The sequence below is a fragment of the Dipodomys merriami genome, unplaced genomic scaffold, assembly GCF_024711535.1.
Source record: "Dipodomys merriami isolate MVZ:Mamm:240054 unplaced genomic scaffold, mDipMer1.0.p SCAF_8, whole genome shotgun sequence".
NCBI lineage: Eukaryota > Metazoa > Chordata > Mammalia > Rodentia > Heteromyidae > Dipodomys > Dipodomys merriami.
The window spans coordinates 42,128,390-42,416,747 of NW_027206401.1; the positions used below are offsets into that span (position 1 = coordinate 42,128,390).

Below are 288,358 nucleotides of genomic sequence, written 5' to 3' on the forward strand. Positions count from 1 at the left end.
AAGGACATTGTTCAGTAGATTTGTTGATGCTACCCATTCTATTTTTAATTGAATTTAAAGTTAGCATTCTTTTTTTTCTTTCAACATTGACAAACACAAGCAGATAAGATGGACATTTAATTTGCTTGATCATTTCACATAATTTACTAGGGAAACATTACATTAGGTAGTCTGTTGAAGAAACTAGATGAGATCAGGTGTTTTGGCTAATAACTTATAAGACTTTAATTAAGATTTTGGCTTCATGGAAATTGAGTGTCTAGACCAGAAATTCTAAAACATATTGGAGCCTCTAACTACATAGCCTTCTGGAGTTTTCTCTTGAGAAGTATGTTGTTTTCGAGGATGGGCATAGAATGTTGATGTAGAGTTACTCTGAATTCTTGGAACTTGAGCAAACTGATATACGTTACAATCTAAAAGAAAACAGGAACTAGAAAGAGTCATTCCAAATCCAATGTCTTATGATATTGAACCAAGATTAAATTAGAGCAAAACCAATGGCCTTAGATCAGGAAAACTCCCATATTACTTTTCTGGAATGTAAATTAACCTTATAGAAAATTATAGCTTCTATAAATAATACATATATACATATACATGCTGGCTTAAATAAAAGTAAACTATTTCCTTTATTGAAGAAAAGATCTCAGAGATATTAATATATGAAAGCATACTGTAAACAATTGGAAAAGGAACATTTTGTGAATCATTTTAAAGTGTTTTCGATCACAACAGTTTTAAAATAATCAATGATCATCACAAATAATGAATGTTTAACACTTACCTAATATGGGAAATAGAGTTAATAGATAATTTTTGGTACAGTATAATACAGTATAAATACTCATTCTGAGTATTTATAGATGTGGTCATTTGTTAAAATATATAGCTTATGTATACCAACCTAATAAATGGTCAAGTAATTTTATAAATGTTTTCGTGTATTCCTAAAGTTTTAGACTATATAAATGCATTTGTATCATGTATTTATGGTTCTTAAATCTGGACTTTTAATATTATAGAAACTTCTAATATTATAGAAAAATATGGCAAAGTTGTTTTTAATGTACTTATAATGTACTATGTGATTTTTTTGTTTCTTTTGTATGTTCTTCCCCCATGGTATAACCCCTGTTTTCCTTGTATTTGATTCAGGTGCCCTGCATCTTGTATATATCTTTTTTAATTTGGAGAGGGGAAGGGAAATAACAAAATGCTGAAACAAGGTTGACCCATTGTAACAATGAGATGTACAAGACACCATGTTGAAAACAAACTTTACAATTTGGGGGGCAAGGGAAGAGTTGGGGAGGTGAGGAAGTGAGGGATGGTAGGGAGAAAACAAAGGAGGAGGTAACAATGCTTGATAGGAAATGTGCTCATTACCTTACTCAAGTAACTGTACCCCTTTTGTACAGTATCTTTACAATAAAAATAGATATTAAAAAAGAAAGAAATATGAAACCTCTAAGAATACTTTATTTGATCTTTTTACCAGACTGTATTTGTGGACTTATATTCTTGTTGGCTTCTTGGAACTGGACTTATTTTCCTGCCAACTTTGGGATCATATATATTGTTAAATGTATTCCTTTTCTTGGTGGTGGTATTTATAATGAATCCACAATTTAGAAAATATATTTATTTGGTTTTAAAATTTCATTCATAATATCCAGGGAATCTAGATTTGTATGTAATCGTGAAAATAAACCTTTTCAACTGAATAATATTGCATGGATGCATTACAAAAGACCAATATTGACTATATTGCCTTTAAATTGAATTCTTTTTATTTTAAATATTCACATTACAGGAATTTATTAAGCCAGAACAAAACATCATTATTTACACATCCAAGAAATAACTCCAGTGCTAAATCGGTGAGGTACTTACACAGATTATAGGAAATATGACTGAAGAAAGAGATTTCTTCATATACATAGAGGCTCAAATTCCTTACACATGTATTTATTTTTCCTTGGGATCTTAGCAGATTGCTGAAGTCACTATTAATTGTTAAGTAAAATTTCACAAAATTAGAGCAGTCACATCATGTATTTATAAGCCCAGAAAGACATCAGAGCAATGATATGTATTGTCAAAGCAGTTTTAAGGGAAGGAATTTTTTGAAAGTAAAGTTCAAATGGCAATGCCAGTTTAATTTTTCAAAAGCATAGGTTCTCCAAATCACCGAGCATATGGATTTCTATGGCCTCTTGCCTTTCATGGCTTATTAAAATGTTTGATTAGCTGCCCATGAGGTATTAACGTTATTTACAGATTGAATAAATGAAAGGAACCATGTGATTACAAATTTTAGCCTAGGTTGGTGTTTGTGGAATGTCACACATAGACAACATCTTGCATGATGTAGTTGCTAGGACTGGTTCCTCATTATTTCAATTAACATTTTACCCCTGGGAAAAAGCAGGACTCAGTTACAGGATTTTTCACTTGGAAGAGTATCTAGAATCAACTTTTCTTACCATTGAATTAACTTCATTGAAGCTGTTAAAATTCCAATCTCCATAAGTAAATAAATAAATAAATAATTTCATAAATAGGATTCTCATTGTTTCAATAGCATAGTGATTAAATTACTTCCCAACTGTGTAAATTCTTATATTTGTGTTTCAAGTTACCAAGAGCTAGCCTTAACATATTATGATAAATGACTAATTTAATTTGAGAAAAGGGTGGTTGGTATATACACTGCCTGTTTGGAATTAAGAATTCTCCAAAGAAAAATCACAAATATATTGTCTGAAACAAAACAAAACAGTACACACACACACACACACACACACACACACACACACACACACACACACACACACACACACATACAAACACAAACACGACACATGCACACAAAATGAAAACACCCTTCATTGAATAAAATTATTTTTGCTATCGTCAAAGACTACTATAAATTATCAGCATGTAAAGGCGTGTCTGTAGCAAAAATTCGTGCTACTTACACATTTAAAAAATTATTTAAGTTACTGAAATAAAAGGGTGTATCTTTTGATCCCCCTGTTAAGTACACTGACTGGCTCTTTTTACTGCCTACATGCTCTGCGTTATTGCTCAGGTTAGTGTTGCACAGATTTGACCTTCAGCATCCTCATCCCCAGGCAGTAGTAATGATTTTGGCAGTGTTTAAAAAATATACATGTATACCTTTCTGGGTTATAGACAAAAAGCTGCCAGAATATTGTGTTGGAATGGAACTGCATAAGATGATTTTGTTCACATATTCGTGCTTCATAATATTAAGTTGCTGTATATTAATTCATATCATTTGCCAACAAATTATTTGTTGTATTTTATTGCTAACAGCTCCAAGAAGAAATTATTTGGGAAAATTTACACAGTATACCAGAAAGTTGGAGAAAAAGCAAAGCAGAATCGTCTATTGGTTCATTAGCACTAAAGGTAACCTTATCAAATGTTTAAATTAGACTTCTGAAAGAGTAGAATCATGCACACAGATTGAGACAAAGAGTGTGTATGATGAACTGGCAGTGTAAACCTCCCCACTCCCAAGTTGTATGATTTATCAACTGCATGCAGTTTTTACTTGAGACAAACACAATCTTAATATTGTCATATAATGTTTAGCATCTTCTTTCAAACATGCATTGGCTACTAAAATAAGATCTTAAAGAAAAACTGATGTTTGATACAAAATAATCGTGTTTCTTTAAATGTGGAAAAATACTCTACAAAAAATAAGTAGAAAAGTGATTTCTGATCAATGTGTGACTTTATCTATAAAAATCCCGATGACTAATTAGTGTGCTTACAACAACTCCTATGGGTCTGCATCATAAGGAAACATCCACAGAAAAGAAATGGCATCAAACAACTAATAGCACAAGGCAATTAAATCCTTATCAGAAATAACATGAAACTATAAACTGTACATTTGGCATTAGGTTTCAGGGTCTTTTTCAATTGTCTTATATCTGACAATACAATAGTGCAAAAATCACATTACATTAACAAAACATACAGTTGCAATCCAAATAGTTTAAGGATTGGTGGCCCTTATAATTCACATATAAAATAGATTGGCACATTTTTTATTTTACTTGTTTTCTTCCTGTGTAACATTTTGACCTTCTTTAACTGAATGTACATCCCTTTATTTACCCTAACAAACTACTTACAAAAGATACTGGCATATGATCTGTAGGTGCAGTCTTAAAGGAATAGAACAAGAGAAAGCATGCAAAAGTCTCTACAAATCATTTGTAGAACTTTACTGTAGCTTTCTCCTTTAGCAATTATTGAATCTGTGCTCTAGGGGAATACAGAGCATTTATCTTGCATACTTGAATTTGATACCCTGGATTTGCTCCTCAGTGTATTTATGTGCACACACATAAATCTGTTACATTCTTTTCTTCCTACCTTCTTATTGTTCTTAGAACAGTGACTGGGCCATCAAGCAGGAGAAATGTGTTGTCTAGAAAAACATATGACAGATTATAAAATTAATTCAGGCTTTCTAATCAATAAATTGAAATTCATGGTTTCTTAGGTGATTCTAATGTAGAGTCAGTCATTCACTCCTAGTTACAGATGCGAAATAAGTGGCTCAGAAATACCAGTGAATTACACAGTAGATGGTAAAAGCTAGAATGTTTTTTGGCTCTGATATTTTGTTTACTCTGCTTTTATTGTTTCTGCTAACACTTTTGTTTTCCTTCTTACATCTCTGTGAAACTGAATGTAGATGTACACTTGTCAGGCATTTACCCTTTCTGTTTAAAAAGCTCTATTATGTTCACATCTTGTTTTAGATCTAGAATAAACTATATAATTGTACTGAAGATAAGTTACCTCAAGTCATTAAAATGTTTCATTTGTGTAAACAAGTATCATTTCTTATTTTTGCCTCACCTATGATTTTATTCTTAAGGACTCTATGGAAATGTTATGTTTATATTGTCACAATTACATCATCATTCTTATTTCCTAGCAAATCTAATTTTATGAGAAAAAGAGAGGAGGGAGAGGTAAGTGGGAAAAATACAAGCCAACGTCTTATTTTTAAAAAATTCCATCATGAAAATATCTCTAAAGATTTGATTTGTCTATTAAAAGAAAAATGTATCATTTCTACTACTCTTTTCCTACATTTAATTTTATTGGAATTCAGTCTTCCAGACCACTCATTGATTCGAATGCAGAACACCTATAAGCTGAAGGTTTAATCTTTCTCTTTCCTCTAAATAAATTCCCATCTGAAGTATGATAATATTTATCTTTTGAGTAATTATGTTAAACAATGTATGAAATAGTTGGAATTGATCTAAGAAGTGTGTTTTCAGTTTTACATACATAATCAGGTATTCTTTGTTCACTAAAGGCTTTCATGGAAGAAAACTAGCATGTGAGGAACTGGGTCTCACTACAGTCTTTGGAGATCTGCGGGCTACCCAGAGGAGGTCTCCTCTGGCAATCTCAACCGTGCACAAGCATGGCATCTTCAGGACTGTCTCAGTTGTGGAACTGAAGGTAGCTAACGAGGCCAACCTGAAATTGGAAATGCATTGTAGTAACTCTGGCAGGTATTCTTACATAATGAGTAGTCCCGCATTATTAATGGAGTCTTGGGGTACTTTTTCTGCCAAGCCTGCTTTTCTAGCTCCTAAATCCTTATTAATCAAAACAGAAAGCAGCTTTGGGCAGAAAAATTACCACAGTTAGCATATTCCCAGAGTTTCATACTCTGCGGAAATAACTTTTAACATATTTTTCCACTACAATTTGCAGTTGTTTTCCACAATGAAATTCCAAAGAGATCTTATTTAACATGCTTAACATATATAACAACTAACTTGAAATTACTTGGCTGCCAAAGAATGCAGAAAAAAACAGTTATTAAAGTTTTCTGAGGTAGCAACTAAAAGTAACAAACAATTCTAATGTCCTTTAGAAGAACAAAATTAGCAACACCTTAAAATAATATTTTGCATATCATTCTTTTACACAGAAAAATAAAAATTTCCTTAAGTTTAATTTTTTATTTCTGCTCCACATGAACAGTGGAAATGGTGAATATCAAAACTATTTGTTATGCAATTAGCAATTATAGGAGTTTAATCATAGTCTAGCTAAAATTATTTTTGTTTCTGCACCATAAGCAAGTACATATCTGTTTTTTTTAATTTGCATCCTAACATATTAGATGTAACTTTTGGCTTTCTTTTATTTTTTTAGATGTATGTAAAGTAGGTGGTTCCTCAGTAATCTATTAGAATGTATCATCAACCTGTTCTTTGGTAGTAGAACAGCTGAGGATAAGAATTAAGTCAAAATGCTGGCTAGTTCTATGGTTTACTTCCACATGAGAAGAAGTTTCTCTGAGAATCATCCTCTCATTCTGGGACTTAAGCTGTACCAAACGATAATAAGCTAAATTGACTATTAATTCAGTGATTGATCATCATAGGGCAAATTAGGCCTGCTTGAATTCAAATTATTTTAAGTCATGGTAATGCAAATAATGTCTATTCAGCACTGCTGCTAGCTCCCCACACCTACTTAGTAATTACAAGGAATGTTAATATATACTTCTACTCTATGTATTTGTTTTCAGTCTCCTAGAGATTATTCCTTCAGATTCTTTAAATTTTCAGTGATTCTTCAGAGCTTAGGCTGAAGTTATACAGTTCTGGTATCCTTACAATGATCTTTTATAAGAGTAAATGATAAGAAAGATGAAGGTGTGGCTTAGTAGTAGAACTTCTGCATATCATGCACAAGGCAAGTGTAAGCTGGGTTTGGGTATGTGTGTCTAAGTATACACACATACTTATACATGCATACTAGAGTGTTCGCCCATGTAAAAGTAGTTGTATACGTATTATCTAATCTCTTTGAGATAATTTCTTTTGTTCCTACAAAAAACACATCCAGAATAAATATGCTATCTTTACACATGTAAAGATCTCCAAAGAGAAGTCAAGTAACTTGCACCCAGTTAGTGAGTGACAGAATGCAGATTCAATTCTCCATCTGGGTCATAGGAAATTCATAGGCTATAACTCATTTCCACATTTTGCATATTAAATGTACTTTGCAATCTATCAGTGAAAGACTTTGGAACTCAGGAGAGCAATTTCTTAAACATATGCAATGGGAAGAAGTCCTCAGAAGCTAAGATAGGATGCCTGTTAAAGATTCTAGTAATTGTCTAGTCCAAGACTTGTATTACAAAATATAAGCATACAATTTCAAAGCTAAAAAGAGAATGGGATGTATATTTCTAGGCATTTAATTCTTTCCTTTTCAGTTTCTTAAAGCTGAGAAAAGCCCCACGGTAGACTGGTGCCTCTCAGAGTTGACCTCATCTTAATTTTACCCATGGAGCTAAGCTTTTGTTCATCAAATCATTTAGGTCAGTTGTTTGGAGGTAAGGCTTGACAATGGGCAATTATAAAGAGTGTCCAAATGTAAAGCCCAGCTTGAAAACTACTGCTATCAACCATATATAACTGGAAAGAATGGCTAGAAGCTGTAAATTACCAGTCCCAATCACAACATAGAGCATCATAAGATCAAGCATGAAATAACAGGCATAAAAAATGTTTTAGATCCTGAAATAAAAGAATAATTTACTGATATATTTAAGAAGACTTTATTGTGAACTAAAGAAAGGCAATATTTCATATTCTGTATCAGAGTATAGTATATAGTATACTATACGTGCTTAAAAAATTAAAAGATAGTAGAAAAAGTATTCAAGTTTATTTTACTTTTTTTTTCCCCACAACTATAATGGGGCAGAGTCTAGGAATCAGGATCCTTGGAAAACACCATTGTAAATTCCAGATCAAGTGACCTAGAACAACTTTTTGAGTAACACTGACAATAAGTATTTGATTTGGGAGTTCTCTTGGCCTCAAATTTTTTTGAAGTAAATCAAATGCATGAACTCATCTTCACTATGAGTTTAGAAATAAACCCATGACAGGTAAACCTAGCTACCTAGTTCTGTGGATCTCCATTTAACCACCCAAAAGCTGGAGTGGAACTGTGGCTTAAGTGATTGAGTGCTAACCTTAATCTAAAAAGCTCAGAGATAATGCCCAGGCCCTAGATTCAAGCCCTAGAACTCGCTCACACAAAAACATACAAACAAAATTTTATGAATGTGTTTAGTCTGGCTTACTCAAATTATGCTATATTATTGAGAACTGTCTTATGTATTTCCACTGCCTTCTTGAATTTTTCCATGAATAAATATTTTCAGATTATTATGGTAAGAATTCAAGTAGTAAGACATATCCAGTTATAAAAAATAATGCTTGATATATTATTAGTTTTCTACTGACATTTAATTAAGTTCTCAGGAATGACTGAGTTTCAAAAGACCTTTTAAAGCAGTGAGGGGCAAAAGAATTAAAGGAGGAAGCTTAGTTAATTGTTATAATCCAAGCTCCACTCTAAAAGAACCAAAATTCTATCATTTACATACATCCAAGCAATTGGCATATGCTGTAAGTATCTGTATAGAGAAATGAGAGGGTTAATTTTTCGCAATATCTATGTCCAAAAGTATTTTGAGATGAGCATGGAAATTTCTATTTCAACTCATGTGTATATCAACTTAGATTTCAATTGATTTCAATGAGTAGTGTCAGAAGGACTTTTACAAACTCAATAGTTTAAAGAGGTTAACCTACTTCCTCAAAACTAGAGTTTGTTGAATTTATAAATAAGGCTAGTACTATTCATATTTCTAGTTATTTAGGTTCTGGTAACCCTTGTTCTTATAAAAGGCTTATGAATATTCACAAATTTAATATGAATTACCGAGAGAAACAACACTTGGAGTAGTATTGGAACATTTGCATCTACAATATGTTACAAATTCTCTGATAAGAGACATCCAGGAAAAAAAATCTCATCTTAATTGATGTTTGTGATAAATTGGCCAAACAATAGAATGAAACTAGGGAGTTAGGGAGGAAATAAATTGTATTTTCCCCTGAATACTTGATAATATCTTTCTGGCACTTGTTCTTTATATTCTCTTTAATAGTAATTTTCTTTTCTATTAGAAACAGTTGCTAACATTTAAGTAGAATATTCCTAGTCTATTTAGGTTTTTATCCCTAACAATGTTATTTCTTTTAATGTTTTTCATTGAAGTAAGTTATGAAGAACTCAGAATGCCCTCCATCTGCATCTAGGAAGCAAACAGATCAGTAAAAGTTGCATAAAACATCATCTTCAGTTAGTCCCAGTAAGCTCAACTGTCACTTCATCTCAACTATTTCATATCCACGAATGACTTCTAGTTATTCATTCAAGTACTGTTGAAATCCTCCTCTGTATTAGACACTCTGCTCCTCCCTCAATTTTTGCTCTGCTGTACTGAACAACTTGATGACCATTTTGAAGCAGTTCTCCCGAACAAGGTCAGTGTTCAAGGAAATTCTAAGACATTGTTAAGTACAAAGTCAAAATATAAAAATCTATATCTTACTTATAAGGTATTGTTTCATGCAAAAGATATTTTCTAGGTAACCATGTTAATAAAGGAATCTACAAGCAAAAATAAACAAGCAAAAAATTCTTAAAATTCAGTATCATAGTTTTCTATTTATATTTAGTTTCCAATTAGAGGCAAGAATTTAAAGGATCAGTAAATACTTCTTCAGTATTCTGTCCATTTACACCTCAAATATGCCAAGCCCTTGCAATGAAAAGCTTTTCTCCACATTCTCAAACTATCTAGGGTTTAATACAAAAATGTTAATTTCCTACTATTTTCCCAGTAAGGTAATAATTTTGTGTTTCCCTTTCATATCGTTAAATTCATGGCTGTAATAAAATACACAGTTGTCATGGTTTTTCTTTTTCAGAGTGTAATACTGCTAGACATGGGTTTATTCTTATTAGTGAGCATTATTAGTGAGTATTTGTTCTTAGAATTTATTCACATTAGTGAGGCCCAAAATAATATTTATGCATTAAATAAGGCCTTAGTAGTTATTCTTTAAACATTCAGGGTATAGATGATAATTGTTTTTTTTGATATTTTGAAAGAAAATGTAAATAATCTGTTTTTTTTTAAATAGCCACAGTTAAATCTCCATGCAAAATTATTTGTTTTTGAAACCAGAAGCAAGTTTATTTTGTTGCATCAATGTCAATGTATCTTTCCCATGAGATAGTATTACAAAAATTACAGCCCATGGGATTTATTAAAGGAGTGGCTTAAAACCCAACACCTTCTTGCGGTCTACATTTCACGTAAGTATACCGAATCCATTTCCTTTTCCTCTACTCAACTCTCAAAACACTTAGCCAGAAGGAAAGCCGACAAGTTTGATGTCATATTTACATGTCTTCAAAAGTTTTCCATGGAGCAAACCTTCCTATAGACCCTAAATAATGCTACCAGGATATTCACATTTATAGGAATTGAGACACACCTCTGTCATAAAGTGGAACTTCAATGAAAATGAGCATGAGATGAAGAGAAACACAACGCTCACATTCTAATCTTAACTACTGTCACTAGATATATAGTTCACAGACATGTTTGTAGGTGTGTGTGTGTGTGTGTGTGTGTGTGTGTGTGTGTGCGCGCACGTTCAAGTGTGAATGTGTGTATATCTTAAATGAATAACATCTCGAGATCTAGTTACCTCCATGAATGGAAAGAAGAAATTAGGTTATATACATTTTTTTTCCTATTCTTCTATCCCTAAAGCTTAAAAATCAATGGATGCAGAACTTAATGGTTTGGTTGACTCATTTGTATTTTGAAAACTTACTATTCTGGAACTTGTCAATAGGTTGGCACTATACAGATGTACCAGTTAAGCACTTACTGCCTTCATTTGAGTCTTACTATCAGTGCATAGTTACAGTCAAAGTCAAAGAGAGAGTCTAAATTCATAGTTAACAAGAGATAACTGACCTCAGCTTTCTTAAGTTATTTGAAATCATTAGCATTCACTTTAGAAAAGGATTGACAATGAATGCTTTTTAGCTTTCAGAGAAATCAGATACTTTCTAAACTTAGCAATGCACCATCTTTAGACAGCTTTATAAAAATAAAAATGACAAAGTGTAAATTGAATTATTTTAACAGTGAAATAAATTTGAGAAAAAAATGAAAAAAATGTTTAATGTGAAGGCATTTTTTCAGACATACTATTTTCTGATGAGTAATAGAAATAGTTTGTGGATAGCAGAGATAAACTCTAGGGAAAATTTGTTGGATCAAATGAGTAGAGAAAGTTTACCTTTCAGAAACATTTTAAGTAGATAAACAACTGAAAAGAATTCTACCTCTTTAAAATTAGTCAACAGTATCTGCTATAATCTCCATTGATAGTATTATGTACATAAACCCTGAGTCAGAATGGAATTAGATAAAAGCTTTCTTGACTCTTTGCTTAATTAACCTGCTTTTCCATCTTTATCTCAATGGGTTTTAGGGCCTAACACAACATCCTGTCCAAGAATATCTGGAGAAATGAACCTGGGAAAAATGATCCTCTGTTCAATGTGGGACTCTTCATTTGTTCAGATATTCCAGTGTTGATGAACTGTATTCCTATGTAATCTAGGCATACTTCTTTCTTCTTGAATTTAAATTTAACTTTCTCTCTAATTTCTACCTGGAATATTAGACCATCGCCTGAGTTCTGTTCATGAAAGTATATAATGAATCTATTAAAATATGTCATAGATATACCAAATGTATGAGAACATTCTGACTCATTTGATCAATTTTTCCAGCATGGAATAAAAACATCAGAGATTTTTTTGAGGGGGGAGAATATAATTTTCAATATTCTGTCTTCTTCTCACCTATTCATCTCTCCTCATATCAAGGCCTCCTAAATTTTAGAGAAGATATGCTGAAGGCAGCTGAAAGATCAGGCATACATTGCCCAAAAATTAGTATAATGATGTATTTATGCTGGTTCTATAAAGTTCTGAAGACCCTAGTAATACATGTATGACGAATTTTAAAAGAGGATATAAACATAATGTCCAATTAGTACCTGTAGGCTAGAACTGTCACTTCATTGAAACAAAACCTTACCTGTGTCTTTTCAATAACATTCACTTATTTATCCAACAAATATGCTGTGAAATCCTACTCTCTATTGTGTTTCTTATGTAGCCCACTTTATTATATTAAGTAACATATTTAAAACATGATCAATATAGTTATGTTCTAAGTAATCTTTTGGAAGTTGTTTCTGTTTGTTGACATACTAAAATAAAACTACTTTAAAAATTCAAACTTCAAAAAGCAATTTTAAATTATAATTAATTAAAAATTAGATAAACAGCATAATTTATTAATATGATAGACATCTATAGATACCCTTTTTTCTTTGTTATTTGAAGAAATTATCTATTGTGGTCTCACTGCATATTGTTAAGATTGGAATGAGGAATTTCTTGGATTCTCACAGTGTTACTAGAATTATTTTCTAAGTGTTGGAAATCAAGACCAATTGATATTTAAAATTCTTGAGTACTTTAACTTACCAGGATGAGAAACTTAATGAAGTCTAATCGCTTCCTCAATAGAACAGTTCTGTTCCATATATTTTCTATTCGTGACATGGACAATTCTGCCATCAGAAACATTGTTAACAGGTAAAAAAAATAACCAACAGTTCATACCTTGTCCAAATCTGAAGTCAAATAGGTTAGAATCCAACTATAGTACATTCTTTCTTTGTAATCATTAGGTAGAGTTGGAACTAGAGATGATAATATTTATGAAAATCTTTCATATTTTGAAACATTCATTTCATTTCCCAAATAGAGCTGATTGTGTAGCAAGACTCATAAACTGACATTACAGGCAACTTCACAAACATGAAGAAGGTTTACAATGATACTGACAAATAAATTATTTTTCACTGCACATAATTAGGTATATACAGGATAATTTAACCAAATGGAATGATTGCTAATAATGAGTACTTAAAAATTATCATCAAATTTCCATGTTACCCAAGAGAAGATGATAAAAATAAATGGTGACATAAAAGCAAAATGTTTCTCTTTTTTACCCTCAACTCTTGAATATTTCACCAAAATATGTCACTGCATGTGCAAGTGATAGAAAGCTTTAATTCCAAAACCATTTCTCTAGATTACCAACAGATTTATATTCCTGGTGCCTTTTTACATGATCACAAGCCAAACAGGCATGTGATTCCCAAAATCGTGGAAGGTTTACGGTGAAATCCTTCCTCCAGTTAAAGTAGCTAAGGTATAACTTATTGTTCTTGTCGACTTCCTTCAGATATTTCGCTAACTCACTGGGTGAGTTATAATCTTCCACATGAATGAATGAATCTGCTGGAATGTAATTCTCATAGTTTTCCCTAGACGGTCCTAGAACAACAGGTACTGAGCCAGCCAAAAAAGCATTGTAGAGCTTTTCTGTGATGTAATCTTTGTGGATGGAGTTTTCAAAAGAAAGATAAAATTTACAAGTAGATATGGTCGGAATCAGATTTTTATCATTCACATATTCCCCGAATGCTTGCCCATAGGTGTGGATTTCAATACTCTTGCTTAGCTCGTTGTAATACTTGACCCTAGCATGTTCGGGATTCCAATTACTAACAACCCAGCACACTAACTTCTCTTTGCTTGGCACTTCAAATACAAAGGGGTTTGTGCTCACCGCCAAGAAGCCGTAAGGCACTTGGATATCTGAATCGCGGCGGTAGGTCAGAGTCAGGTTGAACAAGTGCTCAATGCCACTCTTTTGGGGAGTATGAGTTGGAGATTCCAAGTTCATCCAAATCCATTTCTGGAAAGGTGGTCTAGCCTGCTGAGGTAAATTAGTGAGATCCCAGCTAATGTCTCGGTGATGGATCAGGACGGCGTGAGACTTGTTGTACAATGACCTGTCAGTCGTGAGATGGCATCCTTGGATGTTGAACATTGCTTGGCAGGATGTGAGGTCAAAGGTCTGCCCAAATGGCCACACCCAGACCAGAATAGTAGTTTCGTTCAAATAATCGGTTTTCGTGGAAAAGAAGTTTTTCATTTTCAGTACGGAGCTGGCAGACTCCATTGGACTAAAGATCCAGCTGTTGGTGGGCTTGATATAAATTAACAGGCATGCCATGAAGCAGCCAAGGATAATGCAGACAATTAAAAATGGGCGGAGAATTCCTTTGGATGTTGATGTCATAATTTTTTCTGTGGAACAACAGGGAGAGAGAAAGAGAGAGGAGAGAGAGGAAGAGTAAGGTTAAAGAGATCATATATACAGTTTATGAGAAACAGGTGGCACAGACTAAAATAACAAATCAACTGCTATTCCTTTTCAGTGTTATCAAATACTTGAGAAATAAAAATCATAGTTTTTGATTATGTCAAGAAACTGCTTCTAAACAAAGATTTCCTAGAACCCATTCTCTGCAAACAACTAATCAGAATTCGTCCTAAATTTGTTGGCATATCTTTAAACCAATCTAAACTTCCTTCAACTTCATATGGACCTGTTTTAATTTTATTTGTTTGTAGTAACTTGACATGACACAAATGACAATATAATTAATATATTTAGGTATATTCAGTATATACTTAGTGCATCCAGCATCTATCAGCATGTCATAATCACTATTTGCATTTATGTGGTATTGGGGCATGACAAAAGTTTTTCTTTGCAGTGGGTTGATATTAGTATCTCAAAAACGAAAAATAAATTTTCAAACAAACTTGAAAAAATATATTTCATGGAGAATAATTTTGATCATGTGAATTAGCCCATTGTTATTACAGAGATCAGTCAAAAGTTAAATTTTTTAAAGTTTCCTCAAGGATTTTCTTCCTCTTTATGAAGAACAATACATAGTGATAGAATTATTTCATAATTAAATTCTTACTCATTTTCTGAAATCCATATTTATTTTTACCAAAATAATATGGCCTATCAATTTCATGGAAACATTTTTTTAAATCTTGGTCAAAACTAATAAATATAGGACATAAGATGTGTAATTTTCATTTTTTTTTATTTTTTTATTTTTATTTTTTGTCAGTTGTGGGGGCTGAACTCTGGGCCTAAGTGCTGTCCCTCAGCTCTTCAGCTCAAGACTAGCGCCCTACCACTTGAGCCACAGCACCACTTCTGACTTTTTTCTGTTTATGTGGTGCTGAGGAATTGAACCCAGGGCCTCATGCATGTGAAGCAATCACTTTACCACAGAGCCAACTTTCCAGCCCCCAGATGTCTAAATTTCAGAAAAAAGATATGAGTTACCCTCTTATTACCTAAATTTATGTGAACATTTAGAAAGCTTTATTTTGGGCTAGTTTTATTTAAAGCATATATTTATTGAGTAGTAATGCTTTATTTTAAAAGTCCAAATATTACAAACATTTTAAATAGATGTAATTTAACAGTAGGCCTATGGAAGTCTAATTACAACAGATCCTATGTTATTAGTTTAACTATTTAAGCAACTGTTTAATTTTTTCCAAACCCTAAGATCTACAGAAGAACACTAAATGAGTCTCCTTTTTATGAGAGTCTCCTTCTTATTTCCTTGACATTTTTATGACTTGTTTACTCATTTTATACCTCCTACCTTCAATATTTCACTGCTATTGGGGTCAATTACCACACAACAGGGGCAGTTATTCAAGAGCCCTGCTTTGTGCAGAAACTGTCAGAAAAGTTTGGCCCTTAGAGCCAAACTGATATTTTTTTGACAGCAAACTTTTCACCCATTCCTAATAACTAAAATTCAACTGGATACCCAACATGTCTTGAGCTATTAATCAATCACTCCAACCTATTTTTCAAGCACAATCAATGATGTTTCTGTACTTTTCAATCAGAGGCTACAATGAATTTTCAGGGAAGTATAACAGTAAATGTTTTCAATTATTATTTATTTTAGCATTATAACAAACTTTGTTCTTTAAGATAAATGATCTTTATAGAGTGCTACTATTTTGCAAACCATGCTTCTACATTTACATGTCTTTTAAAAATTTAAAAAAAAACTAGTTTTAAGTACTGTGAGAAAATACAAAGACTTTAGCTTTTAAGTCATTAGAATCTCCAGTGAGTATACTTGTTGATAAGGCCTGATGTACAAAAATTACAGTTTTCCATTGAGAGATTAATTAATCCCCTTCTTCAAACATACTCTCCTCAATGTTGAAGAATAAAACAGAGCTTGATATATCAAATCGTAGATACACATGAAGGCATCTGGAAGAGAAATGTGAAACCTAGGGAGAGTAAGAAACTTTTTCCAAGAGTGGTAATTCTATTCTAAACAAATTCTTTGAATTAGAGGAAAAGCAAAGGTTAATTTTTGTTTTAAATGGAAAGAAACAGGAGTATGAAACAGAATAGAATTCAATACATGCTCTGCAAGTTTACTTTGGAATCTTGGGCTTGTACCTTGCCACTTACGTCATTATCCCTAAGGGGTGGCTATAAACCCATCTCTTCAGTGTCAGACAAGCAGTGGAAGGAGGAAGAAGATGCTTCCCCTATGCTATTAGGAGTTTTTGAGTCAACATATTTGATGATCACTGGGCAAAATACTTACTATCTATATTTCATATAGGTACATGGTCAATTCTTGACATGATGTTGAATAAACTCATACCAACTCCAAAGAGCAGAAATAAGTCAATGACAGATTAATAGGTAAATTTTGAAATAGATTTATATTTAAAAGGTATTGTCATACATGGAAATCATTTGACATATTTCTTATTAAGGAAGTTTATAAATTGTTTTAATTCCTGGATCACATTAAACATGATACACTGGCTGTTAGGTGGCAGAATTAAGAATAAGAGCTCTTGTTTTCCTTTTTTGTTGTTAGTTTAATGTACTATGTGATTTTTAAAATTTGTTTTATATGTTCTTCCTCTTGTGGTATACACCTGTTGTCACTGTGTTTGATTTTGGTACCTTGCATCTTGTGTATATATTTATCTAATCTGGGGAGGGGAAGAGGAATAACAAAATGCTGAAACAAGGACACAGGATGACCCACTGCAGCAATGATACTGAGAGATGCTATGTTGGAAATGAAATTTACAACTTTGGAGGGGAAAAGTAGGGGTGACGGGAGGGGGGATAATAGGAGTAAAACAAAGAAGGGGGTAACAATGCTCCACAAGAAATGTACTCATTACCTTATTGATGTAATTATAACCTCTTTATACAGAATCTTTACAAGAAAATACTTTTTTAAAAAAGAATGAGAACTCATCTTTAGGAGAAATCATTGAATAATATATCTCTTCTTATTTCTTTATCATTTATCATATCTAGATCTACACTTATGTACAATATAAGTTCAAAATATAACTCATATATTTCTGAGTGAAATACAGGAAAAAGTCCTAATGAATGTAACCAAGGTCTTGTGTGTGTGTGTGTGTGTGTGTGTGTGTGTGTGTGTGTGTGTGTGTGTGTGTATGTGAGGGAGAGAGAGAGAGAGAGAGAGTGAGAGAGAGAGAGAGAGAGAGAAGGAAGGAGAGAGAGGGAGAGAGAGAGTATATATTGGGGCTTGAATTTAAGACCTGTGTGCTGTCCTTGAGCTACTTTTCTTTCCTATTTGTTCAAGGGTAGCACTCTACTACTTGAGCCATAGCCCCGCTCCACTTCTGGCATTTTTAGGGCATTTCATTGAATTAATTGGACTTTGCTGCTTGGGCTAGCTTGGAATCACAAACCTCAGATCTTAGTCTCCTGAGCATCTAGATTTACAGGTATGAAACATCTGAGCCTAGCACAGAGTCTTTTAATAATGTAATGAGCATATTTTTTAAAGTTACTAGAAAATATCAAGTTTTGAAACATATGCAGAATATATTTGTCATATTTAATAGCCTAGTTATCACTCATCCTTCTTATTGTAGTACCCAAGTTTCCTGTTGGACAAGTTCTCTCATTTGAGAGAGAGTCTCTTCGGGACTACAAAGAAGATATCCTCATCTTCCCTTCTATTTTCCATTAGTTGTAATTGGGTTTATTACTTGACACAAGTCATCCCAAGTAAAAATGAAATCCATCCCAAGCAAACAGAAATACAGTTGATATTCCCACTCCCATTTACTTTCCTTTTGCAGAATCCATACATACAATGTAACTTTGCTCAACTATATTCATAATTTTTGGCTTAAAAATAATACACTGCCTATCAATTCTCAAAATAGTTCCTAAACCATTTCACTTTATGTAAACCAGACTTTAAGTATTTGGCAGTGGTATCAGAATTGTGGCTATATAAATCTCTCTCTCTCTCTAACTACAACTATCTATCTATCTATCTATCTATCTATCTATCTATCTATCTATCTATCTATCTATCTGTACCTGTATATCTATCTATATATCTATATCTATATAAATACATATATATAGTTTTCTACATAGAGACAACAATATATAGAGTGATACCTATATATCTCTCTATATACAGGTATATAAACATATAGATAAACTTTTTTTAAATCGAGGAATAACATGATTCTCCCATAGCCATTATCTCTTCATTTCATGGGATTAATTTGGGGATTATTCAAAGTCTTCTAAATAACACACAGGGCATTCATAGCATAAAGTGCCCTTGGTATTGTTTTCTTTATTATCATTGTTTTATTGTGCTTTTACTCCTCCCTCCAATTTTTATGCCAAGAACCCTCACAAGATTAAAAGCAAAAGCTTTTATCCTTTTACTGGCATGGGACCCAGTGATACTCTACATTGTACTTTCACACTTTACATACCTAACATTATTTTCAAAAATCACCTTGAAACTTCCAATTCTATGGAGCTTTCTCATGGACATTATGGCTATTAGTTCCCACACTTCTTCCCTTCAGATGTTGAGCCAACTGCCTCCTTCTGCCTTGGGAGAGATGCCATTTATTTTTTGGCAAAAAAGACACTGGTTGATCCCTGGAATGCTATCAAATGTGTGTGTGTGTGTGTGTGTGTGTGTGTGAGAGAGAGAGAGAGAGAGAGAGAGAGAGAGAGAACACACATTTGATCTTCCATCAAAGATCCTTTATTATATTCTCTGCTATTTCTAGGGCTAAGCTTTTGTTTTAAGCTTTCTCGCACTCTGGGGAAGTTGCCAGTTTTGGTCACTGAGGCTTTTCTTGAATTTTCCTGAGAGCACTCTCTTGCACATAACAACAGTTCCCTGACCTGTTGTTCCAGTGGCTTCATCCTAGATGCTCCAATGAATAGCTTTTTTCTTCTTCTTTCATTTCAGTCTCAGATATTCATTTCCATTGATGAGAGAGCCACCCATTGCCTTTTTTTCTCCTGCGCTAAAAATTCTTTTACATTGTCTTAGAAATTTTCTTTTCAATTCAGAGCTTAACCTCTTTTAGTTTGGTCTTTCATCTGCTCTCTGTGCTCTCTGCTCAATCACTAGTTCTTAATCTTTGCCTTTATTCACCATGGAGCTCTCTTTACCAGCTTCAGATATAGCTAGCCAGAGCAATCAGGTGTTCTCTGGCTCAAGGTTCACTTCCCACGGGAGAAGCCACAGACAGGCCTGGGGCTGGCATTTGTGCCATTTTCCTAGAACTGCTGCCCTTTGGGCCAATAATCTTTCATAACTGTGAACACCAACATTTGCTGCTAGCATTTCCAGGATTTTTGAAACTCGTTGCAGCCAGACAATAAAAGCCAAAGGAAATGTTAAACACAGCACAAGACACACAGAAACTATCTTTACCTCCTTATATATTGACCCACCATCCCCAACCAGAGTTTCTGAAAGAATATCTTGCTATCATTTTTTATTTTCTTTCACACAGGCTAGTCTCAAATTGTGATCCTTCGATCTCTGCCTCCTGAGTAGCTAGAATGAACAGGTACACACCACCAAGCTTGACATATATTTCTGATATTAAAAACAAGACCTAATTCCTTCCAAATAACAAGGTAATATATGAAACTCGGTCCATTCTCATGGAAGTTTATCTGTCCTTTATATTCACATACAACCCAGAATCAAATCTTTCATTTTCTAAATGTTCCTTGCTTTAGCTGACTTCTCAGTATTTTCCTAAAGGAAACATTTGCTATTTCTCGTAGGGAATATTGGCATGCTGAACTTGGAACTTAGTCTTTAAAATTTATTTTTAACTGACACTGGGCTTGGATATGATCAGTGGGCAGAGTGCTTGCTTAGTAACTGCAAGCCCCTGAGTTCAAGGCCCAGTGCCACTAGAAAGAAAAGTACTTCCATTTTTTAACTAATAAAAAAAGACAACAATTTTACACATTTATACTATGTAGTATTCATCATGCGATGTTTAAATCAAGTTAAAGCTGTTTTCTGAAATGTTTCTCATTTTGTCATGTTGAAAACATCCCAAATCCCCCTTTCTAGTCTTTGCTAGGTACAATTCATGAGTGCAATCTATGATCACTACAGATAGTACACCCTGTAGACACAGATAGTACTGACCAACAGTACCCCAGAGCTTCTTGCTCCTGTCTTATTGTTTGTTACCAACCCATCAACCTTTCTCCTGACTACTCTTCTCTGTACTTCCTCTGAAAAATCATTCTCTCAATGTCTATGAAATCAACTATTTTTGTATTCCATATATGAGTGAGATGCTGTGACAGTTATCTTTCTGCTTGTACTTACTTTTGATCTTTTCAACTTTTCCCAGTGCCAAACACCCATAGTCCTTAAGGAAGGACACTCTCCCCTAGGCCAGAAGCAATCAGCATCAGCATTGTGGGAGGGAGCTTGATACTATACACACACACACACACACACACACACACACACACACACACACACACATACACACACACACAAACACACATATAACGGACTATATACTACATGTTCTTGTTCAAAAGTTATGATCATGATAATAACAATAATAATGAAATAACAGTGGCTCATGTACAGGAAAAGGGGGGACTATTGGTAAGACAGCAGGAAGGGGAAAGAAAAGGATACTGAGGGGTGAAGAGGATTGAAATACTATGGATATATACATATATATATTAAACACACATATATAATACACATACACACAGGCACACACACACACACACACACACACACACACATATATATATATATATATATATACTTGTAGACAGACATGGTGTGAGAGAGCAAAAATGGTAGAAATGAAGATCAAAGTTTATAAATTACAAAGAATTTTATGAATTATATTAAGGAAATTATATTTTATGACATATACAACTCTGCAGCCACTTTTTTTTTCTTTTTTGAACAAACTTGATTCATGAACACTGCTCTCTACTCTCATTCTAGAAATGAATGGCCAGGAACAATGAGATATGGACTACCATTTTGTATAATTCTTCTCCCAGTAAGATAGTAAGTAAAGAAAGGATAGGGTAAACAATGTTATGTACTCATTACCTTACTCATGTAACCGTAATACCCCTGTATAGCATCTTTACAATACGATAATTTTTTAATAAAAGAAAGGAAACTCAGAGCATAACAAGGACCTAGCTTTGTTTTTGTTTTATTATTATGGTGTTGATAAAGCAATGCCAGTAGCAGCAAGTTTTAATAATGATGTAATTGTTGATCCAAGGCCTTGGTGAGAGTTATGTTCCCTGTGAGCAACGTTTTTTTCCTGATGAGTTCTTTACATGCTGCTTGTTGAGTCAACTCTGAAAATTAACTCATCTCCAAGGGCCAAGAAGCCTATAACAATACCAATATGTGTAAGTAAGAATTTCAGTTGCATATCAATGTTTTTCATGAAATATTATCCTGTAAAATTTTAAACATTTTACAGCTACTGATTTTAAACATTACTTAAAACAGAACAAAGAATTCCTTCTGCATATTTTTTATATTCTAAATTTTCTGACTTTCACCAGCCTACTATATAAAGTCATATATTTGGAAAGTATAGTATCCGAATCAAACTTCTGATAAAACAGCTTTGAATTTGTGAAGGTGCTGACCTATCTCTTAGAATATTTTCCTTCATTTTGTAGTAATTTCCTTCATATGTAGTAATACCAGAAGCATTATTGGGTAAAAGTAAATCTACATTCTTTTGCTAACATAGAATCCTTTCTCTTTTAGGCTGTGGTGATTAATTTTATGAGTTTGTTTAAGCCATAGTATGTCCAGTTTGATGGTTCAACGTTTCTGAGACCCTGGCTGCAGGTATTTGTGGATCAGGTTAGCATTGAACTGGTGGGCTGAGTAGGGCTATTGACTCTTACAAATGTGTTTGGTATCAAGTCTGCTGAGAGCCTGAATAGAGGAAAAAGATGAAGGAAAACTAAAGTTATTGCCAAATGAATGACTTGGAGCATAGATTTGGCCCTCATTGGCCCTCTGAGCCACTGGCCTTCAGACAACTGGCTGTCTGTGGTATTCTAAATATATCATTGACATACATGTCCACAGTTTGTAGATAGAAGATGTGTGTGTGTGTGTGTATGTGTGTGTGTGTGTGTGTGTGTGTGTGTGTGTGAGCGTGTGCATGCACATGCACATTAGTACTAGAGCTTGAACTGAGGACCTGACTGGTGTTCCTTACCCTTTACGCTCAAGGCTGGTGCTCTGCTATTTGAGCCTCATCTCCACTTCTTTGCCAGACCTGGAGCTTGAATTCAGGGGTCTGGGTACTGTCCCTGAGCTTTTCCAATCAAACTAGGGCTCTAGCAATTTGAGCCACAGTTCCATTTCTGGCTTCTTGATAGTTGGAGGTAAGAGCTTCACAGACTTCCCTGCTCAGTCTGGCTTTGAACCAAGACCATCAGATCTCAGCCTTCTGAGTAGCTAGCTTACAGGTGTGAGCCACAGCATCTGGTTTATAGCCTTTTTATAGTGTTTTTAAAAAGTACTTAGTAAAAGCGGGGTCTGAGATACAAAGATACCTTCCATATTTTTTCTTTTGGTGATTAATTGGAAATAAAACTCTCATAGACTTTTGAACCACAATTCTCAGATATCAGCATCTTGAGTAGCTGGGATTATAGGCATATGTCATTGGTACATGAATCAGCTATATAAGACTATAATCTCTGTGTTTATATTTTAAAATAAAATAAACCTCTTTATAAAATATATGATATGCCATATTTATATTTCATAAAGGAGTTTATATATAAATGCATATGTACATTATATTTTATAAAGAAGTATATATATATGTTACATTTATAAACATGTATATATGAATATAATATACATGTATATATAGAATATATACATATGTATATATGTGTACATATAACATATATGTATATATAGAATGTTTATGTATATTTAAAGTATATCTATACATATGCATATATACATATTTGTTTTCATGTGTCATTGCCTTCCATTGGTTCAGATTCTCTAAAGAGCTATGCATTATACATAGTTACAAGCTAAATACTATCACATGTATAAGAGGATGATGACAGAATATAAGGACAATGCTGTGGTGTATAAGAATCTACCTATTGGGGTAAACACTGCATCAGAGGTGGTATTGCCATGACAATGATTAGATCAGACTAATTTCACAGCTGGTCATACTTTGAACATGTGTGCAACTAATTAGAATCAGCTTTCTTGAGACTGAATAAAACTAAATCATTGTTGTTCATGAGGAGCTCCTGAAACTTCAGGTTAAATTTACAATCAGAGAAAAATCAAGTAAGAACTGAACCAGGAAGAATGAGTAACAAAGAAGTCAAAAGCCTCAGACATGAAAATGATAAAAATTATACCTAAAGATTGGTTAAGGACAAAGCAAATGTAATGAAGTGGCACCTGAGTAATCTGAAAAAAGTACCAGCTAGTGTACTTTCTTAAAAGAAAATGACAAGGTAATGGACTTTCTTAAAAGAAATGATATTATTAGAATAAAGGTGAAAAAGGTAAGTTTAGAAATAAAAACAAAACAATTATGACGATGAGGTAACATTAGTCTTAGAAACACAAATACCCTCTGTTCAGTCTGGAGGCAGGGAGTGGTGTTTTATCAGGAAATTCATTGGTTCGTTTGGGTTCTTTCTTTATAGCTTAAACAATGCATCCTCAAGGTCATCTAACCCTTTTGGTCACATTTCATGCCTAATCAGCAATCTCTTGGCTATTCATTTTACCCAGTAGTTAAGTACCTAGAAGAAAATACCATGTTTTGTGAACATAATAGAGCAAATGAGCTCACAAACAAGAGAATACATCAGCCGAGAAAACTTGTTGCCTTCCATCCACCGCTGTGGAAAAGCTATTTGTCCTTCTTTGTAAGGCTCAGTCCTTTATTAAATTCTGGAATATAAATAAGAAGGTCATTTATACCATTAATTAGCCTTTGTTTTTCCTGTACTGATAATTTCTATCTTTCTATTGTTTTCTTCAACAAAATTTAAATAAAATATCAGTTCCTTTTTTCTTAAGAATCTCCACTATCCCCAACAGTGCTCTACTCTTTTTTTTTTTCTGTCTTTGTAAACAGGTGCATATCTGTCCAGGGCTCCAATTAGAATCTTACTTCTTCAAGCCTCTTAAATCCTACATCTAGATTATTGCTACCTTTAATCCATGAAGTGCTGTAATAATTTTACAGTCTTCTTCCCTTTCTTCATCCTATTTGGAACTAAATCCTGTTTCAGTACCTGTTATTTTCTGGATTATTGAAATGAACTGTTGAGTTTTATAATTTATGCTAATGTGATTTTCCTCTACTACACAGTAAACAATGAACCTTGATTGATATTTTTTCCTTTCATTTTCTCCCCCTCTTAAAAAATTATACTTTTAAAATGGAGGTAACAATGCTCGATAGAAAATGTACTCATTACCTTACTCATGTAACAGTAACCCCTATGTACACTATTTTTACAACAACAAAAAAAAATAAAAAAAAAGAATTAAAGCAACAATTCTGTTTCATCCTAAAGAAACAAGGATGAAGGTCCTAGAGAGGAAGGAAGAAAGTCTAATCTTGTAAACCACCATAACTTGACTTCCAGGCAAACAGACTAATAAAATCTGTTGGAATGTCTTTTCTTATCTACAAAATACTTTGAGGAGGAACTACCTGATGTAGGATTGCTCACAGTAAACAAACCTCAAATTTGGTAGATTTACAAGGCATAGTTTTCTGGAGAAATTATAAAATTGAAATACATTTAAAGTTGAATGCTTCCTTCTGTGCCAGGTGACCATGGGAATTTTTATAATTCCATAGACCAGAGACTCAGCTACTAGTAGTAGGTTGTTTTACAGTCTATCTGCCTCTTCATCAATTACATACAAAATTATTAATTTTGGGCTAGGAAGGTGGCTCAGTGGTAGAGTGCTTGCCTTGCATGCATGAGGCCCTGGGTTCGATTCCTCAGCACCACCTAAGCAGAAAAAAAAGCCGGAAGTGGTGCTGTGGCTCAAGTGGTAAGCACTAGCCTTGAGCTAAAGAGCTGAGGGACAGCGCCCAGGCCCAGAGTTCAGGCCCCATAACCAGACACCCCCCAAAATTATTAATTTTATGTATTCATATTGGGGAAATTACTTATTGCACTTTTAAGTCAAATAGAAATTAATTTTTTCATTTAATTCAGCAAAATTTAATTTAAATTAACTTTCACTTAATTTATTTCAATTTTATTTGCTAAAATTACCCTGTAATTTTTCTTGTTATGTTTTTGCTGCTATACTAACAGATTTCTTTATTTAGACTTTCTGTGAAGTGTGAGTATAACATTACTTTTCAAATGGACAGGTTAAAGATCTAATTCTATTAAATTGGAATCCCATCCTTACAATCTCATTTGACTTTAGATACTTCTTTAGGTACTCACTCCATCCCAGTATAGAGCCATAGTAAAGGTTGAGTTTCAGCAAACAAATTTGATGGGGAGATTGATTCTAGCCATCATAGGAGGTAATGTTGTAACTGATGTATATTTGTTTGTTCATTTGTTCATTTGGTGAGGGTACTAGGGTATGAAATTAAGGGCCTTGAGCTTGCTCCACTGTCTTGCTCATCTACCACTTGAGCCATCTACCACTTGCTCATCTACCAATTGTTAATTGGAGATGATGTCTCATATGCTTTTCTGCTTGATCTGGCTTTGAACTGACAATGTCCAGGACTCAGCCTCTAGAACAGTTAGGATTACAGGCTTGAGCCACATGTGCCTGGCTTGTAAATGATAACTTTAAGGGGAAACATACAAGCATACAAAGTTAGACCAGATGGAAGTGGTATAAGAGCAACATCAGTGAAGATTAGCATGTTTGCTTTTCCTGTTATTTTAACAAGTAGTGTATGCAGTTGCTAGGTGCAGTAGATCATGCCTGGAATCTTAGCTTCTCTGGAGGCTGAGCCTGGGAGAATTTTTACTTGAGGCAACTCGGTACAAAGTGAGAAACTAATTTAACCAATAAAATAAAAACAATAAAAAGCCTGACATTCCCGTCATTCCAGCTACACAGCAGGCCTTAAACTGTCCATGCTTGAACTGTTCCTTTGAAAAATAAGAACATCTATGCACCTGCCATATATATATATATATATATATACATATATATGTATATATATATAATGCATTGATATATTATCTACCTGCCAGATTTGTACATATAAAATGTATCAATATACACACATTACACAGACATTCCTTGGTACATCAGTAAGTATGACTTCTAAGTATGTGGCTTAAGTAAAACATTTCCTTACTGAATATAAATTGCCATCTGAAGCAGAAAAATGACAATGCTACACTACCTCTGAGAGAAAGAGTTGTAAGAACTTTTACCTGGGGTAACTCAGTCACTTTCTATGATCACCTTTCTCAGACAGAAAGTGTTACTTGCTTTATGAATGTGTCACTACTTGGTACTGGCCACGATGCAAAAAGCAATCTGCTCCCTTTTAATTTGATTTTGTTCCATCTCTAGAAGTAATTACTGGACAATTATTTTGTCATAAGCTTGATGCTCAGTAGGCAATTCTGGCTCTATGAGATTAAGAAACTAATTTTCTCTGATGTGTTTTGCCCCTCTTTGACCTTCACTTTGCAAAAACATATTTTTTTTTTTTTAGATTTTCACTTTAGGAACAGGCAAATTTTCAGTCATTTGCACTGTGTTAATTTTTGTTATGTACTAAAATTCCATAATTTCTCCTTTCAGCTGGCATACTAGCTTTCTGAAAGCTTCACATATGACAGATTTTCCATTAAAGCATTTTAAGTTGATGTATTTGTGAAGTGATGCATAGTTAATGTAAGGAAACTTTGTAAAGAACTTATAAACATAAAGAAATAGAAGTGGTTAAAGGAACAAATTCTTTGGAGTAACAGATGCCTTTAAAAACAACTATGGATTACATCAACTGGGCCTTAGATTGTCACTTTTTCTTTGGTTCTGCTTCTTTGAGAACAAAGTTTTGTCTTCTTTGTGCCTAGCACAATTAATGGTCCATAGAAGACATAAATATATATTGAAAAAATATCTAAATGTGTAAGTATTTGGTTAATAAGTGACTAAAATGCAAGTATATTTTCTGTCTCACAGTAATTTTTCTTTCATTTTCAGTACAGAACTCAGCATCCGTGATCACTTGCAATGTGGGGCGACAATAGCCAAGAGGCTAATATTTGGAAATGTTTAACTGTAACCATTTATTTGTACTGAAAGAGTGGGATTTCTGCTCTTTAAGGTATAAAATAAGACCTGGATCTTTAGATAGAAAGGTATTTCTATTGTGTGAATAGGGATTAATATTAGGTTATAGCAAACCCTCTAACACCTGAAATTCAGAAATAATCTTTTCCCTTTTTAGCTTGATTTTCAGGTAAGGTCCTGAACTAACTTTGCCTTGGTTGACCTTTAACTGTGATTCTCCTGTCCCCATATCTTAAGTAGATGGGGTTATAGGCACTGGCCACTAATATTGCCCAAAGAGACTTTTTTTTCAGTTGGTTGCTAATGCTGTACAATCAAAATGTACATGATATCATTAAAGAAAAATATAACTATTTTGCCATATGATCCAATGATCATATGATAGATCATAGATAACTGTGTAAAGCAAGTACAGTCATAGCTCAAAAGCCAAATTTACATGTGCCATATGAAAAATGTGATTGATACTTTTTTCTTGTGCTTGTAATATTTAATACTATTAGATAGCATGCATAATTCTTTCTTTTACACCAGTTAAACAGTAAGTCAAGTGAAGAATTGAGACTGACAAAGCTTAGAACTTGCTTTTCTTTTGATGATTGCCAGGTAGTTGTCACCAGAAACATTTTAAAACTTATGTTGTCTAAAGATGAAAACATTCATGATTATTTATGTTAATGATACTAAAATGATCAAGAAGTATTTTTTTCATGACTGAGAGATATAGTTGATCATCATATCTTTGTAGATATATAGCAGAGCTTGACTATATATTGAAATAAGCATAAAAGTTTAATTATTACTAACATCACAGGTTTAATGACATTGTAGAAACTATAAATTCTGTACAAGTAATATATACTGGAAATGAAAATAATACTTCAGGTTGGGGATGTAAAGGGAATAAGGAACATGGGTGATAGAAGAGGTAACATGGATCAAGATGCATTGTACTTATAATCTGATTTACAGAACTATAATCCCTTTGTACAACTGTTTAACCATACTTTTTAAATTTAATTGTATTGTCAAGGTGGTGTGCAAAGTGGTTAGTTATATACATAAGGCAGTGAGTACATTTCTTCCTCCCTCATTTTTCTCCCACTTTCCCTCCCTTCAATCCCCCAAGTTGTAAATTTCTTGAAAAAAATGTCAAGAGCACAAAGAATAATAATAAAAGTAGAAGTCCTTCATGATATGAATAAAAAAAGATTACTACCAAGAATCACATCTCTTCTGGCAAAAAAGTCTTCATTAATTGTTCCCAGAGGGCTTACTATTTTTCTTTAATAAAAGAATAATAATTAAGAAAATAACTAGTGCTATTGAACATTTAATATATGACCAACTGTATGACAAGGTCCTTATTAAACATTGTCTAAAGACTGAGACAATTGTAGATGAGAGGTAGTTGCTACTATGGTTCTCTCATTTAACCCTAGTGATCTTATGCAATGAGAAAAGTTCATTAATTTGGTAAAAGTGGAGTAATAGTTTGAATATAAAATGTGTCCATTAGGCTCATGTATGGAATGATTACAGCTCAGCTGATGGGGCTATTTGGGGAGAGTCTAGGAACTCTGGGGAGTAGGAGCTCATTGAGGAAGTAGATCCCTGATGGGGTGAATATGTTGGTTATTTGTGGCTTCTAATCTCTTGTATTTTGCTTCCTGTTCTCCATAAGTGAAGAAACAACTCCACCACAAACTCGTGCCACCGTGATGTTCTGCCAAAGCATTTAGGGTTACAAACCTGGACTGAACCTTCTGGAACTAAGGCAAGATAAATCTTCCCTCCTGTAAATATATTGTGATCATTATTTTGCTCACAGCAGTGAAAAGTCTAGCAACACAATCATAAAAACTAATATTTTAATTAGTTAACTTGGGATACAGACCACGAGTTAGTTTCATGTAGCTCTCAGGCACAGTGCTTGAGTAAGGCCTAGGAAAAATGATACCTGTTCTACTGCTTTCTTACGTAGTAGTTTTAGCTTGTTTGCTGTGACTTAGTTTTTTTCATTTCTAAACAGAATGAAAATATGTTATCCAGAAAGGTGGTTGTTGTAAGAAATATAAAGTGAGGTGTAACACAGCCATAGTATTAAAAGTATTTATGATATTTTTTGTTTGGAATTGTCTTAGCTGTTTTGTGTAATTGCATGGATGAGGTAAATGGCTAAAAGATTTTAGAGAAATTAAAATAGAAAACATGAATGTAATTTTAAGATTAGTTGTCATTTTAAAAGAAGATTTTTAAGTGCATTTATTCTTTTGTAACTTAAGATTTTTAGACAAAAGAAAGAGCCCTGAATTTTAGCCTAAGTGGAGAGTGATGGATAATTTAAGCTAATATTAAAAACAGGAAAGCAATGTACAAACCATAGGGACAGAAAAAGTGAACATGACCTATTCAGTCAAATACCTAACATCTTTGGGGACAGTTCCTTGGTCAAGCATACATAGTATGGGTAGGATGCAGAATTATCTGGAAGCTTATCAGAGGAGACTGTCTAAATGTGAACCTGTTTGCCTCAAGTAGTCCTGTAGCTAACTGTTGAAAGATGATTGTTCCTTTTCAATATTTCACTAGACTACTTCAATGAAGAAGTACCCTCCTCCAACTCCCAACTCTGGGCCTAGGTACTGTCCCTGGGGTCCTTTTGCTCAAAGACAGTGCGCTTCCACTTTGAGCCACAGCGCCACTTCTGGTTTTCTAGTGCTTCATTTATTTATTTATTTATTTATATTTTTATTTGTTGTCAGTCATGGGTCTTGAACTCTGGTCCTGGGTGTTGTCCCTGAGCAATCTAGCTCAAGGATAGCATTCTACCACTTGAACCACAGTGCCACTTCTGGTTTTCTGGTGGATAATTTGAGATAAGAGCCTCACAGACTTTCCTGCCTGGGCTGGCTTTGAACTCTGATCCTCAGATCTCAGCCTCCAGAATAGCTAGGAGTATAGATGTGAGCCACTGGTGCCTGGCTCTAGTGCTTTATTAGAGGTAAGAGTCTCATGGACTTTCCTGCCTGGGCTGGCATCAAACCACAATCTTCAGATCTTAGCTTTCTGTGTCTCTAGGATTACAGGTCTGAGCCATCAGTGCCCAACTAAGAAGGCTTTTTAAAAGATATAATTTCTATCTTTCTTGTAATTTGAAACCATTTATTTTTATAGTTTCTATTTAGATGGAAAACATCTGGTCAACCTTTAAAAAAAGCTTTTATTATCCTTGAAAACAGTTATTAACAACCCTCAGTTTGGAGTAATGTAAAGTTTCGTTAACATCTCTTTATAACTAGGTACTGCCCCTGAAATACCAAGCTGTGACTATTAGACATTAATTTTGCCTTATTTTGTAGCAGTGATGAAAAGTTTGCTCTTATTTTAATCACATCTCTGTGTCATTAGTTATAAACATGTTGCTTGTAAGTCTTTAAGGTGTGACATGGAGTGGTTTGAGATTGTGAAGGAGTATGAGGAGATTATCATGGGTAAGATTCTATAGTTCCTGTCTTAACCAATAGGAAAATAATTCTTTATATTTTGCAGTCCCCATAAATATTTTTGTATTTCTAACATAATAAAAATTCATGTTTTTTAAAAAAAATCTAAAAAACAATCAACATAAATAAATTATTAATTACTTTGTTATGCAAAAAGTTTCTAAGAAAAAGTGTTACTAACATTAATATGACTAGACACCTTTTTTAAAACTCGGTGCTCTTATCTGTGGTGTTACAAGATAGTAGGCTTTATGAAACAGTGGCAGAAAAAACAAAAGAAAATCTGTAGAAATTTATCTTAACTGTCCATAATTCATGTTAAATAATCATATTGTATTTATAAAAGACCAGGTGTCTCAGCTTGCCTAATTCATACCTTTGTAAGAAAGAAGTAAGAATATTTTTCAGACAAAATAGTCATCATTTTTTTTCTTTTGTTTGTGTTGAATAGACCTTAATTGAAGCAAGAATATGAATCAAAGAAATGTCTGGTGAATTGAGAGAACATGCTCAAGTTCCAGTTCCCACTGTGAAGAACAAAGTCCATATACCTTCTATGTGGTAGATATGTTAATTTGTTCAGTACATGATTAATTCACCTTCATATTGAGTACTGTACAAGTCACTGCTGACACAGGACCTACAGAAGATTGACACATGTCTTACGTAGCTAATATGATAGTAGTGGATGGCAGGAGATATCATAATGGCAAAAAATAAGATGTTATCATTTAAGGAAAATTGTTTTAAAAATAAAATAAAGCATAGTGTTAGAGAATGACTGATGCTAACAGAAAAAAAAGATATGCAGAGATTTTGGGTAAAATTTAAATGACAAATCTAGGAAAGAACAACCAATGAAAGGAGAAAAATGCCATTCAGACAGGACAGAGTATTGCAAACCTGTACAGCGCTCTGTCTGCTATTTCTCACAAAGAGAGCATGGCCCACTCATTTCCACCTGTCCAAAGTCAATTCTCTAATTTTATAAAAATTCTTTCCCCAAAGTACATAGTTATCCAATTTAATTCTAATCCATTAATGCTTTTCTCTTTCACATCAAAAAAGGATTTTAATGGTATTAGGAAACACCACACCTAATTTTATTTTACATAAAATATGGCTTTCTCATATTTTCAGAGGAATGAGAGGATTATGTCCCTTGATTTGTTTTCCTAATGTCAATCCTTTTTGGCAAATGGTATTGACAAAAGTAGGAATTTTGCAGTTTATTGAGTATATTTCACCTGGCCATGGAACTGTGACTTAATAGATTATCTGTATATAACAGTTTATATATATATATATATATATATATATATATATATATATAAAACAGTTATATATATATAACAGTTATATATATATATATATATATATATATATATATATATATATAAAGAATGTCACTAAAGATACACGAAAAATCTTGAAAAGTAAGGAAAGTATGGTAAACAGTGAAGAAGCCAGATCTGCTTGATTGAGTCTGCTGAGCATCATATGGTAACATCTTAGTCCCTAGTATTAACAGGCTCTATGTCTGAGCTGTCTCACTCTTAAACTACGAATGATTCTTTCGTTGTTGTTTGTTTTTTCTTCACAAAAGGGCTCCTTTCCCTTCTGTGTTTACTTTTGGATGAGATCTTTAGACACTGGTGGCATTATATAGAAACTCACATTATAGGAGGTTTTAATTTTTAAGACATGAAGGGAAAATATTACAAGGGTCATGTAGCTAATTAGCTAAGCTATACAGATCTCAGTGGCATGGTGCTGCTTTGTTAAAACAGAGCCCAAAGAATCACTTGGAGTTGTTTTGAGATCTACGAACAATCCCAGACAAGCATTTTGTCAGAAATACAAATGAACATGGTGATGAGGGCTTTCTCAAGAGAAAGTACTTAAGAAAATCTTTCACTCATGTTAACCTTACCGATTACAATGGACATCTATATTTGTGTTTTTCAAAATATTTATGTAAAAGCTTTTGGGAGATATGTATACCATGAAGGTGGAGTCTTCCTTAACGGCATTAGTACTGAAATAAAGGGTTTCCCAGAGAATTCTGTTTAGGCCAAATAAGGATCCAACCAAAGAGGCAGTTCTCATAATAAACCAACCTGGCTCCTGCCAGGGTTTGGGACTTTCGGCTTCTAGAATTCTGAGAAATAAATTTTGTTTGATTAAGCCATCTAGTCTATAATAATTTATTATAGAAGTTGATAGTAGGACACCGATATTTTTAGAGAATATTTTCTAACATAATAATTATCAAATGGTGGCTAATTAGAAAAATATCTTAAATATTAGAAAAGTAACTTTTCTTCTAGGTGTTTAAGACAAGATCAGAATAGGTTTCAGAACACTTACCCCAGGGTTGTGGTGAATAGAGGAATCCAAAAATGAGAAATCTAGGAGGGGATAGGATTCCTCGAATAAGGTAAGGAGATACAATATTTTATATGATAGGTTTCCTTTAAAGCTATAGTTTAGTATTTAATGTTATAGATACTACTTTCATCTATTTGTATCACTGTTGGTTTCTAGAAAAATATTCGTCTAGGCTAAAATCACTTGGATTGGGAATAGCAACAAGCATTGAAATGTCTGGAGCCCATATGTTGGAAATTAGAAGAGTCTGGACCATGGGAAGAAGGGCTTGAGTTTCAGACATCTATAATGCCTTACCTCACCAAGCTCTGAGCCTTCCCTGCAACTCAACTCTAAGTATTAGGGTAAGATAACAGGCTTCATGCAGCCTTTCACCAGCTGTGACAGATACAGCCCCAACATGCCTTTTCTTGGACCCCATTAGAGTTGCTTAATGTCTTAAGGCTCCTCAGACACTGTGAAATGAATGTGAGAGGTTCTTGGGATTTTGCCAAGTACTCATATTTGAGCAAATCAGAAGTGCTGGTCAGTTAATACCTGACGTTCTACAATGGTTGAGGACAGACAAGTAAATGCTGACATCTTTTATTCTCCAGGACAAAGACTCTGAGAAATGTCATAAGGCTTCTTAGAATGTACAAAGGCCTGGGGGCCACTCACTTTTCTGGACACCAATCTGATAAGATATACTAAAAGGTGATTTTAATTTCTTTCTTCCTTTTTTTCTTCTTTCTTTTTTTTTTCTAGTCTTGAAATAAGGACTCAGACACTGTCCTTGAGCCTCTTTGTTCTCAAGGCTAGAGATCCACCACTTGAGCCATAGCACCACTTCTGGCTTTTTCTGAGTTTACTAGAGTTAAGAATCTCATAGACTTTTCTCAGGGGCTAGCTTCAAATAACAATCCTCAAATCTCATCCTCTTGAGTAGCTAGAATTACAAACATAGCCAACAATGCCTGGCTGAGATTTTATTTTCTGTTCTTCATTTATCACATTCTTTCTGCCTGTTACTTAGAATCCTATGTCCTCAAAACTGGTGGTGGTAAAGTCTTTAATTCTTTGCTTTAAGAAGGACTGAAGCTAGAAGATTGAGGATTTACAGGATAAAAGTAAAGAAAGTACAAGTGGGATGAATCAGATAAAGTACCCCTACCAGAAAACAGATACTTCATATGTGCTAAACTGCTGCTTTGAGTACCTTAGAAAAAAATGTAAACTTGTTCAACCACTTTGGAAAGCAGTATGCAGGCTCCTCAAAAGACTCCACATAGAGCTCCCCTATGACCCAGCAATCCCACTTTTTGGCATTTACCCAAACGATCACAAACAAGGCAATACTAAGCTACCAGCGCAACAATGTTTATCGCAGAATTATTTACCATAGCTAAGATATAGAACCAACCCAGATGCCCCTCAGTAGATGAATGGATCAAGAAAATGTGGTATATATACATAACAGAATTCTATGCCTCCATCTGAAAGAATGACATTGCCTCATTTGTTAGGAAATGGGAAGACTTGGAAAAATTATATTAAATGAAGTAAGCCAGGACCAAAGAAACATAGGTCCCATGGTTTCCTTTATTTGAAATAACTAGTATATGTCTAGGACAAACAGAAACGGTCAAAAGCTATGTACATTTGACCATATAAGATGATATTAAGCGAAATGAACCCCAATACAGGGACACAAGTGGTTTTATTTTTGTTGCTGTTCTTCTTAATGTACTTATAATGTACTATGTGATTTTTTAGTTTCTTTTGTATGTTCCTCCCCACAGTAAAACTCATTTTCACTGTATTTGATTCGAGTGCCCTGCATCTTATATATACACTTCACTTTTCTAATGTGGAGAGGGGAAGAGAAAAAACAAAATGTTGAAATAGGGACACATGTTGACCCACTGTAAGAATGATATGAACAAGACACTATGTTGAAATTGAACTTTACAACTTTGGCAGTGTGGGGGGGGGTAGTTGGGGAGGTGGGGAAGGAAGGGATGGTTGGGGAGAAACAAAGGAGGAGGCAACAATACATGACAGGAAATATTCAGTACCTTACTCATGTAACTGTAACCCCTCTGTACAGTATTTTTACAATAAAAATGTATAAAAAAGAAAAAATGAGTTAGACCACTTGTATATTTTTCTACATGTGTTTCTATTTGGATAAGGTCATACACCAAAAGTTTTTCATTCTCTGAGTTTCAAATATATTAAATAAATAGAGACCTAGAAAATCTTCTTCTAATCAAAGGATAATTTTTGTTTGTTTCTTTTTTTTTGGTGGTCGTGGGACTTGAACTCTGGGCCTGAGCACTCTGGCCTGGGCAGCTCTTCATCTCAAGGCAAGTACTCTACCACTTGGGCCACAGCACCACTTCCAATGTTCTGGTAGTTAATTATAGATAAGAGTCTCACGGTCTTTCTAGCACAGGCTGGCTTCAAACTGTGATCCTCAGATCTCAGTCCCTAAGTAGCTAGGATTACAGGCATGAGCCACTGGTGCCGGGCTACTAGTTCTTTTGTCATTATTATAATTTTGATTTACAGTAACTTATTATCATTGGAAAACTATGTTCTTCAAATCATAAGGATTCCCATAAGCAACAAGATCCTCTGTTTTAAATCATTTAAATAGGGATACAGGTGGACCCATTGCAACAATGAGATGTACAAGTCATTATGTAGAAAAATGAACTTGACAACTTTGGTGGGGGGTGGGGGAGAGAAGGATTGGGTGGGGGGCAGGGGGAGGATGGGAAGGGATGGGAAGGGAAAACAAAGGAGGAGGCTATAATGATTGATAAGAAATGTACTCATGATCTTGCCCATGTAATTGTAACCCCTCTGTACAGTATTTTCACAATAAAAAAAAAGAAAGACAAAAAAAGTCCTCCGTTTTGAAATTTGCATTGAATTTGCACACACTTGTATGAATGTGTGTGTATGTATACAAATGCGCATGTGTGAGAAATGTTGTGTCATTTTGGTGATTTTAAATTATTTATTAGCTACTTGGAAAGAAATAAAAGGACTTTTATTTCAATTTAATGTAGGTCAGGACCCTAACAGATTAATGTGGATTTTTTTCCAAGTGTATTCTTTGTACAAGTCCCTAGTTTTTAAAAGTCAATCTTATTTATAACTTCTGTCAGAGTTAGTCTGAGCTTCTGCATTTATCAGGTAAAGCATATGTCTCTCAGGATTATAGTATCAATTTGATTCACTGTGAACATTGCAAACTATTTATAATGAATCCCTTGAAATGTATTGATCCCATAAGATTTGTATGTAAACTCAATTTTCACACATGCTTTCACATCACTGACATGAATAAGAGAAGTTTCAAATGCAAAGGGAGTTTGAGCTTCTTGTTATGCTATTGTACACATATGTTTTCTTCTTTGAAATATTATACTTGTAATTCCATTAAACACTTGAAAGCATAGTAAATATAAGATTTTTTTCAGTGCCTATTTAAGTTGATCTGCAAATGAGTCCTATTTACTTTCAGTGTTGGTTTTATCTCATTAATTCAAGATTACTTTTTTTGTAATTATGTGTGGAATCATAGTCTTTTTACTAGTTGATGAAAAAGTCACTCATTCAAGTTTACTTCAAATTTATTTTCCTGGCAGAAAAACAAAACTTCTCACTCATCTGTCCCTTATGAAATTAATTTCCCTTTCTCATTACAATACAAATGTTGATTAAGTTTTGCAAAATGAGATAAAATCATAAACATTTTAAAGAACATAAAAGGAAGATTTGATATATGGGTTTGCAGCAAACTTAAAAGTTTTTGCATGGCAAAATGACATAGCCAATAAGCTAAGAAGACAGCCCTACAGAATGGGAGAAGATTTTTGCCAGCTATACATCAGACAAGGGCCTACTATCTAGAATATTCAGAGAGCTTCAAAAATTAAATCCTCAAAAACCTAATAATCTAACTAATAAATGGGCTAATTAGCTAGAGAGAATTTTCAGAAGAAGTTAATATGGCTAACAGACACATGAAGAAATATTTAAGATCTCTGGTCATAAAGCAAATATAAATCATGATGACACTAAGATAGGCTTCACCACAGTTAGAATGGCCATCAAAAAGAAAACAAGGGCTGGGAAGGTGGCTCAGTGGTAGAGCACTTGCCTTGCATACCTGAGGCCCTAGGTTCGATTCCTCAGCACCACATAAGCAAAAAGAAAAAAGCCGGATGTGGCATTGGGGCTCAAGTGGCAGAGCACTAGCCTTGAGCTGAAGAGCTGAGGGACAACGCCCAGGCCCAGAGTTCAGGCCCCACGACTGGATCCCCCCGCAAAAAACAAAAACAAAAACAAAATAATAGCAGGTTCTGGCTAGGATGTGGCCCAAAAGAAACACACAGCTGGTGGGAATGTAAACTTGTTCAACACTATGGAAAGTACTGTGGCCATTTCTTTAAAAATAAATGTAAAACTACCCTATGATCCTGCAATTCCACTCCTGGGCATTTATCCAAAAGACAACAAACTAGGTTTCAGTAAAGCCATCAGTACAACCATGTTCGTCACCGTGCTGTTCACCATAGCCAAGATATGGAATAATCCCAGATGTCTCTCCATGGATGAGTGGATCAAGAAAATGTGGTATTTTCACACAACGGAATTTTACTCATCTATTAGAATAAATTATATTACATTAAGTTAGAAAGAATTATATTGTTATTGAGGGAGAGGTGACAATAATCAAGATACAATGACAACGCCTTTCTACAGCTACTTACAGATAATTTAAGAAGTATAAAAGAAAATATTAGGAAGCACAAAACACTTAAAAAGAGATGTGAATATTATTGATAAAGTCTCATTTATAACACCTACATGGGTAAAGTTCTGTAATTAAAAACAAATATAAGCATAAAGAGACTATTCATTTACTTACCTATTCATTCTTTCTGGATTTTATTTATTGTCAGCATTTATCAACTGTAAACAGAGGTTTCATTATGCATGTAACTTGGTTTGACCAAATTTAACTTGCCTAATTCACTTTCTTACAATTTCTCCTGTTTTCATTTTTTCAAACAATTTTAATGGGTTTCATTGTTTTCTTTCCATAGGTACATTCACCACTATCATCCTCTCTCTTTGCTCTTGCTCCTCCTGGTGGTTCTCTACATTTTTTAAAATTATTTATTTATTTATTTATTTATTTTGGTCAGTGGTGGGGCTTGAACTCTGGGCCTGGGTGCTGTCCCTCAGCTCTTCAGCTCAAGGCGAGTGCTCTACCACTTGAGCCACAGCACCACTTCTGGTTTTCTGGTGGTTTATTGAGATAGGAGTCTCACGGTCTTTCATGCCCAGGCTGGCTTTGAACTGAGATCCTCAGATCTCAGCCTCCTGAGTAGCTAGGATTACAGGGGTGAGCCACCAGCTCACCTGTAATCACCGGCCTGAACTCTGGGCCTGGACGCTGTTTCTCTGCTCTTCAGCTCAAGGCTAGCACTCTACCACTTGAGCCACAGCACCACTTCCGGCTTTTTTGTTTTTTTGCTTATGTGGTGCTGAGGAATCGAACCCAGGGCCTCATGCATGCAAGGCAAGTGCTCTACCACTGAGCCACCTTCCCATCCCTTCTCTACATTTTTATGTTCATGTCTACTTTGTCACCCTTAGATCTAGATCAAGTTTTCTAAATTTAAAATGACTGCAAGTAAAATTTCTTCCTAGGATAAATGTCTAATTCTAATATTTAACAGAATTAAAAGCTCATAGAACTAAATACAGCAACAAAACTGAAAACTGAATCAACAATGAATTTACCCTCCCTACACCTAGCAACAATTAAAAATAAATTATGACTCTCTAAGAACTATGATTAGTTACATGTAGCTTAGAATTATGGTTGAGCTTTGTATGTGTCATAACTGTGGTGTGTTACTCGTTTTGCACAGATAGCACTGTCTTCTATGGTGACATTGTTTTGCTTTATTGTTTCGGTTTTTGACTTCACAATGGACACCATCAGGATAATTTTATTTGGAATTAAAACTGAAATCAGCTATTGCTTTGCATTCGTCAGAATCTTCATAAGCAATCTCAGTTTCTATCAGTAAATCAGTTGTTCACTAACTTTTGAGTCTCTGGACACATAGGGCACCATCTAACTCCCTCCTTTACAACATTGGCACTTACTTGTTAGCCACAGTACAGAGTATACTGGCTGCTAACAATATATATAAAGAGAAAGTCACCTGGCTTGTACTGTATTCTCTTCAGGGCTAGCTGTGCTTTACCTCCAGAAACCCTACAACATTTTTACAATTAAGAGTCAGGGTCACTTTCTGGTTTTGGTGAAGGAAGGAGAAAACTGCTACTTTGAAATGCCCTCTGAGAAATCTCTATAGCAAAGCCTTCTCTCCAAGGACAAGTCAGTATGAGAGCTTTATCTGACCTAGAAGAAGGGCATCCTTCAATTTCAACAGCTTCTACACTTCCTACATGATCTAAGAAGGAATTAAAACGCTAAGAAGTATCTGTAAAAGCCTTATCTCAGGGACCTAACTTGTTAAAAGGCTAAAATTGCATCTTATTATCAAAAACACTTTCTTGTCATACATACCTAACACTACCCCAACAAGACTTTGATATTGAAGCTGTATATTAAAATGCAAAGAATGAAATAATTTGAAATGCAAACTCAGAAGTCATAGAAAATCAAAAGGGAGGAAATAAAGGAAAAGAAAGATAGAAAGAAGAAAGAGAGAAAATAAGGAAGATAGAAAGATAATTGGAGAGAAAACAAGGGCAGTCATGTGAAATCTCTACACACACACAGCGACCATAACACATTCTTATAAAATTTCACAATAAAGGCCTATTGAATTCAGTTCCTATTAGTCAATTCACCATTTCTGGCTTTCACAAAAGAATTACAAGTAATTGTAGAGGGGAATGAAATAAAATTTGTCCTCATTCTGAAGAAGAAAAATGCATTAGAAATAGAAATATCACATTGATTGTTTTTAATTAGACACTTCAAAATAACAAGTATTAATGTTTTAAGGACCACTCTCTCTCTCTCTCTCCATATATGTGTGTGTGTGTGTGTGTGTGAGAGAGAGAGAGAGAGAGAGAGAGAGACAGAGAGAGACAGAGAGAGACAGAGAGAGACAGAGAGAGACAGAGAGAGACAGAGAGAGACAGAGAGAGAGAAGGGTGGGGGGAGAGGGAGAGGGAGAGGTAGAGAGGGAGAGGGAGAGGGAGAGGGAATGTGCCAGGTGTGGTTACCCATGCCTGTTAATTCTAGTACTGGAGAGGCTGAGGTATGGCAATCATCACTGCAAACTCCTAAACCTGCCTTTCATTAGCTACACCTATGCCTATAGCAGATTATTCTCTCTCTCTCTCTCTCTCTCTCTCTCTCTCTCTCTCTCTCTCTCTCTCACACACACACACACACACACACACACACACACACACACACACACACACACATTCTGCTCTCTATAGTTACAGGTTCCAAACTACAGATTCCATCAATCAAGAACTGTGTCTGCTTTGAACATATCCAACTTTTGCTTCGTATCATTATTCCCTCAACAGTGTAGTATAACAAACATTGCATTAGAAAAAAATCTAAGTGATTTAAAATATAAAGGAGAATATACAGAGGTCATATGCAAATACTATACCATTTTATATAAAGGACTTGAGCATCAGTTGAAGTTCATATCAAGGGCCATCTTAAGCCTAGAACCTCATTCCTAACATCTAGGGATGACTGCTATTGTCTGGATGTGAAATATCCCTTGAGGATTCTTACATTGAAGTCCTAGTTCCCTGGTGGTTAGCAGTGATTGAATCATCAAGGTCTGACCAAATTGATAAATGAATCCATTGACCATGCCATAATTGGATGGAACTGTTGAGGGATGGTTGAAGGTAAGCAGTATGGCTTGGTTGGAGGAAGCAAGATACTGAGGACACGGCTTGGAGGAGTACCTCAGGTCCCCTGGCTTCCATGAATGATCAACCTCCTCTGGCACATGCTTCTACGTCCATGGTGCTCTCCTTTGCCTTCCTCCCACACCAATGGAGTTAGCTCAATACAAAGCGAAACTAATGGAACTGTAAGCCAAAATAGATACTGTCTCATTTAAGCTACTTTCCTTATAATTTTGTCACAACCATAAAAAAGTAACTAATATAATGACTATACATTCTTCATGCCAAGATACTTAAACAATGACACTTGAATGTGCTAATATATGCAATATTTAAGAATAATTTCATATGTTAAGAGTGGTGGCAGAGGTAAAGACTCTGGAGATTGAGTGAGTAGAAACAAAACAACTAAGCAACAACAAAACCAGCCATCAGCTTCTGAGATTATTTACCTAATAAAAACATCTAGATCAGTGGGTAACCCAAATCGTATCCTAATGTGCTATCCATGGAAAATTTACCACATTTTTCTTTCTTGCTATTGTTTCTTACATGTTTATAAGGTCCCATGTGATTTTTTTTTGCTTTGTATGTCCCTCCCCCATGGTATAACCTCTGTTTTCACTGTATTTGATGTTGGTATAATTTGGGGAGAGGAAGGGAAAAAACAAAATGTTTAAATGAGGTTACAGGTTGACCTATTGTAATAATGAGATGTACAAGACACTATGTTGAAAAAAGAACTTTACATTTTAGGCTGCAGGGGGATGTAGTTGTGGAGGTGGGAGGGAAGGGATGGTAGGGAAAAACAAAAGAGGAGGCAACAATACTTGATAAGAAATGTACTCATTACCTTGCTCATGTAACTGTAACCCTTCTGTAAAGTATTTTTACAATAAAAAAAACATTAAAAATATATGTTGGCTTCTGAATGCCAAGGCATTCAAGGAAAAGAACCATGAAAGAGTGGAATCATTAAAAAAAACATTCAAACTAGTTAAAAAGTAGCAGTTTACCTTTTCTGATAGATAAAACTGCAATAAAGCTTGAGTAGTACACATGAAAAAAAGAGTTTGGAGGACACATTGGACAACTTAGAAAGTTTTTCAGTAGAGCAAACAGCCCAACAAGCATCCTTTGGTAAAACTATAGACTATTGCATTCAATGTTCTGTGATAAAAGTATTAGAAATATTTGACATAGCAAATTAATCTCCACTAGTGAACTATTACAATTTTTGAAACAAGTAATGTTGGCCAAAATGTAAGCCCTATTGTGCCTTGAATGGCTTTTGTGTTTTATATTGGCCATAATGTTGTTGTGTAGCTGTGCCAAGAATTTTCAACAAATCGTTATGCTTCAGATATTATTACAATTTCTTGCAGAAAGGTCATCTCTGAGTATAAAAACCTGTGAAAAGTAAGCCCAATTAAAGTTAACACAATCTGGGAAAAGATCTTAAAACCTTCTATCTTAGCAAAGACTTATGAACCAATTGAATATTTAATCAGAAGGAAAACTAGTTTTTTTTTATTGACATGTCAATACTGTTGTTTGCCATTAAAAAAAAACACTAACTGAAACATTTTATCATTTGGAAGTTTCAGCATATTTCACCTGAGGTGTACAGTGGATGCAAGTAAATGCTTTGAAAGATAAAGACTTTATTTCTTGCTAGTTAGCTATGTCAAATAAAAGATTCTTTCAGTAAAATTATCTGATCTCATTTTGGAAAGGAAAATTATATACAAAATTTAGCTATTAATCTGTGTCCACTGATGAGCATTTCCCAAGAAAGCAGCACTAATTGGTAGTATTTAGCTCCTTGGTTGTTTCGCTACATTGTTCATCTTGCGGATCTGAATGGCATGGTGAATGTATAATGTCAGTCCACAAGAGATGTAATGAGAAACAACATACAAAAAATTTACCTTAATGTCAAAATCTTCCAATGTTGCTTGAACCTGGAATTCCTTAAAGTCAAGAGAGAGAAAATGATCAGAGAATTTTGAGACATCTTAGCATGTCAAGGGAATTGCGCTTTTATGATGAAAAGTGAAGAAAGAAGAATTTCAATTTGCTTACATGAAAATGGAAGAAATGAACATTATAAAACTGGAAATATAATTTGTGAAATGAAAAACTCATGTGATATGTTCAATAGAAGACTGTAGAGATAGAAATCAAAATCTACTAGCATAAAATCTTAGGATGATGGATGATCCTCATTCATGGGTAAGTAGAGTGAGTTTATTTTCTTAGAAATAATGACCATTCACATGTTATATGTAAATAAGATACAGACCTCTTTTTGAAAAAGGAAAACAAAAAGCTGTTTTCACTGAATAGAAAATGTGAAATAAGGGCTGGGAAGGTGGCTCAGTGGTAGAGTGCTTGTCTTGCATGCATGAGGCCCTGGGTTCGATTCCTCAGTACCACATAAGCAGAAAAAGTTGGAAGTGGTGCTGTGGCTCAAGTGGTAGAGCTCTAGCCTTGAACTGAAGAGCTGAGGGACAGCACCCAGGCCCAGAGTTCGGGCCCCACGACCAGCAAAAAAAAAAAAAGAAAGAAAATGTGAAATAACTATAGTTTTTTGCTCTTGTACCAGTCCTGGGGCTAGACCTCAGGGCCAGTGCAATATGCCTGTCTCTGAGCTTTTGTGCTCAAAGCTAGTCCTACCACTTGAGCCATATATACACGTCTGGCTTTTTGGTAGTTAATTGGACATAAGAGTATCACCGGTTCCTCAAAAGACTAAACATAGACCTTCGCTATGACCCAGCAATCCCTCCTGGGCATTTATCCAAATGACACCAAAACAGCCTGTATTAAAGCAACCAGCACAACCATATTCATTGCAGCATTATTTACCATAGTGAACACATGGAATCAACCCAGATACCCAAAAGTGGATGAATGGATCAAGAAAATGTGGAATATATACACAATGGAATTCTATGTTTTCATCAGAATGGCATTGCCCCATTCATAAGGAAATGGAAAGAGTTGGAAAAAATTACATTAAATGAAATAAGCCATATCCAAAGAAACATAGGCTGTATGGTTTTCCTCATTTGTAATAATTAGAATGTGCCTCTAAATCTACATGTTAAAGACAAAAAGTATACTTGGATATGATTAAATAAACAGCAATTCTAATTCACTTGTAGATATATCACCATCTTTATGTTTTCCGAAGTCAATTTCCACAAACAAGTAAGGGTTAGCTACATATGATTAATTAAACACTTTTTAAAGATTATTTTAGCTTGTCTTTTTCACCAACTGACTGATCTGAGATGACTGAAGTATCAACTTGGACAAAATATTTTATCACTGTACTTGACTATTAGATAATTCAAACTTGAATAGTTTGAAGAGACATTTCATAGAACATTATTCCAAATAAATCGATCACTTATTTTTACTGTCCTAGTGACTATTATGCAAATCATACAAAAAGCCTCTATTTAAATAGGAACAAATTCTGCGATAAAAATTGAAGCCCTTTGTTCTGCAGAAAGGGATAGCTGTAGTATTGTTCATCAGCACAGAGAACTCAATGCTGAAAGTATAGGGTACCCTACAGTATATTCATACAGTGAGACCAAAGAAGGACAGACTTAGGGGAAGATCACATGGGTTCAATAGCTCTGTGCATATGATCATACAAAATGATGTTTATCAAAACGAACCCCAAGAAATGTAAACAAGTGTTTTTTTAATTGTTCTTTTTACTGTCCCCTCCTCCCTTTGTTTTTTTCCCTTTTGTCACTGTTTTTGATTTCTGTACCCTTTGTTTGGTATATTAGCTTATCTGAAGGGGAAGCACAGAAACAGTGGACCAATGGATGAACTAATTCATTGGTGATGCTCACTAGACAGTATATTGGAAATGAGCTATACAGCTTGGAGGGAGGGCGATCAGGAGGGGGAAAACTGGGGGAAAACAAGGGAGGGGGTAACATTGTTCAAAAGGAAATGTACTTATTTGAGGTTCATTTCACCTAACATCTACTTATCTGACCTTTTCTGCTTGACTCAGACATATACTAGTTATTGCAAATAAGGGAAACCATGGGACCTATGTTTCTTTGAGCCTGGCTTACTTCACTTAGTATAATTTTTCCAAGTCTTTCCATTTCCTAACAAATGGGGCAATGCCATTCTTTCTGATGGAGGCATAGAATTCCATTGTGTATATAAACCATATTTTCTTAAGTATTCAATGTTTTTCTTTCATGCGATTGCTTCTAACATATTTATAAAATGATTTCTTTGTTGCTTTGTATGTCCCTCCCCCACGGTATAACCCCTGCTTTCACTGTATTTGATGTTGGTATAATTTGTGAAGGCAAAGCGAAAAAAATAAATTGTTTAAATAGGGATACAGGTGGACCCACTGCAACAATGAGATGTACAAGTCGTTATGTGGAAAAACGAACTTTACAACTTTGGCAGGGCAGGGTGAGGGGAGAGATGGGAAGGGATGGGAAGGGGAAACAAAGGAGGAGGCAACAATGCTTGATAAGAAATGTACGCATTATCTTGCCCATGTAATTTTAACCCCTCTATACAGTATTTTCACAATAAAAAACAAAAAACAAAAAAACAAGAAAAGGAAATGTGCTCATTACCTGACATGTTACTATAACCTCTCTGTACATCACCTTTACAATAAAAAGAAAGCTAGAAACAAAACAAAACAAACAAACAACAAAAAGTAAAACAAAAGTGTCACAGCCTTCTTGCCCAGGCTGGCTTCAAAACATGATGGTCAGATCTCAGCCTCCTGAGTAGATAGGAGTATAGGCAAGAGTCACCAACACCTAGTATATAGTTAAAGGTGTGGCACTGAATTCTAGACCTCATGAACATTTATGTGGTATATAAATATTCATGTTCTCATTAGGCCAGCACTTCTAATAATAAACCTATTTACCATTCCTGCCAAAGAAGTCAAAAATCATCTCTCTGCATCTATTTATCTCTGTATAGCTATTTCTGCCTGAGCCATTCAGGTTGGTACAACAAAATGCCACAGATTAGGTATTTATAAGAAACATTTAATTCTCACATTTCTGGGAATTTGGATATGTTAAATCAAAGATTTGGCAAATCTGAGGATGTCTTGTTTTTCAAGAAGACTGAAAATTATCCATGTTCTTCTACCGGGGAAGAACCATGAAGCTCCTTTGCTTTCATTCCTAATGGCATCAAGCCCATTCGTGAGATCTCTGCTTATATGGCATAATTTCCTCCCAAACTTTCAACTTTTAGTACCCTATAGTGTATTCACATTCAGGATTTAGGTTTCAGCATTGCATTTTAGGAGATATAAACATTCAGAACCCAGCAACTCTTTACCTCTAAACTATTTCCCTTAAGCTTGGTGCCTATTGTTTCTACTCCGATCCTACAAAATTAAACAAAGCTAATTTATGTTAATTGAGGGTATATCTCTTTTATTTTATCCTGAAGAAATACATGGAGGCCATCCAGTGACTAGAATTTAACTTTCCTAATTATAGCTTAGGAACAGCATACACAGTTTTCCATTCTTCTTCAGTACATGTTCTCATTCCCTTTCCCATCAGCACCTTATTATTATTGTTGTTATTGTTTCTGCTACATCAAGGAAAAAATAAAGAATATAGAGAAAAATCCAAATGTGGTAGTTTAGTAACAAATTGTAATTTTAATTCATTTGTAGATATATAACCATCTATGTTTTCTAAAGTCAATTTTCATAGACATATGATTAATTAAACATTCTTTGAAGATTATTTTAGCTTGCCTTTTTCACCACAACTGACTGAGATGACTGAAACATCAACTTGGACACAATATTTTATCACTACATTTGACTATCAAATAATTCGAAAGTGTATAGTTTCAAGAGATATTTCATAGTACATTATTCCAAATAAATTGATCACTAATTTTAATGTCTTAGTGACTATTATGCAAATCATACAAAAGCCTCTATTTAAGTAGGAACAAATTCTGTGATAGAAATTGAAGTCCTTTGTCCTGCAGAGAACTCGATGATGAAAGTATGGAGCACCTACAGTGTATTCAAAGTTTCTTCACCACAATTCTTTATTAGAGCCACAATCCAATCATTGACAGAGACTTCAGAATTTACAATGGTAATTCAGTGTCCAATAGTGGTGTCTGTACTATTTTAAGCTTTGTGGCATCTTTTAAGTTGGAAACACAGGGTGTCACAATTTTTTTTAATATATCCGTCAGAAAGTCATATGGACAAAACAATTCTGTAAAGCCCTTTTATTTTTATGTACTAAGCATCCTGATGTTTTCACCCTTTTCTGATTTATTTGTTTTGATGTTTTATATTCAGCCTAATTAAATCCTTGTCTTTAAAAATTATATAGACGTATATAGATAGATGGATTTTTAATATACAGTACTTAATACTTCAGTATTATATATTTACAAGTGAAGGAAATGTTAGTTGCAGCCTGTCAATTTTGAAATGATGATGTAAAGGTTATTAAACTGTCACTTTGTTGTGAAAATCTATACCATAAATAGACAATGAAGTGTATAATTAGTTTTTGAGAAATAACATTTATACAAAATATAAAATTAAGTGAAGACCATGAATAAAATTATCATAAACGCTGGTTACACTTTTATCACCACAGCTGATTGCAAAAATTCTGTTTAAAAGTCATTCTTGTTGAGGACATATTTAATTATCTTTTCTAATGATGTTTTTTCTATTAGCAATATCTAATGACTTGAGAATTTAATTGATATAAATGAAATCCTGAAATTGGGGAGAAAAATAAATAATTATGGAAACCATATTTGTTATGCACATATCTTGCTCATTGCCATTAAACCATTATCCATTATGCAGAAACTTCTATATTTCTTAGTAAGCCTTTCTTCAAATAGTAGACAGTGATCTTGGAATTAACAACAGAGAAAAAAGTGCAAGAGAAGGTTACACTATGTCAGTATGTCATTCATTCAAATTAAATTGTAGGAGTAAGTCTCAATTAGATAGATATTCATTTACTATTTATAAAAATGCAGATTTTGAAATCATTCACTTAGCTATAGTCCTCACTGGCAAACTTAAATTATCCTGCACTGTTTTACTTTTATTAAAACATTGCTTTAATTTTTAATATAACTTTTTGTAGAGTATATTCTAAACTGGAACTTTTTCTGTTACAAATACAAATATCCCCAAATATTGGAGTATTTTTCACTTTGTATATTCACCAAGAAATTTTATTAGACATTTTCTTCCACAGGATACACTATACAAAAGAAATTCACCAGGATAGCAAAAGGATTATAAAATATCCAGGCATATTTATGTTTATCTTATTTAACATATTCTTACTTAACATAGCCTGAGGAGCTAGAGGCTCAGATATATTCAGTGATTTTGGTGCTAGACATATGAGCTAATGAAGACAGGAGAATTATTACACCCTTTTTTTAAATTTTATTTTATTTTATTTGTGAACATACTGTACAGAGGAGTTACAATTACGTGGGCAGGATAATGCGTACATTTCTTACCAAGCATTGCAGCCTCCTCCTTTGTTTACCCTTCACATCCCTTCCCAGCCTCCCCCCTCCCCCCAATCCCAATCCTTCTCCTTCTCCCCCCCCCCCGTCAGATAATGTGATGTCAGGAAAATGAACCCTTAGATGTGTATTTTAATGTTTTTTTCTTTCATGCATGTTTCTAACGCATTTATAAGATTATCTCTTTGTTGCTTTGTATGTCCCTCCCCCACAGTATAACCCCTGCTTTCACTATATTTGATGTCAGTATAACTTGTGGAGGAGATGGGGAAAAACCAGTTGTTTAAGGATACAGGTGGACCTGTTGCAACAATGAGAAGTACAAGTTGTCATTCCAAAACGAGCTTTACACCCTTTTTATAAATACAAGAGAAAAAATAGAAAGCTATTGCTCATATTATACAGCATCCAAAAACATGTAACAGAATTCCAGAGGGAACTAGATTGTGTCAAGCTTGTTAGCCAATCATTGTTTTACAATGTTTTTTCCTAGGTCTAATTCACATGTTTTGGGGCAAAGTTATAGTCAAATGCTTTATGTCTGCCTGCCTGCCTGCCTGCCTGCCTGCCTGTCTTCCTTCTTTCCTTCCTTCCTTCCTTCCTTCCTTCTCTCTCTCTCTCTCTCTCTCTTTATTTCCTTTCTTTCTTTTTTCTTTATCTTTCCTCTGACAAAGAACCAGATCAACTTCAATAGGAACAGAGGGGGAAATATTTCTAATTAATATTTTCTGCCTGTGTTTTACTTAATGGTACCATATTTCCGTGCTGTAGATACAGGCAGTTATAATGTATACAGTCAAGATCAAAATGTAGGACCTCCTTTAAGAAAGGAGGTATTTCACTTATGTTTTAATGAGAACTGGGTTTATGATGAATTGAAAAGAGAAGTGGATCCCAGTTTTCTTGCAGAAAAGATGTGCTAAAAAAAACTACAACAAAAATATTAGGAAGAAATCATTCTGGTAGTTTCACTAGCTCATACATGATCATCAGAATATTTGCAGGTTGGAAAGAAAATTGGCCATCTTAAAACAATATAAAAAAATTTAAATTGGCCTGGTACCAGTGGTACCTATAATCTCAGCTATCCAAAAGGTTGAGATCTGAAGATCATAGTTCAAAGCCAGCCCTAGCAGGAACGTTCATGAGACTCTTACCTCTGATTAATTACTATAAAGCCAGAGTAGAGCTGTAGCTTGAGTGGTAGAGTGTTAGATAGAGTAGAGTAGGTAGAGTGTTAAATAAATAAATAAATGGACAATTAAATAAAATAAAAGTTTCAATTGCATTGTAATTCCAAAAACATTCCTGAAATATTTACAAAATAATGGTTTTCATCTGTGAAATCAGTGTTTTTCACTTTAAGTCTAAGAGGCCAGCCTAAAAGGTGCTTGGGTCAGCCTTGTGTATCATTTAAGGTCTCCCAACTTTACATCTGTGCCCTTTGACCTAGGCAATTCTGCTGCACTCCTGGTGCAATCATCTTGGGTTCCAGAAAGAAAAGATTCAGTGGTAAGCATCTTGTTGGAAGGCAAACTACTACTAACACAGTGAACTCTTCTTCTTATCATCTTAAGGAAAAGAATCCAACAGTCAAGAGAGCACCTTGTTTGGGTTTTGTATGAGTAATTTAGTGGTAAGTTCTCTGACACCCTTTCAAAGACAAAGTCTGCAAATGGACGATCAGGCTAAACTTGTGAGGTGAGATTATAACTATGCACACCTTTCTTTCCTCCTGGCCCTAATTCTCCTTAACCTGAAAACAATGTCTGTATCCTGGAAGATGGCCAAAGATGTACTGATGTGCTGTCTGCCATTTATTTATTTTTATTTATTTTTTTCATGCAGAAGAGCTCTGTAATAATAGTTGAGTACCTTTATTTTTGTCCAAGAGTTATCAGTACATTTTTATATCAATGCCTACCAGAAAAGACTATTTTTCTTTTATTTATTTATTTTTTATTGTGAACATACGGTACAGAGGGGTTACAATTACATGGGCAAGATAATGAGTACATTTCTTATCAAGCATTGCAGCCTCCTCCTTTGTTTACCCTTCACATCCCTTCCCAGCCTCCCCTCAACCCCCAACCCAAGCTGTCTGCCATTTAATAAATGTCTATTCTTTATCTTTCACCATATTTCTTTGTTTGGCATATTGGGGTCAGATGAACTTAAGACTTCTGGACTTGGGGCCTGGGGACAACACAAGCCATATCATAATCACAAAACCATAAACTAGAAGGCTGGAAGAGACAGCTCGATTTTGTGAACTCCACAAAGAAATAGGTATACTACACAAAACCAAAACAAAAAACAACCAAAAGCAAGTAAAATAATTTTTAAGGAACATTTAGAATGCACCTATTCAGGTATGTTAAGAAATGAAACAATAAATTAATTGTTCCACTAATCATTAATTGTGTGCAGCTACCATGACAAAACAGCAGAGACCAGGTAGGTGAAACACGTCTACATCTAGTGGTAAAGATCACAGAGGAGTCAGAGTTGATTTCCTCAGATGTTGTTCTCTAGGCTCACTCTCTTCTTTGGCAGTTGTGATGCTTGAACTCTGGGCCTGGGTATTGTCCCTCAGCTCTTCAGCTCAAGGCTAGTACTCTACCACTTGAGCACAGTGCCACTTCTGGTTTTCTGGTAGTTTACTGGAGATAAAATCTTATGGACTTTCCTGCCCAGGCTGGCTTTTAACTACAATGCTGAGGTCTCAGCCTCCTGAGAAGCTGGGATTACAGCATGAGCCATTGGTGCCCGGCTTCTAGGCTCTTCTGTCATTTTTGTGTGTGTGTGTATTTTTACTGTTGTGTCTCTTCCTTTTTTTTTTCTCAAACAAAAATTCCAGCCTTGTAACCATATGAGATCAGGCCCCATACTAAAAACTTTAATTTTAACATAATTATCTCCTTAAAGTTGGGACTTTAACATATGAATGGAAGTATGAAAAATAGAACTCAGTAATATCCATTCTCAAAAAAAATGAAATACATTAGGAAAAAATTTATTTGATCTAAGTAGTCCTCCCACACCTTCCTAAATTCTGATTAGTAGCTTTCTAGATTTCAGAATCTGATTTAAAAGTTCTTCTGGAGATACTATTGTGAAGTTAACCTAATCTGCCATGCAATGAGAAATCATTTGCTTTTAGGATTATGGATCGTTTTTCCTCATACAATAGAGAGAATTCTTTTTTTTTTTTTTTTGATTTAAGAAAAAGCCTATTGAAATGTTAAGGGAGTTGGGAGTCCCTATGGGACTGTCCTTGTCCATTTATCTCCTGTTGTGTCTTTCTACTACTGCACAGCAGCATGCACTTTAAGGACTTAGCAAACAAATAGCACAATTTGTGTGAGGCATAATCGAATGCCTATGCAGTCATCTGAACTGCACAAGGAGGAGCTGTCCAGTTCTGTCAACTGGTTCACAAAGTGCCCGTGTGAAATGGGCTTAACAGGATGAAGTCCAGAACTTGTGACTATTAGAAAAATAAATTTCTTCTTATATGGACAAACATGGTAGGTAAATGTGATGTGCACAAAAAAACTGTAGCCACTTAGAATTATTAAAAACAAAACAAAAACTGACAATGAATGAAGCTTACCATGAGGGAAAGAAGCCCTAATAGAATTATAAAGAAATTTAGTAAGCCTGAACAGCTTGTATCCCAGAACCTACCATCATCTAAATTACAAAAGCTAAGATATTTTTCCTTTGTCTTTTTAAGAGTTTAAGGTATACATTCTGTGATTTACAGCTGACACTACATTTATTAATATACCTAACAAGTTCTTCTTAATTAGTATTGAGTAGCTAAATACTACTTGTTGATTTTTCTCTGTTGAAATACAAAGAATTGCATAACTTAAAAAAATAAACACGGATCAGATCATTGTGGCTACAGATACAATTAATGCAAATTAGGAGAACCGAGATACCAAGAATTAACTAGGTATGAAATTTACATCAGGGGGCTGGGAAGGTGGCTCAGTGGTAGAGCGCTTGCCTTGCATGCATGAGGCCCTGGGATCAATTCCTCAGCACCACATAAGCAAAAAGAAATAAGCCGGAAGTGGCGCTGTGGCTCAAGTGGTAGAGCGCTAGCCTTGAGCTGAAGAGCTGAGGGACAGCGCCCCAGGCCCAGAGTTCAGGCCGCACACCTGGACCCCCCTCCCCCCCAAAAAATTACATCAGTAGTTTGTACCTTCTTAATTCTTTTTTTTTTTTTTTCGGTCTCAACTTTTTTTTTTTTTAATTGTGAACATACTGTACAGAGGGGTTACAATTACATGGGCAAGATAATGAGCACATTTCTTATCAAGCTTTGTTTCCCCTTCCCATCCCTTTCCAACCCACCCTCTCTCCCCCCAAAGTTGTAAAGTTCGTTTTTCGACATAACGACTTGTACATCTCATTGTTGCAATGGGTCCACCTGTATCCCTATTTAATTGATTTGCTTTTCCCTTCCCCTCCACAAATTTTTTGTTATACCAACATCAAATGCAGTGAAAGCAGGGGTTATACTGTGGGGGAAGGACATACAAAGCAACAAAAAATTGTCTTATGAATATGTTAGAAACAATCCCAAGAAAGAAAAACCATTTGAGTCCTTATCATGGGGTTCATTTCACATCAACTTATCTGACCTTTCCTGCTTGTCTCACTTTTCAATTCTTTCATCCTTGCGAATATCCAACTCTAGAAAGCATGGTGGTTATTATTAAAATGTTACTATAATGTCACTATACTTTGAACTCTCAGAGAGTCTTATGAAATACCACAACCATCACATGGAAGTAAATATTGGGACAAACAATGTTAGAAAGTGATAGCAATTCTCCCACAGTTTACCCTCATTCAGTTTGAAAATTAATGCGAAATAGGGTGAATGTCATGGTAATAAACAGCTTGATAAATCCAGAGCAAAAAGTTCTCTCCCTCCATGTCAATTAAGAAGTTAACCATATCCTTTCTATGTGGGCTGCTGGCCATTATTTAGCAGGAGAAGTATATTGGAAAGAAGCAGGAAATTAAAATGCACATGGTACTAAGACATCTGATTTTTTTAATAATTGTAATTTTAGTACTTACCATAAAACTATGGTGGAAAATGAATGAATTTAGCAAGTAAGGCAGTATTTCTTGCTCCCATTTAAATAATTACATTTTTGACTTGTCTAAGCCAAAGATTTAAAATCTAATGATCATTATCATGATGCAGAGAACTCTAGCAGAAATCATGTGACCTTGAATTACCTTATCTAAATTCTGTCTGATTTCTCTGACTTTTCAAAGTATTTCTGTTTCATGTTCAGGAAGTTATTTGTCAAGTATTTCTAACTTTTTCTCTTCTTGTCTGCTCAAAGGGAATATCACACATTTAGAAAAAAAAAGTCCATCAGTTTTTCCTCCATCCCCCATGTATAGATGAATGCAAGACATTAGTCAATGCCTAACATCCTTTTGTGAGTTCAACAAAAAGAGAGGACAGGAGAAAGGAAAGTGGATATGAGCATGCTGAGTGCATCAGAAGGAGACAAAATGAGTCAAGTTTGGTATGGTCTGATTTCAGGTTCTTCAAATATTGCTCACGTGTATTTCATCATAGATGTTAGAGTCTTAAAAGCTTATCCTGCAAATTATTTATGAGAATTAAAATTTTTATTTCAAGTTCTCAAGTTTAGAATCCACTTATTTTGGGAAGAAAATAATGTGCTTGTGTAAAGACATTCTATCCCCTTTTCTGGTAAAAAAAGTTAAGTTTTTCTCTCATACTTAATATTTTGTCCATCCATTTGTGCTGTTTGTAAGAGTTCCCAGATGTGGTTTGCCTATCTTCTGTGAGCAAAGCTCAGATCTCACTGAATTCTACATATGGAATAAAACATACCTATGTGATGTCCTTCAGATGTTTCTTTGAATGTACATGCAGTTTATAACAACTTTTCATTCTCAGTGCTGTCTACTGGATGCTCAGCAATATTAAATTATTTATACTTGTCAGAATATTTAAATTATACATAATGGTATAGGAATCATATAAAATAACTGTTCATAATGTATCAGTGTACTGTGACTCTGCATAGCCAGGCACATAGATAAGTCCAAATGCAGTTCCTTCATCTTCACTGGCAATGGCTGAAGGACATTTAGCAAAAGCAAAATTATTTAGAATTTTTAAAGTTTCACTCCACTGATTTGTTTACTAAAGAATACTTATTGGACCCAGTGTCCATGGCTCACACTTGTAATCCTAGCTAAAGAGGCTAAGATCTTAGGAGTGGAATTGGAAGCTAGCATGGGCATGAAAGTCTGTGAGACTCTTATCTCCAATTAATCACCAAAAAGCTGGACATGGAGCTGTGGCTCAAGTGGTAGAGTGCTTGCTTTGAGTACAAAAGATCAGAGACAACTTCCAAGACCTGAGAGCAATTTCCAAGACTGGCACATGTGTACATACACACACACACACACAATGAATGTCTGTCCTTTTCTACAGGCTCTATCATTCCCATGGATCCGTGGAGAGGAGTGTCCTGTGATTCTTTTCTGAATGCCTCTCAATGTCACCTCTATAAAGCCTTTGCTTATATTTCTTCTAAGATTGCTGTTGTTTTGTATCCCAAATTATGGAGCCTGAAATATGAAAAGGAGCAGATTCTTGTAGTTCTAAATAATTCCAAAGCTTAGTTATGTTTTTACTATTAACTCTCTTGATATTGGATGGTTGTTTCCTGGAAAAATAGTGAGGGTAAAATATTCCCTAGGTCTAAAATATCCTAGATGGAATTTGAATCTCATGAGAGATAAGGTTAGTGAACTTGTATATAATAAAGGTTACTGAACTTGTATATAATAAAGCTCAGCTCATAGCACTATAATTCTTGAGGATTTAGAGAGCTTTTTTCTTCCTATAATGTTGGGGATTGGTTCTCTCTAAGGGATCTAGCATGTGGATATACTGAGTCCATTGACAAAGTCCTAAAACAAACAGGAAGAAACGAGTGATGTTTCTATCTGATAAAAATCTTTGAGGAAGGCTTGTCTTCTTCAAGTATGTCTGCATTTACTCTGATAACAGGCAAACAATTTTACTTCACCATAGGCAGCAAAGACAAGAAAAGCAAGTATAATTTCTTCCATTCTCTTTGACAGATTTCCTTTTCTCCCTGTTAAAATGAGATTATCTCCTTTAGTCATTATAATACATTCTGAACAAAATCTATTATGAATAATTATAATAGCCTGGCCCACTGAATGAAATTCATTTTGAAGTAGAAGTTACCCTAAGGATGACAAAATGATCAAGTTTAATCAAAGCAATTAAGCCTATAGCAAGGCTCTCCTCAATTTACAACCTACATTTAAAATTTATTGTAGTGTTTAAAATGACGTTATGTAACATTTTCTTGATGTTATTAAGTCCACTAAATCTGGAAAACATATTTCAACAAAAACATCATTTAGCATTCTACTTTTTAATCTGAAATCTAAATAGTAGAATTATAGTTTTCCATTTTGTAGCCACATTTATAATTAGAAAGTTGATATTAGTATTGGGTGTACAAGTACACACACCATATCCTTGATACTTTAGGAGAGATAAGTAGGTGGAATGGGGTCTGAGATCAGTTGGTGGTTAAAGTAAGACCCACCTAAAAAATGCAACAAAATGGGCTGAGCCTCAGACTCAACTGGTAGGGCACTTGCCTAGCAAATGTGAGGCCATGAGTTCAAACCTCAGTACTGCTGATTTTAGTAGCATAGCCTACATCTCAGGATGAATTAAGCAATTTACTATTATAAAACTTCAAAATCTAGTAGAGGAGCAAAATAGGAGTGTTAAAAAGTGTTACTTTGTTGACTCAATCCTTGGGAATTCTACTATTACTATTATTATATTCTACTGGGCCAACTCCACATAACTCATGCTTAGGGGAGTGATAGTTCTTCACAGATTGGGAGTATATCAGGAAGAAGCAGGAAATTTTCGTGTTTGCTACAGGTGGAAGGCAGGCTGGTTTTGAGGAGTAGCTGGGTTCATTGCTGTATCTGCCACTTCCCCCACATTAAGGAGCTGTTGATCCAGCATCACCTCATATTGCTGCCTAGACCCTACATATTGCTGTCAAAATAAATCCCCTAAAGCATAGCTCTTGATATGTTATTCCTTTCTTATTTTCAGTTTTTAGCTCTCCTTACTATACCCAAGCCTGATGAGTAAACTCCATGTCTAGCATCTAGTGCTTCCTTACCCACTATAATTTTCCATGCTAGAGGCACAAGGAAAACAAAAGCATTTTTGCAGCATGGGCTTCACAGCTTGGTCATCTGCCGTTGCTCAATCTTCCACTGGGAACGCTGGCTCCATCATTCTCTCTCCTAATTTTCCATATTTTAAAGTCCACCCAATCAAAATGTCACTTTCTTGACAATGACTTCCCTGATCTTTGATTGCTTCATCTGGAGTTACTCACTGACAGTGAATTTTATGCCATTTTCTCTTTTTTGTGTTGTTATTTTTGTGCATGTCTTCTTCCTAAGAGAGATCAGGTCCATATGGGTAAATTTACATTTTGTTCTAGACATATAATTGTTAAAAACTAAGACAGAGATTGCTTTTGGGGGAGCATGTAGCAATGTATCTTTTTCCCACAATTGCTACATATACTAATGTAGTAATTGGATTATTGCGCTGTAATAAAAGGGAGAGCTCTTTAGAAAGGTTGTACTGAGAAAACACTTGTTTCAAGTATTAAAAAATGTTCATCCATTTGAGGCTAAATGGAGTGATGGGATTAATGAATTTTAAGACAATATTTTAATTTCCCCCCCACAATGTTTCATTACAGTTTTCAGAAGAGTCAATTTTTGTCAGACGTAAATCCAGCTACATGCCATAGAAAACAGTAGTCATAATCTTCATGCAAACAAAAGCACTCTGGTGAAAGAAAAATTAAACTCCATTTAACAAAAGTGCATGGAGTACTGACTCTGACATGATGTTAGGGATTTCTATAATGAAAGCAGTCTCTTCTTTCAAGTAGCTGAAAATCTATCAGCCCAACCTTTCAAGATTCATGATGTAGATAAGTAGAGGAATATTTTCTTGTGACTTGTGTGCCTATACAGACTCAGAATCGTGACTATATTTGTTTAAACTTTCATATATTACTCACTAGAGTTTAGGAGTACTTATTTACATTTTTTATTTAAATGTATTTCCAATTATGTTAGAAGTACAAACCTTGGGAAATTAATTTATTACAACTTTAGCTTTTCTTAGGCTATACTCTGGACCTTGACATATTTAAATACTTTCACCAAGAAATGCAAGACTAGACAATCCGGGCACAAATATCTTTCATTGCATATCTCCACAGCTAAGCTCAGTCTACCATGTAATTTTCACTGAAGCTGAAGTATAAAATTTGAAAAAATCCGTCAGTCTAAATGTGTTCGGGTGCACTACAGAGCATTCACTCATTTTTAATTTTCTACCTTAACAGAGAGACTTTGGTGATTTATATTAATGTTTTGACTGGTTTTGATAGTGGTTGTTGACTGACTTCTTTCCTCTAAAGTCCCCAGAGCTCTATGGAGATCATAGACTCAAATAATTTTGGAAGCAAAAAGGGCTTGCTGATCTATCCAGACCCAATTTTCTCTTCTTTACATACGAATCTGAAACATTGAGTGGTTCATTTCTCCACATCATTTAATCAATTACTATTGGAACCTAGATCTTTATCCTCCTAGCTTTGTGATTAGCTTAGCTTCACTATGGTAATAAGTTAGGAAAGTTCCAGTTATTATTAATGTTGTGGTACAGTTGGTGCCTGAAAAATGACTTGAGGTAAAGACTAGACTTTAGTAAACTGAGAATGGGATACTCAATTTATTTTTTGTTTGTTTGTTTTCTTTGGACTCACATGTTTTATTTTTATTTTATTTATTTTTATGTGAAAATACTGTACAGAGGGGTTACAATTACATGAGCAAGGTAATGAGTACATTTCTTTTTTTCTTTTTTTAATTTTAATTTTAATTTTTTTGTGAACATACTGTACAGAGGGGTTACAATTACATGGGCAAGATAATGCGTACATTTCTTATCAAGCATTGCAGCCTCCTCCTTTGTTTCCCCTTCACATCCCTTCCCAGCCTCTCCCCCCCCCCCGCCCCCCCCATCCTCCCCCCCCACCAACGTTGTAAAGTTCGTTTTCGACATGACAACTTGTACTTCTCATTGATGCAACAGGTCCACCCGTATCCTTAAATGACTTGTTTTTCCCCATCTCCTCCACAAATTATACCGACATCAAATATAGTGAAAGCAGGGGTTATATTGTGGGGGAGGGACATACAAAGCAACAAAGAAATAATCTTATAAATGCATTAGAAACAAATGCATGAAAGAAAAAAACATTAAAATACATATCTAAGGGTTCATTTTCCTAACATCACCTTATCTGACCTTTTCTGCTTGACTCATACATATACTAGATATTGCAAATAAGGGAAACCATGGGACCTGTTTCTTTGGACTTGGCTTACTTCACTTAATATAATTTTTTCCAAGTCTTTCCATTTCCTAACAAATGGGGCAATGCCATTCTTTCTGAGGGAGGCATAGAATTCCATTGTGTATATATACACCACATTTTCTTGATCCATTCATCTACTGAGGGGCATCTGGGTTGGTTCCATATCTTAGCTATGGTAAGTAAAAGACCCAGAATTGCAAAAACGGTCCTCAATGGAAAGAATACTGCTAGAGGAATACCAATACCAAATTTCAAACTCTATACTATAAAGCCATAGTAATCAAAACAGCTTGGTACTGGCATAAGAACAGACCTCAGGACCAATGGAATAGAATTGAAAACCCAGAAATGAACCTAAAGACCTATAGCCATCTAATCTTCAATAAGGGAGCTAAAAAAATAGAATGGAATAAAGACAGCCTCTTCAGTAAATAGTGCTGGCAAAATTGGTTAACTACTTGAAGAAAACTAAAGCTAAATCCTTATATATCACCCTGCACCAGAATCAACTCCAAATGGATCAAAGACCTCGAAGTCAAAGCAGACACTCTGAAAACATTACAGGATGGAATAGGAGAAACCCTGAGTCTCCTTGGCGCAGGCCGAAATTTTCTTAATAGAGACCCGGAAACACAACAAATCAAAGAAAGGTTGGACAAATGGGATTGCATAAAGTTGCAGAGCTTCTGCATGGCAAAGGACATAGCTAGCAAGATCAATAGAAAGCCCATGGATTGGGAGAAGATCTTCACTAGCTATACAACAGACAAGGGTCTCATATCTAAAATATACTTGGAACTCAAAAAATTAAATCCCCCAATAACAAATCCTCAAAGAAACAACTGCCCAATAAATAAGTGGGCTAAAGACTTAAAGAGAAACTTCTCTGATGAGTACATTTCTTATCAAGCATTGTTGCCTCCTCTGTTTCTTCTTCCCATCCCTTCCCATCTCCCACCCTGCACCATAGTTTGTTTTTCGACATAACGTCTTGTACATCTCATTGTTGCAATAGCCACCTGTATGGCTATTTAAACAATTGGTTTTTTTTCCCTTCCCCTCCTCAAATTATACCAACATCAAATACAGTGAAAGCAGGAGTTATACCGTGGAGGAGGGACATACAAAGCAACAAAGAAATCATCGTATAAATGTTAGAAACAATAGCAAGAAAGAAAAACCATTTGAGTCCTTATTTTGGGGTTCATTTTGCCTAACATCAACTTATCTGACCATTTCTGCTTGTCTCAGACATATACCAGTTATTGCAAATAAGGGAAACCAACACACATGTTCTTTTAAGGTCTTCTCTTTGTAGTTTCTCTGAAGGTAATTTCCCCTTCCATCTTCTTTACCTCTTGTCTTTTTACCTCTGTCTGATGTGGAATTAGAGCAGATATCCCTGCCCACCCTCATGCAATATTAACTATGTCTCCTTTCCTGAACATCTTTTATCTAGCATGAGTGTGATATCTTCAGAGAAATCCTGTGGATTACTTATGCAAGCTCCCATCCATGCTGGGTAGCCATCTCCAAGTGATGCTTCAAGTGCTTTGTGCAAACTGATTGCATGACTAATCTCCTGGGGTCTTCAACATTTCAATTAGCATAGGAAGGATAAAAGGTTAGGAAATTTCCACTCTGGGTGCTACTAGTGGCAGATGTACATAGTAATTCTGGACAGATAAAAAAATTTTATATCTGCTTTTAGTTTGAAAGTCTACACTTAAGATATTATTTTCTCAGGGAAACACCAATAGATTTGCTATCTTTATATGCCATAATGGCCCATCTTTTTCTTCCTTTTTGGTAGGAACATGTTGATAATGTATTCCAAACCTAGGTAGGAGAAAAGACCGTGCTACTCTGATATTGAATTTTTTTTTTAAAGGTTAGAGTTGCTTTATCTTGTATGTAAGAAGGTAATTGTGTTTGCAGTGATTGTTGCTCTTTGGCCTGTGAATCCTTTACTCTCTATTTAATTTCTGGAAAGAGGCATTTGCTTGTAAGTTATTTTCTATTTCATTATGAAATAATAAGAAAGCTAAAGCAAGCTTGATTAAATTATGGCTATTCAGAGACAGAAAATGTTCAATGCCAAATTTAGTGTTTTACAATTGTACTTGTCAATTAACAGTAATAAAAATCATGGCTGGAACAGACCTTTGAGTGTAGTTAGCTGGCTTCCAGATGCATGCTTTGAAATAAATGTAGAATTCATTAGCCCGTTTGAAAACAAAACAAACTTTCATCAAGTCATAATGTTGTTTAATGGTAACATGGAAAAGATTGAGAAGGTACATAAAATATATGTATGATGCATGAGAAAAAATTTAATTCATGCCAGATTAGTTAATTTTAGGAAATGCACGTATGTAAATGGGACTATAATAATATGACATATCATGTTTTCATTTGCAGTTTGAAAAGTTGTTATACTAGGTCTAATTCAAAGCTGTACTTTAGATTTGATATGTGAAAAGTAGCTAGCATAATTTATAAGTACTGCCTGGTGCTGGCTGTGTGCTAAATAATAAAGTAGAGTGTGACATATGAATAAAAGGGAGTTGTTTCTGGAATGATGATTCTAAAGATAGTACTAAATCCTGTTTACAACGGTACTGTGTTAGGCCTCTTAGGAAGCTGTGCAATGCTTCATTGTTCAGACTCTTAGAAGTTCACATATAATGAAAGAAAGCTGCTCATTTTTCTTTTGATGAAAACCAGCCCAGATAGTACTTCTGATCTTATTTTGATTAAGGAGTCCCCATCTTTTCTAATACCACATTGTTTACTAAAAGCCGATACCAGCACTGCTGTCCCTTAGATTTAGTATATCAACACTAGTTTTCTCACTGTCACCTCCAACCAACCAAGCACTTCATTTTTCAAGGCCGTGGCACTTTGGCACAAACGCTTTCTTCAGATCTACAAGGTCAGCGCCTTCAATTCACTCAAACCTTCACCTCTTTCTAAAATTGAAATTCACCCACCTTCTCCATTGTTCTTCACATTTATCTTTGCTAGCATTCATTACTACTCAAAATGTGACATATTACACTTACATTAAACTTAAATACCTCTTTATTCTTAGTCTATTTTCTTTTTTTTTTTTTTTTTTTTTTTTGGATCCAGTCGTGGGGCCTGAACTCTGGGCCTGGGTGCTGTCCCTCAGCTCTTCAGCTCAAAGCTAGTGCTCTACCATTTGAGCCACAGCGCCACTTCCGGCTTTTTTCTTTTTGCTTATGTGGTGCTGAGGAATCGAACCCAGGGCCTCATGCATGCAAGGCAAGCGCTCTACCACGGAGCCACCTTCCTAGCCCCTATTCTTAGTCTATTTTCTAATAGGATACAAGAGTCTTGAGATAGAAATTTTGTGTCCTCTGTTCTCTACTACGTCCTACTTTGTCACATCTAGAACTGTTGCCTGTTTCAAAGTTGGTGCTCAATAATGTCTAATGAATATATAAGGCAAAAAGCTGCATCTACTAAAATCCTGATATAATAACTGACATTAAATAGAACTCATAGGCAATGGTTACAATCCTTAAATTACAGGACTCTTAAGTGGAATTCTTTCTCTTTTCTGTAAATGGGTTTATATTCTTGATAAACTATCTTCTCCCTCCCATACTGATGATCCAGAAATATATAATCTGTTTATTTTCATTTTACAAAGAAGTTAGAAAAATATCTATTTTTTCTGTGTCTAATTATGAAAAATGTATCTTCCATTGTTACAAATAATTTCACTTTGAAAATACATCTTAAATATGAAATTATTTTCTGCTTTCTTTTCTAATTAGGCACCTCCTATTTGGAGTCTTAATAGCTGAAATAACAGAGATTTATCATGTTTTAAAATCAAATTAGCAAGCAGATTTCCTCCTTTATTACTCTTCCATAAAAATCTATTTAGCATAAAATAACAATGCTGCAGTGTTTCCAGGCAATATTTGATTATGTACAGCCTTAAATGGTTCCAATTCTAACCAATTGTTGCAGAGTACATCTAATTATGTCTTTGCTCCTAATTCAACAATCTGTTTTTCCAGTTGTTTCAATCTGGCCTGTCACTCTTTACTCCTATCAGCAGAAAAAGATATAATAGCACCGCCTAGCATTGATCAAGCAATTTTACTAAATGAATAACTGGTGTTTTTTTTTTTTAATAGGAAACACTGGAAGCTGTAAACAAATACCATCATTCCTTCAACTAATTGGAAAAAAATCACTAGGGGAAAAAAGGATTAGAAACTAACTCCTTGCAAAACAAAAGTCACAGAGGATGTAAAAAATTACCTTCCCACTGCAATATGTAGAAAGGAAGGCTTGATGCTACATTTAGAAAATATGAGGTGAGCAGAACAAAGGTTAAGAGCCAAAGGTAAAGAGGTAAACTAAGACCCAGAAAGAGGTTGAAGATTAAAGGATTGGAAGACTTCTTTTTTGTTAATTTTTTCAAAGAACCAACATGGTCTCCCTTATGTACAGTAACTAGTATATGTCTAGGACAAGCAGAAAAGTCAAAAGCTATGTACATATGACCACAAAAGCTGATGGTAAGTGAAATGAACCCCAAGATAGGTACATAAGAGATTTTTATCTTCCTTGCTGTTCTTGTTAATGTACTCACAATGTACTATGTGATTTTTTTCTTTTGTATGTTCATCCCCCATGATATAACCCCTGTTGTCACCATATTTGATTCTGGTGTCCTGCATCTTGTATATATATATTTCTAATTTGGGGAGGGGAAGGGAAATAAAATGCTGAAATAAAGATACAGGTTGACTCATTGTAACAATGAGATGTACAAGACATTATGTTCAAAACAAACTTTACAACTTTGGTGAGGGAGGTGGGGAGGAAAGTGATGGTAGGGAAAAACAAAGGAGGGGGTAACAATGCTTGATAGGAAATAGACTCATTACCTTGCTCATGTAACTATAACCCCTCTGTACAGTATCATTACAATTATATATATATATATACATATATATATATGTATATATATGTATATATATATATAAACATAAGGAAAGACCTCTTCCCTGGCTGAGTTGGGTCTGTTCCTGATTGAAATGTGCAATCAGAATTACATATCTCCATGTGGCTATCATCAAAACAGATGGCTAGTGTGAAAGGCACAGAGTGAATCTGCTTAAATGATTAAAAAACTGTACTTTTTTTCCTCTATCAGATGACCCTTTCCAGCTTCTAATACTGTTTGCAAAAAGACATGGTTATACTACCCTATGTAAAATTTCAATGTACACATGAACCTTATACCTCCATATTTAAAAATAATATTTCTGATTTCAACATAGTGGATTATCATTGTCACAATGGGTCAACCTGTATCCTTGTTTCAGCATTTTGTTATTTCCCTTCCCCTCCCCAAATTAGAAAAATATATATACAACATGCAGGGCACTGGAATCAAATACAGTGAAAACAGGGGTTATATCGTGGGGGAAGAATATACAAAAGAAACAAGAAAGTCACATAGTGCATTAAAAACAATAGAGACACAGATAAAACCTCTTGTGTCCCTATCTTTGGGTGGGATAAGAAGGAGTTGGGGAGGTGGGGAGGGAAAGGATAGTTGGTGGAAAAACAAAGGAAGGGGTAACAATGCTAGATAGGAAATGTACTCATTACCTTAGTCATGTAACTGTAACCCCTCTGTACAGTATCTTTACAATAATATATATATTAAAAATAAAAATACTTAAAAATTCCTAAATAATAATAATATTTCTGAACAAGTTCTGACAGAAACCAGTTAGTATGGCTCTATGCTTAGTACACAAGCACTTAAAGTCTGCTCAAGAGATGACGATTGAGCATTGGAGAAATTTGAAGGGAAGAAAGAAAAACAAAAGAAAGGGAAGGGAAGAAAAAGAAGCAGAGAGAGTAAAAGATGGATGGAGATGGAAAGAGGAAGAAATAGAGAAAGAGAACAAGAAGGTAGGAAAGATGAAAAGGAGGGAGGAAAGATGAAAAGGAGGGAAGAAAGATGGAAAGGAGGGAGTGAAGGAAGAAACCATATGACTTATCTGTTTTTATAAAATACTTTCCTGGTCTATTAATGTCTATCTTATTGAATGCTCCTCATCATTACTGAAAGTCTTGCCACCTGGAGTTCTGAGCACCTGGAGATGGTTCTTGGTTTATCATCTCAGCTCATATTCTTCTTTCTGTCTGTAATGTCACACTTCTGGAAAGTTTGGGTAAATTTCCTAGCTATTCTGTACTTGATATCGGCAACATCTCATTGTTATTATCTGCATGACTGAAATTCACTTGACAAAAATTAGCTTGCATGGATAACTTCACCCTTTGACCCACAAAGCATTCACAGCAAATATGTACCTTTAAGTTCTTATTTTTCTAGTGGCAATATGATGCCTGTCATATCATGTCTACTCTATTAATGATTACCAGAATAAATAACTGTGAAGGTATCTCTGAAGTTTTCTTCATATTAATGTGAGAAGTTGTAGCATAACTGGTATTCACAAATGCTACTTGTTTTCTTTGTCACAAATTCACTATACAATTTCTTCCTCACAACAAACCTTAATAAAACACTTTATGTTGGTATCTGCACTTTTTAATGTAGGAAAGTCATGTATTAAAAGCTAAAGTACTGTTTGCAAGGTTAAGCAAGTAAAGATGTAGAAAATTAATTCAGAGAAAGATGTAATGTATAAAACCACATTGTTTAGAATTAAAATGGGATTGGCTTCATTTCTAACGATGACATCAAGAAGTTATGCCATTGAAGGGAAGATCTGCATAATCTGGTTAGTTTACAAACCAACAAAATCTCATAGTTTGGAGGATGAGATGTTCAATGTCAAGGGGCTGGCAAACTGGGAATCTTCTCTCTGAGTTCTCATGAAACATAGCACAGCTGTGCACTGTAGCTTCTTTTTAAGGGCACAATACAATCTAATGTAATTTGTGAGTGGCCTGCCTTCCAAATCTCCTTACTTGCCAAAGGCACCACCTAAAATGATCACATTGGTGACTAGGTTTACAACGTATGAATCTCCAGGGGCCAAAACCCTTCAGAATACAACCGTAAACTTCACTAAGTTGCTATTTTTCTTTCTTTTAAAAGTGCAGATAAATTATCTACCTTCTCAAAAATTGTAGGTGCTTAAATAAATAATATGATATAATGTAAGTAACATAAAATATTTTAAAGTCAATCATAGAAATTTTGCTTTCTTTTTTGGTGTCAGCCTTAGAGCTTGAACACAGAACATGGCTGCTATCCCTGAGCTTTTGTGCTCAAAGCTAGCACTCTAGCTAGCTAGAGTATCTAGTTGAGACCTAGTTCCACTTGTAGCTTTTGGTCATTAAATGGAGATGAAAGTGTCATGGCCTGGGCTGGCTTTGAACTGGGATTCTCAGAACTCAGCTTCTTGACTAGCTAGGATTACAGACTTGAGCCACCAGCACCTAGCCAAACTACAGTGTTTGATAAGTTTGATAAGTGTATGAACCTTGATGGCCATTCTCTGGCTTATATAAAATCTCCCTGGAAACTTCAGCTCCTATAAGCTTTTACTGGAGTCAATCAACTGTTTCCTTAGTCTTTTATACTAAGAATACTGATAACTTTCAGAAAAAAATTCATGTGCTTGAATATCATGGGGTACAAATTCATAGAGCCCAACCCACTTACGAACTCTAAAGCCATTCATTCATCTCCCCAAATGGCACTTTCATAATACTCAGAACTTTCCTAAATCCTCAATGATTTAAACTTGATTTTATTCCCAGTAGAAGAATTTGCCTTGTATTTCAAAAAGAATTCAAAATCTAGCAGATGGGAAATTCCTCAGTATTCCATATTTAAACATTCTAAGTTATCTACGTATATTTTTATCATTACCACTTTTACTTTAGTAATTGTGAAAGATCAGCTCTCTAGATTTCATGTGGCTTTGTCAGACATGGGAGTGAATGTCTATAATTGCAGACCTTTGGAGACTGGACACAGGAGAATTGAGATTTCCAGCCTCGCCCTGGTAGTGAGATTGTGTTTTAAAATAAAATTGAGTGCATTTCTTATCAAGCATTGTTGCCTCTTCCTTTGTTTCCTCTTACCATCCCTTCCCATCTCCCCCCCCCACCCAGCGCCAAAGTTGTAAAGTTCATTTTTGACATAACATCTTGTACATCTCATTGTTGCAATGGTTCCACCTGTATCCCTATTTAAACAATTTGTTTTTCCCTTCCTTTCCCTTACCAACATTAAATACAGTGAAAACAGGGGTTATACCGTGGGGGAGGGACATACAAAGGAACAAAGAAATACCTTATAAATATGTTAGAAACAATAGCAAGAAAGAAAAAAACATTTGAATCTTTATCTTGGGGTTCATTTCCCTAACATCAACTTATCTGACCATTTCTGCTTGTTTTAGACATAGATTAGTTATTGCAAATAAAGGAAACCAAGGGACCTATGTTTCTTTGGGCCTGGCTTTCTTGACAGTGTAATTTTTTCCAACAATGCTTGATAAGAAATGCACTCATGGGCTGGGAAGGTGGCTCAGTGGTAGAGCACTTGCCTTGCATGCCTGAGGCCCTGGGTTCGATTCCTCAGCACCACATAAGCAAAAAGAAAAGAGCCGGAAGTGGCGCTGTGGCTCAAGTGGTAGGGCACTAGCCTTGAGCTGAAGAGCTGAGGGACAGTGCTCAAGCCCAGAGTTCAGGCCCCACAACCGGACCAAAAAAAAAAAAAAAAAAAAAAAAAAAAAGAAATGCACTCATTACCTTGCCCATGTAATTGTAACCCCTCTCTATGGTATTTTCAGAATAAAAAAAGATTAAAAAATAAAAAAATAAAAAAAATAAAATTGAATCAATTCCAACCCAACACAATCAAACCAAACCAAATCAGAGAATGGATTTGGTCATTTCTTTATCTGAATTCAAGTGTTTTCAGTCTTTATCAGACCTTTTCAATCTTAACTATAATATAAAAGAAAAACAAAATCATATTTTTAAACATGAAAGGAAAAACATAACCATATTCTCTACATATGTCTCTAATTTTCTATTAGAGACATAACAATAATGTCTCATAATAATGTCAACATAATAATGTTATTGTTGTTCCCATAAAATTTTTTTGAAATAACTACTTATGTTTGCTAATGCCACTTCTAAACCTCCCACCTAACCTCATTAACATTTACACTGAAATGATACTGGCTGTGATCATAACCAATTGGTCATTATTAAACCAAAGCACATTGGTTCATACATGCATTACTTATGTTTCCTGTAGCTTTAGTAAATAGTCCTTCCTCTCTCCTCTTAGAATCTATGCTTCCACACTCTGATGTGTTCTACCATTGGGTCTATTTAGTTAGGATATTTACATACTATTTTCCAATTTAGCCTGCACTCATGACTTTCCAGAGAAAGACCAAAGTGGTAAGGGATGTATCATTCACATCACATTATGCCCAGGATATCTGCTCTCAATATGTCTCATCCCTCTCCCCCCCCCTCCTTCTCTCCTTCCCCTTTCTTCCCCTCCTCCTCTCCTTCCCCCTCTTCTGCCTCCTCTTCCTCCTTCCTTTCTCCTTACATAAGGAGAATACACTGAACATTTTTCTTCTTGAAACATCTATGTTTTCTCCCTTGTCTAACTATCTAACCACTTATTAACTTAAGTATTCATTTTATACATTGGATAACTTTTGTCAAATGGTTCAATTATAATTTTCTAAAATTTGGTACTAGGAAACTTTTCATCTTGTCTTTTTATATTTTTGATAGGCCCCGATTCTTTTAAATTTTTGCACATTCCTTTACTTTCTGGCAAATGAGATTTAGAAAGCTCACTTTCATATTCTCTGTTCCAGTCCTAGACTCAGTCATTCTTTCAAAAAGCTCTTTTTCCTTTTTATTGGATCAGTCATAGGGCATGAACTCAGGGCCTGGATGCTGCCCCTGAGACATTTTGGTCAAGGCTAGAACTCTATCACTTTGAGTCACAGGTCTACTTCACGTTTTCAGGTGGTTAAATGGAGATAAGTTTCTCACAGACTTTCCTGCTTAGGCTGGCTTTGAACTAGGATTACAGGTGTAAGTCACCAAAGCCCAAGCATTCCTTTCTCTTTTATTGGAGAACCATACCATAATCCCTTTAATATTTTGAATGGGAAGATAGCAAAAGGTTCTAAGATTCGATTTTTGTGAAGGAATGGATCTAACATTGAATAATACATTCTTCAAAATTAATTAAACAGAGTAAGTACCTGTAGTGAATGCCTGCAATCCTAGCTACTCAGAAGGCTGAGATCGAGGATCATGGTTCATAGCCAGCTTGGGCAGATGTGCGACCATTAACCACCAAAAAGCCAGAAGTGAAGTTGAGTGCTAGCCTTGAGGAAAAAAAAACACTCAGAAACAGCATCCAGGTCCTGTTTTCAAATCCCAGCACTGGTGCACAAATATACACACACACAACACACACACACACACACACACACACACACACACACACACACATGCTCCAATAGTTTGAAAGCCACCATGGTTTACTTAAAGGTCAATATATCCTCCCAAGTAGAAGCATATGTTCATGGAAGGAAGGATTTTTGGTTTTGATAAAGGAAAAGAGAGAGGAGGGTGAGAGAGAGAGAGAGACGAAGGGGGGAAGAGAGACACAAAGAGAGAAGAAGAGAGGGAGAGAGAGAGAGAGAGAGAGAGAGAGAGAGAGAGAGAGAGAGAGAGAGAGAGAGAGAGGGAGAGAGAGAGAGAGAGAGAGAGAGAGAGAGAGAGAGAGAGAGGAAGAATTATTCTTTACATTTTTAAGAGAGATGTGTCTCATAGTTCCCTGCCTCACACCAGCTTAAGTATCCCTTGAATTAATAAGTTCTTGGTAAATATTTGCTGACCATTTTCAGGTGACCATGAATCTAATTTCATCTTTATACACATAGAACACAAGAAAAGGTAAATGTCAATGATTTGTTATCTGTGTCATAAAATTTCCATTTTCCCGTGTCCTATTCTACTTTTTAGGATGTAATCTATGCTCTGTAAAGAGCAAGACCGGTTTGTAAGTCATATAGAAGTTGGTGTTCATAAACAACATTCAAAGTCACATTCAATTGGTTTCTTGTGAAATTACTTAATAATGGTTTTTAGTCTGAGAATAAGATTATTTCTTTTCTCTAATTGTTTTAAATCCCAGAATACCCTTATTGTGTCCTACACAGAATATTGACACACTTAAGTGATTCTCTGTATTTTTTAAAAAAAATGAAATTTGTTCTCTCATGAACTTAAAAAGCATCAACACAGCATACAAGCACTGTGAAGTTTTCCACAATATGAGGTAATTCTTAATCTTCTGCAAATCATTTACTGAATACTCAGTGTTCTAAAGGACTGCTAATTATTGATACATTAAGAAGTGTACTGCAATGAAAATATGAAGCACAATAAGCAAAACAAAATTATTTAATAATCACAACACACAGGATGCAGTTTCCTGTCCAGGCTAGACTCCAACCATGATCCTCAAACCTTTGCTTCCTGAATAGCTAGGATGACAGGCTTGAGCCATCAATGCCCATCTGTGTTCATTTTTAATACTAAGGTATTACTGTATTTATCTGAATTCATCTTCTGTTACTATATCATATATTGCATAGGCAAAGCTAAAAGGCTAAATCTTTCAATCTACTCAACTAGAAATTATAAAGTTAAGGTAAATTGCTTTTTAGCTGTTTGCTGATATTTCAGTGACAACATACTCATGTAGTATATGGATATGATTTCTACATATGTCCAATAGTATCTCATCAATGTATTTTTTAGATAAGAGGAAGACAAGAAAAATCACCAATTGATGAATAAAAGTTAATCTAGAAGTGATTATTTTACATGATTTTCTCTTCACTGCTTTTAAAAATGATTTTCATTAGAATATAGCAGTTGAACACATGCATACAATGGATTTTGATCCAACTCATTCCCTCTAACTTTCTCCCTTACTTCCCTTCCCTTTATAATCTTAAGGGATCCTATTAAATACCTTCACCTCAAAAAAGTTGTGTTTCATGCAGAGAGCAGTAGGCCTAAACCAAGCAAGCCATGAAACGCATCACTGAGTTAAAAGTCACTAGAGGGAGATGGGAAGGAATAAGAAGGGGAAACAAAGGAGGAGGCAACAATGCTTGATAAGAAATGTACTCATTATCTTGCCCATGTAATTGTGACTCCTCTGTACAGTATTTTCACAGTAAAAATGTTAAAAAAAAAAAAAGAAGAAGAAAAAAAGTCACTAGATGATGCTTTTAGTCTCAGAGAAAAATGTTTGTTCTTACATTTTCATTTCCAAAGGACTTTTTTCTGTCATTAACGCTTTCATTTTTTAATTGTGGTAAGAAGACACAATAAAACATACCTATTAGAAATTCTAAGGGCAAAATACAGCATCATTAATTACGGTTCCAATTTTGTTGAGTACTACTGAAGACCTCATTTTTCCTGCAAATCAGAATCTTACTAAACATCAACTCTCCACTTCACTGCCATTTCTTTTCAACAGCTGGCATATTGCTGAAGAGAAGAGCAGTTTAATTTGCTGTGTAGATCCTTACATGGTATTCTTACTGTTCATTATCTATCTTAAATCTTGATGGTCACGATTGCCTTTAAAGTTGAAAAATGATCAGAATTAATTAGACTGGCTCGCAACTAGTCTCTCTAGCTTCAAGTAGTCTGCATGGTGACATTAATGTACAACCTCTGGCATTCACTTATTAACACCCTTCCCAGGGGCATAGTAACCTTCACCCATTTATTTCTAATCCAAATTAAATATTGTCCAAGACCACAACATTTTTTTAAAAGAAAACAACAAGCAGTAGCTATAGAAATAACTCTACTAGCCCACATTGTCAGTGAATACATACATCATAATATGCTTATGTTTGAATATACTATATATACTTGGATTTTTTTTGTTCCTGAAGAAAGAAGAAACATATCAGCCAATACACACCAAAGATGTTTTCTCTTCCCCAATCTGCCATTCACGTTATGGAACATTCAATAATGCCATTTGGTAAATTAAATTCACCAATAATTTTATCTGTTCTCTTTTCAAACAGCATATTATTTCTGAACTTGTAGCAGGTTGTCTCAATAATACAGTGTCTTCTACCTTTTTGATAATGGCATGAAATTTGAATGTGTCATGCAGCTAATTTGACAAGGTTACATAATAGCACTGCACTGAGGACCAGGAACAAATGCATTGCAGTTGGTTCTACACAACAGAAATGGATATTTTACCATAATTTAGTTTACATTTTCTGTAAACAAATTAATGAATATTAATGAAAGTTAAAATGTGTACACCAAAGGTGGGAGGTAGTAAAGTGCAATGGTCATACACATTGCTGTGGAGATCAATTGGTCTTGGTTATTTTCCAGCTTTCCAAGGGCTTTTGACATATCAGCCTCCTGAGTAGCTAAGATTATAGGCTTGCAATACAGGTACTGAGTTGCACATTTTATTTTTTATATGAGGGACTATAGATTTTGAAAATAGTTTTAATAAGTGATAAAACTGTACTCATATAAGAAATCAGACAAAATGCAACAAGAGTGTATAAATGAGGACTGTGTAATCCTTCCCACAGAGCTGTCAAGCCAATAGTTGTCAGTTACTGACCATTTAATGTGAGACATTAAGTTCACTTATGAATTATGAACATTGATTCTAGTAACCACCGAAGGAGACTGGAGTAGCATTTATAAAATGAGTTTTATAGGTGGAGATGTACAATTTTCTGTGTTTGCTTGAACTAAGGTGTCTCAGTCCCTGAGCTTAATTCTTAAACTAAGGTCTGAGCCTGACACTTACAAAGTGAATTTAAGATAGGCTTTCTTAAATTAAAAAAATAACATTTCAAATGATTGCAATAATTCCAAATATTCTTTTCCCTTTCCAGGTTTACTGTTTCCCAGTACTTATTCTTAGCTGAGTTCAGTGGCCTAAATAAATTCTACGAAGTACAAAAATTTATCTTCTGAGGAAAGTTAATTAGCAGTTCTACTTCTCTAGGGGCATTGCTTCTTGGAAATGACACTTAAAGTTTTGACTCGGCTACATCATTTAGTATCTGAGTGGGAGAGCAAGCATGCATGCATGTGCATGCGCACACACACACACACACACACACACACACACACACACACACACACACAGAGTCCTTAAACTTTCTAGATGTGCAAGAATACTAAAAAAGTGTTCTGAACCAAATAGTATGATTTTTTAAATGTATTGTTTTGCATTTCTGTTTTGAATTTTAGGAATGAGGAAAAGATTTTTACTTAAGGCAATTTTTCTATATGAAATTTGTCAGGGTATGGCAATTGACAATACCTTTTAAATTTTAAAGTATCTTTTAAGGTATCTCAAGATATACACACAAAATATTTTCTCATTAAAATGAATCTGTAAGTCACCAAAACACACAAAATAAAGTAAAATTGAATAAAGTAAATGGCAGGCAAAGGTAGTCAGCCTAACACAGCTCCATCAGGCTAACACAGCTCCATCATTCCTCCTTCTTGAGGGCCTAATCCCAAACAGCTGGAAGCTTCATTGTGGAAAAAATCTGTGAAGATATTCTCCAATATTATACCTCCTGTCTAGGGTAGGAGGAGCTTACATTAGCTCATTTTCAGACTTGTAATTGCGTGTTAGGTAAGAAATGGCAAAAATGTAAGTTCTTAAAACTTTAAAAATCACTTAATTGTCTAGCATTATGTTGAATATTAATGTATTTTCTTACTTGAAACATTGTGTTTTGTGTGTGTGTGTGTGTTTGTGTGTGTGTGTGTGTGTGTGTGTGTGTGTGTGTGTGTGTGTGTGTGTGTGTGTGTGTCTAGAACTCAAGGCTCGGGCACCATCCCTTTGCTTTTGTTTTGTTCAAGGCTAGCTTTGTACCATTTGAATCACAGCTCCACTTCCAGCTTTTTGGTGGTGCATTGTAAATGAGTCTCAAGGACTTTCCTGCCTAGACTGGTTTCAAGCCATGAGTCTCAGATCTCAGCTTTTTGAATAATTAGGATTATAGATGTGAGCCATTAGACCCCTGCTAAATATAATATATGACTTTTATATATTCTTTTCCTTTCTCTTCCCCTTCTCTCCCTCCCTCCTCTTTTTTTCCTCTTCCTCCCCCTGGTGCTCCTCTTACTCCTCTTCCTCCTCTTTTGTGCATATTAAGTAAGCTTACTGTTAGTTGACCACTTGGGTTCTTAGAAGACAGGTTCTACTAATAAGCTCAGGCTCACCTAGAATTCATAATGCTCCTAACTCTGTCCCCCAATTCTAAGATTATAGGAACCAACCATACATTTATGTTTCTGGGTACATTTCTATTTTTAATTTAATATTTGTTTTTCCAAGAGGAGGAAATGACATCTAAAATGTTAGGAATTCTAGAACATGCTTTAGTTGAGATAAAACTTTTTTTGAGTAATAGGGTAAAGAAGAAAGATGAATTTTGTAGGTTCCTGTGGTGTCAGCAAGTAACATCATGTAGGTTTTCTACTTGTTCCAAAAATCAAGTGATGTCAATATAAACTTGGGAAAACAGTCATCATGGGCAACATGGTGTTTTGTTAGAAAGGATGGAGAGAAATAGAAATGATAAATGGCTCTGTTTGCTGCTGTTGGATTTCAGAGAGATTCTGGGAAATTGAACTTCAGAGACTTGTTCATATAAGACATGAAGACTGCAATAATACACTCTTCATATGATCATGGTGGCAGTAAAAAAAAAAAACAATGATTCCCATTGTTTATTGACCTGTTCTAGGCAATTCAGTACATTTTCAATCACTTCCCTTCCTCATTCCCATATAACAGAGAAGTAGTTACTTGAGAACAATGAGACATTTTCTGTGTAATAAGGTGGAGGAGAAAGATGGCTTTGGTAGTTTCCATGATAGCTGCAAATTAATTGGAACCCTTTTCTCAGCCTTGATATCCTGGAAGGATTCCTGAGCATGACTCCCAGGAGAATTAGGGGATGAATGTGTAACAGCAGCAATTCCTCAGGGAATTAAGGAACACACATATCTGCTCATCCAGAGCAGTGGAATGAAAATATGCTGTCCTCCTAGAACTTCTTCTTCAGAGGAAGGAATTTTGGAAGAAATGTTTGACTTCCCTCTTAGAGTTCAAAAGCTGAAGAATGATTTGAAACAAAGGGAATTGGAGGAGGGAGTGTACCATCTCTGCACTTGTGTGCATAGCTTACTAGTCTGTGTTCACGGATAATTAAAGTGTAGGTATGGAAACAAGGAAAACAACGTTGAACAGTAAGAAAATCAAGACAGTTTTCCAGATGTTATTTGTACAAGGGTAAATAGCTGGAAGTTTTGTCATTCATGATATGTACTACTTATTTCGGTGTTTTATGTTTTATCTTTTTCTTTCTGGTACTGGGCATTTCTGCTCAAAGTAGCTACACAATCACTTGAGTCACATTTCACTTCCTTATTTTCTTTCTGGCTAATTGGAGAAGAGTTTCAAGGTTTCATCATCTGGGGCTGGCTCTGAACCAAGACTCTCAGAACTCCATCTCCTGAGTAGCTAGTTAAGGAGTGAGCCACTAGCACCCGGATCCACTTCTCTTTATACAAGTGTTTTTTTTTTTTAATAAAATTTACAGTGCAAAAAATAAGTTGTGGTGATATTTTAGAATTAAAGAGAAACCGCTCATAGAAGAAAAAAATAATGGTAATAACTCATTTGCTTAGCCAGGGACTAGGGTTTGCAATATTGAGTGCCAACCTGTCTAATTATAAGTCCAATATATTGAGGTTGATGTTATTATTCACCAGTCTTTACATGCAAGGGTATTAGCCATGCTACACCAATTTCTTTAAAGGAGTTACTGGACAATTAAAGTTTGAAGAATTTCTGAAATAAGAGTCCAGAACAACAATAGAATAGTATTGGCACAATCAGATCAGCCAAATTGCAAGGATTCACACTGATACTACGTAAGAGGCAGATTTAGCATTCACCAGAAGGATGACTGCTTTTTCTAAGTTTGAAGGCATGTGCATATAGTTCAATTACAATTGTTTATAAAAGAATACTTTAGAATATTTCCCTTAGAGGACAATTATTTTGAATCCCTTAGAAAAGAACATGTGCATTCAGGCTGGGTACCCAGATTAGTAACAACTGATGTGTCTGAAATGTTTGCACAGGCTCCTTAACCACAGTGAACCTGAATGCTACTTTGATGTCCAAGAACCAAGATATCTGCCATCCTGAGAGGCATTTTCTCAAGGCATCGGTGCCTATGTATTTTTTCAAGCAATTCATGGAGTCCTAGTTACTGTGTTACTGAAGCATTCAAAGTGAATTCTCCAAGAGCATGGTAAGTGGTATAATTAATGAGACATTAGCATTCACACCAGGTTTCATTCTTCTTCCATCTTTTCTTTCTTCATTAGGAAACAGCTCTTTTTTTTATCTAATTGATGTAACTTGTGAATCTTTAATCTATTCATTATAGTCTTTTCTTCTCATCCATAGTCTACCCTCATAAAGTTCCATGTCCTCTAGTCAAGGACCACTTCCTACTGTATAAAGAATGCTCACACAAACACTGGGACCCTGAAGCCCTTAGATTTGCAGTCCTGCCCTGGCTACTCTTAAACACATTTGCCCTGACTGAAAAAAAATGGGTTCCAAGGTATTTTGTTTAGAAATTCAGTACTATGAATATGTTAAGCACCTTTTATTTGCTAGCAGAATACAAGGTCAGCTTAGTTCAAAAGAGAAATGCCTTCATAATAACACAAAAGAATACATTTGAATGACCTCGTAAATGAAACAATAAAAATAAATAAAATGAAATAAGCCTTACTGTAGAAACAAGAGTTCTAATGGGGAAAAAATCAGTAACAACTCAAAAAATTGTATGCGGTAAGGAAGGAGAGTGGAGGGTATTGTTTTCAGAGCATATACAGCTGAAATTAAATGAAATTTAAACATGGGACAGACCAAACTGATTTTGTGTGTGTGTGTGCCTCCTATGTTTATTGTTATTATAATTCGAAGATAGAGACCATCCTGTTATAGAGACCATCATTGCTTATACTCTTTGCACATCCAAGACGACTTTCAAATAGCCTAATAAAAGTACATTCAAATTACCTAAGACAATAAACTCCAATAAAAATTGGCACTATAAATTGGAAAGCAATAGGTAGAAAGCTTGATTTATTGATAAGTGAGGGTATACTATATATATTCTACATATATGGACTGTGCATTATGAGATCACTCTAACATAAAGGAATTGCAGGAGATAACAATAAATTAATGCAGAGATTAAAGGAAAAAAAATATCCCACATCCCACACGTGGGTAAGCTTTGCTTCATAAATTGAATCCATTTATTTTCAAATAATGGGTGTCAGTTGAACAAAATTATACCAGGAATGATTGTTTTCTAAGGAAAGATAGGGTCAATGGTTTGGTAAGATAAATGATCATCTCATAAGTAAAAAAGAAATTACTTCCCATTTTATGATTTTGAAGGGTTCTCATATATCCTATTAGATGTTCCTAAAGTAAAAACATTTTGGGATCTCATATAATGCATATTCATTAGCAAGAATGATTTTTAATATAGTAGCCCAGTGGAAATTCAACAAAAAATAGGTATTTAAAGTGAGCCTTTGGGCGTAAAAATAAATAACATATAATCTCCCTGCTGTAGAATTATATAACTAATAAAGGTTCTAAAACATGAATAATACTTAAAATACATTGTATTATTATGTCATATAAAGTGGGCAATTCTTATCCTGCTTTTATAGACAATTCTGGCCACATTATTGATTTTACTCTTAAAATATGGCTATTTTTAAATTGAAGTGAGGAACTAACAATGCTTCACCAGTTGCCTATATGTGTATATAACCTAAAGTTGGCATTACCAAAGTATGTTGAAACAAATGAACTACACAAGGATTAAAACTAAACCACAATTTTGATTAAACAGTAAGAGTTTTAACAAGTCACTAGAGTGAAGAGACAAAATGGGAAGAGAAAAAATTTTCTATCTGACACAGGATTAACAACCATAAAATAAAAAGAACTCTCAAAAGTAAACTTCTGAAAAACCAAAATCCAATTAAATGGGAAAATGAATTGCACAAAAACTTGAATAAAGTAAAATGGCCAATAAATGAATGTGTTCAACAGCCTTGGCCACAAAAGAAAATTTATTCTCACTGCTATCAGAATGGCCATCATCAAGAGTACAAGCAAGAACAAATACTGTCAAGGATGCAGGGATAAAAAAGTTTTACACGCTTGGTGTGAAGGTTAATTAAGGAAGCCAGTGTGGACATTGGTATGGAAATTCCTCAATAAAGTAAAAATAGAACTACATGTTATCCTGAGATTCTCCTCTTGGCTTGTTTGTTGATAATAGCTTATATATCCTCAAGCAGAAGCTCCAGCAGGAAAATGTCTGAGAGAATCAAGAATAAAGAATTCTAGGTGCAACTTGGTTCTTCCAAGTGTTTAGGGATTCCCCCAACCATGTAATAAATAGTAAATATTTATAATTAAAAGATTCTGCTTCATAGTTACTTGTCTTTGAGGCAAAATGACTTGGCTGTCTCTTTGCTGTTTGCTGTTCTTATGATTTGGTACTTAAGGCTTAGCATTTCTTTTTTTCTTATCTGTTTGCTCCTAAAAACTGTTATTTTTATTTTTAAATTGACACATAACATAGAATATGTCCTTGATTAATGTTCAAGGCAGAGTATGTGTTTTTGTCTCCTCAAAAATTTATTATTTCACTATGACTAAAGTATCAGTAATTCTTCATTCAAAACCAATGCATTGTGTCCAGTCTTAATCTCTTTCATTGTTTTTCAGTAATATGAATATGTCTCTGCCAAGCACACATTTCAGATTTTTTGACCTACTGTTTGTATACATAATTACAGACCATAATTTATGTGTTGATAGTATATAATTAAAATTAATTGCTAATATATAATAACTAGATGTAATAATTATAAAATCATATTCGATCAATTATAAGTAACATATAAATAACTTGGTATACATATTACCTAAGCAAAGTTAAACTTACTTCAAAGCATAATTAATATATATATATATATATATAACAAATATTGGAAGAAGCTGACATAAGCTTAATAGTACAGAACCAATTATAGTTTGAAAAGATACTTTAGAAGAAAGACAGGAAGAAATGAAGGGAAAAGAGAAATAAGTGAAGTAAGGAAGGAATGAAAGAAGAAAGGCAAGAGGCAGGCAGGTAGGCAGGAAGGTGAATAAACAAGAAGTAAAGAAGTAAAAAAGAGGACATTTAGGAATTTTAAATACTAAATTTGTATGCCTTTGCATGCTTATATTTTTCTAGAAAACTAACAAATGATATGGAAATCTCAAGAAATTTAAGTGCAAGACTTGTGAGTACTAATTACATTTTAGTATGTTATCATCTGATCATGATGGACAATTTTTGAAGCTTTAAGTACAGAATTAAACTAAATTTCTGGACCTTGACTTCAAGATTAGGCAATTTTATAAATTTTTCTATATCTCTGCTGAACTTCACCTTGTAATTTTCAGAAACATCCTGTTATTTGTAAGTTCTTAAATGATTGCTTTATTTCCCCACAAGCAAGTTGGCTTAAGAAAGCAAATACTCACAATACAGAGGACATATCATGGAAAGCACAGAGACGGTTGTTAAACTACTCCTCTGTGTTGCCAAATCTTTGAGGTTTTACATTCTAAACCTGTTAGGAAAGAAATAAAGAAATACATTAGCTAAATATGCTATGTATATTAGAATAGTAACTAAATAATAACAACAACAGACCTAAAGTAAATACACATTTTGCAAACTTGAAAATTTTTGTAGGCATTATTTTTACCTGTTTTTCATTCATTTATGATTTTTTTCAATTTTTAGGAAAATATATATACTAAAGGCAATATTAAAAAGGTAAAGTTATACATGGTGATGTACATCAGTAATTCCAGCATTTAGTAGGCTAAGGCAAGAGGATTATGACTTTAAGGCCAGCTTAGGCTATGTAATTAGACCTTGTCTAAAAAATTAGTCAATGTTGTAATCAAAAATCTAAATTACTCATAACATTCAAATACATTTTATGCTGTCTATTTTCATGGTTTTCACTTATAGAAACAAAATTAAGTAAAACAAAGTTACAGAATTGTCTGGACATTTAAAATTATGTGGACACTTAGGAAAATAAAGATTAAATAATTAAATTACTTGCCTAAATATCTATAATTTTATGTTGGTATGTGGCAGTCAATATGCATAATTAGTCCAAATGAAAGCATTTTCAGATTTCCTTGAATTATCTATTCTATAATAAATGATGCTTCGATTTAATATAAAATGAAAAATAAGTACATTGACATTCATCATCACAGATAGGACCAAATTTAAATTAGAAAATAACATAAATTAAAATAGAGAGCAGATCTATTTCCCCTCTAAGACATTACCCCTTAAAACTGTGTTATATGCATCTATTTCCTGCCCAGAATGTGTTTTCTCTCTAGAGCAGACTACATTCAGTCACATGTAGCTGGAAGTTTCCAAATGTATCTGTTATCTGCCCCACATTTAATACACACACACACACACACACACACACACACACACACACACACACACACACACCTACCTTTGTTGCAATTCTATGAACCCCAAACAGCTGAAATTTTTTCATCCTTAAATCAGTAAATTTTAAAGTAATTTTTGGTGAGTTTACACTTAACCTTGGATTATGCTCAGTAGAGAATGAAATTAATTTTCCAACCAATTTAGTAATACCCTCCCATAAATTACACATACATACATACATACACACACTTATTAGTTTTAAACATCGTTGAAAAAATACTGTCTTGGGAAAATAGAAGTGTTATGATGTAAAAATTGCATCTGATTGTTCTCTTTCAAATATACAAAATGATCTAAATATATAACTTTGTTTATGTTTTGTAACATTATCTAGTGTTTTGTAAGGGTGTGAAATTATCATATAGTCAATACCAAAAGGTAGGTTTTGCTTTCCTCATATTTTGAGCTTTTGATAATTCAAAGAACTAACTGATATTTGGAGAATGGAATGGAATGTATGTGGCTGGTGGTTACATCCAGATAACTTCAAAGTGTCTCCTATTACTGATTATAGTTTTCATTTGCACATGGCATCTTGGGTTTTATTCACAAGACTGTTTATGCCTACAGATCTACTTACAGGAGTGTTAAAGCTCCAGATTAGAAAATGAGTGAAATGTTTTGTAGGTAGTAAAATTTCTTTGTTGAAACTATGTCTATCTGTGCTAAGGTCTATAACATGAGCAAATCCTCAAATATGATTCTTTGTATACAAAGTATGTGATATATTGTTTATAATTCCTGACATAAGGATTAAAACATTTACATATAGAGAAAGGAGTAGTAGCTTTAGAAATGCCTAATTAGGGAATGGGAGGTGTGGCTCTAGTTGTAGACCTTGAACAGTTAGCAAAGGAGCAGTACTGAGAGCTGAAGGTGCTGAATTCATGCCCTAGTAGTGGCACAAGAAATAAAGGATGGAAGGAAAGAAGGAAGGAAGGAAGGAAGGAAGGAAGGAAGGAAGGAAGGAAGGAAGGAAGGAAGGAAAAAAGAGAAGAAGAAAAAGAGACAAGTAGAAAAAGTGAGAAAGATAAAGAGACAAAGAAGAAAAAAGAAGAAAGAAAGATGAAGGGAATAAAGGAAGATAGGAAGAAAAGAAGGAGAGGAGGAAGGAAAAGAATGTCTAATTAAGGGATGTTCAGTTCCTTATCTGTAATTCTGATGAGAGAATACTACAGTGATTAATACCATGCCAACACTCAGTACACAGTATTAGGGAAGTATGATCTTTGGCTATGATGCAACATGGATAATGATCCAGAGCAGAGTGACCACTATAAGAACTACAGATTAAAAAAAAAAAGAATATGATGCTGTAATTACCATTTAAAGGATCATTTAAATGATCTGTAGGTGTTAAAGGGAAGACAATATTCAGACCAAAGGCTGTTTTAGTAGTTGAGTTGAAAGAGGATGGTTTTTACATTGCTGGCAGTTGTGATAGCAAATATGTTTAAATTTGATGATATATTTGAATAAAGTATATGATTCTGATTGATTAATTTTATCATTTCATATATGAACCTAAATCTTGAAAGATCATTATAAAATTCCTTTTGTAGCAAAGTTAATTTGAGTAATAGAATCAGGTCTTTTTAATTAAAAGTCTTCAATAAAATTTCTCATTTTAATGAAACAAATATATGTTAAATTTGATTGTCATATATTCTTCTTGGAAAAGAAGGCTCATAAACGTAATCTTTTTCATCAAATAAAATTTTCATTACACTTACAGCAGCATGAGGGGATTTAGTTTAAGGTATAAATCATAATTTACATTCTATGTTTGAGTTATTTTGCCTTGAAGGCTTGAAGAGTTTTTATTTATTTATTGTAAAGGTGATAAAGAGGGGTGTGCAGTTATATAAGTAGGGAAATGAATAGAGTATATTTCTTTGTAAACACTGCTACCCTCTCCCTCATTTCTCCTGCTTACCACTCCCCATGCCCTCCCTATCTTGTAAAATTCATTTCCAACAGTGTCTAGTGGGTATCATTGTTGCATTAGTTCATCCTTTATCCTGCTATTTTTGTGATTCCTTTTCCCTTCCATGGATCAGATAAGCTTATATACAAGAAAAAGGGTACATAAAACTAAAACACAAAGAAAAGCAGAAATAACTGAATACAGGACATAATAAAAGCCTCGTCTTCCAATTCTTGGAATCCATTTTTATACATTTAATTATATATAGTTCTATGTATATATGGTTCTAGCGATTGGGCTATTGTGATCCTGTGCTAAGAATATCATAGATGTAGTCTAATTATTACAAATGAGGGAAATCATGAAACCTATATTTCTTTGGGCCTGGATTTCTTTGTTTACTATTATTTTTTCCAAGTTTCCATTTCTTTATGAATGGGACAATATCATTCTTTCTGATGGGCATACAAATCCATTGTGTATGTATACCACATCTTCTTGATCCATTCTAGAAATCAGGTCTTTTTTTTATTGTGAACATACTGTACAGAGGGGTTACAATTACATGGGCAAGATAATGAGTACATTTCTTATCAAGCATTGAAGCCTCCTCCTTTGTTTACTCTTCACATCCCTTCCCAGCCTCCTCCCGTTCCCCCCACCCAATCCCCCCCCCCCCACCAAAGTTGTAAAGTTTGTTTTCGACATGACAGCTTGTACTTCTTGTTGCAACGGGTCCACCAGTATTCTTAAACGACTTGTTTTTCCCCTTCTCCTCCACAAATTATACCAACATCAAATATAGTGAAAGCAGGGGTTATACTGTGGGGGAGGGACATACAAAGCAACAAAGAGATAATATTATAAATGCGTTAGAAACAAATTCATGAAAGAAAAAAACATTTAAATACATATCTAAGGGTTCATTTTCCTAACATCACATTATCTGACCTTTTCTGCTTGACTCGTACATATACTAGATATTGCAAATAAGGGAAACCATGGGACCTATGTAGAAATCAGGTCTTATGCAGGATAGTTCATTTAATTTGGGTAAAACTGACCATGGGGGGAAAATACAGACACACATCATTTTTACATAATTTTCTTTCAATTACTATCAGACTAGTTGACCAAATATGCTATAAATGATTAATTACAACAAATATCTGACATATAATGCAAAGAACAGGGGAATAGAAAGATGGAACATCAATCATAAAATAAAAAATTATAGCATATCAAATAATCTTGGTAGAAGCATCTTAAATATATTCAAAACTTACTTTCATTAATAAGAACATGCTCATTAGTTTAGTTCAGCAGCTATGTTTAAAGTACACAGAATTTTAGACAAATAATAAGAATTACTATATGGAGTGAAGCAAATAAATTTGCTGCCAAAAGAGATCAAAGGGGCAATTACTATGACTATAGTTTAAATACATTGAAAAAATTATCATAAAGGGGTTACAGTTAGGGGTTATGTAAGTCAGGTCTTGAGTACATTTCTTGTTTAATACAATTTTAAAACTTCAGAATTGCTAGATTGGACTTCAGGATCCTTTTAGATCAATAGAAAATTTCTAAATGTCTACTATGTCACAGAGAGCAGTTTTCTGACACATTTTCTCTGCCCATGAAAGGTTCACAGTATAAGAGTACAGTATAAGGAGAGAAAGAGCGAAGAGGAACTTTGTTCAAAATGTCCAGCTGGGGACACAGATGTAACGGCATTCCATTTTACTTGTCAGGGTTTAATAGAAAATGTGCAGTACAAGGTGAAGGCTGAAGGATAATCAGGCAGTTCTGCATGAACTAAGATAAGCATGGCAGGGATAATACAGTTTGGGAGTAAAAAGTAATCTATAGTGGAACAGAGTGACAGGAAGTGTGAAAGAAGACAGAGGATGTGCAGGAGGCAGGTTGGGTAAGCAGAGGACTGGAAACTGTAAATCTCATGGTCATGAGAAGAGCCTGAAACTCTCTGAATGATAGCAGCTGATGATAAAATAATAAAACAATACTCACTGCATAATGTACTTTAAGGGTATATATTGATGTCTGTATTATAAAGAACAGGTAATTAAGGAATGCATATAAATATATATTCACACACACATATATATATATATACACATTTATACACATGCACACATATGCATGCGTGCAACATATATATTAATATCTATACCTATATATAATAGCTCTATATTTACAGCTACAGTCATATATTCTCATACCCATGAGAATGTCTACAAGGTGACTTTATTCCTATTTATATCTGAGGGTTACATAGAATACAGAGAATGAGGGATTTGAAGTACAAAGTGATCACATGATTTGTCCATGTTTATCCATTTTGTGAGTGATACAGTAGAACAGGAAGCCAGCATGGTTGATTGTAGAGCCCTACTCTGTCCCACTCCCTCACCTAATGTGATCCATACATAGTTCTCTCTCTCATTGTCTCTCTCTGTCTTTGTCTTTGTCTCTCTCATACAAAAAAGAAAAGAAAATCACTTACAATGCAAAAATGTTGGTTTTTCGATTCATATTACCTAAAACATTAAATAATAATCCTGGACCAGGGCTGGAAATGTAGTAGAATGTGGTAGAATGCTTGCCTAACATGCATGAAGCCCTGGGTTCGATTCCTCAGTACCATATAAACTGGAACTGGTGCTGTGGCTCAAATGGTAGAGCTCTAGCCTTAAGCATCAAGAAGCACAGGGACAGTGCCCAGGCCCAAAGTTCAAGCCCAGGATTGCTCCCCGCACCCCCCAAAAAAAGAAAAGAAAAAATCCTGGACCTAGAAGCATAAAGCCAGATCAGGAAGAAAGATTGTGAGACATATTTGGGACTAGATGATTTAAGAGTCATTTTACTTTGTCCATAAGCAGGGAAAGAAAGGACAAAAGGAAGGAAGGGAGGAAGGAAGGGAGGAAGGAAGGAAGGAAGGAAGGAAGGAAGGAAGGAAGGAAGGAAGGAAGGAAGGAAGGAAGGAAGGGAGGGAGGGAGGGAGGGAGGGAGGGAGGGAGGGAGGGAAGGGAAGGGAGGGGGAAAGACAAAAGGGAAGAGAGAGGGGAGAGAAAAAAAGAGGGAGAGAGAGGGAGAAGAAAAGAAGAAAAGAAAAAGAAATGAGACAAATGGAGAAGTCTATGATTTCTACTATCTTCTGTGTTTCTTGTTGATATTCATTTTCGAATCTGATAGTCTCTGGATTCCCTTCCTTTACCTCCTCCTCAGCTGTTTTGGATAATCTCTGCGGACTGCTATGGTGAAAGTGAATGTGTTGCTGCAGAGGCTGGGAAACAGCTGAGTTGGCCTGTTGATGAAGTGTGGTCCTGGATGAGACAGACCTTTCTCTGCTGAATTACTGTACAAGACACTGAGGGCCATTGTCAAGCACCAATGTCTGTAGGATTGAAAATGGAGTTACATTTGGAATACAAGATAGTAAATTGTTGTAAAAATGTTTTAATTGATTGGTTTAAACTCATGCATATTTACTTATTTATTCAGTGAAAACACTTAATATAGCTTTACTGTCTTATGTACCATCTTGTTATAATTCAAGGGGTTCTTCCCAGACATTTGTGGTTGTCTATTCCTGATTAACTCAAGAATAAAATGTGTATTCTTTAGTGCACATACAGAAAATCTTTTACAGAATATATGTTTTTCTAACAAATGTTGGAGAAAACAAATCACAATTGTTTTTGCTTAGATGTTTAGAGAACACAAATCTTGTGCACTAAAGCCAGTGATAAAACTTTGAGATCTAGCAGATTAAGTAGTAAAGTCAAGATTGTTCTCACCATAGGTAGTCATATAATTTCTGTTGTACAAATTCCACTCAATAATGGGTTATAGTTTGCCAAATAATGTTTTGGTTCAAAATGACTATTTTTAACTTGCACTGCTAAGGATTTAAATGAGGTTTGATATGTCTGTGTTTGGGGGGTGGTTTGTAAAAATGAGACCTACTTCACTTAATATAATTTTTTCCAGTTCCTTCCATTTCCTTACCAATGGGGTAGTGTTATTCTTTCTAATGAAAGCATATCACATTTTCTTGATCAATTCATCTACTGAGGGGAATCTGGGTTAGTTCCATAACTTAGCTATGCTAAATAATGCTGCATAAACCTAGTTGTGCTGGTAGCTTTAGTGTGGCCTTGTTTGTGGTCATTTAGGTAAATGCACAGAAGTGGGATTGCTGGGTCATAGGGGAGCTCTATATGGAGTCTTTTGAGGAACCTTCATACTGCTTTCCAAAGTGGTTGAACAAGTTCACACTCCCACCAGCAGTGTAGTAGTGTTCCCTTTTGGCCACATTCCCTCCAGTATCATATTAAGTGAATGAAGCCAGACCCAAAGAAACATAGGTACCATGGTCTCCATTATTTGTAATAATTAGTATACATCTAGGACAATCTTAGCAGATGAACAGAATAGCTCAATAGCTATGAATATATGACCATATAAGATGATGTTAAGTGAAAAGAACGCTAAGACATGGACACAAGAAGTTTTTCTTTGTTGTTGTTGTTTTTAATGTATATGTGATTTCTTTTTCTTCTTGTGTTTTGCCCCCTATGGTTTATCCCCTGTTGTCTCTGTATTCAATTTTGGTACCCTGGGTATTGTATATGTTTATCTGAACTAGGGAAGGAAAGGGGAACAACAAAATGGTGAGACAAAGGAACAGAGAAACTCACAGACAATATGTTGGAAATGATCTGTACAACTTGGGGAGGGGATGGGTAAGGAGGGAGGGAATAAAAGGAGGGGGTAACAAGTTAGACAAGAAATGTAATTGTTACCTAACTTATGTAACTGTAACCCCTCTGTACATTACCCTGACAATAAAATTTAAATTAAAAAATAGAAACTGTCAAAAAAAAGTTGAGATCTAGTAGCTACAGCCAATAACCTGTTATGCATGTCATACTTACATGGTGCTTACATTTCTGATCATACATGTTAGAGCCCTCTCTGGAAAGATCCCAAAATCAGAGATAGGAATTAAATTGCTATAAAATGCTCTTGCAGCAATCATCCTTCACACATAGGGAGAGATGTCTTCTGAGATCAGAGATGGAAGACAGACAAAGGTCAGTTGATAGTTTTCCTTTCTTCCTTTCTTCCTTTCTTTCTTCCTTTCTTTCTTTCTTTCTTCTTTTCTTCCCTCCTTCCTTCCCTCCTTCCTTCCCTCCTTCCTTCCTTCCTTCCTTCCTTCCTTCCTTCCTTCCTTTCTTCTTTCTTTCTTTCTTTCTTTCTTTCTTTCTTTCTTTCTTTCTTTCTTTCTTTCTTTCTTTCTTTCTTTCCCTTTCCTTTCCCCTTCCTTCCTTCCTTCCTTGCTTGTTTGCTTGCTTTCTTTTTTGTCTCTCTCTCTCTTTCCATCTTTCCCTTTTTCTTTGTTCTTTTCCTTTCTCTTTCCCTTTTGCTTTTTCTTTGGACATTTTATTTTTAATCACCTAGTTTTTTGGATGTTTATTCATAAACTAATATGTTGAATTAAAACGCCTTTGTACAACAACTTACAGATAATGAAGGGATACATTAAAATAAAAATAGTGTTTAATGGGGGTAATTGAGACAGGATAAGGAAAATGATTTAGATAAGCTTTTTCTTTTCTTGAAATATCCTATTCTCGTCCTCTAACAAAAGAAAAGAATGAAGGAACATAGAGTAATTTCTGTCTTTCTCTTGGACTCATGAATATTTGTTGTCTTTGGATGGGCTCTCTGGCTTTATCTTTTCTCTTGACCCTACAATTACTTTTGCTAAAAGCTGAAAGTATTAAACATGTTCTCCTGGTGTAAGGCAGAACCTAGAGATGGCCAATGTTGAAAATATTAGGACCTACTGGCTTTTCACCTTTTAATTAGTTTCTCTTCTAGACACTGCTGGCCAATGTCTGTAATCCTGGCTACTCAGAAGGCTAAGATCTCATGATCATGGCTCCAAGTCTTTCTGGGCAAAAAGTTTTTGAGATTCTTTTCTCCACTTAACCATCAAAAAGTTAAAAATAAATACAACATTTAAAAGCTCAGGAATAGCATGCGTTTGCACACACACACACACACACACACACACACACACACACACACACAATCATATACAACATACAAACATTCTAAACCCAAAGCAAAACAAAAAATAACCCACCACCATCACCACCACCGTAACTGAAAAACCAAAAAGAAAAAGAAAACCAAAACCAATAACCTGGTTTTTCAAGCCTTACAAAATAAATTAGTGGCTTATGAAAAACCAGATTGATGGAACATGTTTCCAGCGATGCTGATAAATAGACATGAGGTGGGATTCTGAATCTGTTTATCAAACCATCCTTTTACCTATCACAGATTGCAGATTTTTAGGGAGTAGGATGTACAAAATTATAGTTAGACCAGTTCTAGAGTTTCCAAAGCAGTTGAGAAAAATGGGCAATATAAACTTATTGTGAGGTTTAAGTGGTTTTAAAATACATTACTGAGTATAAATTAAATGACAAACATTTCAATGTATATTTAAATAATTAAATATAAGTATAGATTTTTCATTTAGTTCAAAATATGCTTGGAAATGAATGACAAAAATAATTTTAATAAACAGGAGCTGGGAATGCAGCCCAGGGATAGATCGCATGTTAGTCAGATTGAGGTCTTGGGTTCAAAAAACTGCACGAAAAATACTAAATAAATAAATAAATAATACAATTAACAGCAGTAGATTTTGTTTGCCATTAACAAAATCCACTAATTTCTAGAAAATTTTAAGTATATGTTTTAATATCACTAAATTTGTCTCTTTAATTTTAATAATACATTTATTCCTTTCTAAAATTATATTTCCACTGAAGAAGGATTTTTGAAAATTCAGAATTTCTTATTAAATTCTGTTTCTTGGACAAATAATTTTGTGAGAGAGAATCCATTCCAATTTTAGTTGCAACTTCTGTATTAAGTATAACATTTTGTGTTGACAAATTGACTTTCAAATAAATAACATTACTTTAAAATGTGAAATATGTTGTATTCTTTAGAATGTGGAACAATTTTACCCAAAGGTTTATTCTGAGTGCAAACAAGCACAATGTTTGCATAAAATGTGCTTATCTAGTTTTGAACCATTGCAAAACTTGAATTTCAGCATTTTCATAGTTTAATTAAAACTACCACATTCTACTATCCTTAACCCTTCATGGGAGAGTTTTCCTCAATTATGAACAGGTACTAACTCTACTAAGCAAACACAGAGAAATACTGAATAATTCAAGACTCTTTTTGTTCAAATTCACATTTGAGAAACATTCAGAAAGGAAGAAAACCCACACCTACTAAAATTATTTGGATATACTTCTTTTCTTACCAAACTTTTGGATCCATGCCCTTACTTTTATGCAGGTCCTTAATGCATGGAAGATGTACAGGAAATATGTATATTTAAATGTTAAAATGGGAATAGTAAAATGAAACAGGAAGCCATTATTTATAGAATTTTGTGCAAACAAAACATTTTTATTATTTTTAAATAAAAATGAAAACAAAAGTCAGGGACAAAGAAATAACATAATCTAAAATGTTTTATTCAAGACCTACTAATCTCAATTCTGGGTCCAAACATGGTAGTGGTGTCTCAAAGGGACTCCTACATTCCTCACTATTTACAATAACTCTGTAATATACCCATTTTAGATGCCTCTCAATGGATAAATAGATAAAATAAAATTTGGTCTGTATACATAATGGAATGCAATAAACACTTTACAAAGAAGGAAATTCTAGCTGGGTACCAGTGCTCACACTTGTAATCCTAGCTACTCAGGAGGTTGAGATTTGAGGATGGAGGTTGCAAGGCTCCCCAGGCAGAATAGTCCATGAGACTCTTATCTCCAATAAACTACTCAGAAAAAGATGAAAGTGGTGCTATGACTCAAGTGGTAGAGCTCTGGCTTTGAGCTTAAAGAGTCTCAGAAACAGCACCTATGCCCTGAGGTCAGCTTCAGGAATGGGGAGGGAGGAAATTCTGTGGCTCATGACAACAGGGATAGACTGAGGACATTATGCTCAGTGACATTTTAAAGTGAGTCTAATGGAGAGTAGAAAGGTCGTTAATAGATGGTGAATTAGACAGGAGGACTATGATTTAGTATTCTATTTGTTTTATATAAAACATTATTAGTTATCCTAATTTAAAAGAATAAGTTCTTGAGATATTTTTATTTTCTGATAAAAAAATAATGGTTAAAGATAAAGGTAGGCATCAGTAATATCTTAATCTTAGCTACTCAAGAGGGTGAGATCTGGAATACTGCTATTCAAAGCCAGCCTAGGCAGAATAATTAGCTAGACTCTGACTTGAAAATAACCATCCAAAAGCAGAGCTGGCAGTCTGACTCAAGTGGTAGAGGAGCAACAGTGGCACATGCTGAGCAAGTGTTCAAACCCCAATACTTCCATAAAATGAGAAAGAGAGAGAAGGTGATAAAGAGAGAGAAACAGAAAGAGGGAGAGAAATGTTAACAAAATAAATGAGAACTTTTGTCAATCTCTAGTGTGCTCATTCGTTTATTTTCATTGAAAATGTTATTTCTTTTGTAAAGAAAAAAGTGACTTTTCTTTTTTTCATATTGGATTACAGAGAAGTTGAATCAATTTTCACTGAACCTTAGCATTTTCAAATGAACCAACAATTTCAAGAGGATTTATTGGGATCCCATTGACCTTTCTAGTGTTGACTGCATAAAAATCTCAAGGGCTAGCTTAGAGTTCAATTAAAGATTGCACATAATGTCCAAGGTCATTCCATTCTCCTTCCATTGAATTTTTTAGTGTGTAGTACAAAGTAATTACTCAACCTATGTGCACAGACACTGGGTATTTATTGATGAGCCTCTTTTAGGAAGTTGGCTTTGACAAAAAATGCATCTGTGTTTGTCTCTAAAAGGCAAACACAATATAAAGAAAGACATGTTAAATTCTGAATACTTATAAATTCCTAAGTATCTGGCAAGGAATGGAAAATTCAACGTATATTTAGAGTACATACCTATCCAAGAACATTGTGATATTATTGTACTTTTATTATTTTCGTATCAGTTTAAAGGAGGAACTCCAAGTATTGAAAACTGTTTTCTCTTAAGAGTATTAATAAGATGCTGTTTCTGATACTTTAAACAGGAACCCAAAGGTAAGTATAAAAAAGAGAGAAGAGCCAGGTGCTGGTGGCTCACACCTATAATTCTAGCCACTGAGGATCACAGTTCAAAGTCAGCTCAGGCAGGAAAGTTTGTGAGACCACCAAAAAGCCAGAAGTAGCACTGTGGCTCAAGTGGTAGAGCACTCACCTTGAGCTGAAGAGCCCAGGGACAGTGCCCACAGGCCCAGAGTTCAAACCTCACAACTGATGAGAGAGGGGGGTAGAGAAGAAGAGAGAGTGAGAGAGAAGGGAAGAGAAGGGAAGAGAAGAGAAGAGAAGAGAAGAGAAGAGAAGAGAAGAGAAGAAAAGAGAAGAGAAGTGACCAAAATAGCATACACAGTTTTACTTTTATAAGAATAAGTTTATCTTCTGGTTACAAAATCGAGGAACATATTCCATATGTGCACGAAGCTAAAATTGTTAAGGTGATGTAAGTGAGACACACGGAGAGGCTCTGCTCTCTCCATTCCCTGAATTGTTGTGAGTCATTTTTGATGGTTTGCTTCCTGCAATATGTCTAGAGAACACTTGCAAATTTTATAGAAAACTACATCCTGTGGTAAAATACAAGAAACTCTACATATCTTATCCGTCAATTTAACAAGTATTTACTGAACAACTAGTATGCACAGAGTTCTGATAATGTAGAGATAAAGAAGCACAGACTCATTTTCCAAGGACTTCCAAGGGAGTCAAAGGACTAAGTCAAGGACTTAGGGAGACAAATGTATACAGACATTGGGCTATAGTGCAGTAAAGACTTGCATAAGGATTTTGTTCATTTATTTGCAGACACGCAGTCTGTTTCCCTACCCTGGCTATTATACTGCAATAAACATGGGCTTACAGTTGTCATTGTTTTATGATGAATTCATAACCTGTGAATACATACCTAGGTATGAGATAACTGATGATGAGGTAGTTTTTATTTTCATTTTTCCCAAAACTTGTATATTCTTCCACAATGACTATATGAATTTATGTTACACCAAGAGTGATTAGGTAAATTCCTTTTTTTCTTCCTTTCCTTTATTGTAAAGGCAATGTACGGAGGTGTTACAGTTAAATGTCGGATATTGTGTATATTTCTTTTGAACAGTGCACACCTTCCCTCATTTTCTTCTAGACCCCCCCCTTCCCTCACTAAATTGTAGTTTATTTCCAACATTCTTATCAACTACTGTGAGGACTCCAAAACTTAATCACTGAGGAGAGATAAAATGTAACTTATTGTTCAAAATAATTCTACTTTTGTGTTAGTATGGCTCACAGAGGAACAAGGAGGTGAATATATTAACAGAGATGAAGGATCTTGGTGCAGAGTATGAATGAGAATTGTTAGGACAAGAAAGAATACAAGCCTAGACAACTTGAAGACAGAACACTTTAGGTTTAGTGAAAACATTCCTGAGACCAAAAGGAATTAAGAATGTTTCCAACTATTTCATCACATGCAACTAGATGTAGTTGCCACTTCCTGAGTTCATCTGATTTTATTTTATTTTATTCTTATTTTTTATTGTGAAAATACCATACAGAAGAGTTACAATTACATGGGCAAAATAATGAGTACATTTCTTATCAAGCATTGTTGCCTCCTCCTTCGTTTCCCCTTCCCATCCCTTCCCATCCTTCCCTGCCCCCCTTCTCGATGTTCACTTGATTTTTATTCATAATAAACTTGAGATTTAGGTTAGTCTACAAAGTAGAGCCATTGTGTTGGTAGTTGGATAGGTGATTGGCTAGGTGATTAACAAATTTGCGTCAGAAGTCCAGGCTACGTGGATTTTTAGAAGTCTTTAGGGTTTAGAAAATAAATCAACAAATGCATATATTTCCAGGCATTATGCTTATCTCTTTATTATAAGTATGAACTCATGCTTCAATAGTTCTATGCAATAGTAAAGTTATAATTTTGTTTTATTTAAGCACATTTTATTAACATTATATTGGTTATGTAAGGGGAGTTCATTGTGACATTTTTCATAAAGTATATTCCAGTCATACTCAGCACCTCCCTCACTCTTCCTCATTCTCTTGCTCATCTTACATTTTTTAAAATCTGGTTTCACCGTTCTATTTAAATACGTACATATAAAGTACTTGGAACTGTTCACCTTCCTTTACTTACTTCTTCATCCTATTTGTACCTTCCCTCCCCCCACGAGAGTGTTTTACTTTCCTTTTATTCATTTTAAAAATATATATTACTTGTACAAGGGGTTATCACTATAGTATTTCAGACTTGCGCAGATTGTATTTTAGTTAAATCAACTCATTTATTTTTTTTCTCTTTTTCCCTTCTACCTCTACACCCACTGTTTAATATTTTTCAATGAGTTATCTTCATATATAGATGGAGTATATTTTAATATTTATCCTCTATAACTCTTACTTTTTAACAGAAGCAGAAATTGAGGTAATGGTTAGAGATGGATCACTAAGCCAAGGCTGCACCTATAACAAAGTAATGAAGGCAATATTCAGAACCAGACAGTTGGATACCTGGGCCAGTGCTCTGAGCTACAATGTACAACAAGGAATCTCACAAAATCATCCATTGTTTGTCTGCAAAAAGTCAAGGCAGGCCACCTTTAAGGGCTGCAGAGATGAAAAGCATGGTGAAAGTAAATGCTTCCATTTATGTGAAAAGAAAATTAGAAGTGTATTGTTTCTTAGAAGGCAGATAAATAAAGGGTTTACATTCCTCAAATGCTGCTGATAATTAAACCATTAACAAAAACAGAAGCTTTGCTTGGAATAATCAATTTAACAGTTATTGGTATACTAAACAAGAATAATGATGGCAAATGGTAGAGCAAGACTGACTAGTGTCAGTTGAAGGGAGAGAACAAGTAAGGGAGTCAATCAGGCAGTATAAACATCATTTTAGAGGAATCTGTACAGAGGAGCAGAGAAAGTGTAGGCTAATCAGTGGAAAACAAAAAAAGTGGATAATAATAAACAACAATCATGTGAGCATTAAGTCAAGTATGTCTAAACAATAACTTCCTGCTCAAGATGAGTGTTGGTTGTATAATTTTATTACATGGTAATTCAGGGTTTCTGCACATGGACAGTTAACAGGAGACTCACAGATGATGTAACACTTTTAGTATATACGTAAGAAGTCACTATATCACAGAATGGCTTGGGTGGTCCTGCCTAACAGAACAGCTTGAGCAGGCTAGGGACTAGAAAGGGCATAGATGGCTATTTGAATTGTTTTCTGGAAAAATGGGTCTGCATTTGAAGGAAAAGAACAAGACCTTTATAGCTCCCTCTTGCCTAGAACCATTTTCAGAATATGTTACATAAAAAATAATAATTCCTTTTTTAAATGCCATTTGGGAAGTGCTGAGTTAAGCAATGAAAAAGCTGCTTCTTCACGAAAACCTTTCTCAGAGCTTTTGAGGATATGACAACAGCGTTTCCAAAATTGGTTTAACCTTGGTCTTTTTCACAATGCATGACCACATTTGAGAAAACAGTAGCTTTGAGCAGAAGAACCTACTTTTTTGACTCACAGCTTCAGTAATGTTTGCATATATTTGACTTAGAGTGCACCAGTCTAGTACCCTGGAGTCACAAAGAGGTAGATTTTAGTTTTGACTACTATTGGGTACTCTTGGGGAATTTCTTAACTATTTTGTCTATAAATGTACTCATTTGTAAACACTAGAGTAGCAATATATACTTGTCTCTAAAAGACTCAGACAGATGAAAATGTGTGTAAAGTTCCTGGTACCATTGTACCAGGCTCAAGTTATTACCCTTCCCCTTGTACTCTAGTTATGTTGGAATGCTCTTTGCCTCTGGGTGGAAAAATCTCTGAAAATAGAATTCATTTTATATCAATCACCTTTTGCACAGCCACACATTCCAGAATCTTACACACACACACACACACACACACACACACACACACACACATCATACATGTGGGATTCAATATAGTGTTAAGTTAAATAACCAAAAAATACCGAAACATTGCCATTGTGGCTTTATTCCCTGTATATTAAACAACTGCTAAAATAATGATTTAAAACATAGTGAATCCCTCTGTTCTCAACAGCTTTGAAGTTCTCTCCTTAAGAAAAGTTATGACCATGCTCAGACATCATAAAATCATGAAAAAAGTCACAGTTCAATCCTAGTTTTGGTTTCACAGATCTTTTATATTAAATAGTTGACTCAAAATTTATTAGCTCTCTGCTGTAATTTCTTATACATTTGCAAAAATTGAAGGCACTAGCATTTGCCTCTTCCTCTTGTCTTGGAAATGCTCCATTCAATCACTGTGATTTTACAAGTTGCTATTAATAATGATATTCATCTCTTCTCTGCCAAGAAGATACTTCCAAACCGCATCTGGCTGCCTTAGTAACATGGAAAAAAACAAATGAGACAGTACAACAGTTATCAGAAAACAGTTTCAGAAGGTTCATCACTAAAATGAATCCATAAAGTGGCTTTGTCAATGCATCTATCAATTTAATAAATATTTGGTAAATACCTTCAGTATCTCAAGAACTATGTTAGGTATTGGGAATATACTGCTTTGAAAAATAGATGCCTCCTGACTTCATGTGGAAGATACAAACCTAATAGGAAGATAGATACTGATCAAATAGTTTCAAAATAAATGGGGAAATTCTTATTTCCTCTTCAGAGAAGTGTCTCTTCAAGTGTTTAGCCAACTTATTTATCAGACAGTTGTTTCTTTGAGGATTTGTTGTTGGGGGATTTAATTTTTTTTCTTTTTGCTTATGTGGTGCTGGGGAATCGAACCCAGGGCCTCATGCATGCAAGGGCTCTACCTCTGAGTCACCTTCCCAGCCCAAGGGGGATTTAATTTTTTGAGTTCCAGGTATATTTTACATATGAGACCCTTGTCCGTTGTATGGCTAATGAAGATCTTCTCCCAATCTGTGGGCTTTCTATTGATCTTGCTAGCTATGTCCTTTGCCATGCAGCAGATCTGCAACTTCATGCAATCTCATTTGTCCAACCTTTCTTTGATTTGTTTTGCTTCTAGGTCTCAATTAAGAAAATTTCTGCCTGAGCCAAGGAGACCTAGGGTTTTTTCTATTCCATCCTGTAATGTTTTCATGGTGTCTACTTTGACTTTGAGGTCTTTGATCCATTTGGAGTTGATTCCAGTGCAGGGTGACATATGTGGGTCTAGCATTAGTTTTCTTTTTATTATTATTATTATTTATTTATTTATAGCTGCTGTTGATTCTTTTTTGGTGTTGTTTTACTTTTTTTATTGTGAAAATACTTTACAGAGGGGTTACAATTACATGAGCAAGGTAATGAGTACATTTCTTGTCAAGCATTGTTGCCTCCTCCTTTGTTTCCCCTTCCCATCCCTTCCCATCTCTCTCCCCCCACCACCCCGTCCCGCTCCATGCCAAAGTTGTAAAGTTCGTTTTTCAACATAAGGTCTTGTACATCTCATTGTTGCAATGGGTCCACCTGTATCCTTATTTAAACACTGTTTTTTCTCTTCCCCTCTACAAATGATACCAACATCAAATACAGTGAAAACAGGGGTTATACTGTGGAAGAGGGACATACAAAGCAACAAATAAATCATCTTATAAATACGTTAGAAACAATAGCAAGAAAGAAAAAAACATTTGATTCCTTATCTTCGGGTTCATTTTGCCTAACATCAACTTATCTGACCGTTTCTGCTTGTCTCAGATATATACTAGTTATTGCAAGCAAGGGAAACCATGGGACCTATGTTTCTTTGGGCCTGGCTTACTTCACTTAATATAGTTTTTTCCAAGTCTTTCCATTTCCTAACAAATGTGGTTATGTCATTCTTTCTGATGGAGGCAAAGAATTCCATTGAGTGTGTGTATATATGTATGTATGTATATATATATATATATATATATATATATATATATATATATATATATATGCCACATTTTCTTGATCCATTCATCTACTGAGGGGCATCTGGGTTAGATCCATATCTTAGCTATGGTAAATGCTGCAGTAAACATAGTTGTGCTGGTAGCTTTAGTATGGTCTTGTTTGTGATCATTCGGGCAAATGCCCAAAAGTGGGATTGCTGGGACATAGGGGAGCTCTATGTGGACTTTTTTTTTAATTGTGAAAATACTGTACAGAGGGCTTACAATTACATGGGCAAGATCTAGCATTAGTTTTCAAACTTCTGTGAAGAGGAAATAAGAGTGGCCAATAGACACATGAAGAAATGCTCAACCTGTCTGGCCATAAAAGAAATGCAAATCAAAACAACATTGAGTTTCCACCTCACCCCAGTTAGAATGGCTATAATCAAGAAATCTAATAACAGATGCTGGAGGGGATGTGGCCAGAAGGGAACCCTACTGCATTGTTGGTGGGAGTGTAAACTTTTCAACCACTTTGGATGGTATGGAGGTTCCTCAAAAGACTCCACATAGAGCTCCCCTATGATCCAGCAATCCCACTTTTGGGTATTTACCCAAATGATCACAAACAAGGCCATACTAAGGCTACCAGCACAACTATGTTTATTACATCATTATTTACCATAGCTGAGATATGGAAGCAACCCAGATGCTCCTCAGTAGATGAATGGATCAAAAAATATGATATATATATATATATATATATATATATATATATATATATATATATATATATATAATGGAATTTTATGTCTCAATCAGAAAGAATGACATTGCCCCGTTTATTGGGAAATGGAAAGACTTGGAAAAATTACATTAAGTGAAGTAAGCCAGACCCAAGGAAACATAGGTCCCATGGTTTTCCTTATTTACAATAACTAGTACATGTGTAAGACAAGCAGAAAAAGCCAAAAGCTATGTACATATGACCGTATAAGATGATGGTAAGCAAAATGAACACCAAAATAGGGACACAAATATCTTTTCTTTCTTGCTATTGTTTCTAACGTATTTATAATGTACCCTGTGATTTTTTTTTGGTTCTTTGTATGCTCTTCTCCCACAGTATAACCCCTATTTGATGTCGGTGCCTTGCATCTTGTATATACACTTCTTTAATTTGGGGAGGGGAAAGGAAAAAAAACAAAATGCTTATATAAGGATACAGGATGACCCATTGTAACAATGAGATGTACAAAACACTATGTTGAAAATGAACTTTACAACTTCGGGGGTGGTGAGGGTCGTTGTGGAGGTGGGAAGGAAGGGATGGTAGGGGAAAAACAGAGGAGGAGGTAAAATAATACTCAATAGGAAATGTACTCATTACTTTATCATGAAACTGTATCCCCTCTATACATAATTTTTACAATAAAAAACTACAAAAAAATGAGAAAAAATGAGAAAATGACCTGGAATGAAATCATAGTACTAAATGTTATGAGCAAAATAGGGAAATTTGACCTTATATTTTCTGAAGAATGGAATAAAAACCTAAAGACCTCTATGATGGATTTAGAAAAAGAGAGAAGAATATGCCCAGAATATTCAAGAAGAGGGTCTAACATGACAAAGGTGTCAAAGATGGTTTTGTCATGACACATTTAATTGTGTGAATGAATTTGAGCTGGAATGTAGAGACTAAGCCATTCATCTTTAACAATTCTAAAAAAAATCAAAACCTAAATTTAACATAGCCTTAGAATCTATAGCAAAGATCCAGGTTTTCATTTAAATGAAGCTTTTCAACTACTGTAAACCTGAGATCAATTGTCAACACTGATGATTTTATATTTTTGCTATGAATATATAGCCAGAAATATTATATCTTATTTTGTTCAGTATTGCTGTAATGAGTACACTCAAAATTATAGGGTAAAATCTTATTATAATTATGAGTATTATCATTCCAATATGGCTAGACAGATCAGTTAAACTTCCAGGGGGCATTTGTTCACATGTGTCTAATTTTCTGAGAACTGAGGGCTGTGACATTCATATAGGTACAAAATAAAATAAAATTTGCATTCTAAAATTACATTATGCAGTTTATTCAATATAAGGTAAATGAACTATATTCAAACATTGATTAATTTAGGGATATACCTGGAGAGTGTGTGTGTGCGTGCGTGCGTGCGTGCGTGTGTGTGTGTGTGTGTGTGTGTGTGTGTGTGTGTGTGTATAACATTGATAAGCATGATTATTGATCAAATTGAAGTTTGGAACAATTTTGATTTTGATTCTTTATCATAAACCCCTATCTTCCTAGAGAATAAAGTCTATAGCTTTAAATAAAATATAGCACATAAAGTATGCCAGATAGTCTTTCCAGGATATTCAGCTGCTTTTTTTTCTCAGAGTTCTTTGGAAAAACCAATCCAAAACTATTTTAGCTATTAAAATAAATTGATAGATATAACCTACCTTTCACACTTTTGATGTGATTGAACTTGATTTTTTTGAAAATTTTTTTAGGATTTATTTTTGTGCCAGCACTGGGGTTTTGAACTCAGGAACTCATGCTCTTGCTCAGCATTTTCCATTTACAACTGCTGTTCTATCACTTGAGCTATGCCCCCATTTCCAGCTTTTTGATAGATCATTGGAGGTAAAAGTCTCTTGAGTATATCAGCCCTTTCTGGCTTCAAACCAAGATCCTCAGATTTCAGCTTCCCCAGTTGTTAGGATTATTGGCTTGAGTCATTCATGCCAAATCTTTTTTAAATATAAAAGATCCTAAGTGCTTTAAAAAATATGTGTAAAGACATCTATAGTCCCTAGAATCCATCGTTGTTCCTAGACTTAAGAAAGTCATATTCTCCACTAGATATACATTCATTTGATAAGTACCTTTTCAAAGGTTAAGGCTTAGTTTTGAGAAATGTCATGCTAATACTTAACATTGCTAGACTTAGCCCGTGTAGTAATATAATGACTCATAGAATGTATGTATAAATGTAAATTGTTGTTTAGATTAAATCAGCAATACTTTCATATCTAATAGATTTATTAAAATATTTGAAGGGGACAAAGAGGTTAAATTTCTTTCTTTGGTCCTTGAGAATGGGCAGTCAGAGGTCAAGCAATACATGGTTTTTCAGGAGTAGAATTTAGTTCAGGAATTATAATTGGAGCTATTTGAAAATGGAATAGGAAAAACTGAGGCAAGCACATGTTGCCTGATTCTGAAAGGTTCAAGGTAAAGTCTTATGGTCACTCAAAGATACAACAGAAGGACTGAAACACTGGATGAAATGTAGGGCAAAGTGGCCTGGCATCAATGGTACTATTCTACACTATGTAGAATAGCATTTTGTAAATTAACATAATCAGAGTATGAAAAGAGAAAAAATCCTCAATTCCATTTATGTGTTATTTATATACATCTTTTTCAATATGATTTTTTAGTGTCTTAGCCACAGAGGAGCCAAAAATAATGTATTTATGAAAGAGATAGAGCCTTGGTTTGGAGTTATGCTGCATTCTGAAATATTAATGTATGTGTGGGTCACCTATGCACTCATTCAATATTTTTCGGTCTCCATTTTGGATATTAGTGACATAGTTTTGATCAGGAAGTTGAGGTTTCTGCTCACAGACATCTAGGTTCTGTTCTCAGAAGACAGGTCATAGACACATCAAACAACAAGAAAAAGAAACTTTTCAGAAAGTCATAATGAGGAGAATGAACACTAAGGAAACAAAAGTAGAAGTAAAGATATCAGTTAAAAAGTTACCCTAATATTGTGGCAAAGAAATATTGGAAGAGCTCTTACTTCTAACATTATGGCAGAGCTGGCACACAAAAAATTCTTCACAGTTAATGCAACTAAGGGTATAAACAAAACATGTAAAAGGGCATAAACAAAATATATATAAAAAAGGGAAATACATATGTCAAACATTTAAAGCATTTCTGGAGAGAATTCTAAAACTTAATTAAAATTCATTGAGAGTCCAAAATAAGTTGAAGAAGGTAAATCACATTTTTGAATGTGAAGGCTAGATTGAGCACAAGTATTTAGAATTAAAACTAATTCTAAAATGTCTATACAAAAGGAAGAATAATAGGCAAGGGGTTCTATAAGAAGCATCAGGTGAATAAATTTTCAATGTAAGTCATCAAAAAAAATCAAGCTGTAATTCAAAGAGAATGGCATATGGGATAGGCAAATAACTTATGCATAAAAATATGGCTGAATACAGAAACTTGATTATTTACATTGATACCACTGGTCAAGGGAAAAGAATAAACTACTTAAGGAATGGTGGTGGGATCTGGCTACCTTTTTGAAAGAGAATACAAAAACAATGTCATGAAAGTGAAAAGGGGAAGAACTAAGAAAAATGACAAAGTAATTTATAAAAATCATATGCAAATATGGACATGTCATTATAAAAGCCCATACTGCGAATGATTTAATATATGCAACAAGAATATTGATATATAATAAAATTATTCTACTTTCCATTCATAAAATTAATTTTAAAGACACTAAATATTTAAAAGAGAAAGACCAAATTCTACAGGCTTTCGAGACCAATATAGAAATATCCTTATGCTTCCCAAGTTTGGGAAATTTTCTCTAAAAGAATAGGCAGTAAGTCCATACTCAAAATGAAAATGTTGATAAATTTTATGTCTAAAATTTTTAAATATTAGCAGAAGATATTATAAGAAAGATAACTAAAACAAAGTATATTTGATAAAAATATAATAATGTTGAGAACATGAAATCCCTACAAATACAAATAATCAATAAAAAAGATCTTAAATAACTACATATACATTTCTGTGACTGACTAAAAAAAGGAATAAGAAAAGGTATTGAACTGCATTAGTAATCAGAAATATGCAAAGTTAAAATAACATACAAATACCCTTCCATGCACTTAGATTGGCAAAAATTAAATGTTAGACATAATAAGGAGTATTGTCGAGATAATAGAGGAAAATTAGTATTTATTCACCTAATTTGGGTGGGAACAAGAACAAACACTTAGTAGGCTGGTATAGTGGATTGCATTTGATGATGCAGAATCACTTCCACTCTAGATACATACTTTCAAGAAACTCTAGTGTATATCCAAAAAGGAGTACTACAAGAATATTTATAGCAACATTATTTTTAATTTGCTGTGGCAATAACAAAACATGCAGAACTACTTGGAAGCTGTTCCAATATTTACCCAAATTAGAATCAATACATAAATTGTGAGATTGCCTACTGTTGAGCTGCAAAGTGAATGAAAGACTGCATATAACAATATACACAGCAGTATAAACATGTCTCACAATGACGCTGGAAGAAACAGACTGCAGAATAATCTACACTAAGCAATCATGCTTACAGAAGTTCAACACTAAAACTAAATATTCAGAACAGGTAGGGGAAGGACTAAGTGTTTAAACGTATGTGAAATTTATGATTAAAATATTTCTGAGAGGTGGTAGTGCAGTTTGGTCAGCAAAGACTGGAACCATGTCTGAAAAATGTAAATATTGTATTTCTGAAGTGAATTATTCATTGGGCAATAATTCTTACACCTTAGATACATGTTATATGTGTTTAATTTATAAAATATTACACACACTGTAACAACAAAAATAAAACTGTAATGGGACTATGATTTTAGTAGATTGACTGGAATACAGTGTAAAGATGCATGTTATAGAGATGTAACCACGAAATCCCCCATATATAACTGATATAATTAAAAGTATGTGTTCTAAGGTTTTGAATATAAATCTCTCAAAGGAAGACATACAATTGATGGTCACATATAATTTTTAAAATGCTCAAAAATACTAACCTCTGGGGAAATGAAAATCAGAATTTTGAGATAACACTCCCTCCCAGTGAGAATGACTAGTCCTAAAAAGAAAGCAAAGTAGGAAATTTTGGCACGGATGTAGATGAAGAAAAGAGAATCCAACCACTGTTGGTGGTAATGTAAATTAATGCAGAAATTGTGGAAAACTGTAGGGAAATTCCCCTCATGATAGCACTATTATCTAGTTATCCCACTCCTAGTATTCCCAACAGAAATGAGGAGATACTTAAACTCTTAGATTTATTGCCAAATTATTTCTGATAGCCAGGATACAGAATCAACCTAATCCATCACAAGTGAGTGGATAAAGAACACAGTAAAGTATAATTGTCATAAAAACAGAGAATCCTATAAGCTGAAACAATTTGTGAAAATATATTAAATGAAGTAAGTCAGCACAGAAAGACAAAATAATTACATAATCTCATACGTATATAAAATCTGAAAATGTTGTCTTCCTTGAATCTGAGAATAGGAAAGCCCTTACAAGAGAATAGAGACTGTGAGGGGAGAGAAAATGGGGAGATGCTAACCAATGGATACAATATTGCAGTTTGATTGGAATGATTAACGTCTGGTTTACTATAGCACAAAGTGTATTATAATTAACAATAAAACATCACATATCTCAGTATTATAGAAATAGTAGGAATGCATTCACTATAAATAATAAAGTTTAAAAGTGATACGGGTTATCCAGAGTTGACTATTACCTAACATAAATAAATAAAAATATCACATTGTAACTCATAACATGTACAAATATTATATGACAATCAAAACATAATTCAAAAACACTGTTAGGTACCAATGGTTCAGGTTTGTCATCCTAACTACTAAGGAAGTTGAGATCTGAGGATCACTATTTAAAGCCAGCTCAGGCAGGAAAGTCCATGACAAACTTAACTCTAACTACCAAAGTAAGCCAGAGGTGGAGCTTTAGTTCATATGGTAGTGTGCTAGCCTTGACCAAAAGAAGCTCAAGGACAGTGCATAGGTCCTGAGTTCAAGATCATGACTAGAAAACAGAAAAAATTCAAAAGTGTGAAATGAATAAATCCCTAGGTATTGGCTTGTCAATGCAGGATACATATTGCTATCGATTACTCAAATAGGGGACATGTCAGTGAGAATTCTGATCTGGCAATGCCATTTTTACAAGTGTAACAAACATATTCCAGTAGATGCTGAGTTGAGAGATGGATGTGAGAACTGTGAGATAAGATTGTCTATCAGGAATAACGAAGCAAGTTTATAAATCAAGAGCATATACATTGCTGCTTTTGTTTTCTTTTAGTTCTGCATGTGTGTTTTCACGTGCTTGGGAGAATAAGGGAAGGGCACAGAAATGAAGGGACAAAGGGTGAACAAATGCAGCAATGGTAACTCATTGGACACTATGTGGAAAATGAAATATACAACTTGTAGGTAGAGATAGGAGGCAAAACCTAAGTAAGAGCAAGGGAAAGGATGGCACTGTCCATAAAGAAATGTGCTCTTTACCTGACTTATGTAACTATATCATCTCTGAACATCACTTCTATAGTTACCATAAAAAAATTTAAAAAGAGCATATACATAGTCCCTGTTTATTGACAGGGGAGGCATAGAGATTCCAAGGTACCCAGTACATGAATGAAACAATGGGCAGACTCCTGTACGTATTGTTTATTTTCAATTAAAAAAATCCTAACATTTAACTTGTACATCAGGCACAGGAAAAGATGAATGATTCTAACGCATTTATAAGATTATTTCTTTGTTGCTTTGTATGTCCCTCCCCCACAGTGTAACCCCCCGCTTTCACTATATTTGATGTCAGTATAACATGTGGAGGAGATGGGGACAAACAAGTCGTTTAAGGTTTCAGGTGGACCTGTTGCAACAATGAGAAGTACAAAATGTCATGTCAAAACCAGCTTTACAATGTCGGTGTGGGGGGGGGAGGGGGGTATAATTGGGTGGGGGGAGGGGGGGTAAAATTGGGTGGGGGGAGGGGGGAGGCGGGGAAGGGAAGTGAAGGGTAAACAAAGGAGGAGGCTGCAATGCTTGGTAAGAAATGTATGCATTATCCTGCCCATGTAATTGTAGCCCCTCTGTACAGTATGTTCTCAAATAAAATAAAATACAATTAAAAAAAAAAAGATGAATGATGATGACTAGTTGTGTTTTCACTCTGTCTCCCACTCTCAAAACACTTAATTTTATTTTCACTTTTTCACTTAAAGCAGGCACGTTAAAACTTCTTTTATATGTGATCAAATTCCCAGTCTCATTGGTGTTTTGCTTTGGAGACACTGCTAAGTAAAATAAAGGTTACCTGAGGACAAGCAATGTAATGTCGCCTGAGTGTAATCAATCGGATGGCAAAGAGAGCTATTTATTGGTATGCAAAGAGTGGATATTTCCTGTTCTAGAGAGTATGGAGGAAGATAGCCAACTCCTGAGAAGGATGTGAGATTTAAAACTTACTTCTTGAATTTTTCCATTTGTTGTTTCTATTCCTAACCGTGGATAACACAAACCATGTATTAAGGAGACTACCATAGGCAGCACTGGTTTTTAAACTTGGAATTAGAAGTGACAATTTTGGGAAAAACATAGATTGATAAAGAGAGGGTATAAAGGCAAGACATATGTCTTCAACTATTATAGAATTTTAGCTCTTCATTCTTTCACTAAAGTGCTTTAGGCACTGAAAACTGCACCTTAAATGCTATTGTATTGATTTCATCTCTGCTCTTAAATATAGCTTATTTATCTAGATCTTACTATGCATTAAGCATGTTATTTATAACTACTCATATTTTCTTATGCATGTCTGTTTAGAAGGTGTTTGGTCATTCTTTTGTTTGAGAAACAGAATTTAGCTTTATTGTGAGATCTACTGAGAAATAGATCACAGCAACTAGTACAAATGTACAAATAGTTTTTCAAAGGGAGTAAATAAATAATAAAGTAAAGATTCTTCACAAGAGGATATTGAAAAGATGTTGAATATGACATATTTTGAATAGTTCATTTGTTGTATTTGTATTTAAATTTAACTTTTAAGCAGTTCAAAGTCATAAATACATGTGAATTTGTTTCTTTGGCATTTAACTTCCTGGATTTACTCCACTTCCCCAAGAACAAACTAGTAATATTAATAGATATATTATTGTATATAAAGACAACAAAGACATTTTTGTGTAAATCAATATTATTTTCTCAGATAAGTTTTAGTTGGATCTATTTTTGATTCCCTTCCCATGAATTTTAATTTTCTAAGAGCTCATTCACATTAGCAAGTAGTTTTTCCTAAAATATTCAAATTCAAGTGCAACATTGCTAAGCCAACATATTTCCTATTCTAGCTATTATCATAATGTGTAGTACAGTGCTTAGTCCTTTTGCATAGATTCTGGGAAAAATATTCCATTTCCTTCTACCTTAATAGTTTTGACTGGTTATGTTTCTACAGTAGAAAGAAGATGTAGGATACTAGAGTTTGTTATCTAAAATGTCTTCAGAAAAATTTTGTCTACATACAGTACAAGGCAAATGAGATGACAATCACTGAAAAATTAGTCATGTCATATTCAATGAGATGGTAGGCTCTTCTCATAAAATGACTATCAAGGAATAAAATATTTTTATTATTTAAAGGAAATGTGAACAGAAATATGGGCAATTGAAAGAATTCAATAATTTTGAGAAGAACAAACCAGTAAGGAAAAGTAGAAACTGACTTTATCCTCTACATAAATTCCTGGACAGAATAAAAACTCATTAGCATAGTCGGTATCCTGGCAAAATTGCCATATAGCACCACTAGATACTAAAAAAAAAATGAAATCTGCGAAAATAGAGGTTTGGTTGAAAGAATGAACATGGATCTGTTTTATTTTAATTGTTGATTTTTTTTAAGCCATCTTTAGGAACAGGTACAAGTAAGAAACAATAGAAATCAAACATTAAACCAGTGCTAATACCTGTAATCCTATCTACTCAGGCTTCAGGCTCTGGGACGTGAGGATTGTGGTTTGAAGCCAGCCTAGGGAGGAAAATTTTTCATACTCTTTTTTTTTGCTGTTGTTCTTGGTTGTGGGGCCTGAGCTCTGGGCCTGGGCACTGTCCCTCAGCTCTTCAGCTCAAGGCTAGTGCTCTATCATTTGAGCCACAGCGCCACTTCTGGCTTTTTCTGCTTATGTGGTGCTAAGGAATCGAACCCAGGGCCTCATACATGCAAGGCAAGCATTCTATCACTGAGCCACCCTCCCAGCACACCTCACACTCTTTTTTTTTTTTTTTTTTTTGGTCGGTCGTGAGGCTTGACCTCTGGGCCTGGGCACTGTCGCTCAGTTCTTCAGCTCAAGGCAAGCGCTCTACCACTTAAGCCACAGCAGTACTTCCAGTGTTCTGATGGTTTTTACTGGAGATAAGAGTTTCATGGACTTTTCTGCCCGGGCTGGCTTTGAACCATGATCTTCAGATGTCAGCCTCCTGAGTAGCTAGGATTACAGGCGTGAGCCACTCGTGCCAGGTTCTCTCATACTCTGATCTCCAATTAACCACTAGAAAATTGGAAGTGGTGCTATGACCCAAATTGGTAAACTACTATCCTTGAGCACAAAAGCTCAGAGAGTCCCTGAGTGCAATCCCCATGACTGGAAGAAAAAAAACGTCAAACATTAGGTTGTCCTTTCCTTCCCTTTTCATTCCTTTTCTCTTTCTTTCTCCTTTCCCACCCCTCACCCACCTTTTTTAAAAGTTTTTTATTTTTATTCCATTCAGAGCCTTGTGCTTGGTCCACACCTCCAGTCTGGAATTCTTCTAGTTAATTAGTTAGTTAATTAGTTAATAATTAGAGTCTCTCTAACTATTCTGTTCAAACTGGCTTCAAATCACAATCTTCAAATCTCAGCCTCTTAAGTAACCAGGAGTATAGGCATGAGCCATTGTTTCCCAGATCAAATATTTGTTTTCAACAGAAATTATGTTCTAGTTGCTCTGGCCATTAGAACACAAAAACAGTGAATAGATGAAGTATAGCTTAGAGCAAATATAGAGAATAGTATTCTGTAACCCCATAGTTCCAATCATATTGCTAAATCTTTTAGGAAATAGATTGAAAATAATTCTTTTCAGATCCTGAATAGCTAAGAGTAGAGACAGAATCTAAATATTAATGTGTTCCAATACAATAACTGACTTTGTGATTCATCAATGTGAACGCAATATCTAACAAATCCTATAATATGCAAAGCTTCAATTAGTCTAGTTTCATCTTCAACTACGAATGTATAAATAAGGATCATGAGATATTAGGCTAAATGTCTACTGTGCTAAGATATCGAAGCAAGAACACTGAAAAACACTTAAGAGAGAAAAGTATAATGAGTATTTTAGATTTATAAAAGGAAAGGTAGCTATTAAACAAACCAGAGTAATATGAAACCAAAACAGCCAAAAGCAAGCATTTGAAAAAAATAACCCAAATTAAAATTTTAGTGAAAGTTTAGATGAAGGAAATGGAAATAATCTCCTAGAATGTAGCATAAAAATGGAAGAGGAGTCAAAATGAAACATTAAATAATTGGACTGAATTATGAAGGTTCAATAACATTCAATAAGCATTCTAGAAACAGAGCTCAGAAGAAATATTTTTAACATTGTAAAAAATACAAGAAAATAACTCAGGTCATGATTGCAAATTAACTGAACACAAAATATACCAACTTTATAAAGAAATACAGATTAGTGTCTATCTTGATGAAATGTCAGGAATAACTGACATTCTCTAGGAATAACTTTTAATGGTAAATTATAAAGAGGGTCTGGGACAAAGCACATCAAAGAAACAGTTAAAACGTAGTCTAACCTTTCAAAAGAAGGCACTAGATGTCAAGAGACTAACATTTGAAAGAAAATTAATGCCAATGAGACATTCTACAGCAAAATTATTATTTAAGTGGGACGATAGAATGAGGATAAAATTTGTATCATAAAAATAAGGGTTCCTAAATACATTTTCTTCTGTTTTTCAAAACACCATTATAGAATGCTCTCCATAAATCTGAGTGAGAACTCAGAAAGAAAAGTACTCAGGAAACAGGAATCAAGCCAACACCGGAGCCATGGTGCCAGCATCTCTGGAAGACAGCTGTTCACCATGTTGAGAGAACATTCATCCCCAAATAAAAAATGGTTGAGAGCTCCAAAAGGCAAGTTATCAAAAAAAAGATTATCTGAAAATTCTGATATTAAAAAAATCATAGTAAAATATTTTTGATAGTTTGGTAACCATGAAGAAATTAGCAAACATGTAAGGAAATTAAAGGAACTTAATTTACAAGAAAATTAAAAGAAAAAAGTAAATTACAAATTCCAAGAACAAATTTATGAGAAGAGACTTTAGCTCAGCAATGAGAATCTATATAGCCATCTTGACCTAAAAACCAAGTATCAGATTTTCAGCTATTAGTTTGGGAGTCTAAGTATAATGGAGCTGTGTGTGTATATGGTTGAGGAAAATTGTAAAAGCTTGAATTTCATTTTTGCATAATGTAAAATAAATGTGAATTCTGGGCACCAGTGGCTCACATTTATAATTCTAACTACTCAGGAGGCTGAGATCTGAGGATGGTGGTTCAAAGCCAGCCCCAGCAGGAAAGGTTGTGAGACTCATCTCCAATAAACCACAAGAAAATAGTTGGCACTGTTTTGTTTTCAGAGTTGAGGAACAGTGCCCAGACCCAGAGTTCAAGCTCCACTACAGACAAAAAAAAAAGTGAACATGTCTGAAAAATCACCTCGATATAACAAAACCAGTACAATATTGCATTAATTCTATCAGTATTGTGTTTCTGGGTTATCAACCTAAAAAAGAAAAGCTGAAAAGAAAATTGAAACATTTGTTCACTGGCATTTTTGTGGTATTTACTGAGTTTGAGCATCATGAGTACATAGGCTTGGAAATAATTTTAGCCCTCATAAAATGAGGAAAAGCAACATCAGTGACTGATAATCAAGCATCTTGTACTATGCTCTCTGTGCGAAATATAAATCTCACAAATGTGTTGCAATTTCTGAGTCAAGATCAACAATATTTTCTACTGGTTGCTTTGTGTGGGATATTTGTGTGCTAAATTAATTACTGTCTGGAGCACTTCAAGTGGAACAAATGAAAACTTAAAACAATTTGTGATATGTATATTATAGCCTTTAATTTTATTGTAAGTGAAGCATATGCATGTATATATGTATGTATATGTGCATGGATGTCATTAAAATGAACTGGTAATCATTTGAATTCCTTCGTTACTACTTACAAACAAATATATTGGTTCCAGCAACTCCTTTTTTGAATGAAAAAAAAAAGAGTGAATCACTTCATTGGTTCTGTGCTCACACCGTGAAATGCTAAATATATTCTCCTAATGAGCCTAACTAAAACGAATTTAGGTGAAAACTCCAAAAACATGTGCCTAACTGTCTTTTGGATGAAAAAAAGTCTGTAACTTCTATTCACAAAGTAGCATAAATGAATTCAAAAGCCACTTGAAAGCCCTTGGATAATTTGCAGATTTCCGACAAGACCTTCTATCAAGTGAGTCTGAAGTGCTTGACATTTTGTAAGATATCTTACCCACCCTTGTTAATTTTTCCTTCTTTCCCCCACGCCCCAAAATAGTCTTCCTAGCTTTCCTGAAATCTCAACATCAATTTTAAAAATACCATTTGGTGTTAGAATATGCAAATGTGCTAGCATTCTTTATACGGCATTAGCGCTGGTCCTTGAGAAGTCCTGGAAATTTTGTCTGTTTCAGAATCTCATAGAAACAATATACACAAAAAAACCATGACCCGAGTCAGAGCTCATGTTAGACCACTCGCCCAGTCATTTCATTATTTATAGTAAATAATAGGCTGTGTGAATGGAGCTGCTTCTGTAAGTGTCTTTTATGATGGGTTTCAAGAGGTAAAGGAACAAAGGCTAGACTAACAGCAGACTGCTGCTATAAATGTTTGTTAATACCTACTGCAGCCTATGTAGGAGGAGGAAGACAATTGAATCTCTTTCTTCCTGTATGCAATAAATACACTGGCTTCATTTTTGTTTGTGTTTTCTCAACACATTTTCACTACATAACTCAGGCTGGCCTTAAAATTGCTCTTGACCCCAGGCTGGCCTCCAACTCAAGATTACCTGTCTCTAACCCCAAGTAATGGGATGATAGGCATGACCCATGGTTTGGTAAGTCAATAGACCTAAGGTGACACGAAGTTCAAGGAATCAGCTAGCTGATAGTAATATTCAGCACTGCAAATTTCAAAGTTTTTTTTTCAATTTTTTAAACTATTTTATTGTAAATATGCTGTACAGAGGGGTTACAATTACATGAGTAAGGCAATGAGTACATTTCTGGTCAAGCGTTGTTACCCCCTCCTATGTTTTTCTCCTCCTATCCCTTCCCGTCCCCACCTTCATCACTCTTCCTCAGCTACCTGAAGTTGTAAAGTTCATTTCCAATATAGTGTCTTGTGAGTATTATCATTGCAATGGGTCATCATCCTGTGTCCTTGTTTTAGCATTTTGTTATTCCCCTTCCCCTCCCCAAATTGGATAAATGTATAAACAAGATGCAGGGTACCAAAATCAAGCACAGTGACAACAGGGGATATAGAATAGGAGGAATAACGTACAAAGGGAAGAAAAAAAATCACATAGTACATTAAAAACAACAACAAAGAGATATTTGTTGTTGGTATCTTGGGGTTCATTCACTACATCATCTTATAAGGACATATGTACATAGCTTTTGAGCTTTTCTGATCATCTGATAATATTATCCTAGACATAGATTAATATTGCAAAATGAGGGAAACCATGGGACCTATATTTCTTCAAAGTTTTAATATGTGTTATTCCTTTCCATTACATTTAATTACATATATCTATTACAAGATTAATTTAGCTGATCCTCTTTTTAAAAATACAATGAATAAATTACTAGGAGCTCAGAAAATAAAATTTGTAGATTTCTTAAGTATTAAAAACTTACATTATTGTTTCTAACGCATTTATAAGATTATTTCTTTGTTGCTTTGTATGTCCCTCCCCCACAGTATAACCCCTACTTTCACTCTATTTGATGTCGGTATAATTTGTGGAGGATATGGGGAAAAACAAGTAGTTGAAGGATACAGGTGGACCTGTTGCAACAATGAGAAGTACAAGTTGTCATGTCAAAATGAACTTTACAACTTTGGTGCGGGGGGGGGGGAGGGGGGAGGGGGGAGGATTAGGGGGGCTGGGGGGGAGGCTGGGAAGGGATGTGAAGGGTAAACAAAGGAGGAGGCTGCAATGCTTGATAAGAAATGTACTCATTATGTTGCCCAAGTAATTGTAACCCCTCTGTACAGTATGTTCACAAAAAATTAAAATGAAATTTTTTTAAAAATAAAAAATAAATACTTACATTAAAAGTATGTCAAATTTGTTTCAAAAAGAAAGAAGACCAGTATGTTTATAATTTCAATTAAATTAGTATATTTGTTAAAGTTGTATATTTTTAATTCATGATTTCCACAGGGCAGTATTCCATCATTTTCTGCCAGATGCCAAATATGAAAGGGTAGCTTGTTAATATTCAGATTCAATGCCTTTTCAAGTTGATTTGGCATCAAATCCAGGTCAACAAATTCGCTTCTGGTGCATCCAAGGAGAGCAGGAAGCCTCAATTGCTTCCTCCTTCAAAATTTTCACCATTAGTTTTGAAGTGGGCCTTTAACACAATCAAGTTCTGTTTCTCTCATATATGCAATGTCAAAGTTTTTGGCACTAACATTCCTAAACAAGGGGGAAAATACAATAGATATGCACACACAGAGATAGAGATACACAAGCACGCATAAGTATGAGCTTGATTAAAGCTAAAGTCTACTAAAAGCTAAAGTCTACTGGTGATGACCTGTAGTTAGATGCTTGGTTTGGTGATGAAATCAAATTTTGAGTGATGACGATAATTTTCTTGGAACATATAGTTAAGATAATGAACACATTGCTTGCAAAGCATCTTGTTTTCTAACCTGAATGATCACAATAGGAAATGGACTGAATGAAATAGAAGTCTACATGAAATAGGAGCCATCATGGCTTTCTCCTTTTGCCAGGAAGGAACATCACATATCAGCAGGCTAAATTTGGTTTCAACAAACCAAATCAAGCCAATACACAAACAAACAAATAAAAACCCAACAAATTTTATATGTTTAACTGTGGAAGAGGTTCACATGCAGCAACCAGGCAAATCATATTTCAGGGATAGGGAGGGTATTAAATAAATTTTATATTATAAACAACACAGGTTCCATTTGTCCATTGAGGAGCACCTGCGATGATTCCATAGAGGGCAACTATGAACAAAATACTTTATGTACACATGTGAAAATGGAACAATGAAACTTGTTGAGATTGGTTTAGGAACAGGGGAAGAGAGGAAGGGGAGTGATGGAGGATGTAAGTCTGATCAAGTCCACTCCATTCATATATGGACATGTCAAATAAAATGAAACCCCTTGTACAACTAGTTGTTGCTAATAAAATATAAAAACAAAGAAAAAAACCCTATTGGAAATATTTACTGAGATAATAGAATAATTAGACTTTTAGAATTATTAAGACTGTAGAAAACATTTTAGATAATGGCTTACAATGTTTTCACTAGTAATTATTATTTTATTATTTTAACTTTTTATTATTTTAAATTTTATTATTTTAGCTACAGATGCCAACTATTGAAGGATTTAAGTTTAAAAATATAAACAATATGCCCTATTATTTTGAAATATTGAAACTCAAACTGAAAGACTTTGTATACTTTGGATAATTCCATTACTACCTTTGAGGACTGGGGTTGAGAATGAATGCATTAGTCTCATTCCTTTGCTCCACAGAAGATTGACTGAAGGTTGCTCATAGTAACACTGTTAAGGGACAGGCAACACTGGAGACAGAGCGATCTAAAGGGAGAGTCAGCATAAGAGAGCACGGTGTGGGATACTTTGTTAGTTCTGCTGCATCAAGCTATTTTAGTATTCTATTTCCTCAAATTGTCATCTCAATTCTTGTGTGTGTGTGTGTGTGTGTGTGTGTGTGTGTGTGTGTGTGTGTGTGTGTGTGTTTGTGTGCGCATGTGTGTGAGGGAGAGAGGGGGGGAGGGAGAAGGGGAGTGGTATATGTGTGTCAATGCTGGGGCTTGAACTCAGATCCTGGGCATAATCCCTGAGTTTATCTGCTCAAAGACAGTTCTATAATACTTGAGCCACAGCTCCATTCCCAGGTTTTTTGGCGGTTAATTGGGGATAGGAGTCACATGGACTTTCCTGCCTGGGATGGCTTTGAACGTGATCCTCAGATCTCAGCCTCCTGAGTAGTTAGGATTACAGGTGTGAGCTAATGGTGAGCCACTCTACACTCCTCTCCAGTTCTGACTGTCATGCTGTGAAAAGACTAATTAATGGCTAGATACATGATGTTCTCTAACATGACCTTACTCTTAATGTTTGAACTCACATTGCCTAAAGGCTATCAAACACCACATGCCCACAAGCTTTTAGAAATTCACTTGACATCAATATTTATCACAAGGGCTGCCATCATTCCTTTTTTCAGCTCTTCTTCAAAAGGCAATTGCAAACTCATCTCTCTGAGATATTTCCTGGTTTGCACATATTACTATGTCCAGATGGAAATAATATTCTTTTTTTTGGAAACACACATTCTTTTTTCAGTTTTATTGTGAAGATGTCGTACAGAGGGTTTAGTTGCATGAGTAAGGCGATGAGTGCATTACCTGTGGATCATTGTTACCCCTTCCTTTCTTGTTGCTGTTCCACTACATTCCTTCCCTCAGCTCCCACACTCCTACATCCCCCCACCCCTTGCTGCTTGAAATTGTAAAGTTCGTTTCCAATATACTGTCTGTGGGTATCCTTGTTGCAATGGGTCATCCTGTGTCCTTGTTTCAGTATTTTGTTATTCCCCCTCCCCTCCCCAGATTAGACATATGTGTATACAAGATGCAGGATATCAAAATCATGTACAGTGACAACAGGGGATATGTCATAGGGGAAAGAACATACAAAGGAAACAACAACAACAACAACAAAATAAAATGTCATGGTACATTTAAAACAATAACAATAAAGACAGAACTCTTGTATTCACATCTTGGGGTTCATTTTATTTAGCATCATCTTATATGGTCATTTGTACATGATTTTTGAGTTTTTCAGCTCATCACATAAGATTATTCTATATTTATATATATAGGATAATCTTATATATAATTATATATATATATATATAGTAATTATTGCAAATAAGGGAAACCATGGGACCTAAATTTCTTTGGGACTGGGTAACTTCACTGGGGACTTCTTTCCATTTCCTAACAAATGGGGCGATATCATTCTTTCTGCTGGAAGCATAGAATTCCATTGTGTATATATACCACATTTTCTTGATCCACTCATCTACTGAGGGGCATCTGGGTTTGTTGTATATCTTAGCTATGGTGAATAATGCTGAGGTAAACATAGAAGACTTGGAAAAAAATTATATTAAGTGAAATAAGCCAAGCCCAAGGAAACATAGGTCTCATAGTTTCCCTTATTTGCAATAACTAGTACATGTGTAGTACGAGCAGAAAAGGTCAAAAGCTAAGTACATACAACAATATAAGATGATGGTAAGCGAAATGAATCTCAAGATAGGGACACAAATATCTTTTTTTTCTTGATATTGTTTCTAACGTATTTATAATGTACCCTGTGATTTTTTTGTTTCTTTGTATGTTCCTCCCCCATGGTATAACCCCTGTTTTCACTATATTTGATGTCGGCGCTTTGCATCTTGTATATACACTTCTCTAATATAAAAGGATACAGGTTGACCCATTGTAACAATGAGATGGACAAAACACTATGTTGAAAACCAATTTTACAACTTGGAGGGGGGAGGGAGGGTAGTTGTGGAGGTGGGAGGAAAGGGTGGTAGTGGGAAAACAAAGGAGGAGGCAACAATGCTCAATAGGAAATGTACTCATTACCTTGCTCATGTAACTGTAACCCTTCTGTACAGTATTTTCACAATAAAAATGTACAAAAATGCAAATCAAAACAACATTGAGAGTCCACCTCATCCCAGTTAGAATGTCTATACTCAAGAACTCTAATAACAACAGATGCTGGAGGGGATGTGGGCAGAAGGGAACCCTACTGCATTGTTGGTGGCAGTGTAAATGTGTTCAACCACTCTGGAAGGCAGTATGGAGGTTCCTCAAAAGACTACACATAGAACTCCTCCATGATTCAGCAATCCCACTTTTGAGCATTTACCCAAACAATCACAAACAAGGTCATAAGCTACCAGAAATAATATTCTTTACACCTTCAATACATGTCATAACCTTTGCCTTCTCATTTTCCAAGTGTGTATAATTATCTAGTGAGGCTGAAAGACTCCAATGGGTAGTTTCTACTATGCAATCTCAATGCCTCCTGATGGCAGCTCTAACTTGTGCCTGTCACGTTTTATGTATGGTCTACATACAATTATAATCTTCTCACACTGCTAGAAAGTATGTTCTGATCTAGAATTACTTATAATCAGAGTAATCACAATCTTTATGAAAGCATGTTTGTGTATATTACATAAAATCTCTTTATTAAAATACACAACAGACTGCTTTAGAAAATGCTTCCACCCATGTATTACCAGTTAATTGCATTATTAGCTGAAAACAATGATTTATTAAACTATGAAATACAATTAAGTGCTAGCCATAGGGTGAATTGTGACATTAAATGTACACACTGAGTTTGAGCAAGAAGATGAACATTCCTCTGATTAGTCACTAATTACAACTACATTTGTATTGTCTCTATTTAGATTACTTCATGCTTCCCAAAGAAATGCTTGATATGTCAACAAATGGGAAAGTTATTGAAATAGAATCTAGAAAATATTATACATACACTGATTTCAACAAAGGTACATATATCTCTATAAACAGAGATTTATCAAAATTTTTAGTATTTCCTGCATACTGAGTTTCTCACCCTTGGGACATTTATCTTGTTCTCAGTACTTTGACATTATAAATATTTCTAAATAAATGCCTTTTCTACATATCAATTTCATTAAAATAGCTTTATAAAATACCATTAATAGGAGACAAGAGGTTGAAAGCATGTAATTATTTCTGTCAAACACCGTAGGATTGTGTCTGTCATGGTATCAGCTAATTAAAAAGATAAAAGAAAATTTCTCATGGTGTCTTTTTATTTTAAAGCAGAATAATATTTTGTAATTATTTGCATCTACAGCAGCTTTTCCTTCTTCAGCTTACATTCTTAATTCTTACATTCTTAAGGAATGTAAGAAAAAATGCTACTATCAAACACAAGCTTATTTCTCTCCTCTCCTCACCTTTGCTCCTCTCCTTTCTCCTCTTTCTCCTCTTTCCTTCCCCTTCTCTTTCTCTTTCTTGCTTTGTCTCTTTCTCTTCTCCATCTCTCTTCCTTCCTTTTCTCCCTTTCTTTTTCTCACTTTTCTTTCTTTTTTCTTTTCTTTTTTCCTTCCTTCCTTCCTTCCCTGCATCCTTCCTCTTTTCCTTCCTTCCCCTCCCTCCATTTCTCTTTCCCTCTCTCCTTTTTCTCTTTTTCTCATTTCTATTTCTCTCTCCCTCTCGCTCTCCCCTCTCCCTCTCTTTCTTGTGTTGATACCTAAGCTTGAACTTAGGAGCAATCATTCCTGGTTTACTTTTTAATCAAGGTTGGTACTCTAAACTTGAGCAATATCTCCAGTCTAGTATTTTGATGGTTAGTTGAAAATGAAATTTTGCAGACTTTTCTGCCTTTAGGGGTTTTAAGTGGAAATCATCCAATTCTCAGCCTCCGAGTAGCTAGTACTACAGGCCCTGTTATCATTGTACATTTTATTTTCATAGTTTTCATAATTATTAAGTTGAATTTCTATCGTTCCTTAGCTACTATATATCTAAATATGCAATTTATAATCTATTCCTAAACTGTAAATGCTGAGATTTTTAAAAATGATTTGATCTTCATTTTTTATTTTAAATGAGTTTTAATGATTTGTCTAGTTATGAAAGTCATTTGTTTATATGAATATTATGATTGTTTAAAAAGTTCTCTGATAGTGTTCTATTAAGATTTTGATTAGAATTATTTTAAGCACATAATAAATACCTGCAAACATTTTTTAAATTTTCCTATTCAGAAATCTGTTTACTTCTTCCATGAAGCCAATTATAACTCCTAGTTAGGTAAATTTCAGCTACATATTTTACATTTATTTCTGTACATGGAATAATTTTCCATTATAATTTCAGTAGTTATTACTTGTTACAGGAACTATTTGGAATACAACTTACTTGAATTCAATTTATTTGACTAAAAGTTTCACTGTGTCTTTTCTTCTGTACATGAATGTTTTCTTCCCTTAGCCCATGGACAAAAGATCTTCTTTCAAAGTGGTATAAATAATAATATGGAGACAAAGGAAAGTGGTGTGCGATTTCCAGACACTGATCAACACATATGGTACTCACACAGTGAAATGTTTAATTGAAACCCCTTTATACAGATGCTTAAAGATAATATTAAAAAATGAAAGAAATCAAATCTTGTCAGCAATTAAATTTTTACCAACAATAGCTATTATCACTTCCCCATTAATAACCTGACCTACTGAAATTTAAGATTGGTACCTACCACTATTTAATTTTTATCTGCCTTTTGAAAAGTTACACTGCCAGGCACTGGTAGCTCAAGAGTCCTCAAAATCCTAGCTCCTCAAAATGCTGAGTGAGATCCAAGGGTTGCATTTCAAAGCCCGCACAGGCAAGAAAAACCATGGGACTCTTATCTTCAATACACTACTTAGAAAAAATTGGAAGTGGTGCTGTGGCTCAGTTGGTAGAGCACTAGCTTTGAGCCAAGAGAAATTCAAATTCAGGAACAGTGTCCAGGCTCTGAGTTCAAGCTCCAGGATTGGAACACACACACACACACACACACACACACACACACACACACACACACACACACACACACACACACACACACACACACACACACACACACACACACACACACACACACACACACACACACACAGAGAGAGTGTTATAATACTTCAGTAATCTTACAAAGACATTTCAATTTGAGAATACAATGCATCTTGATTAGTATTGCCCCTTTCCTCATTTCCCCCTATCTCTCCCAACACCACCTATTTCCTTAATTAGCCAAGCTCCATTTTCCACATAGAAACACTGAATATTATGACTGTGTTTGCCTACTCCCATTGACCCTCCTCCACCAATAGCTTTCATGGGCTGCTACTACTTTCAGTGATTCTATGGCCTATTACTTATTTCCAGTTTGTTCTCATGTTGATCAATGTGAAAAAGGATGAAACTGATTGTGATTTTATCAATAATTCCTAAATGTTGAATTAGTTGATTATTTCCTTCATAAAATGTATTTATTAAGCTGTCACAGTAATGCTTCATTGAATTCCTTTATGTTTAAAGAACTTGACAAATTCCTCATGATCTTTCTTCTGGATTCTATTTTTTGGTGATTGTAGTCATATTTTGTAGTTTTTTTACACATTGAGTTGATATGCTACTATGGTGGATGATCTTTATTAACAGTAGCTGAAATATTGTTATTTTTCATATTCTGTTCTTTTCTTTTCTTTCCTTTTGGTCAATTCAACTTACTTCATATCCTCAACTGTGATCTTTCCTGAGGGATTTCCCAATTTATGCAGAAGCTATTAACTCTTTCCAACATGTATTTCCAATAACATAGTTATCTGGATATTGATAAAATGTTGTATTAATTTAAAATAAGACTCATTATATTTGCTCAAAATCACTTTTTTGAAAATCTTTTTCTCAAGTGATTGTAACATGATGTTGTTGACAGCAATATAATAATACTAACAAAGTCATCATTCAGTATCAATTACACACATGATTTTAAGAGCATTTGCATTGACTGTACAAACAAGCATACTAATCCCCATAACAACCCTCTAGGATAATAAGAATTATTATACACCTCATAAGAAAGTGAGACACAAAAAAATTGAGATTAGCTGAGGATGTTATGATAAAGTTAAAAGAGTTGAAGATTTTTTTTTACTCTCACCATTTAGAGTTTTCTATCCTTAATTCTCTGTTTCCAAGATAAAAAGCAGAGTCATCCTTGAGTCATCCCTTCCTTTATGTACCTAAATAATTCACCAACCTGTCATTTAGTCTGCCATATAGTCAATGCCCTTCCCATCACCTCTACTACACACTTTTTTCAGCAATTACCAGCTCCTGAAGTGCAGAAAAAACTTTCCACCTCTAGCACTTTATATTTCTCTGATTTCTACTGTGTAGTCAGGCATGATTCCATCATTTCTTTGTTCAAAATACTTCAATGACTTTCAGTTCCCTATAGGATAAAATTTAAATACCTCAGCAAAAGTTTACAAGTACTGTATCACCTAAAATAGTATTACACTTCTTGATATTCCCCCAACAGTACCTTAAACATATGCCCCAATCAAATTGAGCTAATTATTCTAATCTAAACATACATATTTGTAATTTTGCATATGTATTCATTAATATACATTCTATGAAGAATGAAAATATTAATATATGTATTCATAAACATTAAGATAGAACATCAATGAAATTATAATTTATCTGTATATCTGCTGTCTATCTTTTACCTTGAACATATGTAATACCCACTAAAGGAAGGAAAGAATAAAAGACCTGTAAGTAATTAAAATTTAAGACACAATACTAGGTATTTTTGTTCAGTGTCTCACACAACTAAAAGAGAAAAAGAGTTTAAGACTCAGAGACTGGTCAGATTTTGGAAGAGGGACATGACTCAGCTACTTAGACTCTTCAAAGAGTGGAAGGAGGAAAATGTTGACTACCTCTGAGTAATGCCATATTTAATGTAGTTATGGACATACAGAGTCTACATTTGTAGTTACGTGAGTGAAGTATTTAAAGACTTTCCCATCCCTCAGTTCACTGATTACTGGGGACATTCCATATGAGGAAGCCAGCTTATTGGTCCATAGTTTCAAGAATTTAAATAGATTCTAAATTCACCATCACAATTGGAAGGCTCAAGAACATTTTAAATTAAGAGAACAGTTGCTGCTTTTATATTAATTCATGACTCTTCTGCTTTTATAGTAATTCATGACTCTTAATGGGTTGAAATGGCTACAGATAATAAAGGTGTCTGTATCCAATTAAACTATCCAGCTATAGTTCAATAGGCTACAACTGTCAGGACTAAGATGTGTAGCCCAATCACATACTTGATAGAATCTCTACTTTTATGTTATAATAATTTATATTATATAATCATATATAATAATTTATACTATATAATTATATTGTAATAATTTCGAGTATAATTTCCCTATAGTTTCAACTTCTTATTTAAACCTCAATTTGACTTTTATACTCAATATGCATTTTTAAAAAGTGAACCATATTTTACTTCTAAGAAAAAGATGGTGGCATAAAATTTCTTTGATGAAAGAAGAAAGCTAACTCAATTAGCTCCCTTAATTATTTTTATCCTATGGCTATGTCTTGAGCCAAATATAACAACCACTCAAAAATCAACGTTATATAACATTCAGTCATGCAGCAGTGAACCAAATCATTTAGCCACACAAACATCTGGCAGCTGAAATGACAGCATCTAAATCATCAATGAACTGGGATGAGAAAAATACTTTTTTGTACTAGAACAGTTGCTTGATAAATGTACCCTCCTTTCCTTCACTGTTTCCTTTTGATAGATGGTTAGACTCTGCACTGACTTTGTCTTCATGCCTGTTTCACAGCCAGATGCCATTATCTCACGACAACCATCTATTCTGTTATCTTACAGCTCATAATTGCTAAGTCTTCTCACCGAGAATTTCCTATAAATTGTGTCATTTGCTACATACCCTGACAAACTTTCAAGTGAAGTATTTTAGGCTTATGGTTTTCAACTACAATTTTTTTTAATTTGCATATTTGATAGAAGTTATTTGTAAGCATATCCTTGAGGGGAAATGTTAGGGGGGGAAACGCAAATTCTAACCATTATTAAAATTCAGTATTTTTTCAAGTACATGAATTCATGAAAAAATCTGTAGACTTACATCTCAAGGAGAGTCAGCTATAATTTGGTCATTCACATACTGATCACATCCCATCCCATCAGATGAGGTGAAAGGACCATGTGGCCAATTACTTGGAGAAATGAACAAGTTGCAAGGAATGTGTCACCATTGGCATCCTGCTCACTACACACACACACACACACACACACACACACACACACACACACACACACACACACACACACACACACACACACCTTTACTAAGCATCACTGCACCTGTGGACTTTCTGGAGCTTATTAAGCTTATTAAGAGAGCACTACTTCTATGGTAGGTTCATTTAGAAATGTTTATGTTGGAAACTAGACAATGACTCATCTATCCTATTAGAATACTCTTTTGTGATGATATGACTTATTTGTCTCATATTATAGATAAGTAAACTAAGGCCCATAATATCATTGTAATTTGTTCCAGGCATATTCTATAGGAAAAAAATGCAACCACAGATGTGACACTAGCATTTCTTTTCTTTTTTGCTTTTTGGCAGTATCAGGATTTGAACTTAGATCTGGGGCTTTAAAGGCTTTGTTTTTTTAGATAAAATCTCTCGTCCTTCACTACCACCTCCACTTCCCAGGGACAGCCTCGGACCCCTCTTATTCATACTTCCCCTATGATTAAGGATGTATAGCATCATATCTAGCATATCTGTTGAGATGAAGAACATATAGTTTTGCCTCTATAGCAGTCCTCTTGGAACTATATGTCCAGAACGGCAAGGGTTTACTTGACATGTGTTTGGGACATAGATCAGTGGGTGTGCTGGGAGTCAAAGAAAAGCTACTCAAAGGGACAGCTTTGTGTCAAGCTCTCCTAAAGAGAATGAGAAGATTCTGCTAAGCAGTCCCTTTTCTAATTATTCCACCAGCCATCTCATGCTTTTGTTGTCCTAACCACATCCTCACACATCAGTTACATTCTATCACAACTCACACATCAGTCACCTTTTGCTGGGCATTGTCAATGAGATATGATTAATGCTCAAAGAAAACACATCACTTTCTTTTTTTGGGGGGGGTCCCGTCGTGGGGCCTGAACTCTGGGCCTGGGCGCTGTCCCTCAGCTCTTCAGCTCAAGGCTAGCGCTCTACCCCTTAAGTCACAGCGCCACTTCCGGCTTTTTTCTTTTTGCTGAGGAATTGAACCCAGGGCCTCTGGCATGCAAGGCAAGCGCTCTACTACTGAGCCACCTTCCCAGCCCAAACACATCACTTTCTACATGATTCAGTAAGATGTTTTTTATGCTTCCCATGACTCCAATGCAGCTTCGAGCCTAGCACACAGTAGGTCTCAGCACACAGTTTATGAATAATTGTTGCCCATGACGCTATGGTCCTTTAAGTAAAATATCAGGATAATCACATAAACAATGAATTATAAAAGATGTTTCCTCTCACAGATTGCTAGTATGAGCAAGTATCTTCTCCACTAACGGGTAGTTTTGATTCAACAAAAATGAGATAATTATTATGAAGTAGTTCTGAAGCCTTGGCTTAAATCTTTGTCATTTGGAAGTTAATGTGTCATAAGTATTAAATGGATCCAAATATGTAGTCCTCCTGATAGTTTAATCAAATTGTTTCTGAATTAAACTTTCAAGTCAAGTTTCAGTAAGTTTAAAGTATAACCAGGTGCCGGTGGCTCATACCTATAATTCTGGCTACTCTGATATCTGAGGATAATGGCTCCAACACAGCCTGGGAAGAAAAGTCCATGAGCTTCTTATCTCCAATAAACTACTCGGAAAAAGTCAGAAGTGGTGCTTGTGCTCAAGTGATAGAGCTCTTGTGTTGAGCACAAAGAAGCTCAGGGACAGTGCCCAGGCCCTGAGTCCATGCCCCAAAACCTGCAAAAAAAAAAAACCCCTAATTAAAGAATATTTTTTAATTCTACAAATGTATTCAAAATAAGATGTTCACCACCATGAATATTCATCTTTTTAAAAATGTCCTACTCCCTAACAAATTGACTGAGGTACTTTAAGATACGTTCTTATAGTCAAGATCCTTCCAAATATTGCTCCTCTAAAGATTGTAACTGATGGTGCCTCACCATGCACAAAGATCAATCTAATAATTTTATCATCCCCAACTTTGCAATGCATCATTACATTTAGCTTATCTCACACATCAGTGGGGTAAGTGGTTAATTAAATATCTGCATTTGATAGCCCAGATTTTCAGAAAACATATATATTTTTCATCTTCCATGAACCTAAAGATTTGGGGTTTATTTTGACAGAAAAAAGTCTCAGTCTTTCGCAGCAGAGAATGTTGAGAACATTCCATCAATCTTTTTTCTTTCTATATCATTAGCTCACTCAACAGGAGTTCCAGTCATCATCATTATAACTAGCACTTGCTCTGCTTTCCTCTCCTAGCAGCATCCTCATTTCTAATTTTTTACAAAGGTACAGATGGAGCACAGACCATGGACCAGCTATTTCAACCCCTCTCTTCTCAATATTGCAAATACATGCTTTAACAAAAGGTACTTTGAATGCCATCATAACACTATCAGAACTGTTGCATAGTAAGAAGGTACATTATTATATTAGTTAATTCAGCTACTCCCTGAAAATACAACTGTCTTGAAAATGTAAATAATATCGACAATAAGTCTACCTGAAGAGGGCAGGTAGTTAAAATCTAGAGTGACCCACGTTGTAGAATCAGCCTCAATGATACCATTATAAAATGGACTATTTTTATATACAATAATGGGCAAATTTTAAAATGAGATAAGCATGGTAAGTGCCAATTAGAAATATTTTTGTAGATTTTAAAGTTTAAGAATGTTGGAGACTCAGCTGGGCACTGGTGGCTCACGCCTGTAATCTCAGATACTCAGGAACCTGAGATCTGAGGATCACAGTTCAAAGCCAGCCTGGGCAAGAAAATCTCTGAGACTATTATCTGCAATTAATCACCAGAAAGCCAGAGGTGGTGCTGTGGCTCAAAGTGGTAGAGCACTAATGTTGAGCAGAAAGAGCTCCGAGACATGCTCAAGCCCCAAGTTCAAGCTCTTGGACTGACAAAAAAGAAAAAAAAAAGTGTTGCAGACTCCAGACAGCCCTTCATAAAAATAAAAATCATTTAAATATTAAAGCATTATTTTAAAATTATATTCACATGTTAATGATGTTCAAAGCACTTACCACTTACCATTTCAAAATAATCTTTCACATTTATGCATTGTAAATGTTGTATGTTGTGTAATTAAATTTAAATTGGTCTATAAACATACTGCAAATTTGTTTGGTACATGAAATGAACCTGACAAGACGTTCCTGTGCTGCACAGTATTCTAGGATTGGATACAGAAGTTTATGTTCACAGGAAGGCCCTCCACCAGTGAGTTTGTATTCTTCAGTCTGATATAGAATAGTTTTGATGCGAATCAGAAGTATTTCTTGTGTTTAGATAATTTATGAGAAGAAGATAAGGCACTGTGTTCATCAAATGAGATCTAGCTAAAACATAAATTAGGTTCTTGTTCTATGAAAACGATAGATGATGTGTTTTCTATATCTTTTCAGCATTGACAATGTAATCTATACATGATGGATTATAGAGATACTGAACTATTCAGTGAGTACAGAACATCAGGCTGAGGAAAGAGTTCAATGGTTGAGGATTTTTTTACCATTCGCAGGTTCTGGGTTTAATCCCTCAAAAGCAAACAAGCAAAAATAAAACATAAAAATCCTACAGGAAGTTAAGCAAAATGAACCCCAAGATAGGGACACAAATGTTTTTTTCTTTCTTGCTATTGTTTCTAATGTATTTATAAGGTACCATGTGATTTTTTTTGGTTGCTCTGTATGCCCCTCTCCCACGGTATAACCCCTGTTTTCACTGTGTTTGATGTCAGTCTAATATGGGAAGGGGAAAGGAAAAAACAAAATGTTTAAATAGGGATACAGGTTGACCCATTGTAACAATGAGATGTATGAGATGCTGAAGAACGAACTTTAAAATTTAGGTGGGGGGGGAGTATTGCGGATTAGTTGTGGAGGTGGGAGGGAAGGGATGGTAGGGGAAAAACAAAGGAGGAGGCAACAATGCTTGATAAGAAATGTACTCATTACTTTGCTCATGTAACTGTAACCCCTCTGTACAGTATCTTCACAATAAAAAACTTATTTTAAAAATCCTACAGGACATTGACTTTAATAAACATACACTAACCATGATACCATCAAGGAATATTTTGTTGACTGATTTAGGAAGTGCTTTATGTAAGGTATATTAAGTAGGTAGGTTTCATTAGGTAGCCAATGAAGAGAATACCACGGCTATTCAGGCAGGAAAAGAAGTTTATTTACTGAACTGCTGCCCCTGCCATGCATGGTGGAGAGGCGTGGCTGAAAAGGAAGGGGTGACCCACCCCTGGTCCAGGACTTATCTAGGCCAGGGATGGGAAGAGGTGTGGCCAGGTGGGGGAAGGCATGGCCACATTGGATCTGGTTGTGACCTCAGGGTCTGAGACCCTCCTAAGGTCAGATGGGAGGCATGTGACCAGAGGTGGCCCAGGATGTGACCTAGCAGGAGGGGAAGGTGACTGCTTCCGGGTCTGCCAGTTACTTAGGTAACAGATACTGGGCAGAAACTTAGCTGAGGTATGGAGGTGTCCCTGTGCAGACCTTACACTTTAAAAACAAGATATAAATCACAAAAGAAAATTAGCTTCTTTACTCTATATTCACACTTTGAAAAAAATGAATGGATAACATTTTTTATGCATAGAGGAGATATTGAGGTAAAAGCCAGAAAATTATTCTGTAACTTAAATTTACGACAAGTGCTAAAAATTAGTCACCTGCCAAGGTAGCACCAATCAGAAATATGCTTCAGATGGATGAATAATGTAATGAGATGGACAGTTGCTTTTATAGTCTTAAAAATCTTTTTGAATCCTAAGATTCTTTAATGATTTTTTTCAGATTTCGGGTTAATTTACCTATTATGCTTCTGCAACAGATCATATCCCAGAGTAAAGTCACTGCTCCAAAACAAGATAGTCTTGTTCCACTGCCAAATACACACATGTGCAGACATGCTGCTGGTTGGCCTGATAGTATTCTCTGTTCCTGAAAACCGAGTGAGCATGGATCAAAGTGGCCACAATCCAGAAGATTACTCCAAAGTCAGCCCAGTCAGCAAAGTCTGTAAGATTCTAGCTTTAAAATAACCAGGAGAAGAGAAGGGATTTTATGGCTCAAGCGAACACAAGTCCCTGAGCTCAAACACCAGTTCTAACAAAGGAAAACAAGAATAAGATGAAACAATGAGTGTTAAAAAGAAAAAAAACTGGCATGAAGGAACTCCTGGAGTATTTGGGGAGGACTGCATTCACTGATCTCGTGTACTCTGTGCATAATATTTCATATCCCATTTATCAGAAAACATATTCTATTTCATCCTATTGAGCACTCTTCAAGCTTTTTCCATTACAGATCTCAACTTTCCATGTCTTCTATATATCATTGATTTGTTTTTATTTAAAATTCTTCCAATAGCAGTGAGTTCCATGATTTTTTATTTAAAACATACATGCCATAAGAGTACTCCAATTCACACTCCAATATCACACGTTCTAGGAACAGAGCTAAACTCTATCTTTACATTTCCCAGGCAAATGAGAGCCCTAAGAATCACTTACGTTATACATTTGATTGCTTAATGTTTCATTAGTCATGATGTGAAAAGAGTGGGAAAGTTTTGTATTTGATCAACTTATTTTTGCCATATTTTTCTATTGAAATTTACTGAACAAGGATTACTAATACAGACATCATCTCTGTAAACCAGGCAAAGCATACAAAGAACAGCATAATAAAGAGGTAAAAACTTGGCCAACTTTGTCATTTGTGTCTGCCCAATAACAACGTTACTATTGCTTACCACTGCTAGGTCTCACTACATTAAACATTTATAAATTCATTAGTACTTAAAAACTTTCATTTATATTTTCTTACATTATGCACTTAGCAGCTTTTATTCATTTGAAAAAGTTCCACCACATTAGTCTTCAAAGGGATCTCCAAAGAGTTCAATTACTCCTTCTAACTGTGGCTTTTTCTGTTGTTTTGGAAGACAGCCAGGTTCTCAGTCTTTGCCTTTCCACTCTAAATCTCTTCATCCACTTATTTTAGGGGTTGTGAAAAGAGGTTTTCTTCCCTGACCACCTCAACAGTGAGAGTTCCTTTCTAGCTTTAAAATATTCCAGCTTTTAAAAAAAATGTAGACTGGCATCATTATAATGCGTAGCTTTTACTCAGAGAGGAATTGGGTCCACTGAACAATGAATGTTTGTCTAAAGCAACTATTCACAGAAGGTGCTGCCCTTCTGTAGAATGGGGAAAGTTGTACCTACTGACAAACCAAAGAAGCAGAACAGAACAGGACTATGTCCAGCCCAAGGTGCTTTGCCATTCCAGCTCTGAAACAGGAGCTCAGTTATGGCCCCTCTACTATTGATCTATTATAAAAAAAAAAAACAGACACCAAGACTATCAAACAAGATCAAGGGGAAATCCAGATGATATCACAGAACTTTATAAAAATATTTTTAATTTACAGATTTTTATAAAAATATTTAAAGATGTTTGAGGCTTAATCCATTGAACAGCAGAGATTTATGACTCCCAATTTAACTGCCAGTTTCTGCCAGGTTTAACTTCCCCAAACTCTTCCTCTCTCAATTTGCCCACTCTACTAGGTCAAAGTATGCCTTCTCCAAAGGATATTGAATTAGAAAATTCTGAAGCCTATGAACTTGTTTCTATACATGGAGTAAGAGACTGTGTGACTAACTAAAAACTTTAGGAGCAATGATAACTTAGAATTTTCTGGTGAGCCCAGAATAACCAGATTGTCCTCTGAAAAGTGGGGCTTGTCACTTACAGTGGTCAGAGATATCAATGGCTACAAAAATATGAATGATATACAGTCTTATGCTTTTGTGGCTGGAGGAAATGGCCATAGGCAAAACAAGCAGACATCTTCTAAAAGATAGAAAAGATGATGGGCACCGGTGGGTCGTGTTTGTAATCCTAACTACTCAGGAGGCTGAGGTCTGAGAATCATGGTTCAAAGCCAGATTAAGAAAGAAAGTCTGGGAGACTCTTATCTCCAATAAACTACCAGAAAAAAAAAAATTAAAGCTGTAAGTGGAGCTCTGTCTCAATTGTAGAGTGCTAACCCTGAGCAAAAGAAGCTGAGGGACAGCTCTCAAATCCTGAATTCCAGCTCCAGGACTAGCTTGCATGTGCGCGCGTGCGCACACACACACACACACACACACACACACACACACACACACACACACACACACACACACACACACACACACACACACTCCAAGATGGAAAAGATAATAAAACAGATTTTCCCTGAGAGCTTCCAGGAAGGGCTACAGACCTAAAATCATCTGGAATTTAACCCAGTGGAATTCTTCAGGTACTTCTTAGTTCTAAACTTCTTGTTTTTTAATTTATTTTTTATTGTGAAAATACTGTAGAGAGGGGTTACAATTACATGGGTAAGATAATAAGTACATTTCTTATCAAGCATTGTAGCCTCCTCCTTTGTTTCCCCTTCCCTTCCCTTCCCAGCCTCCACCCCCCACCCCCCCTCCCCCCACACCCAATCCTCCCCCCCCAAAGTTATAAAGTTCCTTTTCTACATTCCACATGACAACTTGTACTTCTTATTGTTGCAAGGGAGCTCACTCATTCCTGTGGGGGCTGGAAGAATGGAGGAAGTTTAGCCTGGAGGGAGGAGTAGGAAGGCCTATTGTTGAGGTAGAACACAAGTTAGCCACTTAAGGGACAAGTAGTTATTGGAAAAACCAGTTCTTGGAAGGTTTTCGGAAAACCCACAATTGAAACTGCAATTATACCCCCTAGCAGCTGCCAGTTAGGCAAAGGGTTGAGAAACACCACCCCAGTTCCTGGATAATGGACAGGTGGGTCAAGTTCCTGTAAAAAGCAGCTGTAGGGTCAAAAATAGTTAAAAAATATATTGTTTCCTAAAAATAAAATTGTTTCCTGCATTCTTATGGTTAGCCTTATGTATCCTAACCAATGATCTGCTTGCTACGTATGATTTAACCAATCCTGTAATCACTAAATTGGAAAACCCCTACCCTTACTGGAAATGATTATACCCCTAACCAATGAGCCTACCCGGAAATTGGCCCGCGAAATGCTGACCAATTGCTGACCAATTATGTAGAAGCCCGTGAACCTTAAACCCCCTCTTATTTGCTGGAAACCATACTGAACCTGTGTTGGGGGCTCACAACTCTGACCTGCTGTGTCGGTGAGGACTGTGAGTCCAGTCTGGAGCTTGCAAATAAATGATTCTTTTGCTGTTTGCACTGGTCATAGTCTCTGGGCATCGCTGGGGGTCTCGAGTTCAAGCCTAACACTATGTCAGATGTAAATGAGAAGTACATTTCCTTTGTGAAACTAAAATCAAAGAGCATATATATGATTAATGTAATTAAGCTCAGGCATGAAGCCAAAGTTTTAATATTTTCAGAATAAGAATGAAGACTTGGGAAATAAACCACTGTTCTTGTTAGCAATTTGTAAGTAATCTCTAGAGGAAACAAGATGTGATTGCAATTCAGCAAATGGAAATTACACAACTTTTACTTCTCTGGTGGGAGAAAAAGAAGATTTTTAAACTATGTTCTAGAAACAGAGGTGGATATCCTACGGGGTAAATATAGCTTAAATATTTTTGATCTCTTCATTTGTGGGATCCCTTTTGCCCCTTCTCTGTTTTTATTATAAAGGTGATGTACAGAGGGATTATAGTTCTGTAAGCTAGGTAATGAGCAGTCTCTTTGCTTTTCCCTGCAGGCCCCACACACAAGTTGTATAGTTCATTTTCTACATAATGTCTTGTGAGTAGCACTGCTGCATTTGTTCATCCTTTGTTCCTCCATTTCTGTGCCTCACCCTAACCACACCCTCACAAAGACCAATAAACAAAAAAGACAAAAAACAGAGCACAAATGACAAAGTAATAATCTCATCTCCATGTTGGAGTTCATTTTGATAAATATAATTTTATATGATCTGAGGCACATAGGCATTGAACCTTTCTGTTCCTCCGCTAAGAGTATTGTCCTTTGGTTTCACTGTGCATTAATACCTAGAATCCCTTCTTTTGTCTGTAACATTTTCTTTTCTGATGAAAAGCAGCAGGAAAATGTGTATTTGTAATTCTTATTCTTGAAGAGGACTGTCTGTATGCATAAGCTTCAGACCATGGCTCTCTCTGCTTAATGAAAAGTGAAGATCAAAGATCTTTACGTAGAAAGTTGGAAATTAGACCCTAATCCATGGTGTCTGTTGTATTGAAAATGGCCTTTGTGAGGTTTAATTTACCATTCTCTTCCTCACACTTGAAATTAGAATCAAGTAGCTGTACAGATTTCTTTTTTAAAAAAAAGGTTCATAATCCCTTGTACTGTAAGGGAAGAAGACAATGAAATAGCATACAAAAACGTGATGTATAAGAACAGAATGATCAGTTTTAGCATATATCTGAGTTTTTTCTCTTTATTTTTCTAAACTCAAGTGGAGTTAAGCATGGTGGAATACAATGCCAGTACTAAAAAATGAGACAGGAGTATAGAAAACCGATGCCAAACATGGCTAAATGGCAATACCCTGTTGGGAGAAGGGGAAGAGGAAGAGAAGAAAAGGGAAAGGAAAAGGGAAGAAGTGGAAGGAAGGAAAGGGGAGAGGTGGGGAAGGAAGAGAAGGGACAGGGAAAGAAGGAGAAGTGAGGAGAGGGGAAGGAAGGGGAGAGAAGAAAGGGAGGGAGAGAAGAGAAGGAGGGAGAGAAGGAAGGAAGGAAAGAATGAATGAAGGAAGGAAGGAAGGAAGGAAGGAAACTAGATGTAAATAATGTAGAAAACAAAAATAAAAGAAAAATTTAAAAATATCTGGGACAGGATCTGAGTGCCCAGCTAACCTGTGCTCACCAGTTTGGAATTCCCTTGTCCTACTTCAATTTGCTGTTGCTCAATTTTTACTCTTGATGTTTTCTAATACTCACTTTTGTCTTAATTTGATTATTGCTAGCTCTTAACACGTTTCCCAGCACTTATAGAAATCATTTTATTCTGAGTTTCTTTGCCTGAGATGTCTTTGTCTCCTACAATGATGGTGATGGACCACTCTGACTGATCTGACTGATCATATCCAATGGAAAATCCATCTTCCCTCCACTGTGGCCCTGCATCCCAGTGCTCACCTCCAGGGAGCCTGATTCATCTCTATCCTTCCACTGTCACCCAATTATTCTGACTCGGCAGTTTGACTTAGCTTATCAAGTGAGATAGCTCTGCTCTGAGATTGTGTTCAGTCTTCACCAATGATAATTACATCAACATAAATACGAAATTGAAACTAGTAATATTTGTAAAACAATGCCATCATATTTGTTTGTGTAAGGGGCTCCTCAGCCCAATACCAGAATATTAAACCACTTATTGAAATTTCATGTGTGTAGTTGTACTAGGAAAATAAAAAAGATTGCTGTGTCTAGCCCAAGAACTTTAATTAATTCTTATTTGTTAGTTGAGAGATTTTGTATAAACACAAATATCAAACAATATAAGAAAGATATCACATATTGAGTTCAATGGCACTGAAGGAAAAAAATGTTCATTTGTATGCTTGATTTTTAGTTTAATTTACCAGGTATGATTGAGCTTTTTAAGAGACAGGGATTTTTTGAATACTTCCCCTGAAACCTAAGCAATTATAAATGTGTCTGCTACAGAATATCTGTCTCACTCAACAAGTGTTAAGTAATTAAATTTAAAACATTCTAAGTAGAATCAAACCAGGTTTAAAGACAATTATTTAGGTCACAGTGTCTTCGTTCAAGGAATCATCATTTTAATTTAGAAGCACATTATGTATAATAGGAAAATCACCAAGATTCAAGACTTTCATTTGTGTACACAAGCAATATTATTTGAACATTGAACATGTAAAAACATGAGTTACAATATTTCTAGTACTTTTGCTCTTCTTACTCTCAGTAATATGTGTGTGTGTGTGTGTGTGTGTGTGTGTGTGTGTGTATGTAGGTAAACACAATTACTATTATTCTTTTAAAATAAAAATGTTACTTTCAAATGTACACACCCAAGTTAATGGTATTAAAATAGATAAACTCAGTGGAGTCTGCACAATGAGACCAAGACTTATCTTAAGATAGGGAAAGGTTCATCAAATTTACAAATAGGAGCAATGTTAATTTTTCAGACATTATTTTGAAGAAACCAATGTCAATTCTCCTTACCATTTAAAAATACATCCCCAGCTTCTCCATATTGTAATCTTAAACAAAAATCTCTTGGATGGAAGAAAGTCAAGTGTCAGAGCAGATCCCCTGGAAACTATTTGACCTAAGTCTCACAAGGTTAAAGTTGTCACTCTGAGAGTATTCTTTTAGACTGTTAGAAGAGAATATGCTACTCAAGAAAGATCAATCATTACTACCAGTTATGATCTTGAACAGCTAATAATCAAAATATTATCTTTCATTTAATAAAAATAAAATAAAAATATAAGAATTGCTTATAAATTTACTTCCATTCTAAATAAAGTATTTTCAGCTTAGAGATTTTATGGTCAGGAAATGCTCAAACAAAATAATACTTATAGTTTCCCAGTGAGAGAGATAAAACAAATAACAAAAGGAGAGGGTGAAAGATGAATGAATATGATTGAATGCTTTATACATATGTGTGAAAATAGAATAATGAAACCTATAAAATTGTTTGAAAGGGAGGTGGGGCAGAAGAAAAAGTAGCAGTAGTAGAAGGGAAGAATTAGACCAAAATACATTATATGAATGCATGGAACACAACAAAACTCCTTTTTACCATTAATATATGCTAGTAAAATAGCAACCTACTAAGCAAATATAACTGCCCTTCATTGAAACTAAAACTTATTTAACAAAACATTATAATTTGCCATCAACCAACTGAATAAAAATTTTACCATGCAATAAAGGGAGACTATGAACTGATATAATATAGGTTTATGAAAAATATACTGTTCATACGTGTTTCATTTTTCTATATCCATAAAAACTTAGGAAAAGACAGTTAAATAACCACATTTATAGTAGCCTGTAGACTGTAAAATGCATTATTTTTGTCGAAAGAAACTGTAATAAGTTACGCCTTAATAATTACCTGCTCCAGGCTTTAATTTCCTTCAGTGTGAAACGGTCATACTAATAGCACTGACCTCACAAAGGTGTTATAAGAAATTGATTTGTTAATTCACCTAAAAATCCAGTGTATTTATATGCCTAAAACAAACTGGCTTATACATTTAAAGACCAAAAAAGTGGAGTTTGAGAACCCATTAAATCTAAGATTTGATTCATCTCTGAAATGAATAATTTCCACAGTAAAAAAAAAATCTCTAATTCTGTTAACTGCAGTGTATGATGTGCATGTGTGCAAAAATGCTGAAAACATGGGGTGATTTTTGTGATTATTATGGGTAAAAAAATATAGGCACTGAGACAGACAAGTATAAAGGATATTCAAGTGAAATCAAATGTAATATAAACCTAATTGTTGAATCTAGGCACTTATCATATATAGCTTTTTAAATTTTTTGTGCTTAAAATTTTAATAAGAAAATGAAAATTTGGAGTGTCTACAACTATAAAGAAACAAGTAACAATCTTTGCATGTATTTAGAAAAAACAGTTATAATTATATGTTATAACTATATAGCAGATGGTTATAATAACAATAACTATGACAGTTATAATAACAAGCATCTAAGCACCTGTGTCTCACACCTCCAATCCTAGTTAATCAGGAAACTGAGATCAGAAGAATGAGGTTTGAAAGCCTGCCAGGGAAGGAAAGACCATGTGACTCTTATTTCTAAACAGTCACCAAAAAAGTCAGAAGTAGAGCTATGGCTTGTGTGGTAGAGTGCTATCCTTGAGCAAAACAGCTCAGGAACAGCACCCAGGGCTTCAGTTCAAATCCCTGGACAGGCACACAAATAAATAAACAGCAATCAGTTATACACATAGTTCCAAACTTCTGTCAGGAATTCCTGGTGGGGTTTCTCCTCTTTGATTTCATATCCACAGTAAGTAGTTGTGATGGTAGCTCTATAGTCAAAACTGTGCTTGTCCTGACTCCTGTTTGGTCATCTACCAGACACTCCAGGAGGCTCTGATGTCTATGGGCACAACTTGGACTCCAGTTCTGACATATTTAACTAAGCTACAGCTTAGGTTGTGTCACATGCAGTTACTGTGGTGTGGTGTTTACTCAGAAGTACAGGTTTGTTTCTACTCAAAAATCACATTCTCTTGAAAAGCAGCACTTTTGAAATGTGTCAGTGATACAATTTGATAACCATATCCCAGAGAAATAGAACATTTGTTACAAATATAAAGCAACAAGAATGGGCTATGTGACTTACCAAAAAAATAGTTGGAATGGTCATTTTATTCCTGTTTTTATCTATATCTATATCTATATATATATACACACACACACACATACACATAAATGCATGCATATATGTATATATACACCTTATACACATATGCATATATACTTAGATACAAATATATATATATATATTCTGGAACTTTTATGACACTATGCAACTGAAAAGAGTTTTTATAAGATGATATTATTTTACATAATCCTTCTGTTCTCCTAAGAAAACAGAATTGTGAAATTTTATGGCAATGAAAACCAAAGAAATAACTCAGTGTGAAATCAGTTAGTCATTTTGAAAATGACTGTAATATAGCCAGAAAAGGATTATGATTTTATTTTAGAAATAAAAAATTGAGATATTTAAACAATAGCATTTTAAACGAGAAGATAAAATGAATCCTAGCAACATCTGGCATGCTGGAGAGGAAGTTCCTAGAGGTTTTAGTGATGTCTTCTCCTGGCTGTCAACTGTTTTTAATGAGTAGAAAATCAAAATAGGTACCTCAACTGTGTAGTCATTTCTTCCTGTGCAGAGATAAAAATAGTAAATATTTAATTCAGACAAAATAAATTGTCATGTTTTGAATTATACAAATCAAAATTTCCATCTGCTGAGTGCTGGTGGATCATGCCTGTAATCCTAAATACTCAAGAAACTGAGAACTGAGGATCTTCTTTCAAAGCCAGCCCAGGCAGAAAAGTTCCAAAGACTCATCTCCAATTCACCACCAAAAATCCAGAAGTAGAGCTGTTGCTCAAGTGGACAAAGCCCAGACATGGGATCAAGCCCTAGGTCTGGTCTGGTACACACATACACACACATACACACACACACACACACACACACACACACACGTGTCACTTACTTTGTATTTTCTATATAAACATTCCAGAAAAAAAGAATATTTTATTGAATAATGTTTTTGTGCAAAGTTCTTCGGTAGCAAGGAGATTTATTAGGATTAGTAGTCTACATGGGGAATGAATAAATGTTTGTCAAAGGAAATATTTTATGTCCTAAATGGTCTCCATAAGCATAGATGAGAGAATTTTGGACCCTGGAGTGATCTTAAAACCATACTTTTATGAATGAGAATATGAATTTCCAACAGTTAAGTGGGCCATCTCTTCAGTCAACCTCCTGGTCACTTGGTTAAATGGCCAAGGTGGTTGATTTGCGTCACTTTCTACCACTTGAAGCTATCAAAGCCTGTGCAGGTTTTCCATTATTTTGCTACCTAGAAGCAAGATGTTGGAAGGAAATCCATACAGAAAATCATTTATTTTAATATAGCTAGAGGTCTATTTACACGTGGGGAATACTAAGTGATTATATTAATTTTGAATTACTTACATGAGTTTTATGCAATTTACATATAGATTACAAATCATATAGTCTATCAAGCACAATAGGGAATAATTAAGAGTGATGCAGTTTCCATCAGCCTGATTTTCTTGGTGTAAAAACACTTAAATAAGAATGTGATAGGTAAAATATGTGTGCCAGGCATTCTTCTGGTTAAAAACTGTCCACAAGAAGTTGGTTGAGATGAAGAAGGCACTGATACTTAAATACATAATATTTACCAAGTTGTGTTTAGTAACATGGATCAGAAGAGAGAACATGGATCCAAGGAAGTCATGCTAGCCACCTACGGGAAAGGACATCAAAAAAAGACCATTTATAATCTCTATGTAACATTATATATACATTATAATTCTCAGGAAAATTTTAAAATTAAAAGCATTTTACTTAAGGTCACAATCTACATGCTTTGTAGGATGCATGTCATCTTTAATGAAAATGAGAGCCAAATAAATTCGAGAAGGAAGGAGAGAAGCAAGTAAAGAAAAAGAAAGGAAGAGTACCGGTTTGAATTTAGTTTCAGAGGTAAGATGTTCTCACATATTTTAACTCCACAATTATAGTGTAAACACTATTTTATTAATAAATCTAACATACAAAGAAAGTATATTGTTTGTTCTATAAGATTTGTACACATTCTTTAATGGTTCTAGATGCTTGGGCTGAGGAAGGTGACACAGACTCAGGCAAGTGTAAGAAAGATAAAATCCCTGTCCTCAGAGAGCTTTAATCCTAACAACCAAGAAAAATAAAGACATTTTTGGATGGTGTGTTGTGACCATAGCAGATCAGGATGGTAGAGTGGACTATGGCAGAGAGGTAGCTTGGATAATTTGATAGGAGATTGGGACAGCCTATGTGAGGAAAATGGAACACCTGGGTTAAGAGATGGTAAGTAGAAGGTGATGTAGGAAGGGAAAGAAACTATCAATGGTCCTCTTACAATGGGGACAAAGTTGTCATGTTCAAGAAATGGAATGAAAGAAATTGAGGAAGAGGATGGATGAGTGCCTAAAATTGATAGGCTTAGTGATGCAAAAAGGTATAGTCACTTTTATAAGGTGATAGGCAGTAATGGACAGTAAATAGCACACATGGACATTACAGTGAAGTATCATCATAGACATACAACGTACACTCTAAAGGTCGCCTTCAGTATCTCATGTCTGTAATTCACATATCCAGCACTAATCAGATTGTTTTCCCTTGTTTCTTATGACATCTATAATTGAATGGTAGTCAGTCCAAATAAATTAACATTTCAAGAATACCAGATGAAAAGGATGGCCAATAGACAAATGAAGAAATGCTCAACCTCCTTAGCCATAAAAGAAATGCAAATCAAAACCACATTGAGATAACACCTCACCCCATTTAGAATGGCTAAAATCAAAAACTCTAATAACAACAGATGCTGCAGGGGATATGGACAGAAGGGAACCTTACGGCATTGTAGGTGGGAGTGTAAACTTGTTCAACCACTTTGGAAAGCAGTATGGATGTTCCTCAAAAGACTGCACATAAAGCTCCCCTATGACCTGGCAATCCCACTTCTGGGCATTTACCCAAATGTTCAGAAACAAGACCACACTAAAGCTACCAGCACAACTATGTTTATTGCAGCATTATTTACTATAGTTAAGATATGGAACCAACCCAGATGCCCCTCAGTAGATGAATGGATCAAGAAAATGTGGTATATATACACAATGGAATTCTATGCCTCCATCAGAAAGAATGACATTGCCCCATTTGTTAGGAATGGAAAGACTTGGAAAAAATTATATTAATTGAAGTAAGCCAAGCCCAAAGAAACATAGGTCCCATGGTTTCCCTTATTTGCAATAACTAGTATATATCTGAGTCAAGCAGAAAAGGTCAGATAAGGTGATGTTAGGGAAATGAACCCTAAGATATGTATTCAAATGTTTTTTTTTCTTTCATGCGATTGTTTCTAATACATTTATAAGATTATTTCTTTGTTGCTTTGTATGTCCCTTCCCCACAGTATAACCCCTGCTTTCACTGTATTTGATGTCGGTATAATTTGTGGAGGGGAAGGGGAAAAACAAGTCGTTTAAATAAGGATACAGGTGGATCTGTTGCAACAATGAGAAGTACAAGTCGTTATGTCGAAAACGAACTCTACAACTTTGGTGGGGGGGGACTAGGTGGGGGGGTGAGGGAGGATGGGAAGGGATGGGAACGGCAAACAAAGAAAGAGGCTAGAATGCTTGATAAGAAATGTACTCATTATCTTGCCCATGTAATTGTAACCCCTCTGTACAGTATTTTCACAATAAAAAATAAATAAAAATTTTAAAAAAAGAATACCAGATGACATGATCTTGTATTTAAAGAATCCCATAGACTCCACTCCCAAATTACTCAAGCTGATTCAAAACTTTGGCAAAGTAGCCGGGTATAAATAAACCCCCCAAAATCAATGGCTTTTCTGTATGCCAACAATGAGAAAAGTGTGGCTGAAAGTAGGAAAGCAACTCCATTTGTAATAGCCCCACAATAAATGAAATACCTAGAAATTAACTTAACCAAAGAAGTGAAGGACCTCTATGATGAAAACTTTAAAAACTTGAAAAAGGAAATCAAAATAGAACTTAGAAAGTGGCAAAAATCCCATGATCCTGGATTGGAAAGATTAACATCTTGAAAATGGCAATACTTCCCAAGGCTATCTACAAATTCAATGTGATACCCATCAAAATTCCAACCTCATTCTTCAAGGAAATAGAAGTGGCAATCCAAAAATTCATATGGAACAATAAAAGACCCTGAATAACAAAAACGATCTGCAACAGAAAGAACACTGCAGGAGTAATATTAATACCAAATTTCAAACTCGACTATAAAGCCATAGTAATCAAAACAGCTTGGTACTGGCACAAGAACACACCTCAGGACCAATGGAATAGAATTGAAAACCCAGAAATGAACCTACAGACCTATAGCCATCTAATCTTCGATAAGGGAGCTAAAAAAATAGAATGGAAGAAAGACAGCCTCTTCAGTAAATGGCAAAATTGGTTAACTACTTGTAGAAAACTAAAGCTAGATCCTAATATATCACCCTGTACCAGTATCAACTCCAAATGGATCAAAGACCTTGGAGTCAAAGCAGACACTCTGAATACATTACAGGATGGAATAGGAGAAACCCTAGGTCTTGTTCGCACAGGACGAAATTTTCTTAATAGAGACCCAGAAACACAACAAATCAAAGAAAGGTTGGACAAATGGGATTGCATGAAATTGCAGAACTTCTGCATGCCAAAGGACATAGCTAGTAAGATCAACAGAAAGCCACGGATTGGGAGATCTTCACTAACCATACAACAGACAAGGCTCTCATATCTAAAATATACCTGGAACTAAAAAAAAAATCCTCCAACAACAAATATTCAAAGAAACAACTGCCCAATAAATAAGTGGCTATACTTAAAGAGAAACTTCTCTGAAGAGGAAAGGAGGATGGCCAATAGACACATGAAGAAATGCTCAACCTCCTTGGCCATAAAAGAAATGCAACTCAAAACAACATTAAGATACCAGCTCACCCCATTTAGAATGGCTAAAATCAAGAACTCTAATAACAACAGATGCTGAAGGGGATGTGGACAGGAGGGAACCTTACGGCATTGTTGGTGGAAGTGTAAACTTGTTCAACCACTTTGGAAAGCAGTATGGATGTTCCTCAAAAGACTCACATAGAGCTCCCCTATGACCTGGCAATCCCACTTCTGGGCATTTACCCAAATGTTCAGAAACAAGACCACACTAAAGCTACCAGCACAACTATGTTTATTGCAGCATTATTTACTATAGTTAAGATATGGAACCAACCCAGATGCCCCTCAGTAGATGAATGGATCAAGAAAATGTGGTATATATACACAATGGAATTCTATGCCTCCATCAGAAAGAATGACATTGCCCCATTTGTTAGGAAATGGAAAGGCTTGGAAAAAATTATATTAAGTGAAGTAAGCCAAGCCCAAAGAAATATAGGTCCCATGGTTTCCCTTATTTGCAATATCTAACATATGTCTGAGTCAAGCAGAAAAAGGTCTGATAAGGTGATGTTAGGGAAATGAACCCTAAGATATGTATTCAAATGTTTTTTTTTTCTTTCATGTGATTGTTTCTAACACATTTATAAGATCATCGCTTTGTCGCTTTGTATGTCCCTTCCCCACAGTATAACCCCTGCTTTCACTGTATTTGATGTTGATATAATTTGTGGAGGGGTAGGGGAAAAACAAATCATTTAAATAGGGATACAGGTGGACCCATTGCAACAATGAGATGTACAAGTTGTTATGTTGAAAAAGAAATTTACAACTTTGGTGTGGGGGGTTGGGGGGAAAGATGGGGGGAGGATAGGAAGGGATGGGAAGGGGAAACAAAGGAGGAGGCTACAATGCTTGATTAGAAATGTACTCATTATCTTGCCCATGTAATTGTAACCCCTCTGTACAGTATTTTCACACACAAAAAAGAATACCTACTAGAGTAGGTATCAAAGAATATCTACTTTGTGTTCTGAATGAGAATGTTGCAAATTAGAAAGCCATGATTTGTTCATAAGAAATCATACAATGTAGAAGGAAAGGCAGACATGCTACAATAATGTTGAGTCATATGTTAAATATTAACACTGTTACTGGAAGAAAATTAGTTACACTTGGCTAGTGTTTGCAGGAGTTTCCTAGAAAAGGTAGCACATATCTCTGGGTTAACTAACCAGGAAAGAAACTATATTCCATGTAGAAGGAAATCACAAGCCAAAGATAGTCTTTTTTTTTTTTTTAATACAGATGGTGCCAAATTCTTTCAAGCCTGTACATCTAACGCTTGAAGTATGAACTGGTCCCTAGTGAGAAATAAGATTTGGGACATAAACCAGAAACAGAGCAAAAAAAGTTTTAAAGACATTTCTAGATGTTCAAACACTATTCTGAGGTCAATTAAAAGCCATTGATGGATACTGAAGAATTGATTGTATCCAGTCACAATTATATTTTAACTCAATTTCTGGCAGGTGGTAGGAATCCTCCAGCTACTATTTTGGTAGAGAATATTTCTTCAGCTATGCCAAACCTCTTTGAAATTCTTTAAATACTTAAATTCTTAAATATTATATGCTTAAATTGTTTTAATAGCTTAAAATGATTAAATTCTTTAATCATGTTGGAACAGTTTTAGAAGGGAGTTACCTAAAATTTTCTGTGATATTTCAACAATTTTGTCAAATTTATTTCATACTCTAAATACACAATGGCAAAATGGAAGAATAGAAAATTGGCTTGGGGTTTGTCTTGTCAGCCAGATATTCTGATAACTAAAGCATGATATATAGTTTTGTATCTAGCATTGTTCTTGTCTTCCATTCAATATTTGCATGAATTCATTTGGCAGGGATATGACAGGGATCCTCAGCGATTAATATTTGTAACCCTTCTTCATCTCTTGGCTCCTCTGATTTGATTCTATAATTGTAACTAAATTGTAAAACATACCTTTTAAAAACTCATGATTGCCAGATTTTCATTTCTTTTAGTGGAGGATGTCTAAGGACTTTTTAAAAATCTGTCTTATGCTCCATTTACCTAGGGACCATACTCTGAATCATTCCTCTCTGCTGAAGGCAGGAACATTGGAAGAGAAGATTTGCATTTTAGGCCTTAAGTAGCCTAAGTAGCTACTTTGTCTGGAAATTCTAATACTTTTAGAACTAAAGTCAAGCTTAAATTTTTAGCAGTTTTTATATGCATGTTCCCCTGGTATTACAAATCAACTGATGTTTCATTAATTTCACGCATCACTAGAGTAATTCTATTAGGATCCTCTTTGCTGTTGATGTTTTGTCTTCACAATTAGGTGGGTTAAATGGCTAATGAAAACAAATGTGGTATTGTTGGTGAGTACATTTCTCTGCAAAGATGATGTGTTACTTTTAAACCCTTCTTCAGAGGTGGTGAATTCTTTCCACAAGAGAATATGAATGAGTGTTTATACAATTTTATCCAGATGGATAAAGCTCATTTGAGGAGTCCATTCTTTATTATGTTTCTTTTGAGTTTCTTGAGCTATGCCCCAAGTTCCAGATATCATCTTTAAATATTATCTTTGTTTTCTCCATTCTTTGTTCTTTACTATGCCTAATGTTTCCTATCGTCCTCCCATACCCACGTGGTTAAATGTCATTGACGTTTTGACCATATCATTTTCTTACACAGTCTAGACCATGTATTTTAATGACTCCAATGACTTACTTGTGTGTGTGTGTTTGTGTTATGTTCACTTATTTATATGTCCATTATTTCACTTATTTACTGTATTAATACACTTTTTTTCTATGTAACCAAACATTGAAAGACAATCTACTTCTGAGTGGACTCCAAACACCTGGATGCAAATACCAGCTACGGACCAACTTTGGCAGATAATGAGACCTATTTGGACCTTAGTTTATGCATCTAAAATACAATTGCTTGAGGATGCTGGTAACCCTAACTACTCAGGAGGCTAAGAACTGAGGATCATGGTTTAAAGTCAGCCACAGCAAGGAAGTCCATGAAATTCAGCTATCCAATGACCTACGAAAGTGGAATTGGAGCTGTTGCTCATTGGTAGAGCAGTAGCCTTGAATAAAAGTACTCAGGGACAGCACCTAAGCCCGGAGTTCAAGCCACAGGACCAATATCATACACACAGACATCACCCAACCCCCACTGACACATAATACAATTTATTTAATCAGTAGCCATTTTTCTTAGTTAAGTTACAAATCTTTTATATAACTGTCAGTTTTACTCTTCAGAAGAAAAATATGCTTCTATCCATATGAAATCTTAAAATGTTTGCGTTTAGGACACATTGTGTTTGTAAGGACAAAGATAATGTGCATGTGGATAGATACATAGATAGATGTATGCCTTCCTGGTTAAAAGCCAGGTTACAAACTATTATAATTCAAACTTCAGTTCACAGAACAGCAGTTCACATGAGAGTTTGTCAGAAATCCAATGTCTCCTCCAAGATTTGCTGAATAAATATTTGCATTTTAACAGTATCTTCAGGTAATTTGTATGGATATTAAGATTTGAGAAGCAAAACTACCAAGTTTTGCTTAAATGTTGTTCATGTAAATTCATAAAAGAAGGCCTCACAATGTAGACAAAGCATAGCAAGAATGACTGAGCTGGATGGGATTCAGGCTTTGTGGTTGGAATAAAAAGCCTTCGAAGGAAAGCATACTGAAGGTTCTGGAAGGACAAAGCCTTTCTTTTCCTGATGTTACATTTCAATTAGTGTTAATCATGATTAAATAGGCTGCTAGAACTTACTGGTCATATTACAAAATGGCAATAAGATAACAAAACTCCAAAGTTAGTTTTGATATGAAATACTTCTGACAGTAATTTTTGTCAACCACTTAGCATTTAAGTATGTAGTGAGTAATACTTATGTAATTCATGAGTAAATTCAATTTATCCAATTAACATTGATGTAGCTTTTATTTAATTATTATGAGAAATTTCAGACATAATTAATCTTCATAATTTGTTTCTTTTGAAGTGTGGAATTACGCTGAGGACATTTCATAATTAGGACAAATAAATACTGTTTTAAATGGACATCTTGATGAGAAAAAAATAAGATTTTAGATATTAGGATACTTGTTGCTTAATATCTAAAGTATCTTAATGTCTACAGTAGCGTAACATCTTGGTACCTTAACATCTATACAGGATAAAATGTATAAGTTCTGGCTCAAAACATAGAAAGGAAATTTCAAAATATAAATATTTTTGATGTCAGTGCCCTTCATCCTATATATACACTTCTCTAATTCAGGGAGGGTAAAGGAAAAAACAAAATGCTTAATAGGGACACAGGTTGACCCATTGTAACAATGAGATGTACAAGATATTATGTTGAAAACAAACTTTACAACTTTGGCTGGGGGGCAGGTAGTTGTGGAGATGGGAGGAAAGGGTTAGTGGGGGGGGGACAAAGGAGGAGGCAACAATACTTGATAGGAAATGTACTCATTACCTTTCTCATGTAACTGTAGTCCCTCTGTACAGTGTTTTTACAATGAAAAAGTACCCAAAAAAAGATAAATATTCATTGACCGATGTTAGGCTTGAACTTTCATATTTAACCTACTTAAAATAGGTAACTATTAAGCATTCCTGAGAAAATGCTCTGTAAATCTACAAATCATGTGTCTACATTTTTAAAGTAATCTTGTAAAAGTGGAAGAAACTAAATATACTAGAAGTATGGGATATGCTTATTCTTTATTAAGGAATAAATAGAAATCAAGTAAATCAGAAGAGAAAATAAGATTCTGGGCAGCAAAGAAAGTGTAAATAAGATAAAACTATGAATGTTCATGTGTAAATATCATGTGACAATTATTGATCCAAGGAAAGAACAAAATAATGTGGCTATATATTTTTTAAAGTGCCCCGATACTCTCAATATTGCTCCATCATAAACAAGTAGCGTGTCCCCTCTCCTCTCCTTTACACCTTCCTTTTTATATTTTGTATTATAGCACATTATGTTATGCTGGAAACAGCATAATTTATTACAGAAGATGACTTCCTTTCAAATTAGTCTTTAGGGGCTGGGAAGGTTGCTCAGTGGTAGAGCGCTTGCCTTGCATGCCTGAGGCCCTGGGTTTGATTCCTCAGCACCACATAAGCAAAAAGAAAAAAGCTGGAAGTGGCACTGTGGCTCAAGTGGTAGAGCACTAGCCTTGAGCTGAAGAACTGAGGGACAGCACCCTGGCCCAGAGTTCAGGCCCCACAACCGGAACCCCCCCAAAAAATTCAAATTAGTCTTTAGGACCTTAGTGAGTTTAATTGAATTGATAGTTGTTTAGAAATCTCTGACAAAAAGCTTTTTAAAAAAATGTAGCTCATTTGCCTGTGTTCTCTTTTTTTAAGTGGTTTGCTTATCTCCTGTCATTTAAACCAATGGTATCTTCTATCCCCATCCATTTATCTTAAGCTTCTCTTTTTAAATAGGCAGTTGCTTAAAAGTTGAAAAACACGAAAGAAATCATGGTTAGTTGTTCTTCCTATACTTCCTGTTAAGGGGGGGTGGTGGGGAGGATTGAGTGGGGGGGTCGGGGGAGGATGGGAAGGGATGGGAAGGGGAAACAAAGGAGGAGGCAACAATGCTTGATAAGAAATGTACTCATTATCTTGCCCATGTAATTGTAACACCTCTGTACAGTATTTTCACAATAAAAAACAAAATAAAAAGAATTAAAAAAAAAAGTTTTTCTTAGTTTCTTCTAACTTTTTTTTTTTAAATCACTGGATTCTTTTAAGCACCAGGTTGGGGTACAGGGAGGCATGATTTAAGGTGTGATGCTGATCATTTCTATTCAAATAACTAAACTTCCGTGATAACAGTGTGTTTAAAAAAGGACCATTTTATTCTGTTGTATCTCATATTGATTCATGTTAGTTGATTCATTTGCTAATCTAACTCATTTATCCCACACTGAAATGTTCATAAAGTAGATGAATAGATCGTTGCTGAATAAGGACAATAATTCAACAACGTACACTGTTCCTTACATGATTTACAGTTTCCAGCCCATTTAGATGTTTTATTCTTTAATTTTTTTCTGCCATTTTACTCTCTAGGCAAAATGATTTGATATTGGATCTCATGTACTAGCTGAATCAGGGAGTGCCACATGCAACTATCTTTTTTTTTTTGTATGTGTGTACCAACACTGAAGCTTGAACTCAAGACCTGGGCACTGTCCCTTAACATTTTTTGGTAAAGGATAACACTCTACCATTTGTGGAACAGCTGTAATTTCAACTTTATAGTCATTAATTGGAGACAAGAATCTCAGAGACTTTCCTGCCTGGGCTGGCTTTGAACCACAATCATCAAATTTCAGTCTCCTGTATAGCTAGTATTACAGGCATGAGTTACAATCCATCAGTTTCTGGCTCACCATTATTGCTTAATAACAATTTTAATTATAACTTACTTCTTATAATCACAATGTAGTTCTGCCCTTTCCCATGTTGGTATGTGTCTATACTCTGTGTCTGCTTCAGGCTAATATGTTTAGAGGAAGAACTGTAAAAACCAAACAACAACAAAAACGACCACAACAACAGAAAAACAACCACGAGGAATCCACAGTATCAGGAACTAAGAAAGAAATAAAATACTAGAAAAGTGCTATGTACAGAAGGTGGAAGGCCTTACTTATCTAGGTTTGAATAGTTTATTTTTCTGTCTTCTATTGATTTGCTTCCTAAATTGAAAACCTTGTTTGTATTTTTAGTAAATTTAGAGTTAGTTTTTCTAAATTTAGAATAATTAAATAAATTTTATATATGCATGTACATATATATGTGTGTGTATATGTGGTATATATTTGTGGATATATCACAAGCATGTTTATAATATATAACTATATGTATGTATTTGTGCATTTGCATCAAAGTATATATATGTGTGTGTGTTCCTATTCATCTGGAAGTTTTATACATATGTATATAATTATAAATATTCATATACAGTTGAATATATATACATACATGTGTGTTTCTATTTTGGTATATCAAAAGATGAATTTAAGAAAGTAGATAGTTTTTCTGTTTGGTCAAAAAATAACACTAATATTCTATATCCTATTACTAGTCTACATTAGTAAAAGTGTGTGTGTGTGTGTGTGTGTGTGTGTGTGTGTGTGTGTGTGTGTGTGCTTCATGATAATAATTTGAGGATAAAGGCAAATAGACCTTGGAAGATTTGGACAACTTTAAGACTGTGTAATTAATTGTAACCAGTATGTTTTTCTGAATCATGCTGCTTCAATTGAATGTAGAGTTATTTCTCTTTATATGCTAATGTATTCTGTGAATTGCTATATGCTATCTTAGAGGAGGCTCTGTCTTACCAGGTAAGAAAATGTTCCTATTCAATATGAGTTCACTCTTAGCTGCTTCGACTGATGATTTAAAAAAAAAAAAAAAAAAAGAATTTCTCTGTGAATCTTGTTTTTTGTTTTGTTTTGTTTTGTTTTTCGTGCTGGTCTTGAGGCTTGAGTACAGGGTTGCGTGCTGTCCCTGAGTAGTTTTCCTCAAAGCTAGTGCTCTACCACTTGAGCCACAGATCTACTTCTGGCCTTTTGGGTAGTTAATTATAGTTAAAAGTCTCATGGTTACAATCATGAACTGAGTTACACATACTGAGAAGGAAGAGATTGGTCACTTTTTTAAATGAATAAAATAGTTGAAAAAATATGTAACATATTCTTAAAAGAGAACAATCTCACAGACTTTCTTACATGGGCTGGCTTTGAACTACCATTCTGAAATCTCAGCCTTCTGAGTAGCTAAGATTACAGGCATGAGTCCCTAGAACCCTGCTTCTCTGTGAATCTTAGACATAAAATGACGTAAGTTAGAAAATATTTTTGATTACTTTTTCTTTAGTAAAATATACCACATATATTCAGAATCTCAGAACAAAGCCTAATACTGCTTCTGAAATTACTAATAATGTAAGCTTCCGTCTTTTTTGTGTGTGTGTGAAAATACCATACAGAGGGGTTACAATTACATGGGCAAGGTAATGAGTACGTTTCTTATCAAGCATTGTTGCCTCCTTCTTTGTTTCCCCTTCCCATCCCTTCCCATCTGCCTGTCCCATCTCCCCCATCCCCGCCACAGTTGTAAAGTTCATTTTTCCACATAACGTCTTGTACATCTCATTGTTGCAATGGGTCCACCTGTATTCCTATTTAAACCATTGTTTTTTCCCTTCACCTCCACAAATTATACCAACATCAAATACAGTGAAAGCAGGGCTTATACCGTGGGGGAGGGACATACAAAGCAACAAAGAAATCATCGTATAAATGTGTTAGAAACAATCGCAAGAAAGAAAAGAACATTTGAATCCTTATCTTGGGGTTCATTTCGCCTAACAGAACAGAGTACTTTGCTATTAAATTTCTTTTCTGTTTTCCTGCATAAAATGTAATCAATTTTAGAGAATTTCAATTCCCGCTATTGAGAGCTGAAAACCACATGTAATTGTTCTTAATAGGTTGGGTTCTTTTGCTAGCTACTAGCATAGAATCTTCTTTCTGGGAATCAAAAAACTGTCATGCCGAGTTGAACAGGATGCAAATCTAGCCTCAAGTTTTCCTACAATTACTCTAGTAATATGTACTCTGCACCTTCTCCTCAGGTTGCCATTAGGAATAAAAGCATATTATCTCAGTGGGATGCTGTTATCTCTCTGGTTACTCAGCCTGCCTACAGACAGGGCCTGGCTTCAAGCAGAAACCCGAAACAGTGTAAGAACACATGGACACAGAGATAATAGTGCAGTGACCCCTAGTTTTCATAACCTGGTTCATACCAGACAGTTCTGAATGCAGAAATCCTGGGTAAATTATACTGCCTATTCCCCTACAAAAAGTTATATTAAATTTCCACTTACAAGATTTACTTTTACTATTAAAATTTCCAAACTGATATTTTTCAAGAGTCTTTATGGTTACGTGTCTGAAAAAGTACAATTTCAGCCAGTAATATTCTATAGATTTACTCAGGTTGTTAATATGCAATATGCACTATGCAATGTTACCTCAATAACATATTTTTCTTCCTGGCTTGACACCTATGGTCTTTGTACATGCCCTTTACTTTGCTAAAAATTTAATCAATTTTGACAAAAAAACAAAACTACTACTTACCTCTAAACATGGAATTAAGTAAAAGCATCTATAATTCAGATGATTTTAAAATGAATGCCATAGTCTTTTATAGTAACTGGTGACAGAAATCTGACTTTTAGCTTCCTAGTGGCCACTAAAAAGAAAAAAAACAATGTTCACTCAATTCAATCAATTGAGTAAATACAAATCCTATTTAAAACAAAGTCTAAAAAAATGTCTCTTGAAGATTATCATAAAAAAGTACTATATGGAAAAAACCAACTGAATTTTTATAAAATCTTCATGTGATACGTGCTCAATATGGACTGAAAAAGTAATAGTAAAGCATGTTTGAATAAAATCAGTTCTGAGTGAGGCTAAAATTGCCTCTCCTTATGCATGTATATTAAACATAAAATAAATAGGAGGTTTATAAACTGAAAAGCTGTAGGCTCTGCTTGGTTAGAGATTTGTTACATGCGTCTTATGTGTCATTGAATAAGCTAGTTTGAATGCCTGATGGATCTAGGTTATGTTTAATTTCCTACTGATCATAAACCCAGCGATCTAAAACATATAATGATACAATACTAGGAATTTTCAAAAAACTTAAAATAGAAGTATTTAACTTTTGGGTTAATTATCTTAGAGCTATAGTAAATTCTAAACTAATATAATAAAGCGTTTGATGATTACTTTTCATGATTATTTATAAGCTACTAGAACATACATATTCAACGTACCATCTATGGAAATATCGTCATTTGTTAAATAATTAGAGTGTAGTTAGTGGTGCAAAAAAAATCACAGATATGTTTTATTCGGTCAATTTGCTACAGTAGGCCATGATGCTGGAGGGGAGACAGGAAACCATACTTATTCTGATGATGGGAATTATTAGATATTGTAATAAAATTCTAATTTGGAGAGGTTTTGTATGCTCTGGCAAACAATGAAACTTCTCCAAAATATAATTTTATTATCTGCTAAGTAATTTAAAATCTTATTCTAGTACTTCTAGTTCTTTATAAAGATTAATGAAATAAAGTGTAAATACTTCAATGTGAAATGTTGTTATGAATTAGTTTACGTAGATGTGTTCAAATGTTCTGATTTCAATGAATGAAAAGTATGTGAAATAATCTTGTTTAGTGAAGGCACTGTTAGAAAATAGCTAGTATGTAGAGCTACATAATGAAATTTCTTCCATTCTCCCTATAAGAATATTTGCATTGCTCTACATCCCTGCTTCTGCATGGCATGATCAAGTCATTTTTGGTTTTGTTTTATTATTCTAACAGGAGCATACTGGATTATCAGTCTAATTGTAATTTTCATTGATTTTCTTATTAATTACCAAATTTGACCATCTTTTGTATATCTTTGTCACTAATACATCTCCATTGTTGTAGTGACTGCTCAAATATTTTGTAGGTTGTTTAACTGGGTTGCTAATTAATAATTGAATTGTGATAATTCTTTATATACTATTGATATAAGCAATATATATGTGTGTGTTCCAATATTCTACTTTTATTGTATGAAGTATTCTATCATGCCAAGTTGAATGATGACTTTCTGCAGAGTTATTTCCACTTTTTTTCAGTTATAGAGAAAGAAGATTTGAAATCCTCATACAAAATTGTGGCTTTATCTTTTTATTCTTTTAGATTGATCTGATTTGTTTTTACTTTTTCATTTTGAGCTCAATTCTTAGCTGCACATACATTTATGATAGTAACATTGTTGGCAAATCTATTGATTTATTAAAACACTATATAACATCACTCTGTGTTCTTAGAAACATGACCTTTTAAAATATTTTCTTAATTGATAGTAACACAACTTTTACTAGTGATAACATGATTCACTATTTTCTATATTTTTATTTTTTGCTGTCTATGCCTCTAAACTTTATCTTCTTAAAAATAATGAATAGCTAGACCTTGGTATCTTTATCCATTCCAGTAACTTCTGGGTTTAACTGGACTATGTAGAACACTTCTGTTATTGTTATTGTTTATATAGTTGGATTTTCTCCATGGAGGGAACCAGCCTTTCCAAAATGCTGAAGATTTTGTAATCTCACTGAGTTTAGCTTTCTATTGGATTTAAATAATTATGTTTTTTTCTTGTTCATCTGGCTTATTATTATTATTATTATTAAAGGGATTTATTCTCTGTCCAGCTTTGCTTATTAAAATACTTCCTTCAGTTGATAACTTTGAATTGCTGTGGAAAAATCTGTACCACACTGCCCTAATGTGTGAGTGTGTGCATGTGTGTGTGTGTATTTGTTTTGTTTTTTATTGTCTGCCTTGGGGCTTGAACTCTGGGCCTGGGTGCTGCCCCTGAGCTCTTCAGCTCAAGGCGAACACTCTGCCACTTTGTGCCACAGCACCACTTTGGTTTTCTGGTGGTTTATTGGAGATAAGAGTCTCTCAAACATTTCTACCTGGGCTGGCTCTGGACAGCCATCCTCAGATCTCAGCCTCCTGAGAAGCTAAGATTCCAGGCGTGAGCCACTGGTGCCCAGCTCCTAATAAAAATTAAGATTAAAAAAGGTGAAATTGGAGCTGCGACTCAAGTGGTAGAGCACTATCCTTCAAAAAAAGGTGCTCAGGGATAAGGCCCAGGCTCTGAATTAGAGCTCCAGAACCAACACATACACAAAAACTCACATAAAAATCTTCTTTTCCAGATGTCAACTTAATTTTGTCACGGAAAGTATAATCCTAATTATATTTTAATGCTCTCCCTGCATTACTATTACCATTCCCTGCATTACTACTTAATACTCCCAAAGTCCAAATGTTCTAAGTGGCTTAAGAGTTGCTAATTATTTAAGTGGATAAGCTAATGATAACTTCCTAATTATCTCATCATATTTTTATTTCAAGTCTGAAAAAATATTTTTTCAAATTATTAAATGTAAAGAAAACATGATATGCACTGAATGAGAATTTAGTATCCACTTAGCATCTATATATTAAATAATTGCACATTCATAATATATTTCATACAATGAAGTGCTGAAGATATGATACAACTGAAAGAACATCTCTCTTAGGAGTGTGAGGACCTGAGATCAACTTCCTGTATCATCCAATTTTTTACACAATATGCATAACAGTTTTAAAGATATGAGAAAATTTAACTTACTATCTAATAGAAAACAGTTACATGAGACTTTTAATCCAGTTTGTACCTGGTTACAGATCTGTTTTTCCAGTTGGACTTCCATAGAAGTTTCTATTATGACCAAGTCATTTCTTAGCCAGCACTATTTCCATAGAATACCTATTATAACAGTAATTTTTGCCTTCACTATTTTATAATTCAGTGTTTGGCTTCCCCTTTCCTCTACAGATTTTTTTATATTATCTCACTATCCAAAATTTTTATCTTTTAGCTGCATAAGATTGTCAGTCATGCTCATGATTTCATACTTCCCACAAAATATACCTGATTCTTATCTAATTTATATCAACCTTCTTTCCCCTTGAATTGCATATGCTATGTGATCTGTATACGTATATGTATGTATCATGTATATTATTTTTATTTAGGGGAAATTATGAAAATTAATTTTAGTGAAAACCCAAGAATTTAGAATTATTACCTTTGCAAAATAGCTTTGGAACAAAATCAAACACATGTTTTGAAGTTATATAAAGAGACACTCAATAAAAGGGTTGAGTGAAAATGTCTTTCATTTTATCTGACCCTTTAACTCAGATTCATAGAAAGACAAATGTGTCCAGTAAGTCCAGGCCTTGCCTTTATGTTCTTGTTTCTGAGGCGTGGTTAAACAATAAGAGTCTGTAGAAATTTATGTGAGCAGCAGACTTTCATATGTTAGAAGAAAACATTATGTCAGAAAATGAAGGAAGAAAATCTGTGTGTCAAGGCAAAAGGGGAAAGAAAAGTAAGACGTTCATCTTTAGTCTCTTTCTTTGAAGGAGGGGAAAACTCAAAAGCTTTGGGAATTTCAACTTGGGGGTTAAATTAAAACATAGAAGTCAACCTGTAGAATGTGAATCATTAGATGATAACAACTAATTTCTTTTTATCTTTATCATCTTTAAGTAGATGTACAAGGGGTTTCAGTTCAGCATGTCAGTTTAGGAGTACAATGCATCTTGATCAATATCTCCACCTCTCTCAAATCCACCCATCTTTTTGATAACTAAATATACTCTTGTGATTCATTGTGTGATTTTCTTCTTTGCTAAAAGATTATAGGCAACATAAAACCTTAAGATCTCACTATTTGTCACAAAAGTTGGAACGAGATGTACACTTCAGATATTCGGCTCTTGTAACCAAATCAATGGTTATCATGAACTCTAATATTTTATTTCTTCTAAAAAGCCCTATACATCCTATACACCTTCCAGTTTTTTGTTCCTCATGGGACATAAATTTCTGAAAGTGAGCATGCTTATTAACATTTCAAGTCACTTCTATAGGTTACTGATATTCAGGTTTTAGTGGGAAAGGCCAGGTTCTTTGAGTTTGAAGATTAATAAGCAAACAGGTTTAATTTCAGAGGTATCCATTTAAATGTGTAAGGGAAATGTAATGTTTTAGGATCATGTTATGATATATTGTGCCAAAACTGAGAAAAAGCACTTGTCCTAGATTAGCTCTATGAGATGCTTATTAGAAATGTTGATAGCTATGATCATTCTTGAAGATGGAATCTAAAAATTAAACAATGTGATATGGAACTTTTTCCTTTCCATTATTTTTAATATATATATATATATATATATATATATATATATATATATATATATATATATAGCTCAAGGCTAGCACACAACCACTTGAGCCACAGCGCCACATCTGGCTTTTTTTTCTGTTTATGTGGTGCTGAGGAATGGAACCTAGGGCCTCATGCATGCGAGGCAAGCCCTCTACCACTGAGCCATCTTCCCAGCCCTCATTATTTAGAACGTCTTAAGCACAATTCCAGATGTAAATTACTGGCAAAAACAGTAAAATGTTGAGAAAGCATATGGGTACTTTAGTTTTCTTTTTTTTTTTTTTTGTACTTGCAATGCACTGTAAATACAATAACATATAATACTTCTGTTCTATGGTGTAAGTTCAAATTTGTATGCATTGACATAGAAATTGTCAATTACTTAATCTGCTCAATGTTATAAGCTATATAATCATAACAATGAGTCTATTACTGCACTGTGAGTACATTTGTTCTAAACTTTGACTTTTTGAGTTTCTAATCAAGGGAGAGATTCTTCATTCTCAGGTATCACATGATAAATTCATTTTTTCATAAGGAAGTGCATATCATATCTAAAGAACTTGCTAAAGCAAGAATTTATTGAAACCATTTATCATCATTGGGAGGTGATTTTTTCTACAAGTCTATCACATTTCTGTGCATTTTATGAATCTCTACTTTTGTTTTTAATTATTTTGAAATATGTTTGTAAAGAAATAGCTTAAGGGACTGGGAATATAGCTTAGCGGTAGAGTGCTTGCCTGGCATGCATGAAGCCTTGGGCTCAATTCCTCAGTATCATATTAAAAAAAAAAAAAGCTGGAAGTTGTGCTGTGGCTCAAGTGGTAGAGTGCTAGCCTTGAGCAAAAGAAGCCCAGGGACAGTGCCCAGCCCTGAGTTCAAGCCCCATGACTAGAAGAAAAAAAAAAGAAAAAAAACAGAAAATAAGAAATAGCCTAGGAAGATAGAAATATCATCTATTTCTGGAGTCATTGGAGACATGTGTTTTGCCCAAACTCAAAAAATTTGCATTGCTTGTGTTAGAATATTTTCCTTGTAATGGGTAGGTATCACCTTGTCTGCTTCGTGTTACTTTGGGAAAATTGGGCTTGTGGTAACCAGTACAAAAACAAAAAAAAAAACAAAAAAAAAACAAGGAGCTGGGAAGATGGCTCAGTGGTACCTTGCATGCATGAGGCCCTGGGTTCGATTCTCCAGCACCACATAAGCAAAAAGTAAAAAAAGCCGGAAGTGGAGCTGTGGCTCAAGTGGTAGAGCGCTAGCCTTGAGCTGAAGAGCTGAGGGACAGCACCCAGGCCCAGAGTTCAGGCCCCACCACCAGACCCCCTCCCAAAAAAACCCCCAAAAAACCAACAGCAACAACAACAACAACAAACTGCTGGTTGTAGTCTGGCACTGGGGGGCTAAGGCTGTAATCCTAGCTAATCAGGAGGCTGAGATCTGAGGATTGCAGTTCAAAGCCAGCCCAGGCAGGAAAGCCCAAGAGACTCATTTCCAATTAACCACCAGAAAACCAAAGCGGTGCTGTGGCTCAAGTGGCAGAGTGCTCGCCTTGAGCTGAAGAGCTGAGGGACAGCACCCAAGCCCAGAGGTCAAGCCCCATGACCGACAAAAACAAAAAAAGTCTAAAACCAAAGATTCCTGTTGCTAGCACTATTTCTATGAATAATCATTGTCTTTAATCTATGACCCAGAACTCTAAAATCTTCTATGAGCACTTGTTGCAACCATGAAAGGTCTTTGTAATTACTTGTCTAGTAATGACGTCTAAAATCCTGAAGAGATTTTGGTAGTTGCTCATAAGTATGAAGTGCTGACAGACACATCAGGTGCTTCCTTGAAAAAGAAGGATGCAGGACTTTCCAATCCTTGTATGAGATTTGAGGGAAGTGTATGGGAATCAATAAGAAATGTGCTAGCCAAATTATACGGTCAGCTGGGTTATTTTAAGATAAGGGTTAAGAAGTAGGTTATAAAAAGATACCAAGATGTTGTCTTGGTTGTTGCTAATTCTCCTTTAAATGGAGAGACTTCCTGCTGATTTGAAGGTCAAGTGTCTATCTGCAATACAGTAACTTGGGCTATGGTTTGTGTTCCTTTCAGACAACAAAGATGTAAGATGTGATTTGAGATGAGAATGCCCAGTATAAAAGGTGAGCTTAGAAAAATCCTTCAAGCCCTGACTGGTTCAAATGAGAAAACAGGTGTCATGGAATATGTTAATGATTAAGGAAAAATAGCAAGTAGTAGTCCATTTCACAGCTCAATATATCCTTCAATCCAACACAGCAACATTAAAAAAATTAACAATAAGATTTTTCAGTCTTTACAACTGTAAAGAATGATTCCTCTCAGGCAGGTAGTCCTGGGAGGATATCTTGGGAAATCTTGGACAAGTATTGATTATAATTTGAGCACTTATTGCCCTGAATCGAGTTAGAATGCTGGTCATGTGGAGAATGAGAAAGGTCACAGAAATCCAGATAAAATCTTGAGGTCACAAGCACAATACAGAAAAGTTTTCCTCTATCTGATGCTGAAACTGGTGAGAATGTAAGAGATATTATCTAGAAAATGGAACAGATGCTGCTTCAAATTAAGATGGGTTCCTTGAAGAAATTCATCAGACGGCACCCACCAGTTTAACCTAGCAAAAACAACAACAGTCTATGGTTTTGAGTCATGGAATTCCGAAGGATGAAATAGTATCCAGCACAAGTCTCGCTATTACTAGCGAGTAATTGGTGGCGAGTATTGGGTGGACTGGATAGATTTTAAATGAAATTGTCTAGGCCTAAGCCCTTATCACCACCTCTGAAACTGAAAATACATACAAAATTTCTCTTCTTTCTTCGTTCTTTAATCCTCTCTGCCTCTACCATGACCTCAGCGAATTCCAAAAGAGAGACTGGTTACAGGTCAAACTACCCGCATACCTTCTGAATATCAAAATAAATATGAATGCATCCGAGTAAACTGAACTTTAAAGACATGTTGGATATAGATACTCAGGTCACATTTTTACTCGTATCTAATGGAATGAAAAAAGACTCCCCAAGATTTGGCAAATCATGGTTCACAGTGCAGAAAAAACAATCTACCATTTTGCAAATGAAATCCTTCAGGCCAATTCCAGGTACTATATATTTTTTCTTCTGCATACAATTTTATAGTAAGTAGAGTACATTATACTTATCCTTCACCATCTATTAAGGACCTATGAAGATTTATCACAGCTGAAGAAAACCATATGTACGAGAAGTGCTAAAAGCACATGTAAATTAATTTCTGGGCTTTCATCCTTTTGTTTCCCAGATAGTCCCACGGAAGCTACATGAAATCCCAGGAGGAGAAAAAAAAACCCACAATCTTGATTATACAATTGAAGGGAGTATGGATGTAAGAGACAAAATAGCTTAGTACAGCAGTCTTGCATGGCTAGTAGAAAAGATGATGAGAATTAGAAGCTTAAAATAGGTTATCACCAACTAAATCCAACTTTTGGTCCCACAGACCCAGCTGTTCATGTAACTGAATCCATTGCAAGATTAATCTCCTGGAATGCTGCCTTAAACTGTGGAATGATATTTTGACTAAATTACTGGCTTCCAAGAATCAAGACTAAGATACATGCATGTGGTTTGTCCCTAAAATACATTTATAGTTACTTTTCAAGTGATTTATAAGTTATCAGAGGGTTCCTTATATTTCTTCACCATTGTCATCAGCATGAGTAGGATGTGAAAGAATCTGTTTCACAAATTTAACTGTATAGATAATGTCTTATGGAAGAGAAACTCACAATTTTCCAATGCAGTAGCATTCACTCTGATACTGCTGTATTTCTACCTATTAATATGACAATTAATATGACAAATTCTGGGCTCTGTCAAGTCACATTTCTGGAAAGTTTATAGGCACTTACATAATGTCTAATTCCTCTGGCAATTAAGGTAAACTACATGTTTTCAGGCCTCACAAATAACCAGTATCTTACAGGAGTCTTTTGGTATTAGAGATGATGTATGCGTCACTTGGAAATTTTAACTGAACTTTTGCCTCTAAAATCAGGAACCGTAGTATGGTCTTGTTTGTGATCATTTGGGTAAATGCCCCAAAGGTGGGATTGCTACCAGCAAAACTATGTATATTGCAGCATTATTTACCATAGCTAAGACATGGAACCAACCCAGATGTCCCTCAGTAGATGAATGGATCAAGAAAATGTGGTATATATACACAATGGAATTCTATGCCTCCATCAGAAAGAATGACATTGCCCCATTTGTTAGGAAATGGAAAGACTTGGAAAAAATTATATTAAGTGAAGTAAGCCAGGCCCAAAGAAACAGGTCCCATGGTTTCCCTTATTTGTAATAACTAGTATATGCCTGAGACAAGCAGAAAAGGTCAGATAAGTTGATGTTAGGTGAAATGAACTCCAAGATAAGTATTCAAATGTTTTTTTCTTTCATGGGATTGTTGCTAACACATTTATAAGATGATTTCTGTGTTGCTTTGTATGTCCTTCCCCCATGGTATAACCCCTGTTTTCATTGTATTTGATGTTGGTATAATGTGTGGAGGGGAAGGGCAAAAACAAACAGTTTAAATAGGAATACAGGTAGACCCATTGCAACAATGAGATGTATAAGTCATTATGTTGAAAAATGAACTTTACAAACTTTGGCCGGGCAGGGAGAGCGGGGGGAGGGGAGGTATGGGAAGAGATGGGAAGAGGAAACAAAGGAGGAGGCAACAATGCTTGATAAGAAATGTATTCATTATCTTGCCCATGTAATTGTAACCCCTCTGTACGGTATTTTCACAATAAAAACCTAAAAATAAAATAAAATAAAATCAGTAACCTTTGAGTGAAACATAAAGCAATGTATTTTAAGCTGTCCATCAAGCTGTAGACTACTTCCTACATTTGAGACCCTGTATCCCCAATTAACCTGAGTATCATTGATTATGTACAAGTATCTAAACAGCCTTACCTAATAGATATTCTTTAAGATGTAAGCAGGTCATACCCTAACATGTAAGCTACTTCCCTGCCACATACACCTCTGTTGAAAGGTAACCATTACTTTGATATTTCTCTTTGAAAGTGGCCAGCTATTTTATTATGGGCTGGATCAAGTCAGATGCAGTAACTATTGAGATGAGAAAAGGTCCTCTGAAACGCACTTATTAAATAGAAATTTTGTGTTAAAACCAGCCCCCCTAACTGTCTGGTGGAATGTTGGCTCTACAATAAGGAAGAAAAAGAGGAAGAGAAAGAAGAGAAAGAAGAGGAAGAAGAAGAAGGAGAAGGAAGAGGAAGAGGGGGGAGGGGGAGGAGGAGGAAAAGGTGTCTCTTTCAAATTGTTTCAAGGGCTATAGATTTAACTCTCCACTAGATCTGCCGTGTTCCACCATGCTTTGATCACTATTCCACTAACCACAGCAAAAAATCTACTAGAAATAGAGGAGAATGGTACGAGCTTCTTCCTTTCACAGGTGAAATGCCTGTCATGATCTTTCAATGCATTTCACACTCCCATTTCTGTAAGACAACTTAGCCCTTTGGTAGGAACAGACAAATGCTATCAGGTTGCTGGTGTGGGCAAATAAAACAACTTGGATCAACAGCTTTCATCCAGTCCCTTCAAAACAAGGAATAAAACTGACTATTCATCTTAGTGGGTTAAATCTCACACTGTCGTCGTAGTTCTTGAAATTCAGTAGGAGGTGACCATTGGAATCATTCAGTCATCTTCCTAAAGATCATGGTAGTGCACAATTGTTATCAGCAGCAGGTTTGTTCCCTGGCTCATCTCATGTCCAATGTTTCTCCGTTTTCCCTTGTTGCTAATTATATAACTTCATCTATCTCAGTCACTTTCTTGATAGAAGGAAAGTAGTGAAAATCGCAAGAAAACCGCAAGTAGCCAAGAATGCATAAGCAAAGTCAGCAGCTTAAGAATTATAAATATTTTCTCACTCATATAAAACTAAAATATCAAATACTTGTACTTTCTTTAGGTAAAACAAAGTAAAAATAAACCATATCATACGTAGAGTAAGCCTGTCCTGTAACATTATTTAGCCCTGCTCAGAAGTTGCTTTAGTAGTTATAATATTATAAATTTTTACAACTATAGAAAGAACTGTGCAAGCTAATGTTCTTAAAAATGACATATGACACTTATGATTGAGATGTAGCTTTAGACTTCTCTCTTAATTTCATGAGAACATATTTATCTTTCCAACTCTGTGTCAGCTTCTTTAGCTATTATTGAGTATAAAATGATTCAATAAATGTTCTTTTATCACAGTAACAAGACACAGAGGGTTTAAATTACCTTTGAAAGTTTGAACATATTTATCCAATAGTTTATAAGCTACCTATCCTATGGAAAGTATAACATACCATTCTGTATAGGCTGATCTCTTCCTATAAAATCCCTCTGAATATTCCTTTAATACTTTGTCTTAAAAATAATTAACATTTCAAAACTATGTTGAAAATATAAAATGTGTTTCATTTACTTTAGAAACTTACCTTAAGACAACTATCTATTGAGTTTATTAGTATGAAGTTACACACACCCACACACCCACACACACACATATATATGTCAATTTATACTTATATATACATGCACAATAAGATGTTGCATTGTCCAAGAAATCACTGTTGAAGTTAAAATTAATAGAGGAAGTAAGAACTATTCTTTATGGAATGGATTATTTCAATGTCAAGCTATAGCCATGGCATATCTCTATCAATTTCACACACACAAATTTGACTAAATGGTACTCTTTCTGATTTGTCTTGGCACATCTTTGGCTGCCCTAGTGAAGGGTTTTTGATGGCTGGTTGCTTCTTGTCCTTTGTTTTCCAGTTAAACACTAAGCTCTCTGGGGGTCCGAACTCTTATCATATGCATGCATGTATCTGTTGTCATTGTTTCAGTTTTTGCCACATAGTAAGACCTCATTAAATGTAGGCCGAATTGCACTCCCAAGAAATTAGGTCATGGAAGCCTTAGAGATGTACTTCTCCATTCAGACAGAGCTGCATCTTAATGGGTTGAAAGAAGGCCAATTCCTTCCACAAGGAAATCTAATGACAAGGTTCCCTCCTCTTCTCCAGAGCCAGCCCACAAGCAGTCCAAGGTCATAGATTCTCCCAGAGGCTTTCAACCAGCCACACTTTTCATAGTTTAATACAAGTATTACCTCTCATAATGTCATTTAGTTACCTACACATATAACCATGCAGTTCTTCTCAGATGAGATGACATTAATGAACCAAGAAGACATGTAAATTTTTATTTACTTAAAATACACACACACACACACATCAGGGGCTTGAATTTAGGGCCTGGGCACTGTCCTTGAGCTTCTTCTGCTCAAGGCTAACACTCTACCATTTGAGCCATGGCATCACTTCCAGTCTTATCTGAGTAGTTTATTGGAGATGATAGTCTCATGGACTTTCCTGATGAGGCTGGATTTGAACTGACAATCTCTAATCACAGCTTCTTGAGTAGCTAGAATTACAGGCATGAACCATTGATGCCTGGCTTTATTTTTTTACCCAATAGTGGTAACAGTTTCTTATTGATTTAGTGATTCAGTTTTATGATTTTGGCTATTAGGGAAGCTAAAAATGCTAAAATGTGTAACCGTGGACTTGGAACTTTGTGAAACAAATTTATTTTCCCAGCCCAAAATAACCAGAGTCTATGAAAGACACAAATGAAAATAGAAAATAAATGCATGTATGCACAAATTTTGTCTGTCTGATGTAAGGAATAATTAAATATACAGATAAAACTATAAGAAACTTTTAAGTTTATTTCTAGTTCATGGAAATCAGCATCTAACATTTTTAGAAACATTTTCAATCTATCATTTATAAATGCTTAACTGTAAGTGTCCACACAATGATATTACTGTAGAAACAACTTGCACACTATGTGAATTTGTAATGAAAATTATTACAAATATTTAACTATTTTAAGTGGAACAGTTACAGTGTAGTTTACAAAAGGGTTCTGAAGCTTTAAGCTGAAGAATGGGCAGAAAGCCTGGTTGCTTTCAACTGTGGTCTTTACAGGGCCAGGCCAGCATTGATATCGGCCCTGCAGAAATATAGACCTTATTTTACTTCGTTTTCCAATGTCTTTAATATTAAAATGGATTTGTCCCTTATTAATTCTCTAAAATAAAATAAATTAAGATGAGCTGTCTTTTTGATTTTGGGGACTGACAGCTACATCATGGAGTCAAAAGACGCTATTTCTACCCACCACTTAGAAATCTTGTCCATAATATTAGTAAAATGACAAAAGTAATATGTGCTACATATTTTCTAATCAAGTTCTAAATTCTATGACATCTTTTATTAAGAATATCAAGTATTCTACTTGTAGCCAGGCACCAGTGACTCACTCTTACAACTTCTAGCTCCTCAGGAAGCTGAGATCTGAGATTCAAGGTTGAAAGCCAGCTCTGGCAGCAAAGTCTATTTTACTCTTCTCATCAATTAGCCACCAAAATAGTCAGAAGTGGGACTGTGCCTAAAGTTGACCATGAATAAGAAAGTTAAAGTTTTCCACTTGCTACTAAATGAAAATTAGTATATTTTATACAACAAATCATAGGCAGGTAAAAATAACAGAATTAAAATGGTGCTTTCTGTAGGAATTTTAATTATATGTTAGAGTTGATTCAGAACAGTATCAATTGGATAAAATTGCTGTAAATTTTGGGATGAATCATTATGCTAATTTTGAAATATTCATTTTTGCAAATTTGATTTTTGTGAAGGCTTTAGCTAAATATGCCCTTATTGAATGAGGACAGAAAGATAAAGTACCATGACCATTTATGCAATGATTTGATATTAAGAAGTGCAATTTGGAAATTTTTCAATAGATACATTTTGCATTTAATTATATAGACACTTAAAATTTGTACATAAAAATACAAGAGGTTGATCAAATGATATGAGAAATTTACATTAATATGTGAAAATATTTTATGTGGTTATTCTTTAATTAATTAATTTTTCCATAGGGCATTTCGTTGTATGATTATCTAACATTACAGTTTTAGATAGCAGTGTATGTGCTGTTATTTCCAAGTTTTCTTTTAAAATTTATCTCAAAATTTCTTGACTTATTTGATTATACAAATTTATCATTGTGCCTTAGATTTTACAGAATGAAATCAGAGAATAACTTTATTTTTTAAGTTTCATTTGCATTACAGTAATCAAGTAGACTTTTCTTAAAATTCAAGTTGGAAAACAGCTGAAATCCAAAGTACCAAATAATAGGATTTGTGGTTAGTTACTTTATTCAATTAATAAATGTAAACAAATATTCCTGAGTTTTATACTTCCTTCCATCTCTCCTTCTTACTGTTTTCTCTTCCGAGGTGTTCTTATCTCTTGGTCAGACACCCACAACAAAATTGGCTCCCATGCAGTAGTTAGCAATGGTAACTTGTTGATGGAATATCAATTCGTATCTTTTCCACAATTCTTTAATTTCTCTTTAACAATGCAAACATTCCATTTTGACCTGTCCTCTAGGTGGCATGTGACTATGAGCCTTGTAGAATATGAAGCAATGATTTTTAAAGATGATTTTTCTGATATCAGTGTGCCCTGCCACCCTATGTGTTACATTTGACTGTTTTGCATAGACTTGTTAATGACCATGGAGTTACATCCAGGAAGATTTTGAGTCCCAGCTCACCAAGAAATCTTAACAGAAATCCCTGCCATACTTTATGACAGATCAGTTTTCACTTTCTTAGATCATTCTGAAACCATTTTAATATTGTGACATCAATTAGACTTATGTTAGAATACGCTGCTTTGAATTATCATTAGCAGTTATGAGAGACAGTGGATGCCCGGCCTTATTCCTTGCTGTCCCTGTTACGCATGGCATGTGCCTTTTTCCATATAGACTCATGACGGCTCAACGCAGTATACATACTAATAATCACTCCATTGTTACCTAAAGGGCAAATATATTTAAAGAGAAATAAGATTCAGCTTCCAACTTCACTTCCTAACCACATGGCTTGTCTACATGTGAACATGTACAGCCATTGCACATTAAATGTGCAATCTTGAATGTTCTTATTAATTAAATACCAAATATAACTGACCAAAATTACAAAAGTTAGAAACCTAACAATAAAGTCATTATTTGTAGACCAATGGCTTCCCACACAGCTGTCCACATCTACTGAAAACCAAAGATTGTCACTGCATTCCTGTTCACGTATACAGAGAATAGGAAAATAATAACCACAGACAGAGTTTTAGCTAAAACAATTTAAGACAGAAATTCCTTGACATTTGCGATCAGTTTTAGGTTAATGCTCACTAAGCGAATCCCTTAGAGGATTGCTAAGTTTTCCTTTCTGATTTCTTGAATAAGCAGAGACTTGCTCTGTTCAGGTGAGAAAACAGACATATTCTCTCTCCACCAACTGCAAAAGCAAGAATGGCAACTTACTCCCCTGAAATTGTTTATAGTAACAACAAGAGAATTATATTGACACTACAGATATCAATAGAGGTACCTTATAAAGTTTCTAAGGTGTGTTTCTGAAACACTTATCCGTACTTGTAGAATGAAATATTCCTATGCCCCAGGGTTCTATAGTGTAAAATGCCACAAGCTCATGAATATCTTCATGACTTCTTTAAAAACACAAGCCACAGGTATCTGGTGGGCATTATTTTGTTTTAAATGCAGGAGAATTTGCAACTAAAAATATACAAGAGCCCCTATTCCTACTGGAGCCCTCCTCTCCCTGGGACCATTCATTGCACAAAACTACTTTCTCCCAATCAACTAGCAATGCTAAAACTGTAAACCCAGTTTCAAAAGGAAAGGCTTCTTTCTGCCTTAAGCAAACTTCTACAGAGATATTGTTCAGGCAATAAGCCACTGCACCAGGCAACAAGCATCCAGACAATACCAGAGCTTCCTGATAGAAGGCTTTCTAATCTTCAATATCCCTCTCTCAGCTTAAACCTATAGCAGAATAAGGGCTTTGGCTTATGGCGATTTCAAAGAAGATTTTAAAGGGTAAATTTAGTACTACCTTCTTCTTCAAGAGAAAAAAAATAATGTTTCCTACCCCAAGAGTTGCTGAGCTATCTGATAGTGCTTCTGCTGAAGGAGATTTCAGCTTCCATCAGGTGCTGAGTTCTCAACCTGAAAGGAACTGGTCAGATAGAGGCATTCCCTCTGCTCAGCTAAGAAGGTTGTTAATGAGGAGAAGCAATCTAAGCCGTGTAAACAGTTCTCCGCTTTAAAGCCAAATAACAGAAAGTTTGGTCCCGCCGGGTGTATTTCTGCCTTTCTCTTTCCATAACCAAGCGATCTGTCCCTACATAGCCCAAGTGCAGGAAAACACATTAGTACTGGAGCCAGGATGACCGCGTGTCAATCTCCCGAGGTGACTTGTCAGAAAAGCTGGGGAGGAGGCATCGTGACAAGGAAATGAGGTCAAAATTCAGAGGGAGGGCTCTTCCCTGGGTGGTGGGGGAGGGCGGGCATGCAGTGGCGGGACAGTGGGCACTGAAGACCGGCTTTGGCTAGGAAGGGAAGACGGGTCGGGGCAGGACTTTGTTGGAGAAGCTCCGTGGGCGCGAGAACTGCGTGAGAGCCGGCGGGGGGTGGGGGGTGGGGAGTTCGCAGCAGGGGAAATTCAGAAATCCCCTGGCAGAAGCGGAAATTCTGAAATTCGATGAGGACTGAGAAGACCCGGTTCAGGCTGAGCCAGGTTGGGTTGGGGGGGGGGGGGTAGGAGGGGGGGTTGGATTCCAGGAGCCTGAAGGTGAAGCAGGACCAGGAGCCGCAGGCAGCTGTAACTGAGAGGGGCTGAGGGTTCAGATCTTCTGCAGGTGGAGTTGGAAATCCAACATCCCCAGAAGGACCAAGAAGCAGTACCCTCCCGAGACCCTCTGTGTCCTGATCTGGGGCAGGGGTGGGGGTGGGGGGGAATCCCAGCAGGTGGTTGGGATTGCCTTTCCAATCTACAGATGTTGTCTGCGCGCCCAGCCTGGGCGCCCGCCACCCTGCGCGCTCTCCTGGCTACTCACCGATCCTGGGGCGAGAAGCGCCATCCGGGGCGCGCGCGGAGGCTGCGCGGCGCAGGCGGCGAGCTGGGCCGGGCGGCGGTGGCGGCGCTGTCCTAGTAGCGGGACTGGAGTCGGGGGACCCCGAGGCAGCTCAGGCGGCGGCGGGGGAAGAGGAGGCTGTGGGCGGGGAGCACCGTGGATGTGGAGCTGCTGCGCCTCGCGCGCGCTCTGCCCATCTCCGTCTGGGCTGAAGCGGCTACGGCCACCGCCGCGGCGGAGCTGGGAGGCAGGCGAGGGGGAGGGGAAGAGGCACGCGGTAGGGAGGGAGGGAGGGAGAAAAGGGGGAGGAAGGGAAAGGAGGGAGGGGGGCGAGCCGGGAGAAGACAGGGAGATGATCACCCAGAGTTGGAAGGATGGAGGGAGGGGCATCAGAGCCCAGCCAGGGTTCCCACCGAATGAGATGAGAAAGGAGAAATTGAGGCGGAGGCACTTCCACCAGCAGCGCCCCCCCTCACCCCCCCTTGCTGTCCCCTTGGCGCCCTGAGCTCTTCCTCCAGTCGCTCCAGCTGGGGGGTTACCCACGCTCGGCCGCAGCTACGGGGTTTAGCCCGCTGGTGTCAGGGCTGAGCCAGGAGGCGGCAGCCCGGACAGCCCTCCTTGCCACCGGCCTGGGGCACCTGTGCTGGCCCACACCGCCTGCTCCATTGCAGCGGCTCGCACCCGCGCAACCCCCCTTCCCGCCTCCCCCCTTTCCGGCTGGATTGCTGGGATCACGCACACGTGTGCATCCATGACATCTCTGCCTCCCACCCCCATCCCTTCCCCAGTGGCTGTTTGTTTCCCTGGGCGCGCGCTTTGGCACAGACTATCCGACCAGAAGGCGCCAGCAGGGAGCTCAAAGCAGGCAACGTTCGCCTGCCCCTTGGAGCTCCTGCCTGGGCCAGGGTGAACGTGTCTGCGGCAGGGTTGCATGGGCATGGCTGGAGATGTTTGTCACTAGGGTTGATCGGCTAAGGAGGACACACACACACACACACACACACAGAGGAAGAGAGAGAGAGAGAGAGAGAGAGAGAGAGAGAGAGAGAGAGAGAGAGAGAGAGAGAGAGAGAGAGAGAGAAGTTGAACGGATTACCTCTGTCTACATTACCAACAGATGATCTAAAAAGGTTGTAAGTGTGAAGGGCAGACTTCAATCCATTCTCTGGGTCTTGCGCCCACCTCTCTTTACCCAAATCCTTAAAAACAAACAAACAAAAAACCCTACGAAGGCACAGATTATCACGTTTAATAGAAAGATTCCCCCGATTTTTTTCAACATAGAACATTCACGTACACATGCATTTTTCTGATGTTGGCCTCGTTTTCTTGTGGATTTCTGTTTGCTCCATTGAACTGTAAATCAGTTTTGTCTATTTGCAAACTGCAGCGCTTCAAATGAGACTAAAGACTATATTTAGTGCCTTATACTCCATAAGATCCAGAGAATGAATCTACATATTCGGTAAATATAAAATATTAGAATATTATTAACAGATTTCTATGAAACATAATTTTGTTTCGTAATCCTCACGTGATAGTAGGGGTAGGCAAGGAACCAGTACATTAAGGGCTTAAAAGATACGACTGGAAAAAGAAGTCTAAGGAAAGCTAACTCACTTTGAAAGAAGCCAACTCTCCTCAAATAATACTCAAGGTGATCAAATTGCCCCCTTTTTGGGGACCTGGAGGAAAAGAAGTTTTGATTTCTTGTGTGTGCATGTGTGTATTTGTGTGTGTGTGTGTGAGAGAGAGAGACAGAGAGAGAGAGTATGGCTTTACAAAATGAAGTAATTTTTTTACCTTCTAAAGAGTCAGTGTTATAAAAGCCTAAAACATTTTAGTCTCTAGAAGAAATAATTTAGGCATTTCATTTTACATAAGCGTGTCTTACATAATGAGTGTACACATATGAAAATAAATACCCTCTCAACTGCAAGTGGAAAATCACTTTTAATATAATAAGAACATCCCCTCTGTCTTTCTGCAGACTTTCACATGGGAAAACAAAATGTCAAATGTAAGTGATAAAGTACTAGTTGGTGATATGGATATTCCCAATGTGCTGAATTGTTCTCATTGACTATATATGCTAATGAAAATATTTGGCTTACATCTTCCTGATGATCTAAATGAGAACATTTCTTCATTAAAAGAACAAGTCATTATAGCTTTCACTCCACCTCTGCTTTAAAAGGCATATGCTGCTGTCTCCAGAACTAAAGGTACAGCATGCAAATTCACTGGTTGCCAGTCTTTTAAAGAACACAGAAAGTGGTTAGTGAAGACCTAGAGTATATTCATTCCTCTTGTTTTTTAAATTATTATTATAGATGAGTAGTAAAATTTTATAAAAAGCCTAGTAACTGCTTGGGCACATGCTAACCAGTAACTTGTTAAATCTCCTTTTTAAAAAAAAAATAGTTGACTCTTACATTCCTCATCCTTTTCTTGGTAAGCTAATTTGCCATTGATTCTTTTAGTATCCCCTCCATCTGATTATGAAATGGAAATCGATTCATCTGAATAGTCACATTTTATGATGTGAATTGTTAAGAGCAGAATGCAAAATTAAATTCCTTAACACTGAACGAAAAGGAAGTAGATGTTTAGCACACTGTAAACGTCTCTCGCTCCAGTTGACCTCCCAATATTTGGCTCATCAGAGGCAAAAGTAGTGTGATATCAAATGAAATGGCATTGTAGTTCTGCTGGTGGGTTTGGATTTCAATTAGGTTCTCAAGGAAGATAAAAACTTTTCAGTTCCCTCCAGCAAAGCGTTCTCTCCACTTCGCCTTTCCTTTCTACAGCTGTCTGTGTTACAGTGAATTGTGCATTGCAACAGGGGAAGCAAAAAACAAAAACAAAAACTATGAATAAAAAATCACTCAGTTTATCACTCTCTCACTTTGAAATATTGTTAAATCAGAAAGGCTCACAATCCTGTTTGACCAAATCTGGCCCTGGAGATAGGAGTTGTGCAGGACAATACTTCCTCTGTTGAGTACTTATTTCATGAAAACTCCTTCTGTTCAACTATAGTATTTGGCCTCAAAGACAGTACAGTAAAGAAAATTGCTTGTAAAGATAACAGGCCAATGATTTCATTAAAATATCTGTTATTTAAAAGATACTGAGTGAAGACAATGATAATGATTCAGGCCCAAAGAAAGGCTTAATTCACTAATAGGCATTAAAATAATAGAGATAAAAGAAGATGGATTGGATTACTCGTCTTGGATGTAGACAGTTCTTATCTGTTGAAGAGAAAAGGAGAAAGAGGGGTTGATAACAATAAAGAACAACAACTCAATGAATTAGGTGCAACATGGGAGCTATTTGGGGTGAGAAATCAGTGGGATGGAGATAGGTAAAAGGAGAAGGTTATGGAGGATCAATTATGATCAAAAGTCTTTATATGTGTGTATGCAAATAAAACAATGACACTAATTAAAATTGGTTGGTGATGTGGTATAGAAAAAAAAAGAACAATTGAGGGTGTGAATTCCATCAGAGAACATACTTGTATGTATCACAATGAAAAACCTCTTTATAAAGTAATATACACTAAAAAAGAATATTGCACTAAAATAAATAAAGCAAGTCAAATTCGTTGCTATGTCAAAAAGAAAAGAAAAGAAAAGAAAGACAGGAGGGCATTAGCAGCTCACTCCTGCAATCCTCCACTCAAGAGGCAGACATCTAGCTCTAACAGAAAACCTTACCGCCAATGAACCAGCAAAAAACTGCATGCAGAGCTGGGTCTCAATAGGTAGCTAATTAGCCATGAGATAAAAATCCAAGTAAGAACGTGAGGTCCTCAGTTCAAACCCCAGTACTAGTATAGAAAAATGAACTGAAAATGGATGTTTTCCTAGGTCAGTGAAAATTTTGATGAGCCTTAACTTTTAAAATCAAGTGTCTACATTTATGTTGTGGAGAAAAATACAATCATCAAGAACTTTATAGTTGTGGAGACTTCTAAAAATGACAGGGTACCACATAACCGATACAGCACTAATGAAAACATAGGCTAAAGAGAGTCTGCAGACAGTGGCAAAAGTACCAGGCACGCTTTGTCTTCCTAAAGGAAATAATAAAGCAACAATGAGAAACAGAGAAAATGTCACCATTTCTCTGTTCAGCAAAACCTGAAGAAACACAACCTGCAGGCTCCAGTGCATGTAGAAATTCCAAACCTGGTGAGCTCAAACATCTGGGGAGAAAAAGTAGAAAGAGCAGAGGGTAAGTCCAATGATATCTTGCCTTACAATGTGTCAAAAAGAAGTGTACTTCTGAAAAGTGAGAATTCACTTGGAAGTGAACAATTTCTTTTCCTTGGTTACAATAGATTCAGGAATGGAAAGGGAGCTATAATTGCAAATGAACAAGGAAAGGAAAAACAGAAAAGGAGAAAGGACTTTGTTGTAGCAAATCTCACAAAATCTAAGACAAATAGGATTGCTGTGCCTCTTGGCCTGTGAAACTTACATTCCCTCTTTGCAGTGATCCATGTGGGAACTGGAGTCCATAGTCCATAGGTCTGATGACAGACAGAAGGTAACGTAGCTATGTTTTGCTGGATGTAATGATGGGTTACACAGAGATTAGATGGAGTAGCAGGATTTGCAGTAAACATCCTATTCCTATAGGGCACCAAACTTGTATAGGATTTAATCTCTGTACATTCCAGAAAACTCTTCCTTCTTGAAGAGAAAAGAAAAAATGTAACTCAGTTAATTTCAAGTAACTGCAAGATGGACGTTAAATTGATTTTCAACCAATATAAAACTCCAAGAAGAACAGTAAGATGATTTATTGAACGTGTCCTATAAAGAAGCTCAAAAAGTCTGCCATGAGTTTTCACAGAGGCAGAAACAAGGTCTGCCTGAAGGGTAAATATTACAAGGCATAATGCAAAGTCTTGGAGGATGAGACAACAGGGGATGGTTTCACAGTTGGCAAACTTGGGAGAGATATGGAAGAAAAAAAATAGAAGATCCATTCATCTACTGAGGGGCATCTGGGTTGGTTCCATATCTTAGCTATAGTAAATAATGCTGCAATAAACATAGTCACGCTGGTAGCTTTAGTTTGGTTTTGTTTGTGATCATTTGGGTAAATGCCCAAAAGTGGATTGCTGGGTCATAGGGGAGCTCTATGTGGAGTCTTTTGAGGAACCTCCATACTGCTTTCCAAAGGTATTGAACAAGTTTACACTCTCACCAACAATGCAGTAAGGTTCCCTTCTGTCCACATCCCCTCCAACATCCGTTGTTATTAGAGTGAGGTGGTATCTCAATGTTGTTTTGATCTGCGTTTCTTTTATGGCTAGAGAGGTTGAGCATTTCTTCATGTGTCTATTGGCCATCCTTTTTTCCTCTTCAGAGAAGTTTCTCTTTAAATCTTTAGCCCACTTATTTATTGGGCAGTTGTTTCTCTGAGGATTTGTTTTTGGGAGATTTAATTTTTTGAGTTATGGAATTCTGTGCCTCCATCAGAAAGAATGACATTGCCCTATTTGTTAGGAAATGGAAAGGCTTGGAAAAATTATATTAAGTGAAGTAAGCCAGGCCCAAAGAAACATAGGTCCCATGGTTTCCCTTATTTGCAATATCTAGTATATGTATGAGTCAAGCAGAAAAGGTCGGATAAGGTGATGTTAGGGAAATGAACCCTAAGATATGTATTCAAATGTTTTTTTTTCTTTCATGGGATTGTTGCTAACACATTTATAAGATTATTTCTTTGTTGCTTTGTATATCCCTCCCCCGCAGTATAACCCCTGCTTTCACTGTATTTGATGTCGGTATAATTTGTGGAGGGGCAGGGGAAAAACAAATAGTTTAAATAGAGACACAGGTGGACCCATTGCAACAATGAGAAGTACAAGTCGTTATGTCGAAAACAAACTTTACAACTTTGATGCGGGGGGGGGGGGGGGGGGAGGGAGGAGGATGGGAAGGGATGGGAAGGGATGGGAAGGGGAAACAAAGGAGGAGGCAACAATGCTTGATAAGAAATGTACTCATTATCTTGCCCATGTAATTGTAACCCCTCTGTACAGTATTTTCACAATAAAAAAGGGAAGAATTACAAGTTCACCGTGCTCACAACCTTTGTACTACTATATCACTTCATCATCGTCATCATAATCATCATCATCATCATCATCAAAAAATTGGAGAATTAGTACAAAGCAGACAGTCAGATAAACGGGAAAAGAAAGAGGAGAAAACAGAAAGGCTTGGAAAATGAGTGGAATTTAAACATAACATGATAAGAGAATAGAAATGATGAATATAAATAAGTAAAAGTAATTCAATGGATATATTACTTACCTTAAATAAGAAAAGCAAAGAATGGCAAAAAAGGAAATAGTTAATGTATTACTAAAGAAATATTCTTGAAATAAGCATGAATACTGTAGTCCTAAATAAGAAACTATATATACTTTAGAGAGTCTGACGTTCATGATTAATAAAAGCATTAATATTAATTATCCATAAGTATTTATAGAAACCTAAAATAAGTAAATGTAGTAAAGGTTATGTTTTAACCAATATTACAAGCATCAATGCAAAAATCCTTGTTAAATTGATTAATAAATAAACCCTGGCAGCATAGAACTACATCAATATGATGCATATACATGTTATCTAGAATGTGAGCATGTCAATATGCCAGAAACTCTATTACTAAAATCATTTTCTTTTCCATGAAATGCAATGAAAATAATCAGTACCCTTCTTATAAGATATTTAAAACAATGATTAGAAAAGTTTATCACCTATCAAACCTTTACTGAGAATACCTGTCATACAGCAAGTAAGCAATCTCTGTTATCTGTTGTACATATCAACATTTATAAGATATTAAAATACTGGCTGTGTTTCTGGTCATACAATAAACCCTGTTTTCATTTCCTTGAGTAAAAATCACCTTGCATTGATTTATTAATATTGCACTCCTCTTTGGTCCTTTCTTCTTTCTCCTGTGTTTTTATGTCTTCTCTTGCTTGTGCATCGTTATTAATATCCTGTTAAAAAGTAAAATCAATTTGAAAATTCAGAGTGTACTTAAGACCAACAACCCATTTAAAATAATTTCCAATTATAATAGTAATATGTGAATGAATGTATTATCTATAAAGATAGACTTTATTTTTAGAACAGTTTTGGATATAAAGCAAAATGGAGTAGGACATAGAGGTTCATCTTTCTCCCTTCCTCCATACATGCATAACATTCTACCCACTTCCCACATCTACTATCACAATGACACATTTGTTGTCAATAAACCTACATTAACACATTATTATTACCTATAGTGTACATTATAACTGTTGAAATTGTAGATTTGATGGATTTTAAAATTTTATAATTCATGTCCATTATTGTAGTATTATGCAGAAAAGGTTCAGTTTGCTAAAGTTTTGTATCTTATCTATTTAGCTCTCTCTTTCCCTTCAATCTTGGCAATTCTTGCTACCTCTCCTATCTCTGTACAATTTTGCTTTTCCAAAGTGTAATATAGTTGAAATCTTACAGTATGTAGCCTTTTTAAACTAGTTTCTTTCCCTTAGACTTAGAAGTTTAGATTTCTCTCCTTTTATTTAGCACCACTGTCTATATCAAAGTTTAATTATCCAATCACCTAATGAAGGGCATCGTGATTGCTTCTAAATTTTGAATAAAGCTATAAACATCTGTGTGAAGTTTGTTATATGGACGTAATTTTGCAACTGTTTTTGAGTAAATATCAAAGACTACGATTGTGGGATCACATGTAAGTGTATATTTAGTTTTATAAGAAATCAATGAAAGTCTTGTAAATTGGCTGTCCCAAGTTGCAGTCCCAAAGCAGTCAACAAGAGTTCTTGTTCCACATCCGTGACAACATTTGGTGTTCTCATTGTTTTGGATTTTGGCCCTTCTAACATTTGGGTAATGGAATCTTATAATTGTTTTAATTTGTACTTCTTAATGGTTTATGATGCTTAGCATCTTTATTTGCTTATTTGTCATATGTATATCTTCTTACCTATTTAGGGCTTTTGATCATTTTTAAATCAGATTGGTCATTCTCTTACGGGTTGAGTTAAAAGTATTCCTTGTATATTTTGAATAATTTGCTTTGGTTTTTAAAATCAGGTTTGTACCTTCCAAATCCATGCTCCCAGTCAATGGCTTGTCTTGTCATTATCTTAATATTGTTTTTGTTTGTTTTTTGTTATTTTTAGACACTGCAGAAACTTTAAGTTATAATGAAGTATTTTATTGAGTATTTCTTCTGAATCATGCCATTGTTAATGTAAAGAGACATTGACATACCCAAGCTCATCTCAATTGTGTTTCTACCTTCTATTTACAATACCACTTTTGTGAAAACCATAATGTCTGTGTGCAGATTTATTTTTCCACATGTGAAAGCAAAGTTGTACAAATCATCTTTGCTCCATTTATTGAATTAACCCTTTGTTGAGATTAGTTGACTATATTTATGTGATTCTTTCTGGTGTCTCATTTTTTTTTTGTTGCATTGGTCTATTTGTCTGTTCAACTACCAATATCATATTACCACAATCAATATAGTTTCAGAAAAAAGTAATTGAATTGAACATTATACTGATGTTTTTGGAAGTTTTGCTTCTTAATATCTATGGTATATTTCTGGGCTGGGGATTGAAAACATATTTGCATTTGAATTGAATGTACATAATTCCTATTTAAGTTGAATATGTGTTTCTCAGTCTTTGTCAATATTTAAGTTAGGACAAATATTTTTTGTCCTAATTTTCTTAATGGCATATTTTTTTAAATATTAGTTCTCCATACATGTATAAACCAATGGGTTGTATACTTCAAAACCTCTTCTTGTATTCATTCCTCAAGTTCAAATTTAACATTTTAAAATCAGAGATAATCAATTTTCCAATCAAATGGGACTAGAATTGATGAATTCTCTTTACTTAGTTTCAATTTGCTATATTTAAATTTAACTATATTTGTTTTTTTTTCTTTCATGAGTTTTTCAAGAAATTGTTCCTTAACATAAAATCATATAAATGATTTTAGAAATTATATTATTCGATTTTTACATGGATTTTCTTGTTTTCATTCTACATTCTTTCTCTTCATTTTTTTCTAACATGCTTTCAGTAAAATAAAATTCTATTTCCTACATAATGAAAAGTAAGATTATGCTTTCTCATGTTCATAGTGAAAAACTCATTGATTTATTTTAATATCATATAAAATCCATTTATCTTGGAATGATTTGTCCAATGTTTGAAGATTTGAAATATTTCATCTCAGAATCACCAAATTATAATATATGTATGTGGTCTTTTCTGTGCTTTTTAATTTGCTTTGTATTTAATTTTCATCACAAGCAAAATAGTATTGCTTCAATTATTTCAGATTTAGAATACATAATAATTGTAAAGAATTATTCAACTTTCTGACTTGGATATTCTTACAAAATTCCTATTCCATATGAATATTAGAATTTCCTTAAAATTATATATTTGAAACAATTTTGTTATAACTCCATAAAATGTATGATTTACTACAGAAAAAAATAAATTTTTCAATGTTAACTAGAAAAACAGCCAACAAACTTGGGAAACAGCTTTACTAGCAATGTATCAGATATCCAATATACCTAAGAGCTCAAGAAACTGACCTGTCCAAAGCTACTAAACCAAGCACTAAATGGGCAAGGGAGCTAAAGAGAGACTTTCAGAAGAAGAGGTAAGACTGTCAAAGAAATGCATGAGGAAGTGCTCATCATCCCTGGCCATAAAGGAAATGCTAATCAAAACAACTCTTGAGATTCCATCTCACTCAGTTATTGGCCAACATTGTAAATTTGAACAATAAATGTTGGAGAGGATATGAGGAAAAAGGAACTCTACTAAACTGTTGGTGGGGATGTAAATTAGTACAACCACCCTCGACTGGGGCCTGGAAGTTCCTCCAAAAAACTAAACATAGATCTTCCCTAGGACCCAGTCATACCACTCCTAGTCATCTACCCTGCCCATCATAAGCACGCATATAACAAGGACGCCTGAACATCCATGTTCCTTGTCTCATTATGCACAAAAACGAAGATATGGAAACAGCTCAGATGTCCCATAATAGATAAGCGGTCCTAAAAGTGTTGTACCTATACACAATGGAATTTTGCTCGGCCATTAGAGAATAAAATAATGTCATTTGCAGGGAAATATATGGAACTGGAACAAATCATGTTAAGTGAGGTGAGCCAAGCTCAAAGAAACAAATGGTACCTGTTTTCTCTCATATGCAGAAATTAGACCTAAAATGCACTAGGATATGATAAAGTATACAGGATTCTAGATACACACCATGAGGATACTCTTAGAAGAGAAAGACAAATACAATGCCTATGTGCCTCTTCATATTTATTTAAAATAATATACATACTGAAATGAACTCTAAGATATGGAAACAAGAGACCTATATTTTCCTTTTTCCTTCTGATTTTTGTTTTTTTGATGATTCTGTCTTCTATACCTTATGTATTGTGTATTTATTCCAGTGTATATCTTCAGAAGGGTTGGAGGGCGACATACATAACTGGAGGGAAAAAGGGAGAAAAGGTGAAGCAGTGGAGCTCACTGGCCATTGATGAAAGTGAACTATAAAACTCATGGGAGGAGACGGGAGGGAGGGACTGGGAGAGAAAGAGGGAACAGAAGACACTGAATAAAAGGAAATGTACTAATTACTTGACTCAAGTAATTGTAATCTCTCTGTGCATTACTTCTACAATAACAATAAAGTAAATTTACATTAAAAAAACAAATAATTACTTAAATATTTATAGGGGTTTATTTGACTAACAGTTACAGTTTTCTTAGACTTGCATGTTGTTGCTAACTTTTGATATTTGCTTTTATGAAATATAGAAATAATATTTTGTACTGATTTTATTTTTATTTATTATTTTATTTATTTGCCAGTTCTGGGCCTGAACTCTGGGCCTGGGTGCTGTCCCTCAGCTCTTCAGGTCAAGGCTAGTGCTCTACCACTTCAGCCACAGTGCCACGTCTGGCTTTTTCTGTTTATGTGCTGCTGAGGAATTGATCCCAGGGCATGCGAGGCAAGCACTGTACCACTGAGCCACCTTCCCAGCCCCTTCTACTGATTTTAAATGCATAATTGGATTGTTTATGTGTATGCATTGCTAGTGTTTTAAATATTTTTTGACTTGTGTTACCATCTAGAAGTAGTTCAGCAAACAATTGTCACACATTCTTTTGAGTAGTTCACATTGTTTAAAATGTTTAAAATGATGGCCCTCATTTTTAATCTTTCAATCTTAACATAGTCCTTTCTTATTTTGTTTTTCTGACTGGCCTTGCTCCTTTTGTTAAATCTTTAGCAATCATTGTCTCTCTGCTTGCTATTGACATGGATGGTGGTTTTGCAGTGTTTCATTTCAAGTGAAAATTACAATAGAAAGCATATGGATATCTCAAATCAAGGTAAGGGAACCTTTCTGTGTTTCCAAGGTTTCAATGATAAATATGTCCTATATTTGATCACATTTCATACAGTTTTGAAATTAAGTGGATTTAGCTTTAATCTCCAATATAAATTAAACTGTATTTCTGTATTAGCTCTGTTTGGTCATTATTTCTGTGCAATTCATATTGAATTTAATTTGCTGCTGTTTTATTTACTATACTTGATTCCATTTATAATATCAACACAGTATTTTTGTATTTGTTGAGAGGCTTATTTTTCACTTTATTTTTAGATTGAGGCTGAGTATTGTGGATAAAGAAGTTGAGAATTTTTCCAACCTCTTTTGTAATCTGGAGAAAATAAATGTGGCAAATAAGCATGCTATCCTTGATTATAGACAGATAGACAGATAGATAGATAGATAGATAGATAGATAGATAGATAGATAGATAGATAGATAGATATTTGTGTGTGTGTGTACATACTATTTTTACTATAATGTTCAGGCCTTGCAATTACAAATCTCAGAATATTAATATTAATGTATTGATTTCTTGTTTTTAATTATTTAGAAACTCATATCAAATGCTAGTCTAAATTTTAAGCAGACTACCTTTTTCTTTTTCTTTTCTTTTTTTTTTTTTTTTTTTTTTTTGGTCCGGTCGTGGGGCCTGAACTCTGGGCCTGGGCGCTGTCCTTCAGCTCTTCAGCTCAAGGCTAGTGCTCTACCACTTGAGCCACAGCACCACTTCCGGCTTTTTTCTTATGTAGTGCTGAGGACTCGATCCCAGGGCCTCGAGCATGTAAGGCAAGTGCTCTACCACTGAGCCACCTTCCCAGCCCCAGACTACCTTTTACTTAATACCTACTATTTCACCAGCCTCTGATATGGAACTTTCATATTTTGTGTTGTTTAAATTTGTTAGTATTTTCCATTTGTAACTAATTACTTATTTGGGTCTATAAAATATTTATATTAATTTTTAAATGCATTTTTTCAATGGAGATATCTATGAGATTAATATAAGTGAAGAAGTAAGATAGTATATCTTCTTTCATACAATACTTGTAGGCCTCTGGGTTAAGATTGTTCTATAGTTGATCCACAATATCTTTAAATGTGGTCTTTAGAAAGTGATTTATGTTTGTGATTAAAGGTATTTTTGCATGTATAAAAGAATGGACTGTGAAATTCTACAATACCATTGTTGTTGACATGCACCTGGTTCTATTATTAGGCTCCAGATTTTCAATGACTACAATCTGTTGCTTAGTAGAATACTCTCGTGTGAACAGTTGCTATAAAAAACCTGTCTCTAATGACTGGAAAAGATTTCTTTGAGCAGAGACATTTTACACAGGTCCCTATTGCACTACTTGAGGGTAAACATTCTGTGTTCAAACACAAGACATAGAAGATTTTAATTCATATGCTTTTCCTATTCTGTATATATTTTGTTACAAAAATTAGTCATAAATATAATATTGGTTACAAATAATGAAATATGTGCTGTTGAGATTTCCCTAACTCCAAAGATGTTAAAATATTATATTCTGGATTCTATATTCTTTTAGTTTTTCAATTTTTTATCCTTCTTCTAATTTAAATTTTTTCCAACTAATTTTCCATTAGATTATATCTGGCCTTATAAATTTAACTTATAAATTTAAGACTCTTTTATTTTTTTTCAGAAATCTCAATTTGTTCTCAAAATTCTGCTTCTTTTGCAAACTTGTCTCTTCTTGACTTATACTTCCTTGTTTTTGTTACATAGTCTTCAATTCTGGTTTCATAGATGTGGTTATACATTTTATGTAGACATTGTATAAGAATATTTAAGATATATCTTTTTTTATTATTTTCTTTAAGTACCTCTACAAAAGAGTTACAATTTAACAAAGCAGTTGATGAATACAATATATCTTGACCAATATCACCCCTTCCAACATTCTCACTCATCCCTCCCCTGCCCACCGTTTCCCTAAGCCTTCTTAATTTTGTAAAGTATTATTGGATTCTGGACTATATTCTCCCCTCTTCTCCTCTTCATTCATCTACTCCTTTCCCCTGGGCCCTACCCTACTTCTTTTGAGTCCCCTCTTCATGGTATTTTATTTTGTAGGTAATTATAATATTGAGATCTCCCTTGAATCTACCTCCTTCACTTAATACATTTGTTTACACTTGATGTCAGCCAGTGTATTTATTACAAGTTTATAAACTAAACCTAGCTTCCACATATAAGGAAAAACGTGGATTCTTTGTGTCTCTGGCCCTGACTTACTTCACTTAACAATTTACCTTTTTTTTTTGAAAATGGTACAGCATCATTCTTTCTCCTAGATGAACTAAATTCATGTATGTATACTGAATTATCTTCATTCTTTCATTCAGGTGCATCTACACTGGTTCCATATCTTGGTTATGGAGAATAATGCTGTAATGAACATGGTGTGCTGAGGGCTTTGAAAAAAATATATCACCTCACACCAACATCAATTCAAAAATTCAACACAGACCTCAATGTAAGCCCTAAAATCATGAAGCTGTTACATGAAAGAGTAGGGGAAATATACTAGGTTCCTAGGCACAAGTAGAAACATTCTGAATAAAGATCTAGAAGCACTGCAAATCAAAAAAAGAGTGGATAAATGGGATTGCATCAAACTAGAGGTTTTTTTCTAGGTAAAGGATAAAGCCAACAACCTGAAAAGACAGCCTACATACAGAATGGGAGAAGGATTTTTGTTTGTTTCTTGGGTTTTTTTTGTGCCAGATACACATCAGATAATGTCATAATGTCCAGAAGGTTATTTTTGGGAACATAAATTAATTAAACCACTCTGGAAAGCAGTGTGGAGGTATCTCAAAAAAATTAAATGCAGAACTATACTATGAACAAGCATTTCTGTTCCTGGGGAGTTGCCCAAAAGGTTATGTTTTTTATATCATGATGATATCTTGTACACAAGAATATGTTGTTTTTAAGTAATGCTCCTTTTCAATATTCTCCCTATTCGTTAGAGTTTTGTTATCGTCTGCTCTAAAATAATCACATGTATTTGTGATTTACCTCTCCACGGTTTGACAATAATTTGTAAAAGAGGTGTTAACCTGTGGTATGTAATCTCTTGCCGCATTGTGTCTCACTACTTCATGCATGGCCTGTGTATTAAATGAAGATTATATTTAACCTAATTGTTCATTTAGTGGAGAAAGTTTGAATAGGTAAAATAGATGAGATATAGGAAATCAGGATGCTGGATAAATAAACTTTGCATTCCAATATTGTCTAGAATTGACAAATTCAACAATGAACCTCAAAGCTAGATGCTGTGAATGATTGCAATGAGGAGATTCTGAAATGGCTTGAGAAGAAATTAGCATTACATTTCTCACATGATTGGATAATAGATACAGTGTGCATTAGTATAAATGTTTTGGCATATTCAGATTTGTTATACACAAATTATTTAATGAAGGAAACAAAGGAACAGAACCCCATCATATACTGATTTTCCTTCATATTACCAGTGGTCTGTAATACCATACCTATACTCTTCTTTAATCCTTATCATTATAAGGATTATCATTTTGTAGATTAATACTTTCAAAGGGTGTTGGCATAAAATTCCTATAACTGTAACTACTGTTTTTTTTAATTAAATGGTTAGAATAGCAAAGATTCTATGAGCAAGATACTATTTATCTAGGCCAAGAATATGTAAATTGTTCAGTTTATTTGGCATGACCTTTATGTTGTGTTAGGAACAATTATGCATACCACATGTAGAATGGATGACTAGATTTTAAGAAATATATTGAATCTCAATGTTGAGTCTTACTAATATAATTTTTTAAAAATCCCACCAATAGCCCTGTCAAGTGGCTGAAGAAAGAGACATCACTGAAGACTCAATGCCTGTCAAGCCACGTTCCTCCCCCCCGCCCCCCTGCTGCAGGAACCAGCTCCTTATCTCCTTGCAACACAGTCTACTGAAGTGGAGCAGATGGTTTTAGAGCAGGCTCAGAGATTTCAGTCTGTAACAGTAAGAAAAGACTAGTACATGAGTATCCTTTTGGGAGGGGAAATAACTTCCTCAACTAGAGGAGACAAGAAGCCTGGCTGGTGAGGAAAAGGTTTAGAATGAGAAACTTCATTAAAATAAAGGGAAGAGATAAATGTAACCAGTTTGCACATTAATAAATAAGGGCATTGTAGAACTGCTCAAATAAAATTCCCAAATATTTTATCTCTACCTAAGATATCATTATACATATAGGACTCTACTTTCTGCCCTTCATTTCTCCCAGCCAGCTAGTTCCATTGCTCAAGAGATGGTGACAAGTATGAGGATCACAGCAGTACAGAAAGCAGCAATGCCTGAGTCCTTATGCTGTGTAGATTAGTAAAATAGCAATGTGTTAAACATTTTATTCTACCTGATTGTGAACTTCATAAAAACTTTGAGGTGCTTTCATTATACTCAATTTAAAATGAGGAACGTGAGGTAAGGGAAGTTAAAATAATGAATTCACATAATCGGTAAATTGCAGAATGTCAGGATTTGAACTCTGGAAGGCTGAATGTAAACTCTGTACCCTTGCATTATTTATTGTTTCCCCCCGAAAAAGAAATTACTGAGAGGAAAGATGGCTTTTGTTTACTTTTGAAAATGTGTTTTGTTTTCTTATTTGTTTATTTATGCTCAACTTGGAGCTCATATGTCTCTACATTGCAAAGAGTTTGTGAGTTGGAAGCCAATTATTTGAAACATTAAAGTAAGTATAGACCTCTTTAATACAAAGAGCAATGGAAGCCAAGATCTCTTTTCTGTTTTTGAGAATCTGGCATGTGTGAAATTGAAAATGTGATACAACAGCTATTACTGACATGGAATTCAGAAAACAATTTTGGAAAGCAGGACTCAGAATAGATTTTTATTTATAAAATAATAAAGTAATGTGACATTATTTAACACAAACAATTATGGACCAATACATATCTCATATTATTAGAAAAGAGCATGCTGAAGTGCAATAGCTTCCACTTTCTACACAGAGTTGAGACATAAGAAATTGAGTTCATTACACAGACCACAATTTCCAATCCTTTCCCTCTTGGATCATATTGACACATCAGCTTGACTCTCTTATTAAAAAGCATTTAAATTCCAGGAGAGTCCTATAATAAAGAGAAGTATAGGAAACAAACAAGAAAGCATGCCTCCCTTATTTCTATGTAGTAAATACTACAAACCACCACTTGAACCACAGAGCCACTTCTGAGACAAGATTTTTAATGTCTCATTATAAATGATTAATGCATATGGTGATTGATAAACTATAGATGTTCATTTAATCAGTACACAATATATGAATTACTGAAAACTCATTATACATCATAATTTCCCACAATTATTTTCAATTTGAAAAACCCCACAGAAGTGAGTTCCTTGATCATAAGAGGAATATGCAATGTGATTTGTGTCATTATCTATATCAGATCATAAATTAATACAGTTGTTCATCTTTGATCACTCAGGATGCCTATAAGGCAGGGTGATAGGAGATGAAATCAAATAGCTTAGGCAGGTCCAAAATACGGATAGTCTTTTAGGTCATGATGAAGAGTTAACCTTTTATATTAATTGGGATGGGAGAGAGATGTCAGTGCTGAATTTAAGCAGGAATGTCAATGCCATTTTATTTACATTCATGTTATGCTGTACAGATAATAGAAGACAGAACAAGAAAGAACAGCTACAGTCATGCACCCAAACAGCAACTATAGCCTGGTACTGTATAACAGCAATGGATACATTTAGAATACTCTCTCTCTCTCTCTCTCTTTCTCTTTCTCTCTCTCTCTCTCTCTCTCTCTATATATATATATATATAGTATATATGTAGTATATATAAATATATGAGGTATATATTTATATATAATATATATTTATATATACAACATGTATACTCTACATATGTGTGTGCTGGATAAAAATTAATTATGAACTGACACATTTAGAAATATTATACATACTGAAAAAAGTAAGTAAAAGGTAAATTTCTAAGTGCATGGGGTGGCATGCATATGCAGCACTGGGAAAGAAAACCCATAGGGAAGAGGAGGTGCTTCAAGATTTAAATTTTCTGAAATTTATTTTGAAATGCCTATTATTTAAGTGGATTCATGAAGTTAACATCTGAATGTCAGGGCATATTCTAACTACCTAACTATAATTTTATAGTTTTTGTCTAATCTCTCCATGAAGTTTAAAGTTTAGAGAAATCATCAGGGCTAGAAATATAATTCAAGGTTCATCAGGACTGATGATTGTCATATCAATGTCAGACTGATTCATTGTCGTGGCTTATATGACAATGAAAACCATGGTTTAAAGCAGGCTATCTGTAAATAGTAGATGGAGAAATGGGGCACTCCAGCTTTGAGAAATCTAGAAAGGAAAGAAAAGATAACAAACAAAAATGATAGAAAAGCAAGAAAGGAAGGAAGGAAGGAGGGAGGGAAGGAAGGAAAAGAAAGAGAGAAGGAAATAGGGAAGAGGGAGAGAGAGAGAGAGAGAGAGACAGACAGACAGACAAAGAGGTGTGGATGGCTTATGCCTGCAATCCTAGCTACTCAGGAGGCTGAGATCTGAAGATCACAGTTCAAAGCCAGCCTAGGCAGGAAAGTCTTATCTCCAATTAACCACCAGAAAACCAGAAGTGGCACTGTGGCTCAAGTGGTAGAGCTCTCCACTTGAGCTGAAGAGCTCAGGGACAGTGCCCCAGGCCCAGAGTTCAAGTCCCATAACTGACAAAAAAGAAAGGAGGAAGGAAGGAAGGAAGGAAGGAAGGAAGGAAGGAAGGAAGGAAGGAAGGAAGGAAGGAAAGAAGGAAGGAAGACACAATAATTTATTGCTAGAAGAGAAAACCAGGATTGTACAGAATCACAAAATCATAGAAACATAAAACATATTAGCCAACAGTATGAACTACCACTGAAAGTTCAACTGTAGACGGTTTGGGTTGAGAGTTTAGGTCTGAGTGTTTCCTTGTTTTCCAAATTAGGGTTTATGATTTAAAAAAGCATTCTTGTACATCATGGGGAATGACTGCAGCAGCAAGGCAGAAACTAGTCATGTAATTATGAAACAGGAAACCCTGTGAGACTCATCTCCAATTAAACACCAAACAGCCAGAAGATAAACTGTGGCTCCAGGGGTAGAGAACTAGCCTTGACTGAAAAAGCTCAAGAACAGTACCTAGATCCTCTGTTAAAAAAGCCCTACAATCCTCCCCTCACCACACACATGCGAAGGAAATGTCTCATCCATTGTAACATAGAACAAAACACATGAAAGATAAAGGGTATGAGGAATATTTGTAGATAGGTCAAGCACTTTTGGTTCCATCATTTACTGTCTTAGCTACTGATTGCACTGTAATGGATTACTCCAAATTTTATGGTTTAAAATGAAAACTTTTATTATTTGTAGTTCTATGGGTCATGCATCCTCTGGAACTCTCTACAGGGCATCAACTGCAGTATTCTCAGACTACCATCATTTCAGGTCTTACTTAGGGATAATTTGCTACCATGCTCACTCACATGGTTACCAGTAGACCTTAGGTTCTTGCTTGAAGCTAGCTGAAGACAATTTTCTTACTTCATGAGCTTCTCCATAGCATTGAATATAATACAACAGCTGAAGAAGGATAGTGGCAAGAGAAAAGTAACATGGCTTTATATTTCTGGGTTTTGTTTTTTGTAAGCTAAACTTGGCATAGGCATTGTAATCTTTTCCCCTAAATCCAATTTGTGAGACAAGTCATTAGCTCCAGACAACACACAAGTAGCTGGATCATACAAAAGGGATTAATACAAGGAGATGAGGATTATCACCAGTGGGTTTTAAAGGATGCTTACCACTTAAAAGCGAGAGGGGCTGGGCACTGGTGGCTTACACTTATAATCCTAGCTACTCAGGAGGCTGAGATCTGAGGATCATAATTCAAAGCCAGCCCAGGCAGGAAAGTCGGTGAGACTCTTATCTCCAATTAACCATCAGAAAATGGGAAGTGGTGCTGTGGCTCAAGTGGTAGAGCACTCATCTTGAGCTGAGGAGCTCAGGGACAGGACCCAATCCCAGAGTTCAAGCCCCAAGGCTGACAAAAAAAATGTGTGAGGGGAAGTATCCATGCATGATGGAGAATTGAAAACATTGAAATAATACTCTGCAAAGAATAAAACATGAGTAAATTTAACTTCTTCTTGTTAGGAGTTGATGAATGAAAGCAGTGTTATCATTCAGAGTATTTTAAAAAAGAAATAAAGGGAAGAAAGGAGAGAAAAAGAAAAAAGAAAAAGGAAGAATATTCAGGACCATAAATCATAGAAACAAAGAATCTTATAAGGAGATATTAGCCAAAAGTATCTGGGTATTTGCAATATTGATTCCAATTATTAATATGTGTATTTCCAACTGGAATTTGTTTCTCTGGTGACGTCAAATACAAATTTTGATAATAAGGCATTAGTATCAAGAAGATGATCAGGTAGGACAAATAATTAAAGGGATAGAAGGAGCTTTGAAACTGGATAATGAGTAGATTCTGGAAGAATTTTGAGGTTAATCCTAGAAATATGGCATAAAAGGAGATTCTGGTGAGTGTATTGAAACAACCATTTAATGGAACAGTAGGAAATGTGGCTTTTAAAGTGCTGAGGACATGACTAAACTGTTTTCTAGCATTTTGCAGAAGGTAGAAATACTGAGCTATGAAAGAGGATATTTAGCCAGGGAGATTTCTAAGAAAACTATCAGAGGAGTAGCCTGCCTTCCCTTGACTGTTGGCAATAATTTCTAAGAAGAGGACCTGTTAAACTATAGGAAATCAGAGTTTAAATGTTTAGAAAATCCTCAGTGGATTCTATTGCCAAGAGAGAGATGGAGAGAGAGAGTGGGGGAGGGAGGGAGGGAGAGAGAGAGGGGTGGGGGGAGAGAGAGAGAGAGAGAGAGAGAGAGAGAGAGAGAGAGAGAGACAGAGACAGAGACAGAGACAGAGAGACAGAGAGACAGAGAGACAGAGAGAGAGAGAGAGAGAGAGAGAGAGAGAGAGAAACAGAGAGAGAGAGGGAAAGAGGGAGGGAGGGAGAGGGGGAGTATTCAAAAGGAATAGGGCAAGAATGGAGCAGTATGTTTAGCCAGTCCTTCAAGGAAAGGGGAGAAGAATCTTACAGGCAACTAGGAGATTAGCTTCCCAGATTCTGACAACTAGGTGGAAGCTGGTGTCTCATGCTTGTAATTCTAGCTTCTCTGGAGGCTGAGATCTGAAGCTGCAGTAAAGCTGCCATCCTTGAGCTGATGGACTAAGGGACAGAACCCAGGCTCTGGTTCAAGCCCCAGTGCTAGCAGATGCATGCATGCATGCATACATGGGTGTGCGTGTATGTGTGTGTGTGTGTGTGTGCGCGCGCGTGCGCGCGCACACACACACACACACACACAGATTCTGACAATCTTGGAAGTAGGGCTTCCTGCAAAGCCGTGGTTGTAAGATTGTCTTATGGAGTTACAGAGTCAAGGTTTTAGAATCTCCAAGGTTTGACTTCTGCCATGGATGTGAAACCACAATCTAAGTCATTTCTGAGAATTGTCTCAGTGGCCCTGGAGTTCAGAGTATCGCTCTGACGATTATTCTTATACCTAGCATCCCCTGGTGTTTCCTTTGGTAGGTTTTGCACTTGTTTAGGATTCATTATCCTGGTATTCATTCCAACAACTGCCCTTTGAAGTGGGAATGTTTTGCCTACCCCATCACTGTGAACTTAGAGTAGCAGATTGTTAACAGATTCATGACTAGAAAGGAATTTTGACTCATTACTAACAGTAAATTCAATTTCATACATATCTGAGTTAGATGATATTTAGGTGAGATCTTCTGCTTCGTATTCAGGCTTTAAAGTCAACCCTGGAATGAATTGAGACTCTGGAGACTATTGGAATGGAGCACATATTCTGCATTTGGAAGAATAAAAATATTGGGAACCAATGACAGAAAGTGACTACATTGTTTGCCCCTTAAACATATACTGAAGTCCTAAACTCCATGTGATGGAGAGGAAGTATTTCAGAAATAGTTTTAGATAGGATTATAAAGATAGAGCCATCAAGAGACTTACTAATGTCCCCCCTCTCCTTCTCCCTTTCTTTCCTTCTCCCCCCTCTCCTCCATTCTCTTCTTCCTTATCCTCTTGCTCTCTTCCTCTTCTGTATGAAAATACAAAGAAAAGAAGGCCATCCATGAGCCAGAAAGACTGCATTGGAATCAAATCATTGGTTTCAGCCTTCCAGGCCTCAGAATAGTGAGAAGATAAAATTTATATCATGTAAACCATCCATTACTTTAATGGAAATCTGATTAGACTATGTCAATATGTACTCTTAATTGCCAAGTCTGGTTCAGTTGACCACACAGAAGTTATGGGATAAAATCATTTAGGCAAGCATCCAGGCAAAATCACTAAATGAAAACATGGTAAAGTAGCAGGGTGGGTAACTCTGCCTCCCACATGGCCTCAAAGTCTTTCTACCTAAGGTTGTTCTTATGAAACAGAAGAATAAGCCTCTAGCTCTGCTTAAAGAAACTATTGTGTGGTCTCTTAATTGAAATGGTACTTTGAAACATACTATCATCTTAACTATTTATTATGTGTTGCAATACATATAATACCAAATTTAAATAGGTATGTAACACTTCTACTACCATTTAATCTTTTGAAGTGTATGTGTACTTCTACTTTTTCTTAGGTTTTTGAATTGTACACTCACAGAAAATTTTCAGTGATAGATTATCTGGGGGAATTTTCCATATAGTACGTGAGAGTCTAAGGGATAGATTTGTACCTCTCCAGATCTTATCCTCCATGATAGAAAAATCATATCATTTCAAGTCACATGCAATTAGATTGTGTAAAAAGTTAAACTAGTAGTTTCAGAAGGTACATTCTGAGATACAATTACTGGATGAGTAGTGAGAATTTGCTTTCTCTGCAATTTTACTTAGAAAACTGAAACATACATTGTGAATTGATAAACTGATGTGTCACTAATAAAACTCTTCTCTTTAAGTGACTATGTATACTCATACATAAAGACACATGTGCTTATCTATATGCACATGCATAAATTTGTTTGTTGTCCAGTCCTATATTGAAAAAAAGTCACATGCTTTTAGTTGTAGGCAAACATTAAAAAATGGAGCAAAACAAAAGTTTAGAGATATTATTGAGGAAATTGATAACAAAAAGCACAGTAGGATGAAGCAGGTTCTTTCTTTTCCTGGAAGAAGCAAGCAGGCATCAACATGCAATAAGAAATCATAAAGACTTAGTGTTCCAGGGAAGTGTCCCTGTCACGCTCTTCCTCTAACATTTATAGGCTTATTGTGAGAATGTGCTGGTGAATGTGTGGGGAAGAGGAGAAGAAATAATCAGATTAAACAACAACTGCTTAGAGAGTTGTGTTATCCCCAAACCTAGAATGCCATTTTCTCACAGTGCTAACAATCCCCAGGGGCCTCAGAGAGTGATACCTCTCCATCTATTGACAGAACACCCCAGAATATATTCTGCTGTGACTTTGCGCTTGTGTGCGCACTATTTGTCTCCATAAAGGTCCAAAACAGAAGATAAAGGGGAGCCAGGACTTTTGATTATTATTGCCTGTGAAAACTGTTGCTTGGGTCATTTATCTCATTTCAATCTGATTCAAAGTACAGCAAGCATTGTTCTGATTTTACACATCTTTCTCAATAAAGTAAGCATTCCAATTATTTTGAAGTCTGTGCTTTTGATACAAAAATAAACAATTGTTGCCTAACTGTCTTAGTTAGTATTGTATAATAAGAAGATAAAAATCATTCCCTTTATTTTAAAGTCTATTTTTTTTTGGCCAGTCCTGGGGCTTGAACTCAGAGCTGAGGTGTAGGGAGCCGAGGTGAGACTCCGCCCACTCCCTTGCAGTTTTGAGGATTACCACTCCAGACGGTGCTTGGCGGGACGCCTGGGCTGTGCGCGTGCGCGAGCAAGGTAGTGTCCCCAGCCAATCCCATGACACCTGGTGACGGTAAAAGGCAGGCGACCAACAATAGAAAAGACCCGTGTTCGAATTCCCTATATAAGCGGCTGTATTTCGGGTGCACGCTCTCTCGCGCCCAAGCTCTCCTACAACTAAAAGGCTCTCCAATAAAGCGTGATCTGAGAAGACTCCTGGAGTGGTGGTCGTTTTTCCTCGCTGGTCGAGTAGGCGGTCACTACAACTGGTGCTGAAACCCGGGAACGAACCTGGGACGGGACCCGCGCGAGAGGCCGAATTGGAGCCAGAACTCAACACGCGGAGAGGAGACGTTGGTAAACATCCCCCGGTATGCTGTTCACTGTAGATTTAGATATTTATTGGTTGCTTGCATTGCTTCTTCCCTTGTGGCTTGTCTTTTTGATGGTGCGCACTTGCCTCGAGGAGGGAGGGTTTGATTTAATCCAGGAAGGACGCAAAGTACTAACGCAGCATCAGGATAGTCTATCAGAGTCAGTATACAGTAATGGGGAGGAAAAGAGGCCAAAAAGAAAAAGGGAAAAAAGACAGAAGGATCCTAAAGAATTAAAGCGAGAGGGGCTGCAGCCCTCACAAAAGGAGAAGGGTTTCAGAGAGGAGGGGGTCTCAAGGAGATTCCCGCGCCCTTCTTTAAAAGCAAACCGGTTCTCAGCCCTACACGTGGAAGGGCGGGACCAAGAATATAGTAATCTTGTGAGTGACTCAGAGGAAGAAATGTTAGAGGAGGAGGGAGAGCAGCTCGATCCAGCTGATAGTGAAGAGTTAGAAGAGGCTGCGGCGGAGCACGTGGCAGACAAATATGGAGGGTGGCGCCCCCTAGGGGTGGGAGTACCGCAGCAGCCAGGGAGAGGAAACGGAGCTGCCCCTCACCCGTCGGCCCCCCCGCCGTGCCCGCCGGCAGGGAAGAGTCACTTTATAAAAGGCAGCACCTGGTCGCCGTTAGCGGCCGCTTTTCCAGTTTTTGAAAATCCCATTACTAATGAGAGAATTCTTGAGCCGGTTTCCTACTTCCAGCTTAAGGATTTAGTTGAGGCAGTCAGGACTTATGGAGTGACGGCCAATTATACCACTGCCTTGCTTCAAAGGCTAACTATTAATGCTATGATTCTGTGGGAGCAAAAACTGTTCAATATTTTCCTGAATTAGTGGCTAAACAGGCAATTTTGATCTGAAAAAAAAAAAAAAATAAAAATAAAAAAAAATAAAAATAAAAAATAAAATAATAAAAATAAAAAAAAGCAGGCAATTTTGGGTATAAAGTATTGTTTAATGCATTTTGCAAAAATTCCAGATAAATTAATTATTCCATATACCCGTGAGCAAGTTGAAATTTTAGGTTTTAAGTTTTTCCTTTTTTGTTTTGTGTTGTGTATTCTACTACTGACTAAATGGTTCTAAAATACTGGGCATATCTATGCTAAAATTTTCATCACATCTAATGAGTTTTGTCATTTCAGAATATTTGTTGGTCAATTCTTGATAAGAACCAGGTAAGCTCTACTTATTCTACTTGATCTCCATGTTGCTTTAATTGAAAATAATAAAGGGCTTTTGTGGCAAAGATTTCAGTTCAAAGCCAGCTCGGGCTAAAAAATCCCTAAGACTCCATCTCCCAGCTAAACTCTGCAAGTGGTACTATAACTCAGTGTGGTAGAGTGCTAGCCTTGAGCGGAAGCGCTCAGGGACAGTGCCCAGGCCTTGAGTTCAAATCTTGAATACCAACTGGGACAAGCCATCCCAGCAACGAGCACCTAGACTCAGCCAGTCTAGGGAACAAGGGAACGTGGAAAGGAGTAAGAGGAGATGATGTCACATCAGCTACTTTGTGCCTGCCCTTTCAAAATTAACCTGAGCCGGGAGGTCAGTAGAAGTAAGAAGCCTGCCCATCCAATGTCTATACCTGTCTACCTATTAACTGAACAGGGATTTATATTCTTGCCTTTGTCACCTGAATTCTCTACCTAGTCGCCAGATGTCAGAAGTAACTAGGGACATTTCTACCAACATTTTCAGCCCCAAGTCCTTCCTCTTGCCATTTATTTGCTCTCTAGTATTTTTTTTTTTTTCCAGCCCCTCAATGCTCATGAGACTTCTCCAGATTTCATCTAAGGACTCACGCAACCAAGGGACAGCTGCTGTTCACTACCTTCTCTGGGAGGAGACCAAATTCCAGCCTTTTACCCCTATTGTCGACGCCCCTTGTCAGCAGGAAGTAGCCAGAGAGAATCCTCGCCCTATTTCATGATTATTAAAAGGTTGGAATGTAAGGTCCGCTCCTGGATGGCGAGCAAGTTGAAATTTTAGCAGCCACAATGGATATGTGGGCAATTCTTGTTTGCTCATTTCCAAATGTAATTGATAATCATTATCCTAAGCATCCTCTGCTTGCCATAGTTAACAAAAATTTAGTGTATTTTCCTGTTGTCACTTCAAAGGAGCCCTTGGCTGATACTCTAACCATCTTTACGGATGGATCAAAATCTGGACAAGGTGCCTTTTTTGTTCAAGGACACAAACAGCCGGTGGTCTTTAATTTTCGGCCGAATGTCCCACAGGCTGTTGAATGTTTAATTGTGCTTGAAGTTTTTAAAAGATTTGATCAACCTTTTAACTTATTTTCTGATTCATTATATGTTGTAAATGCCGTTGCTTCTCTTAAAGTTGCTGCTTCAGTTAAGCAGGCCAGTACAATTTCTAATGTTTTGTTACAGATTCAATCCCTTATCTTAAACAGAAAACATCCTTTTTATATTGGACATATTCGTGCCCACTCTATGTTGCCGGGCCCGATGGCAAAGTGTAATGATTTGGTGGACCAGGCAACTCGGGCTGTGGCTCTGGTCGCTGCTGATCCTGTAGAATTGACAAAAGACTTTCATAGATTGTATCATGTACCTGCTAATACCCTTAGGAAAAGATATAATTTGTCCAGGCATGTGGCAAGAGATATTGTTAAAGCCTGTAAATCTTGTGTTACCTTTCTTCATCCTCCCCATGTGGGGGTAAACCCCAGGGGGTTGAGACCAAATGCCCTATGGCAAATGGATGTTACTCATCTGACGGAATTTGGTAAGTTGAAATATTTACATGTGTCTGTGGACACCTTTTCCGGTGTCATTCATGCCACACCTTTGGCAGGAGAAAAGGTGTCTCACGTCAGAATACACTGCTTAGAAGCTTGGGCAGCTTGGGGAAAGCCCCTTAGACTCAAGACGGATAATGGCCCTGCTTATACTTCCCATGGTTTTCGGGCCTTTTGCGCACAAATGCAGGTTGCCCACACCACCGGATTGCCCTACAATCCTCAAGGACAAGGTATAGTGGAAAGAGCTAATAGAAGCATAAAAGAAATGCTTCAAAAACAAAAAGGGGGAGTTGCTGAGTCCGCGTCCCCCAGGGAAAGACTTTCTCTTGCGCTCTTTACCCTTAATTTTTTAATTCTAAATGACAACGATCAGTCTGCCGCAGATCGGCATATGACAAGAGACTCCATGGATACTAAAGACATGGTTATGTGGAAGGATGTTATTAATAATAAATGGTATGGACCGGATCCGGTAATAACGAGATCCAGGGGAGCTGTTTGTGTTTTTCCACAGAGTCAAGAAGTACCTCACTGGGTGCCAACGAGACTGACCAGGCCGGTGGAGACTGCAGAAAAACCCCCTCTTGAAGATGCAGCTGATCTTCTTGCTGTTAGCAACAGTGCTAATAGCAATCCCTGTGATAGCTAAACCAATGATGCTGTGGGCTGTCACAATTTACTGACTGGATTGCCTCTGCGGTGTCCTTTGTCAAAGAGCGGGTGGGAGTCGGAATGTTTTTAGCCTGCTGCTTGGGAGGATGCGTGGTCTGCCTATGGTTGGTCTGTCGCCTTCGAGCCCAAACCAGAAGGGACAAGGTTGTTATCTTGCAAGCATTAGCCGCTTTGGAGAGTGGATCCTCACCCCAGATTTGGCTGTCGGCCCTGAGAGGCAGTTAAGCCTTACCATCCTGCATAGCCTTAGCACCCCGAGGGATCAGGGGATCCCATTGCACCGGGACAGGTATGCAATTTGCAATTTGGGACAGGGTGCAAGGCAAGTGCACTGCACTTGAGGAGATGGTTCTCATCTCCTCAAGAAGAGCATGCTGGGTTGCAAGTGGGTTGATGCCCAAGATCCCACCTCTGCAAAAAAGGCATCGGACGGGCCTGGTCATCACTGGGGAAGGCGCCCCTCAGGCGAAGGCCAGTGCAAGGTCCTCTCATTAATGTCTTAGACAGAGGCCCAACCTCTACTCTTACCTGTTGCCATAAAACAAAGAAGGGGGAACTGTAGGGAGCCGAGGTGAGACTCCGCCCACTCCCTTGCAGTTTTGAGGATTACCACTCCAGACGGTGCTTGGCGGGACGCCTGGGCTGTGCGCGTGCGCGAGCAAGGTAGTGTCCCCAGCCAATCCCATGACACCTGGTGACGGTAAAAGGCAGGCGACCAACAATAGAAAAGACCCGTGTTCGAATTCCCTATATAAGCGGCTGTATTTCGGGTGCACGCTCTCTCGCGCCCAAGCTCTCCTACAACTAAAAGGCTCTCCAATAAAGCGTGATCTGAGAAGACTCCTGGAGTGGTGGTCGTTTTTCCTCGCTGGTCGAGTAGGCGGTCACTACACTGAGGCACTGTCCCTGAGCTTCTATTGCTCAGAGCTAGCACTGTACCACTTGAGCCACAGTGCCACTTCCAGCCTTTTCTGTTTATGTGGTACTGAAGAATCGAATGCAGGGCTTCATACAGGCTAGGCAAGCACGCTACCACTAAGCCACATTCCCAGCCTTTTAAGTCTCTATTATTTTAATTAAGATTTATAATTGTCAAGAAGCATAAACTTACTTCAATAACATGGTTTTTATTCTACTGTCCTTGAAAAAATAGTTTTCCAAGTAGGTTTGAGTTGATTTGACTCACAGAAAGATTTGATGGTCATCAAACAAACCTTCAAGGCCTAATAGGTTAGAACTCTAGTTCAGGGCTTTACTCTCAACCCATGTGTTCATGTACTTGTATCAATTCCCTAACTGCATTTTAGATCTATATTTTCTCTGTGTGGTCACCATGGTGACATTCTCTTTGGTGGAATGATAAAACCATCATGGATTTCATTAGTCAACCGATAGCTCTAATATGAACTGTTTTCAATAATTAATCTTGGAGATTGGTGATAAAAGCCAATGACGATTTTAGTTCATAGTAAAGAAAATTGGCCTGATACAGATAATCCATGGAGTCATATATCGTTACCTAGGAAGAAAGAAAAATTAAGAAAACACAATCTTAGCGCAAAATGCAGCCATTGTACTTTTATTTGCCCAATTGATTTGCAAGCTTAAACATATACAAAACCTTGCACACAAATGCTTATTGCGGCATTAGGCTGAAATGCTCAAACTAAAAGTCATAAAGATATTACTAAATAGTGAATAGGCAAACAGTATATTCATTCACCTGGTTTACTCAATGATAAAATTATATGACTTATTAAGCCATAAAAGACAGAAAATCTGTTTATATTTTTGTATACAAGAAGCCATGTATGTGATACCCTAAAAAATGAAGAATAAAAAGCTCAATTGGAGCTTGAGGTTTGTGTAGGAAAGCTAAATAATTGAAATATGAGGCTTATACAAATATGAATCTGTTTATATTATAGCAAAGTAATGAATCTGTAACATTATGGATTTGTCATAATATACAGAACTCTGTTTCACAACATGTAAACCTTAATTTACACTATCCAAAAAAACAATCATCTAGAAGTCCAAGTTTCCCAGGAAAGAATGAAAACTATGATATAATTTCAAATTAGATTACCATTACATAAAACAGCCTCACTGTAGGAACTACAGGGAGAAGGTAAAGAATTATATAACATTGGAAGTGCTTGTAGTACTATTCACATGAAAGCAACAGAATGTTTATACATAGACATTGCACAATACTAGGTAAGAGTTTATTCTTGTGAGGTATCAGTGAAAAACTATGATATGGCATAGAAACTAAAAAATTAAAATATATGGGCTGGTGGTTTCTTATTGAATAATGGGAATTTAGAGAAAAATTAGTGAGTTAAGAAGACCCCAAATAGTAATAGTTTTTAGATTTACAAGCATTGGAAAAATATGTCTAACTTAAAATACTCACAGATGGCTACATATAAAAATCATGAATTGAATAGATTGCTTTTATTCATGGTAGTTTGATTCAATAAAAATCATCATAAACATGTAAGTGGCAGAAGCTAACACATTGTTCCTAGGAGAAATACAGGATTAGCTTCCTACAAGTCTCTGCCATTTTGGTCACTTAATCAATTACATAGCGTTATGTCTATATCTTTTTTAGACAATGAACTTTAAAGTCAGCAGCACCATATATAACATACTCATGAATGAAGCTTATCTAACATATGTGTTTGGTTTATCACACCACTGCCCTCTTCCAATGAGGAATGCTAGAAAGTATTTGACTGCTACATTTGTAGTCAATTTTCAAATAATTTTTGTTATTATTATGGAGTTGTATAGAGGGGTTGTTATTTTATAAGTCAGGTAATGAGTTCACTTCTTTTCAAATACTAAGATCAACAACATTGAGCACAAAATTGGGGGAAATGAGAAAAATAGAAATATACATTTTTTGGGGGTCGGTTATGGAGCTTGAACTCTGGGCCTGGGAACTGTCCCTCAGCTCTTCATCTCACATTCTAACACTTGAGCCACAGTGTCACTTTTTGTTTTCTGGTGGTTTAATGGAGATAAGAGTCTCACAGACTTTCCTGCTGGCTTAGAACCATGATCCTCAGATCTCAGCCTCCGAGTAGCTAGGATTACAGGCTTGAGCCATTGTCACCTGGCTTACACTTCTAGATATTATTAGAGAAAATAAGGAGGCAATGTCTAACACCATTTAAGAAGTGCATGTTGATGACTTTTTGCACATACTTCAAAGGTCCAGTGAGCATTGATTTCAGCAAGTAGGGAAATTCACAAACATGGGATCTAAAATGAGGATATACTATGCATACAATATATATACATGTAGCTTCATATTTATATCTATATATTTATATGTACTCAGCTGAAAAAGCAAAAAGAATGGAAGCATATACTGAAAAATGGAACCGATGCTGAGGTTTTAGTTCTCTCTCTCTCTCTGTCTCTCTCTGTCTCTCTGTCTCTCTGTCTCTGTCTCTCTCTGTCTCTCTCTGTCTCTGTCTCTGTCTCTCTCTCTCTCATCTGCATTCTTCCTTTGCAGGTATCAGGCCTTGAACTCAGGAACTTCTGTTCTTACTCATTAATACTATGTAAGCCAAATCTCCAGTCCAGCTTTGTGACGGTTATTAGGAAATTGAGTGGCATAGAATTTTGGTCTGAAGTAGCTTTGATCCTCAGTCCTCCAGATCTTTGCAGCCTAAGTACCTAGAATTTCTAGAGTGAACCACTAGTGTCTGGCAAGATCATAGCTTCTTTGATTATTTTTCTTCAATGATAGAAACTAGAGCCTTTGGAGAAATGGCAGATTCTGGTGTAGGGGTAGGGATTACTCCAGAATATTCTGCAGCATCTTAAAGATCCAAAAAGTAATGACATGAAACAACAAAACAAAACCCTAAAAACTACACTGATGGCTATTTTCAAAGGTGGGGAATCTCCCATGGCCAAAATAAGAACAATTGGAACAACAAAACAACACATCAATAAACATCCACGAATAAGATTTACAATAATAAAACATTAGATATATTATTAAAAGGAAAAGAAGAGAGATGTCTCTCCAAAATGCAGAACTTCAAATAATTTATATATGTCCCCCAACTTTATGAAAAGAGAATATAACTACACATTCCTCAAGTATGGACTATGATTTTCAACTTTCTTCCAGAAATGACAGTATGAAAATGGAAGAAAAAGAGCAACTTCATGGCGATAAATCTGAGACTCATTGTCTTTGTCAGGTTATGAAAATCAGTAATAGATCAGGTTATTTTTACCATTGATAAAAATCTGATAAAAACTTTGCCTCTGTGATCTTCCATCCTAACCCCATAACTCAAGTCAAATCATGAGAAAAACTAAGGACAAATTCCATTAGGGAGACATTTTACAGAATACTCAACCAGTAATCCTCAAAACAATGTTATGTAAAACAAGAAAATCTTACTATTTCTCATAGCCCCAAAGAGCATAAAGAAACAGAAAAATTAAAAGTGAAATGTTATCTTGGGTAATGTCTTAGAACAGAACATAGATATGTAGTAAAATTGAGTATTTTATATTTTTATTTCATGTGTATATTAATATGATATATGTATAAACATATGTATATAAATATAAAATATTGATATAAATATGTATTTATATCAATATGACATATTTATATCAGTATTAGTTCTGAAGTGTACAAAACAAAATGATGCTCACAATGGGAAAACTGGATGTGAGTTATACAAAAACACTCTGCTTTTTCCCCCTTGTATTCTTTATGTAGCTTTAAATTGTTCTGACAGATAAAGTTTCTGGTACTTATTTAAATAAATATTTTTGTCACCTTTGTGCTGCTTTGTCTTCAAATTCTCATCTTTTTTTTCTTTTCATCTTACTATTCAAAAGACTTCTAGTCCAAATAAAATCTGAGGCATGCTGGCATTAAGGAAGAAAATCCAAATGAAGAAATAAATAATTCTGGCCATAAGAATGTCTGAGGCATTAGACTTAGTTGAGATTAGGAGACACTCTGGAGACAGATAAATCTCCAATGAGGAAGTCAGTTCTCAGCAATGAAGATTAAAGAGCAACTGTACCAGACACTTACTTAATCACATCACTTATCTATGTGAAATCAATACAGAATTTGCGCCAAAAGTGAAAAATTTCATTTTATTTCTAAATAGATTAAAGGAATTGATGTGTGAAGTAAAACAATTTGCCTTTCATGGGTAAATGGTGGGAGCTTTCCAGTGAATGTACATGTTTTCTGGAGGAAAAAGGAAACAAAAGGTGGTTGTAGTGACAAAAGAGAAAGAAGAAAGGAAGAGGAGAAAAGGATGGATGGAGGGAGGGAAAAAGGAGGGATGAAAGCAAAAATGACCAGAGGGAGAGATGGGAAGGCCAAGAAAAGACTGGTGATATTCAGCCAAGTTAAAATGGCAATTGGTCATTTTTTGTTGTTCTACCAAGTCCATTGCAGCAATGTTTGAAGACTTGATTATGTCAAGTAACGGGCAGCAAAGATATTTTAGAACTAAGGGAGTAGATAACAAAATTCAGGGTTCTTTTTGCAAGATAGTTTAAGCCTGTCTACAGTAGTGAGGATGTTCAAGACATAAAAGGACCTGTATATAAGACTTTAAATAATGTTTTCAAGCAATGTGCATACAGATATATAGCTGCAAAGTGGCCCTGAGAGACAAAAAGAATGAGTTTGTTCACGTGTATTAGGTTTTGTTTCCCCAAAGTGGGTGAACATCTAAAAAAAAGCCTCCAGATTCCCCCACTTATTGAAAACTGCCTGACTAAAGGCACATGGAAACCTCAGATGAACAAGTGAACAACTACATGTTCAGAGCTTGTTTCTCATGCTTAAGACCTCATTATTCCAGAGGAAAATCTACTAGAGAACTAACTTTTGTCTATTCTGTTTGTATTTTTTCCGCTTGACTCTCTCTGAGGCTTCTGGTCATGAAAAGCATATCCGATAACTTAAGAAAAAAATCTCTTGGAAACAACTAATAATGCAAATTTATTAAACAATGGTCATTACAAGTAATATTTACGCAACACATGATTATTTTTCTAATATTTTGACCCTTTTTCTTTCTTTAAAACTTCCCATTTTGTGTGTCATTTTATTGTTTAACAGCAACATAGTTACATAAAATTTAAGAAAAGGACTTATGATTTTCAAATCTGTTCAATCTATATTTCATCGTTTACACATTAACCTCAAATATTTTCAACATTGATTCTTCTACAAGTTAAAAAAAATCTGGTATTTAGAATAACTCTTGGAATTTCAGCATATCTAGATTTTTGTGAATGTTTAATTTAACTTCAATATAATGAGTTAATGTTCATGATTACATTAATGGAAAAGAAATAAAAACTTTAATGTAAGTTTAAAAAAGATAATGAGAGGTAGTAAACTCAATGCAATATTTTTCTCATGGCAATGCCACTCACAGCTGGTTGATTTCATTTTTTCAGTTATTTTAGTTTGGTAGGGCACATGATATAAACTCTGTCACTTTAATCAGTTCAGATGTGCAATATTTTGGTACTAATGATATTCATAGATTTATAAAACAACCTTGGCTGTTTTCAAAACTATTTGTCCAACTTAAATAGAACTGGCCCCATTACTTTCTGTCCAACCTATTTCCATTCTTATCACATCCCTTACCTTTTGTGAAGTTGCCTCTTTTGTGTCAGTGAAGTTGTACATTTTTTTTGTTTCAGGTCATTTCATTCAAAATCCTGTTTTTGAATCTTAATAATGTATATACCATGTACTGTAACTTAACATTTTGTGGATGAAATGTGTGTGTGTGTGTGTGTGTGTGTGTGTGTGTGTGTGTGTGTAATTGCGTGTGAGTGACACTACTTGAAATTTTCCAAATAAAATTATTGATTGAAGAAGATGTTAAACAATGGAAGTATATATTTTGTCTTTTATATTTGCTCAAACCTTTCCAAATTATAGAAAGCATAGGCCATCAAATTCCAAAAAATAAAATATCTACAATTTTTAGAGAAAATCTTTGGTGGAGAAAAAGTTCAAGATAAATAATAAAAACATTTAGTTTGCTTTAATATTTTCTCAAAGCTTTTAAATCTGCAGAAGAAATCATAGGCTATCAAAGTCCAGAAAATGGAATACAACTTCTGGATTTTTCAACGCTATTTTAATGTTGCTCAGTCTTTTCAGAATACTGTTGCTCTTGTAACATAAAACATAGTAATTCAGTGAGAATAAATAGAACAAGACAAGTTATAAACTTCCCCTGTAAGCTTCCTATGATAAGTCAAATATTTGTGGCATATACATAACTCTTAAACATGACAACAGTACAAAACCTTCTACTCAGGATGGATCATAAAACTTTTAAAAGATCTATCATTGTGTATATCTCAGTGTATCAACTACACAGAAAATTCTGCACCAAAAATACACAACTAGGATTTATAGTAGATTGTATTAAAGTGCCAGTTGTTTTTAACTATAATAAGTTTTGATACAAAGAATGTATCTTATGCTATAAACAATTAGTGAAATATATAAAGCTTGGAACAATGTTGGAAGAATTAGTTAGGTTCAATATCAATCCTGCTATTTGATTTATAGCCATGTCTTAAAATTCTTGGTATGTATAGCAATGTAGTTTTCAATTTTGGGGGGGTCTACAAATATTTTTACAAATGAATTTAAAGAGTACTTTTCATCTATTTATTCCACAAAACTTTAGTGTTTCTTGACACCAACTTTTGTTTTTCAAAGCAAGGACTCTTATCACCTAGGTTTGTACCTGGAAGCAGTTTCCTAATGGCAGGTTAGAATCAGAAATACTAGTTAGTTATTTATTTCTGAACTGTACATTAAGTGACAAATAGAAACTTTCATTTATATGCATTCAGAGGGGAATATGATCTCTAAGCTCACAGAACTTGAAGTTTGAGGAGTGCAGAAGAGGTTATGATTATTTTGATAAAGACAAAAATCTGGATTGGAAACACCATACACAGGTTTAAAATATAGGAATAGAAATATTAGGTACACCTGTCTGAAGAATCATGGATGTTCACAATGCAGACAACAGTGACGTTGGAGCTTGAATGATCTTTTGGGAAAAAAATGAGTTTAGCTTCCAGAGGAAGGGACTTAGGGTGGTTTGCATTCTGTGCCATTTTTAAGTTTCTAATTCTGGGAGAGATTAGAAAATTGACGATAAAAACTCACAGGGGAGAGCATCCTCTGCATGTGCGTTAGCTAGTCTCACCTCTGTGCGGAAGAATTTATTTTGTTCTCAGTTTCAGAGAGCTCAGTCAGTCATGGTAGTGAAGGCATGGTGGAGCAGCTCCCTTTATCACAGACTAAAAAACCGGAGCAGAGCAGAAACAAGAAGTAGTCCGTCCTTGAAATCAGCCCCAGGATAGTCCCTCCTGGACCTGCCATTTGGGGCCAGGTCCCATCAGCTTGTTTCATCAACTTCTAGTAGTCAAATTCTGAATCCATTATTGAATTAAATCATTCATTAGGTCAAAATCCTCCTGATAGAATTGCCTCTGGAAATGTCCTCACAGACACACCCATCAGTGGGCTGCATTAATCTCTTATGAGTTTCTAAAAATAAACTCTAGTCAAGAAGATGAATGATCACAGGAGCTTGCTTTCTACATTCGTGATCATGATGAACCTGTACCCAAAGTTTTATTCAGAGATGAAAGCCAGATTGAAAATGAGAGTTTTGTCAACACCTAAAACTGAATGAAATGGTATCCAAATCTTCAATGAACAGTAGATTAAATGGCTATTTATAATTTGATATCTTTAATAAAGCTTTTCTAACTCAAATTTACATTAGCTAATTTACCACAAAAATTAAACACTACTAAAAGGAAAAAAATAATGTCAAACCAAAACAAACTTTGGTGAAATACTTCAATGGAAAAACCAACATTTCATCTTCTGCCAGTAAAAGACAGTGATGTCCAAATGAAAGTAATAAAGTTAGGAATTCCAAACAATGATCACTTTCTGAAGGTAGGAGGAAGTACTAACCTCACTCTATAAGCTTCAAACAATTTCTATGAACCTCATTACAGATGACACTTTTATGAAAAAGTTGCCAAATACTGAAAACAGGCCTTTTAGGAGAAAGTCAGTGAGAAAAATCAAATACCACGTGAAGTAGTGGCAATTTGAAAGGATGAAACAGGAGGAAGGTGGATGATGGAGAGGTGGAAACTATATTAGTTTTAAAATAAGTTGATATAATAGTCAACAAAGTTCCAGTGCCTTCAGAAAACCAGTTTCTTTATCATTTCATAACCCTAAGAGATCTTTGGTTAGGTATCTGAACTTCTTTTATCCAGGGAAGGTTTATGGCTGTTCTACTGTCTACATGTGGATTCCATAGTTCTCAGGGTTATTACTGTCATCCAGAGGAGGGAATAGAAAGCAGGGACACGTTCGTCCATTTACAAAACAACCATACCCAAATATAGGGAGCTTAAGAACAGCAGAGTATATATTCCCAAAAGAGATTACAGATATGCGTTTATTTGTGTGTGTGTAATGTTTTGTGAACAGCTAGTTATCTCTGGCATTAGTCACTTTTGTACCATTTGGTACAATTTACTTGAAGCATATTGAAGAAAATCTCATATAGACTTTTCTACATTATATTGCAAATTTCTTTGAAGCAAATATGCATTACTAACATAGAGGTTTTTAAAGGCATGATTAAAATTGTCCCATATATCCTAATTCAGAGTATACTCATTGGCAATGTTTGTATATATGTCTTTTTAATCGCTCTCTCTCATCTACATATTATCTATCTTCATCTATCTAAGTTATTAGTGCTTCCACCAAATATTGTCTCATTTAACTTCTCAACATTTGTTAGTCAATACCAGAGCCAAATCTCAATTTTCTAAGTGAAAACTCAATTCATTTTTAAGCTATTCTATTGACACTAGGAATATGGGAGTATCAGGTTTTCATGTCACCTAGGCAGGAACATTGCAACCAGAAAAATTGTCCAAACACTGATCAAGACTGTAGCTAGATCCTCTTCCTCCACATTGATCATAACAGGAAAACAGAATAGCAAATTTTACCATAACTGCTTCAGAAAAACCAGATGCTCTCTATCTCCATGTTCAATGTGATATGTGAACTTTTCTATGTTGAAAGAATTGGACAGAATTAAATGTGTATCCAAAGTGACATATTTTGAAATTACAGATATAAAATTTTGAGTTAAATTTTAATCACTTGTATAACACAGGAAGGTAAAGTAGGAGTTGTTGAAATAAAACTTGACAGAGATGATGTCAAAAGTTTTCCCACAGCATCGCAGTTATAGTTCTTACTGATTGCTTATAAAAACGTTACCACTGTACATGAACTGGTCATCTACTGAATTCTATTTTAGCACCAGGAGTTTTCTTGTTTATTGTTTACTGCTTTTCAAATAGATATCATGTGTGCTGTAGTATTTTTTTTCCCTTTTTAATATTTATGCCTCTTTTCATTTATTTGCTTGTAGTGTTGACTGTTTACCAAAATAACACAAATAAGATATGCTTCTTTCAGGGCCTCTCTAAATAAAATTGATAAATATTTGATGACTCTCGTCAGCATAAAACTTATTTTAAACAGATATTTGACAACAGGAAAATATTTGTGGTTATAAATATTATACTGATCCTTTTTGTTTAAGGAGCTACTTTTTGACCCATGTAAGAAATGATGAGTTGCTATAGTTTACTTAAGGAAACTGCCATGTGCACAGACGACACAAAATGACTTGAAAGAATAAAATTAATTCAAAAGTAAATGATAAAAGGGGAAAATAAGGCTTCCATTTACCGGTGATGCCATTTTAACAATATAATTTATACACTTCATTGACGTCTGTCTGTAATACACAAATACTTCATTAATTCATTCATTCATTTATTTGCACAAACCTTAAAAACATGATCATAAAATCATTTTGTACATGGCATTTAACAATGTCAAAACACATTCTCTGTCAGTTTTTCCCATTTCATTACAAAAATTGATGTAATTTCTTTGTTTATTCCAGAAAGCCTACAAATCTAAATGTGATCTTCTGGGAATGCTTGGTTTCCCAATATCTGTACTACATTTCTATTATACATTTTAAAAATTCTTAAATAACACTGTTACACTTAATTACATTCTGGGTTTAAGCTATTTAAAGGCTAAAATTCTGTTTTATTTATATTATTATTAGGCATCTTATCATGAATCAAACAGTATGATAAATCAGCATGCATCTTTATTTGCTCATAGACACTACAGGTAAGTACAGTTTCTTTCCTTTCCTTTAATTTCACTAATTTATAAGTAGCCAACCTAATATATTTTAAATATATCCAGTCTATATAAAAGAAATGAAATGCCAAAGAAAAATGAATCTGATTGAGAACAGATGAAAATACATTGTATTTGACATCCATAGCATAAAATTTAAGAATTCAGTAGACATTTTTTTCATTAAAATTTTAAGGTATAAAATCACAGTTCAGAGTGAAGCTGGATAATCTATGCTAAGCATATGTGGTCAAAATAAAGAACTTTTAGGTAGTAGTAGTAGAAATTTCATGTGTGTGTGTGTGTGTGTGTGTGTGTGTGTGTGTGTGTGTGTGTGTGTACATAAATGTATCAAAACTTGCTATGTACTTTGAATGGTTTCGATTGTCTTACTCCAATGCGAATAATATTTCCTATTTGTATTGACTTCATCCTAACCATTCAATGTAGGTCAAGTCAAACAAAACCTAAAATTTTATTTCTGTGTGTCGTTTATATCAGTATATGGCTTTTAAAAACAACCATAAAACTAAACTAATGCATGTTTAGTGAAATAAGTCAGATATAAAGAAAAATACTGCATCTTTGCTCTTATGAGATAAATCAATCTGAATATGCAATAGTGATCATAAAAGGCTGCAAAGAAATAAGGATACAGGAAGATTGGAGAATGAAAACAAAATAGAATTTGAAATAATCAGTTCTAATTTTCTACTTAACAGCAAATCAGTATGAGAACAATTCACAATTACTTATTGTACGTGTTATGAACAAGTGAAAGAAAGGAGCTAGATGACTCAAACTCAAATAATGATAGGCAATTTGGCGGCATTTATTATTCTCCCTTGAACAGTAGTACATTGTATCCATGTATAAATATTATACTTTGAATAATCATGTAATTCATTATTGAAAATAATGTTTAATGTGTAAATGTTAATTATGTTGTTTTGATACACATTTATGCATCTGTCAACTTATCATGCCTTACTTTGTAAGTATATAAAATCTTTGTAATAATCACCGTAGAACATAAAAGTAGGTGTTGTAATTTAGAAATAAAAATGAGTAAAATAAATAAAATCTCCCCAATCTCACCCTACATTTTCATTTTCCAAGTTTGGCTTGCAAATTCACACTCAGTAGAAACACATCTCCTTTTGGTATATACTTCTTTCAATTTAGTCATTTCACTTATAAACAACTTTCCATGTTATTAAATTTTCTTGAGTCATAATTTGGTTTTTGCTGTTGGTGATGGGGCTTGAACTCAGGGTCTGAGCACTGTCCTTTACTTTTTGTGCTCAATGCTAGTGCTCTTCTAATATGAGCCATACCCCCACTTCTGGATCTTTGCTGATTGATTGGAAATAAAAGTCTCACAGAATTCCCTGCCCAGGCTAGTTTTGAACTGTGATCTTTCCATTTCAGCCCCTTTAGTAGTTAAAATTACAGGTTGTGAGCCATCAGTGCCTGGCTGAATAAGAATTTTTAATAACTCTAATGATTTATCTTCTACTTTATCGTATATGTGTAATAAAATTTAACTCAAAAGGAAGTAATAAAAACAACTCATAGTAAATTCTTGTAACTGAATATTTGTGTCTTTTCGGCATTTTTTTTTTATCAGTTGTGAGGCTTGAAATCAGGGTCTGAGAACTTTCCTTGAGCCTCTTTGTGCTCAAGGCTAGTGTTCTACCACATGAGTCACAGCATCACATCCAATTTTTGAGTGGTTAATTGGAGATAAGAGTCCCATTTGTACTTTTCTGCCAGGGCTGGCTTTGAACTGCGATCCTCAGATCTCAGCCTCCCAAATAGCTAAGATTACAGGCTTGAGCCACTGGCACCTGGCTTTAGTACAATTCTTACAAAATACTTCTAAAATTTTACTTTTATAAAAAAAATAATAAAATTTACTGCAAGAGTTTATTCAAAATTAGCAGAAAGAGGTCATTTGGTGATAAAGACTTATAAGGTAACTTAGATCTTGTACTATAGCTATATTTTATTCATTGAGTACATACTTGTCTGAGTCTTGATTTTGAAATATTGAAACAACTTCAATGATACTAGTGTTTGTATTACTGGGTATTTACCAACCTTGGCAAAAGGCTGATTCTATTAGAATTAAAATGATCTAATTTGGCAGGAATCTCTCTTAAAAATTTGAATAAAGTCTAGTTTTCAGAACATTAAAAATTTGAAACATAAAACAGGCAGTTATATTTGAATTGTTAAGTGTGTGTGTGTGTGTGTGTGTGTGTGTGTGTGTGTGTGTGTGTGTGTGTGTGTGTGTGTGTGTAACAGTCCTAGGCTTGAACTTAGGCCTTGGTTGCTCTCTGTGAACTTTTGTGAACAACACCAGTGTTCTACCACTTAAGCCATAGTTCTACCTTTAGTCTTTTTGAGGGATTAATTGGAGATAAGGGAGTCTCATGGGTTTTCCTGCCTGAGTTATTTTGAATGGATATTCTCAGATCTTAGCCTCCTGAGTTCAGAGGATTACAGCCATGAGCCACCAGCCCTTGACCTTAGTTTAATTTTAATTGAGAAATAGTAATAGTCTAATTCCATTTCTGAGCATATATGCAAAGAAATTGAAACCTGTATGTCAGAGATAGGTTGGCACGTCTATGTTTATTGCAACATTTTTCATAAGAGCAAGCATATTTTTCAGTGGTCTAATTTATTTGTGTCTGTAGTGATCTGGACAATAAATGCAGCTTAGATTTGAATTTTGCCTAGAATTTCCTCTATTGAGTTGAAAGAAAGCTATAAATCAACAATGAAATATGTATATATATATATATATATATATATATATATATATATAGTCATGTGTATCTGTCTGTGTATATGTATATAATGTTCCCAGTGTAAGAAAATAATTTCATTGAAAACAAGTTCTTTCCTCTGATCTCATTCATTCAACTCTCCATTAGTTCATTCATTTTTATTTATTATTATATATTATATATCATATTCTGCTCCATGTAATGTTTATCATTTTAACTCATAAATCCAACCACTGTGTTGCAAGATAATAATATGATAATACTGATCTCCACTTTACAAATAAGTAAATTATAGTGAACAGGCAATAAATGACTTGACTGAGGACACAGCTAGTTGAATTCCATAGCTAGAGTTGAATTCCAAATAGAGTTAAGTAGCTAGAGAGCTTATGTCTTTGAGCTCTATGCATGCATGTTTACTTCTCAGAAAAACAAATTTGAAGTGGAGTTTGGAGGTAAAAGTAAAATGACGGATTAGAGCTAGCCTTGGGAAAAGACTCAAAATGAAATTTTAAGTATGCTCAGCAGCATTCCATGTATTTAGTGACAAGACAGTACCATTTAAGCTCAGCATTCTAATAACAAATCTATGTTTTATTCATTATATAAATATACATACATGAGGGCTATGTGTGTTTATATGTACATGTGTACACAAAGCATACTACATTGAATCATTTCAGAATTATTGAGATTTTAATCTGCAATTGCTTATTGCTCATAAACAAGTACTTGCTCTAGTAGTTTTTTACCTTTTTCATCTTAAATATTCATACTATCTATTGTGCAGAATATTGCTTTATCTCCATAGAATGGGTTTCTTTTGTTACTTTTCTTAGATAAGTATCTGATTGAATAATTATTTGAGGAATAGGGGTATAAAATTTAAACATAACTCTAAATATATGTCTGGAGAAATCAATATGCACTTCTCAAAATTTTGTACCATCTTATTGTTATATATTGTGTCGACTTCATGGCTTTTATCTATATGGTAATGAACAAATCTCATGTATAATACCATTTCATTTATATTACAATTTCCACAGCTTTAGTTCAGTGGTAATATATTTCTTGTATGATATACAGATGTAAGACATCTGAACATTAATATTGGCCTTGAAATAAACAATATTTGTCTTTGATGCTATGAGAAGACAATATAATATGCACATATATTACTGGTTTAAAATTATTATAATTAAAATGTTCTTACCAACATTTCCTTCCAAAAAAAGACCAATAAAGTAAATAAAAGTACCATCAGATGCTGGTAACATGCCTATAATCCTAGCTACTCAAGAGGGTAAATCTGAAGACTGTGGTTCCAAGACAGCCTAGGCAAGAAAGTCTGTGAGACTCTTATTTCCAATAAATCACCAAAAAATAAAAAAGCTGGAAGGGGAACTGTGGCTGAAGTGGTAGAAAGCTAGCCTTGTGCAAAGTATGCTCAGGGACAGTACGCAGGCCTGAAGTTCAGGGCTCAGAACCTGCACCCAAAAAAGATTGTTCTACTAAGTTTTAATTGTATATATGCTAAACCAGACTTCAAATGAATTTACTAATCAGTGCTCTCCTGGAATTTGGAAACTGGCAATCTTTTTTAAATATATTATTGTAAAAATAGTGTATAGAAGGGTTACAGTTACATGAGTAAGGTAATGAGTACATTTCCTATAGAGCATTGTTACCTCCACCTTTGTTTTTTCCCCTACCATCCCTTCCCTCCTCACCTCCCCAATTCCCTCCTCCCCTCTGCCAAGTTGTAAAGTTGGTTTTCAACATAATGTCTTGTACACCTCATTGTTACAATGGGTCAACCTGTATCCATGTTTCAGCATTTTGTTATTTCCCTTCCCCTCCCTGAATTAGAAAAATGTATATACAAGATGCAGGGCACCAGCGTCAAATGTAGTGAAAACAGGGGTTATACCATGGGGGAAGAACATACAAGAGAAACAAAAAAAATCACATAGTACATTTTGGATATGTTAAAAAACAATAGCAAGAAAGAAAAAAACAAGTTGTGTCTCTATTTTGGGGTTCATTTCACTTAACATCATCTTATATGGTCATATGTGCATAGCTTTTTATCTTTTCTCCTTCGTTTCCCTTATTTGCAATAACTAGTATAAGTCAAGGACAAGCGGAAACTGGCAATCTTATAGCTTTCCCTCTTTCACAATTCAAAAATTGTTTTTCTTCTAAAAGTCATTCTGCAATTAGCTACTTAACATTCCCTGATTTATCCAGGTACGTGTTCAACCAAAGTCCCTTTGTTTTTGTCCCCTACTTTAGTGACCCATTTTGGACAACATTCAAACATTTTTTTATCTTCTCACCTACATTAGTATCCTAGTGTTGCTCTAATAATGCATGATGGACTATGTGGTGGTTTTAATAATGAAAACCCAGTACCTTACAGTTCTCTCTGGCCTCTTCCTTGTTCGGGGTAGTTTGGGCAATCTTTTGTGTTTCTTGGCTTTCACATGCAATAGTACTCTTTGGGTCCAAGGTTACATCATATTTTCCTATGTTTTTGTTTTCATATAGGCATCTTCTCATAAGCACACCAGTCATGTTAAATTGGGGGCACATCCTAACTCTTGCCCACTTCATATGCTGTGTGTTCTCAACTGGATTTATTGCCCACCACTTGTGATGTGCTTCAGTCAGCCATTTTTCTGCTTAATTGAAAATTACATCTCATAGACTTTTCTGCCTAAGTTTAATCAGAACTTTGATCTCCATATCTCAGCCTCTTGGGTAGCTAAAATATAGGTGTGACCCATGATGCATGGCTTAACTTTTGAGGAGCATGATATCATACTCCAATATCTAACATTATTTTATCTTGATTTAAGACAGAAACAAAGGCTGGAGGTGTGGTTCACACAGTAGAACACCTGTCCAGCAAAGGCCTAGATCCAAACCCTAGGACCAAAGTCAAAAACAAAGCAAAAAAATAAAATTTGTATTCTTTAACCAGACTTTCTATTTCACCTATATTTCTAACTTTTCACTTTTCTGTAATCACACCTTTTAAAATTTGCCAACAATTTATGCCTTTATCATTCTACCATTCTCTGTAGTATTCATCATGCTCATGAAGCTAATTTGGTTCTCTGTCTGTGTGTGCACAAGGCTGTGTGCATATACAAAAATACTCACCTTAGTATTTCTATTCATAGTATAAATTAATAAAATAACTTTGATATTATATGTATGTATATATATGTATCTATTGTGGGTCTGCTGTTCTAGATGTGAAAAAATATGTAGTGCATTATGCTGTCACTATTCAAAAGGTCAAACATATTTCCCAAGTTTTTGGCTTGGTTCAGATGAGATATCTATTGTGGAATGTATCCTTCTTGGCTTGCTGATAAAATGGGGTTTAAAAAATTAACTAGCCAAGGATAGTAGCATATATCTGTAATCTTAGCTACTAGGAAAGCAGAGGCAATAGAATCCCCAGTCTGCAGTCATCCTTAACAAAGGCAGCAAGGTCCTATCTCAAAATGAAATAGGAGTAAAAGCTTATATGTATAGTTGAAATGGTAGTGTACTTGCCCGGCAAGAATGAGAGTTTGGGTTTAGTCCCTAGTACAAGAAAAAAGGGAGGAGAGAAAGGAGGGAGGCTTGGAGGAAGAGAGAAAGAAAATATTTTGATCCAGACTGAAAGAAAAGAGAGACAGAGAGACACAGACAGAGACAGAAACAGAAAGAATATTAGTTTAAGTTCCAGATTGAAACCTATGTGATAATTTTCAATTTTACCAAAATGTCATTTCCAGGCTTCATGGAAGACAAGTGGTTTTCTCATGGATTCATTGTGCTTTAGTTTGTGTCTAATGTAGGATATCTTCAAGTCATCGCTGTATCCAATTAAATAGCAAAATGTCCTCATCAAAATGTCCTTATTCTGAATGTCCTTATCTCTATATTTATTGTTTTAATGTTTAAACATGCTAACTCTGTCCAATAATACAGTATAAAATGAACTTAAGAATACATATCAGATTTGCTCAGTTTGAAAATATTGGTGATATTTGATGTTGGCAAGATTTTACATGAGGTTGTTTGATAACCTAGAAGATCATATACAAACTGGTTTTCCATTTGGCCATGACTACTGCCTCATGATCCTGTCAGAGCAGGATTCCTGCAGGGAAAACTTATCATTCCTGAAAGCCCACATCAGCCCTTTCTCAACTCTCAAGGAATACCAGTGACAAAATGAAGCCACAAAACTGATATGGTAACATTTGGCTTACTTGCTGTGCAACATACTTCTACTGATAATAGGGCCTAGATCTACCTCGCTTCTTTATTTTGAAAGAATAACTTTCACTTCAATTAAAAAACTAAATTTTCACAGGGCACTTGTGACTTTCGCCGGGCACTTGTGGCTCAAACCTATTATTCTAGCTACTCAAGAGGCTGAAATCTGAGGATCACGGTTCAAAGCCAGCCAGGGCAGGAGAGTGTCTGAGACTCTTATCTTCAATTAACCACCAGAAAACTGAAAGTGGCACTGTGCTTCAAGTGGTACAGAACTAGCCCTGGGTCTGGGACAGCACCCAGGCCCAGAGTTGAAGACCCACAACCGACAAAAAACAAACAAACAAAAAAGACAACAAAAAACCCTAAACTTTCTTTTGTCTTTTATTCCCTAATATTTGACAAGTTCTTCTGTGGAGGATTCCTTTTTGATTTAATCATCAATGGGCCTCTCTAGACTATTCTCAAGGACAAATGCTGTGTACCACTTTTCATTTGTTCTGTACTAAATATTTCTTTTTATGTTCTTCCAATTCATTGTCTCATCACTTAAGGTTCTTCTATAACTGAATTATTAGAAAAATCAGACATACTTTCACTGAATTTTTCACCACATTTTATTAATTCTTAATTTTTCCAACATTATTTAACTGCAATTGATTTTTATTTCTACATATTGTAAGGTATATTAAATAGGTAGGTTTCATTAGGTAGCCGATGAAGAGAACACCACGTGCTATTCAGGCAGGAAAAGAAGTTTATTTACTGAACTGCTGCCCCTGCCCTGCATGGTGGAGAGGCATGGCTGAAAAGGAAGGGGCCACTTCTGGGCCAGGACTTATCTAGGCCAGGGATGGGAAGAGGTGTGGCGAGGTGGAGGAAAGGTGTGGCCACACTGGATCTGGATGTGACCTAAGGGTCTGGGACTCTCCTAAGGTCAGATGGGAGGCATGTAACCAGAGGTGGCCCAGGATGTGACCTAGCAGGAGGGGAAGGTGACTGCTTCCAGGTGTGCCAGTTACTTAGGTAACAGATACTAGGTAGAAACTTAGCCAAGAGGTAGGGAGGTGTCCCGGGGTAGACCTTACACATATATATTTATACACACATATATGTATATATGGTGTACAACATTTATCATTTTCAGGATGTTTTGTGTCTATAATTATTTAAATTGATATGTCTATAACAAATAGTCACTGGAATGGCTTATTTTGCCAACATCACTCAACTTTTAATTTCTAAATATATATGTATGTATATGTATTTTTAAAAGTTTAAATTTTATTGTGAAGGTGATATACAGTTATATAACATTCAGTTACATGGTTATAGTTACATAATAACGTAATGAGTACATTTCTTTTTTTGTCGGTTGTAGAGCTGAATTCTGGGCTTGGGCACTGTCGCTCAGCTCTTCAGCTCAAGGCTAGCGCTCTACTACTTGAGCCACAGCGCCACTTCTGACCTTTTCTGCTTATGTGATGCTGAGGAATCCAACCCAGGGCCTCATGCATGCAAGGCAAGCACTCTACCACTGAGCTACCTTCCCAGCTTCTACATTTCCTTTTGAATAGTGTCAGCCCTCCCTAATTTTTCTCCTCTGAAACTTCCTCCTCCCAAATTGTATAGTTCATTTCCCACATAGTGTCTACTGCTTTTCATTGCTGAATTGGTTCACCCTTTGTCGCACCGTTCCTGTGCTTTCCCTTCTGCTCCCCAAATCAGATATTTTCACCATGAAGTACAAATACATAGTGCATATAGATGTTTTTATATCTGGACAAAAATGATAATAAGGACAAAATTTCTGCCTTTTATTTCTTCTTTTTCTTTTTTGTAAGTTTCATTTACAATTTTTACTCACTCCTATATTTGTTAACTATTATACATTTAACAGCTATCAATAGATGTCACCACCCACCACCCACACACACAGGTTAATGAATAACTTTTTTAACATCTATTTTTTAACATCACCAATACAACATCATATGTGTTAGAAGTCCAAAACTTGACTGTCACACACACACACGCACACACACACACACACACACACACACACACACACACAAAACTCTTTTTAAGGACAATTTTAAAGTTTGGGTCCTGGTGGTTCCTGTTTATAAATTACTTAAGAGGCTAAGATTTGAGGATCAGGGTTTAAAGCCAGACTGGGCAGATAGGTTCCATATTTGCACGATACTATCTCCAATTAACCAGCAAAAAGCCCAAGTGAATCTTTGTCACAATAGTAGAGTGCCAGACTTGAGTAGAAAACCAAGTGAGAGCATGCGGCCCTGAGTTCAAACATCACTACATGTGCATGCATGCATGCATGAGTGCGCATACACCCCCCCCACAAACAACTTTTTGTGAAGTATGAGAGATTTTCTATATCCCTGTCACACGTAAAAAAATTGCACCCCTCATTATCAACATCTTTTACCATAATTACTATCTGTCACAATCAGTAAGCCCACGTTGACAAGTCATAACTGCCTTATGATTTACTCTGGATGTTATTTATGCATTCCTTAGGTTTTGACAAATGAGTAACAACATTTTTTTCTAAAATTGAAGTATCATGCTGCATAGCTACATTGCTTTCAAACTACTCTATGTATCACTCATTACTCCTTTACATACAACTCATAGTAACTACTGATTTTTCCACTGTCTTCACCACTTCCAGAAAAGCCTTTCCACACACTGCAGCCTTTACACAGGGACTCCTTTCACTAAGTAACATGCATCATGTCTGCTCCATGTTTCCATTCTCCTATGGATTAATCTATCCAATAATTTCATGGTATATTGGAGACACTCCATAATGAATCATGCAAACTGATTCTTTCTTCCCAAGTGGCTTGAAGTATCTAGAATGCAGTAACATAATAGTTCTTTGTTAAAGCCAACCTGTTTTCCCTTGTGACATTGCACATTTTGATGACATAATGCATCAGGATACTCTTTTGGTGCTGGTCTCAAAACAATACTCCCATCTGTGGTGCTTTTACTATCACAAAGCAAGACACTGTGTAATATTCAATAACTGGCTAAGTATCCAGGCTCTGCAATGCACTCATTCAAAGCTTCTAACCCTCACAGATGGATGGAAATAGTGATAACATTGGACCATGCTTCTCTCAGCTCTATTGGAAGGTTGCCTCACTCATTGGAATCCAGAGAGCTATCCACTATTATCCCAAGTCTGGGCAAGTGGCTCACACTCCAGAATCAGCCTATGTTTTGGCATGCAGTGTACAATAATGTGTATTTTAGATGCATGTACATGCTGTCACTTGGCTGGACAAAGTATAACAATGGAACAAATACAACCTATTATTATAATTCTCTGGACTCAGCAAACTGTGTTTATGAAAAGAACTAGTGAGCTGCATTTTTAGCTCAACAGAAATGACGACAGAAATATAAAAATATACAAGGCTGGCCGGGTTGAATATGATCTTGAAGCTGTTCATGTGATGTTAAGAAGACAATTGATAACACCATTACTGGGTCACAAAATTCAGAAAAGACTACTGTGGTGAGTGTATTTATCACTGTGCTTTGGATATAAATATAATATCACCTCACCTAACCATATGTTACAGTTGTATGAACATAAACAGGTCCTACTGAATTTGTTTAAACAAAAGTTATTTCATATGGTGCACAGTAATCTGTTATGCCTTCTTTTTTAGTAAAATGGAGCCTTGGAACAGATGGAGATGGTGGTCATTTATTGCTTCCTTTCATAAAATTAAAGTTTTGTGTTATTGTCTAGACATGTTTTTCTTTTAAATTTCAGCAAATGACAGCCCCTTCTCAGACAATAAGATACAGAAACTCAGTTACTATCCACTGAAATGATAAAAGACAAACTGCCAAGATAAAAAAATAATATTTCAGAATACAGAGTTTTCAAGCTGTTGTCCTTAGATAACTGGAAGCTCTTTATTGGTAGTTAGGATGGTCCTTGATCATAGCATGTTCAACCTTAAATAATAGACATTTAAGCTGGGAATGCTTGCAACCACAGTCCTTGAGAACCTAACACAAGCATATTGATAGTTCAAGGCCAGCCTGTTTTTTATACCAAGACTTTCTATTTAGCCTATTTAATCCCTGATAGGAAGACAGACAAGGTTCTGCAAAGCAATATTAATCTAATCAGGTCTAATCTAATGAGTCATTTAGAATCCATTGTCCTGTCCAACGGAAAACCAAGAGCAATATGAAAATATTGGTAACACAACACAAAAATTTATATGAAACAAGTTTTGAAAACAATGACAATTAAAACGATAAAATATGAGGTCAAGAATAAACAACAGGGCTGAGAAGGTGGCTCATTGGTAGAGTGCTTGCCTTGCATGCATGAGCCCCTAGGTTCGATTCCTCAGCACCACATAAGCAAAAAGAAAAAAGCTGGAAGTGGCACTGTGGCTCAAGTGGTAGAGCGCTAGCCTTGAGCTGAAGAGCTGAGGGACAGCACCCAGGCCAAGATTCAGGCCCCATGACCGCCCCCCCCCCCCGCAAAAAAAGAATAAACAACATTTATAGACTGTATTATATCATGAACACTAAACGAATAGTTGTATATGGAAACTTACTTGATTGCCTATTATAATAAAATCTCTATAATACTAAGAATATGAATCCTAATATTGACATGCCAAAACTAAACCAAGATGAGTTAAACCATATTAACAGGCCCATATCAAGCATTGAAATAGAAACAGCAAAAAGAGACCTCCCAGCTAAGAAAAGTCCAGAACCAGATGGTTTACAGCGGAATTTTACAAGGCCTTCAAAGCAGAGCTCACACCAATACTCCTCCAACTCTTCAATGAAATTGAAAGAGAAAGCTCACTACCGAACACATTCTATGAAGCCATCATAACCCTCATCCCAAAACCAGGCAGGGACTCATCAAAGAAAGAGAACTATAGACCCATTTCTTTGATGAACATTGATGCAAAACTTCTCAACAAAATTTTGGCCAATCGATTTCAACAATTCATCCAAAAAATCATACACCAGGATCAAAAGGATTCATTTCAGGGATACAAAGCAGGTTCAATATACACAAATCAATTAATATTATTCATCACATCAACAGGAGCAAGAATAAGAACGACATGGTTATCTCAATAGATGCAAAAAAGGTTTTGGAAAAATTAGGAATACATGGAACATTCCTCAATACAATAAAGGCTGTATATGACAAACCTACAGCCAGCATTATACTTAATGGTGAAAAACTAAAGCCATTTCCTCTTAATTCAGGAATGAGACAAGGATGCCCACTCTCTCCACTTCTCTTCAATCTAGTATTAGAATGCCTAGCTACAGCAATAAGACAAGATGCAGACATAAAGGGGATCCAAATAGGAAAAGAAAAAATAAAACTCTCCCTCTTTGCAGATGACATGATCTTGTATTTAAAGAACCCCATAGACTCCACTCCCAAATTACTCAAGCTGATTCAAAACTTTGGCAAAGTAGCAGGTTATAAAATTAACCCCCCAAAATCAATGGCTTTTCTGTATGCCAACAATGAGAAAAGTGTGGCTGAAATTAGGATAGCAACTCCATTTGTAATAGCCCCACAAAAAATAAAATACCTAGGAATTAACTTAACCAAAGATGTGAAGGACCTCTATGATGAAAACTTTAAAATCTTGAAAAAGGACATTAAAATAGAACTTAGAATATGGCAAAACCTCCCATGCTCCTGGATTGCAAAGATTAACATCGTGAAAATGGCACTACTTCCCAAGGCTATCTACAAATTCAACGCGATACCTATCAAAATTCCAACCTCATTCTACAAGGAAATAGAAGAGGCAATCCAAAAATTCATATGGAACAATAAAAGACCACGAATAGCAAAAACGCTCCTCAACGGAAAGAACATTGCTGGAGGAATATCAATGCCAAATTTCAAACTCTACTATAAAGCCATAGTAATCAAAACAGCTTGGTATTGGCATAAGAACAGACCTCAGGACCAATGGAATAGAATAGAAAACCCAGAAATGAACCTACAGACCTATAGCCATCTAATCTTCGATAAGGGAGCTAAAACAATAGAATGGAAGAAAGACAGCCTCTTCAGTAAATGGTGCTGGCAAAATTGGTTAACTACTTGTAGAAAACTAAAGCTAGATCCTTATATATCACCCTGCACCAGAATCAACTCCAAATGGATCAAAGACCTTGAGGTCAAAGCAGACACTCTGAAAACATTACAGGATGGAATAGGAGAAACCCTAGGTCTCCTTGGCTCAGGCTGAAATTTTCTGAATAGAGACCCGGAAACACAACAAATCAAAGAAAGGTTGGACAAATGGGATTGCATAAAGTTGCAGAGCTTCTGCATGGCAAAGGATATAGCTAGCAAGATCAATACAAAACCCACGGAGTGGGAGAAGATCTTTACTAGCCATACAATAGACAAGGGTCTCATATCTAAAATGTACTTGGAACTCAAAAAATTAAATGCTCCAACAACAAATCCTCAAAGAAATAACTGCCCAATAAACAAGTGGGCGAAAGTCTTAAAGAAAAACTTCTCTGAAGAAGAAAGAAGGATGGCCAATAGACACATGAAGAAATGCTCAACATCCCTAGCCATAAAAAAATTGCAAATCAAAACAACATTGAGATACCACCTCACTCCAGTTAGAATGGCAAAAATCAAGAACTCTAACAACAACAGATGCTGGAGTGGATGTGGACAGAAGGGAACCTTACTTCATTGTTGGTGGGAATGTAAACTTGTTCAACCACTTTGGAAAGCAGTATCGAGGTTCCTCAAAAGACTTCACATAGAACTCCCCTATGACCCAGCAATCCCACTTTTGGGCATTTACCCAAATGTTTACAAACAAGAACACACTAAAGCTACCAGTACAGCTATGTTTATTGTAGCATTGTTTACCATAGCTAAGATCTGGAACCAACCCAGATGCCCCTCAGTAGATGAATGGATCAAGAAAATGTGGTATATATACACAATGGAATTCTATGCCTCCATCAGAAAGAATGACTTTGCCCCATTTGTTAGGAAATGGAAAACCTTGGAAAAAATTCTATTAAGTGAAGTAAGCCAGTCCCAAAGAAACATAGGTCCCATGGTTTCCCTTATTTGCAATATCTAGTATATGTATGAGTCAAGCAGAAAAGGTCAGATAGTGTGATGTTAGGAAAATGAACCCTAAGATCTGTATTTTTAATGTTTTTTTCTTCCATGCATTTGTTTCTAATGCATTTATAAGATTATTTCTTTGTTGCTTTGTATGTCCCTCCCCCACAGTATAACCCCTGCTTTCACTATATTTGATGTCGGTATAATTTGTGGAGGAGATGGGGAAAAACAAGTCGTTTAAGGATACAGGTGGACCTGTTGCAACAATGAGAAGTACAAATTGTCATGTCGAAAATGAGCTTTACAAAGTTGGTGTGGGGATTCTTGGGGAAGATGGCGGAGGAGAAGCTGGAATCTGAACAAGCTCTCGCATAGAAAGCAGTTTTAGAGTTCCAGTGAACAGTCCTAAGCCAGAGAATCACACCAAGTTTGCCATCACAGGACAGAGAGTTAGACAAGAGAGGGGAAGCCAAGGCAAAAAGACACAACTGAGCGCCTGCCAGCAGCCGCCTCAGCGGCTGCAGGGTCGCTGCGGAGAACGCAGCCGGGGCCATAACTGAGCTCTCACACAGAGAGTCCAGGACGAAGGAGCCAGAAGCAGCGGGTGAGCGGATTCTACTCAACACCAGCAAAAACCGACAAGGAGCAGACATCTTCATCCTGCAGTTGGCAGACCAGAGACGACCCAGGATCCAAGACTCGACGTGAGTACAAGCCCGATGTCCTCACTCCTTCTCAGGGAGCAGAGGAGGGAAGGCCACCCCTCCCCCCCCAGCACCGGTGATCTCCATCTTGGATACTGACAAAGCTCGGAGGAGCTGCCAGCTCCAACCCAGGCCTTGGAATAAAACGAGTCATTTAGCAGGTCACAAGAACTTAAAGACGGCAAAGTGACCTGCCAGACTCGGCTCCATCCAGGGAAAAGTCACCCAGCTCAGGCACCAGCCATTGGAGTGGTATCCAGAGCCAGAGGCTGCCCCTCCCTCTAGCAGCCTCAACAATCAATTGAAAAACAGAAACCCTGAGAACGGCTCCAGGCTGGGCTCTGTGAGGTTTTTTTTTCACAAAATAGCCCCAGGAAAAAGCTACTGATTGTTGAAACGCCTCAACTCTACCCAGAACCTAGCCTTACCACTGCATCCCCCTCTTTTGTGATTCTCAAAGCAGATCACCCTCCCAGTAAACTAATCTGGGAGGGGGATCTCAAAATCTTGGGTAAAGCATAGCATTTTTCTGCCTGTTCGAACAAACTGACTTAAGAAACCAATCAAGCCACAGGACCTCAAGCTGACCAGAGACTCCAACAAGAGGCTGTTTACAGACAAAAGGGAGATACAGGATTCTTCCCACCCCTCCCAAAAAATAAAAAAAAAAATCAAAGAACTTTTTTTTTCTTCTCTTCCTCTTCTTTTCTTTTTTTTTCTCTTTTTTTTCTTTTTTTTTGGTACCTTACATATATATAATTTTTTTTTCCTTTTCTAAAAATTTTATTAATCTTTAATTTTTGCCTTTTTTGAAAAAATAATTGTTTTCCAGTAACTTTTTTTTCCTCTTATAATTTTTATTTTAGGAATACATGAATGTGCGTTTTCCTTTCTTTTCTTGTCTTCTTTCTCTTTTTCTTTCTTTCTTAACTATCTTTTTGTTTTTTTGTCTAGCTCTACTGAACTTCTGATCTTTTTCTCTCCCTTTCTAATCCTTTTCACCTTTTCCTCTCTTTTGTTCTTATGTATGTGACTTAACTCTTGTCCTGCACATCCTCAGATAAACCCGTAGTTAACTAGTAGACCCTATCCCCCATTGTGTACACACTTAATCCACAAATTTATTACTCAATTCAAAACCTCTGAGAATTAAATTCCTTAATAGCAGTACTACCTCTTTATACCTATATAATATTTTAAGCATTTTCTTAAGTTTTTCACTTCTCCTCTATGTCCCTACCCTTCTATTAATATACTCACATTCCTCTCTAAATAGATGGTCTTTTAATCTCCATAATAATATTAATTTTTACGTTTCTATTTTTTTCTGGTCTCTTTTCATTTCCCTTTCCCTTTCTTCCTTTTCTCTCTCTCTCTCTACTTGCATCCTACCCAACCTATTTCCTGTATTGAGATTAGGACATAGTTAACTCTCCCTGTGCCTCCCCACACCAATCTATTCCTATTTTTCACCCACATCTCTCCCTAATCCTAAAAATTTCTGGTTTTCCAAATTCTTCTCTGCCGTTCGAAACCCATTAACATATAGTTGTTTGATGTTGAATAGATGTATCTGTTGAACTAGATTGTATCTGTAGACTATTGACTGTATAAATGCAAACGTTGGTTGATGGTTGCCTTAAGATAGTGTTCTAGCACAAAACTGGTGCTATATTCATCTCAAATGGGCAGAGTAAGCCGGAAAAACACAAGAAAAATGGCAAATCCGGGTATCTCAATTCCCAATCTTGATAATCAGGGGTCAGATCAGATAATGAACAACCCAGAGGAGAGTTCCCAAATAGCCCTACAAACACTGGTGGCAAACATGATAAATGAGAAGTTTGACAACTTACAAAGGACTCTGTATGAGTGTGATGGGGAGAGAGAGGAGGCATCCCAAAAGTTTATACAGGAATATCATAAGCGTGAGGAAGCTACTCAAAAACTGATACAGGATTTGCGTGAACAACTTGAGAATACTCAAAGAGAAAGGGAGGAATGGTGTGAGCAGGCTGAGAACACTCAAAGAGAACTGCAGGAATCCCACGAACGGGAAGAAAGAGAACTGCAGGAATCCCACAGACGGGAGGAAGCTAATCAAAGAGTAATTCAGGAATTGAGAGACCAGGTAGAGAATACACAAAGATCACTAAAGGCATTCATGGAATCCATTAACAAAGAGCTGAAGGAAGTCAGGGAGACCACAAAGGGAATGCTGAATGGAACCCAACAGAAGGAATGGGAGTCCAAAGAAATCATAACCAATCAACTAAGTGATTTGAGAACAAACACTGAACACCAAATTAAGGAAGTAAAGAAATTCATACAAGACCTAAAACAGAGCTTCAACAAAGAACTTGAAGCCATCAAAGCTGACCAATTAGAAGGAAAAGAGATAAAAAACAAAGTAGAGAGTCTTGACAGCAGGTTAGACCATGCAGAAAATCGAATCTCAGGGATTGAAGACAGCCTAGATATTATAGAGAAAGAACATACAACCATCCAAGACAAGTCCAAGAAATATGATAGATCTATCCAACACCTGGAAGACACCATCAGAAGGATAATGGGTGTAGAGGAGCACCTAGAAACAGAAGTTAATGGTCTAGGAAATTTGTTTAACAGGATCCTAGCAAAGAACTTCCCAAACATACAAAAAGATAGGCCTATTCAGATACAAGAAGCTTTTAGAACCCCAAATAGACTGGACCAGAATAGAACATCTCACCTTCACATTATAATCCACACAGGATCAACTCAGACCAAGGAAAAGATCCTTAAAGCTGTCAAGGAGAAATGGTTAATCACCTATAAAGGGAAACCAATTAGAATCACCTCAGATTTCTCAGCAGAGACAATCAAAGCAAGAAGAGCGTGGAAGAAGAGCAAAGAAAAATTGAAACAATACATCTCCACCAAACCAGCCCTACAAAAGATTCTTAAAGATGTCCTACACATAGAAAACCAACAAGACCGCAACAAAGGCCAAGAAACTGCACCCAAACTGAGAATCCAAGAACCATAGGAAGAACCCAGTTTTCACAGCCCCCAAGAAGGTGGATAACATGGCAGGAACTCCCAAATACCTCTCAGTCCTATCTCTTAACGTTAACGGACTGAACTCTCCAATTAAGCGACATAGACTGTCTAGTTGGATTAAAAAACAAGACCCTTCTATCTGCTGCCTGCAGGAGTCACATCTTACCCATAAAAACAAACACATTTTCAATGTTAAAGGCTGGAACAAAATCTACCAAGCAAATGGCCCCCATAAACAGGCGGGAGTTGCAATCCTAATATCAGATAAAATAGACTTCAAATTAAAATTTGTGAGAAGAGATAAAGAAGGTCACTATATACTAATTAACGGATCTCTCCTTCAGGAGGATATTACAATTCTAAATATCTATTCGCCAAACAATGGAGCACCCAAATTTATCAAAGAAACACTACTTTCCCTCAAATCCCATATAGATCCAAAGACATTAATTGTTGGGGATTTTAACACACCACTCTCCCCACTAGATAGATCAACTCGGCAAAAACTCAACAGAGAAACCGCAGATCTAAACAGCTGCATAGATCAACTAGACTTAACAGACATCTACCTAACATTTCACCCAGCAGCATCAGAATACACGTTTTTCTCAGCAGCACATGGAACGTTTTCTAAAATAGACCACATTTTAGGCCACAAAGCAAACTTGTCTAAATTCAGAAACATTGAAGTTATACCTTGCATTCTCTCTGACCACAAGGGAATAAAATTAGAACTCAACACCAAAAGTCATCAAAGAAAGTCCGGTATCACATGGAGGCTGAACAACACACTGCTGAATCAAGAGTGGGTCATGGAAGAGATTAGAAAGGAAATTGAAATGTTCATGCTTTTCAACAAAAATGAACACACAAATTACCAGCTCCTCTGGGACACAGCAAAGGCAGTACTCAGAGACAAGTTTATAGCTCTGAGCTCCTACATCAACAAATTGGAGAGATCGGAAACTAGCAATTTAATGACACATCTAAACCTCCTTGAAAAAGAGCAGCAAGATAAACCCCAATCCAGTAGACGGAAAGAAATAATCAAAATTAAATCAGAATTAAATGAATTAGAATCAAAAAAAACTATAGAAAGAATCAACAAAACAAAGAGTTGGTTCTTCGAAAAGCTTAACAAAATTGAGAGACCTTTAGCAAATCTTATCAGAAAAAGAAGAGAACACACCCAAATTAATAAACTCAGAGATAAGAATGGAAACATCACCACGGAAACAACCAAGATTCAGAACATTATAAGGGAATACTTCTCAAAACTTTATGCTAATAAGTTTGAGAACTTGACAGAAATGGACCTTTTCCTAGCAAATATTGACATGCCAAAACTAAACCAAGATGAGTTAAACCAGCTCAACAGGCCCATATCAAGCATTGAAATAGAAACAGCAATAAGAGACCTCCCAGCTAAGAAAAGTCCAGAACCAGATGGCTTTACAGCGAAATTTTACAAGGCCTTCAAAGCAGAGCTCACACCAATACTCCTCCAACTCTTCAATGAAATTGAAAGAGAAAGCTCACTACCGAACACATTCTATGAAGCCATCATAACCCTCATCCCAAAACCAGGCAGGGACTCGTCAAAGAAAGAGAACTATAGACCCATTTCTTTGATGAACGTTGATGCAAAACTTCTCAACAAAATTTTGGCCAATCGACTTCAACAATTCATCCAAAAAATCATACACCATGATCAAACAGGATTCATTTCAAGGATGCAAAGCTGGTTCAATATACGCAAATCAATTAATATTATTCATCACACCAACAGGAGCAAGAATAAGAACCACATGGTTATCTCAATAGATGCAGAAAAAGCATTTGACAAGATCCAACACCCCTTTATGATGAAGGTTCTGGAAAAACTAGGAATCCATGGAACATTCCTCAATACAATAAAGGCTGTATATGACAAACCTACAGCCAGCATTATACTCAATGGTGAAAAACTAAAGCCATTTCCTCTTAACTCAGGAACAAGACAAGGATGCCCACTCTCTCCACTTCTCTTCAATCTAGTATTAGAATGCCTAGCTACAGCAATAAGACAAGATGCAGACATAAAGGGGATCCAAATAGGGAAAGAAGAAATAAAACTCTCCCTCTTTGCAGATGACATGATCTTGTATTTAAAGAATCCCATAGACTCCACTCCCAAATTACTCAAGCTGATTCAAAACTTTGGCAAAGTAGCAGGTTATAAAATTAACCCCCAAAAATCAATGGCTTTTCTATATGCCAACAATGAGAAAAGTGTGGCTGAAATTAGGAAAGCAACTCCATTTGTAATAGCCCCACAAAAAATAAAATACCTAGGAATTAACTTAACTAAAGAAGTGAAGGACCTCTATGATGAAAACTTTAAAATCTTAAAAAAGGAAATCAACACAGAACTTAAAAAATGGGAAAACCTCCCATGCTCCTGGATTGGAAAGATTAACATTGTGAAAATCGCAATTCTTCCCAAGGCTATCTACAAATTCAACGCAATACCAATCAAAATTCCAACCTCATTCTTCAAGGAAATAGAAGAGGCAATCCAAAAATTCATATGGAACAATAAAAGACCCCGAATAGCAAAAACGCTCCTCAACGGAAAGAACACTGCTGGAGGAATATCAATACCAAACTTCAAACTCTACTATTAAGCCATAGTAATCAAAACAGCTTGGTATTGGCATAAGAACAGACCTCAGGACCAATGGAATAGAATAGAAAACCCAGAAATGAACCTACAGACCTATAGCCATCTAATCTTCGATAAGGGAGCTAAAACAATAGAATGGAAGAAAGACAGCCTCTTCAGTAAATGGTGCTGGCAAAATTGGTTAACTACATGTAGAAAACTTAAACTAGATCCTTATATATCACCCTGCACCAGAATCAACTCCAAATGGATCAAAGACCTTGAGGTCAAAGCAGACACTCTGAAAACATTACAGGATGGAATAGGAGAAACCCTAGGTCTCCTTGGCTCAGGCTGAAATTTTCTGAATAGAGACCCGGAAACACAACAAATCAAAGAAAGGTTGGACAAATGGGATTGCATAAAGTTGCAGAGCTTCTGCATGGCAAAGGACATAGCTAGCAAGATCAATACAAAACCCACGGAGTGGGAGAAGATCTTTACTAGCCATACAATGGACAAGGGTCTCATATCTAAAATATACTTGGAACTCAAAAAATTAAACCCCCGAACAACAAATCCTCAAAGGAACAACCGTCCAATAAATAAGTGGGCGAAAGATTTAAAGAGAAACTTCTCTGAAGAAGAAAGAAGGATGGCCAATAGACACATGAAGAAATGTTCAACATCCCTAGCCATAAAAGAAATGCACATCAAAACAACATTGAGATATCACCTCACTCCAGTTAGAAGGGCAAAATCAAGAACTCTAACAACAGATGCTGGAGGGGATGTGGACAGATAGGAACTTTACTTCATTGTTGGTGGGAATGTAAACTTGTTCAACCACTTTGGAATGCAGTATGGAGGTTCCTCAAAAGACTTCACATAGAACTCCCCTATGACCCAGCAATCCCACTTTTGGGCATTTACCCAAATGTTTACAAACAAGAACACACTAAAGCTACCAGCACAACTATGTTTATTGCAGCATTATTTACCATAGCTAAGATATGGAACCAACCCAGATGCCCCTTAGTTGATGAATGGATCAAGAAAATGTGGTATATATACACAATGGAATTCTATGCCTCCATCAGAAAGAATGACATTGCCCCATTTGTTAGGAAATGGAAAAACTTGGAAAAAATTATATTAAGTGAAGTAAGCCAGGCCCAAAGAAACATAGGTCCCATGGTTTCCCTTATTTGTAATATCTAGTATATGTATGAGTCAAGCGGAAAAGGTCAGATAATGTGATGTCAGGAAAATGAACCTTTAGATGTGTATTTTAATGTTTTTTTCTTTCATGCATGTGTTTCTAACACATTTATAAGATTATTTCTTTGTTGCTTTGTATGTCCCTCCCCCACAGTATAACCCCTGCTTTCACTATATTTGATGTCAGTATAACTTGTGGAGGAGATGGGGAAAAACCAGTTGTTTAAGGATACAGGTGGACCTGTTGCAACAATGAGAAGTACAAGTTGTCATGTCCAAAACGAGCTTTACAACGTCCGTGCGTGGGGGGGGAGGGGGGGAAGGAATAGGATTGGGATGGGGGAGAGGGGGGAGGCTGGGAAGGGATGTGAAGGGTAAACAAAGGAGGAGGCTGCAATGCTTGGCAAGAAATGTATTATCCTGCCCATGTAATTCTAACTCCTCTGTACAGTATGTTCACAAATAAAATAAAATTAAATTAAAAAAAAATCAAAGTTGGTGTGGATGGGAGGGGGGACGATTGGGGGAAGGGGGGGAGGATTGGGTGGGGGGGAGGCTAGGAAGGGATGTGAAGGTAAACAAAGGAGGAGGCTGCAATGCTTGATAAGAAATGTATGCATTATCCTGCCCATGTAATTGTCACCCCTCTGTACAGTATGTTCACAAAAAAATTAAATTAAATTAAATTAAATTAAAAAAATAAAAAAATAAGAATATGAATCCTATATCAATGAAAATTTTACAGATAAAGAATACTTTGTAAAGAAAGGTAAGTTGACATACTAGTGGGAAGAATTTACTACAGGAAGAATTGGTTGTACTTCTATCTTCCACACTTAATCATTATACCACACATGCAAGATGCTAGTAGGTGCTAGTCTGACATACACTTCATTATGCAGTAACACTCAAATTCTTTCAAGAATGAGTTTGTGCCCAGCACCAGTGTCTTATGCTTGTAATCCTAGCTACTTAGGAGGTTGAGATATGAGTATCAAAGTTCAAAGCCAGCATGGCACCACAGGCAGAAAAGGCCACAAGACCCTTATCTCTAATTAACCATCAAAAAGCCAGAAGTGGATCTGTGGCACAACTGGTAGAGCACTAGTCCTGTACCAAAAGGCTCAGAGATAGCACCCAGGCCCTGAGTTCAAGATCTGCTTGCTGCTGCTGTTGTGTCACACAAACCAAGTAAACAACAACAGCAAAAAATTGGTGATATTGAATAGGAAATAATCTTATTTCTTTGTGGAAATTTAGTTTATAGGTACATATTTAGCTGGGTGCTAGGACTCAAATCTGTAACCCTACCTGAGATCAGGTAGAGGTTAGTTTAAGGCAAATCTAGGCATGTGCGCATATGCGTATGCACACATTCACACAAACATACACACATCCACACTTATGAAACCAATACCTGGATGCAGTCATGGGCACCTTTTATCCCAACTCCATTGGTGGCTGAATTCAATGGATCACTCATCCAGGTCAGACTAGGCAGAAAAGTTCATGAGATCCACCTATGGGAAACATGAAATAAGATTGCAAATCAGAAAAATCACACAGTACATTATAAGTACATTAAAAACAACAAACAATAAAAACAACAAAATCCCCTATCTTGGGGTTCTTTTCATTTAGTATTATCTTATATGGTCATATATCCATAGCTTTTGACCTTTTCTGCTTGTCCTAGACATATACTAGTTATTGCAAATAAGGGAAACTATAGGACCTATGTTTCTTTGGGCCTGACTTACTTCACTTAATATATTTATTTTCCCCAAGTCTTTCCATTTCCTAACAAATAGGGTGGTGTCATTCTTTCTGATGGAAGCATATAATTACATTATGTGTGTGTGTGTGTGTGTGTGTGTCTCACATTTTCTTGATCTATTCATCTGGATTTTCCATATCTTAGCTATAGTGAATAATGCTACAATAAATATAGTTGTGCTGATAGCTCTAGGTCTTATTTGCGATTATTTGGGTAAGTGCCCAAAAGTGGGATTGATGGGTCATAAGGGAGCCCTATATGTAGTCTTTTGAGGATCCTCCATAATGCTTTCTACAGTGGTTGAACAAGTTTACACTCCCACCAATAATGCAGTAGGGTTCCCTTTTGTCCACATCCCCTCCAGCATCTGTTGTTATTAGATTTCTTGATAATAGTCATTTTAACTAGGGTGAGGTTTCCCTTATTGCACTAACGAGTAAATGTCTAGGACAAGCAGAAAAGGTCAACAGCTATGTGCAAATGGACCATATTAGATGATGCTAAGCGAAATGAACCCCAAGATAGGGATACAAGAAGATTTATCTTTTATTTATGCTGTTGTTTTTGATGTACTTATAATGTACTGTGTGATTATTTTTGTTTCTTTTGTATGTTCTTACCCCATGGTATAATCCCTGTTTTTACTGTATTTGATTCCTGTGCCCTGAATTTTGTATATACATTTTTCTAATTTGGGGATGGGAAGGGAAATAACAAAATGCTGAAACAAGGATACAGGTTGACCCATTGTAACAATGAGATGTACAAGACACTATGTTGAAAACCAGCTTTACAAGCTGGGAGGTAGGCTGGAGGAGTTGGAGAGGTGTCAGGGAAGGAATAGTAGGGAAAAACCAAAGCAGAGGGTAACAATGCTCATTACCTTACTCATGTAACTATAACCCCTCTGTACAGTATCTTTACAATAAAAATATATATTTAAAAAGATTGTGGTGATTTCTTTGTTGCTTTGTATGTCCCTCCCCCATGGTATAACCCCTGATTTCACTGTATTTGATGTTCTTATAATTTGTGGAGGTGAAGGGAAAAAGCAAATCATTTAAATAGGGATACAGGTGGACCCATTGCAACAATGAGATGTACAAGTCGTATGTAGAAAACAAACTTTACAACTTTGGTGGCGGGGGGAGGGTTGGGGGGGCTAGGGGATGATGGGATGGGAAGGGGAAACAAAGGAGGAGGCTACAATGCTTGATAAGAAATGTACTCATTATCTTGCCCATGTAATTGTAACCCCTCTGTACAGTATTTTCACAATAAAAATTAAAAAAGAAATGTACTCATTATCTTGCCCATGTAATTGTAACCCCTCTGTACAGTATTTTCACAATAATAAAAAAAGATTGCAATTCACTAATAGACCCAAGCAGAAAATGAGATTCTGTCTCAAAACACCCAATACAAAAGGGGCTAAGTGGTGTGACTTAACAATAGGAAGTCTGCCTAGCAAACATGAAGATCTGAGTTCAAACTCCAGTATCACTCAAAAAACCCAAAACTAACCCCCCCAAACAACAACAACAACCAAAAAAACATTAAAATAATAGGCTTAAAAGAAAATTTTTTAATGGAATAGAGGTGTTTTGGAAACAAAATTTGAAAGTAGTAGGCAACTCAAAATATAGTAAAAACTGCTGATGAGTTATAATCCAAATATTTAAGCAATAATAGAAGAATGTGCAAAGACATTCTCTGGATGCAGAGGTAGTATAGAATGCTGTTGATGAGGACAAGCTCATCAATTTCTGGTGAAAAGTATTGCTTTCTGCTGCTACTCTGCACCACAAAAGTATGCTTCTGCACCTTGACAATCTAGTAAAATACAAAAAGTTGAGAAACAAAGTAGAGTTTTCAATGCATGTTTATAAATTTTGCACCATTGTAAAATTTTAAAATATTCTATGTCAAATCATCCTGCTATGAATGTCCATATGGGTAAGACAAACATGTGAAGCTTGTAGCATGGTTCAAATGCAAAAAACAAATGATAACCATAAGACAGATGAAAGTTGGTGCCTTAGTAAGAAAACCATTAAAATAAGCAAATATTATATAGACACATTTTATACAAAAGAGTTTCAAACTGTCTGTTCACAAACTGATACATTTGGCTTCACGAGTACTTTATAAAATCCACAATGTGATACATAGATTGGATAAAAATTTCATGTTCAGGACTCACTGGTGAGGAACAAATGGAGGAAATGGAACACAAACACTGCTAATGGGCAAATTGACTCAGATCCTAAGTCCATTTTGTGCTTCAATACCTGAGATTGTAAAATTCACAGACAACATAAGTATGTTTCCTGTGTTTCTGGAGGCTGGAAAAGCCCAGATCAAGATGGCATCATTTGCTGTCTAGCTAAAGATGCTGTCTGTTCCTACAATGATACCTTTGACTGTGCCTTTTAGAGTGACAAAATACTATGTCTGCACAAGACACAAACAATGAGCAAATGAGTGGAGCATTATTCCTTCCAGTCCTATATAAAAGCCTTACTCTCATACATGGGGGTTCTGTCTTTATGACTTAATCACCTCCTGAAAGCCCCACTTTGTAATACTGTTGTATTGAAGGTTTAAGTTTAAATGAGAGTTCATGAGTGCATATATTCAGATTGATGTGCTGGTATCATGCCAGTACAGATGGTTCTCACAGTGGGGTTCCATTCTGATGAATCTATGACAAAATAAAACGGTTACACATTGAAAGGCATATAGACACCTAATCTGCTGAACATCACAGATTGACCACAGGGTATGCTATTGAGTACATGTTGCTTGTTCTAGTGACTTATGTGGCTGGCTGGATCTGCAGGTGGCTGACACTGCTTGACGTAGTAAGAATTATTCCACATATGGTTTGCCTAGGAAAGAACAAAATTCAAAACTTAAAGTCCAGACTCAAAAAATTAAACCCCCAACAACAAATCCTCAAAGAAACAACTGCCCAATAAATAAGTGGGCGAAAGACTTAAAGAGAAACTTCTCTGAAGAAGAAAGAAGGATGGCCAATAGACACATGAAGAAATGTTCAACATCCCTAGCCATAAAAGAAATGCAAATCAAAACAACATTGAGATATCACCTCACTCCAGTTAGAAGGGCAAAATCAAGAACTCTAACAACAACAGATGTTGGAGGGGATGTGGAGAGAAAGGAAACTTACTTCATTGTTGGTGGGAATGTAAACTTGTTCAACCACTTTGGAAAGCAGTATGGGGTTCCTCAAAAGACTTCACATAGAACTCCCCTATGACCCAGCAATCCCACTTTTGGGCATTTACCCAAATGTTTACAAACAAGAACACACTAGCGCTACCAGCACAACTATGTTTATTGCAGCATTATTTACCATAGCTAAGATATGGAACCAACCCAGATGCCCCTCAGTAGATGAATGGATCAAGAAAATGTGGTATATATACACAATGGAATTCTATACCTCCATCAGAAAGAATGACATTGCCCCATTTGTTAGGAAATGGAAAAACTTGGAAACAATTCTATTAAGTGAAGTAAGCCAGGCCCAAAGAAACATAGGTCCCATGGTTTCCCTTATTTGTAATATCTAGTATATGTATGAGTCAAGCGGAAAAGGTCAGATAATGTGATGTCAGGAAAATGAACCCTTAGATATGTATTTTAATGTTTTTTTCTTTCATGCATGTGTTTCTAACACATTTATAAGATTATCTCTTTGTTGCTTTGTATGTCCCTCCCCCACAGTATAACCCCTGCTTTCACTATATTTGATGTCAGTATAACTTGTGGAGGAGATGGGGAAAAACCAGTTGTTTAAGGATACAGGTGGACCTGTTGCAACAATGAGAAGTACAAGTTGTCATGTCCAAAACGAGCTTTACAACGTCGGTGCGGGGGGGGGGGGGGGCGGGGGGAAGGGGGGGAAGGAGAAGGATTGGGATTGGGCGGGAGGGGGGAGGCTGGGAAGGGATGTGAAGGGTAAACAAAGAAGGAGGCTGCAATGCTTGGTAAGAAATGTATGCATTATCCTGCCCATGTAATTGTAACCCGTCTGTACAGTATGTTCACAAATAAAATTAAATTAAATTAAAAAAAATTGAAGTCCAGTTACTACATAACATTTTTTCTTTCATATCATCATGATGTTGAAAAATGATAAGCTGGGTTATCATGAATTGGAGGTCTATCTTTAATTTGCTCACATCATTTGATCTATCAAGTTTACTCCTAGTAAAAACTGTAAAAATACTGGCACAGGATTCTAATGCTATAATAAAGAGGAATAACAAACTATACCATTGAAAAATAAAAATTGCTTAAATGGCCATCAATGCCCATAAATTATATTAAGTGAAGTAAGCCAGGCCCAAAGAAGCATAGGTCCCATGGTTTCCCTTATTTGCAATATCTAGTATAGGTATGAGTCAAGCGGAAAAGGTCAGATAATGTGATGTTAGGAAAATGAACCCTTAAATATGTATTTTAATGTTTTCGTTTCTTTCATGCATGTGTTTCTAACGCATTTATAAGATTATTTCTTTGTTGCTTTGTATGTCCCTCCCCCACAGTGTAACCCCCGCTTTCACTATATTTGATGTCAGTATAACATGTGGAGGAGATGGGGACAAACAAGTCGTTTAAGGATTCAGGTGGACCTGTTGCAACAATGAGAAGTGCAAAATGTCAGGTCAAAACCAGCTTTACAATGTCGGTGTGGGGGGGGGAGGGGGGTATAATTGGGTGGGGGGAGGGGGGAGGCTGGGAAGGGAGGTGAAGGGTAAACAAAGGAGGAGGCTGCAATGCTTGGTAAGAAATGTATGCATTATCCTGCCCATGTAATTGTAGCCCCTCTGTACAGTATGTTCTCAAATAAAATAAAATTAAATTAAAAAAAAAACAAAAAACATGTTACATTATTTAAAAGGGTAAAATAATGACATACATTTGAAAAACAAAATCTTCACCACACCCAGGTGTATTGTCATATGAAAAATAGAGGTGTAGAATAATGCATCTAAATTCACTTACATATAATAAAATTATGTTATTAAAAAATAAGGACATAAGCAGATTTTGAACTATTACAGAATAAACTATCCTTTCTCTTAAAATGTTGATAGGGATCATTACAATAGAGCAATGACATGGTTTTATAGCATCATTAACCTAGTACTTTTTATTTGCTCCATGCTCTCATTCACATTTCATTAGTAGTTTCTAAATATTCTTTTGGACTCATTTTCTTTGTTGTTCATCCACAATACAACCGAATAGTACATACTGCACTTAGAAACCATGTAATCAGTAACTATCCTTAAGTAATTCCAAAACTATTAAGAACAGAATTCTTCCAAACACATTCTACAAGTCCATTATTAACAATGCTACAGCTAAATAATACTACAATACTACAGGTAAAGATGTGGCAAAAAAATGAAACTTTAGGCCCAAATGCTTGATAATAACAGATGCAAACCCATCATTAAAACACTAGCAAGCCAAATCCATCAGAATATTACAAATGTTAGTTACTGATCAGATGGGATTTATTTCTTAGATGCAATAATGATTCAATATACAAATTAACAAATCACCACACCAATATAATGAAAGGTAAAATGATCATGATCACGTCAATACCTGCCAATGAGAACATGTCCTAAAAATCAACCTCATGGTGAAATTATTGAACATATTGAGTATAAAGCAGACATAACTCAGTATAACCTAATCTTTTGTAGGCCAACAAGCATATAAGCTGACAGCTAAAATTATAGCTAATATTAAATTATATTGCAAATTTTTTCTCTTGGATCTGAAACAGGAAAAGTCTGCTTATTTTCACCATTTTATTTAACAGTATTGGAAGATGTGATAATAACAATGAGGCAAGAAATACAGAAGCCCTAAACTGAAAAATAGGAATGTACATTATCACTGAGTATGATATGGTTTTCTACAGACAAAAACTAAAAGATTCCATAAAAAAACTATGTAGAAATTCATAATCAAATCCAGTAATTTTGTGGAATATAAAATAAACATCTTAAAACAGAGTTCTATCCTTTTATAAGGAAACTGATTTATAAGAAAAGAAAATAAAAAACTACTGAAAATTTGAATTTTATCTAATTTTTCAGATACACCTGGTAATCTAAACTGAAAATGAATAATGAAAGAAAAACAATTAAGATTTTATTATAAAGCAGTAGTATCTTAAAATCATTAATTTCTATTTCACATAAATTATCATCAGCACTGATTGTATCAGCATCAAATATACATATTTGTCATGTGTTTGTGTATCTCAACATGTCTACAATTGTAAATTTTAAATTTTATTTACATATTAAAATATATTTTATTGTTACTTTAGAGGTACTATCTAGAAGGGTTACAATTACATGAATTAGGTAATGAGTACCTTTCTTTTTGAAGTATAACTCCTCTTCCCTCACTCTCTCACAGTTTTTCCCTCCTGTCTCCACTAACAAGATGTACAGTTAATTTTCAGTGAGTACCACTGTTGTATTTGTTCACACTTTATTTATTAATGGAAATGAAAATACTTTGTTATAAAACTAAATACATTAAATAATGATACTCTGTTAAGTAACTCTTCTTGTTCTATTATTGTATTATACTCAGAATATGTTGGAATTATCTTAGTCCAATGAAATTGTAAATAGTTTCTCTGTAATTAGTTACAGATAGAGCTAAATAAAATTGTATATGACAACAAAATATATCCCATCCTCAGTACAAAAGGAATATTATGAGTCAAGGGAAATGCAGCTAATACTTAACCTATTCTGTGGATAACACTTATCCTAATCTGTGCTTGAAACTGCCCAAACACAAATAATTTTGAATGATACTTTTCCTACATTCATAGCAACTCTAAAAGTTATATAGTTTAGTTCCAGTTTACAGATATGAAGATTAAGATTTAGAGTGTAACTAACTGGCCCATTTGTGATAAGCCATGGTTCAATATTATAATTTCCTCTGTCTGCATCCATGGCCACTAATCATATACCTTGTCACTCAGGTTCATGGTATGACATTTCCCTGGGAAATTTGTACTTGCAATATTTTAAAGCATCAATTTACAAATTTGATTGCAAACAGAATATATATACATAACTCAAAATTACTGATTTTGATGAGGGTCATGTAAAATGACACCTGGTAGTTCCTGAGTTTAATTTAAAGACCCGTATTTGATACTCTGTGTGTGTGTGTGTGTGTGTGTGTGTGTGTGTGTGTGTGTGTGTGTGTGTGTGTGTGTGTGTCAGGGGAGGGGGGACACTGGGGCTTGAACTCAAGGCCTGAGTCTGTACCTGAGCATTTTTGCTCAAGGGTAGTACTCTTCCATTTAAGCCACAGTTTCACTTCTGGTTTTGGACATAAGAGTTTCAGGCTTTTCTGCCCAGGCTGCCTTGGAAATGCCTTCCTCAACCTCCTGAGTGGCTAGCATTACAAGTGTACTCTCTGGGTGCCCAAGCTCTGATGGTAGCCTGCATGTCATTCCTTACCCCTGCAACATATATGAGACTGCGCATGACATGAAGGATATGCTGACTGCCTCTGAGGTTACATGACCACTAGCAGGCCATAGATCTAGCCAATTGTTCAAATCTTAACGGTCAAGATCATTAGTTGTGACTGCATTCTGAGTGTAATTTGCAAAGACTGAACTTTACTTTTGTAAACCTGTCTAGGAAAAAATACTTAAATATTATCTATTGTGCGTAGGAGGAAGAAATAGAGGATGTCTTTAGCCTAACTATATATCCTGTATTATTATCACATACAACCATAGGATGTTAATTATTTTTATTTCTCATTTTGAGTTAAGCCAATTTCATTGATTTTCTACATCAAATGTCTGGGTAAAGTCTCTTCTACCCAGTTTATGTTTTTATTAATACTTTTGTAGTAAATAATGGTAATAACGAATTTTACAAACCTGATATTTGTGGACAAAAATAGGAGCATAAAATTAAAAGTGAGTGTCATTAACATTTTTAGCTATTAGTAACCAGTCATTGGTCATCCACTTAACCACATCAGAAACTAGTGGCCCTTTCATAATACTATTTGTATGCATTTCCTATATAGAAAGATGAAAATGTTCTTTGTTATACTTACATGCAAGTAGTTTTTTTTTAAGATCAAGAGTACATGCTTTTCAAGTATTAATTAACTCCCTTATAGTAAAATAAATAAACAAAAAGCCTGGAAACATACATAGAAAAGTCAAACAATTTAATAAGCGTTTATGTAATGCATGAATATATTTGTGTGTGTGTGTGTGTGTGTGTGTGTGTGTGTGTGTGTGTGTGTGTGTGTGTGTGTTTCTGTGTTTGGGGATTTTAAGATTGTGTGGGCATTATAAAAGAAGAGCCAGGCACCCGTGGCTCACCGCTGTAATCCTAAGCCACTCAGGAGGCTGAGATCTAAGGACTGCCGTTCAAAGCCAGCCTGGTCAGGAAAGTCTGTGAGACTCTTATCTCCAATAAACCACCAGAAAACCAGTAGTGGTGCTGTGGCTCAAGTGGTAGAGCTTCCCCCTTCAGCTGAAGAGCTGAGAGCAGTGCCCAGCCCAGAGTTCATGCCCCAGGACCAACAAAATAATAATAATAATAATAATAATAATAATAATCTTAAATATTATATTTATTTTATAATGTACTCTTTCTGTTAGAATTGCTTTTTGTTAAGAGGTGAAATCATCAATATCACTAAGTATGGATTCTCTTCTGGTTGTTGAATCTGGATGAATTCTGCTCAATAGTTTGTCATGATTGTTTGATTGAACTGATCAAGGGTCTAATAGGCTGAGATGTGGCTTACTATGTATTTACAGTCTTAACTCACTTTTTTTCTTCTATTTTTTTCCTCATTGTAATGAAATTGTGTCATTTGCTCAGGTAAAGAATTGAGAAGCATTCCAAATTCTTTCTTCTCCTTCACATCACATGTGTAGTCCAACAAAATATTGTATTTCCTGATAAACACATCTCAGAATATTGGGTACTATGCAGAAAAGCTGTCTGTGAGACTCAAGGATGAATTTAAAACTTTTCATCCTGCAGTTTCTTCTAAAAGTGCCATTTAATGTTTTGCGAATATAAATCCTATGTCTCTACTTACAAATATTCCTGTCCCAGTTTGCTTTAGAATGATCTAGTTTGTTTCCATTGTTCTGGAATAACTATCAATAGAACATTTCTCTCTAAAAAATGTCCTGGTTGGGATGGCAAGTTTTATAGTTATCCTACTTCAATACTTCCTTTTGCATCATGCACCAAGTGAAATCTAACCTTTCTCCTTAGCCAAGAAGACCTGACCTGATCAATCTCCACAAACTTCAAGGACTTTCAGGCCAACTTTACTTTCTTTCTTTTAACAAATTCTAGGAACACTCATTTTTTTTTGTATTTCAAAGAAGGTCAAGCTATTTTTCACTTAGTTCTTTCCATTATATCTTTCCACAGCCCCAAATACCTTTCTGTCAGATCTTTACATAGCTACCTCCATCTTAGAAAGGACCTATTTTGTGTCTCTATCTTCCTAAATAAGCAATTAAACATTTCTCTATAGTTTCAGTTAAAAAATTAGGTATATAAGCAGGAATGGTATAGCTAGATTGCATAGTACTTCTATTTTTAAATTATTTTTTAGGAACTTCGATATTTTCACCATGCCTGGATGAATTATTGTACATTTTCATCAACAGTGTAAAAGGATTCATTGTTTTCTTTTCTGTTGGATTCTCCTAAATGAGAGGATCAGCTGTTTGTTTTTGTTTCTCCATAATAGCAGAAGTAGTAGAAAAGAGACCTAAATGTAAATTTGATATACATTTCCATGATGACAAACAACAATAAACATATATGTGTGTGTGTATGCTTGTACACACATACTGGTATTTCTAATTTTACAATTGAAAAGTTTTACTTATTCAGATTATTGAACTATTTATTAATTGTATTGTTTTATCTTTGAGATTTTTATATTCCATTTACCAGTCCTCTGTCAGATGTAGCTGGCACATATTTTCTCCCATTTTGTAGGCTGTCTCTTCAGTCTCTGAATTGTTTCTCTCAGTTTGTAGAATCATTTTAGCCTGGCATAATCTTATTTTGTCAAAACTTGTTAATACGTTTTGAACTATTGAAGTCCTGTTCAGAACTTAACACCTGGGCTTGTATCCTAAATGGTGTCCCCCATGTTATCCTATGTCAGTTTCAAAGATTCAGGAATTTGTACAAGTCTTTAATTTTTCCATTGATTTTTGTGAATGGTAAGAGACAGAGATCTAGTTTCAAATCTCTACATGTGGCTATCCAATTTTCTTAGCTCCATTGTGTGTGTGTGTGTGTGTGTGTGTGTGCGTGTGTGCATGTATGTGTGTGTGTGTGTGTGTGTGTGTGTGTGTGTGTGTGTGTGTGTGTGTGTGCATGCATGCGCATGCACGCACATGGGCCTGGGCACTCTACCTGATCTTTTTTCTCAAGACTACTGCTCTACCACTTGAGCTGCAACACCACTTTCAGAGTGTTGGGTGTATAGTTGGAGATAAGTTTCACAGATTTTGCTGTCCTGACTGGCTTCAAACCGTAATCCTCAGATCTCAGCCTCTTAAATAGTTAAGATTATAGGCATAAATCATCTGTGCTCTGCTTCTTGGCACCGTTTTAAAAGAACATGTCTCTACTCCCCTCAATGTATAATTTTAGCATCTTTGTCACATTGGTATAATTGTTCAGGGTTATTTCTGGAATCTGTGTTTGATGTTGCACCAGTGTAATGCTATTATATTACAGTGGCTTCACTGTATAATTTCCAGCAGGTTTTGTGGCACCTCTATCTAGTTCTTTATGCTCATGACTATTTTACCTATTCAAGATCTTTTGTATTTCCTTGTGAAGTTTAGAAATTTTTTTTGTATTTTATTTTTCTCAGCTAAGGAATTTTTTGCTAATGAGGCCACACAAGAACAAAAGCTTTTTTGTTTTGTTTTCAAATTGATTTCTCATCCATTTTCAGTCGAAATAGAATTGTTGGGGGAGTTAGGGAGGTGAGGAGGGAAGGGATAGTAGGGGAAAAACAAAGGAAGAGCTAACGATGCTCGATAGGAAATGTACTCATTACCTTACTCATGTAACTGTAACCCCTCTGTACACTATTTTTACAATAAAAAAACATAAAAAAATTTCCTAATGAATTCATAGGAATTTTAGGATCAATTCTTATCAGTTCCTTTACATTAGATGTAGAAAGGCCAAAGTTACTCTCATGAGCTATCCAACAATTAAAATATTATTTGTGTGTATGTATGTGTGAATGTGAGTATGTGTGTGAACCTGGGGCCTGAGAGCTGTCCCTGACTTTTTTTTCCCTCAAAACTAGCACTTTATCACTTGAGCCACAGCTCTACTTTTGAATTTTTGGTTATTAATCAGAGTTAGGGGTCTCATGGTCTTTCCTAGCCCTTTCAAACCATGATCCTCAGATCTTGGCCTCTTCAATAGGGAGAATTTCGGGAATGACACATAATTTCCCAGCTATTTCGATTTTGATTTCTACATAATTCACAAATCCATGAAATAAAGAAATTATACTTGCCCTCCCCAAAGCAGATAAACTTATGAGCAAGACAAAAGGTAAAGAAGACACTCATCCCAGTTAGAATGGCTATTATCAAAAAACTAACAATAACAGACTCTGGTGGAATGTGGACAAAAGGGATCTCCATTATACCATTGGTAGGAATGCAAACTTGTTCAACCACTCTGAAAAACAGTGTGTAGGTTCCTCCAAAGACTAAACATAGAGCTTCCCTATGACCTATGTTCAGAGATTTTATTATGTCATTAAGCTTATAAGACTCAAAAAGATCAAGAAAAATAAAACTTACAAAAATAATTAAAAACTTAAAAAGTTGAACAAATATGAAGCATTGATTTTATAAGAAATAATAGTTTGTGTGATTTCAAGTAGTTCCCTTCATCGCAGAACTCTTCTTTCAATGTATCATCTTTAAATCGTTTTACAAAGGAGATGCCATTTAACAATGTAGTTCATCTTGATCAATGTCACCCCTTTCAACATTCTCACCTGTCTTGCCCCTATGATTCCTTTCTTCATTCATTTTAATTTTGGAGGATATACATTGGATTTTTGACTGCATTCTCTCCTTTTCCTCTTCAGTGTTTCCTAGACCCCACCCTTGCAAGTACTCACTTCCTGATGTTTATTATGTTGAACTTTGACCTTGGCCTTTTGATTTATATGTTTCAGGTGCAGGACTGTAGGCATGACAAAGTATCCATCCCTTTGCATTCAAATGAATTAAGGCTAAACTGAGCATCTGAAAAACACACACACACATACACAAAATAAAAACCCACTTAGATAAAGATCTCAAGCATGAGTTTTATTACTGATAAATCTAAATTGGAAAAATGTATTTTAGATCAGAGCCCAAATTAAGCTTGTTTAATCCTTAAATCACTGGAATAATAAGCTTCCATGATTACTTTAATGAATATGTCACACATAAGTAGAGAAGGAAGGATCCCTGACGATAAGCTGCTTCTGAAGAGAAATCACACATAATGCTCAAGATAAGCTGCTTCTGAAGAGAAATCACATAGAATGCTTGAGTGGGACTCTTAACTCTTTTCCACAATTTCTTTCACCTTGTCCTTGATACATTTGAGTTAGAAAAACTGTAGAAACTAATTATTTTATTTCTTGTGCTCTTCTTTTTTGGAAATATAAAGTTCTTTAACTGCATAAGGAGACATTATAAGTAGAGATTTAAGAGCTTTCCCATAGTATGGTCAAGCCCTTTACTTTATTAATTGGATATCTACCTATTTCCGAAGTCTTCAAACCCATCTGTAATATTGTTCCTTGTGTGTTTTCTAGAAACAATTATTGGATGATTTAGTTATTTGACATAAAACACTTTGGTATCATTACAGAAAATGTGTGTTAATCCAAATATTAAAAATTTATGGTTTCCTAATTCTCAAATGTACCTTTATTCCACCTATATGTGCCAATACAGTTTTCTACATGATCTAAAAAAATCTTTAGATATCACAAGTTACTTTAAAGTTAAAATATACCTTGGATCCAGATGTGGCTTATATACACAGTGAAATTCTATGCCTCCATCAGAAAGAATGACATCACCCCATTTGTTAGGAAATTGAAAGACTTAGAAAAAATTATATTAAGTGATTTAAGCCAGGCCCAAAGAAACATAGGCCCCATAGTTTTCCTTATTTGCAAGAACTAGTATATGTCTGAGACAAGCAGAAAAGGTCAGATAAGATGATGTTAATCGAAATGAACCCCAAGATAAAGACACAGGTGGTTTTTTCTTTCTTTCTATTGCTTCTAACATATTTATATGATACCATGTGATTTTTTTGTTGCTTTTTATGTCCCTCCCCCACGGTTTAAGTCTTCAAACCCATCTGTAATATTGTTCCTTGTGTGTTTTCTAGAAACAATTATTGGATGATTTAGTTATTTGACATAAAACACTTTGGTATCATTACAGAAAATGTGTGTTAATCCAAATATTAAAAATTTATGGTTTCCTAATTCTCAAATGTACCTTTATTCCACCTATATGTGCCAATACAGTTTTCTACATGATCTAAAAAAATCTTTAGATATCACAAGTTACTTTAAAGTTAAAATATACCTTGGATCCAGATGTGGCTTATATACACAGTGAAATTCTATGCCTCCATCAGAAAGAATGACATCACCCCATTTGTTAGGAAATTGAAAGACTTAGAAAAAATTATATTAAGTGATTTAAGCCAGGCCCAAAGAAACATAGGCCCCATAGTTTTCCTTATTTGCAAGAACTAGTATATGTCTGAGACAAGCAGAAAAGGTCAGATAAGATGATGTTAATCGAAATGAACCCCAAGATAAAGACACAGGTGGTTTTTTCTTTCTTTCTATTGCTTCTAACATATTTATATGATACCATGTGATTTTTTTGTTGCTTTTTATGTCCCTCCCCCACGGTTTAACCCCTCCTTTCACTGTATTTGATGTTGGTATAATTTGGGGAGGGTAAGAAGAAAAAACAAATTGTTTAAATAGGGATACAAGTGGACCCATTGCAACAAGGAGATGTACAAGATGCTACATTGAAAAACGAACTTTACAATTTAGGTGGGGTAGGGGGTAGTGGGGGAGGGCTGGGGAATGTACCTGTGGAGATGGGAGGGAAGGGATGGTAGGGGAAAAACAAAGGAGGAGACAACAGTGCTTGGTAAGAAATGTACTCATTATCTTGCTCATGTAACTGTAACCCCTCCTCTGTACAATATTCTCACAATAAAAAACTTATTAAAAAGTAAAACAAAAAATGTGATATAGATAGATAAATAGATAGATAGATAGATAGATAGATAGATAGATAGATAGATAGATAAATTTTATGCTTCCATAAGAAAGGATGACCCTGCTCCATTTGAAAGGAAATGGAAAGGCTTGGAAAAAATCATATTAACAGAAGTAAGTCAGACCCAAAGAATCATAGGTCCCATGGTTTCCCTCACTTGCAATAATTAGTATATGTCTAGAATAATCTTAGCGGATAAGCAGTATAGCCCAATAGCTATGTGCATATGACCATATAAGATGATGCTAAGCGAAATGAACCCCAAAACATGGACACAAGAAGTTGTTCTTTGTTGTTATTGTTTTTAATGTACTATTTTAATGTACCATATGTGTATCTTATTTCTTTTGTATTTTTTCCCGTATGGTTTATCTCCTGTTGTCACTGTATTTGATTTTGGTATTCTGGGTATTGTATATACATTTATCCTAATAGAGAAGGGAAGGGGAACAACAAAATGGTGAGACAAAGGACAAGGGGGAAACCAATGCAACAGCAATAGTCAAAAGAAAATATGTTGGAAATGATCTGTGCAACTGGTTTGAGGGAGGGAAAGTGGGAGAAGGGGTAAAAAGTTAGTCAAGAAATGTACTCACTACCTTACTTATGTAACTATAACCCCTCTGTACATCACCTTGACAGTATAATTAAAATATGAAAATATATGCCTTATGTAAAGTTCAAATTTAGAAATGATAATTCTTCCCTACTGATCAAATACTTAGAAGGAAAAATTCAAAAACATAATTATTTGGCCTCATCAACATAGATAGTAAAGTCTAACACTATTAAAATATACTTGAAGTTTAGGCTAGCTTATAACTGGCAAACATTTTTTAGTCTTTACTCAGTCTTTTATTTAGAATCCATTGTGGGACACGTGTAGGAATGGTATTCAAATATGACTGACATTCAGAAATAGAGTTCCTTTAGCACATTCAGATGAATCACATCCCCGGGAATCATGCCTGCTTCAATTCATAACACAAACAACACAATCACAAAGCTACTCTTCCAACTAATAAAGGTAGAAAAACAAGTTACATGTAGGTGGGCTGTGCAGGTATCCTTACTGTATGCTGACTTAAATTTCATTGGATCTAGGTCCAGAAGTGGTATACAAAGATTATATTATGTCTGTTTTTAGGATTTGGAGGAAGTCTCATTAATTTCCTTAGTGGATATATTAATTTACTTTCCTGCCAAAAGTTTATAAGAGTCCCTTCCCAACCCACATATGCTCATAAATTTTGTTTGTTTGTTTTCCTGAGGACTGTCATTTTGAAAATAATAAGATGAAATCTCATGGTCATTTTGATTTCCAGTTTCTGATGGCTATGATGAAGATTTCTTTATTGTATGTATGAGCCATTTGTACTTCTTTTAAGAACTGTCTTTTAAAATCATAAATCTACTTATTAATTGAATTGGTTTTTTCTGTTACAGCTTCATTTTATATATTTTTGTATTCTGAATATAATCCTTTATGCATAAAAAGCTATCAAATAGATTCAGTGGAAGTCAGAATGAGAAAGACAAATATTGAATGTTCTCTCTTTTAATTTCAGAACCCAAACATTTATGAAAAAAACGTGTTTGTAAAATGGAGACTATTTGAAAGTGGAGACTTCTAAGATGTGAGAAGGCAAGAAGAGGGTGAATGGGGAGAGTAAAAATGATGAGCTATTTATTTTATACATGTGTATGAAAATATAATAATGAAAGCTGTTAACATTGTTCTTTTCAAGTTTAATTTTATTGTCAAGGTGATGTGCACAGGGGTTACAGTTACATATACAAGGTAGTGAATACATGGGGAAAATATTAGAGAACTAAATAGAATCAATTTGTTAAAAGTTTGTTACAAGCATGGGCATACGTATCACAGTGAAAAACCTTGGTACTACTAGTATGTACTAAAAATAAATTGATTATGGCACCTTGATCAATTATAAAAAGAAAGGCTGTATTCCTAGATTTAAGTAAAGACAAAAGCCAGATGTCATACAAGTAAGGTAGACATAGAAAAGTTTCGGAAATCCAGCTTCATCATATTGTTGATCATATAATGTTTATATTAATAAATTGCCAAATTGTTATGGTTTGAATATCCCACTGCCTGCATATAATGAAGTCTTGCATTTTGAATATATATACATATGTTTATGTATATATGTGTAATTAGACTTTTCATGTAAATTACACATTTATGCATTTTGTGATTGTTTTTGCCTATTTGTGTCAGCATATCTCTGAGCCAAAGTCTCAGATGACATCCTAAAACTTATATAAGACATCAGTCATGCCTTCTCTAATTGTTTTCATTCATGACCTTTAGTGTTTCTAAATGTAGAATAATCTATATGATTAAGCAGAAGATAACAATCCCCACTTGTTTCTGTATCATTCCTTTCATTGAATTTAGCCATGGCTCTGATAATGCATTATTAGCTCATGTCAATAGTCAACTAAAATTTTTATAAGGCTTATCCAGTTTCCTGATCTCCCCATAAGGACAAATTTCTCTGATGGACTACAAAGTCTTGATCCCTTTACTTTACTTTGTATTTGACCTAGACTTCATTTTTATAAAAGATATGTCATTAAAAATATAATAGTTATGTAAGTAATGAATTCTGCTTGTCTCTAAATGTTAAAGCCATTGAATAAATTGTGTTCACCTTCAACTCATTTAGCCTGATCATACCATTCAGAAAGCATTTTCTTAGAATATCAATATTTCCAGCAATCTATGAAAGTTAAGCAGATTGTATTGAAATGATATTTGTGTAACAAATGAAAGCCAATATGCTTTCTGAATTTTCATGCTTGTTTCAGTTGTTAACTCATACAATTACATCATTTTAAGAAACTTTTAGGTTAAATCCTTTATTGCAAACTGTTAATCATACTTCTATGTGACAGTATGATTAATGAACAGCTGTTTCACCAACATCATTAGTTTAGCCTGTACACAGTCTATAGATCTTAATCGTAGGTGGCTGTTGTGAAAATATTTATTATTCGATATGTCTTTGAAAAGTGAGGGTAAATAATCAGTGCAATTGCATCACTGTTAGAAGAAAACCATAATTTGAAGATTTATTTTGTACCATTTGAGTTTTTATTTTATAAAATTGATTTATAAGATATATAAACAACTACTTAAATTATCACAGTCATTTATAATTCTGTATAAATTATGCAACTGTTTCTAAGTATTAGTAAAGATAGGGAAATAAATTTGCTAGGTGAAATTATTGAATTGGTATGAGAGATACTTGGTGGGTTACATATTCCCTTTACACATATATTAAATAACCATGTTCATAAATTATATTCAATTCAGTGGATAAAGTTAAAACCTGCAAAGATATTCCAAGAGAGATGATTCTGGGAGTTCTGAGTTATTTGGAACACATTTAAAAGGCATAGTTATAAATAATAGCAAGTTGTAAGCCTCCGAAAACAAGTAATCAAACATAAAAGAAAATGGTCAACCCTGGAAGTTATATTGAAATGGACAAGGAGAAAGAAAGTCTGCATTTTTTGTTTTCCCTCTGAACAACAGAAATGGAAACAGTTGACAAGTGGAGTCTGAGCTTCCATGCTTCAATCTCTCCAGGAAATGATTCTGGGAACACTGAGGCTACAGAAGAAAGCAGTCCCACAACTGGAACCAAAATGAAGCCAGTAATTAGGTCAGTCAAATCTCAGTGCATCCTTGACTAGACTCCCTAGGATTTTTTCTAAGGAGTGAGCCCTCCACCAGGATGTGTATAAGATATGAAACTGCTAGATGAGGTAAGTATGAATCAAGATGAGATTAAAATTGAAGAGTTAGTTGGCACATGGTTGTTTGTGTTGATAATGCCAGTACTCAGGAGGCCAAGGTAAGAAGATCACAAGATTGAGGCCAGACTGGGTTACATATGCATTTCATCTTACTTGTGTTGTATTGAACACCTAGACCTATATCTGACACAATAAATAACTTTAGAGTTAGTAACTATATTTCACATGTTGGTTGTCCCACTATTGACCTAATACTGTCTCATTTATTATTGCTAATGAAGAAGCTCTAACATTACCTCTGATTTTTGTTAAAATCTTCCAATTTTAAAATTAGTTTGTAATACCCTCGGCTATTTTCATGTACATGACTTTTACCTTGATATTTTATTTTTTATTTTCATATTTTTTATTGTAAAAATACTGTGTAGAGGGGTTACAGTTACATGAGTAACATAAAGAGTACATTTTTTTATTCTGAAAATATCATACAGAGGGGTTACAATTACATGGGCAAGATAGTGAGAACATTTCTTATCAAGCATTGTTTCCTCCTCCTTTGTTTCTCCATTCCATCCCTTCCCCTCTACACCCTTCCACCCACACATCCCCCTGCCAACCCAACCCCACCTCCCCCATCCCCCCACCCCGCCAAAGTTGTAAAGTTCATTTTTTGACATAACCTCTTATACATCTCATTGTTGTAATGGGTCCACCTGTAACCTTATTTAAACAGTTTGCTTTTTCCCTTCCCCTCCATAAATTATATCAACATCAAATACAGTGAAAGCAGGGCTTATACCTTGGAGGAGGTACATACAAAGCAAGAAAGAAATCATATAAATATGTTGGAAACAATCGCAAGAAAGAAAAAAAAACTTTTGAATACTTATCTTGGGGTTCATTTCATCTAACATCAACTTATCTGACAGTTTATGTTTGTCTCAGACATATACTAGTTATTGCAAATAAGGAAGACCATGGAACCTATGTTTCTTTGGGCCTGGTTTACTTCACTTAATATAATTTTTCCAAAACTTTCCATTTCCTAACAAATGGGGCAATGTCATTTCTTATTGAGCATTGTTGCCTCCTCCTTCACCACTTACATTTTCCTTGAGTCTTATCTTCCCAAAGTATTTTTAAGATTTTTACATTATCTCTTCTTTTTTTATTTTTTGTGTATATTTTTATTGTAAAAATACTGTATAGAGGGGTTACAGTTACATGATTAAGGTAATGAATACATTTCTTATGGAGCATTGTTACCTCCTCCTTTGATTTTCTCCTACCATCCCTTCCCTCCCCACCTCTCCAACTCCTCCTTCCTCAATCCCCCAAAGTTGTAAAGTTAGTTTTCAGCATAGTGTCTTGTACATCTCATTGTTACAATGGGCCAACCTATATCCTTATTTCAGCTTTTTGTTATTTCCCTTCCCCAAATTAGAAAAATGTATATGTAAGAATCAGGTCACAGGAATCAAATACAGTAAAAACAGGGGTTATACCATCTACATTAACTCTTGACTGACAGTTTTCTCTACCTTTCTCTCCAGTCATATGCCACTCCTTTGTTGACTTCTATCATAAATTAATTTTCTCTATTGTGAGCACTTTGGAACTCATTTTGTAAAAGCACCTTAGTAGCAAGTAGTAGAGATCATATATCCTATAATACATTGTTTTGTAAGCTATAATGAAATTCACAATTCCACTTGGAGTTGACTTATTCTAGTTGTGGTTGTAAGGAGGAGGATAATTTTTAAATTTCAATTGATTTGATTGAGATGAGAACTTTAGAAAACTAGTTTTTCTTATAATCCATGTTTTATTGCAAGATATCTAAATTATTTTTTCCAATTTAGATGATACTATTTTGCATGAACATGTTTATATTTATAAGTGTTGTGAAAATTTTGTATTATGCATGTGGTTACATTTTTTTGAAAGAATGAGCATGATGTTTCAGATACCTCTATTGGAAATGGATTCAAGATCTAAAGAATTAGACATATCAGGGGCCCTCAGTCTAAAACCACAACCTTATAAAGTCTACTGACATGACTCTTTCCTGTACTGTGTTATTATATCTTTCAACAGTGAAATATATACATATAGTAGATATAATATAAATACAAATATCTATATAAATCTTGTCTGTTTCAAAGAACAATATATTAGCTTATATATTGACATATACTTGAATATATATATATATGTATATGCTTGTATATTGTCATTTGAAACCTAGATATGTTTATTTGAGTATCTCATTTAATTATTTACTTAATAAAGTCATAGATGTGCCTTATCTAATTCTACTGAACAGTAGTCGTTTTCTGAGGTTTCAAAAAAGTTGTGCATAATATATATTTACTTTAGAATTAAACTAAAATAGGTAAACTCTTTATGGTTAATATTAGTGGTGTTCATTACATATTTTTCTCTAGTCTCATAGTTTTGGGTAAGTGGGAAACTAAATCTTGGTCCAGCATATCCATGATGTGTGCTGCTCACTGTGAACTATTCAGTAGTCATCTTAACCACATGATATAACCACATCAACTGTGGATACATCTCAGTATATGTGTTCATGTAACCTAAATTATGGCCTTAACAGGATAACATAGTGATGCTGGCAATGTGAGTATGCCAAAGAAAACCCAGCAAGTATTTCCTTTAAGTGATAATGTAAAGCCCATACCTAAAGGTCAAACACTCAAAACAACAAAAACAAAAGAGAATGAAAAATGAACCTGCCAAGTTTGCTGAGGTACAGTACAAGAATATCTTTTGAAACAGAGAGAGAAATAGACATCAGATTCACATAATTCTTACTACTATCATAATGGTTCTATTTTGCTTTTTTTGTTGTGGATGTTGTCAGTTGTGGGGCTGGAGCTCAGTGACTGAGTACTGTTCCTAAGCTTTTTCATTCAAGGCTAATGTTCTACCAGTTTGAGACATAGAGCCAGTTCTGGTTTTCTAGTGATTAACTGGAGATAAGAGTCTCATGGCTTTTCCTCAAACCAAGATCCTCAGATCTTAGCCCCCAAGTAGCTAGGATTAAAGGTGTGAGCCACGGATGCCTGGCATAACTAATCTCTTATTATGAACAATTTATAGCTTACATTTTATCATAGGAATGGATATATTGTAAAAATATAATAGTATCTACAGGGTTTGTATCCATGGTTTCAGGATTCATCAGAGGTACTGCAACATTTTCCCGGAGGAAAAGGAGTTTGGAGGGCTACTGCATTTACACAGAAATAAAAAAAAGCTCTTGAGTTAAAAAATTCAAAAGTTACAAGTATCTGTATTCTTTTGTTAAGATAAATATATGTAAAATATAAAACCACAGCATTTGTGAAATCTATGTGCTTGGAGAAAGATTTAATATAAAAAAATCCAGTCTATCCTGGCACTCCCAGGCAATAGTATATATTCCCTTATTTCTATTGAGTGTGATAATGGTTGCATTCTGGCATCTCCAGGACTTTGATTTACTTGTACTGTCTTTCCCTCCATTTTCTCATGTGATTAGTTCTCACAGGCTATCATCACTGCATTTTATTCCGTAATCTACACGTCATTCTTCAAGTAGTGTTGAAACACCTACAATATATTTTACCTCTATCTTCCATCATTCCTGTTAAAACACAACTTACAAATAAAACTTGTGATCTTGTATTTAAAGAATCCCATGGACTCCACTCCCAAATGACTTGAGCTGATAAGAAACTTTGGCAAAGTAGCAGGGTATAAAATTAACCCTCAAAAATCAGAAGAGCAAGGCTAAAATCAGGAAAGCAACTCCTTTTGTGATAGCACCACAGAAAATAAAATACCTACGAGTTAAATAAAGAAGTTAAGGACCTCTATGGTGAAAACTTTAAACCTGAAAATGGAAATCAAAGCAGAATTTAGGAAGTGGCAAACCTCCCATGCTCCTGGATTGGGAGGATTAACATCGTGAAAATGGCAATACTTCAATGCTATTACTATCAATATCCAAACCTAATTCTTCAATGAAACATATGGAACAATAAAAGACACTGAATAGCAAAAACAAAACTTAGCAGAGAAAACAGTGCTGGAGGAATATCAATAGCAAATTTCAAACTCTACTACAAAGCCATAGTAATCAAAACAGCTTGGTACTGGCATAAGAACAGAGCTCAGGACCAATGGAATAGAATTGAAAACCCAGAAATGAACCTAAAGACCAATAGCCATCTAATCTTCGATAAGGGAGCTAAAAAAATAGAATGGAAGAAAGACAGCCTGTTCAGTAAATGGTGCTGGCAAAATTGGCTATTCACCTGTAGAAAATTAAAGCTAGATCCTAATATATCACCCTGCACCAGAATCAACTCCAAATGGATCAAAGACCTTGGGGTCAAAGCAGACACCCTGAAAACATTACAGGATGGAATAGGAGAAACCCTATGTCTCCTTGGCACAGGCCGAAATTTACTTAATAGATACCCAGAAACACAAGTGTTGGACAAAGAAAGGTTGGACAAATGGGATTGCATGAAACTGCAGAGCTTCTGCATGGCAAAGGACATAGCTAACAAGATCAATAGAAAGCCCATGAACTGGGAGAAGATCTTCACTAGCCATACAATGGATAAGGTTCTCATATCTAAAATATACCTGGAAACCAAAAATTAAATCTCCCACAAAAAATTCTCAAAGAAAACTGCCCAATAAATAAGTGGGCTTAAGACTTAAAGAAAAACTTCTCTGAAGAGGAAATAAGAATCGCTAATAGACACATAAAGAAATGCTCAACCTCTCTAGCCATAAGAGAAATGCAAATCAAATCAACATTGACATTCCATCTCACCCCAGTTAGAATGGCTATAATCAAGAACTCTAATAACAACAGATGCTGGATGGGATGTAGACAGAAGAGAACTCTACAGCATTGTTGGTGGGAATGTAAACTTGTTCAACCACTTTGGAAAGTAGTATGGAAGTTCCTCAAAAAACTTCACAGAGAGCTCCCCTATGATCCAGCAATCCCACTTTTGGGCATTTACCCAAATGATCACAAACAAGACCCTACTAAGGCTACCAGGCACAACTATGTCTATCACAACATTATTTACCATAGCTAAGATATGGAACCAACCCAGATGCCTCTCAGTAGATGAATGGATCAAAAAATGTGATCTATGTATACACACACACACACACACACACACACACACACACACACACACACACACTGGAATTCTATGCCTCCATCAGAAAGAATGACATTGCCCCATTTTTTAGGAAATGAAAAGACTGGAAAAAATCATTAACTCAAGTAAGTCAAGCCCAAAGAAACATAGGTCCGATGGTTTCCCTTATTTGCAATAACTAATATATGTCTAGTACAAGCAGAAAGATCAAAAGCTATGAACATATGGCTATAAAAGATGATGTTAAGTGAAATGACCCCAAGATAGGGACACAAGTGGTTTTTTTCTTTCTTGCTATTGTTTTTAACATATTTATATGGAACTATGTGATTTTTTTTATTCTTTTGTATGTTCTTCCTCTATGGTATAAACCCCTGTTTTCATTGTATTTGAATCCGTTGCACTGCATCTTGTATATACATTTTTCTAATTTGGGGAGGAGAAGGGAAATAACAAAATGCTTAAATAATGATACAGGTTGACCCATTGAAACAATGAGATGTACAATTCACTATGCTGAAAAGGAACTTTACAACGTGGGGGGGGGGACACGGGAGGGAGGCGTTAGGGAGGTGGGAGGGAAGGGATGGTATGGGAAAAACAAAGGAGGAGGTAACAATGCTTGATAAGAAATATATTTATTACCTTACTCATGTAACTGTAACCCTTCTGTACAATATTTTTGAATAAAAACATATATAAATAAACACAAGTTACACACAACTTCAGTAATATTTTTCTAGGATAGCATTTGTACCTCATTAATCACTAAAGAAACTAGTAAAACCTCCCTTTGTCTATGGTTTATATATAAAGTCAAGGGTTTTGCTTGTATTTTTCAGATATTGTACAGTTTTATGATGTATGTAATGTGTCTTTGCTTTTTAATATTTTTTCACATGGATTTAACTTATTTTTTCTTCTATCACATCATGTGTATTAATCCTTGAATGGATCCCAAATAATTTTGCTCTAATTCAACATTGTGCGTCTTATGTCTCCCAGTGAACATTAGTCACATAATAAGGGTGAGTCATTCTAACTACAGTGTGTGTGTGTGTGTGTGTGTGTGTGTGTGTGTGTGTGTGTGTGTGTGTGTGTGGCATATTTCTTGCTCCTAAAAATAAATCTACATATTATTAATTGTTTAGAAATAGGTGTTTTCTGCCAACAGCACGTTCTGATCTCTCTTTTGTGGAGTTCCTGACCACCAAGTCATTGTTATAATTGTAAGATTGTTATTATTACTGGTTTCTTAAAAATGTAAATGGTTTTGACTTCTCTTTCTCAAGCCCCACCCCATGGCCACCTCATTTATTTTTCTTGGAGACTTAGTTAGACTCTGTATGTCCAGTTCTTTTTCAGATAGTGAGTCCAAATGATTCTTCCTTTCAGCCTCCTGAAAGCTAGCATTTAGGCATTCAGCACCAGGCCCAGCTCACTTTAAAAAGATATAGAGAGCCACTATTTGATAACTGACTTAAATCTAATTTTCCTATGTGTATTACATTACCTACTTGTTGGGAAGTAAAACTATTGAGGGTCTGAATCATGACTTGTATTCTGCCTCAAATCTCACCTGAGTATTTAAGTATCTTGCATTTGTTTAATCTGTATAGGAAACAGATTGCAATATTGGAATTCAATGTTCTTTTGTCCCATATATATCCCTGGATTATAATAGATTGTTCCTTGATTCCTCTATTTAAGGTTTTAGTTGACTGCTTTGGACTTTTGGTCTAGTGACATTTAATCTACGTGTACTGTTTTCTTCCATGCTTGCATATAAATCACCTGGTTCTAACGTATCCTCTTATAGCTTTATATGGGAGTAAGGCTCTTAACTGAGAGCCCTAAAGAACTGTCCCTTATGTTTAAAACTTAGAATATAATTGCCATTAATTTCATTTCATTCTCTTATTATTTGTCTGGCATCCTGAACAGTGACTGGGTTCTCCTGCTGCTTCTAAGACAAATGATAATATTGCTTCAGGGGAAAAATGTCTTTGCTCTCCTGTTAAATGTTATTCATTATCTTCAGAGCCCATTTTGGTTCACTATTGACTAATCATAAAAAAACAAAAACAAAGCCACATGCTGAGCAGAGCCTCAGTGTTTCAGCCTCTTTGCTCAACGTACAATGAAGAAGACCTCAAGAGAAAATGCAGCTCTGGGCTGCAGCTACAGAGCCAGCATGTGGACTCAGGTATAATCACCTTTTATGAATCACACCAGAGAAAGCACAGCGTCATTGAACTCAGTAAGCCTCAGACACCTCCATCTGCTTTTGAAACTGCACTGTGTTTATCAGGGTTGCCATTGAGACAGTTGGCAGTCTTTCTTATACTTCATTTGTCTTTTGGATGTGAAAAAGGAAAGGAGAGGCAACAGGAACTACCACTTCTGGCAGGCAGTTGAAAGATATTGTGATTAAAGTTGCTCTATCTTGAAAGTCTTCAAATTGTATCTATGTGGTTGAGGGAAAGAACATCAAGTGAGACATTTGCAAATAAATGGAAGTAGAAATTCCATGGATGCACATATGCTCAGATGCTGTTATGATTTCTTGGACACTCACAGATACCAATTTATATGAGCACCCGTATCTGGAAGCAGAGCTAATATGGATTTGACAAACAGATTAAGGTAGGTATAAGGAAAACTTCTATGAAGATCTTTCCTAAAACATTCCCATAATATAGTAGGTACCTAGATACCTACTGTTTTATAGAATATTTCAATTTCAAAACTGTTCTCACAGTTTTATTTACACAGGTTTGAAATTACCTATGTAATTTGTTATTGTTAATAAAAGAAAATTGAAGTACCAAATCAGCTCAGAGAAGGACATTTCTTCAAAACTGGATAGTGTAATCAAAAACATAAATAAATACAAAGAGAGAAGAAAAAAAAATCTTTAAGTTATCCAAGTACAAAAGAAACCTAATTCAATATCTAGTTAAAATACCAGCAATTTTTCAGAGACACTTCAAATAATAGGATAAGAAAACACAGAAAAGAAGTTGTAATATATTAAATTGTCAATCCCAAATTACATAGTATACAATGAATCTGAAAATTTCAAATCATAAGGGAAAAATACAATACAGGATGTCACAGAATTATCAGAGTAAAGCGATCAATTGTGTGTTAGGTTAGTATTTGGCAAAATACCCCAGAAAAGCAGATGAAAAGGAAAAGAGATTGACTGTGACTTGTGATTATTTGTCCAAGTTTAGTGTTGGTCCTGTGAAGAGCAGGACAACATGCTAAACATTTGTAATGAGAGAGAGAGAGAGAGAGAGAGAGAGAGAGAGAGAGAGAGAGAGAGAGAGAGAGAGAGAGAGAGAGAGAGAGAGAGAGAGAGAGAGAGAGAGGAAAGGAGAAAGGTAGAGAGGCAGAGAGAGAGAGGACGACAAAGAAGAAGAGAAGAAAAGAGGAAGGAGGAGGAAGAGGAGAAAGAAGAGAAATATACAAAAAGAAAATTAAATACCAATTGAGGGCAAAAAAGCATCCTGCAAGTAGAAAAGGTCAAAAGCTATGTACGTATGACCATATAAGCTGATACTATGTGAAATGACCCTAAGGATAGGGACACAAGAGACTTTATCTTTCTTGCTGTTCTTTTAAAGGTTCTTACCATGTCCTATGTGGTTTTTTTAAAAATTTATTTGTATGTTCTTCCCTCATAGGATAACACCTGTTGTCACTATATTTGATTCCGATGTTCTGCATCTTGTATAAACATTTTTCCTAATTTGGGGAAGGGAAAGGAAATAACAAAATGCTGAAATAAGTTTACAAGATGAGCATTGTAACAACGAGATGTACAAGATGTTGAAAACGAACTTTACAACTTTGGTTGTGGAGGAGTTGGGGAGGTGGGGAGGAAAGGTGTGGTAGGGAAAAAAAAGGAGGGGGTAACAATGCTTGATAGGACATAGACCTTACTCATGTAACTGTAACCCCTCTGTACAGTATCTTTACAATAAAACTATAAAAATATCTTGCAAGAATACACAACCAATAACCTACTTCCTAGGTCCAATCACGTAAATTTTCAGCATCTCTCAATGGACTATAAACTCATCAGTCTATAACTTTATGATACCAGAGTCATCATGATCAGCTCACTTCCAAGGATACCACCTTTGAATATTACTACAATGGGTGCTATGCCTTCAACATGTGAGTTTTTGAAGGACATTACAGATAAAAAACGTAACCACTTGTTTCACTCAGCTAGCAAATAATAAAAGCCAAGACCAGAAATCAGTTGATAACTTTTTTCCTTTACGACTTCTTAAATCTGCAAAGAATCTTTGAAAGAAAGATGAAAAAGGAAATAGAGCAGGGAGAAGAAGTGGAGAAGATGAAGGAGACAAATAGAAAGATGACATGGCTTGCAAAACCTTAAATAGTTGATATCTGGAATTTTACAAAAAATGTTTACTAATATTATTAGCTCGGATAACTGGCAATATTGTCATAAATACCATTTTATCTATTTCAAGCATGATGATCCATTTTGTAAACACACACATATAAAACAGGACATTCAAACAATGTGTGCAAATTAACAGGTAGATGAAAAGTTGCCCAACTATTTCAAGCATATTAAGTTAAATCAGCTACTTGGATATATATTGTGGTAAATAATATTGTCCATAATCAAATAGTTATCAGACATAACTAATATCTGATTTTTACTCATGGAATAAGTGGCATAAGAATGGTATGTCTCAGATCCAACACCCCTTTATGATGAAGGTTCAGGAAAAATTAGGTATCCATGGAACATTCCTCAATAAAATAAAGGCTATATATGACAAACCTACAGCCAGCATTATACTCAATGGTGAAAAACTAAAGCCATTTCCTCTTAACTCAGGAATGAGACAAGGATGCCCACTCTCTCCACTTCTCTTCAATCTAGTATTAGAATGCCTAGCTACAGCAATAAGACAAGATGAAGACATAAAGGGGATCCAAATAGGGAAAGAAGAAATAAAACTCTCCCTCTTTGCAGATGACATGATCTTGTATTTAAAGAATCCCATAGACTCCACTCCCAAATTACTCAAGCTGATTCAAAACTTTGGCAAAGTAGCAGGTTATAAAATTAACCCCCAAAAATCAATGGCTTTTCTATATGCCAACAATGAGAAAAGTGTGGCTGAAATTAGGAAAGCAACTCCATTTGTAATAGCCCCACAAAAAATAAAATACCTAGGAATTAACTTAACCAAAGAAGTGAAGGACCTCTATGATGAAAACTTTAAAATCTTGAAAAAGGAAATCAACACAGAACTTAAAAAATGGCAAAACCTCCCATGCTCCTGGATTGGCAAGATTAACATCGTGAAAATGGCAATACTTCCCAAGGCTATCTACAAATTCAACGCGATACCTATCAAAATTCCACCCTCATTCTTCAAGGAAATAGAAGAGGCAATCCAAAAATTCATATGGAACAATAAAAGACCCCGAATAGCAAAAACGCTCCTCAACGGAAAGAACACTGCTGGAGGAATATCAATACCAAATTTCAAACTCTACTATAAAGCCATAGTAATCAAAACAGCTTGGTATTGGCATAAGAACAGACCTCAGGACCAATGGAATAGAATAGAAAACCCAGAAATGAACCTACAGACCTATAGCCATCTAATCTTCGATAAGGAAGCTAAAACAATAGAATGGAAGAAAGACAGCCTCTTCAGTAAATGGTGCTGGCAAAATTGGTTAACTACATGTAGAAAACTAAAGCTAGATCCTTATATATCACCCTGCACCAGAATCAACTCCAAATGGATCAAAGACCTTGAACTCAAAGCAGACACTCTGAAAACATTACAGGATGGAATAGGAGAAACCTTAGGTCTCCTTGGCTCAGGCCGAAATTTTCTGAATAGAGACCCAGAAGCACAACAAATCAAAGAAAGGTTGGACAAATGGGATTGCATACGGTTGCAGAGCTTCTGCAGGGCAAAGGACATAGCTAGCAAGATCAATAGAAAGCCCACCGATTGGGAGAAGATCTTTACTAGCCATACAACGGACAAGGGTCTCATATCTAAAATATACTTGGAACTCAAAAAATTAAACCACCCAACAACAAATCCTCAAAGAAACAACTGCCCAATAAATAAGTGGGCGAAAGACTTAAAGAGAAGCTTCTCTGAAGAAGAAAGAAGGATGGCCAATAGACACATGAAGAAATGTTCAACATCCCTAGCCATAAAAGAAATGCAAATCAAAACAACATTGAGATATCACCTCACTCCAGTTAGAACAGCAAAAATCAAGAACTCTAACAACAACAGATGCTGGAGGGGATGTGGACAGAAAGGAACCTTACTTCATTGTTGGTGGGAATGTAAACTTGTTCAACCACTTTGGAAAGCAGTATGGAGGTTCCTCAAAAGACTTCACATAGATCTCCCCTATGATCCAGCAATCCCACTTTTGGGCATTTACCCAAATGTTTACAAACAAGACCACACTAAAGCTACCAGCACAACTATGTTTATTGCAGCATTATTTACCATAGCTAAGATATGGAACCAACCCAGATGCCTCTCAGTAGATGAATGGATCAAGAAAATGTGGTATATATACACAATGGAATTCTATGCCTCCATCAGAAAGAATGACATTTCCCCATTTGTTAGGAAATGGAAAGGCTTGGAAAAAATTATATTAAGTGAAGTAAGCCAGGCCCAAAGAAGCATAGGTCCCATGGTTTCCCTTATTTGCAATATCTAGTATAGGTATGAGTCAAGCAGAAAAGGTCAGATAATATGATGTTAGGAAAATGAACCCTTAAATATGTATTTTAATGTTTTCGTTTCTTTCATACATATGTTTCTAACTCATTTATAAGATTATTTCTTTGTTGCTTTGTATGTCCCTCCCCCACAATGTAACCCCCGCTTTCACTATATTTGATCTCAGTATAACATGTGGAGGAGATGGGGGCAAACAAGTCGTTTAAGGATTCAGGTGGACCTGTTGCAACAATGAGAAGTACAAAATGTCATGTCAAAACCAGCTTTACAATGTCGGTGGGGGGGGGGAGGGGGGTATAATTGGGTGGGGGGAGGGGGGTGGCTGGGAAGGGAGGTGAAGGGTAAACAAAGGAGGAGGCTGCAATGCTTGGTAAGAAATGTATGCATTATCCTGCCCATGTAATTGTAGCCCCTCTGTACAGTATGTTCTCAAATAAAATAAAATAATATTTAAAAAAAAGAATGGTATGTCTCATTAGAATCCATTGGAGTACTACTGTAAGTTTCCATTCATTGTTTTTAATCTTCTGCTTTCTGCCATTGTAACAGAAGGATTGATTTTTAAGCATGTATGTACAATAATAAACCACAAGGGAGCAAGACAAACAAAAGAGATTAGCCAAGAAAATCCAGCTTTGCTGAGCAAAATTCAAGACAGCAAAGCATTCATATAACATGAATACACCTAGGTGCTGTAAACCATTGAAGATTTTTGGGTTGTCTCGTGCTGTAGAAAACAACTGGTTGACATAATTCCATTGAAACAAGATTCAAAAGTAGCCAGTGCATTAGGAGCCATTTTATTTGATGTTGGATATCATAATGAATTTTAGGTTCATTCTTTTCCATTAAAAATTATAAGGAGATTGGCCATTTGTAAAAACTTACATTTATAAAATTATTTACTTATTTTTATTTTATGATATATTGTTTGGAGATGTAATTTGTAATGCAGTGCACTTTTCTGCTCAAGCCCTACTTTCTTGTTTTCCCTTGCTTCCTTTTTCCTTCCTTCTTTCCTTCCTTCCTCCCTTCCTTCTTTCCTTCTTTTCTTCCTTCCTTCCTTCCTTCCTTCCTTCCTTTATTCCTTCCTTCCTTCCTTCTTTCCTTCCTCTTTTCCTTTCTTCCTTCCTTTTTTCTTTCTCTTTCTTCTTTTTTTTTTTGTGCCAGTCCTAAGCCTGGAACCTCAGTGCTTATGCTCAAGAATCAAGGTAGTTTATCCTGTAAATACATATAATATGTACACAAAATAATGCTGAATGAAAGAGACAAAAATATCTACAGAAATGGGTCATGCTACTAATTTAAAGTCATGTGATAAAAATAGCAATTCAGTATTCCAGAAATGGCTATGGTGCTGGCTGTCCACAGCTGTTCTTATTTGCCTGTCTAGCACACATCCTCACACTTGATGTTAAGAGAGTCCTATTTGGTTTTGGAAACCATCCTTTCCTCTTTTAATCTAGTAGCCCAGGTGTTTGTGATGTCATTCTTCTAGATTTGGGCAAAGTCATTGACCAGGAAGTCAAAATTTCTTATGCCTCTAACTACCTGAGAGCTCTTTGTTTGTTTGTTTGTTTTATTTCTTTTGGTATTGGTACCTAATCTAAGAGAAGATAATCAGAGCAGACAGGAATCTGAAGGAAGAGAAAACTCTCTTACACAATTGCTACAGAAAAGATATGAGTAAGCCAGGCACTGGTAGCTCACACCTGTAATCCTAACTACCCAAGAGCTTGACATCAGAGGATCACAGTTTATAGTCAATCAGGGCAGAAAAGACCTCTTGAGACTCTTATCTCCAATTAACTACTCAAAATCTGGAAGTAGAGCTGTGGCTTAAAGTGGTTGAGCTCTAGTCTTGAGCAAAAGAGCTCAGGGACAGTGCCCAGACCCTGAGTTCAAGCTACCACTGACCAAAAAATTTCCCCCCAAAAAAGTTATAAAAGTAGAGTAGCCTGCATACATCTAGTCATCACGAACTAGAAGCCAGACTTAGAAGTTCATTTAAAATAAATAAAGGAAAACAAAGCTCAGAGAAGGAAGAGAAAGCAATTTCAATGTCTAACAAAGTCACGAGATGCCCTTTCAGCCAGTTATTTATGATTGTAATCTTTTATGTTTTGTTTTATCATCTCTTGAAAACTCTAAAGTCTGAAAATACCAGTGTTTCTGGGGAAGCTTGAGACGTTAGGAGACAGATAGCTTGCTATCAGGCTTTCCCATAGCATTAATATTTGATTAAACCCATTTAGAACATGTTTCAAAAATGGTCTAAGCTTTGTCACTTCTCTCAATTCAAGTTTCAACTCTGCCACCATGTTCTCTACAGGGAGCCTAGCGATGGCTGTTGAAAGAGTGAGTACATGCATTAAAATAATATTTATAACATCTCCTCTGTTTATAAATTTATCTATTTTCTTTATTTTAACTTTAAAGCAGGGTGTAACATCAAAGAATAAGAAAAGTTTTGTCCTTTTTCTCAATTTTTATTGTAGAAAATAAGTCAGATTTACAAAATTTACAGAAAAGTTGAAGAAACTTTCCTACAATCATCTATCCATGTAGTAGGTACCTGGCTTTATTTACAGTGTACAGATTTTTTTTTCCAAAATTACTTTTTTCTCTAAAATCATACTGTTTTTTCTGAATAAGTAAATGACAACTTTTTAAAAAAATAATTTTTGTTGTTGGTGGTAGTGGTCATGGGGCTTGAACTCAGGTCATGGGCATTTGTCCTTGAGCTCTTTTGCTCTAAACTACCCACATACTAAGTTGAGCCACAGTGCCACTTCCATTTTTCTGGCAGTTAATTGGAGATAAGAGTCTCATAGAATTTCCTGCCTGGGCTGGCTTCAAACTGTGGTCCTTAAGTCTCAGCCTCCTGAGTAGCTCAGATTATAGGCACGAGCTACTGACACTTGGCTTGTTTTATAATTTCTACAATAAACAAGTCAGCATGAAATCCTGCAAATAACATGCAAATAAATAGTATCACTAAGTAATGCATAAGAAAATTAATGACACTTTAAAATTGTCATTTACAGCTGGATGCCAGTGGCTCATGTCTACACTCCTGATTGTGAGTCTGAGACTGAGATTAGAAGGTTGTATTTCAAGGCCAGCCTAGAAATATACATGAGACCCCTTCTCCACCAATGGGTTGGTGTGGTAGCATCTGTCACCCCAAATGATCTGTGCTTTTGAACATGACGTTTTTAAAATAATACATTTCCCCAGTGATCTAAATTTTGTGAAAATTTCCTTTAGTGCTGTGATTTTTTCTGGACTCTTTATACTGTTTTATTGGTCTACTAGTCTATGCATGCATCTATAACATTCACTTTTAAATGTGAGTCATGGGTACACTTTCTTTTAGATAAACATTAATTTTTCAGAGCCTCTTAATACTCACAAATCTCACAAAAGGTGTACTATCTCCCCAATGCTGTCTACTTCCACATATGTACAGCTTACCGATGATCAATACTGCCATCAGAATGGGTTCATTTATTATAGCTGAAGAATCTTTTTTGGAACACCATCCTCTAGGATTCACTCCTACATTTTGGGGATTTGGAAAACTTTATGGTGATAAATGATTACCATTGTAGTATTGTACCAACTAGTTTTACCACTTTAAAATGCCTCAGTGGCTTGCCTACTCATCTTCCCTTCATTCTTAATTTGGGTCATGCATTTCAACATACATATCTCTGAGAAAGCAGTGATTTCAAAACATATTCAATTATACTTAGAACATATATTGTTCCTTTAATGATCACATAATTAAAATCTGCAATTAAGCAAAATAAGTTCTATTAAAAAGTGGCACATAGCCAGGTTCCAATGGCTCCGGCCCGTAATCCTATCTATTCAGGAGGCTGAGATCTGAGGATTGCTATTCAAAGCCAGCCCAGGCAGAAAAGTCCCCCCATGAGACTTTAATCTCCAATTAACCACTCAAAAATTGGACATTGAACTGTGTCTCAAAGGTAACCTTGAGCAAAATAGCTCAGTGCCTGGGAACTGAGTTCAATATCCACAACCATGATGATCACCACCACCACCAATTGCAATATATATATCAGTCCTTAAAGTGAAATTCTATTGAGGTGTAGTCTGTGTGCAAATCAGGAGCAAATTGACATCATGTGACATTATTTCAGGGCTCCTGAAAAAGGTCATCTTTGTCAGTATGTCTGCCCTCCAACCTCCAACAGGTTCTAGGGCCTGAAAATAAGATAAGGAAGTATTAATGAGAGCAGTGATCTCTGTTAAGCACAAATGTTATGTGCCTCATTAGCTTGGATGAGCTTTTCAGATTAGTGTCTTTATTGCCTTGGATGTGTGGGTATGAAGGAAAGGGCACACATTTCTCTGGCAGGATCATTTTGACATCTGTGGGATGTCATATTGTAACACAAGTGTTTCTGGTAATGGGATGTGGCCTTGTTGAGATAAAGAAAAATAAATGGTGATGCTTAAGAATTTATCTTGGCACAAATCTTCAAGACTTGCAAATTGTTTTGGCTGCTGACAGGCTGTGTCACACCATTTAGAGTATGCATTGATTCTGAAAAGTAAAAAGCTAAGATGTATGTTCTGAACCTGGCATCGTATCCATAACAGTTCTGTGAAGTGACTGAAGCTGCTTGAATAGGTCTCCGTGATGAGACTTGAGGATTTCCTTTGGGAAAGGTATCATCTGAAAGAGAGACCAACAAGCTATCAAATATATTTTAGAATCTGTCCAGTTATTAAGAGGAAAGCATAGTAAAGTATTTGGGTGAAGATGATTCTGTCTTTCCTATGATTGCTCACTCATATGGTAGGGAGTTTTCATTTTCATGTCAGAGAGAACTTGTGATAGCAATGACAACTTTTCCCAAATACTATCCATAATTTAGTGAATGCTTGGATGAGAAGAAATGTTAAAGTAATGATCACAATCATCTATTAATCAAGAGAGCTAGTGAGTAAATAACATGACATGAAGATCATCAAAGTCAGCAAAAGCCAGGAGAGCAGAGAAGTCCCATGGAAACCAGTCTTACCTTTATTGTCTATAATAACCATTTCTATCATTGTATGTGAAATTCTATTTTTGTCCATGAGAAATGTAGAATCAATTTTTGTCTGAAATACAATGAGGTCAGTGTGGAATACAGCATTACAGCTCTTTTCTGCCACTTCTCATTCATTCATTTCTCTAATAAGCATTTTTTAGAAATGCTAACATTCCCTAAGCATCAACTTCAACACTAGTAGTAAATACAGTGTGGTACACAAATAGACAATCTTTAGTGGCAATGCCCATCGAGAAAGGAAGAGTGCATTTAAAAAATAATAGTATCAATACATAAAGTTACATAATAATATGACTTGTTTGATAAAGTACTACGTTTTAAAAGAACTGCCTGATTACAAAATTAAATTACTGCTCTAGGGAACTATGATGTTGTATTTAGAAGGAATGAAGAATAGTTAGGAGTCAGATTAAGTGAGAACATTATAGGATAAAAGAACTTTAAGACCCAAGTTCTGCAGCAGTAATGGGGGAAGTGCCTTCACAGTGTTAGTGAAATATGAGGAGAAGAGGGGAGGGGAACAGAAGATCCAGATGGAGATGAGATTGGGATTCACAGGTGCAGAATTGAGATAAATAAATGTATATTTTACTCTAGTTTTAATTATAAAGGTGAAGTGGATTTTAAGATGCTCTGGTAGCTTACTATATTCTGAAATAGGTTATTTAGCTAACATATTAAAAAACAAAGCAAGTCCTGACATCATTGTAGAACTAGGTACAGCATGGAAACAGACCATTGTAATCAGCAGATGATTTGGAATGTGACAGAGACAAAAAGGGACATCATCCTTAGATGGCTGTGATGCTGGGGTATGGCCATCACAAGAACCCTTAGGCACATATAAGTCATGAGAATCAACAGTGCTAGGTAATGGTGCATTGATCTGGGCTTAGGATGCACATTGTCCTGACTTTCATACCAGTCAGTAGTCAGTCACATTGACCAGCAGTTTTGAATCAAAGAACATGTAACATGTTTATTTTTTTCACTTTTTTCTTTTTCTTTTTTGTCAGTAGTGGGCTTAAACTCAGGGCCTGGACACTGTCCCTAAGTTCTTTTGCTCAAGGATAGCACTCCACCCCTTTGAGCCACAGTGCCATGTATAGTTTTCTGGTAGTTAATTGGAGAAGAGTATCATTGACTCTCAGCCTCCTGAGGAGCTAGGATTGTAAGACATGAGCCAATAGCATCTGGTTGTAACATTGTTTTTTATTGTAAAGATAATATACAGAGGGTTTATAGCTACATGAGTAAGGTAATGTATATATTTCCTGTTCTTTATTAAGCACCATGAGAACTCACAGACTATTGAGAGTATCAGAGTATTGACATCTTGCAGAGTGGGTGTGTGCACAGTTGAGAATATTATTGGTAAATCTTCAAGTTCCTAGTTTAAATTACTTAGTCTTGTAATGTATGGGATTATATTCATATATAGATAAATAGATTAGATGATAGATGATAGATAGCTTTGTATAGATGATAAATGTAATAGATGATTGATAGTGACAGTTTTTCAATTTGCTAACAAAGCAGCCATTTTTTACTCCAATTTGAGACAGTCTATTTCCAAAGTGACACTGTAAAATATCCTAGAAGACCTAGCTGTTTATTCCTAACAGTCAAGAAATTATTCTAACAGAAAGATGAAAATAATGAATTTAGTAATACCCTTTAATACCATCAATATGTAAATATATCTTGCCAGGAAACAACCACTATTAAGGATAAGTGATTTCTACATGTTACACATAGGACAAAATTATGAACCTCCTGGGAAGGTTTCATTAGAGAACTATTAAAATAATATTTAAGTCCTATAAGGAAGTTATTGCTTCTTATGTGAATGGAAAGAGGGTCATAAAAATTCACTGTCCAGTCTTTAGCCAAGAATGACCATCAAGTTTGTTTCTAAGCAATTTAAAACCAAAAGAGAAAAGGCATTCCTCTGTTTTATCTCATTTATTCATGCATTAGACATTCCCTATTATTTGTAAAGTAAATTAAAATTAGAAGAGATAGCAGAATTGTGGTCATATACCAAATGCAAAGTGGTAGTGTAATGGTTGTGCACGGAGACATTCGATCTTCTCTAAAAGTATCAAGATGGACATATTATTATCACTCAGGTATTAATATGTATAAATGATTACACAGAATTTGGTTTTAATTAAAAGGCTATAACCTGCAAAATTGTAAGATCTATCTATACAACATATATAGTATATTTTTCCATAAAGCTTTTAACCTAAGTTGATTATATACTTTACAGCTCTTTTATATACTTTACAGCTCTTTCTTCAAGGCAAGCATTTCTTCTAAATGGTCTGTGCACATATATCAATACATGAAGTCATTACTATACTTCAAGCAATTGTCAGAGTGAAGGGGATGAAAGAGAAATCCATCATTTTCATTAGTACTTATTACTAAATCTATTTTAATGATGAAACCCCACTTATTATTATACTATCAATATTTTTCTAATCTTTAAGAGCTCAGACATGAAAATTACTTGCTGAAATTTTGTTCTCTACCATTGACTGATTGATGATTTTCTTTATAGCAATTTTATTAGTAACATAATAGAGAGAAATACCAAACACTGTGCCAGTTCTTTACAGCTATGAAGAATGGCCTATAGATTTTGGTAATTCCTAATGACTTCAATCTTTAAAATGGCCTACCTCTTGTGTGTGTGTGTGTGTGTGTGTGTGTGTGTGTGTGTGTGTGTGTGTGTGTGTGTGTGTGTGTGTGTGTGTGCGCGCGCATGTGTGTGCTGGTACCAGGGCTTGAAACACAGGTCCTCACACTTTTACTTGGCTTTTTTTGTTTTTGTTCATAGGTTTCACTCTACTACTTGTGCTACACCTCCAGTTTGATGTTGTTGTTGTTGTTTTCTAGTTAATTGGGCATAAGAATGTATCTGGCCTTTCTGCCCAAGCTGGGCTTTGAAATTTGACTTCAAATCTCAGCCTCTTGACTAGTAAAAATTAAGGAATGAGCCACTGATGTCCAGTTTCTAAATCCATTCTTAATTACTGCCACATTTGCATACTGGATTTTGCATTCAGTCTTTTTTTCTCTGTTCAAACCACTGGATATTCTAATTTTACTGCAGTCTAATGTATGCATGAACCCTACTGTTAAAGATACAATGTGGAGGCATAGATGCTTTGTGCTTCATGAATAGTTGACGCTCATCTCCCACACCCAAGCTGTATAGCATATAGCAATTCATAGGGAACAATGAGACAGCTTTACAGAGACAGTCAGGGTAACACAGTCAGGGTTACCTCCACACTCCCCTGCTCTTACCAGTATATTGGTGTGGCTTTTAGCTCACTTTTACATTTCTAAAATATCTAAGGTCCTAGAGCATTCATTGCTTGTTCAGCCTGTTCTTGTGTTTGCTTTACACACTCCTACATATTTTTCCAATTACCAAAGGAAGGGAACTTCATTTAGTGTTTCTTTTAACAAAAAATAACTTTATTTTCCCCTTAATGTTTCAAGGCTATATTTTCCATCTTTTCCTTTCATCCTTTCCATAGACAATGTAGTTATTGTCTTATAATGAATTGATGGCACTTAACATTTTATATCAATTGCATATACAAGCTTTTCACAGTGTGAATGAGATTTTAGTCATGTGTCCTTGTAGAATCCACAGGTAACAGACTGCAGCATTTTTCACATTTAGGAAAAGTATATCTTCAAGCCTCTTGTAAGCCATTTGCACATTCTGAGATCAATGAAGAGATATGACTATTAATGGCATATATACTGAGGACTTGAGTTAAATTAACCTGAGTCATGTGTGATCATATCAGAAATCTTTTTTTTTTTTTTTTTTTTTTGTCGGTCGTGGGGCTTGAACTCTGGGCCTGGGCGTTGTCCCTTAGCTCTTCAGCTCAAGGCGAGCGCTCTACCACTTGAGCTACAGCGCCACTTCCGGTTTTCTGGTGGTTTTATTGGAGATAGGAGTCTCACGGTCTCTCCTGCCCGGGCTGGCTTTGAACCGCGATCCTCAGATCTCAGCCTCCTGAGTAGCTAGGATTACAGGCGTGAGCCACCAGCGCCCGGCTCAGAAATCTTAATAGTATTTTACAGTCCTACTATAGAAAAAATGTTATTTACTGGAAAAATCAACTAAGAATAGTACAACACTCCTATGACAGTACAGGCTGATATCTTCTGATTGTCTTTTTATATTTCAGAGTGATACAGCAGTTCCATTGTTGTTTCAATCAATTCAACAAACATCTGTTTCATGTGAGAAATACCAAACATTCTAATAGGGTTTCAGAATATGTCTTTTGAGAAAGAAATGGATTCTTTCTCATTACTTAAATAACAGATTAAAATAGTGTAGAAATGATATACTCAGGAGCAATAACTCATATGGGTCATCTAAGGAGAAAGCATCTCTCTGGCCCCCAGGAGGCTTCTACACTGTCCATCCTAAATCACCTTCTTCCTTAAAAAAATTTATACAATTGTACAAAGGAGTTTCTTTCTGACATGTCCATATACACATATAATGTACCTTGATCACTCATCCCTTCCATCCTAGTCTCTCATTCCCTTCCTTCATTCCAAACCAATCTCAGCAAGCTTCATTGTTCCATTTTCACACTTGTACACAAAGTGCTTTCTGACTTCGTTCATCTTCCTTCACCATCTTCATTCTTCCTCTCTCCTACCAGTGCCCATATGCAAACAGGACAGGATTCTAACCCTCTAACGTTTATTCTTGAAATGCATGTTAATGTTTCAAAGGGGTTTCACCATGGTATTTTATACATGCATGTAACATACTTTTATCAGACTGGCTCTTTACATGCCCTTGCTTCCTTCATATTCACTACCCAACATGCTATCAGCAAGTTTTGTTTTGTATTCTTCATTTACTGATCACCTTGTTACATTCTGTTTCCCTACCATAATCCCTTCTAATACCCTCAAACATTTTCATGATTGTAAACCTGTTATATGTAACACACATACAGAATATATAACATAGCGTATGTATCATATAATAAATTGGGGTGTGTTATGTTATATAGCAGATAATATTATATATATTTCAGAACACTGAACAAAAATTGCACCCACTGTAAGCCATATTAAAGATAAGACATATAATAAAATATCAGTTTTTTTAGGCTTGATTGAAAGCAAAGCAAAAAATTACCAGAGAACTAAATTTCAAGTGACAGCTCTTGCTGGTTTGTTAGCTTATCTTGATCACATAGTGTCTATGAATTTCACCAAGCTGGTGTTCTCTGCATCTGTGTGCTGGCATAACATATGCTTACCAGGTTTCCTGGTGTATATTTTCTATTTCTGTTTGAGTCCTACAATAATCCTGTCAGTGAGGAAATAAAATAATCTGGAAAATATCCATAGTGGCATACGGTCTCACCTCCATGGGAATAATAAATGTCAACACAGACTGCTAACATGGCCTGACCTCTCACTCTAACATGAAGAAATTAGTATAATTTCTCTCTTGATCTTCTTACCTCATTCCTATAAATTTAGACAATTGCTTTTTAGATGACAAACAGCATCTAAGGATTTAGGCTTATAGAGGTCATATTGTTCCTTCTGGCCCAGACATTTAGCAAGTGCTAAATCTAAAACTTAGACCCAGCTGTCTGTCAGTCTCTGAACACCTTGTGCTTACACAGAAACAGGCTCTCTTTCACCATCCCTACTGTCACATTCTGTAAATGGTTTTCACAAAAAGATGAATTCGTAAAGATTGCAACTCTTAGTGCCTTGCATTTTAGCCAATATTTTCTTCCTGTTGACATCCAAATGGAAGAACTATATTCTCCCTAGCAGTAGTAACTTTAAAGTGAGCTCCCTGGACACCTGAGAACTTTCAATGTACTTTCAATACATTTAAATTTCTTCTTAATAAACATACGAAAGCTACCTGACTAGGTCTCTGTTTAAACTAATTTTTTTCCCCAGCAATCTATAACACTTGATGATTGTAATGCCACTTGCTCAATTATTTCTAGATTTCTTTCAAAATTCTCAACAAAGGAATGAGTATTGATTGCCTCTTACTTCATCTCTTTTCAGATTACAGCTTTCTGTTTCTGTACATGGGAACCTCACCAAAGAAGGCCCCTTTTTTTTTTTAGCAGTTACCATCAATATCTGTTTGTTACCATTAAAGTGCCAATTTGTCCAACTTCTGTGAGGAATATGCATTTTAGTAATATGATAAAGTACTTTGTGTAAATATTATTTTATATGATTTTTTCAAGGCATTTGCCACTTAATTTCAATTTATTTTTCTTCATTGGTTTTGAGTAAATTTTTAAAAGCATTATTGAAGGAAAAAGAATAAGCTTTAGAACTTTTAATAGTAACTTACACATTCATCTGTAGTAAGGTTCTTGCCACAGAATGTTAAATATACAAAAACACAAAAGAAAATATTCTTATTATTTACTATTTATCGTATGTTTCCATGTTATAGGGTAAAAATTTCTTAAGATTTCAGGCTTGATGTTAAATCTGTTTGTTTATTAATATAATGTCTGGCAAGCAATAACCCTGAACAATATACTCAATGCCAAACTGGAGAGGTGAAAAGGCCTGCACTTAACAGCACTGCCCCAGCTGGCTAATGTCACACATCCTGATGCCAGAAATTAACCATATGCACTATATTTTCTCAGGAAAATTTCACTTCCTGCTCTGTTCCCATGAGCCAGATATTGATATTTGAGAACAAAATATACTATTGATTTTTCCTATTCTACTCCCTCATGTTTTAAAGAAACTGGGAGATAAGAAGAAAGAGAGGCACAAGAAAAACAATTATGACCTTTATTTCTGATAAGGATGACTTTGGAGATTAGGCTAACCCCAAACCAACAATATACATCCTGGTAGTTGGATCTGAATGAGGTCAGCATACTTACTAGAGGACTCAGGAACACAGGGACAAACCACAAGCCCAGCATGGCTGAGAAAAGTAACAGAAGAGTCTTTGTTGGCAGGCAAGTTACAAGGAGAAAAGGAACCAAATTTGTTAATGGAGCTACCCTGATTGCCAAATAAGAGTGACTGAAGGGAGATCCACAAGTTTTTAGAGAAACAGCTTGAGAGCCAAAATAAAGTCTCATGCATTCACTGAACACAAGAGTTCATTGATTTAGAGTTCTTTTTTAAAATTATATTTAAGTAGTTGTACAAATGAGGTAATATTTAACAAAGTAGTTTATGAATACACTGCATCATCATATTCACCACCTTCACTTCACTCCTTCCCTTATTTTTCTCAATTTTGTGATGCTTACAACAGATTCAAGACTTCATTCTTCCCCCTTCCCTCTTCCTCCCCACCCCCACATCTCCCTCCATTCTTCTCTCTGTCTCCTTTTGGTCACACCTTGCTTCTTGCATGTACCCATTTCCTGGTGATTTTTTTGTTGGACATAGACCTAGCCAGGCTAGGTCTCTCTCTCTCTCTCTCTCTCTCTCTCTCTCTCTCTCTCTCTCTCTCTCTCTCTGTCTCTCTCTCTCTATATATATATGTATACACACATACTATTTATATGCATATATATGTGTACATATATGTATATATACATACTATTTATATGCATACTATTTATTTATATACATAGTATTTATATATGTATATATGCATGCTATTTATATTTATATATACATACTATGTATATACTATGTATATATTATATGTAAATATATATATACTATGTATATATACATATATACTATGTATATATACTTAGTATATATATATATATACATACATTTTTTGAGCTCTCCATAGACTGTATTCTACTCTAATTAACTCATTTGTAACTACTTGTATACCACCCAATATATTTACTTATAGATTAAACAGGCATATTCCAGCTACCATATTCTAGCTATTCTAGCTACCACAAATGAGAAAAACAATTCAACTTTGTGTCTCTGCACCTGGATTACTTCACTTAATGTAATATAATAAATGTCCAGGAGTGGAATTGCTGTGTCATAGGGTATTTCTATGTTTACTGTTTGAGAAATCTCCATACTGCTTTCCAGAGTAGTTGAACAAGATTACATTCATACCAACAGTGTATTAGTGTTCCCTTTGCTTGTTTTCTTGAAAATGGCTATTCTAACTTGGGTGAAGTTGAATCTGTGTTGTTTTGATTTGCATTTCCTTTAGGTACAGTAATATTTCTTCGTGTGTCTAGTTACCACATTTAATTTTTTTCTGAGAAGACGCTCTTTAAGTCCTGAACCAATTTATTAATTGGGTTGTTGATTCTTTGAGGGGCTAGTATCCAAAATATACTTAGAACTCCAAAAAATTAAACTCTCAAAAATTAACCCTTAGTGGATACTCACTTTAAAATAAAGATAGTTTAAACATCAAATAATATGGTATAAGCTTTATTTACATAAGCCTAATAAAAGAAAGCAATGGTAACTATATTAATTTCAGACAAAGAAAGTTTCAGAAGGAACTTATTTTTATAAAACTATTATTGAATTATTACGATGAAGAGGGCATTTATAATAATAAAAGGGTAAATCCTCTAAGAAAATATAACCATCCTTATGGTGTAAGCACCTTGTATCCAAACATGGGAGATAAAATCTGATCAAACATAAAGAATAAATAGAATTGTATAAAATAAGACATTTTGAAGTCCTCAAAATGTCACAGTATTTCTAGAGAAATCCTTAACACATCAAACAAACTAAGAGGCCTTAGATTGGACTCCTATCCATTATGACTGGTGTCTTCATAGAAAGGGGAAATTTAGGCAAAGATATGCGTATTTGGAGAATATGTGAGCAAGAAACAAGAGTGATATATTTACAAGTGAATGAGTTTTTGAAAACTATTAGGAGCTAGAAGCAAAATATAGAGCAATTTATACATCATAGTCCTAAGAAGGGTTAACATTCTGATTTTTAGACATTCTAAAACTGCAAAAGATATATTTTTTCTTGTTTCTTAAATTTTATTGTAAAGGTTATATACAGATGTGTTACAATTACATGAGTTAGGTAATGAGTATATTACCTTTTGAACAGTGTCACCCATACCTCATTCTTTCCCAGATTTTTCCCCTCTGAACTTTCCTCTTCCTTCCAAAATTGTGTGTCATTTTCAACATAGTGTCCCCAGTGGGTTTCACTGCTGAATTTGTTCATTCTTTGTCCCACCATTTCTGTTCTTCTCCTTCCCCTTCCCAAATCAGATAAACTTACATACAAGAAAAACAGTACAGAAATTGAAACCAGCAATAGAAGGGAACAAACAAAAAAAGGGGGGAGTAGAAAAAAACAGGAAAAAACCCTACAACCAGTGTAACAAAAACACTTTTACTTCCATTTCTTGGAATTCATTTCAATTAGCATCATTTTATATGACGTTATACACATAGCTATTGAGCCCTTGCATTCATATCCTAAGAATATCTTCTTTTGTTCTCACTGTGTAAATGTTTAGACTGCTGTTTAATTAATCATATCTATTTGTGCTTTACTATATGTTGAGTTTACTTGTTGATTTATAGGCACATTCTATTTATTACAAATGAGGGAAACCATGTAGGCTATGTTTCTTTAGGGCTGGCTTAATTCAGTTTTATTTTCAAATGGGCAGAACAATCCATAGAAACACAAGAATAAAAAACAAAGTAAAGAACCTCAACTCCCACACAAATTAACCAGTCAATAGAGCAGTCAATGTAAGATCTAGAAGATAGTTCTCAAAATGTTTTGAAAACATTGCTGATAAATATGATGAATGGAAATACAGAAATCCTTCACATAGGTATGCATGAGGATGGTAAACCTAGCCAAAGATTATTAGAGGAATTCATAGAATCTACAAACAGAAAGGTGAATGAATTCCAAGATAAGGAAAAGGAAGCCAATGAAAAATTAGTCACTTAGGTAAAGGATATGAGAGAAGACACAGAAAAGAATTATTTCTCATAGAGGAAAAACAGTCAGAACAACATGTTTCTCAGCAGAGACCATGAAAGCAAGCAAAGCCTGGAATGAGGTAGGTATGCCATGCCTTAAAGGTAAACAACTACCAACCTAGAATAGCATACCCAACAAAGTTCTTCTTCATAACCAAGGGACAAATAAAAACCTTACACACAAGGAAAAATTGAAACAAAATATTTCCACCAGACCAGCATTACAGAAGATACTTTAAAAACCTAGTACTTAAGAGATCCAACAAAAACATAATATTGGTCAAGAAATGTCCCCTTACGAGAGAACAAGATAAGTATAATAAGAAATGATGGTGGATGGCAGAAACTACCGAACACTTCTCAGTTCTCTCATTTTTTCTTTTTAATTTTATTGTAGTTAATTTTGTTTTCATTTTTTATGTACAGAGGGCTGGCATGAAGCTCAGTGACAAAGAGCTTGCCTGGTAAATGTAATATCTTGGGTTCAATTCCTGTTACCAAAAAAGAAAACAGAAACAAAGTACAGTTAAAAAATAATAATAACAAAAATCCAAACTGTTAATATTAATAATCTAAATGACATTGATTGACTAGTTGGATCAAAAAGCAAGACCCATCCATTTGCTTTCTTCAAGAGATACATCTTGCTCACAAAAAACCCTATTTTCACTGTATTTGAAGTTGGTGCCCTGCATTTGTATATACATTTCTTTTATTTGGGGAGGGGAAGAAAAAAAACAAAATGCTTAAATAAGAATACAGGTTGACTCATTGTAACAATGAGATGTACAAAACACTATGTTGAAAACAAACTTGACAACTTTGGTGAGGGGGGAAGGTAGATGTGGAGGTGGGAAACAGGGATGGTAGGGGGAAAACAAAGGAGGAGGCAACAATGCTCAAAAAGAAATGTACTCATTACCTTGCTCATGTAACTGTAACTCCTCTGTAGAACATTTTTACAATAAAAATGTGCAAAATAAAGAAAAGAAGCAAGAAAAAATATATTCTGAAAGTGAAAGGCTGAAATAACACCTATCAATCAAACAGCCTCCATAAGCAGGCTGGAGTTGCAATACTTATGTTAGTTAAAATAGACTTCAAATTAAAATTAGAATAGACAAAGAAGGATATTACATACTAATAAAGAGCTCTTTCCTAAAGGCAGATATAGCAATTCTAAATATCTGCACACCAAATGTCAGGGTACCTAACTTCATCAACAAATACTATTTACCCTAAAAATGCACATAGATCCAAACACATTGATTATTGGTGACTTTAAAATATCACTGTTACCTCTGGATAGATCAACCTGGCATAAACTCAACAGAGAAACCTGAGAACTAAATAACTGTATTGACCAACTAGAATTAACAGACATCTACAGAATATATCACCCAGCTGCATCAGAGTATACATTCTTCTCAGCAGCACATGAAACATTCTCCAAAATAAATAATATTTTAGGCCACAAAACAAATTTGTGCAAATTCAGAAATATTGAAATTATTCCCTGCATTCTCTCAGACCACAATGGAATAATATTAGAGCTCAACATCATTGACTGACAAGTGGGTCATTGAAGAGATCAGAGTGAAAATTCAAATGTTTATGGAATTTAAGAAAAATGAACAAAATACCCGCTCCTCTTGGATACAGCAAAGGCAGCACTCAGAGGAAAATTGATAGCTCTAAGTGTCTACATCAAAAAAACTAGAGATATCTCAAATCAATTTAATGATACACTTTAAGCTCCTTGGAAAAGAGGAACAAAGGAAACCCCAAACCAGTATATGAAAACAATAATCAAAATTAAAGAAGATATATCTTTTCAAGCCACCCAATTTGTAGTATTTGGCTGTAGCTCTCATAACAAACTTTAAATGATCTTGATGTGGAAAACTACATGATACCTCTATGTCCATTTTAAAATAATTGAATTTTGAAGAGATTATAGCAAATCCCAGCAAGAATAAAGAAAATATTAATTTTTAGTAGTAACGGAAAGTGATACAATCACTTTGGAAGACAGTTTCACAAATTTTTATGAAATATTGAACAGAAGATACACTCCTAAGTATACACCTAATTTGAAATCAAATCCATATAAAAACCTACATACCAATGTTTATAATTGCTTTATTGATAATAAGTTCTCCAGTCTAGAAGCAACCAAGATATCCTTTAATAAGTGGACATGCCCCATTCAGTGGAATACTCAGCAACAGAAGAGGTGAAATATTTAGATATAGAAAGTCATGGATCAATCACACAGTGGTGGTTTATGTCTGTAATTCTAGCTCCTCACAAGAATGAGATCTGAGGATTATGGTTTGGAGCCAGCTGTGTAAACAAATCTGTGAGATTCTTATTTCCAGTTAATCACAAAAAAAGCCAAGCAAAAAGAGTTATAAGAAGAGTAAAGTGAGGGTATGAATCCCTGAGTTTAAGCCTAATATTGCCCCCTACACAGATGCACGTGTGCACGCACGCACGCACACACACACACAAAATCATAGACAAAAATTAAGTATCTCTTGTTACATAGAAAGAAGACACTTTAAAATGATTCTTAATATGTGACATTCTCAAAAGAAGAAAAAAACATAAAGTGATAATTGATTACCAGAAGACTGGAAGATTGTACAGAGAAGAAAGATTTGCATAGGTAAAGAACTTAGAATTTGAGGGTTAATAAAATTGTTATGTATGATGTTGCAAAGGTGGAAATGGGACATTCTGATTGTGTCAACATTTTTTCAACACAGAATTCACAGTAATTAGTACAACGTAAAGCATAATATATGAGGTCAATAGATCACAGGAAAGAATTCGATGTTATTCTAATTGTATTATAAACTATTCAATAATCTCAATGAAAAAAATAGGTGAAAATGTGCTTACTTAAATGGCTTTGGAAATGAAACCAATCCGTTGCTGGTAAAGTTTTCTCATGCAACAGTACAAATTAACAATCCCGATACTGACTTATTAACAGACTGAAATTGGACAGGTAAACAAATGTACAGTGAAGGATAGGAGCAAGATTTTCACTTTTGGAAAGAAAGGTTATATATAAGAAAGGAGAGGAAGCTAAAAGAATCTGTTAGGTAATGGATTTGTGTTGGAAACATTGGTGTGAATTCATTACAGATGCAGACAGTTACAATGAGTTATAGACTGATTAATAGTCCCACATGCTTTCCTGTTGGCAGCTCAAGGACTGAAAGAGATACAATAAATATAATGTGGTATCCGAGAGGTCAGTATGGAATAGAATAGTGACTTTAAGTAAAACTTAGAAAAAAAAAGCCTCTAGATTTAAGATATTAAAATTGTCTCATTAAGTATAATAAATATGGCAGAATGTAAATAAGGAAAACTATATATAAGATACATGCAAATGCTCTTCAGATTTTCTTTACCAGTGGGTACCAGTGGTTCATGCCTATAATCCTAGCTAGTCAGGAGGCTGAGATCTGAGGATCATGGTTTAAAGTCAACCCAGTCAACCACTAGGAAACCGGAAATGCTGCTGTGGCTCAAATGGTAGAGCACTTGCCTTGAGCTAAAGAGTTCAAGGAAAGCGCCCAGGGAAACGAGCTCAAGCCCCATGACCAAAACAGCTACTCCTGGATGCAGATGCAGGTGAATTATAAATCTGAAGCAGTACTGGGAGAGTTAGCAAGACTCTGTTGCAAAATTACAGTATTAAATGGGTTAGGGCATAGGTCAAATGGCAGATTTCTTACCCAGAAAGTCTATGACCTTTGCATACAATAGCTACTAGCAAAAGAGAGAAGAAAAGAAAAGAATTACAACACTCAAATTATTACACATTGGATGAGATTAAAAAGACATGATAACTAACTGCCATTTTGGTTAAATTTAAATAAATTTTCAATGGTGTTACAAATGAATGTGCATGATATTGAAATTTTATATATTGAAGCCCTAATATCAATTGTGGGTATATGTGAATTAAAAGGGAAATGAGCTCATTAGGGTAGGCCCTATTCTATAACTGTTCTCATAAAAAGAGATGAATGAGACTGATTTATTTTTTGACTCACACTGAAGAGAGGCCATCTGAGAACTCAGCAACAACACAGATGCTTAAACCAAGTAGCATCAGGCATCAACCTTTTGGTGACTTGATCTTAGACTTCCCAGGACTACAGAATGTGATAAAGCAAGTATCTGTTGTTTAAGCCATCCATATGTAGTGTGTTGTTATGGCAGCATGAGAAGACTGATACAAATAGTTTTAAATAGTGATGACATAACGACTTGCACGTCTCGTTGTTGCAATGGGTCCACTTGTATCCCTATTTAAACGATTTGTTTTTTCCCTTCCCCTCTACAAATTATAACAACATCAAATACAGTGAAAGCAGGGGTTATACCCTGGGGGAGGGACATACAAAGCAACAAAGAAATCATCTTATAAATGTGTTAGAAACAATTGCATGAAAGAAAAAAACATTTGAATACATATCTTAGGGTTCATGGGGGGCTAGAGGAGGAAGGGATGGGAAGGGGAAACAAAGGAGGAGGCTACAGTGCTTGATAAGAAATGTACTCATTATCTTACCCATGTAATTGTAACCCCTCTGTACCGTATTTTCACAATAAAAAAATTTAAAAAATAGTGATGGCAATGTTATTTCCTGGATTTATATTGTGATTGTAAATTACCTTTGATTTTGCTGAGCTGTGAAAATATGTATTTATTTCATGCATTATTTTTCCAATCCTTTTTAAATCTAAAATTATTTTACAAAAAGTTATAAAACTTATTTTATAAAAAAATCATAACAAAACAATGGTCCTTCAATCCAAATACCATTATAGTGAACTGTATTCTTTCTTTCTTTTTTCTTTCTTTTCCTTCCTTCCTTCCTTCCTTCCTTCCTTCCTTCCTTCCTTCCTTCCTTCCTTCCTTCTTCCTTCCTTCCTCCCTCCCTCCCTCCCTCCCTCTCTCTTCCTCTTTCTTTCTCTCTCATCTCCTTTCCTTCCTTCCTTCCTTCCTTCCTTCCTTCCTTCCTTCCTTCCTTCCTTCCTTCCTTCCTTCCTTCCTTCCTTCCTTCCTTCCTTCCTTCCTTCCTTCCTTTCTTTCTTTCTTTCTTTCTTTCTTTCTTTCTTTCTTTCTTTCTTTCTTTCTTTCTCTTTCTTTCTTTTCTCATGCCTAATCTGGGGCTTGAACGCAGGGCCTAGGCACTGCCCCTGAGATTTTTTGCTCAAGGCTACCACTCTATCACTTGAACCACAGTTTAATTTCTGGCTTTTATTGTGCTTAATTGGATTTGAGTCTAATGGATTTTCTTGCCCAGGCTGAATTCAAGTTTCAACCCTAAGATCTCAGCTTCCTGAGTAGCTAAGAATATTGTCTCCCAGGTATATTTTGGTATTTTTAAATGACATAGGTAAATTTAAAAATGGTACAATCATTCCCTTCCATGTAACTCTCTCTAATGCACCTACTCCAGGTGAGAGAGCAAAGGACCAAGAATCAGATTAATTATAACTTGATAGAGAAAAATAACAGCTCATCACACTCTTCTGTAAGAGCAGTGTCAGCGCAGCTGTTGTCCAAGTAAGAAATAGATTTTTCTAAATGAAGAGAAAACTCCCCAGAAAAGAAAGAAACTTATCATGTAACAAACACACTTCTCTGCACATAATCTCACATTGAAAATGGTTACTCTGATGGTGGAAAGGATGAGAAATTAAACTGTAATCTCCAGGTCTCTGGTTTATACACTGTGTATAAAATTACATCAACAGAAGGATACTGAGAACAGAAAAGTGAAATAGGAGACTCAAGCTGGCTTAGACTTCATACTCTTGATTAATATAGGTGTAAATCCTGCTAAAGATGAATATTTTCTCTCTCCCTCCTCTTCTCTCCCATTACAAGTCATATCTTACCTATCATCAGACTATGATTTATTGAAAAATATCATATTCATTTTGACCTAGTTGTGGTAACTAGTTAAGACAGTGAAGACAGTTTTAATGTTTTAAATGCCTATGGGTCTCATTTTCTTCAACATTTCACTGAAACTACCATAAATGTAAAGCATTGATGTCATTGTTTATGAGGATCATTCTTTTTAGTAATTGTTAAGTTAAGCTTGATATTATTTCTTTAATGACTGTTTCAAATTAATTTAAACACTGTAAACATATAATATTTTCATAAATGACAAAAATCATCCTCAACTTTTCATCTTGAAAACAATTATTTTTCATGCATAATATTAATTCAGGATTTTTTTTTTTGGTCAGTCATGGGGCTTGAACTACGGGCTTGGGCACTGTCAGCTCTTCAGCTCAAGGCTAGTGCTCTACTACTTGAGCCACAGCACCACTTCCGGTTTTCTGGGTGTTTTATTGAAGATAAGAGTCTCACAGACTTTCCTGCCAAGGCTGGCTTTGAACTATGATCCTCAGATCTCAGCCTCCTGAGTAGCTAGGATTATAGGTGTGAACCACCAGTGCCCAGCTTATTTTATGCTTTTGAAATGTAACCCATAAAATAACAATGCTCACTAGTAATATTAAAAATAGTATAGTAGTAAATAATGTTTCTACAAGACAAGTAAACTAAAATTCTGGGGACTAGAGTTCACTGTTAGCTTAAATAAAAGAAAAATGTCTGCAAACCTAAGCTTCACCAATTTATGGACTACTTTATTTTATGACATTATCTTTCCCATATCTAAGGCAATCTTTTCTTTTTTAGAAACTGTCGTGCCTTGGTATTGCCAGTAAATAAAATAGATTGTTCTGACAGTCTTGAATGTTATCATTTGTCATTTTTATGATTATTCTAATACTTTTGTTTTCCTTAAGATTTTTTTCAAATAATTCCAGTTGACGACATACACAATTACACCCTTTTGCTGTTTTCTTACTAAATGAATAACAACACATAATTTTGCAAAGGTAAATAAAACATGGTATTACATAATATTTTAAGGTTTTCAGAAATTAGTAGGTATTTTCAAGTCTTAGACTATGCAAAATGAACTTAATGAGTTATCTAAAAGCATTAGCAATATTAGACTGAAATTTTCCACTTTTGTTCCAAATGACTACCTCTAAACATTTGTAATTTAATCACTGTGTATGCTTTTTTTGTTGTTTCCATTATGAAAAGTTCATTTCTCTGATATATGACAGTACAAGCACAGATCAGCCCAGGTATTTGTGTGCACATGAATATATTTATTTTGTAATACTAAAATATCAACACTAATTCCAATACTTAACTAAGAGGTACACAGACTACACAAACAAAAAATAAGCTAAAACAAATACATAATTCATTCATATAGGTAATTTGACTATAAGATATAAATATATTCAATATTATTCATATGAATATTATTTATGTATTATTTAAAAATGTAATAGAAATCAAATACAGAAAATCACAAGTACTGTTTGTAAAACTATTTACACTGCCCTTTAGTAAGCATATACAATCTGAATATTTAATTATCCTTCTAAAATCCAGTAGCAAAAGTTATTTGCAAAATAAACAATGTGAAATAAGATATTAACAACAAGTGGAAAATGCAGCATTGTTTTTTAAAAGCACATTTAAAAAATTAAACAACATTGTTTAGGATTGCCTTGGTTAAGTTGAACCTTCTCTCTGAGCATTTTTGCCCCAATTATATATAAAAAAAATCTCTTAATGGTTCCATAGCATTATGTTGTTAAATCTAGTGAGTCCTGCAAGCCCAAAACTTCTAGCTCAAGACTCCTACAGTTTCTACCTTAAGTAGCAAAGGCGAGCCTCATGTACCATCCGACATTGCCACCTAGGTCACACATGTTACAGGGGAAATATATCATTTGCAACATCCAATGAATTTTAAGTGATTCTTATTAGGATTGGGCCTATGTTTACTAAGCACTCTCTTGGGCTTTGGCAAGTAGGTTTAGAGGTGGACGTTTCCCAAAAGCTGAATTGCTTTGCATAAAAGTGAGGCAAAGGAGAGTGACAAATATGGAAATAGAAAATCCTTTCTCTGGAGAGAAAGAAGAAAAGTGAAATGCCCATAAGTAGGGAAGACAGGTGACATGGAGAGCAGATAAGACTTTGCAATGTGTATTAGACCAATAAACTTTAAGTCAAGAACACTGATACATGAATTACCTGGGCAATTTTGAAGTAAAATCGTAGAAGCTGGATTGTCTTGTCCGTGGCATTTTATTTTCTCAGTAATGGAATATCTTCTGCATGCCTATGAATTATGTGGTTCATAAATTTGTTCATATTGTTTTTGCTGGTACTGATTGGAGTTTGAACTACAGGCCTTGTCTGTTATCCTTAGGTTAGCACTCCACCAATTGCTCATAAATTGTTAATGAACATTTTTTTCAGTAAACATGATTTTCATGTAAACATATGTAAAAATACATATGTATGTGTGTGTTTAGCCATGTTGTGACCATATACAGTCGCTTTGTGAAAGCAACATATTAGTAGAGGATTCCTTTATAAGAGTGGAAACTCTCTGTCTCTCTCTGTCTGTCTGTCTCTGTCTCTGTCTGTCTGTCTCTGTCTCTCTCTGTCTCTGTCTCTCTCTCTCTCTTCTTTCCCTTTCTGAACATTTCGGAAAGGGAGGAGCTTTGCCAGGTGACTATGTCATATGTAGTTTGCTAAAGGGATTAGTTTTATTATAAAACACACCAACCAAGGAAAATACCCTTATCTCTTCTATCCCACGGAAACACGGTTAGGAAACAGCTAAACAGCCAATTAGGATCCAAGAATCAGACCTGTATCAGATTCTGATTCTACTCCAGAAAGATGACAAATACATTTCTGGGTTTTTTTTTAAATAAGGCACACACTCTATGACAACTAGCAACTCAAGAGGATACAACCCAAAGATTGATAGGAGGTGACAAGTAAAATGAACAGTTCATGCTAGAAGACTGAGAAGGCCAACTGAGGAGAGGAATTATTTTTGGTGAGTGATGAATCTCCACCAGGTGATCATCAAAAGGTGTCTGTTAGGAAGGGCCTAAGGAGGAATGATGGACTGATACAGGTTCTAGGGCCCAATAAGGTTTTCATGGTTCTTTGTATAAGGATGACATAGTTCAGACAGTCAGAATGTTAGAAGAGAAATGAGAACATCCAGGAGAGCTGGCAGCTGAGGGGAGGTGAAGATGATATCCACACGAGGGTCCCAGGGACACAGGAGCAGTGACTGGATTATGGTGCAGGACTGCACTAGAGTCAAGGAGGCAGTTCTTGTAGGTAGAATGCCTGGAAGAAGGGCCGAGACAGGAAGGTGAGCACCGCTTCCACTCAGGGGCGGTAAAGCAGAGCAGCATGCTGGCAGTGTGCAGGAGAAGATATGAACACAAAGAGCTCTTGCAATTAAGTGTCTTGATCTAGGGGAATAAAAATTTCCTCTTATTTTTTTATGATAAGAATGGATTCTTTTTGGAGCACATCATCTTATTTATATGAGTATAAATATCTATCTTCTAATTTGGGCATATTCCACAAACTGTTTGCCTTAATCATCAAAACAACCCTTTTTACATTTCCTCCATCATCAATCACAAAAATGTTTGCCTAGAGCCCTTAAATCATGAGCTCATTAGCCAAAATATCAGTAAGAAAAAGAAACTATGTGAGAACCAAATACCATACTACGCAAAGTGTATCACTAGGGGTATAGTTTCAATACAAGTATTATATGGAAGACATCACTATAGTAGATATTAAATATATCTCTGGGGTTTGGAGATGAATTTGCAGAGTGCTAACAAATGGTAAGAAACAGTTTGAGTCCCAGTCTTGTACCTAAAAAATAAAAATGAAAATAAACAAGTTTCTGTAGGAAGTTTCATAGCATCAGCGTTGTAAGTGAGCCAAATAAAAGACTTGCATGGAGTCTGGGAAGGTGGTTCCATGGTAGAGTGCTTGCCTTGTGTGCATGAGACCCTGAGTTCGAGCCCCTCATAAACAGAAAAGGCCGGAAGTGGTGCTGTGACTCAAATGGTAGAGTGCTAGCCTTGATCTGAAGAGCTGAGGAACAGTACCCAGGCCCAGAGTTCAAGCCCTACGACTGACCAAAAATTAAAAAATTAAACACCTGCATAGTTGAAATTTAGAGGATTTTCAGTCTCAGTCATGTATGTTAACCCTGTCTGGGAAGGTTTATTGTTTGGTCCTTGGATTACATTTATTTCTGGGTTGATTTATCATATCACATGGTTTCTATACTATTTATTTATTTTTAATTTTAATTTTATTGTCAATGTGATGCGCAGACGGGTTACAAGGGGTTATAAGTAAGGCAGTGATTACATTTCTTGTCTAACTTGTTACCCCTTCCCTCATGTTTCTCCCACTTTCTCTCCCTCTCAATCCCTCCCCCTAAGTTGTACAGATCATTTCCAACATATTGTCTTGTGAGTATTACTGTTGCATAGGTTCCTCCTTTGTTCTTTGTCTCACCATTTTGTTGTTCCTCTTCCCTTCCCTAAGTGTGGGTCCACACTAAGAACAGATTATCAGAAAATGGCACAAGCATCAGTATATTAAAAACAAAACAAACAAACAAAAACCCTTACTTTCTGATCCTACTGGGCACTTGCATGAATCTCGCTGCAGTGACTGAGGAGGGAATAGATTTTTTACCAGGACAGATGGAAGACAGTTGACAGAACAATGCTCAAGGATGGACCTAAGCCAGTGAGACTGATAAAATGGTCCTAACAGGAGGCCAGCTTTAATGGAGTACTCAAAGTTTAATTTGTGATGCCAAAGTCACTATGTGTGTACATGTATGAACTTGGGATAGAACCATGCAGGGAAAAACAAAACTAACAAATTAGTTCAATTGTTCTTGTGGAACTGAATGAATTCAGAGAAATCCAGTAAGTACATTTTTTTGTGGATTATTCTTTAGCTTGTGTTTGAAAATTGTGAGTATTTACCAGATGCCCAAGGCACGTTTCTCTAAAAACCAAATTGTATGTCCTTTCTTGTTGAATGTTTACTAAGTAGAACTTACATAATTAATAAGAAAGTAAAAAATATGAAAGTGAAATGGAGTAAAAACATTAAAAAGTTGGGGCTGGGAAGGTGGCTCAGTGGTAGAGTGCTTGCCTTACATGTGTAAGACACTGGGTTTGATTCCTCAGCACCACATAAACAGAAAAAGCTGGAAATGGTGCTGTGGCTCAAGTGGTAGAGCGCTATCCTTGAGCTGAAGAGCTGAGGGACAGTGCCCAGGCCCAGTCTTTAGGCATATGTATGTATGTATATATATATATAAACAAAGTTGGATGGCATGTGAGTACCCATCTTATAAATCACAAGTTTTTTTATAAGGAATTCTTCAAATCAGGCCACACCTGGTTGAGCATGGGGCTTGCCCAAACAGTTAGTTCCCAGAACCAGTCCCGTATAATCAGGCAGATACAACAAACTTGCAAGCACATACCATTCAGCAACCTTCCACCACTTGCCCACCCATGTCCCCCTTGTGCCTTGTCTCTCCTGACTCTTCCAGTCACTCTGGTGTCCCTCTTCGACTTCCATTATAGTTGGTCTCATTAGTTCAGCTCAGTGTCTTTGTTTTCATTCTTCCCACCTAACACACATAATAATAAATATAATTAATTGACATAATTAAATCGTAAGGAAATAACTATTTTTTCCACTAGATAATGGGAAAGTATAACATAAATCTCAAGATACTATAAGCAAGATTTTTAAAAACTTGAAGTCTAAAAATGCAACCAGTTGACTGTGGATTCCTTTCTTACTTAAAGAAGCTATGGAAAATACAACTAAGAAAATAGTTCCTGAATAGTTTTGATACATAGATCCTTGAGGCTGCATTTAGGTTAGAAGTAACATTGATGAAATCAGTCAGGGAGTTGATGTTTGTTTGTTCAGGAACCAGATGAAGAAGAGATAAGACATCCACTAGTTTCTTTGCTAGAAAAGTTTACAAAATTAGTCACTTCCTAGACTCAGTCAGCAAGTTTACTGTCAAGGTGATGTAAAAGCTGGGAAACACTAAACTAACAAGGAAAACTGGTCCAGGCTATTGCAATAGAGAAAAACTTACAATTTTAACTATTAGAACAAAGATGAAAGTGTTTGTAAAAGTTGGTGTGGAAGAGATTCATCCGATCTTTATTTCATTTACTAGTTTATTTTACCTAAAGGGAAAGTAAACTTTCTTTTATTTCCACACAGGAGATGGGCTACTGTACTCTCAAACCCTGGGAAAGCCGGAATCATTTTCCAGGACTACAATACAAAGGTTTGCCTCCTAGATCATTAAGAAAGGCAGTTGGATTTGTAAAGCTGTCAAGAGTCTTTAGAAAGATTTACAACTGAAAGAGGAGGTAGAGAAGTTTACGATTACACATTTTTTAAAGAAAATTCTCTTCAAAAAAATAAAAAAAG

General features: G+C 35.4%; 1 protein-coding gene across 6 annotated transcripts; it reads right to left on the minus strand.

The window, feature by feature from the left end:
• Positions 1–1,781: 1,781 nt before the first annotated feature.
• Fut9 (fucosyltransferase 9) lies at positions 1,782–168,449 on the minus strand. 6 transcript variants are annotated; one of them, XR_011369397.1, is made up of 4 exons: positions 168,194–168,449; positions 80,432–80,520; positions 12,685–14,226; positions 1,782–5,550 (listed from the first exon to the last, which is right to left on the minus strand). XR_011369397.1 is itself a non-coding variant. In XM_070010753.1 (4 exons), exon 4 carries the CDS (start codon positions 14,216–14,218, stop codon positions 13,139–13,141), a length of 1,080 nt encoding a protein of 359 aa, XP_069866854.1. In that variant the 5' UTR covers positions 14,219–14,226; positions 43,435–43,476; positions 80,432–80,520; positions 168,194–168,449; the 3' UTR covers positions 1,782–13,138. The 6 variants fall into 6 exon arrangements, 4 of the variants coding, with proteins under 4 accessions (XP_069866854.1, XP_069866855.1, XP_069866852.1 ...); XR_011369396.1 differs by having other exon boundaries at positions 12,547–14,226; XM_070010753.1 differs by adding an exon at positions 43,435–43,476 and having other exon boundaries at positions 1,782–14,226.
• Positions 168,450–288,358: the final 119,909 nt, after the last annotated feature.

Bases quoted from the DNA above. Each gene is read 5' to 3' on its own strand.
- Fut9 (XM_070010751.1), bottom strand. From the start codon at position 14,218: ATGACATCAACATCCAAAGGAATTCTCCGCCCATTTTTAATTGTCTGC.